The sequence below is a fragment of the Talpa europaea genome (genome assembly GCF_964194135.1).
Source record: "Talpa europaea genome assembly, chromosome: 12".
In the NCBI taxonomy this organism is placed as follows: Eukaryota; Metazoa; Chordata; class Mammalia; order Eulipotyphla; family Talpidae; genus Talpa; species Talpa europaea.
In genome coordinates, this window is record NC_140079.1 from 49,824,709 (window position 1) to 50,032,908 (window position 208,200).

Sequence of the window (208,200 nt, forward strand, 5' to 3'; positions counted from 1 at the left end):
GCTGGGTAAGGAGTCACAGGGAATGAGAGAAAGTCTAGACCTTAGTAAACAGGGTTGGGTTTTCTGGGCTGCCTGGTCCAGAGTTAAAATTGGCTGGAATTAAAGGTACAGTTTCAGTTAGTTTACCTTTTTTATAGTTTCATGCTTATTAACATAAATTTACATTTTATTTTGAACATCTTTTGGTGTCACAAGTTAAAAATAACTGTCATAACAAGAAGTCTAAATTTTAAGCTGTAAACAGTAGCTTTTCTAGTTTGGGAATGTGGAACAAAGAAAGTCAAAGTATATGGCACATTTCTGGGCTCTTAGGTTGCGAGAGGGCACACTTCAAAGGTGTTACGGAAGTGGAAAATTATTTGGTCTACTAAGTTTTCTTTTCTCTCTTTTCAGTAGACTTTCTTCCTTCTTCCTATCCTCCCTCCCTCCCTTTCTTCCTTCTTTCTTTCCTTCCTCTTGTTATTGAGGAGGTCATGCTCTCTGACATGACAAAGTCATATCCTAGATTAGATGGAAGGAACATGAACTGAGAGGACATGAGCAAACTGGTTGACTTCTGCTCCAATCTTGATGGTGAATGGTTGAGCCAGAATGAAACCAAAACTGAAAGCCTGGCTGCTTACCAAGACACACCTGTGATTCCCAATCCAACCTGCAACCTTTCCTAGTACAGGCAATATTACAGGTTGTCTGGAGCTAAGCATGTGGTTTGAGTTAGAATTGAACCAGGCCCCAGAAGTTGGATGCAACCCAGAGCTGACCAGAAGGCCCTTGAGTAGCCCTTAGATCGATCTTGATCTTTTATTGTTCTTTGGGTTGCCTTCCCAAGATTACTCTTGTCCAAAGTTAGGTATTGATTTGTCCCTTTGAGAAGACTCATTTGTGTCTTGGGCCTGAATCAAATTTAAACAGCCTGCTAAAGATTTTGAAGGACTCTTAAAGCAACAGGTAGGATAGTATGGTCTCTTCCCTTAGTATTTTCTAACTTCTCATTTCTTTGCAACCCCATTTCTGATTTTAAGAATGGCTTCTGCACTGTTCTTTTGGCCAGGAAACAGCTCTGAGTGTGAGACCATCAGGAAAAATTTTATATCTCTTGGGAAGGAAGAGGTTAACTTTCTTTTCCAGAGCACTGGCTGCATGAATTCTTGGATGCAGCAGTCCCCAGGAGAGTGTGGCGTGCTTAGCTGTGGCCAGTGCACATAGTTCCACATGGGCAGGACTAGGCTGTACAGCGCTGACTATTTACAACAGCTTCCTGAGTCTGTAACACCAGATTGAGTGAATAAAAGATGAGTTTGAACTTCTTGACTCACATTCTTTACAGGAAACATTGGTAACCACTATTTCATTCAATCTTCCCTTCAGGTTATTCTGGATTTTAAATCTCCAGCTGTGGGATAACATCAGCTGAAATTCTTGACATTTGCCAATCCTAGCCACAACCGTGCTTAAGATCGTGTCAAGATAAAGTATTTGCCTTTTGACCGGCCTGAAAATCTATTTTAGTTCATTGCTGGTAATAGATTTCTTGGAGTTGAATCTTTGGCTGTAGGATTTGTGATTTGAGTTCATCATCTGATTTATATATCCTGTGGTCATATCATAACTCAACTTTGCAAAACTGGGCACACTTGAGGGACTGAGGGGACTATTGTGTCTGACTTAACTGCATGTTTAAATATAAAGCTAGAGCAAAAGCTAAAAAAGCAGATGGACTTGGAAGAGGTGATTGTCCTGTTTTTGAGGTCGTGTGTAACAGCCAAGAAGTTGCTCTGATTGGGATTTCAGGAAAATAGGCGTGTAATATTTCCACTTCTCTCAGCTTGCAGTCTGGCTGAAAATGCAGTAAAATCAGCCTTTTTCCAAAGGTCTTGGTATTTCTGCAGCTGTTTTCAGAAAGCACAGGAGTCCACAGAATCTCAAGTATCCATGCCCAAATCACCAGTGCTTTTGGATGATCTAAGTGGGAAAGAGTTGAAGCCACGTACGTGAAGGTGTGTGTGATATAGAGCATGTGGGGAGCTGCTCTTTCAGATATGACTTCATGCTGATGGCCCCTGAAAGCTACAGGCGGGCCAAGCACACCAGAAAGTCCTTTCTAGGGGCAATGCACATTCTATTTCTACTTTTCAGTATTTCAGATCCTTTTTGTTCCATTTACTTAAGTCAGCCAGGCCATAGGCTTCGGTCAGTAAACAGCTGAAACTTCTCAGTTGATTGAGTTAGTCCGGTGTTGACACATCACTTACTATCTCTACTGAGAAGCTGTATTTGCACCTACATTTAAAGCATTTTAAACCAAATCCTTCCAGTCTTATCATTCTTGGTCTATAGAAAAAGAAACAAGAGTTCAGAAAATTTATGTGACTTGCACAAATCATATAAACAGACCAATGAATCTTAAGAATTATAGAACTACAGTGTCAGCTACCAACTTTCAAGTGGCTAAAGTCCTCCTTATATGTAATGTGTATTAGGAAATTTAAAACAAGAAAAACCACTGGATTGTGCTGGTGATTTTTAAATATTTTTGGCAAAAGAAACGTACCTGAGGGCCCAATATGTTAAGCTGTAAGTTCTATTTTATCAGCATGACTTTATTTTACAAATTCAACTTTATAATTATCTATTTTCACATTGAGTACTGACCCTAACTAGCTGTTTCTTTTTTTTAAAAAAAGATTTATTTATTTATGCATACCAGAACTGGAGCGTAAGCCAGAGGCGAGGGAGGTGAGAGGATTCACCAGAGACAGAGTGCGGAGCAGAACAGGTGGATCTATTGAAATACACTGCTGAGGGGAGCAGCGGGTGAGATAGGAGAGGTCTACTGCACCATGTGGGTTGTTTCCTGGCCAGGGATCTAACTTGTGCTGCAGTGGCTGGCGATAGCTTGATCGCTTGATAGGGCTGTCTTTAACCTCTGTGCCACCAGGGAGGCCCCTAACTAGCTATTTCTGATGAACAAGAATATTTGAAATCTGGATCTGTGGCTGTCATTTGGAACCTTAGTAGCCAATGTGTTTCTTTTTTTTTTTTTTTTTTAAGATTTATTTATTTTTTATACAAGAACCTGGGTATAGGCCAGATGCGTGAGAGGGTGAGAGGATTCACCAGAGACAGAGTGGGGAACAGAACAGGCAGACTGATGAAATACACTGCTGAGGGGAGCAGCGGGCGAGACAGGAGAGATCTGCTCACCATGTGGGCTGCTCCGAGGCCGGCGGGGATCGAATCGGCACTGCAGAGGCTGCGGACAGCTTCAAAGCGCTGTGCTCAACTGCCTGCGCCACCAGGGAGACCCAACCAATATATTTCTGTTTTGCTTGATTGTCCAACACTGAAAATGTCAGGCAACACTTCAATTAACATATAAATTTCTGCAAATGGGTATACTTTTTATTTTTTGACACTAATCCTACCCAGAAAGATTAGTGTTAGCCCAGGAGCTTGAAAACTGATTGATAGAACTTTTTTTATTAATTTGAATCACCGTATAACTCTAAGAAAGGTTCACTCTATTCTCTCTGAAATCCACTTTAGTCACCATCTACTGCAAATGCACTTGTCAAAGTCCCTAGACCTTCTTGTAGCTGAATCTGTTTATTAGTACTCAGCACTCACCTTGGAGAAACATTAATTTCATTTGATACCTTGATCACTCTCCTTCCCTTACTTTCTACATTCTATTCTCTCCCAGACTTCTTCCCACCTCCCAGCTTCCTTTCTGCTCCCTCCTCCTTGTCCTGACTACCCCAGAGTCCCCTCATCAGCTTTTCACAACCATGCTTTCTCATCTGAACCCGGAACACAAAGCATAATTTAAAGGAGTATTTTCTCAGTGTTGCCAATGGAAATAACAGGCACTTTTCTACATGCATATGGAGGAAAGTTCATTCCTTATATACAATGGGTGCCTTTGGACATTGTCTTAGGACTTTCATAGTCCCTCATTTGAGAAAGGGTTTTAGGCTCATCCACAGGCATTAGGGAGCTGATCCCATTTCATGACCTTCAATTTCATCTTTATGTTCAAAACTCCCACATGTATATCTCCTCTGCAAGGTAGAGTGTTCTATCTAGTCTTTCTTCAACATCTTGTCTTATATATCTAACTGACCTCCCAAACTTAGCATGTTCAAAAGCAAAACCTGGTCTTTCCACCCAGTGCTGTTCCACCCAGAGTTATCATTTATCAGGCCTAAAGTATTAGTTGTGCCTGAATTTCTCTTTCTCTCATACCTTACATCCAGTCCCTCTGCAACATTATAGGTAGCTTCCCCCACTCTGACTTGTTCTTCCAACTTTTTCTTCTACTGCCCTGACCCAAGCCAAATCCTCAATTGAGCACTTGAAATACTTCAATAGCTCCTCAATTGGTCTCCTCTCTTACTGTTGTGCTGCTCTACTTATTCTAAATGCAGCAACTACAGAGATACTTGTGATGGCTGCCCTCAGCTCAGAACCTTTCAGTGCCTCCCCATTTCAGTCAGGTAAAAGCTAGAGATCTGACACTGGTGTACAAAATCTGCAGCTCTTCTTTCTCCCACGCTGCCCCATTCTGCTTGCTGTTCCTATAGTTAATGGACAACATGCACACAGAGGGCATCCCTCTTCCCCCTACACCATCCCCATGTCCTTACTCCCTTGTTTCTTTCAAGTCTTTGCTTAAAAAACACCTTCTCAGTGAGACCTTTCCTGACTCACCCCTCTTAGCGCTCTCAATCCTGATTCCATTGCTTTTCTTTATTGTTCTCATGACTTTCCAAACAGATACAGGTTTTGCTTGCTTATTTGTATTGTCCACCTCACCTACCAGTGTGCTGGATCCTTGAGGGCAGGAATTTTTTCTATTTTGTCCATAGTTGCCAACTGCTTGCACAGAGTAGGTGTTCAAGGAATGGCTGTTGAATGAATGAGTGATAACTGTGCAATGCAAAGATATGTGATTTAAAGGAATTTGGTAACTTTAAATTTTCCCTGTATTGCATTTAGTTAGCATTTTGTAACAGTATGAGATGTCCAACCGTGCCATTAGAAAAGTCTCAAATACCTTGATGCCCATCTGTTAAATATTTAGTCGGAGACTCAGAACTGTTACTGGTTTTGTTTGTTGAGGCCAAATTTGAACTTTTAATTTCATGCTGATACTTCATCTGCTGCTCTCAGCATCATGCATTTCAACCCTGTATTGCCTTGTTAATTAACTCAGTTGAGCATATTACAAATACAAGATTATACTATCTCAGATTTTTTTCCCCTTCCCTATTCCAATCTGTGAGGTCGGCAGCTCCTGTTGGGGCATCCTTCTGTCTGGGTTGGATGAATAGGAGACACTAGTAGCTGATAGGGAGAGCCAGAGAGAGAGAGAGAGAGAGAGTGCGTGAGAGAGAGAGAGAGAGAGAGAGAGAGAGAGAGAGAGCAGCCAGGGTACTTCCCCTCCATCTCTGTCCATGTCACCTGTGCTGCCAGCAGCCAGATCCTCTGCTACGACTACAGTTTCCATCAAGTGACTGCTGCCTCTCGTGCCAGAGCCACTTCACACCGTCTTGTGAAGGATAAATCTGTTCACTTTTCCAGCGCCATGTTTAGTGATATCATGTGGCTGGCTTAAAATAGGCCATGTGGGTGTACCTGCTCCTTGGGAATAGGCCCGAGACCACACATCAGGGCTTTCCTCATCAGAGAGCCATTGTTTAATACTTACTGGCACACGCCTAGGTGCCCGGCCTGGCATCCACCTCGGCCCCTCAACTCTCTCTCTTCTAGGAGTTCCAATAGCTTCCAGCTGTGGCTAATCTGCAGAGTGCACACTCCTGTGTGAGGAGCTGTTTTGTCAGCGATTCTCTGCATGAAATCCCTTCCCTTGTATAAACAGGAAGTGACTCTGTTCTCTTGCTCCTTGACTGGTACAATACATGAGCTAGAGCTGCCAGGCTATGTTTGACGGGATTCAGGGAGGGTCTTTTGCAGCAGCAAAACAAAAATTCAGTCTCATCTGAAATATATATATATATATTGCAATGTCCACTTGGGTTCTAGGAAGCTCAAACATCCCCATATTGAGAGTGTGGCTTGCTGCCCTCCCTCTGCGCCTTGACTCCAGTCAGCCTCTTCAGTTAGAGGCAGGCCCAGCCTCTGTTAGAGGCAGGCCACAGACATCCAGATCCTAGGGGACATCTATCAGTGTCTCCCATGTATTGTCTCTGGGTGAGATTCAGTAAACATTTTATCAGTGAAGTCTGCATTCACCCGGATACCCTAGGGAGCAATTTTCTGGGAGCCCTCCATCCCTCATTGTGCTTAGAGGGTGTGCAGGAGGTATAAAGAAGTGCCACAGACAGGAGTGAGCTATTGTGGCCCCTCTTTCTGGTTTCCTCTGGCTCTCTCTGATGGTTCCTTAGACTGAACGGTGAGAGTTTGGGGGTGCCTCAGGCTTCTTGGCAGGCCTTGGAAGGGACCCATGCACATCCTGTTGTGATTACCCTGGTGATCCTGCTCTACAGTCAGTAGAGCCTCTAGTGCTCAGGAGACAACAATCTTTTTGAGTTTTGCTCTGGGGTGCTATGTCAGGTACCTCCTTAAGTTTCTGTCAAGTTGTCACATTTTTCCAGAACTTTGGGAATAGAGGTGGGGTGTGCATGTGTGCAGGGAGGAAAAGCAGAGAAGCAGAAGTCATTCATAGCTGATAGCAAATAGATACTATTACAGGTCCATCATCCATCTACACAAGAGCTAAATGGTTAGCACAGATGCAGAATGTCGTGTGGTCTTTTGCTCTCCATTTTCCCACTATAAAACCAGAATAGCAGTGCAGATTTACTTGGCAGAGGTGTTGTGAGGATTAACGTACCCTAAAGCACGTAATTAAAATGATCTTAAAGTATTTTCCAAATTTGAAGAGATGTGGAAATGTGAAAAATATTTCACATGAGCCCCAATGCAGGGCTATGCTTGAGCTGTCAGCCATTCCTTGGGCGGCGGTAATTTCCTGGCAGGAACTGGCCTGGAAGGGGCTTTGACAGACATTGCACAGAGCTGGTTTAAGAAGGCCTGATTGACACATAGTTATTATTTTATCTCTGTAAAGCTGCATTGTGAGGGCCAGGACAGTGGGAGGAGGCCCTGAGGTATTCACTTGACAGGCTGCCATTGTCAACTCCAATGGGAGGGAGACGTCAGTGCCTAGAAGGAAAGCCTCAGCTTGTGAGTGCTTCATTTTTAGTTCAGCTGCAATAACTCCTGCTGGTGACTTAATGGTGTGATTTTGGAGCCCTCCATCATGCTTGAGTGAGCGAGCCAGTGTGTGTGTGCAAGCACATTCCTCTGGACTTTTCCTATTCACTTTGTGCTGATCAGCCAAGTGCATTCTCCATAGATTTCTGAGGCTTGTGTTAAGCAAGTTTTACCAGGATGATCTGGTCTTTTGGACACAGTAAGTCATGGAATAATTTAGTTTGCATCTTTATGTTGCAGGTGTTGACTGGGTGCGAGGGCCATAGGGGCTGGTGTTCTGATAGCAACTTTCATTCCGGTTCCTAAAGTAGAATGGAGTGGCGGAAGTCAGTTTTCTGGTGCAACAATAAAGAAATGTTTCGTGACATCCTTATAAAAGGAACAGATTGGGAAGTTCCCTGTGGAACCTTAATTTTGCCCCTGTAAATTATGAAAGGTCCCAGGTTCCAAGCCTGAGAGGTGTTCATCACAACTAAGCAGAACATCTATGAGAGGGTGATTCGTATCAGTTGGTATTAGACAGTCTGTGGAGTAGCCATGATCTTTCACCTTTAATGATTGGATGTCAGAGGAATGAATGGAGGTTTTTAAAGAATATAATGCCCTGCTTCTACATGACCCTTTTGACTGAAACCTTATCTTACAGATTCCAGGACAAGAGGTATATCAACACTAGAATGTCATTTCCAAGGATGCAGGGCATTGTATAGTTTCTTTCCCACTGTATCCCCAGGCTTAGATTTAAATCTGGTATATATGAGGTGCTCAGTAAATATTTGTTTAGCAAAGAAATCAATCCCCAAAAGGGATATGACTGACTGTTGGAAGAGTTCTTTGGGTCTTCATCAGTCCTTGCCCTTTGGGGTCCCCTGCCTAGGTGTCCTAAGTGCTAACATCACAAGTGCTAAGTGCTAACATCCTAAGTGCTAAGTCATAAGAAATACAGACTTAGTCTCCACCACAGTAGCTGGTCTGTGGAAAAACTATCCAAATTTTTCCCTACCCTTTTCTGTAAATATTTCTTGAATGAAGGCATATCATGGGTGGGGAGCTTTCCCTCTTTTTGGCCAAACACTCATTTATTTTCTTGCTTCATTTACTATTTCACACAGATGTCTCCTGTGATATTTGACTTAATGTAACTCTTGGCTTTGCCATTTTTTTTTTTTTTTTTTTTTTACATCTGAGTCACATTCAGTACTGTTCCAGAGAATAATACGATTCAACTTTGCTGACCACGTGCATTTTCTGAAAGGGGATCATCTTAATTTTTTTTTAATTGAGGACCATTTCAGTGTAAAGATCACACAGAAAACCTATTCTCCTACTTCTTCCTTGTCAGCACCCCCAGAAATACTCAGCGCCACACAATCACAGAAACAGAATTATACCCCAGAATTAAATGGAGGTGATGCTTTTGATGAGACGTCAATGAACAAATCAACATTTACAGTGAATAATAATCTTAGCCTCTTACGTAATTTAAACCCCTTGGTTTTACACCTGAGGAAGTCAAGGCCCTTATGGGTGTAAAGCAAAAAATTGCTGGGGCTGGGGTTAAGATATAAACCCCCTGACATGCAGTAATTTTCCCCCCATAATTCTGCTGCTTAAGCCATAAAGAGTCAGTGTCTTTATATTTTTTTTAAATAACTATCATTCTTTAAAGTTGGAAATAAAAGAACAGACAGATGTTAGAGATTTTTATATTCGTACTATACAGACCCCAGGATACCCAAAAGAGCTTCATGGTGAGCCCTGCAAATTATTTGAGTCAGTGCTAAAAGGCTTGGGGAGTGAGTTGAAAGCAGATGGTGCGCATGAAAAAATAGCAAACTGGGTGGTGAGGAAGCTTAGGTTCTGATTCTGATTTTATTGCCAGAAAGATACTAATATTAAATCAGCTGCATTTTATCTAGTTAATTCATCATTACAATCTCTGCTAGATGGGTAGGGTTATTTTTATCTTAAGAGTGAAGAAACAGATTTTGAAAGGTTAGTAAGTCAGAGAGCTAATAAGTGGCAGAGGTGCATTTGAACTCTGGACTGTATACTATTACCTAGAGATTACTGCTCAATTTCCCTCTGGGCCTCACTGTGAAAAGAAAGTATTTATTTGGACGATGTCTGCAATTCTTTTTAAGTCCCCAAGTCTGTAGATTCCATATTTTATGCTGTTCTTTTTACTGATGTTTAGCTTTGTGGATTTCATCTACCCCCTTGTTGCCTCCACTCCTGCCCTGGATTGTAACCAGTTTCCAGGATAGTGAGGTAAGCAGCCCCTGGAGACTGCAGAGTCTATTTGTTGTAAGCCTTGTTTCTCAGGGTACTAGGCTCTCATTAGCATCTTCAATAACTACGTGATGGGTGTTATTGACATTTTATTTCACATTATAACACTAAAGATCTAAGAATTGCTACCATTTTATCAATCAGTCCAAGGTTCAACCTTTAGCTCACAGACCAAAGTAGTATCTGCGTGTACTGGAACTACTGTCTTTGCACACTTCAAGAAGTGATTCAACAGACCAAAGGGTGGGTGGTGTGCTACATAAGCGTACATTAACTGTCAAGACAAATGAACTCCAAAACTGATGGCTCACACATAATAGAACTTTATTTCTTGTTCATAAGAAAGTACTGGGCAAGTTAGTAAGTCAGCAGGGATCCTGACTGGAAGAAGATCTTCCATCTTCAATATTTAGCTTCTGTGTTCTCAGCCAGTTGTAAGAGAAAAGAATGTGGAAAGTTCCACTTGGAAAGATTTTAGGAACCAACCTAGGAATGGCCTGTATTATTTCCATCAAATTCCTTTCACCTGTAACTCAGTCCTCTGACTACACTTGACTGCTAAGGGACTGGGAAATATAGTCTTTGGGCCACCCACTTCTAAAACTACCCAACACAATGGAAGGAGGCACACGCACGTTCAGAAGGATACCTCGCCCTCTGTCATACCCTGGACCAAGAATCAGAAGAACTGTATTCTGGCACTGGGCTTTCTTATTAAATGATTGGTGATCTTACCTATAAAATGAAAGTTAATTAATTGTTTTGCTTTAACATCTATGGCTTTATATTGTTTTTTAAAAAATACTTCCATGCAAAGGCAGCTAGTTATGTGGCCAGCTGCAAAGAAAGTCTTGTGTTAATACAGCAAGTGTACTCTAGAACTATACTTCACACTGACAAAGCTGGGATCCTTGCTCTTACCTGGATGCATTATTATTCATTGAGAACAATAGGCATGGAGTCCTAGGAGGCAAGTTGACTAGACTATAGCGGTGGTACGTGTGCCCCAGCAGACATGAAGATTTCCCAAGGGGTAAGGAGTTACAGAGCTTACAGGGGATCAGTTTCTTTAACTTTTATATCTACCCTTTCCTAAAATTGATCAAAGAACATCTATAGTTTCAGAAGTTTTGTCAATTCTTCCTTCTCCCTTTACAAAGAAAGTTCTACTTATTTATTCATTCCGTTTCTTAACATTGTTCATTATTTCAAGTAAAAACCTCTTGGGCACCAAACAAAGTGGATTTCTGAAATACTGACATCACTTATATTCCAGATACTAAGCATTCTTCCTCCATCGATCTCATTAAGAGATCCTTTTCCAATACAATAGTTACTTCTTGTGCTTAATAATTTAAATGTATATGTACTTATTTTGATCAAGTGTATGCTACTAATAATTAAAAATATAACAACTGATATTGCTTAATGTATAGCCTTATAGTCACAGACATTTAAAAATGATTTTTGATTATCTTACAAAATACTTTAAAGTTAAAAACTAATTTGTATTAAGATCAAACTCTATAGCCAGAGTGAAATTAAAAACCAATTTCAAGGAGCTTAAAGAAATGACCACAGTCCAGACAGGGCCAGTTGAGTTGCACTCTGCCCTAGACTCAAGGGGAAGACAGAATGCAAATGAGTGAGTGAGTGAATGCAAGACAATTTCAGGTCACGATAAATACTGTAAGGAAAGTGAGCGGGGTAGTTAAGGAAAACCCCTCAGAAGGAACTTGTGGTACAGGCACAGAAGAAGTGGTTTTCTTTCGAATAAATACTTCCTTAGCTGGGGGCAAGGAGAGGGTGGGAAGGAAACAGAGCTCATTTCTGTTAAAGATCTTGTTCATATATTTTTAAAATGAATGTTGATGGGGATCCGATTGTTGTGGTATTTGAATACCATTGGACACGATGGTGGAGGGCTATGGGTAGGATGTGGTAACATACATCTGAAAAGTCTGACTCTGTCCTTCTAAATCATATACAGTAAATCAGAGTTACCTCAAAAATTAAACTCCATAAGATGCATTTACAAGAGTGATATGTGTTTTATTTTAAAATATTCCAATTATTCCAATGATGATGATATGCCAGAAATCATGTCTTTTATAGCTATATAAAAGTGGATATTAGTTTTCTAAAATTCTTTGATGGATACATGTGCAAAGGACTTTTAAAATTTTATTTATGTATATTTTACATCATTCTTCATTTTTGTACAATGTATGCTTTCTCCTCTCAGGTGTAGTCCATGTAAAATTCCCCGTTGTGTAGTGGCTTAGAATGTGGGCTTTGGGTTTATGGAAATATGGGCTTTGGGTTTATGGAATATGAAATCTTGGATCAACTCTTACTGGTTGTATAATGAAGAGTCAGTTCTGTGTGCTACAGTCTCTGCAGCTCTAGGGCAGTACCTGACAGAGGAAAACTTGAAATTTAAATGAAACAATGCACGTAAAGGGAGGGTTTAGCTCAGAACAGAGACTCAAGGAATGTTATCTATTATCACTTCTATAGCTTTACTCTCAGCTATAGAGGGTCAACTCATTCTGTTGTCCCTCAGAAGGCTGCAGAGCAAGCTAAAAGGTCTCTTGTCAAATCCAATCCTTTGCTGAACCAGGAGTAGCACCTAGAGGCAAGCCACACTATTCATGGAATTCTTTCCTAATCGCTTCATGTGTCACAACAATCTGAGGGAAGTGATTATTCTCCCTGTCTTGCCTCTGATAATACGGAGCTTAATATTCAAATTATAACTTAGGTCTTTATCATTCTATAATCAGTCATTTTATACAATCACTGAGTAACATGTGTTTCTCTTTTCTGTCACAGATTCTGAAGTCAAGGGCCATATTGTATTTCCATTCTAAATTCCAGTGCCCCTGGGCCCAGGATAGTGCTCACTGGTTGATGTTCATGTAGAATGCATGTTGGGACGCTTGCTGAGGTCTTGTTCACATTACACCACCATCTTTCCTCCCTGCAGGTGAGAAGTCTTACTGAGGAAATTGGAGATTTTCTTTCCCTTCTCCCACACAGGTATCTCTTTGTAGAGTGCAGTGAGAGGCAATTTGAGGAGAGTGACCCCTTCCTGAGGATAAAATGAGGGCTTTGTCTCTTGATGCTCTGATGTTATCTTTTGCTTTTCTTTTAAGACCTTGGGGGGCTTCCTATGACAGACACCCTGGGGTTTACAGGGATGAAGTAACTGTGTGCAAAGGAGGGACAACAGAAGCAAGTTTACAGGGTCTGGCAGGGTGAAGAAAAATCGGATCAAGTTGGCAGTACAAGAAGAGAGGATTTAGAGTTACCTCAAGAAAGGCACAAGAAAAGAAACTGGACAATGGAAGTAAAATGTGGCAGAAAAATCCTTCAAAAAGTAAAGTCTGCTGAGAGCAAAAGGAAGGATTTACTAAGATACATAGCAGAAGGAAAAATGTGAAATGAAGTAAGGGAAAATACAGCTGATAAATCACCAGGGAGATAGAGCAAGAGCCTTAAAAATCATTAATGGCAAGTTTAATGCCAAAATCTTAGAGTAAGAAAATGTTTGGAAGTACAGAGCTTGCCTGTGTCTGAATCACTAAAAATACCATAGAAGAGCCAACCCATTTGCATCTGGCATCCACACAAGCATGTGTGCCCTGAAATGAAATCTTTCACACCACCCCTGTACTCCTACTCAAACACAAGCTTTGTTGTCATTCTTCTATTTCATCTCCACTGGCCCAAACCACACGTGTGCCTGTGAGAATCAAGTCGGAGCACAGCCAACGTGCCAGGAAGTGTATCCTTGGACTTCTCTCTCTGGCAAAGCATCAGTTTGCTTAAGTTGTCCACTTCCCTAGTCATACTGCTGAGTCTGTTAGTGCATGATGGAGGGGTGCACAGGGACCCCCCCAAACTTGCACGCTCTGAAGGGATCTGGCCATCGGTGCACACAAATCCAAAGGAGTCTCTTAGTGTGAAGGAACTTTAATAGGATTTGTACATAGAGAAAGAAGAAAGAATAATAGTTTCCCAATAAAACACCTAAAATTACATGTCCCCTCATGGGCAAATACCCAACCAAACAGGGTCAACCTGAAGCAGGGCTGCTGAGGCCTGAAATCTTGCCACAAATCTAAGGTGCCTTCTGACAGGGAACCATAGAAAGGGGCTCTGAAGCAGGTCCCAGAAAGCTGGGACAAAAGGAGATACCACATTGTGATAATAGATGCCATTGTTGGCCTTCCACGTGTCTCTCACCCATGTATCTTTTCCAGGTGTCTCTCCATGTCTCTCCTCCACATGTCTCCTTCCATGTCCCTTTCACAGCAGTGCCAGGCTACAAGTCAGGCCACAGGTGCAAGAGCCCTTCTTCCCCAGAGCCCAACTGCCTTCTGTGTTCTGTTGCTTCACCTGACTCAGCTGTAGCCCCGTTCTAGTACCTAGAGGGAGGCAGCTGCATGTAAGTGGAGGTGAGGAACACGGTTGTTAGGGGAGGTCCTAGCAGCTTATCTATGTTACAGGCGTTTAATTGAGCATCTCCTTTTGTTGGAAGACCCCTAGCGTCTGACTGTGGTGGTTTTGCTCATTGTCATAAATTTTGGTGTGTGTGTAGAATGGATTGCACAGGGAGCGAGCAGGGGTTTAAGTGGAGCTGCCAGGTTAGAGTTAAAGGTGAACATTAAAGGTGACTTGGTGTAAGGAGTTGGAAACTGTGGCAGAGGGGGGGTGTCAATCTCAGACTTTCAGGAGATACATTGTGCTGACAGGACTCAGTACTTAGGATTTGGGTATTGGGCGAGGGGGACGTGTCAAGGATGGTCAGGAAAGTGTGGTGTAACTGACCATAATAGATGATGCTGAGGGGAAGGAAATTAAGAAGGAGCTAGAAAGCCAGAGGTAGCCAGGTAGAGAGGTTTGGAGCTAGAGCGATGGAGCTCAGCCTGACATCTCCTCACCCCAGTTCTCTAGACCCATTCTCATTCCCTGAGAATAATCTTTTCCTGCTTCCTCTGTCTCTCTCTGACCTGAAGATCCAATCCACCCACAACATGTCAATCTCTTAGATTTGTACATTTCTTCACTTTAATCTCTTATTTCCATTTCCACTGCCACTGTTTTACAGATACTCATTTTACTCCTGATGATCTAAATAGCTTCAAACTTTCCTCTCTGATACTATTGTTCCTCAGATCCAAGTAAATTTCTTTATAGCCACCGAGTAAAATTTTTCAAAGGGTCCCCATTAATAATAAACATAAGTTTCAAACTCCAGGGTATGTCAGAAAATGCCCTTCCCCCCTGGACTCTGCATTATGGGGTCACAATGCTATCATATTTCCTTCACAACTCAGGGATCTAACCTCTGGATAATCTACCCCATTGTGCAATACTCTCTAACTTCTGCACTTATACACATTGTTCATCATATTTAGAATAAAACTTCTCAACTTCAGGCTACCTTTCATCTTATTTTCTCATCTTAGAATATGTCCCTCCCAACCCACTCTGGCTAACTTAATGTCACTTTCTCATAGAAACCTCTTCTGTGCCCAAGTTCAGCTTAGCTTCTTCACTTTCACTGTCAAACAGCCTTCTTCTTTCTTTCAAGGCATGTATCAAAATGGCGATGCTATTACATCATCATCCACTAGATTATAAGCCTTATGGGGGCAGCTCTGTGAACAGTTTGTTTACCAATGTGAATCTAGCATCTGTGATTGCAGATGAAGGAGTAGATAGAGAAGACATTATTAGAGGGAGAATTTAAAGTGAGAAAAGACACACCACAAGGGAACATCAATATGTAAGAGACTGGATATGAAAACAGATCCCATGAAGAAGTACGAGGCAGGTAAGAGTGAACCAGACAGAGCAATGTCATGGAAACCAGGGATGGAGAAAATTTCATGGAGGGAATGATCAGATAGGACCAGATGCTACAGAAATCTACAAAAATAAATATTCAAGGACATTCATTAGATTTGTCATCTAGAAAGCCATTGGAAATCATAATGGAAGTAATTTTGATGGAGTTTGGGTCGGAAGCCAGATTTCAGAGCACTGACTTAATGAGAGGTGAAAGGTAGAGGTAATGAATACATGTTATTGTTTTTAAAAGCTTATCTCTGAGTTGAAGGGAAAGATTAATGGAGGTAGAAGAGAATATAGAATTGAAAGGAGATTTTTGTAAACAGATAAAGTTTTACTTTTTTTTCACATTAAGCACTGTTTATCATAATCAGTTAACAGAAATTAGTGTAACATTAGTCAAGATGACATAGAATTAAGAATAAATGTTTGTTATGAGAAAAACTCATTTAAAGTGAACGGTATTAGACACTATGTTTTTTATAAGATACAAATTATATTGAAGAGAAAGCAAGTAATTCAGATCAAAGAGACATGCCAGGTTTTAATAATAAAGAAAAGTCTGGCTTTGTAATCAATACTTGACAAAGTCTAAGACAATTTAGTCAATAAGGTTAGATATGAAACTGGGCAAGTTCATAGGTCCAGAATTCAGGTTTTATTTACATTACTGGAGCTATGCGATTCTCACTCTCATCATTTGGTAAGTGAGCTGTTGAAAGGAGATTTTTTTTTAAAAGGAGGTTTATAAATTATAGGAAGGAGTAAGTAAAGATGGATGAGTTGAATATGTGAAGAAGAAGAGATAGGATAATTGATGGACCATGTCCCAGGGGTCATGGAGGATTTTTAGAGGAACATTATGTAAGTAAGCTTGGAGCAAGAGGTGGAAGACCTTTGCTTGTGAAGATGGGTTATGGAATAAGTGAACAAAGTTTTGAAAGATAAGAATAATATGCACGCAAATGTGTTTATAGCTTAGAAGCAGATAAGATGCCAAGGGAAATTCTGTTTCATAACTCCTGTCATTTTATGAAAGAGAAAGTAAGTTCAACCATTGTTCAATAGAAAGATGTTGATACTATGAGCCAAAAATGACCTTTGAGTTGCAAGGTTAATTTTATTTCTGGTTTACTCAGTTTCTCCTCCATTCTCTTAGACAGTATATAATTTCACTTGTAAGAATTGGGGATGTTGGAGAGTTGTACCTATGCAATGCCCAACTTGGATTTAGTAAACTAACTCTTTGATTAAGAATGCAATTTTGGCTGTCATATGAACCTCGATCTGAATGTTGTCTTTGCCACTACAACTTCTCGTGTGACGTTGGGTGCCTTACTTAACCTTTTGAAGCTTTACTTGCTTAATCTGAAAAATGGGAATACAGACAACTATCTTCAAGGATAACATGAAGTAAGGCAATCAAAAAGGAGATTTTTGAGTACAAACTTAACAGGAGTTCCTTCCCCTTTTTGATACCCAGTTACTCTGGCAGGGACTTTCTTTTAAGTTTCTGAGATTCTTAGGGCAAACAGATATTAAGGACCAGTGAGTCTGTAGCACTGGAAGAAATTCATTGAACACGGCAGGAATGTTAAGCAGAATCAATGGGAAGTTTAGCTTATGCTTTTGCCCTTTTAGCCAATGTATAGAACAATATCTTGAGATAACAATATCTTGAGGTTCACTTTCAATCCTACCCTTGGTTCCAAAGCCAGGACCATTCCAGTCTTTATGATTATGGGACAGCACCTCAGTATTTGTGGGAAACAGAGAGGACAGGTGAAATCCATAGTCATTAAGTTTGCTGAGGAGATGCTTAGCCACTTTTTCTCCATTATAAAGATTTCTCTCTGAGTTTCTCTGATCCTGCACAGACTCTGTAACATAAAACACAGCATCACATACAGTTCTAACATGGCTAAAAATGCATTTTAAGTTCTAAGCAACCAGTGTTTAAAAAGAGTCTGTAAATTAACCTACATGTAAGCTGTTTTAAGTTGCATGATAGTAATGGTGATGGTCTTATGGAAGAAGTGTGGGGCATAGAAGATTGGAGAGAAGAACCTTAATCTCCAATAAAAAGAAAGACATTGTATAATGTTTTTCTTGATTATTATGAATCTTGAAGTTTGGAGGAATCTTTATTTTCTATAGACATCTAATACTCTAGGAAATCTTCCATTTAGTGCTCTAATATGAAAACTATCTTTACATTTCAGAGACATGGATGGATACAACTAAGAGGCTAAAAGGTGGTTTGGCACAAGGAGGAGTGACCAGAAATAATAATGAAATATTAGGAAAATTCAGACCGATGGTCAGAAACATTTCCTGAGAGCAAAAAACATTGGGTAATTGAATACTATCAGAAGTAGTGCTGAAATAAGCTACCTACAGTTTCTTCAAATATTAGGTGATTTATATCATTCTTCATTTGATTTATAGCTTAACAATTGTATTTTTGGAACTCTTATGCTATATGAAGATATAAATATAATACACTCTTAAATCGTAAGTGGGCTTTTTTTCCCAAGCAAGAAAACAATAGGCTCCACTTCCAGCTTGGGGGAGAATAGTCTCCCCAATTAACCTGCCACCAAAAACAACCAAAAATTTGACAAAATATATGTTTTCAGATATGAAACAATAGACAGCATAAGACTGATTTCTGAGAAGGGAAACAAATGATATAACACCAGCGACTGTCCTGCCTTCTCCCTCCTGGCAATTTCTGGAAGTGGGAACTAAATAGAACCACACTTGCTGCATTGAGAGCCAGTCTTATTCAGGAAGATTGAACTGGCCTGAGTTTGAGGGGAAGGATAATGTGTGACCTGCCTGTAACTAACACCAAGGAGGCCAGGTGGCAGGTCTCATATGAGCAGCAGCTCTTTCTGATAACTACCGGGACCTATGGTTCCTAGAAGAGCCCCAGAGAAACATCCATGACTGGACTGGGTTGTGGTATTTGTCCAGTGTGGTAAATGAGCGCGCAGTGTCTGTTTTTTGTGGTTGTCTGGTGGGTATATGGAAGAGGGTCTTCTGGTCCTCCATTGACTTTTTGGGACTGGCCTGGCTTCTTCACTGATTAGCTATTTGTTTCATTTGATCTCATTAATGAAAGTAAAGCATGGAAGAAGAGCAGGTGGACCGGTGGGCTGATTGGAAACGTGCCCTTATCTCCATTACTTTCATGGGTTTTTACCAGTCCTGAGGTCCCTGACAGAATCTGTCAGCACCAACACCATTTGTGCCATCTCAGCTTTCATGCTATCAGGCCACTCTATCTTCTCCACTATGGTGATAATGCTGCCACTGTATCCAGCACACTGTCCTTGAATATGGCCGTCTTCTCTCTGTCTGCTTTCCCTTCTCTCTGTCTCAGCCCCTGTATGCTTTCATCATAATGATGGTTGCTACCCAGACTTTTGCCCTGTGGCCCATGGTACAGAAGAATGGAAGGCATATACTCCCTGCAGTTATGTCGGAGTCACACTGCTTTTTTGCACTTTCAGCTTTGGGACGCCTGCTATCCATGAGTGAGGTGGCTGTGGGAGCCCTACTTCATGTTCTTCCACTGGTTTCCATCTTGTGTCTCTGGCCTTTCTGTCTTTCGCCTTAAAGAAAACATTCACAGACCTTGAGATGAGGCTAAAGTCAATGACTTGCCTGGGTTTCTAAGCTATGTTAGGGACCTCTTTTCTGTTACTAAATCACGTAGATAGACTAGCTTCCCAAATAGACGTTTTGAAGGCAGAGTTTTTTTCTGAAAGTATTTGCTGATGTGGGTGGGAGAAAAGAAATTAGAAGAAAATGTTAACCAAAGGCTTCAATGGGAGGTGCTAATCTTTCTGTTATTTTTATGAATGAAACAGCTTTCTGTTTCTCTTCTGAATTACTGCCTCTCATTCACTATAACAAATGATGTAATGTGGTTTCTTCTTGTTACAAAAGATAACAAATCCATGAAAAAAATGTGGATCTACAGAAAGAAATGAAGCTCTGGAAATGGTAAATAGGTGGGTAAATATCAAGGACTTTATGTTTCAATTTTTTTCTTAAAAGACAATTGACTGCTTAAAGCCAAGTTATTGTGAGATTTATGACATAAAAAAGCAAACTATGACAACAATAGCACAAAGAACAGGAAATAGAAGTATGTTATGAATATTCCTACATTATGTGTGAGATCATATATTATTTCAAAATAACAGAAATAAGATGCATATTGTAAACCCCAGTTAATCACTTAAAAAAAAGAAATATAGCTAGTAAAACAATAGTGGTGGTTAAATGGAATTAAAAATTCTCAGCTAATCCATGGAAAGCAGTAAAATAGGAAAGAAAAACAACAAAGGAGACAAATAACAATAACAGGATGGTAGACTTAAGTTCAATTGGATAAATAAGTTTATGAATTGTACATGGTCTAAAGTCATGGATTGTTAGACTGAATTTAAAAAAAACCTCAATTCTATGTGACCTGCAAAGGGTTCAGTTTAAATCTTAAGACAGGGCCTCCCCTGGTGGCGCAGCGGTTGAGCGTTGGGTTGCAAGGCTGCCCGCAGCCTCTGCAGCACCAGTTTGATCCCTGGCCACCGGCGAGGGTCCCACAAAAAAAAAAATCTTAAGACACAAATTAATAGGGAACGGTTGGGAAAAATATATTTTAGCTATATTAGGAACAGAAAATAATAGACTTCAGAATAAGAAATTTTACCAGGGATAAATAGGAATATTTCATAATAATAAAAGGGTTAGTTTATCAAGAAGGCATAATAGTCTTAACTGTGGATCAATGGAAGCATTGACTTAAAACTATGTGAAGCACTTACCTGATATGAAAAGAGACAAGAATAAAATTGCAATTACAGTGGCAATTTCAACATTCTTTTCAATAATCCCTAGAAAAAATAGAAAATAAATAAAAATATGGGTGATTGAAACATTTCAACCAGTTTGGACTGACATTTATAGCACCCTTGCAGAACCCACATTTCTATCCCAGTGCTCATGGAGCATTTAGCAAGGTAGACCTTATGTTCAGTTATTAAGTAAGTCTCTAGAGATTTTAAATGATTGAAATTATATGTAATATGTTCTCTGATTATAAGAAATCAAATTAGAAATAAGTAATGGAGAGGTACCTGGAAAACCCCAAAATATATAGAAAGTAAGCAGCATTCTTCTAAATAATTCATGGTTCAAAGAAGAAATCACGGGGAAGTTAGAAAATATTTTAGGCTGATTGAAAACTCACAAATCAAAATTTATAAAAGTCAACTTAACAGGCAATTTGTAGACTTAAAAATTTATATTACAGAAGATAAAATTCTATAAGTAACGGTCTAAGCTTCCACTTTTAGTTAGAATTGTATGAGTAAATGATACCCCAAAATAGCAGGAAGCAGATAATTATGAGCAGAAATCAATGAAATAGGAAAAAATAAAGAACACCTATGTATCAGAAGATGATTCTTTGTAAGGTCCCATATATAATAGGTAAACTTTGTCTATGTGATAGATGAACAAAAGGGCTACAAATACTACCAGTATCCATAATGGGACAGGACACATCTTTAAGCTCCTACACATACTTGAAAGGGTACCTAAGGGAATGTTATAAACAACTTGAAGTCAATGAATTCAACAATGTGTATAAAATGAACAAATTTCTTGGAAGACATGATCAAAATGATTAAAAAAATAAGACTGTCTGAATGTCAATTAAAGACATAGATAATTAGAAACCTTCTCACAAAGAAATTTGTGGTTCTGATGATTTAACTAGCTAATTGTGTCAAATATTCAAGAGAGAAATTATGCCAATCCTACATAAATTCACTTTGAAAACCTAACAGGCTAACAGGAAAACACCCTTTTTTCATTTTATGAAACAATCATTATCTTGATATCAAAATATTACAAGAAAAGAAAAATATGGACCAATAGCTTTCAGGGACATGGATCAAAAATCTGTAGTAAAATATTAGCAAAACAGAAATGAAATCTGTAGAAAGCATACTACATCATGACCAAATGGTGTTTATTCCAGGAATACAGGTTGGTTAGCATTAAAGACTCAAATAAGGTAGTGCACTTATTATCACAATGAATGAGAAAAACTAGATGGCCATTTTAACTGATGCAAGAAAAACATTGAAAAAAAAATCAACATAATAATTTCCTGGTAAACTAAGAATAGGGAACCTCCTTAATTAATCAGAAGAGGCTGAAGTTTGCATACACCCATGAAAATACAAAAGCCACTGAATTGTGCACTTTAAATGGTTACATTTTGTTTCATGAATTATATTGCAATAAAACTTGAAAAAAAACTATTGTTAATATGTCAGTTACTGGTGAAATATGAATGCTTTGACTTAAGGACGAGGGAAAAGACAAGGATGGTCACTCTCTACACTTCTGTTCAGTATTCTACTGGGAATTTTTACCAGTGAAGAAGACAATTAAAGAAAATAAAAGGTCAACATATCAGAAAGCTACAAGTAAAACTATGGTCACAGATGCAGCAAAACCTCACAAATCTGTGAAACACTGCTAGAACTAGAAAGTAATTTTTGCAAGATTTCAGAATGCAAAGTCAACATGCAAAATCAATTCTATTTCTATATATTAGTAATAAACAAATAGAAAATGGAATAAAAAATAAGATACTATCATATGCAAGAGTGTCTCCCAAAACATGAAATACATGGGAACATACCCTGAACACTAGAACATTTATATGAGACGTTAAAGCAAACCATAATCCGTAGATTGATTAATCATGTTTATAATTTGGAAGACTCAACATTGTTATGATTTCAATTCTCTCTAAATTAATTTTTAGATTTGATGAAATACCAATAAAATCAACATTGTTACTGAGTCAGTATTAGTAAAATGTCTCTCTCCAAGTTGATCTATAGCATCAGTGAAATTGCAAGCAGTCTTTCTTGTAGAAAATTTAAAATTTCCAGCTGATTTTAAAATATATATGGAAATCTAATGCCTACAATAGCCAAAACAATTTTATAAAAGAACAAAGTTAGAAGGGGACTTCCAGCTACTAATTTTGACATAGTGAAGTACACCTTATTGGGAAAGTTTAGACACATAGAGCAATGAAACATAATAAAGTTCAGAAATATATACATATGTGCATACATATGTCCATATATATAATTAATTTTCAATCCAATGCATAGGTAATTCAATATGGAAAGTATTACCTTTTCAAAAACTTAGTATCTACATCCAAAAAAAATGAACCTTAGCTCTTACTTTATCACACACAAAAATTAGCTTGAAATGCAACATAATCCTAAATGTAAATGCTAAAACTATAAAACTCCCAGAAGTTTCTAAAAGAAATTTTGTAACTTTTGGGTAGGCAAAGCTTTCTTAGGACATAAAGCATAAGCATAAAAAGTTAATGAATTGTTATACATTAAAATTTAAAACTTCTCTTCCTTACAAGGTACCAGTAAGAAAATGAAAATAAAGGCCAAGCCTCAGATGTGGAGACAATATTATTCTCTCTCTCTCTTTCTCTCTGAATGTTTTATATGCAAAACATATTAAAAATATTCTTAGAACTATTAGAACCAATTAAAAGCTCCATAAAAATGGAAATTTTGAATAAATTCTTTACCAAAGATATATGCTGACAGCCAATATATCCATGATAAGATGCCCAATATCATTTATTATTAGGGAGATGAGAAAAAATCACAATGTGATATCTCTACATATCTGTCTGAATGTGAGTGCGAATAAAATAAAAGCAAGCAACAATACTGATAGGATAGGATGCAACTGGAACTCTCATCCACTGGCAATGGGAATATAAAATTTTGCTATCATTTTGGAAAATGGTTTTTGTAGTTTCCCATACATTTAAACATACATTTGTTATTTAATCTAGTGATTCTACTCCTAGGCATTTATCCAAGAGAAAAGAAAATCTGTTTCCATGCAAAGAGTTGTACAGTCTTCCTTTCACCTTTATTTACAGTAACCCAAACTAGAAACAACACAAATGTTCATCAACAGAATAATGTATAAGTAAAATTCAATAATTGAATACTACTCAGCAATAAAAACAAACTACTTAGATATGTAACAACAGAGATCATCTCAAAAACTAAGTATGCTAAACAAAAGGAGCTAACCCAAAAGGTATAGGTAATGTATACTAGTCAATGACATAAAACTCCAGTAAAGAAAAATTTAAATATGTTTAAATATTAAATCACATTTGTGGTTGCCCTGATAGAGTGATAGGGTGCAATCAACTGGGAGAACCCTAAGGAAATGCTCTTGAATGATAGAAATGAACTTTATCTTGATTTTAGCGTTGATATGACATGGGTGTATACATTGTCAAAATGTATACATAGACCATATCCTTAACACGAATGTGTACATTATGCCTCATTAAACTCATCCTTATGTGTAGTAAAGGCTCTGTTTCGAAGGGCATAGTCTTGGAGTTAGTGTAGGGGAACTTTATAAAGATGAAATGATAAATGATATTGAGTCTTCTTCTATATTGGGAGCTGTGTAAGCATTCTTGTGTCTTTTTTATTCATATTTGAGCTGTGATGGAACATAGTGTGTGGAAGGGAAAAATAAGTAATGTGGAGGGACAGCAGATTTGTGAGTTGATTCATTCAACAAATATTTATTGAGCTCCTTATGTATGCTAGTCTGTGCTAGGTAATCAACCTGTAAAGGTGAGTCAGTGCAGTCCTTGACCTCTGAGAGTCTGCTGGCATGCACACTAAGGCTCAGGATTGTCAAAGCTATGACAGAAGTATGAACAACTTACACAGGGAATGTTACTAATGCTCTTCGATGGGTTTAGGACTGGAAAAGTAACATTAACACTTGCTTTCAAAATTTAATACCCAGTAGCTAAATGCATATGCTTTGGAACTAGAACGGATACAGATTGGATCTATGCTCTGCAACATACACTCTGTGTCAAGTGAGGTTCAACATAGTGTCATGAGATCACACATCACGGTACTCAGCGAGTATGAGCACAAGTGGTTGTTGTTATCTTAGGAAGGGCAGAGCCTTCACTGCCATAGCAAAGAGAAGAGGCGGGGAGGAGAAGAAAAGTATTCTGGGTGGAAGTAACCACATGAATGAAGGCACCATTAGGAGATCAGTCATGTGAGACAACAGAGGAATAGCAACTGGGCAGAGGGGAGACATGACCTGAAGATCAGAATACAGCCTGATGGTAACTAACTGTAACAAGAACCTTGAACTCTGCCTGTGGTGATGCATTCCTGTCGTGGGTTCCTAAGCAAGGCAGTGTGGTTACAAAAGGTTTTTAGGAGTACTATGGAGGATGACTAGGAAGGATAGGGGGAGAAAGTCTAGAACCTTGGCTACTGCAATAATTCAACCAAGAGATAATGAAAGTTTATTTCAAGGTGGTGGCTGGAATACAGAGAAGGCTTTAATCTGAGGTGCCTTTCAAAGAAATCATCAATAGAACTTGTTGACCCCTTGGAGAAGGCGTTTAGTGACAGGAGGAAGTTGAAGATGTCCTCAAGAATGCCATCTTGAGTGTCTGGGTGCATGGTGATGCCATTAGTGAAGACCAGAAATACATGAGGAAGGAAGGTTTCCAGAGTGAGTTAAAGTTATGGTACATATTTGTGGAAGGAGGTAACTTTAAAGGTGTTTTGGTTAAATATTCTTCTAAGTCTTGGGTTGTTGGTTTTTTCTTTCAAATTATGGTTATTGAGGTCAAGTAGGTTTACATCTTTGAACCTGCTCAGGGAGTTATAGGTTCAGCTCCCTAAGAATGCATCAAATGTATCTTTTCACCCCATGCCCACCACCAGTGCCCCAACAATCCTCCACCATGTTCCATGGGGCCCTGCCCTTTTCCAGTCCCACCCAACCACCCTTTCTCCCTTTCCCTCTGGTTGCCTCAGTTTTATGGTCAGATACCGGAAAAGATAATGCTAAATGAAATAATTCAGAAGGAGAAAGACAAATACCGAATAGTCTCACTTGTATGTGGAATGTAAAGAAATATAACAAAGGGTCCATCAAAACCAAACCAATAATAAACTCTTAACATCAGCACAATTTTTTCACAACTCTCCGATATATATGTGTGTGTGTGTGTGTGTGTGTAAGTAGTTATACATTGTATACGTGCACTCATTTTTTTAAAGATTTATTTATGCATCCAAGAACTGGAGTACAGGCCACAGCTATGGGGGGTGAGAGGAGTCACCAGAGACAGAGTGGGGAACAGAACAGGCAGACTGGCTGAAATACACTGCTGAGGGGAGCAGTGGGCGAGGCAGGAGAGGTCTGATGCACCATGTGGGTCAGCTCCCTAGCCAGGGATCGAACTTGTGCTGCAGTGGCTGAGGATAGCTTCATGGGTCGCGTCTTAACCCCTTGTGCCACTAGGGAGGCCCTATCTGTGCACTCTTATTGTAACATTTAAATGAATTATAAAACATATACAAAATAGAAGACAGATGAAATGAGATAGGTAAATCAAAATTGTAATTTTCCCTGCACAGTAGTATATAGTCTCTGTAAGAAGTGGTGTGTGTGCAACACACCCTCTTTGGACTCACTCGGGCATGAGAGCAATTGTCAGGTCCCCTGCAGCTGTGGAGTAGAGACAGTGGGTCTACTTCATGTTGGAGAAATTGCACCAACCCTCCCTTTCTGCTTTCTTTCTTTTTTTCTGGATTTTTCCCCCCTAGAATAGGTACATAAGTCATTATTCACTGTGAGCAATATTTGTGGAACTTTCTTAACATCTGTGGTGCATTGCCCTAGAAGGTCATTATAATCAAATGAAGCAAGATTTAGCTATTTTGGTACAAACTTTGGCTGTGATATAAAGCAACTTCCCCCTTCAAAGTTGGCCAAGATCAAAGTTTGAGTTCTGTGCTAGAAGTCCCCAGCCAGCCCAAAGGACAGTGCCCACCTGTTCTGACCAAGCAGAGGGGATCACAAAAGAGAGGTGCTGGCTTCACTATTCTCCTCCCAAAGAGAACAGTCAGGAAAGGAGACCCACTACACTAGGTTGACCCACATGAAAGCATTGGTGGTTCCTACATTTAAAATTGATGTCAGGGCCTCGCTGGTGGTGCAAGAGGTTAAGAAGCAAACTATGAAGCTATCTGCAGCCTCTGCAGCATGAGTTCGATCCCTGGCCAGGGAGAACCCACATGGCGCAGCAGACCTCTCCTGACTCATCCGCTGCTCCCCTCAGCAGTGTATTTCAGTCATTCTGCCTGTTCTGTTTCTCACTGTCTCTGATGGATCCTCTCACCCCCACACCTTTGGCCTGTACCCCAGTTCTTGTATGCATAAATAAATAAATCTTTAAAAAAATAAAATTGATGTCACAGCTAATATGCTACCCAAGTTTATCCAAAGTCCCATCAATTTGAACTTCCTTTATGGTTATGGAGACCAACGATGACAGCCCCTTGTATGTGGAAGACTAGTGTTGCCAGATTTTAATTTGGAGAATAGACCTATTCTCCAGATAAGACTAATTGTTCCAGTAGGACCAATTACTAATTGTTCCAGTAGGACCTTGAGTAGAATAACAACTCTGGAGGTCTGTGGCCAGGCAATACTGAGAGAGATTTAATTCACCTCCACCAAGGCAAACTCTTTACATTTGGAGGCTAAATTAATCACTGCACTTATTCCTCAGGTAAGACATCAAAACTACTGGGACTTGATTTCACTATACTTTATCTCTTTCATAATGTTATACTTATAAAATAACTAGCCTTATGTTCATTTTTAAGGCACAAAAGAATTTGAAAAATAAATAAACCCCACATGTTCTTTGTGCCCAGACTGAAGTAGAGAAATGAACAGAATGTGGAGAAGTTGTGAGTCTAAGCCCACTTAAGCTTCACTAGTGTGTAAATAATTTTTCCATCCACAATGAAGCTAACAATTAAAATGTCTCTGGTATCCAGAATCAATATCAACCACAATCAAATTGTAGAAATGAACCCAAGAACTAAATTAACTTGAGCTGTAAATCATAAGCCCATCACCCTCCAGAGCAGAAGCCAAAATGAAGAAGCCAGTGAGTCCTGTAATAGGTTCCATATGTTGTTTTAAAGAAAGTCTTAAAAATAATTAGATTTACAGATCATCATATTTTGTAGCAAAAAATTTACATATGTGAATAAGAAGTGAAAGAACTGATAATGTCAAATTTGTGCTTCTGTTTTCTGCTACTTTTTAAAGATAGCAGAGTAATTGTTTATTTAATTCTGGAAGGGCAGGACAGGGCCAGTGAGATAGGCACCAGAGAATGTGAGGGAAATGATGAAGTGAAACATGAAGGGTGGGAGAAAGAAGCTGACTTAGCTTTGGTGGATAAGGAAGCACAGATAGAGAAGCACGCACTTCAGATAACCTTCTTGGTCTCTCTCCTACTACCTGAATGCAAAAAGTTTCTATTTCTCTTTAAATTCGAAAGTTACAAAATCAAAAATTAGCATGATCACAATTCTCTGAAAGCTCTGACCGGAAAGGGAAGTTTTCGTTTTGAGTCAGATCTGTTTTTAGATCTGCAGGATGCTGTATGCTGTGTGACTTCAGACAATGCTCTTAACTTCTCTGGGTTTCAGTGCGATCTGAACTTACTTTATTGAGTTCTCTGTGTAATGCACTTGTGAACTTAACTCCTAACACTTTTCCTGTCATTTTGAAATGAATTGTGATATGTATCCTGCCAGTTTGAAATGTATTTCTTTCTTTTTTTAAAAATGATTTATTTATTTATGCATACAAGAGCTGGGGTACAGGCCAGAGATGCAGGGTGACAGAGACAGAGTAGGGAGCAGAACAGGCAGAATGACTGAAACACACTGCTGAAGGGAGCAGCGGGCAAGGCAGGAGAGATCTGCCTTGCCATGTGGGTTGCCCCCTGGCCCGCTGGGGATAGAACTCATGCTGCCGGAGGCTGCGGATTGCTTCATAGAGCAGTGCTTAACCCCTTGCGCCACCAGGGAGGCCCAGTATTTCTTTCTCATATACAATGTCATCTTCCCAGTGATTTGGATTAAAAGGCCCCAGCATGTGGGTCAGTTATGGGAGGACCACTGTTATTTATCTTTGTGTCCGCCTGCCTTACATATGTAGGGACTAGGCTAGTGTAAGTGAAATGTTATTGGCTTCCACTTTCCCTTGGTGCACAGCATGGTCTTGGATGAGGCTGAAGCAACCTAATCGTCATGTCCCTAAAGTTTTACCATCTTGTTGCACTAAGTCAGATGGGCTCCTCAGCGAGGAGGTCAAGGATGCTCAATTACATGTTTGCACAATTGCTATTTTATAAAAAGATCTGAATCCAAGATACAATCTCTTTCAGTTTCCACTTTGGTTATTGGAAATAGCAGGTTCAAACTGTGGGCACTGAAAACAATAGAGAAAGTGGAAAGTACTTAAGGAGGGGATACTAAAAGGAAGAGAAAAGAAACTGCGACCCACTTGGAATAAAATGGTGACACAGAATGAAATAACCTCCCTCTGCTCAGGCAGCTGGTATGGATTCCACATAGACTGAAACCAGCTACACCTGAGCCCCCAAGCCACACATTCCACCCAACCCTCAATGAGGTATCGAAATGGAAACATTTTACCAATTTGGCCCTCCAATACCATATGTGTGTGGAAAGGAGGCAGATAAAACGGGCCAATTACACCACGGCCACATCTGTCAAAACCCTAACCCCTAACCCTAGTGAAAACATAATACAGGATCAAACACAGATACCCTGCAGATGGACTCAAGCTGCGTGCTGCAGCTTCGAGAGGGCTGTGACAGATGACTGGCATTTTTCTGAGGTCCTGATGAGAAAGCCAGGCTCGGCTCTGCTAGAAATATTTGCAATTTAAAAAAAAAAATAGCTTCAAATATTTCAGTCACCCTTTAATATAGCCAGCTGGGTCTTCTCCACCTCTGATACTGTTGCTGTGCAAAGCCGTCTTCAGATACATTTTTGAAACCTGTAGGAGCTTTGAGAAAAGGATTTGGGTTTCAATGGCCTCATCTAGGCTTAAGATGTTTTAGTTCACTTTAAAATAATGCGAATGCTCAATCTTTCCTGGACTACAGAGGGTAGAGTTAATAGCTGTCTCTTGTCCTACTTATACTTGAAAATGGGACCTATAGGCTATGGTACACCCCTACAGAGCTTGGCATGGGAGGAAAAAAATCCCAAGGAATTTATAAAAAGAAGTTGGGGTGTCCTTATGGGGTTCACCAAAAGACAAATTGAAAATATTAAAAATCATTGAAAAGCACGATTACATCTTCACCAGGATGCATGTGACCTGACCAACACCACCCGTATTTCCTGATGAAAATGTCCTTGTGCAATGGCAACTTCGAGTCATTGAACGAGACTTCCTTAAGATGCGGCTTTGACTTCTGTTGGGTGGACTCTGGGCAACACAGTTCACCAGGGAATAAGCCCGCAAGATCTGTGCAAGAGTGGGACTGGGGAGCGGCATCTCCAGTGCTTTTCCCCTTTGCCCCCAATGCCCCTTAGGGCTCCTGTGTTCATAGGGCTACTGAATTTTTTTTTTAAAGATTTATTTATTTATTTATTTGTTTATTTATACATACAAGTGCTGGGTACAGTCAGAAGCGCAGGAGAGTGAGAGAATTCACCAGAGCCAGAGCGGGGAGCAGAGCAGGCAGACTGACGAAATACACTGCTGAAGGGAGCAGCGGGTGAGACAGGAGAGGTCTGCTCACCATGTGGGACCCTTGCTGGTGGCTGGGGTTTGAACCGGCACTGCAGAGACTGTGGGCAGCTTCGCAGCCCAGCGCTCAACTGCTGCGCCACCAGGGGAGGCCCAGGGCTACTGAATTTTTGATACCAATTGGTTGCCATGTTATATCATAGGCACAGATCAAAAAAACTGAGAAGAAAGTGAAATATGTGAACAAGTGGTGGAACTCACCCTTACCCTAGCACACAGATGCTCCCTTCCCCAAGCCAAACTAATATTGGACCCATTCCTCTGACCTGAGCCCCCTTAAGGGCATTTAGTCCTCCTTCAGAGATCAAGATTAAGTAAGTAACAACATAATAGCAAATGAAGGTGCTCCCTTGAATATAAAGCTTCGTGCATCTAATTAGATAGCAAATTGGTGGCTGGGTATTTAGCAACACCAACTAGATGTAATCATCACTGCCTGAAACTAATCAGCACCCCCCTTGTGGGACAAGCCAATGAAATGGGAATAATTTACAATATATAATATATGTGCTAATCACGGTGTCCTTATGGATTAGCGATTGAGAAAGGATAAGGATCGGCCCCAAGGCAGCTTACTCTACATGTCTCTCCCAGAAGAGTTTTCTTGAAAGAGATTTTCTCCATTGGGAACTGCCATTAGCTTATGACTGTAATTAAATAGATTAGCCTTCTGTCAAAGATGGAGAATAGACTGCTCTCTGATGTGAGATGTGGAAGGGCTGATCTATTTGGAAGTTTAGTTATTATGATTTTGTTGCATTAACTGATAAACTCAACAGATTCCCTTTCTTGAACTGAACACTGAACACTGTCAGATGTTTGCTCTGCTCCCATGAGAAGCCCACCCCGGAATCCTTTCAAGAATTATGTTCCTGGGAATTCAGTTTTCCATATTTACGTGATGCGATTTTGTAAGTGGAACATGGACTATTAAAGCAGAGCATTTGCAGACTCTTAAAGGGTCATGGTGGGGGCACAGCTCTGAGGTCAGGACAGCCTGAGAGAATTTCTAGGGCTCATTCTTTCATCTTCTTTGAGCTGAGCTTCTCCTGAGGCTGTTCTAAGGATGAACTGATGCTTCTGAAGTGCAAGTCAGTGCCTACCTGGCCCGGTGAATGCTGAATGCACCGAGGTGGTGGGGCAGGTTGTCTCTGTTACTTTTGTCATTGTTGGGTGGCTCCGACTTGAATCAGCTGCCTTCAATGGGAAGATAAAAATTAGCCTGTGACTGTTGAACTGGATGATGCCCCCCAAAGTTTTTTGCATTTTGCCCTCATCCAAGCAGTGAAGGGTGAAGTCCACAGGATTGTGAACATTGGAGTCTGAGACAGTCATGTGATTTGCAGTTTATCTCACCTTCAGCTTTCAAGCAGCAACTTAATCGCTAAACATTTTATCGTAAAAAAAAACACAGGCCATAAAAACCCAGTCCCTTAGATTTCTCTCCCTCTTGGATCGCTGAGGAAGTCTCTGTGATCTTGGCCTCTGTTCTGCTCAGGCCGCCTCTCCCTCCCCCACACCCATCTTTCCCCAGTTGTTTCCTGGCTGCTCCAAGTGAGGGGGGATCAGGGAGGAGCCGGCTGTTCTCCTGATGTGGGCCGCCATGCTGAGCGGGAATTGCTGAGCCAAGAGCACTGTGTCTCAGGGGAGGGTCGCGGGGGTGGTACAAACTTAGTGTGGGATTTTCTTTTTTTAAAAAAAAATTATTATTTAAAATTTCTGCCAGTGTTCCTCCTCAGACAAATAACATACAAAGTCTGAAGGGCAGTTGGATCAGTCTTTAAAAAAGGTTAACTTGAATGAAACAGGAATGCCTTACACTTCTTTAATTTTCTACAGTTAACAGGAGACAGTTGCTTTCAGAGAAAGTCACGTCTGACTCCCAGACTGTATTGTGCAACCTTGCTCAGCATTCATCAAGACAGTACATAATTAAAATTCCTTTGAAAATGGTTGCCCAATGATTGACGTTTGTTCCAAAATACGTAAGAATGGCAAATGCTTAATCTCTTATTCCAGTGAAGTTTCTTTTTTTTTTTTAAATGGAAAGAGCATAAAATGGAGATATTTTAAAAAGATGATTGAGCTTTTTTTTAAAAAGATTGAATCAATGTAATAAATTTCTGTTCAGTCTTGCTCTCAAGAGCTGGCACTCTTGCCGGGGACACCAGAGTTAGTTGAAGAAAGCAATACACAAAATCTAAGTGAGTTGCCTTATATGGACTAGAATGCTGCTGAGATTCCAAAGAGGAAGAGATAATGAGGATATGTTTACCTACCAGTACATTGATATGTTCTGTCACTTCAAACACAAACAACTTCAGTATTGCTATGAAACAAACTTTTATGGAACAAATGCTGCCCATCACTGGGAATTTCTCTCTGAACTCTGTTTGCAGAGGATCTAGATTGATGAGACTACTACAGTGCACCCTCGCAGTTAGGAATACTGTATCTTAAGACCTTGTGGGGTCCCCCAATGTGTAAATGCCATAACAGCAATCACTGTTCAAGAAGTCTGTCACCTAACCAGGATTTGGATGCTAAGGATTGACGAGCACACCCAAACCTCAGTTTTACAAGCCACAGCCAACATACAATTGACTATATGTCCAAGAGTTAGGGTTGTTTCTGAACAGTGAAAACTCCAATGTTATATCCATGAATGCCAATGCACTATTATAACATCATGCTGTTGGTTGGGCTTCTGTATGGTGGATGCAAACACAATATGGGAATGTGTTACAATGCGTGATTGACCCACAGGAGTCACAGCTTGCACTGTCTAATTTAATAGTGTGAATCCCACAGTTTTAATGGAAAAATATTTCAATGCACATTAGTTTTGCTTTCTTCATGGTATGCTTTATTTTATAACTAAGGGGTCTCAACAGTTTTGTTGCTTATCTATTCATATAAAAGATGAGGCAACTGAGGTTGAGAAAAATGAATTGATTTGCCCAAGGGCTGCAGAGAGAATTGACTGTAGCCTCACAATTTAATCCCAGAATTTGTGAGTGGAATTTCAGGACCCTTTGTACTATTCTGAATCTTTGAGAAAAACTATGGGCTTTTTTTTTTTTTTTCAGTTTTTGTGTTTTTACAAAGAGTGTTCTGGAGAGCTAGACTTCTGGGTGGAAGAGTTGAAGACAGTAGGAGATAAAGGTAAACAAATCTGTTTTATCTGGACAGGGCTTCAGCTCATTAGGAAGAATAATGAGGATGAGAGAAGGTAGGAACAAAGAAGTGGCAGAAAGACTAGTAATCCTGGGAAGAGATTGGACCAGGGCAAATGCTGGACATTTTTAAGATTAAAAGAAATCAGATTTTAGTTTAAAAAAATCAATGGATTTCTTCAGGTAGAAGCAGGCATTTATGTGCACAAAGGTAACAAAGCAGAAATACAATATTATTAATACACATAATAGAATCTGCAGAAGAAAAGCCTGACCCTAATAGACAAGAGAAATTCCAATCAGTATCAGGAAAGTGCTGAACTATAAACATTTTTTTCTTCCAAAAATATGTAATGAGGAGAAAAAAGGTACTGATTTAGAGAGATGTCAATTTACTATGATAAGAAGGAAACTCAAATTCAATGAAGTACAGATTGATCTATCAAACAAACTCCAGCAGGGAATTGCTGTAATAAGTACAGATTTCGTTGAAATTGTGCCTTCGCACTTATTCTTTTTTTTTCTTCTTCTGGATTTTATTTTTATGTATTTATTTATTTTTTATATATATTTTTTATTTTTTACATCATTTTTCATTTTTAAACAATATTTGCTTCCCCCACCCCCTCAGGTGTAGTCCCCATAGAGTTTCCTTCACCGATGCACCTGTGCACCATCACCTCAGTCCCCTGTGCTCCTCCCTCTCTCCCTCCCTCTGATCCCTCTCCCTCCTCCTCCCCTGCAGGATGTCTCTGATTTGTAATTGTCCATTTTTGCTTTGTTGTGTTTTGTACTGTTACTATTTTTTTTTTACACTGATGTCTAATTTGGTTCCCCTATATTCCTGCTATGAGAGAAACCATCCAATATATATATATTTTCCTTCTGGCTAATTTCACTGAACATAATTCCTTCTAGTTCCATCCATGTTGCTGTGAATGGCATGAGTTTATCTTTTTTGATTGCTGAATGATATTCCATGGTGTATATATTGCATATTTTCTTGATCCACTCATCTATTTTTGGCCATTTGGGTTATTTCCAGGTTTTCCCTATTGTAAATAGTACTGCAATAAACATAGGTGTACAGGTGTTCTTTTGAATCAAGGTTTTTGTGTCCTTTGGGTAGATCCCTAGGAGTGGAATTGCTGGGTCATATGGTAGCTCCATTTTTAGTAGACTGAGGAATCTCCAGACAGCTTTCCATAGTGGTGGACCAGTTTGCACTCCCACCAGCAATGTAGGAGAGTTCCTTTTTCACCACATCCTCACCAACATTTGTTGTTGCTTTTTGATATGTGCCATTCTTACTGGTGTAAGGTGCTTATCTCAATGTGATTTTAATTTGCATTTCCCTGATTATAAGGGATGTTGAACATTTTTTCGTATCCCTGCTGGCCATTTGCATTTCCTCTTTGGAGAAATGTCTTTTAAGTTCTTCTGCCCATTTCTTGACTGGATTATTTATTTTGTTTTTGTTGAGTCATTGAGTTCTTTGTGTATCTTTGTGAGCAGTCCCTTATCAGTTGACTGGAGTGCAGATTTTTTCCCAATCAGGGAGGTGTCTCTCTGTTTTGGTTAATGTCTCTTTTGCTGTGCAGAAGCTTTTCAGTTTGATGCAATCCCAGGTGTTTATCTTTGCCTTCACTACCACTGCTTTGGGTGATGAATCTTTAAAGATGTTTCTGAGATGTATGTCTTGTAGTGTTTTACTTATATTTTCTTCTATATATTTTATGGTTTCAGGTCTTATGTCTAGTTCTTTTATCCATTTTGAGTTGATTTTTGTGCATGGTGAAAGGTAGTGGTCTAGTTTCATTTTTTTGCATTTGGTGGTCCGGTTTTCCCAGCACCATTTATTGACCAAACTGTCCATGTTCCATTGCATATTCTTTGCTCCTTTGTCAAAGATCAGTTGTCCATATAAGTGTGGTTTTATTTCTGGGCTCTATATTCAGTTCCATTGGTCTTTGTGTCTGTTTTTGGTCCAATACCAAACTGTTTTAATTATTATGACTTTGTAGTATAGCTTGAAGTTTGGAAGTGTGATACCTCCTTTCTCCTTTGTTTTCATCAGTATTCGTGGATATTCATGTTTTTTTTTTTGTGGTTCCATATGAATTTCATCAGTATTTGTTCTATTTCTTTGAAGAATGTTATTGAGATTTTTATTGGAATAGCATTGAATCTATATATGGCTTTTGGTAGGATGGCAATTTTAATAATGTTAATTCTTCCAATCCGTGAGCAGGGGATATCTTTCCATTTCTTTGTGTCTTCTTCTATTTATTTTAACAGTGTTTTATAATTTTCTTTGTATAGGTCTTTCACCTCTTTTGTTAGGTTTATTCCCAAGTATTTGATTTTTTTTTGTTTCAGTTATAAAAGGGATGGTTTTCTTTATTTCTTCTTCTTCCAACTGATTGTTTGTGTATAGGAAGGCTACTGATTGTGTGTTGATTTTGTATCCTGCTACTTTATTGAATTGGTTGATTATTTTGAGTAGTTTTTCTGTGGAGCTTTTAGGGCTCTCACACTTATTCTTAAAGCCACGTTTCAAAAAGCTTATTCATGGGTGGTGTGGGTCATTCTTATCAAATTGCAGGAACAGACACTGGTAATAGCACATTTCTGTGTTCTTTGGTTGTCACATAACACATTTTTAAGATCAGCCCCAAGGAAAGGCTCATTTCCTTTTGTACTTAATGATCTTTTAGGATATGCAACCATCACCTCGTCCTTGTTTTGCCCGTAGAAAGCATATGTCTTCCAGTCTGATTGGTTTTGAAAGAATGAGAAAATAAGTTGTGTATATTTTAAATATATATCATAAGCATGGAATATATATGGTGTTTTCAAGAACAAATGTTTTCAAGAACAAATGAAGATTTTAAAACATATTTTAAGGAAATAAATGAAAGGAACTAGATACTTTTCCATTAGGACTAATCATAATTATTTAAATTATTTATATAATAATCACAAATTATTACATCTTCATCAATTTTTAAGTGCTCCCAAATTCTTCTAAGACAACTAGAATTTATATAGATTTACTAGAACAGTCTTTGGATCTGACCTAATTAAAAAAGAATCTCAGTGAAAAAGTTTTCAGCTTTGGTGGAAATGTTAGGACTGTAGGATTTGAAGACCAAGTAACCTCAAAAACCCTTACATGGTATTTCTCATCTATAAGTTCCTTACTGTCAGATGAAAGCATTTCCCATTCTATCAGACTTGTTTTTCCTGTTTGCTTACCTTCTCTGCTCATGATAGAGTCGTATATGGTCATCACCTTTTAATAAATAGAAAAAAAAAACAGTTCTTAAACAATTGTCTTTTACTTTGAGTAAAATTTTGCTTTCATGTTTTGTGATCAGGTATTTGCATTTAAATATAGTTTACTTTCTCAGCCACACTTGCCAATTATGATGGGGTTTTATCTATCTATCTGTCTATCTATCTATCTATCTATCTATCTATCTATCTATCTATCTATCTATCTATCAGTCTATCTATCTATCTTTGCTGTGGGTAATCAGGGGTTGTGGGATGACGGTTGTTCAAAACTGATCTCCATAAATGTGTGCTATTTCAGACTAATACATGACCAAGTTAAATTGAAAGTTCTTCCTTTTTGGTCAACAGTGATTGCATCTCATGTGGAATGGTCTCAAGTTAATGCCATTTGCATGGAAGTTAACTTATAAGACTTGTGGAACATAGAGAAACAAAACAAAGAGTCAGACAAAGACAAACTTTAAAACCAACCCTTGGAAGCTGACCAGAGATCTGAGGCATCCAGCAGGGAAGTGAAGGCAGGGGAGGGAGAAAGAGGTGTGAGAAAGCTTGTGAGAGCACAGTGAACTATGGTGGGGGACTCCGGGTGCTTTGCTGGTGAGAGAGTCATGGTGACCACACCTGAGAGGAGAAATCCTATACTTTCAAAATATTAATAAGGATACAAAACAATAGTGCTTTATTAAAATAAAAAAATCAGCAGTACAAAAAAAAAGGAGAGAAGGCAGTAGTTCAACTTAAAAACTCAGCATATCAGAGGTAGAAGGTCTACAGTTACTCCCACATTAATTTTAACAAAATGTAACTCCACTATATAGGCATCAAGTCTTTTTTTGGGGAAATGGATAGGAAATCTATAATACATGAACCAATTAAAGAGGTGTGGAGTGGAACGTTAGAGAATGCAGAACGTCCCACTCTTCTTGTGGACTCCTCAGACATGACGTCTCTCCAGGAGCACTGTTAAGCCAGTTAGCTAAGATACGACACCTTAGCTTTAGTCCGTGGAGGGTGGGGCAGGCCAGCAGAGGGAAGTTGTGTTCCAGAAGCGATGGTAGTGGTGGGGGTTGAAGGTCTTCTGAACTGACCTAGCAGAGAAGGCATGGACCTGGGAACTCTGCTTCTCTCTAGCAGTGTAATAAAGTTACTCAACCTCATGCATCTGATTTTTCATTGCTGTTAAATGGCATTATCTACTGATTAGGTTACCATGTGATGAAAGATAATGTGGAAAATAGTTCACAGAGGGTGTGGTGTGCAGCAGGAACGCAACATGCATTGGTTATATCGTTGTTTTTGTGAGTGAAGAAGAGGGGCTGAGGATAGTAGAAAGGCATCAAGTCTAGGAGAGGGTGGATCCCACCCCAACATCCTTGAAGAGCCCCGTGGGATCTGGCTGCCTCTCTGGAGCCAGCCTCGTCCCCAAGGGCTTTGGAATGGTTTACAACTTGGAACTGCAGCTTCTCCCCAAACAGGGTAAGGAATGATCTGTGAGAAGTCAGTGCACAGTAGAGTTCAGTCTCTAACACTGAAAATTTGCCAACTTTCACCCACACTGCAGAGATGAGAAAGCAGCTGTGGGCAGACAGTAGAGTAAGAGCCAGGGGGTCACTCAGCTACATTACGCTACAGATGTTCCATTGTTCGCCCTGGGATTTTGTCATTTGGTTTATCCAGTTGTATTTCCAGGATGTAGAGAGATACAACCATACGGTTTTGTGTAGTTTTTCCACTTTGTTTTGATTTATTATTTGTTGTTTACAGTCTTATCTCCAGTAACAACAATGGAACTTACTTCCCTACCAATTTGGCATGTGTCCATTTTGCCTGTTTAATTTCCTCTTCTTAGACTGAAACCTTCAGGGGACTCTGCTTTGTTTATTTCCTTGCATGGATGTGTCAGTGTCATTTATTAACATGTCCGCTCAGGAGAAGAACTTTGTTCATTAGTCATAAAGGTTCTGTCTCCTGGTTCCCAGCAGGAGTGTATTTGTCCAGGTACCCTCCATGCTTTTGGTTAGCAGCTTCCTCGTCATCACTGAGAGCAGATGGCTTGCTCTCCACGGCTTACACATGGAGCACATGAGGCCGAGCAGTAACTCTATTACAGAAGACAGTTTTCACAGATTCTCTGACTTGTCACCCATGGCAGGCTTATCCATGCTGATTTCCATCTGAGCAGTGGGTTATGTGAGCCTAATACCTGCTTTTTTCCAGACACGCTCAATCCATGAAGAAATTTCCATGAATACTAGTCTGTAGTTAACTAATGAGCAAATCACATTTTGCAGTATCAGCTGCTTGGGGTGTATGATGAATATTAAATTTGGCTCCTTTTTAAAATTAATTTTTTAATTTTTAATTTTCTCACATTGATGTTCATTTTTATACAATATTTTATTTTTCCCCTCAGGTGTAGTCACCATAATTTTCATACCACCACAGCACCTGGGAACCATCAACAAAGTCCCTTGTGCTCTTTCCCCCCTGTTTTGACAATTCTCCCTCCCCCTCCCTTGCTCTATGCCTCAGATCTATGGTCTAGCTGCAAGTTTTGTCTTTCTCCTGACCCTTTGTTCAGTTTTTTTATATTCCACATGTAAGTGAAACCATCTGATATTTTTCTTTTTCCTTCTGACTTATTTGACAAAGCATGATCCCTTAGCATGATCCCTTCCAGCTCCATCCCTGTTGCTGATGACATGAGTTTATCTTTTTTGGTTGCTGAGTAGTGTTCCATTGTGTATATATAATCACATTTTTTTGATTCATTCATCTGTTTTGGGGCATTTAGATTGCTTCCATGTCTTAGCTATTATAAATAGTGCTTCAATAAAAACAGGAATACAGGTTTCCTTTTGAATTAGTGCTTTTTTGCCCTTTGGGTAGATTCCTAGGAGTGGAATTGCTGGGTCACATTGTAGATCCATTTTTAGTATTTTGAGGCTCTTACACACAGCTTTCTATAATGGCTGGATAAGCATGGCTTTCTTATGAAGAAAACCCACTCCACTGATAGAAAAGTTAAAGGGAAGAGGTAACTTGACTCTTACATCTTCTATTTGAGTATATAATGTATTTGAATATATCTAATATATTGACTATATCAGATCTGATGCTTCATTTGCTCTGGAGTGTCATAGTTTATTGAATGACTGAATTAATTAATCCATAAGGCATGTCTATAGTACTTAACTCTGTACAGGACGTCATCTCTAGTCTCAGGATACTTTTGAGACCAGAAGGCAGAAATAAAGTTGAAAGCAAGTGTAAAGTACTATGAGTGACATGACAGATATATCTACTATGTGCACAATCTGTCATGCATCAACTATAAGAATATATACAGTAACAAAGGAGAAGGGGGTCTTTCTTTTCTTGGAGTGAGGATTGGGGTAGAAGCATCGCAAAGTTCAAAGGAACTTGGGTATGTTTGGGATCTATTAGGAATTTCAAATGACTGAAACAGACAGGCTGAGGAGACAGCAAGGCATGGAGCGAGAAGAGAGTTGAAGCAAGCCAGGCATAAAGGACTTTGGATTTTATTCTCCAGAACAGTTTTTTTTTAAACTTTTTTTTTTTTTAAAAGATTTATTTATTTATTTATACAAGAACTGGGGTACAGGCCAGATGCGCAGGAGGGTGAGAGAATTCACCAGATTCAGAGCAGGGAACAGAACAGGCAGACTGATGAAATACACTGCTTAGGGGAGCAGCGGGCACAACAGGAGAGGTCTGCACGCCATGTGGAACCCTGGCCGACTAGCCAGGATCGAACCAGCACTGTAGAGACTGCAGACAGCTTCACAGTGTGGCGCTCAACTGCCTGCGCCACCAGAGGAGACCCTCCAGAACAGTTTTAAGTAGTTGGGCCATCATTATCAGATTTGAATTTTAGAAAAATTTCCCTGGGAAGGGTAGATATAAGGGGACTTGAGTGGAGGAAGGGAGATTTCTTAGGGCAGGAGGGGGTGAGCTGGCAAGATAAGATGTGATTCTGAACAAAGCAGTGATAGATGGAAAGTTTTGTTCAAGGTGCAAGATCAGGGGAGAGTAGTGCATATGACTGAAGAGAGTAGACGTCAGAGAATTGCTATCAAATTTTAAATACTGTCTTTGTAGCAACAGGTATTGAAACTGAGGAAACCAGGAAAGTAACACAGTTGATAAAAATATCCAAGAGAATTTTCCTCACTACTTCCATTGCAGGTTGGATGCACAAGCAGTGTGGCATTTTGCATGCTCTGCTGTAGTAAATGATATTGTCATTGCTTGTCTAAAACACTTGTTGCCCCGAGATACTAAACTTCCTAAAGTGAAGAACCAAACTACGAAATCATCGGCTTATATGGAATCCCATATAAGCAAGTGTTCAATAATTGCTTAAAGAGTCAAACTCCTAATGCCATAGCCAGTTCCTCTTCCACAAGCTTCACATGACATGAAAATAGGATAACATCACACATTTCCATCTTTCCTCCTGATGGGGCCAGAGCAACTGACTTAACAGGCAGATAATGGTAGATAACTTTGCTTGAAAATTTCTGTAACTTTTGCTATCATTAAAAGAAGCCCAAGTTAAGGTGGGTGGGAATTGTATGGGGACTATAACCAAGATGAAAATGCATACATTGTGCAAAAATGAAAAATGATGTAAAAAGGTATAAAATAAAACACAAATAAGTAAATATACTAATAGTAAATACTTAAAATATAAAATACTTCATAAAAGTTGATGACGATTGTGATGTTGTCTTCAGTGGTTTTGTTATCCACAAATCAGGCATGGTAATTTGCTTTCACATCTCTTCTGATGCTACTTAATATTTTAAGCTGACCATAATGTTTTCTTCCACACAGATCCGTAATGCCTCCTGTCTGGCTCTTTCAAGATGGAGGAGAAACCTGCTGGAGAGCCTGCACAAGGGGTGTCTAAATTCAAACTTTCCACCAAGGTAGAAAGCACAGGACACTGGCTGGTGGAAGATCATGCTCGAATATGGGAAGTTTTAAAGACAGAAGAGGTAAGATAATTATGAATGACACAGTTGATACAATGATAGACCTGAAACTTATTCCAGACCAACTTGGAAATCTTTATTCAGAGGTCATAGGCACAACCATCACCAGAGGACAGTAAGCCAGGGGTTTATCCCTTGGGTATTGATAACCCACAGTGATTCAGCCAGAAGAAGTAGCACTGACAACTGGCTTAAATGTACAAGTAGATATTCTTGTAGAATCCTGCCAAAGTTAAGTGGAAGATCAAATCATGGTGACAAAGTTGTTTCTTTTTTTTTTTAAGATTTATTTATTTATTTATTTATTTATTTATTTATTTATTTATTTATTTATACAAGCACTGGGTACAGTCAGAAGCGCGTGGGGAGGGTGAGAGAAATCACCAGAGCCAGAGCGGGGAGCAGAGCAGGCAGAAGGACCGAAGTACACTGCTGAGGGGAGCAGCGGGCGGCAGGAGAGGTCTGCGCGCCATGTGGGACCCTCCTCCGGTGGCCGGGGAGCAGCCGGGGATCGAACCGGCGCTGCAGAGGCTGCAGACAGCTTCACAACCCAGCGCTCAACCGCTGCGCCACCAGGGAGGCCCCGACAAAGTTGTTTCTTAAGGATCAATTGTAACTGGTAGAATTATATAAATTCATTGATTGACAGCATCAGAATGAGTGCATCAGTTAATGCTCTTTGGTTGCAAGCAACCGAAAATCGACTAATGGAACTTATTGGAGGATATTGGGTAATTCACAGAATTGAGAAGTTTGGAAAACTAGAGTTGGAAATAGGACAGAAATTAAGTCCATAGAAACTGTTCTGGCATAAATGCCAAATTGGTTCCCCAATCCTTATTCTCAGATTTCTCTGCTTAAGATTGTAAAACCACGAGAGACAGAAAGAGAGCAACTCACTGCCAAGCTTAGTAACTCTACTTTCTTTCGGTTATTCTGTAAAAAGATCAAGAATCTTCTATGAGAAATAATTATGCCAAGTCCTCACTGAATTTGTGTGTGGAGTCCAACTTTCTCACATCCACACATTATATCAATTCCAGCTCAAGAAAATTACATGCCTACTGTAGTCTTAAACATGTGAAGTCTAGCCGAAGCAGAAATAAACCCACTCTATAGGGACATTTACAGCGTCACTTTTTAAAAAGGGATAAAACTTCACAGAGCAGTTGAAGTCTGTGTATCCCACCTTACAGAGCCAGGACCAGGGTCAGATAAGAGAGGCACTGAGAGCATTTACTCTTAGGTTTACTCTTAGGTTTGTGTTCCGCGCTTGCGCAAACTTACTGAATATACCCTCGGTGCCTTGCTTGCCTGACCCTGGCCTGCCACTCTGCCACCCAATTCTGTGTCCCTCCCTTCTTCCCCAAAGGTCCTCACTATCCTGAATTTGATGTTGATTATTCTTTTATGTGTATTTCAATGCATGCAGTATGTAAGTGTATTTCAACATACTCAATATATAGCATTGATTTACATCTTTTAAATTTTGCATAAGCCTTATACTATATATTTACTTCTGCAATTCTCTTTATTTTTTTAAATTGAATTTGCTTACATCATTGTTTGTGAGCTTCCTTTTGCTTAACATTTTAATTGCATTATATCTGTTTTCTATGTTGATACAGCTCTGGTTTATTCATTTCACCTGCATTCTTTATTTTGTTGCTTAATAGAGTCCAATTTATTTATCCATTCTCTTGTTGATTCACATTTAGTAGTTTTTCAACACAAGACAGTGAAATAATTTTTTCTTGCATAGACACCCATTGGACTGTAAAGTGTGAAATCTTTCAGTTTTACTGGCTATTACCAGATTGCACTCCAAGATGAGGACCTGAATTTATGTCTTCACTAGCAGTATCAGGTCTCCCTGCCCTGTATCCTCAAATGTTATTGATAGTGGTAGACCTTCAGATGTGGGTGAATCTGTCTGGAAATGGGGCCTTGGCGTTTTAATGTGATGTTTCCAGGTGGGTAATCAATGATGCCAGGGCCATTTTTGAAGGACTGTCATTTCTCCTTTAGTTTGTAGTGCTACCTCTCCTGTATCATGTTTTTAGACATTTTTATATAGAGAGAATTTCATTTTTTCTCTGCTGACATGATACTCATGCAATAATTTTAGCTTTAAAGGAAAACTAGGTATCTCATAGGACACACTGAGCTACAGATTTTTAAAATTATCTGTTTTTGGAATGTGTATATTCCATATGAATCAAGGGTGAGTGGGTAAGTTCTACAAATATGAAGAAACCGAATAGGATATTGGAATTTGATTAAAATGATAAGTTTGCTGATTGCTGTAGGGAGTATCATATCTTTATGATACGTAGTAGATATTAGTCTTATTCTTGATTTGAAAGGGTATACTTCAGTATTTCACCCTTAATATCTCACCAGTAGTTTATCCTATAACACTTTGATTAAAGATTTTCATAACTGAGGTTAAGAAAGTTCCTTCAAAATCAACAGGCAACAATAGAACGGAGACATTCTGTAAGGAAAGAGGGAGAGGGATTAGGACAGGGGTGGGAAGAGCACAAGGGACTATGGTGATGGTGCACAGGTGAATTGGTGGAGGGAATTTCACAGGAAATTATACATTGTACAAAAATGAAGGATGATGTAATAAATAAATATATGTATATAATAAAGGCTGTGAGAAATTAAAAAGAAGAAAGTTCCTTTTATTCATTTTATTTTTCTTAAATGTCAATTTCTTTAGATTATAATACTTGATACCTACAAAATAGATGTAAATTATAGAATATAGCATGAAAATGAACACCTGTGGAACTTAAGAACTAGAACTCTTACAATTGGCCCAAGACATATGTAGACTTTTCACAACCTATCCAACTTGATCCTTTTCCTCCTGAAAAGTAACTTTTCTTGAAATCTGTGTTTAATCATTCTTTGGATTTTAAAAAGTTTTCACTGCATATATATATGTATCCTCAATACTGTCATATATTTTTATTTGGGGTTATATTTTGTTGAGGATATACACACACACACTCACAACCATATATATGTATATATGTGTACACAGGTGTATACATACATATGTGCTTGTGTATGCACATATATATATATATATATATATACAAAACATTGTTGTTTGGGGCTATATATTCTTATATATGATGTCATATATATATAGAGAGAGGGACTCACCTCTTTTACTCAACATGTGTCTAAGATTTTGTAACATTCGACCACGTATATATTTATAATTAATTAATTTTCATTGTTGAATAATGTTATGATGTTATTTTATCAGATTTAATCAGAGTTATATTGATGGACATTTCAGTTATTAAGATTTTTTCTATTACAAACATACTTGTATATGTCTTATGCTCCTGTATAAGAATGCCCTGGGTGTAAGAGTTTTCCTAGATTAATACCTATTAGGTGATTTTTTTTGAGTTGTGCATATGCAATCTGTAAGCAGTACATACAAGTTTCTCCAATTTCACATCCTTGCCATCTTTTGGAATTTCCAGATTTCTTATTTTATCCAATATAGTTGACATAAAATAGATTTGCATTCTTGGTATATGAATATTTTTGCATCTCAATTCCTTCTTATGTCATTTTCTTTTCCCTTTAGAATCTGAAGATCTAAAAACAGTAAAAATCTATCTTTCCTTTCCCTTTTTTTTTTTTTTTTTGGTCTGAAGATGCCTTTATTTTTGAGTCCATATTTAGAATGATAGTTTAGATGCTTTTAAAATTCTGGGCTACTTTCTCTAAGTACATTGAAAATATTCCATTGTCTCCTGCCTTCCATTGTTTCTATCTTTATTCTTTCTTCCACTGGGACTTAGCTGAAAGTTTATTTTTTTCCTTTGAGTATGATGTATTTTCTCTCCAGCTACTTAGGTCTCTGCATTTTGTTGTTTTGCAGTTTCACTCTTCTGTATTTAGGTGTGGGCTTTATTTATTTATTTTTTTAATTTAGCCTCTTGCAATACATGGGGCTTCCCAAGTATTCAGATTGGTGTCTTTCATTAGCCTGGAAACATCTACAAAATTTTCCTTCTTTAATATTGCTTTTGCTTCATTATCCATCTGTAATTCCAATAAGATTTGCTCATGTCCCTTAATATCTCTCTGAGAGTTTCTGTCTTTTTATCCTCTCTGTATTCTGTGCTGTATTCTGATAATTTTAGATCTGTCTTCTTATTCATGAATTCTCTTTTCAGTTGCAGCTAATTTACTCTTTAACTCAACTATTGAGTTTTAAATTTCAAGTATTCTGTTTTTTACTGCTGAAAATTCTGTTTGCTCCTTTAAAGCCTTTAATCATTTTGTTAATCACTTGTTTCTTACTCCTATTTTTATCTTTAAAGACATATATGTTAAGAACTATAAAGGGTATGAGATTTTAGCACTACTTGCAAATTAGCTTGCCACAGTTGTGGAAATGCTGAATGAATACATGAGACTTTTGTCTTGGAAACAAAAATCTTTATTACTTCCAGAAAAAGCAGTAACCTGAATGTAAGCATATTGGCTTTGATTCCCTACAACCAACTCCTGTGGAGCCTAGATAGCTGTTAACACAGGAAGGGCACACTAACTTTGGGAAATGTGCCAGTTCAGAGTAGAGAGTAAGCAAGCCTGCACTTTGTCCTAGTGTAAGACATTATCTTATCCCTTAAGGTTACTTGCTGCAAACACCAGTCTGAAAAATGGTCTGGTAAAAATTAGCCAGGTGCTTGATTTTTTGGCATATGCAGCAAGACGTGCAGGAATAAAAGTAACTTGTGGAGAACTACTTCCCAACAATATTAAATATAATGGTTCTTATTCTGAATTGGTTATTCCAATGCTATGGGTTTTATTTATATATATATTATTTCTGTTGACTCTTGCACATGACATTTTACCTTTTTGTGAGTTTTATTATTTTTGACAGTGGGTTCACTTTTCTTGGAATGAGGAGAGTTTTCTCCAGAGAAAATTTGCATTTACTTTTGGGAGTACTATCTACTGGGAGTCACTTACGGTAAATGCTTACCTTGACGTTTTTCACAACACCTCGTGTGACTATAGACTGGAAACCTATGGGCGGGCTTACCTATGGTGTTTCATTCTAAGGGGAAATGCCTCTCTCTTTCAGACCCTATTCAGCACCATATTTCAAGATAAACACATTTCCTTATGGAGGGCATTTCATTACTAGCTCACAGTAATCCTGAAAGAAAAACATTTTGAAGTTGCAGATTTATGGAGTGGGGATTTCTTGTAGATTTTCTTCTTGAGCCAATCCTGGGCTCTGTCTATTGTTTCCTGTGTCCTGTAAATTAATACAATCTATATTAGTCAGAGTAACATGAATGCTGTTACAAACACAGCCTAAAATTTAAGTGACTTAATACAATAAAGGTTCCTCTTCAGTCACATAATAGTCTGATACAGGTGCTTCTGACAGGCGAGCAGCTTTTTTCTTAAAATAGATTTGTTTATTTATGCATACAAGAGCTGAGGTACAGGCCAGAGGCGTGTATGGGGGGCAGTGAGAGGATTCACCAGAGACAGAGTGGGGAACAGAACAGGCAGACTGACTGAAACACACTGCTGAGGGGAGCAGCGGGCTAGTCAGGAGAGGTCTGTTGCACCATGTGGGTTGCTCCCTGGCCGGGGCTTGAACTCGTGCTGTAGTGGCTGTGGATAGCTTCATAAGTTGTGTCTTAACCCCTTGTGCCATCAGGGAGGCCCCAGGAGAGCAGCTTTTTTCACTTAGTGATAGAAGAATTCAGATGACCTCATTTGTGTAATCCCCCCAGCTTCTGGAACCTGGAACTTTTCTGTACTCAGTTAGCAGTTAGCCAAAAAAAAAAAAAAAAAAGAGATTGGAGATGACACACCCTGTTCTTAACCTTCCTGGACCAGAAGTGGTGTGCATGATATCATGCACCTATCACCGAGAATGAAATTGCCTCTCAGGAATATGAGGAAATAGAGGTGGGGAAATGTAATCTCTGGGCAGACACTTACCAGTGATGACTCAATGCTATGGAAGGGGAGGCACAAAGGGAATTTTGGTGGGCGGTTAGATAAGTGTCACAAAAAGCAAAGCTATGTTTAGCTGGTTTGCCCTGTGCCCCTAAACATAAGCCACCACCACACTCATCTCTGTGAGTTCTGCTTTTATTTAGGTTTTGGCTTTTAAGAGTTCTTAATGTCTTGCCGGCTTATAAATATATTGGAAAATATTTTTAGTTTTATTTTATTAAGCAGAATTAATTAGGGCAGTCCATCCTAATGAGAGTCTTATACCCTTCAATGAGTTATTTTAATAAAGTATAATCTTCACTTTTTAGATATATTATTAAAATTACTTAAAATATTATTTCACTTGATCAGAAAGTATCATTTAGATAATTCTGAATCTTTAATATTTTCAGCCACATTTAGTTAAGTACTCACTTACACATAAATATTCACAACTGAATTCTTAGAATCACTTACAAATAATGAGTAGGCGCAAATCAGCCTGTCAAAGATATTTGAAATTAAAATAGCATTTTGACATTGAATGTAGTAATTATTAACTATTCAATATATACCCTTCAAGTAGAAATATTTAACTTTTAAATTGTGAATAATACCCACACATAATAGAAAAATAATGAGATCTTTATAGAAGGGTCAAGTATGAAAAGTGAAAGTCTTGATAAAGTTTTGCATCTTTTATTTTTTTAAATGTATAAAGGAGTGGAGGGGATACTGGACATATTTTTGTGGTGAATAGTCTATTTTTTGATCATCATGGTGGTTATGTGAGTCAACATATTTGTAAAAACTCAGAATATAAAACTATTATATGTATGTGTATATATTATAAGATGTATATACACATATACATCACACACATTTTACTCTATGAAACTTATGTCACAATAAAGTTGATTTTAGAAAATGAGCAATGAGGTAGGGGAACAGAGTTTAATAAATCAATTAGTGTGTGAAGTGTGATGAGTGGTGTAATCCATATGTCCACAGGTATTTTGAGCACCCAGATCACGGATCTGCCATTGGCATGGGTATGAGTGTGCTTTGTAGGGGTGGGTGTCAAGAAAAGAAAGCTTCAACCTGGGTAACATGTGAGTTCATTCTTAAAGGAGAATGGGATTTTAGAAGGGAATCAGAGCAGGAATGGGAGAGGGGAAACTGTGCCAAGGGCAGTGTTATAATGTGCTGCAGTGAAGATCTGTGGCAGAAGAGGAATGGCTGAGAGGGACCAAATAATGAAAAGTCTTATGTGCCTTGCTTCGAAATTCAGAAATTATCCTGTGTGCCTTGGGGGCTCAATGAAGGGTTTTAGGCAGGGGTAGTATTTTTAGGCACATGAAGGATGGTCTAGAACACGTCGACACTGCTCCAACCCACACTGGTCTCTTTCTACTTTGTTTATGTTGTTCTACTGAGTGCTCTACAGGGGATCATTTGGGGCTGTTCACTTTTTCATGATGGAAAGTGTCTCCAGCTTGACTCTCTGAGCTTGACATCATCTCCATTAGTATTTTTTTTTTCCCCATTAGTTTTCATTTTGCTTCACTTCTGATTCCCAAAGCGCTGGTATGCGGCTGGAAGAGGTTGAAATAAATATCTGATGACTGGCTGATGAATCATTTTCATGATTTTCAGAGTAATGTGTCATTTCTTTAAATTGCAACATACACCAACATGCTGGCATCTCTGGGTAAAAAACAAAACAAAACAAACAATAAAAACTTCTGCTTTGCCATTGGATAGCATTAAGAGGTGGTGATTTCTTTCTTCCCTTTGGCACTGCTGATGAAATTTGCTTTGAGTCATCCACCATACTCTGGATTTATCTGTGCTCAGTGTTGTACATTTGTGAGAAGGTTGCCAAGATAAGCAATGTTCTCTGTGGCTATGAAACAGATGCTCTCTGTGTGAAAATAAACTCATGAATGACTGTATGGAGACTGGACATACGACCTCTTCCTCTCTCTCCAGCTACAGGAATGGGGCCCCACACTGTAACATCGCATTCTTGGAGGAAGAAATAGTAATGTGTTCATCATGCATGCCTTGGAGATTAAATCATACTCATCGAAGGGACAGGAAGAAAGAATTAAAAAATTGGATGACAATTTGAACAAGCAGTGGGAGTGCATTGTGCTAAACTTTGAAGAACCAACTCTTTGTGTAACTTCAAGGCTGTGGCTTAATGACAGAGCTATGGTTCTTTCTTTCTTTCTTTTTTTTTTTTTTAGATTTATTTATGCATACAAGAACTGGGGTTTAGGCCAGAGGTGCAGGGGGTGAGAGGAATTCACCAGAGACAGAGTGGGGAGCAGAACAGGCAGATCTACTGAAATACACTGCTGAGGGAAGCAATGGGGGAGACAGGAGAGGTCTGCTGTCCCCTGTGGGTAGCTCCCTGGTCAGGGATGGAACTCATGCTTCAGTGGTGATAGCGTTGAGACTTAACCCCTAAGTCACCAGGGAGGCCCTAGAGCTAGGGTTCTTTAGGGTTCTTTATGATTGTAAATGAATTATTTTTTCTCTCTGCTACCAATTTTACCCTGCCTAGGAAGTTATCAATATATAAAAATACTTTGAAGCACCAGTCCCTGAGATGAGTAAGGTAGACCTACTATCAATGGTGAGAAATAGAATATTGAGACTGAATACTACTCAGCTGGGGTCTGTAAGGGTGAGAAAATACCATTTACTGAGGACCTACTCTGTGTCAATAACTGTACTTGGCACTTTAGTATTTATCAATACACTCAATTCTTATACTCTTAGGTACATTTTATTTTGCTCATAACAATTTTGAAGATGAGAAGTTAAGGCACATGCCCAAAGATACAGAGCTGGGTATGGCAGAGTAAGCCTCAAACTCAAGTCATCTTTCTTTATTTTGTAAGCTGATCTCTTCAAGAAGCTATCTGTCGGGCCTCCCGGGTGGCGCAAGGGGTAAAGCACAGCACTATGAAGCAATCTGCAGCCTCTATAGCATGAGTTCTATCCCCGGCCAGGGAGCAACCCTCATGGTGCAGCAGACCTCTCTTGTCTTGCCAGCTGCTCCCCTCAGCAGTGTATTACAGTAGATCTTCCTGTTCTGCTCCCCACCCTCTCTGGTGAATCCTCTCATCTCCCCATACCTCTGGCCTGTACCCCAGCTCTTGTATGCATGAATAAATAAATCTTTAAAAAAAATAGAAGCTATCTGTCAAAATGGCTTAAATTAATCTGATTCTAGGCTTCCCTGCCCAGACTTCAACTAATCCTGGCCAGGAAATCATGCTCAGCTCAATATATATATATCAGTCTTGCTCTCCTGGAGCTGGCTCTGCAATGTCTAGGGGGAAACAGGGTGTGCCCTCTGGGGAGAGCATTTTCCCTCCTCAAAGTGTCATCCAGGTATGTATGAACTTAGCTTCCACAAAAGCATTTCTGTATCTCATAGCTCCCTGCTCTTTAAATGAAGCCCCAAATCTCTGCTAAACTCTTTTTTTTAACAACTTTTTAAAGACTTTATTTATTTATTTATGCAAGCACTGGGTACAGTCAGAAGCATGGGATGGTGAGAGACAGAGTGGGGAACAGAACAGGCAGACTGATGAAATACACTGCTGAGGGGAGCAGTGGGCTGCAGGAGAGGTCTGCTTACCATGTGGGACCCTCGCCGGCCGGGGAACGAACCAGCGCTGCAGAGGCTGCAGGCAGCTTCCGCAGCCCAGTGCTCAACTGCTTTGCCACCAGGGGAGGCCCTCCGCTAAACTCTTTATAGTTCTCTTTCCTGCAGAACTGAGTCTGCTCCACATACTCAAGCTATTATTGATGAGGGTCGAATGGTGAACAGCCTGTTTGGAATATGGATATTTTGACCCATTTCCTGAACTCCTATTGCTTCCTAGGACACTCAGGCCTGCCACAATCACATTAGAATTTTCCAAGACCCCAGAGACACTGCTCATCAAACAGCCTGCTATTACCAAGAGGTACACACCTGTTACCAGAGAAGCCACTAGTCCAGCCTCCATATTTGATGTCTTTTTATTTTTCTCCATTGGCTCTTGTTATTAGAGTCCTAAGTTGCCCAGTGGTTCAAACTATTTGAGTGTAGCATTATAATTTCAGTAAGTTTCATAGCCAAAATGAAAAGGAAATACACAGAATATCAAAAATTTTATAGTTAAATTTCATTGTTGGTGTTAGAAAGTACCTGAGTGTTACCTCTTCAAGGAAGACATTCTTGACCCCGCTGGTCCTGTGTGTCCTTAACACCTGTGTTTGTATATCTCATGAGACAGCATGTGAGTGGCACGTGTATGTTTATTCATTCATTACTGTTTCCTGAGCTAGACAGTAAGCGCCTCAAGGGCAGGGCCTGTTATACTCACCTGCATGTGAGTATTTACAGTGTCTGGAACAGACTAAGCACTTAATAAATACTGGCTGAAAAGAGAAAATATAAGAGAACTAAAAGTATGGACTCTGGAGACTGACTGGCTGCATGGCCTTGTCAAATTCCTTAATCTTTCGGCACTTCAGTTTCCTCACCTATAAAAAGGGTTTATAAATAGGATTGTTATGGGAGTTAGTTGAGTTATAATATGTAAAGTGCTTAGAACAATGTTTCCTACATAATACCCAATAGATGCAGACTTGTATTATTATTGAACGGATACATGAGGAGGAGGGAGAGGAAGGACAATGTGTCACACCACATTGGTCTACCAGTTGTACAACAGTTGCTTTTGGATTCAAGATTTGCTGAATTCAAGATTTTCTGCACAGTCTTCAGGACTCGCCCACTTCTGGTTCCTTCCTACAAGTTAAAATGCCTGAGAATTTGAACTGGCACACACAGCTGTCTGACACTGGTGAAGCTAAGAACCCTTAAAGAACCCCTCACTGAGTTTCCTACAGGGCGATCCTTCAGGGAGTAAGACTATCAGTCCCAACTAAAGAGTATGGTGTTGAGATATGTTAATCACTGGGGTGTGGGCACAAGCAGATATCTCAGAACCAATCAGCTCTGCTCCCCTCTCCCTTGTGTATGAGGTAGGTAATGGATAAGTGCTTATTTGATATTCTTCTCCAGTATAGTTTGAGCTCTTAAAATGAAGAATTGTGTTGCGATGTTTGTTGATGACTGAATGAATGAACAAAGGAATAGACAGATTAACAACTCTCCCGTATGTTGATGTTTTACCCTAAGAAGAACACCCAAGTGACCGAATTTCTGGGGGTAGTGGTCTTTTCTTTGACGTCATCAAAGGTCACATCCAAGCCTCAGAACCATATGTTTTAGTCTGTGACTTGCCAATAATAGGGCCAATTGTCGTTTTGCTAGATTTCTGAGAAATATGTAGCATATGCGTATATTAAAAATACAGTGTAAAAGTGAATAGCTTGATGAAAAGAGTCTTCAGTAAGCAAAATAACCTCTCCACCCACTCTTGTTTACACGTATGGTCAAACTATGCTTACAAACTAGCTCATTGTTGCCTCAAAACATTCACTTTGAATAGCATGGATGCAATGCAAGAACAAATCTGAATTGTTCCAAAGTCAAACTGTTGATCAAGAAAACTAAAAATGGCAAAAAGACTGGAAACATTTGTGATAGAAAAATCCTACTAGATCAAGGTGGAAGGAGAAGTTATTTTTAAGGAATAATCGAGGTTGGCAGATTTAGGAGAGCTAGAAGAGTCAGGTTTTCAAATGACAGCCAACAAATACTATAACTTACGAAGAGAAATCCAAATTGCTGACAATATTTCACAAAGAAAGTGAATGAGTCCCAAACCTTCAGGGCTTACTGGAAGAAATGTCAGAAGCACCTCAATAGAGAGTACACGTACAAGGATAGACAGTCCCCTTCAGGCAGGGAATGCATCCAGTCTGCAAGGAGGCTGAGGCAACCCGAAGGAAAGTACAGAGGTTTACCTACACCACACCTGAACCACAGAGCCAAGTAGGTGTGGACTGCTAAGCTGTCATAAGAATTTTAGATGTGAGGGCCTCCCTGGTGGCACAGTGGGTTGAGCGCAGCACTGTGAAGTTGTCCACAGTCTCTGCAGCACACGGGTTTGATCCCGGCCGGTGAGAATCCCACATGGCGCAGCAGATCTCTCCTGTCTCGCCCACTGCTCCCCTCAGCAGTGTATTTCATCAGTCTGCCTGTTCTGCTCCCTGCTCTGTCTCTAGTGAATCCTCTCACCCTCCCGTGCCTCTGCCCTATACCCAAGCTCTTGTATAAAAATAAATAAATCTTAAAAAAAAAAAAAGAATTTTAGATGTTAACTGAGAAGATATCTGGAGAAAAATGCCAAATTATTTCATCACTAGGTTTCTTTTATAATTGTGAAAATAAAAATATAGGACACTGTGGAAACCCTAAGTGATGACCAGTTTTCTTTTACTTTTTTTTAAAGATTTATTTATGCATACAAGAACTGGGATACAGGCCAGAGGTACAGGGGGTGAGAGGATTCACCAGAGACAGAGTGGGTAGAGTGGACAGAGTGGGGAACAGAACAGGCAGACTGACTGAAAACACTGCCGAGGGGAGCAGCAGGTGAGTCAGGAGAGGTCTGCTTTGCCATGTGGCTATCTCCCTGGCTGGCTGGGGATTGAACTCGTGCTGTAGAGACTGTGATAACTTCATAGTGTGGTGCTTAACCCCTTGTGCCACAAGGGAGGCCCTGATGGCCAATTTTTAAATACACCTCCAAAATAACTTGTTGCCTTGTAAAGTCTTTGACAGCCAGCCACTGTGTCAGTCTTGGCAGGAGCAGCAGAAGCTGTCAGGGCTGTCTAGTCTAGATGTAGCCTTGTCAGTTGTCATCCTGAGCCAGTGGGGGGCCACTCAGGCTTTTAGTGCTCTTTCCTCAAAGTCTTGATGGCTGCAAGTTTCTTTTGCAGTGGAGAGACTTTCATGGTGTTACACTACCACTTAATGTCTTATTCCTCATCTACATTAACCAGAGTGCTTGTGAGTGAAGTGCCCTCGTTAACTTAATTTCCTGAATATTTATAAGATAAAAGCACACGACCCATGGTAGACCCTTAATTGACTTAAAAAAAAATTAACGGATGAATAACATCTGTGAAAGCACATTCTCTGACTCAAATAGCGTAAGTTTCTTCCAGACATGGTTAGGATTTGAGGAGCCAGATAAGAAAGGGGAAAGTCCTGTGGAGTTGGGATTTACACAGAATTTGGTTTGAACAAATTTGGTTTGAACAGTGGTCATGACACTGGCAGCAGTGTCTTGGGCAGTAGTTAATCCTCCGTCTTGGTTTCTTCATTTATAAAGTGTGTCAGTAACAGTGCCCATTGGGGAAGGTCGAGTCTGAAGCCTCTAGAACAATGATTGGCACATAGCAGGGGCTTAATAATACTGCTTCCCTTTTTCTCTTTAGTCAGGATTAACCACAAAGCTATTAGAGTTTTGGCTCTTTGAAATTATCTTGCAAAGACTGGTTAACACTAGTCTCTCCTAGATGGTGGTACCATGAACCTAATTTTGCATATATATTTGTGTTTTCCTGTATCTTTATAATTCTGAAAATTAAACATATCAAAGCAAAAGGGTTAGATAAAATGAGAAACCATTAAATAAAGGAAACCTCTAAAATAACTGAATTGAATCATTTACTATTTGATTTAAAAAGTCATTTACTATTCAAAAATATTCAAATATTTGTTGAATTACTACTATGGACAGGACTGATATAATCCCTACCTGTGAACTTACAGCTCAGTGGAAAAGACTATTTTTTAGGCATCATACAGAGTAACTAAGGGGAGACACAAGGCTGTGAGGAAGCACATATGAGGCACATTTTACCTGAATTTGGGAGGTTGGGTAAACAACAGGTGATAAATGTGTAGCAGTAGTAAGTGGTTTATAAAAGGAGACATGAGGAAGAAATAGGGTGAACTAGACCAAGAATTGGGGGCAGGGAGGGAAGTCCTTTCCCAGACGGGAAGCATGTGAACTGCTTTGCATTGAGCTTGGAGGGCAAAGGGGATGAAGAGTAGTTCAGTGGGGATGGAAGAATGGGTTCAAGGTAGGAGGTGCGGGGGAGGGGAACTCCCCGGAAGGAGGGCAAGGGTCAGATCATGAAGGGCTAAGTAAGCATCTTTCCTGCAGTTAGTCATCAAGTCTGCATTGTTGGTGGGGCTCCCTTTTGTGCTCATGTTGGTGCTTATGAACTGGTAGTTAGGTCCTTTAAGTTGGATGACATGCTTTGTTTTTTGGGGAGCCTGAAATCATGTTACTGCTATTTTTACTGGACAAATGTTCACTGTAACTCCGTTAAGTAATAAAATGGGAATAGAAATATTCTGTCTCCTACACATTTTCAACCTAAAAACACTTATAGATGGGTTGAAGGCATTCTGAGTCAGAGCACGCCATTTCTGCCTCCAGCACCAGGAGTTACTAGCAGTGGCTTGTTTAATGTCCTGGACTTCCAGAGACACGGACTTGGAAATAACCTTTGGAAACCTGACTTGTAAGTAGATGAATTTAGTAATGAAAAGTTACCTCTGTCATATTTTTTTCAACTGCTGATATCATCTTGCATCAGATGGATCTTGTTTGTGTCCCTGATCTTGAGGTTAGCCAGAGGTTTTGAAACTAATAAATAATTTTATAATCCAGGAGATTTTTTTGTTAATAAAAGCCATAGCCTTTGTCCATTATCCTATGGAACTAGGATAAATGGAATATAGTTTGGAGAAACTGAAACATCGTCATACTGGGGCAGAGACGAAGAAGGATGACTCCACTCATCGACACTCATTCACAGTATCTGGCCATGTTGCACACAGGACCATTACATGTGGTTTCGTAATGGAAAATAAACAGGCCAGACAATTCCATATACACAAACCATCTGGTGACCTTGCCTGTGACTCCTCAGGGAGGGAGTTGATAGGAAAACGAATGATCCAGGATTGTGATTTGCTCAAAGTTTCAGGATAACATCATCCTTATACTCTTAATTCCCAACTGCTGCTCCACGTACTTGGTTTTTCACAGTTGTGCAAAGTTTTCAAAGGTTCTATGCTTTTTTCGTCACTTGAGTTCATCTTGATGACCATCTTCCCTTCTTCTACCCCCTGCCTTGACCTGCCTCTCTCCCCCCTCCTCCGTTAGCATTGAGAAAATTAACACTTGATTTGGAAGTGGGGTGTTTGCAATCGCTTGTTGCAATTGTCCAAGAAAATCTTGTAGCTCCAATTCTGAGTAGTATTTTTCTTTGCTGCAGTTGAATATATATTTTTTCCTTATTTAATGTTATCAGTAGTTCAAAGCAGCATCTACTTATTCTTGGCCCAGTTTTCATCCCACTGGTTCTGACTTTCAGATGAATATGTGGAATCTTGTTCTCAGAGGAAGATCTAAGGAGACCCTGTTATAAGTGTGGGTTAACCACCACACGGCACAGCTGGGGCTAATCAGCATGATGCAGCAACAGCTTAGGGTTATTGGCAGAGACTGTGTTTAGAATTATATAGTACAGAAAGAAAACGGGCTCTGTACCATAGGATGGAGAAAAGGAGAGTAAGCTAGAGAGGGCCGGGGATATCAAAATAAATAGGAGAGAGAAGACATTAAAACACTCAGGGTTTTCCTAGTGACCTCATAAACAAGTAATAAAGGGGAAAGCTATATACTATGCACAGTTTCATTAAGTAAAATGATGTGCATATCTCATCCTTGATGCTTTGGAGGGATTTGGGGCATCTTATATACCATGCCTCTGTCCTTTGTGCAGGTAAACAAAGGGAGTGTGGGGTAGATTGATAGCCCATGAAGAACTGGGAGAAGTTCTTGAAAGAAGGGGATCAGGAAAAAAGTTGGGGAGAATGGAAATTCCAGAATGGAAAACAATTTGGATTCCATATCCCTGATTCTCTGTCCTCAGCCTGATTGGATGTATGTCATCCATGGTTCAACCACCTGTTTCTGGGTTTGGATCAAGATATGCATGTTCAGCATAAGTCTCACTGAGTAGGGTAGCATACTTTCCTAGTTCATTATTAAAACAGGCTCAAACTCCAAAGAATTAACTGTCTTTCCTTGACACCTGGTTTCCAGGCTCCTTTGAAAGCAAATGATCATTGAGAGGTGGGACAGTTTCTGAAAGAGAAGGTCCTGACCTAGCCTCATACAACAGCATTCCTGATTCTTCTAGACTTGGGGGTCTCCCATAGGCTCTTCTTTGTCTTGCACTTGTAGGTGGCAGGAAGGAACAGAGAAGGTGAGACCCTCCTCCCCAGAAGACAGACTCATGTGTCAATAAGGGAGCAGTATAACTGCTCATTTCCTGGGGTCAGGGATTAAAAATGGTGACTTTTATTTGTAGTATTACAAAAATTTCTTTTATAAGATGACATCAGACAACTTACAGTGTAGATACACTCCAATTTCGAGATGGTACGAAAGCTAATTCTGGAACAAGGTGAAAGTGTGAGTCTCCTAGAGGTCAATTTTAGGTCTTTATAGGGCTTGCTTTAGATATTGGTACATGTGGCATTTCAGATCTTGATTATGTTTATGGATTGTGTTGGAAACTTGAAAAACAAGGAAAGAGGTAGAAGTGTGAGGAAAGACAACTTTCTTCAGTGTGCAAATTTGCTTCTTTTTATGAATAGCATCCGTGTTGGCTTCTGTAACCTAATTGGAAAAAGAGAAAAAAATTTCATGTATAGTGGGAGGGTGGAGAACATATTTGTGAGGGAAAAAATGGGGCAATTGGAAGAACTATCAATTTATAAAAGAGAAAATTGGTGTCTGGTTGGCATGGGAAAAATGCTCTGCTCAAATAGTGACTAAAATGCTGATTCAGTTTAGTTTTTATATAAAATACTTAATGAGAGAAATAGGACATAGATTTCATAGACCTCATCTTGATACCAGTTTCCTCCTGGGGGAGGCATATCTGTAAACAAGTAAAATATTCTTTGTGTGCTAAATGAAATGATTTTCTTTAAAGAATTATTTGACTAGAAAAAATGAGTTCCTGGCTAGAATGACAGCCCTAATGGGTTCACTCTGAACTTATAGCAATTTTCTGTCTCATGAGGGGTCTAGCACTGTTGCAGCAGTTTGAGATCTTCTTGGTGTTATTATTTCTCATCTCTTTGGAACAAAACCAGGTGATGTAATTTTAATGTTGTTAATATGCTTTGTGTCATTTTTCCAACATCATGATAAATGTAAACTAAAACATCTATTTCATTTTGGCTCTCTTCCCCTTGTCATGAAGGGCATCCATTTTGGTTTTTATTTTTATTATTTTTTAAAGATTCATTTATTTATACACACAAGAGCTGGGTACAGGCCAGAGGTGTAGGGGGTGAGAGGATTCACCAGAGACAGAGCGGGGAACAGAACAGGCAGATGGACTGAAATACACTGCTGAGGGGAGCAGCGGGCGAGACCAGAGAGGTCTGCTGCGCCATGTGGGTTAGCTCCCTGGCTGGTGATCGAACTCGTGCTGCAGAGGCCTCGGATTGCCCCATAGTGCATTGCTTAACCCCTTGCACCACGAGGGAGGCCCTGGGGCATCCATTTTTGAAGTAGTCATTTGAGTGGAAGGGTACAGGAGGTGGTGAGGAAAGAGATGAAAGCAAATTGGCCTTCAGAGTCCATAAGTTCCTGACCTTGACCTCATTTGCCCTGTGCGGTGACTGGCTGATGTCACCTGTCTTGGGGAAAGGTCCACTTCCTTTGAGGAAGCTCCAGCATTTAGAAACCATCCATCAAGGTTTATGATTTTGCTGACCTCTTCTGCCCCGGTGCTAAAGGACTGGATGTTGAGTGAGTGGAGGGGAAGATTCCGTGCTTGCTCTGGGGTTGGGAATTGCCCTGACATCACTGTCAGGTCTCAGGGAATAAGGTTAAAGTCGTGCTTATTTCATACAATTTGTATCCAGGCCCATGGTGGCGGATATATTATTACTCAGGTGAACATCGACAAACTTGCTCAGTAATGGAAGCCATGGAGGTAGGTTTTTGCAGCTATAAAGTGTCTGAGCATGTCACCCACAAAAACTGTGTGGCAGGTGAGACTTTGTGTGCAGGGGACTCTTCTGAGTGTCCGTCTTGCCTCATCTCTTACACTGTCTGGACAAACAGTTGCATATGCCACACCAACGCTGCCATGGAATGGATTGCAGTGCAGGAATCATGCAAAAGTGAAAAAGGTTTTTTTTTTTTTTTTTTTTTTCCCTTCCGGGGCCCAATAAAACAAAGGAGTCATGTTGTTCAGTAGAAAAGAGGCCACCAGCAGCTCTTAAAGGCCTGTTCTCTGCTGCTGGTTTATATTCCTCACACTCAAGATCTGTTGCTAAGTAGATTTTGTCAACATTCCCTGGAGCCCCTCTTTCTGAAGGCATCCGATTGGCCAGCAGGGTGGGGAAAATAAAAGCGTTTTCTGACTCAGGATAGCTGGGAGCCACATTTTGGTCCCTTATATTCTCAGGCAAAGGCAAGTTTGTCTTATCCAAGTTCCTTTACCAAAGTAAAATAAGTAGGGAAAAATTCAATTAAAAACCCAGATGAGGCAATTATTACTCTTCTCTCAGCTTCCCCCTCCACCCTAAACACACAGCACATATTTTTTGCAGAGGCCAACTTCTTCCTCCATGGGGACTGGAAAACTTCCTCTTTACTTTGCTGGCTGAGGGTATTAGCGATTTCTCTGCCAGGAATCTTTTTTCTTCCCTCTTTGGCCATTACATTCCAGTTGCTGTTGAACACACTAACTTAGAGACCCTTAGAATCATTGTAGGTTATTTATTAGTATCTTTAACACTGGGGAGTACAAATAAGAAATCTAAACTGGGGGCCTCCCTGGTGGCTCAAGGGGTTAAGTCTTAGTACAATGAAGCAATCCACAACTACTGCAGTACAAGTTTGATCCCTGGCCAGGGAGCAACCCACATGGCACAGCAGACCTCTCCTATCTCACCCGCTGGTCCCCTCAGCAGTGTATTTCAGTCAATCTGCCTGTTCTGCTCCCCACTCTGTCTCTGGTAAATCCTCTTACCCCCGCCCCCCACACCTCTGGCCTGTACCCCAGCTCTTGTGTGCATAAATAAATAAAACAAATCTTTAAAAAAAGAAAAAAAGAAATCTAAACTGGTCCCCAATCTCTCTCTCAAATTTAATTATTGATCACCATTTTTAAGTATCTTTCCTGCACCAGTCTGAATGTAGCTATATGCCCAGCTCCACATATATGTGTGTATTTTAACACATAAAGCATCAAGGTAAATACACTTTCCTGCACCTGGATTACCCTCTTAATGTTGTATGTCTTAGAAATCTTCCTGTCTTGGCACATACAGATCCATCTCAATCTTTTAATCAATCCATAGTCATCATCTGTCACATGGCCATTCCATTCTTATCAACCAGTCTCTTAATTAATGGACATTTGGTGTATTTTTAACATGCTTTAGTAACCACTATTGAAATGTTCCACATATATTCACAGGGTATATTCCTGTCAACATTACTTGTTCAAAGAGACATTGATGGATCTTGCCATCTGTGCTCTGAAGAGGCCATACCCATTAACATCTCAAGAGCATAAAACAAATCTATTATAAATAAAAAGAAATGAATGTTTTCATTGGTTTGTTTTCCATTTTTGTTGTGGTACCATTGGTGGCTCATATACATGACGTCCAGGTATACTGTATATAATTCAACATCTATATACACTAAATCATAAGCATCACCAATAAGACTCATTTTGTTCTTGAAGTGTGCCCTATGTTTTAGCTTCTGACATCTGATACAGAAATAATCAAAATGCCCATGTCACTTTCTTCCTCCTGCCTTCCAGCTCTGAAGCCAATCAGTAGAGTAGTTATTGTCCTACACCTTAAAAGTTAATTTAAGCTTGTTCTGGTTAAGGGTTCCCATTACAAGGATTGTGCGTTGATGGCATTCTGTCCCCAGGCACCAGCCATAAGGGCACCGGGGCTCCCATTCAAGAAAAAGCATCTAGAAGACAGGTCTTGAGCATATCATCTCAATACAGAGATTACCACCAACTCTGTTGCCTTTACATAGCCCCTCAGTGACTGATGGGCAAAAGTGACTCTGCTTTGATGCTCCTAAAGAAGCGCTGTGCCTATAGCCTCAGAAGGGGAAACAGGGAGGAGTGACTAACCACTTGAAAGCACTTTGAAGCATGTTTAGTCATAGCTAAACCCTTCATAAAGCCTGAGTTTTGATATCTGTCTAGCATCACAGGACGCCCCTCCACTGGGTCTTCAGACCTCAGGGCCTGTGATTGATACTACATATTTTTACAGTTGAGAGGACTTGTAGACCTATATGCCACCCAGATGTCTAACAGTACAGAATAATGTAGATAGGACAGATGTTAGGGTGGGTGGATTATAAATATTTTATTTTTGTTAGTATTGTTCTCCAGCCACTGCATAAGGATTTAGTGAAGCTGGTTTGCTAAAGTATCTGGAACACATACGAGAAAAGCTGGAAAATGAGTGCAAAATAAGGATGCACAATCTGCTTAACTCTCTGCCATCACACTGTGGTGTAGCTGTTGGCAAAAAGAAGAGGTCAGCAGGGTGTCTATGTCTAGATATACAGCTGTAGAGGGATCGAGAGGCTGCATATTATGCTGGATGCGCGAATCAGTTTTGCCCACCTCAGTCATAAACAGAAGCACTTCTCAGTCTGATTTGCCTACTTGTACTTTTCCCATTGCCACTGAGTTTCCGAAAGAGAGCCAAGAGATGGCACAGCTGAAGTCCCCAGGGTCTTTGAGTTTCTGTTTGTCTGTGCAGAGGCTGCTGTGCCTGTTTCCAGAGCTTAAGACACAGTAGGTGCAGAAAGGAAGATGAAAAGGATCTGAACTGGGTGACTGATTTATCCTGGTTCTCATTTTTGGAACCATCAAATTTTGGGGTGGAACTTGGGGGTTTCCAGATAGATCCAGGGTGGGGGAGGGGTGGAAGGGGGAGGAGATGTAAAAAGACAACTCCAACTGGAGAGGCAAAAGGAAGAACATAGGGAACATATATAGAACAATATTATTGAAGGGATTCTGAGCACACTTCCTGAAGTCCGCAGGGACGGCCTTCTTACCCCCACGCTTTAGGGATGATTTGATGAGGGATGCTGAGCAGACACTTGACAGTGGGAGCTTGTCCACTTATAATCCTCGATGGACTATTACTCATTTTGCAAAACTGAGCCAAATCTCTCTGTCCCTCTATCCTTCTCCCAGCTATTTTGCTTTGCTAAGTAATCAGATGTGGATCTTATTCCCAGGATGTTTATTTATATTCTTAGTGAGATAGGGCATTTAAAATAAGGGAAAGTGCAATCAAATCCATAATGGAAATCCAGATAATGAGCCACAGAGGTCCAGAGGAGGGAGATGAAATTTCCAGTCAGGGTGGAGAAGGCATTTTGGATTGTCATATTTTTTGGCTTAATATTTATTAAACATGCCTCAGTAAGTGGGGGTAGAGTGGGAGCAAGCCGTTTCCAGGCTGAGTGGTTGACAGGAGTAAATCAGGGAGGTCTGTATGTGGGGCACAAATAGCAGGGACGTGTCTATTTTGGTAGAGTGGAGGGTACCCAGGGAAATGAGAAGTTTCACTGGTAGGCAGGGTTCTGATCTGCAGGACTGGTGTGCCGATCATCACAGTTGAAGATATTGTGAGAAATGGCCTGGTTCACTGCACAAGGCAGGGAGAGGCTAGATGCGCACATGGGGAGGACGCAGGAGCTGTGGGGTGTCTGAGGGGCCCAGGAGGCAGCAGAAGGGCTGTGTAGAGGAACAGGGCCACAGAGGCAGGCAGCCACCCAGGTGAGTGGAGCTGGTATTGGGCGGTGGGTGACAGCTTTCCAGTAGGCAGGTGCTGTTCTAGGAAACCTAGGAACAGGTGGCACTTAGAAATATCACCAAGGACAGGGAACAAGAAAGTCTATCAACAGCGAGTGGGCTCTGGCTTTAAGTTCAGCTTTATGGGCAGGTTTCCAAGCTCTGGAAGGAGGAAAAAGTGGAATGGAAAGCAAGAAGCAGGGTCCCCACCCCAAAGGGACCAGGCGGATTTCCAAGCCAGGAGTCAGAGCTGGAGCACAGGGCCTGGCCAGCTGCAGGAGTGGTTGCGGTTCCACTGCACAGTGCCGAGCAGAGAGCTTTCCATTCCTTCTGCATCAGATCACAACAGGTGGAGAATGATGGGGCTACAGGTGGAAGCAGAGGGGCCAGTTGTGTGGCGGGGAAGCTGCAGGGCTGGAAAACAGGCAGGGGCCCCGCTGGCTAGAAGGTTTGGGCTGCTTTAGTTGGCAAAGGGCAGGGGGCAATGGAAACATTAAAACAAGGGAATGTTTTAATTACAGCTGTATTTAGGGAAGATTAGTTGATCCTAGTGCATAAAATAAACTGAGATTCTAAGTTTTCACTCGTAACTAGTTCCTGCAGTTCCCCTTCATGAATCTGCCTCTAAGATGCTCACTTCTCTCCACGTCTTTCTAAAACTGAGGGTTACAGGAACTATGTGATTAAAATTAGCTGGTTCATAAAATCTTAATTTCACTTATTTCATTCTTCTGCAATGTGACTACTGGGAAAGTGAAAATCACGCATGTGGCTCATGTTTTATTTCTTTGGGGGCAATGTTGCCCTAGTCCTTGCTCCAGTCACTGCGTCAAGTCTTTTGAAGATACAAGACTTCCCATGCAACGACCGTGTGCAGGCCTTCTATGGCCTCATGGCCCCAGGATAACGCCCAGCCTCCTTAACTTGGCTCCCATGCTCTTTGTGACCTGACCCCCATCCCTTCTCTCGACATCCCCTTCCCACAGCCCTCAGTTTTCAGACCTAACAATATTCAGTCTATCTGGCTTTGTTCTATTCGGCATCTGTGCCTTGGCTCTGCCACCCCTTCTACTGACAGAGCCCTCCTCCCTCTTTTCATCTGAGACGGCTGCCTCCCCTGAGGTCTCAGCTCCAGGCATCCTGATGCCTTGACCGTTTTCTCTGCAAAGCCCTCCTTGAATCCCACAGGCTCACCTGTTTTCTCCTGTAGCAACCTGTTCCGCACTTCTCCTGCTATAATGTTTCTCCTGCTCCGTTAGCACAATGAGGCTGGTACCACAGCTACCTTGTCACTAGCTTTTCCACAGTGCCCAACAAAGCACCTGATATAGTGTGGATGCTCAGTAAATATTCACTGCATGCAGGAGTTAATGAGTAGGCAAAGAGATCTCTTTCAGAGCCTGGTACCATTTCCGAATCTGAGTTCTGGAATGTTATGATCTAGGCTTTCATTACATGACTCTTTTATGTCTACTGAGTTCTGTTCTATTTAACAGGCATACCAATTGGGTTATAAGGATGGCTGCTGTAATAGAGTCAAGTTTACGACAACGTCACATGAAGGAATAGTCCAGAGATAGGGAGTCTAGTGGAGGTCTGGCCGATGTGCTCTATGAGATCATGGCCAGGGCCAGGCCTTTTCTACCTCGCTCCTCCAACATCCTAAGGTGATGTCTTTGACCCCATCATGAGAAAATTCTAGAAGGTCCAGTTATGTTCTGGGATCCTTGGAACCTACACTCAAAGTGAATTAATTTCCTGTAGGTACATGGAACTGCTTCTTGGATCTTCTGGACTCACTTAGGGCAGCTTGAGTGTGGTGTGAATTTATAGACCTAATTAAATTGAAGGCTTTCTCACTGCTTGCCCAATCCCCATTTCAGGTGGGAAAGATGAAACATGTAGCCTGAGTTGGCACATGGGCCAAGAATGCCAACTGGTCCTTGTGCCAAGATCACACAGCCTTCGGCCAGGGCCACGCGGCTTCCCGAGGCAGGGCACGCTTCACAGAAAGGCATCCTGACAAGTCATAGGAGAGAGATTCCTTTGAAGTGTGTTAGACATATTACCTATTTAGCTCCAAGAAGCACATTATTTATTTGACTCCAAGTGGCCACACACCATTTGTTTTTGAAATGCCTTTCTGTTAAATGAATGTGAATGTTATTTGGAGAGAAATTATTAGATTTTATGACTATGGTTCAAGATGAAGCCCAACTTACTCTATTCCTGAAACAGACACACACACACACACAACACAATTGAAGACAGGAGAGAGGAAAAGGGAGGAGGGTGGATCACAGTAGGAATGAGAGCTGTATCAGCTTTCTAGAATAGCAGCAATCCACCTATTAAAAAAAAAAAAGGCTGCATAAACCAAGGTAATGACTCCTCCCCTGCATCTTACCCCAAACTAAACACATTTTCATTTTTTAGACCTCACTTCACATCTTAGACAAAACAGGATAAGTGTGGGTTAGTATGAGTTGATTCTGCCAATTTAACAGGAAAATAACAAGAACCAAAGATCTGTCTAAATTTGTCACTGGCAAAGGCAATACGTGAAATATTTTCTGATTTTTAAAAAGACATTATCTAATTGATATGCTCTCCACAATCGGCTTTCTAAAGTGACAGAATTCACTTTTTCTTAAGTTTTTATGTGTCTCTGTGTGAGTAGTTAACCAGAGTTGAAGTGTGTTAGTTAATTGTGGTTAAAGTTATATTTCCACTGTATATGTTTTTCTTTTCTTTTCACCTTCTCAAAAGTTCTCCTTTAAGCAGAAACTTTCCATTCTCGGTTTCATCCAAAAGACAAATATTTCTGGGAAAACACTGTTTAAACTATTCAGCAATTCTGGTGTTATGTAACTAAGACTTTCAATTAACTTCGGTTACATTTTATTGAAGAGTGTCATAGAACAGAATAACTGATGATAATTTTTCAAAACTTCTGTATGTTTTTAAATAAGGAATATCTTCTGAAACTATGTGGGACATCTTGTAAGACTGTAGAAAGCAAATCTCTGGTTATCTGAAGTCTTCTAAAGTCCTTTGATGGTTTTCTAAGACTGCTTTCAGTGTGTTTGAAAATTTTTCATCACAAATGAACTTCCCTTTCAGCACGAGTTTCTGTAACACAAGTGCTCCTTGCTCTTCTTCCCTTTTGCTTTTCTCTCTGGTTATTTCTGTTTCATCCTCTTCATCTGGGGGTGCATCTTGAGGCTCCTGAGTCTTGACTTCTCTTCCACTGAGGAGGATTCATGTGAATTCATGGTTTTAGACACTTTCTGGATACATGCTCACTTGCAACTCACTTTATTCATTTCTACTCTTTAGCTCTCTTCCTAGCACTCTTTAATGTCTCTCTTTTCTCCTTCTGTAGGGTAAGTAAAGAATCAGGCTTTTCCTCCCTCCTGTCATTAGATTAAATGCATGCCTGATGGCGAACACCTGGAGTAGGGTGTGGGCCTATATAGGTGGGATACACCTGGGCTAAGACTGGGCTTATATTCCTGAAATAAGTGAAACCATCCAGTATTTTTCTTTTTCCTTCTGGCTTATTTCACTGAACATAATTCCTTCCAGCTCCATCCATGTTGCTGTGAATGGCATGAATTTAGCTTTTTTGATTGCTGAATAATATTCCATTGTGTATATATATCACATCTTCTTGACCCTTCACTTATAGCAGGAATATAGGGGAACCCAATAAGACATCAGTGTAAAAAAATAACAACAGTACAAAACACAGTAAAGCAAAAACAGACAATTGTAAATCAGAGACATACTGCAGGGGAGGAGGAGGGAGAGGGGTCGGAGGGAGGAAGGGAGGAGCACAGGGGGCTGTGGTGATGGAGCACGGGTGCATTGGTGAAGGAAACTCTGTGGGGACTACACCTGAGAGGGTGGGGGTAAGCAAATATTGTTTAAAAGTGAACAATGATGTAAAAAATTTTAAAAATTAAAAAAGAAGGGCCTCCCCGGTGGCGCAGCGGTAGAGCGCTGGGTTGACGAAGCTGCCCGCAGCCTCTGCGGCGCCGGTTCGATCCCCGGCTGCTCCCAGGCCACCGGAGGAGGGTCCCACATGGCGCGCAGACCTCTCCTGCCGCCCGCTGCTCCCCTCAGCAGTGTCCTTCGGTCCTTCTGCCTGCTCTGCTCCCCGCTCTGGCTCTGGTGAATTCGCTCACCCTCCCGCGCCTCTGACTGTACCCAGTGCTTGTATAAACAAAACAAAAAAAAACAAACAAGCAAACAAATAAAGAAAAACATGCCTCTATTAAAAAAAAAAAAAAAAAAAAAAAAAAATTAAAAAAGAAAAGACTGGGCTTATCAGGGCGGCATCATGGGGACGCCAGCAGAGCAAAAGAGAGACCAGAGGAGAACAAGCCGGAGAGCAGCACCAGCAGAGAAGCAGAGGTGGAGAGAACATCAGAGAGCCCAGAAAGAGTGAGGATTCGCCAGCAACTGGAAGGCCTACCAGACTCCCTGCCCCCCGGAACCCCTGCCTGCTGTGTACCTGGTAAACTGAATAAAAGCCTGAAAAAGCCTCTGAGGGCTCCGGGACTCTCCTTTACCCCATGTGCTAGGGTCATAGAGATCACGCCTTGTGCTTTTCCTGGCACTACACCCTCCCTCTCCCAACTCAATTGGTACAGATTTTCCATCACAAAGTCCTCCACATTTTCTCTTTATTATCACAATCCCACCACCATCCTAGGGCTCCAGTCTTCAAATCTTGCAGATTTAAAAAACGAAACAAAACGCAGAAACAAAACTAAATCTTGCAGACTTCTCTCTTTCCCTTTTCATTGACTCACAACTTGCTTACCATCAAGTTGCAACACTTATTTCCCCCAATTATTCCTCAGATTCATTTATTGCAAAACCTTGATCTTGTCTCAGCCCAGGTGTTCATTATTTGGCGTGTGGATTACTGTCACAGCCTCCAGTCTGGCGGCTCTGCCTCTGTTCTTTCCCCTCTAAGTTAACCTGCGGACAAGAATTAGGATCATCTTCACGCTCTGCCTTATCGTTTCGGTACCTCTTAAGAAAAGTTAAACACTCTCCATCAACCAGCAACCTCATTTGCGTGGACTTCACCCAAAAGTCATCCTTTGAAACTACCATCCTCTCTACTACCTCTCCATGTCCCCCCACCTTTTCTTCCCAGCCTCTTTATTTTTTCCCTTCAAAGGTAGCGTTTAACACAGTCTTAATACAAACTGTAATTACCTGCAGATCCTTTAGGAGAGAGTGCAGAGACCGATTTTCTCAACCTTCTCAGTGATATTGCTCAATCTTCCCTGTTCTTATCTTGTTCTTGCTGATCTGTGACTTTGTAAAATCATGTTTTGTTTATTTCCTTTAGGTCCCGTTTCTCCTTTTAGAGTACAGGACAACTTTAAATTAGACACAATAAGTTTTTTTTTTTTAAATATCTTTTAACAACAATTAGAAAACACTCACTGAACTTACAGCTAGACCTTTATGTATCTAGAGGTCAAATCAGTTTTTTTTATTGAGCAGCTACTATGTGCTAGGCCCAGTAGAAGCTGTTAGAACACAATCATGAGGAAGAACTGATATTACCTCTGCTTTCATAATGTTTGTGGAAAACAGACATCAAATAATCACACAATTAAATGCACAATTTCAACTGCTTTATAGATGGAGATGTAAGTAGAGGAACATGGCACCAAGAGAGCATGTAAAAGGGAATTATAACCAAGGTGGGAAAGGAGGAGAGGGAGGAACGGCCACCGAAGGGAGAAGCACAGGTCCAAAAGCTCTATGATGGGACAGAGGCTGAAAATTTCAAAACACTAAAAGAAGATGGGTGGGTGGAGCTGAAAGAGCATAAATGAATTGGAGAGGATGGAGGTTGGAGAAGAAGCCAGGGGCCAATTCGGACAAAGCCATTTCGGAGACGCAAAGGCTTTATGTTTTTATCTTCAGCAGTGAGAGTTGCTGGAGGGATGTGAGAACAGGAGGGGGTGGTATGGTGGTGCTAAAGGATTGTGCAGGTGACTGAGTGGAGATGGATCCAACGGGCAAAAATACCAGCCCAGCATTGTTCTGTGCCTGGTATCAGCTCAGTAGATCTTAATTGACCCAACAGTTTGTGGAGCTTATGGTTATTTCTGGGTTCTGTATATCAGAAAGATTTGGCTCCTAGCTGCAAAAATCTTGATGCAATCCATATGTGGGTCTGGTTTTTAATATAGTCAGTCTCCTGTAGCTTTTGTAAATTCCTTAACTTGACTTCTGCTACTACTGATGATCATGATTATGATAGGTATGCAGGTAGGTAGATAGATATAGACAGATAGAATTACTTATTAACCATGGTGTTGGATATTATGCTAAAGACTTGATATGGATAATCCATTTTTATCAGTTTTTTTTAATATTTATTTATTTTTATACAAGAACCGGGGTATAGGCCAGATGTGCGGGAGGGTGAGAGGATTCACCAGAGACAGAGTGGGGAACAGAACAGGCAGACTGACGAAATACACTGCTGAGGGGAGCAGCGGGCAAGGCAGGAGAGGTCTGCTGCACCATGTGGGATTCTCGCTGGCCAACCGGGATAGAACCCGGACTGCAGAGACTGCAGACAGCTTCACAGCATGGCATTCAACCACCTGTGCCACCAGGGAGGCCCCATTTTTATCAGTTTACAGATGTTTCAGACTTTGCCTCAGAGAGAAATGATGCATCTTGGACAGAAATCTAGCTGGCTCTGACAAAGGAGCCACCGCTCTTAGCCACCATGTTTAGTAAATATAGTTTATTTTGGTTTTCATACCATTTCAGTGTCATTATTATGGGAAAAGGATGTTCCTTTAGCCCTGAAACAAGATATTATTTGGCTACTTGCCCAGTCCCTCTTTCCAGAATCTTGGTCAAAGTCCTTCATGGCGTCAGGTTGCCCAGCTCCCTCTTTGCAGACTGTTTCTTTATAGATCACATAGATCCTGCATTATGCAGAGTTGATTGCTATATGTTTTGATCTTTTCAATCCTGTGAACAAATTTCTGGCTGGCTGGCCTTGTTGCTTTTACAGAAATCTGTAATTAGATGAGGTAATAATGCTTATTAGCTCAAGTTACAAACAGTATTCCCTAACCAACTTCCTCCTGAGGAGTGCATCATCAACAATTAAGAGTAACCACCAACAATTGGTAAATATTTGTTGACAAATGTTTGCCATCATGGTCAGAGGAGTCCTCTGCCTTTGGCCTGCTGTCTGTTGTGTGTTATTTATGTTTCTTCTGGCTCCATTTTCCTATCCCGTAGGGCAGTATCTCCTTTAGTTGTAGGCCCATCTAAAATTGGCTTGTAATTTGTTTGTCTAAATAGGAGACCCTAATAACAGCATCGGGGCATTTTAGCTTATACCTTTTAAGCTAAGGTACCTGTGATAATGAATAAAATGTGATGCTTATCTCTGTGATAATTAATAAAATGACTTTGTGTCCTCAGAAAATGGAAGACACTGTCTACTGCTTAAGGAGTATTTGGAGGACTGTTCATTTTTGACCACTCATGAGTGGTTATTTACCCTTTGCAAAGCACAGTTGAAAGTTCAAGCAAAGAGGAGGTGAATGGGGCAACCCTAGTTAGCATAGCTAGAAACAACCATAGCAAGATGCCCTGTTGATAGTGGGGAGCTGAACATGGAAAGTTAACAGGTGAGCAATACAACCTGCAGGCCTGAAGGGTGGGGGAACCATCTCATAGAGACATTGAAAAGATGAAGTAGTGACTACTTTGATAGTGTTGGTGGCAGACATCGAGGATTAACAGATTTATTTCATTATGTCCTCCACTAAAAGTGTTTAGGGAACTAAAGGAGATAGAACTATAAGGACCTATTGCAAATGGCTCTGATCAATTCTAGTCAAAAATGGGAAAGCTTTTCAGACTCTTCTTTCAGGTCAGGGATCCAGGCGATAGAGGCGATACATACCCAGCAGTCCTAGGGGTGGATGGAGAATACTCACCTCTTGCTCATGTGCTTTTCTTAACTGTTGTTGTTATCACTCTCTTAGGACACTAAGCTATTTTCCTCCAAACCTTTGATTGGGCACAGGGCGTGACAGTCCAGCATTGAGTTTGAGGACAAAACCCAGGATTTCCCATTTCTTACCATCTTATGCTGATATCACCATGTTCAAGACAAATTTTTAAGTATTTATAAATCTACGATGTCCATTGTACACTCGCACTACCCTTAGGTTTCTGTCATGCAGTACAATGTCTGAGCTAAGCAAACACGTAAAGAACATGCAGACTGGGAACCCAAGGCAGTAAATGAATATAAAATTACACTGAAGGGAATGCATGTGGGGGCAGGGAAGGAAGGAGATACATTTTTATCCAAGGCCTCCTATGTTCCAAGCACTCAATAGTGCTTTCTATGTACGGTTTATTTAACACTAATGATAAGCATGAGAGGAAACAGACTGGAACACTAAGGTTGTAACAAGTGAGGGTCAAACTCTTGGTTGGAAGTCATCCAGAGCTGGGATTCAAGCTCTGTCTCTCAGATGCCAAAATGTCCCATCGTTTTCCCTGGCACACAGGTACTAAGTTGTCCCTGTCACCCTACATTGGTAAGTACACTCTGTCATTATTTTTATATCTTTCACTTTTTCTTGCAGTCAGAGAGGTAGAGTAAAATCCAGGGCAGTGTGTTGACATCAAGGCCGATGAATAAATGAAAGCCTGTAGTATATAAACTATGTCTCTCCACTTTTAGATGGCTTCTCTTAAAGAATTTGCACAACAGCTGCTTATGTTGGCTCTTATCAGCTCTTTATTTACTGGCTCTGGTGAAATGGTAAAGCAAGAAATTTTTTTCCCCCTCCAGTTTGTGGCTCTTCAATATGTCTTTCCTGTCTCTGTTATACCTTAGGGTCCTTATATTGTTACTCATTGTCACCAAATATGGCAACATGAAACTAATCCTAGCAGCACTCTCATGCTTTAAGTAGAGATCATTACTGATCTCCCCTGGGCCCCCAACCTCACACAGGCATTTTTAAGCGAGTTGTACATTTAGCTAGTTTCAACATTATACAGTAGATTTCTAGAACTTTTCTATCCTGAAACTTTGTATACATTAAACAGCAACTCCTTACTTCCCCTCCCCCAGCCCTGGCAATCATCCTGCTTTCTTTTTTTTTTTTTTAAGATTTATTTATTTATGCATATAAGAACTGGAGTACAGGCCAGAGGTGTGGAGGGGTGAGAGAATTCACCAGAGACCAGAGACACAGTGGGGAACAGAACAGGCAGATTGACTGAAATACAATGCTGAGGGGAGCAGCGGATGAGCCAGGAGAAGTCTGCTGTGCTATGTGGGGAGCTCACAGGCTGGGGATCGAACTCGCGCTGCAGTGGCTATGGATAGCTTCATAGGTTGTGTCTTAACTCCTTGTGCCACCAGGGAGGCCCCTACTTTCTTTTTTTTTAAGATTTATTTTATTTATTTATGTATAGAAGAACTGGGTTGTAGGCCAGAGGTGTGGGGGTTGAGAGGATTCACCAGAGAAAGATTTGTGAGCAGAACAGGCAGATCTACTGAAATCACTGCTAAGGGGAGTAGTGGGCAAGACAGGAGAGGTCTGCTGCGCCATGTGGGTCAGCTCCCTGGCCAGGGATTGAACTCATACTGCCCTAGATGGTGATAGCTTGACAGCACTGAGACTTTAACCCCTGCACCAGGGAGGCCCCCATCCTACTTTCTGCTTCTATGAGTTTAGCTACTTTAGGTACCTCATATAAGAGGAATCATGCAGTTTGTGTCCTTCTGTGACTGGTTTATATCACTTGGCATAAAGTCCTTAAGATTCATCCATGTTGCCACATGTAACAAAATTTCCTTTTTTTTTTTTTCCCCTTGACCAAACCACTTTAATTTGCATCTTTAATGTACAATATGAAGTCCATATTTCTTCAGTTTCTCACCTGGCTCCCACTTGTAAAGAGCTGAATCGACACATTTAGTCTTCTTCATCAGGAAGGATACCTAATTCTTCATCTGTCCATTGAAAAGGATGTGGATACGCAAAATGACCCAGCACAGCATCTGAATCGTGCCAAAAGCGCCAGAGAATCCAGAACCACATGGTTGCACTGAAGAATTCGGCCTGGATCACCTGGAACCTGGTCAGCTGGGGAAACTGTACCTGGGCTCGATGTGTACACCGCCGACAGCATGACGAACTCCGCCGCCTCCAGCCTCTCGCGCGCGGCGGCCTCCAATGCGAACGAAGGGCGCGCACCATGTCAGAGCCGGCATGCCAGCGCTGGCCGCGACAGCCTCCCCCACAAAATTTCCTTCTTTTTAAAGGCTGAATAGTATTCCATTGTATGTGTGTATGTACACACACACACCACATTTTCTTATCTATCCATCCATTGATAACATTAAATTGTTTCCACATCTTGGCCAACATGAAAAGTGCTACAATGAACGTAGTGTGCAAATATCTCTTTGATTTGCATTTTTCTGATGATTAGTCCTGTCAATTAGCAGTTTCACCAGAGCCAATAAATCGAGAGCTGATGAGAGCCAACACAAGTAGCTGTGTGCAGATTCTTTAAGAGAATTTGATAAACCAATGAAGTTGGATATGTAAATATCTTCTTTGGAGAAGTGTTTAATCAAGTTCTATGCCAGTTTTTAATTGGGTTATTTATTATTATTTATTTTTGCATTTGAGTTGCAGGGTTCTTTATTCACCATCGACATAAACTCATCAGATATGTTGTTTGCATACATTTTTCCATTCTGTATGTTACCTTTCCACTCCATTGACTGTTTCCTTTATTGTCCAGAAGCTTTTAGTTTGATATAATTTTGCTTTCTATTTTTGCTTTTTGTTGCCTGTGCCTTTAGTGTTATTTCCATAAATTGCCAAGATCAACATCATGAAACATTCCCTTCTATATTCTAAGAGTTTCACAGTATCAGTTATTATAATCATAATTCTTTAGTCCATTTGATTTGATTTTTGTATATTGTGTAAGGTAAGTGTGCAATTTCATTCTTTTGCATGTGAATATCTAGTTTTCCCAAACCATTTGTTGAGGAGATTATCCTTTTCCCATAGTGTGTTCTTGGCACCCTTGTCAAAGATGAGTTAAACATAAAAGTGTGAGTTTATTTCTGGGGTCTCTATTAAATTTTGTCTATCTTTATGCCAATTCCACACTGTTTTGAAGTCTGTAGCTTTGTGATATATTCTGAAATCAGAAAGAGTAAGAGGCTCCGTTTTGTCCTCCCCCCCTTTTTTTTCTTACAAGATTGCTTTGGCTATAGAGTGTCCTCTGTGACTCCATATGAATTTTTGGGTTGTGTTTTCTATTTCTGTAAAAAATTATATGGAAGTTTGATAGGGGTTGCATTGAATCTGTTGGTTGTTTTGGGTGTTGGTGGCATATTAGCAATATTAAGTTTTCCAACCCGTGAACTTGGAATGTCTTTCCATTTATCTACACATGCACGCGCGCGCGCTCGCACACACACACACACACACACCCCCAAACCCAAAAACTGTTCGAACTAATAAATTAATTCAGGAAAGTTGCAGGACACAAGATCAATATATAAAAATCAAGTTGCATTTCTATAGATAAACAACAAACAATCCAAAAATAAAATTAAAACAATCCAACTTATAATAGCATCAAAAGAATAAAATACTCAGGAATAAACATAACCAAGGCAATGAGAGATTGAAAACTACAAAACATTGTTGATCTCCTTTTAATAAAAATTGACTTAGGATCATGCCAAGTCATGGCCAGGCAATCTGGTAAATAAATTCAAACTTAGTTATAAGTAGCTTACTGGTTTATCTGTCTTACGAATTGACTGGTTGCAGTTTATTCTAAAGGTATGTGTAATAAGATAATATTCATTGAGCTGCCTATAGGTGAATTATTTTTTAAAAAATACTTAAAAATTTCAATATTGTAATATGTGATTGTTCTATCTAGCATAAAACCAGCCACCCCCTCCCCCTTTTTTTGTGAATCCGCATTTGTACAAAATCACATACATTATCAGGTATGCATATAAATATTAATAATTATTCTTGGAATACCTCTCTGGTATTATAATGTAACTCAGTAAGAAGACATCATTTCAGATGTCCCCACACTGTATACTTACACAACTTTTCAGTGACTCTGGGAAAATACAGTTTGGGAGGAAGTGCAATAATAAGACAATGGAACTTTTTTGTTACCTTGTACTAGATGATTTGTATAAATATTTCATTTAATCCTTTTTCAAATTCTATAAGGTAGATCTTTGTCCCATTTGTACTACTAACCAAAATCCAGTTCTGTGTCTTAGGGTGGTGATTAATGAGAAACCTTTAAAAAAATATCTGAAGGTGATTAAACTTATTTGGAAGTGAATAGGCTAAAATACATAAACCCTAAACGTTTTTGTAATTGGCATGAAATTTTGGCATGTTCCAGAATCTGGTATCTCACTGTTGATTTAAAAAGGGATCAAAAAATAAATATCACAATCTTTTGCCCTGATAGTAGGTCTTTCCATAATGATAAAATCCCGCCCTCCCCCTCCCCACCCGCCTGCAGAGTCCTCATCAAGGCATTCCCTGCAGTTATCATGCCACTGGGTCTCTACAGTACAGACAACTCAACCTAGGTGTTGACTCACAAAGACTCAGAAGCTCCAGGACTGTCTGTCAGTCCCTGCAAATCCCGGTCTGCCTTGTACCCTCCCCACCCCCCCCCCCCCCCCGTGGTCAATTACTGTTGAGCCTAACCCTCATGGGTAGAAAGAGTCCCCTGTTGGTGGTGCCCTGACGCAGGGTTCAGCCCCTGGACATGGGTTCTGGACTATCCTGCGACCAGTGCTTTCTTGTCATGATGAAAAACTTCCCGGCCTCCAGTATCGCTCGCTGCTCGCACTGGGTCGCTGTGATTTCACATCCATTCAGTAGGTAACAGGAGATAACAGAACGTTTTCTGACCCTCTCCCATCCTATCTCCACTCTTCCTCCCTCTTTCTTTCTTCCAGCACAGGGAGGAGAAGCACGCTTCTGTCTCCCATAGGTGCGTTTGGACACCTAGCGAGCCACCCGGAGAGCTAACACATTTCAAAGGCTTGTTTGCCAGTCTTCAGAGATGGAGAAATGACTAATTCGTGTTAACTTATCCATGGGATTGAAGAAAGGGAGAGTGTGCTCGCGAGCACAAACAGGAAAGCCTGACATCACGGAGCGGCGGAGTGGCGTGGGAGGAGTCAGCGGCGCCCTCCCTCGCCTGCGCCCCGCGCTCCTTTGTGGCCCCAGTCGCGCGCGCGGGCGGCAGGCGCAGGGCAGGGGCCGCGCGCGCGGGTGCGGGAGCGCGGAGCCGCGGGGCAGCGCGCGTGTGGGTGCCGGGGGCGCGGGACCCGGGCTGCAGCGCCGCGGCTGAGCCCGGCGGAGACTCCGCTTGCCTGGGAGAGGGCGCATCATGCCGCGTCCACGTACCGAAGAGAAAACTGAGAATGAAATTGCTTTGGCAAGCTAAAATGGTAACGAGAACTCTGTCTTCTCCCCAAGCTTCTCTGGTGGGGACCTCCTCCCGCTTTCTCTGGGCGTGCTGTGCGCTCACACGGGGTGCACGGCGCCCTCCGAGGCCACACTTGGGAGCTAAAGCTTTCTCACTCTGCTTTGTACGCCTTGCTCTCTGCGCGTCTGCTCCCTTTAAACGAGCCCTACTTTCTCAGCAGTGGCCTTTGGTGTGTCCGGGACAGCTAGATGTCAGGACAGGAAAACTTTGAAGGAGAAAGAGTTGTGAGTGTGGGTGACCCGCGGAGCGCTGCTGCGTCCTCGGTTGCTCTTTAACACAAACTAAAAGTTTGACTGGGGACTCGGAAATCCAGGGGGTCGCTGCGCCCACTTTGCTTGAAACCACTTGATGGTGTGTTCCTTTTTTTTTTTTTTTTTTTTTGCACTTGCCAGATTATTTTACGGAAATAAAAAGCTTTCCAGCCCCGCTAACTTTTGGGATCCCAAAACAATAAAAGGAGAAAAGAAACAACATGAGAAGCTTTTCGCTTCCCAAGGAGTGAGGCGGACTGTGGGCATTTTAAACACTTGTTTGTGTGTCTGAGGTTAAAATGTAGTTTGCTCGAATAACTGAGACACTTCTGAAAGTACAAATGAATTATTTGTCCTTTCACTTAAGGAGGAAAAGTTAATCAGGACTAAACCACAGTCGCTTTAAGAAGGAACAAAAAGACTGAAAAGCCTAAGATATGTGAGCAAGACCAGGAAAAAATAACTAAATGGAAAAGTCCAGGGATCCTGATACCTCAGGAAAGGGCTGGGGGCCAAGAAAATCTCAGCATTCCCGCTATCGCTGTGTCTTCTATTGCTTTGATTGTAATATTTATTTTGAACAGCCTTCTTGTGCCCGGAGTGCTGGTGTAAGCAGCAAAGCAGCTGGGATAGATTGTGGTTAGCAGAGAGGAAAAAAAAAAAAAAACTTTTTTGCTTTCTTTTTATCCCATCCCCTGGCAGAGCTCGATTCAGGACTGGGGTGAAGAGGTAGAGGAAGGAGCTGTTTACCATGTCACCCTCAAAAGAGTCCAGATTCAACAGGCTGCCAATAAAGGAGCAAGATGGCTAGGGGTGAGTAAAGCTGCAGAAACTGTGAACTTTGGAGTAGCAGTGTCTGTTGTTCTGTGAATATCATTATTATTTAGCAGAGGCAGGCTTTTTTCCTCTCCCCTCTCTTTTGGCCTTCTAAAGGAAACTGCCAATGATCAAGTGTTTGCACTAGCTGTACAGGTCTGTTTTTGTACTTAATGTTTTCTACAGCATCTTTCCTGAGTTTGTCAATAATTCAGAACCTCTTAGAAACATCTTGAGGTATTTGGCCAGTACGTAGGGATGGAGTGGCAGAAAGCAACACTGAACAACAGGACCAGAAGGCTGCGCAGTGTTTGACAAGAGTCATAAACAGTTCTGACACCTTTTTCCTCTCCCTGTCCTCCCCCATTTGTGCTGAAAACCCCTCCCCGACCCCTGTACTTTTTGGAAGTACCCAGAATACTCAGACGACCGGCCATCCAAATCTGCTTAATATGGGAGTGCAGATTTCCCGCTGTTTCCCCTTCCTGCATCCTCCAGGAGGGTCCTGACCCTGCCTCTGCGGATAGTGTGCTGGACCTTTGGAGACATGCTGCTTCCAAAGATGAGATTTTTCCATGGAGACTGTACAAAAATTAGGTGGACTCATGTGAGTTATTTGTTATCCTCTAATGGATTCTTCACCACATTCCAAATCAAAGGGATGTAAGAAATGGAAAGCTTGGTGGCAGCATCACTCCTTGGGCAAACAGCAACAAGTGGGAGCATGAAGGAATTCTGGATCTGGAGGCAGAAGTCATCCCCTGAGAAAGCAGGGAGTGGTGACACAGAGGCTTAGAGAAAGAAAGCAGTGGTCAATGAAGCAGTGGGGAGGGAGCGTGGTTCACCTGGCCTTAGTCTAGCTAGACAGAGCCTTTGCAGGCAATGGACTTGAGGGTGTGCAGGTTACACAAGGGCTTCCACTCTCAACTGGCTTTGGGCATCAGTAACTTTTCTTTCAGAAAATTCAGAATTTTGAGCAGCCTTCAAAGGTGGAGGTGTGAAGGAGGACAGAAAACAAAACTGCCCAGGACCTCATGTGAAGACTGGAGGCAACGTGTGGCTCCCAGAATATAAGGCGGGGTGGCCAGCAATAGGGACTTCCTCCCTCCCATTCTGCTAACATGGGCATTCATGGCTTTGGGCTCCTCAGGGGCTTCTGCTCCGGCCTCCTCTGCCCTGTCCTTGGGGCTCAGGTGTATTCCAATTAGTGGTGTCTGCAGTTGTGATCTGAAAGGTGGGACCTTTCCTTTGAAAGCCTGAGATCTCCAATTATGAAGCAGGTGCCTTACGCAGAATATGATTTTAAAATTAATTAGGCGCATCACCTGTAGACTTGATAGGGAACTGAACTAGTTATGACAAGTCATCACTTTGTTTTGGTGGTTGTGTGTATGTATTTTATTTTAATGTGGCATTGATGTGGTTTGGCCTCACTAGGTATTTCGAAAGGATCCACATGTTCTGAATCAGCCCTCTTCAAAAAGGTCATTTTGTGATGCTGGATTGTTCCTCTCTTTTCAATGACACTGATGTTGTTGGGCGACAGTTTTCTTTTTTTTTTTAAATTTTTTTAAGATTTATTTTTATTTATACAAGAGCTGGGGTATAGGCCAGAGTTGCGGGAGGGTGAGAGGATTCACCAGAGATAGAACAGGGAGCCAAACAGGCAGATGGACCAAAAGCACTGCTGAGGGGAGCAGCGGGCGAGGCAGGAGATGTCTGCTGGCCAGGAATCGAACCTGGCTGGCCAGGAATCGAACCTGCACTGCAGAGGCTGTGGACAGCTTCACAGTGCTACGCTCAACCCGCTGCGCCACCGGGGAGGCCCAGCAGTTTTCATTTTTAACCAAATACAACAGCAGTGAATGAGCAAGTCATGGGAAAGACTGTACCCCTCCAGCTCCCAAAAGATAGTTCACTTGGATGCTCAGTTATTTAGTAATCGCCACTGACCTGTTTGCTGCACCCCACTTCTCTTCTGCCCCCTACCAAGTGTTCTCAGATTTACACAGAATGTCAAGTTGGTTCACCCCAGAGCTAGAAATGGAGCTGATGTATCGAGGGGAAGGATGCTGTAAAAACATTTGGTTCTAGTTGGTGGTAGACTCTGTCCTTCCCCCATTCTCCCCGCCATTTCAGCAGAGTGTGGTTTGCAGCAACCGGCCCAGTCCTCCGGAGCAAATTGGAGGAATTCCCCAGCCCTGTCTTAGTGTCCTGTTGAGAAGCTCCATTTTTGTCCTTGGAAATTCCAGACTTAATTAAATGTGACTCAACCAATTGAGCCAAGGCAATTACGAGACCTTTTTCTTTAGGACGGAGTGGCCTCTCCATATTTGTTTTCTGAAATCCCAGTAACCCTTTCAGAATTCCTCAGGGTAACTAGTTTTATTGTTAATTAGAGACTGAGGTGAGGTGAGGTGAGGTGAGGTGAGGTGAGGGTGTCATTGAAATATGACAACAATCTTATGAGGAAGGCAGTGGTATGGGTAGCTCTTTGCTTCCTTGTGAGGAAACTAATGCCCAGAGAAGTTGAATTTGGTTGCCAGAATCACACAGGAAGGAAGTGGTTGCAGCTGAATTCGAACCCAGGTGATTAGTTCCGTCCTATCAGGAACTTCCTGGGACCTTAATGCTGTTTTCATCATAGTGGAAGAAAACGCTGGGCCACAAGACAACCATGGCCCAGAATACTTTCCCTGAAGATATTGCACCCAGTTCAGGACTTGAGTGATGTGGTTCTCTTCTCTTATTTATGTCTTGAATGTTGACGTGAGCTACACACTGAGATATTTGTTGCGCAGATAGGCAACATATGGCTGAGCTGTCCATTACTAATGTGTGAAGTGCAGTGTCCCAAAGAGATGTATGAAGTTACATAGCACAGGAGGGTGGGCCTAGCTCTCATTACATGTCTGTCATGCTTATTCAAAAAGCCTAAGAGCCTGAGTCAATTTTTGTATTTCCTAGTAGTCAGATCTGAAAACATTACTAAGATTCAATTTGGGAAGGAGAGCAAAATAATTATGCATCCTTAGATATTTAGTGTGATACCATTCAAGCATGTGGAACTTTCTTTTGTGTGTTGTTTGTTCAGTTTTGCCTTCAGTAGATCTTCTGAAGCAGAACTCTCTGTCTTTGGTTGTAAACTGGACGGCCGTTCACTTACACATGTAACTGCAACCTTGTCCTATCGACAGTCAATCTCTGCTGGAAAGCTTTGAAAAGCTAAATATTATTGAAGTGTTGGCTCAATCTTTCTTTCCAATAGCATCTTAAACAGATAATTTTACCTGGCAATCGCCCTCAAAGTAAAATGATTCCGCTTATGTCATAGAATGATACAAGCTCATGATTGGCAGAGATATTGAGAAGCAGTTGCACACAACCATTCAATCAACTTGTAGACTGTCCATTGAGTTTTGGAAGAACCAGTGGTCAAAACATTATTTTTCTTTGTTTCCACCATTATTATTGTGCCCTGACAGTGCGCTGAAGAAATGGTTTAAGCAGGGAGTGAAACCTTTCAGGGAGAATATTCATATGGAGGAAGGAAAAGGAGCCAACTGGTAGGGGTGTCAGGGGCCTGTTCTGCTGTCTTTAGAATATGACAGATGCAGGGTCCAGAAAAATGTATCAAGCCTGGGGTAAGTTCAAAGTGGGACTATATCTGTTCCACAACAGGGCTGGTAGTAGCACCCTGGTCACTCTGCAAGGTTTGTGGGCAGTGGAAAGGCCAGTGGAGAGTCACGTGGCTTTTCTCGGTTCTATGTGTCTGTGGTCATCAGGTCCTGTGGGGGAAGGCAGGCCGTGTTTCCCTTCCCTACATCCCTATTTATCACACTCACTCCCACATTGCTCCTTGTTGGGTTGAGTTGAAATACCTGACAGCTAGGAGACTAGTAAAGCTGGTGAAACAAGACAGGAGAAAGTAGAATATATTAAAAAATAAAAGGAACAGGAATCTATTATTAGTGAATAGGGTGAGTTGTGTGGCCAGTCCTTGGGTTGTGTGGGTGCAGTGGTACTTGTCACCACTGCAGGGTGACATATTTGCTTGTCACATCTGGATGGAGGAGTTGACTCCCACTTTCATCAACTCTACTTGTTATCTTTGTGGCCTTGCTTTCCTAGTGCCTTCAAATGGCACACAGTTCTAGGAATTTTCAGCCAACTTCATTTCTGGAAAGATTCTCTGGTCTCCCAAGGGTGGAGGAGATACCCTCGCTGAATGTTCTAGAAGCATTCTCTATCTCTCAGTCATGTAGTTACCTCACTCTGTTGTAACTCCCAGTTTGTATGCCCCACCCCATAGTAAGCTTGGTGAGGTGGGAATGATGGCTACCTACATGCCATAAACCCATAAATGTTTGTAGAATGAATGAATGCAGCTTCATCCCTCATTAGGAGGACTAAAACTGTTCAGGTAAATATGAATATATGGTTGCTCCTCATTTAAAATAAGCATGAAGAAGAGGATGGGAGTGTGGGAGCGAGAAAAATCAACTGAGTAGTGATAACTGACTTAATACCCTTTCTAGAACAAGGCAGGCTACAAAGGTAGTGCTTATTCTTTTAACAGAAAAATTCACAGCAGTGAATTAACTGGAGAAATCCCCCGTGTGTTTTAAAAGCAAGAGGTCCAAATATTCTTGTCCTTCTGCTGAAGGTGGAAGAAGGAGAGGCAAGGCATGAGTTAAACAGCACTGGCAAGCATTACAGCTATGTGTGGCCAGAGAGCCCAGGAGCAGGATTTTAGAAATGTAAGGAGATAAGCCCTAGTGGAGCCTGTAGTTTACAGTTGTTCATCCTTGTTTTCATCTAGGAAAACAGACCCTTGGGTTGCATTATTCTTGTCTATTGGAATGTTTAATTTAGGCTTTAGAAAGTAAATTTCAAAACCTATCCACCATCTCTAAATTAACCAACTGGTCTTTTTTTCCTTTGGCCTTGGGAACATGTTTCTAAAATAATTAATCCAAAAATACAGAAGCTTATACCAACAAAGAAAAAAAGAAACAATATATTTCAATTGCCTGAGCTACGGTTATGTTGGGTCTTTTCACTGCTTTCAGAATCTGTTGGGATCTGTGTTAAGGAATATTTGTTATGCAATCAAGAATAAGCATTTTAGTCCATCAATTTAGGAGACACCCAATTGAGTTCAAAATACACACTTACCCCCAGCAAATGAAGAATGGAATAAACGTAAGAGTCACATAAACTCCTTACATGTAAAATGCATGTTCTTTTGAATCAATGTTATTAATATATCTCATTCCTTTGTGAAATTATAAAAGGAGAATTTCTTAGAGCTTTAAATTTAGAGAGAAAAGGAGAGCAATGAGGAAAATACCAAGCCTTTCCCCTTTGGCATTTCCCTGGGATCTGTCACTGCCCTTTCGTGTAGGTCTACACTTCCTTTGCCCGTGACAGACATATCCCGTTAGTTTCCACTCTCCTAAGTAAGCAGAGGCCCGTGGTGGCTGCCTTACGCGTTTTATGTTAAAATATGCCAAATAATCTAACATCTGTAAACATTTAAATTTCTACCATGATATACAGAAAAATCAAGATTTCTGTAAACAGAGCAAGGGAAGTATCCGTGAAGTGGAAGGAAGATATCAATAGGGCTTCATTCCATTAGAGAAGCTCAGCCAGCTCCAGGGCCAGGTTGAGGGGGGTGCGACTGTCTCCACAGAGTCGGTGTAGAGTCTGCATTTCGGGCAGTTTCTGGGCTGTTGGCTGGTAAGCGCCTCTGGTGTGCACCCCTGGCCACTGTTGTGCATCTCTGTGTGGTTCTCTCATCTGTATTTGCGTCTGCTAAGCAACCCTCCTATTGCATTCATTTGTATTCATGAAAAGCCTCCTTGATGCCAGACACCATGTTAAATCTTGAGAATACAAATTATAACAAGTATAGCTTGTTCTTGAACTTAAGAGTGGTCGGAGAGGGGCAGAAACTTGCAGTAAGTACAATAGATTATGGTAAAGTGTGGTCAGTTCTGGTAGAGTTCAGTGTTTTAGGGGAGCTGGGGAGCTGGCCTGTAAATCAGATGGGGCAGGAGAGAGACACCTTCAGGAAGGCCACACAGAAAGGAGGAGCTTTGAGTGGAGAGTTGACAGTGAGTAGAAGTTGAGTGAAGATGTGGGGGGCACTAGAGACAGACTTCACAGTTGGAGAGCCCAGCATGAGGGGAAGCTCAGAAGCAGAGAGGGGAGCACTGTGCAGGCCTCAGCAAGAGACCTAGAGAAGGGGACTGGTGATGACGTGACAGCCAAGGTAGCTGGAGAAAAAGGCGCCGCCATATTTCCGAGCACCTGGTATATGCTAAGGGGTGGTATTTGCTTGGTCCTGAATGCTGGGGTCTCATCAAGGAATTTTAGCAGAGTGGTCAGATTAGCATTTTAGAAAGATGATTGATGGCTGCGAGTGATGCATTGGAAAGGTGCCAGATGGAGAGGGAGAGAAGAGCAACGTGCTAATCAAAGGCAGTAAGTGGTTAGGACCTGAGTGGAAATGGTGGCAGCAGAAGAAAGAGGGCAGATGGTGGAGGGGAGTGAGTGGATGACGAGAAAAGGACATTGTCAGAAGCAGAGTTCTTAGGCCCCAGCACTGGTTTCAAAGAACTAGTCAAAAGCCTTCTGGCTGTCTGGGGTCCATGTCATCTTCTCCTCATTTGATGAATGTACTAGGAACTTCAAGTCAACCTTTTCCCCTGTATCCACTGGCAAATGCCTTCTCTCCTGCCAGAGGGTCCCACAGGATAGCCAAGCCCAGGCATGCCTGGGATGTCACATCTAGGGACAGAATCTCAGCCCAGACTCACTGGGAACAAGGCAGAGATTCCAGAAAGTTGGACAGAACTGGTAGTTTCCTTTTTATTTAAAAGAAAAGGTCTTCTGTTTCCCTACAAACTAAACAAATCGAGTCTGTAGGCCACAGAGAGAGAATAAAAATGGAACCCACAGGACTATGATTAGAGAGTTGTATTTTAGACAACAGCAGTTAAACTTCTAATTGTGTTGTTAAAGACACAAGGAATTTTATGGTTAGTGGCCTGTTCTTTTTCCCTCTTCTACTCCATGTCTTAAGCCCTGTCTGACACTGTTTACCCTGACTGCTGGCATTACAGCTTTTGGGGCTCTGACTGCTCGCTTAACTCATCATATAAAATAAAAAAAAATGGTAAAATCTAAGGATTCCCTAGTTTTCTACTACCATAATCTTCATCTTTTTCTCTTTTACACACACACACACACACACACACACACACCCTAAATTAAATTCTCTTTTCACATTCCGTTTTTCAGGAACTGGGTGATCTCTGTAATGTCGCTCCATGGCCTCTTCGGTTTAATTGATCAAAGACTGCCTTTTTCTCACTTTGCTTTGCTTCCCTTAATTGTGTCAGCATTGTGTTTCTCTGATTAACTTGTCTGTTTAGAAACTGTTTTCAGTTTTAAAAAGATGAAAATAGAGGAAGGAAGGAAGAAATAAAGGTGGGACAATTTTCCAAAGTTGGGTATAAGACACGCTCTGGGTCTTGGGGGAAGCGCGGTCAGTCTGGTGCAGAGAGAGCCTGTCCTTTACTGCTGATCCTCTTGGCTTAACATGTAGAAACGCTTCTGTCCTTTCATGAGTGTAGCTGTGGATTGTGTTCATTGGTGTGGTCTCTGCTCGACCTGCTTGCACCTCAAAGCTCTCTTCTCCTTTACGCTATGCAGGGTGTCACTTCAAAGGGAGTAATGGTGGTGGCTGGGGTGCGCTGCTGGGTGGGTGGTGGGTGCATATTTTTTTCACCCTCATGCACTCATTACCTTCCGTTTTCTAGCATTGAATTACTTGTGCCATCTGTGGTCCATTCATTTGAATTCATTTCCACAGTTAATCTTACCCCATGTAAACTCCTCCAGACATTTGTTTGTTTGCTCTTTTCTATAAAGAAGTGAGCAATTCAAGTGCTTTTCTTTATTTTTCTTTCCTGCTGATTTGAGTACCCATTTTCAACTTTAATAAAAGTGGAGCCAAGACTAAGACCTTCCAGTTTAATAATTCTAAAGATAATTTGAGGCCCCAAACAAATCATTTCTACTAAAAATAGGCTGTCTTTGGGCAGTCATATCAACTGAGGTTCTTTAAAACCTTCACAATCCAACCTCTGCCACCCATGGGGATGGAGCTGGAAGTTGTGGGCAGTTTTCATTCTGCGAAAGAATATTAATGGATATAGTAAAAATAGATGAAACTGAATTAGACATGGGCTAAAAGCAAACTACTTTATAGTTGTGATTTTTCCAATTAAAATTGTAACATTTGAAATTGTCTGTGAAGATAACTTATACTTCCAAATAAAAAAATTCAGGAAATCTGAAGCATTTGGTTGGTTTGTGAAGCATGGGGAGAGGATTTGCTATTTCCTTTCTAAATGTAGATGACTCCTGATGAGGCTATCAAATGACTATATGTTCGAGGTGAGTGTGTTAGAAATAGCTTAACCACTTATTAATGAACCTGGGTCATCACAACTGACTGGGGAATCAGCTCTTAGTTCTTTGTCCTCAGTTTTGCCCTTCGCAGGTGCTGGCACCTTCTGTTTTTATTATGGGTATTTCCAGCAGGATCCCGGGGTGAGGGTTACCCACCTGGTGTTCTGGTCATGAACTTGTGCTGTGGAGCCCCCAGCTCTACATTCAGAACCCACCTCTGCCAAGTGGACTTGAGCTTTGAAGCTACTGGCACTCTGCAGGCCTAAGTCCCTCCCTGCAGAAGTGGATAGTGGCTGTGCCTTCCCACAGAAGTCCTGTGAGGACTGATGTGTTCTGTGTGGAAGGTGCTTGCTCAGTGTTAGAATGGTGAGTTTGCTCTCCCAGTGAAGGGCTCTCCTCAGGAGCCCATTGTCAGCATCTCTTTTGAACCTAGCCGTGGAAGCTTCTAGAGGAGTGGGTGCCTTTCTTACATATACCCCTGAAGCTTTGGGTGGCATGTAAATCAGATTGCTTGGGTAAGGAACGGTGTGAGCAAGGCTTTAAGGCATGCTCCTGATGTCACTCTCCTCTTGCCCATGTGGGAGGAGGACAGGCTGTGGCAGGGTTTAGGAGGCCTGGTGATCAGAAATAATGTCTTTTGTTGTGTTTGCTCTGACTGCCTGTGCACTAAGACTGAATTGTTGCGCTGGTCCCGATATTCCCTATTTCAAATTCCTTCCCTTTCCCATTATAGTTGATTAGTAGGTATTTCTATTTTTATGCTTTAAAAAAATATTTTACTTCTTGACAATGGGCTATAGTCTGTCTTCTCCATTTGCTATTTCTGACTGAAAAATGGAAAGGAAGGGTAGGAAACCATTTTTCTGAAAGTTGCTTGGTAAACATTATACGAATCCTTCTTAATTGGGCATCATTTAGGATGTTAGCAACTTGTGCTGACACCATAAACTCGTCTTGGATTAAACTATGTAAGTTATAAATAAAAATAAATCTCACGATGCCACATGTTGATAAGCTAATGTAGACCATGAGTCCCCAACTAGGAATGGGCACTGTGGTTCCTGAGGTTTAAGCTTTCAGAATACCCCATTACTTTTTAATTCCTGTTTCATTATCTGTAAATGGGGTTAGAACCTATTTTCCCTCTGCCTGTGGGTTTCATGTGTGTGTGCGTGTGCGTGTGTGTTTGTGTATTAGTGGGAGCATTATACTTTTTGATATGTAAATAATTATGCAAATAGCAGGATGTGCTTGTGATGATATTTAACCTAAAGGCCTTCCTTTCTTCCCGGCCACACACTCCTCCATGGTCATATGGCTCATTGACTTGTCCTTTCTCCCCTCATCTCAGAGGGAAACTTGTCAACCCATTTTCCATCCTGCTTGCTGACGACCTAATATCTTCCTGTTCAGCAAGGATCACTGTTGCCTCTGCCACCATCTTGGTTATTATTGGTAACAATGGCGAGGGAAGGCTGACAAGACTTCTCTCTGAAGACTGCATCTGAGCAAAATACCCCATCCACACAGGAGTCTAAAGACAAAGGCCTCGAATACCTTGCATGTGAAAACTTTCTCTTTTTCTCTTTCCTTCTTCTCTTCAGTACAATTTTTTTTTTAATCTTTTGATTTTGAGAGAATGGCTGTTAGTGGATTCTCTTTGCGGTTCCCTTTCTTCCTAAGTCCTTTTAGTTGGTTGCAGAGAAGGGCAGCGAAGGCAAGGCACGAAGGAAGGGAAAGCACTCCCAGCCTTGCCGAGCTGCTGGAAAATCAGGGCTGCTGTTTGAGGCCAAACCCTGATGTGGGACTTGAACTCGTGACCTAATGCCAGAGGCAAGAATGTTACCACTGACCTGCACTGACCCTCTCAAGATGGAGGCATTTAAAGCACTTCCTCTGAGTGCTCCTATTGTTGCTTTCTGTGTTTTCTTCTCTCTTTCAGCCTTTTCCTGCTGTGTTCCTGACTTCCCTGTTAGAAACACAATTTTTACTTTTAAGATCTATTTTTTCTCACTGTCTTGCCATTGGCTTATTACAGTTGCTTCCTTTTTGCTTTTCATTTCTTCAATGTGAGTTCCTTTTCTTTGTTCCTGTTCCTTCCTGTCCTCCTTCTGGAATAAAAATAGTGTCCAGGGTCTCTGGCTGCTTGCCCACCAGTTTGACCTTCCTTCTATTCACATAGGTGCCCCCCGAGTGTGGTAAGATCCTTTCCTGCTCTGTCAAGGTCTTTCTGCCCCGGCATCTATTGCCTGACATGTTGGCCTGTTGTCAGCTGGCTGAAGGGCTCAGACTCAATCCTAGGGAGAAAGGTGCTTGCCTGGTGACTTGCCCTCCTTAGGCATTCCTGCCAAGCCCCATATTCCCCCTGCATCTGCCGAGTCTGTGTGGCGCTAAGGGAGAAGGTCTCCCTTAATCTCTGTGTAAAGCAGTGACCCCACTAAGCTCCAGAAACCCACTTTCATCCCACATGCTGCTGTGGGATCAAGGAAGCAAGGACCTGTTGCTCTTTGCTCCCACAGTAGTGTTTCTCAGGGAGCTCAACTTGATTTAAGGGTTTCTTCACACACATTCTTTGGTTAAGTTTGGAAGATTATGATATTCTTTACAGAAATGACTTTTTATCCAGGGTTGACCTTGGCTATCCACATGCGTATCTGCTCAAGGGATAAAGGCTTGTCAAACTTTAGATGACTGCCCCCCCAGTGCCTAGTGCGGCTCTGATGTCGGCTCCAGCCCCAACCTGAGCCCCCATCTTGCTCAGTTACAGCAGTGAGGGGCTCACCCGTACTCTTCTCCCCAGCAGAGAAAGGTTTGCAGGATTTCCCTCCACCTGCTTCCCGTGCTTATGTCTCCATGAGAAGAAGCAGCCTTACTGAGAGTCGAGAATCCGAGTTGCAGATTTCATTATCCACAGTGAAGGCCAGGCTAATATGTGTCCATCTGCGGCCCTGAGGCTGCTCACGCCCGCGTCTCAACCGGCAGTGCTTTGCTCTTCACCGACTGGCTCATGAACTCCTACCTACCTTCAAATCCTAGATCAAATGTCATCTTTACTCTTCTACTCTCCCCCATCCCTTTTGGGAATAACTACCCATTTATCTGGCTCTCCTGAGCAATGTACCAAAAGCTCTATTACAGTGTACCAAAAGCTCTATTTTTTTTAAAAAAGATTTATTTATACAAGCACTGGGTACAGTCAGAAGCGCGGGAGGGTGAGAGAATTCACCAGAGCCAGAGCGGGGAGCAGAACAGGCAGGCTGACGAAGAAATACACTGCTGAGGGGAGCAGCGGGCGCGGCAGGAGAGGTCTGTCACACTATGTGGGACCCTCACCAGTGGCAGGGGATCGAACTGGCGCTGCAGCAGGCAGCTTCGCAGCCCAGCGCTCAACCACTGCGCCACCAGGGGAGGCCCACCAAAAGCTCTATTACAGTACTTATCACACTAGAACCAATTTTTCAGTGTTTTTCTTTGCCTTGGTCATCTGAGTGCTTCAAGGGTAGATTAAATCTGTATTTAATCAGATTTCATATTCCCATCATCGGACTGTGTTTGAGACACATCTGGTGTGGGTAAGCATCATACACAGCATCATACACGTTATCTATTATAAAACATATGTCTCTATGACATGTTATTTTGCCATTTGGTGATGTTGTAAATCCCATTTTTGAAACAAAAGTTAGAATCAGCAAGTTAGATTTAATTCCTATTTTGCATTTCAATTAAGGACACAATTAAAAAAAAAGAAAATGCTACTTTTGCCATATCTTTGTCATCATTACTTGACATATCTCCCAGTCTAACGAAAAGTAACATAACTGTGATGGTGGCCTCTAGAGATTGGACTGCTTGGCATTTATTGTTAGTCCATGATCTTTTTTGTGACTTACAGGTTTGAGTGATGGGTCTAGGACCCCTAATTTCTGCTATGAATTTTGAAGTTATTTTACGTAGAGTATTCACATGTCCTGCATCTTATATCCATCTTATATCCTGCATCTTTAATCTGGCATGAATCCAGTATCAAGCCTGTCTGCTGGCTTTGCTTCATGCAACATCATTTTGCCCTGGGATCTGACACTCTCCATGCCCATGACCACTAGGACATCAGATTAATGATGAAGCTGCTTCTCTGAGACTTTTTTTAATCAGTCTTGTTGTGTAACACACTTTGTGGGGTGCATTCCTCTTTCCAGGATTCCTGGAAAAATGAAACTTTAAAATAAATGATATAAATGAGGGAAGATTATATGAATATGTTGCAGTTTGCACTAGTCAGCCTCAACTCCCTTTTCTCTCTTAGCCTCACTAACTTTCTTCAATTCTGTGATGTCACATTCTTAACCCTGAAATTTCTCTTTCAGGCCAAATGTAAAGCCTAGGCTGGCAGCTCAGACTTCCAGCTGTTGTTGGTTTTTCCTTTACACTGTCCCAATGTAAAGGACTCTATTAAAATCAAGCAGTTTGTTGGTGGGAATGTAGATTAGTCCAGCCCCTACGCAAGGCCATGTGGAGGTTTTATAAATGACTAAACATGGATCTGCTATAAGACTCAGCAATTCCATTCCAAGGTATCTACCCAAAGAACACAAAAACATGAATCCAAAAGCAGACCTTTTATTGCAGCACCGTTTGCAATAGCCATGCTATGGGAACAACCAAAACAGATGAATGACCCAAACAGATGAATGGATTAGGAAGATGTGGTGTGTGGGTTCCGATGAGCTGGCTCCTAGCTGATCACTCATGGGCAGCTGTCACCTATTTGCTGTCAGCAAATCACAGCAGAGCATTCCTTGACTACCTACGGAGTATAGCCCGTATCACCAGGCAGGCCCGGGGACGCCTAGGCCGCTATTGACGTGATTACATGACTGCTACCATGGTGGTCTCAGGATAATGCTGCTACTGTGATAACATCAAATACTTGCTGACGCAAATGTCTCTTGACGTTTGGTCGTGATGTCCCCCTCCCTGCCCCTCGTAAAACTCTGTCCCTCATTCCTATCCCACCCTCCAGACTTGATTCCTCATACCATTGTCTCATGATCAGCTTTTAACTAACCTGTACGATTTCAGCAAGTGGCAGAAGAACTTCTGTCCAAGTAGTAGAGTCTTGCCTTGCAAACCTGCTCCATGACTTCTGTGTCTGTCACCGTCACCGCATTCCTACCGCAAAGCGGCAACAAAGTGCTTGTTGCAACAGTGGTGTATATACGCAATGGAGTAATACTCAGCACTCAAAAAAGACAAACTCCTGTCATTTGTAGCAACATGGCTGGAGCTAGAAGGGATGATGCTAAACTAAATAAGCCAGAAGGAGAAAGATAAATACTGGATGGTGTCACTTATATGTGAAATATAGAGAAGCCAAACAAAGTCAAACTTTAATACCAACCCTTGCAAGTTGACCATAGATCTGAGACATCAAGGGGGGCGGGGGGGAGAATAAGGGGGAACAATGGGCTGTGGTGGAGGACTAGCAGTGCTTTGGTGATGGGAGAGCTATGTTGACTACAACTGAGGGGGCAAATCTTATACTGTCAAAAAAACAAAAACCAAGCAGTTTTCTGACTGCTTGTGATCCTTCTCGCCCTTTCGTCAGCTGCTTCCCTTGCTACTATCTTAGAATAGGGATTCAATAGCTTATATGTTTGCTTTGGAGAAAGAGCGAAGAACCTTTTTAAAGCAACGCTGTTTTTTAAGAGTGATGCAAAAGCAAGCACATATGTTTTTTAAAAGAAGAGGCAAAAATCACCCATGAACCTACTGCCGTTACCCAGTTCTTTTAACCTTTTGCTTTTTATCTTCCAATCTTGGTTCACAGGCATGCATTTTAACATAGTTGCAATCATGATATTTTCTCCGTTTGGTAATCAGAAAGATATGTTTTTCAGGACAAATTCTCTAAAAGTTACTTTTCAGTTTGAATGTTTTGTGACTTTTGTTATATTTCTAATGCCCCAGACAAAAGAATGCATTTGGACTTTGTGTTTGAGGAGTTTCAAGGTGATAATACTTATTATCAGTTAACAAGCCTCGTTTCTGTTCCTTTTCCTCTTGAAATCTCCTATCCTTGATCAGGGTGGTGGAACTTTCACAAGAAGCCTGATCATACAGTGGGAGATGAAGGCCTGAGGGTGAATGATGGCAAGAGTGGGCTGGATAGTACTCCTTCCTCCTGCTTTTACACACTGCATGGGGCCGGAGATCTCCCAGGCCTCACCCTTGGGTCCAGCAGCTGTAAGCCAGCCCTTGAAATATGACTAGTCCAAACTGAAATCTCTTGTGCCTAAAAAATCCATACCAGATTTCAAAAACTCAGTAGGAAGAAAATAATGTAGCTTTCTATAGTGATCATTGATAACATTTTGATCTAATAGGTTAAATAAAATGTAGTGTTAAAATTAATTTCGCCTGTTTCTTTTTACTTTTTTAAAAAATGTGGCCACTAGCAAATTTGAGGTACATATTGTTACTGGCATTCTACTCCTATTAGACAACCTTGCTCAAGGGCCTCTCATTTCCAAATGCAGGGTGTACTTTATTAGTGGGTTCTGAAATCAATTTAGTGGGTCAAATATATCCTTATTTTAAAATTGGAGCAGCATGAAATAGAAAATAACAGAGTAACGTTGTTGTGGAAATTTTCTGTACTGAATCCCATGTAAAAAGTGTCTTTTTATTTTGAATCATGGTTGAAAAGTTGGAAAATCTCTGCTTCCAATGAATCTAAGGTATCCCCAGGAGGCCTCGTCTGGGCTATATGAGGACAGGTTGGTAGCAGGCATGCCAGGTGGGTTTTGGACCTGGTGGGAGGAAGCTTTTCTGGAACTCTTTAGCTCAGCCAGACCCTGCAGGAAAGTAAATATGAACAATCAAGCTCCTCCTAAAAGCAGCAGCCACCGAAGACTCCCAGAGTGAAGGGTGGCGATGGGCGACTACAGTTCTGTGACTAAAGTCTTGCATCTGTGTGTGCTTGTCACACAACGGTCCCTCCAGGCCAAGAGTGATTTTCTTCCCCTCCCTCCCCCTTCTCTCCCCTTCTCCTCCTCTTTCTTCTCCTCTTCCTCCTTCTTCTTTTGCATTTTAAAAGGACAGGTTTATTAGGAAAAGGGGAAGGGAAAAAAGAAGCCCCTGCTAAGACACAGATGGGCAGGGAGTTGGAGGGGCAGCTGCATTTGAAAGGTTTGTTAAGAGTAGCCTGCATAGACACAGACAGGCAATCTTGGGACAAGAACTGCTCTGATTAGTTGCTTCTTGAAGACTTCTGCAAGATGGCCTCATGGGTGGTGCCCCTTTCTAAGAAGTAGGGTGGTTTCTTAATGAGCATGGAACAAAGCGTGTTGGACAGGGTTCCCTGTGACCCCTGGATCTTCCACCCTCATGTTCTGTGAAATCAGGAGAGCCTGGACCCTCATCCAGGATCCCATCTGCCCTTCTCCCTCCTGACAACACATAAGGTGTAGGGACAGTTACTGGAACTGTGCCTTGGGCTGGGTTCTCTCTAAAGGACACTTCAAACCCCAGAGAGAAGGGGGAAAGGCTCCAGAAATGCAGTTTATGGGGTTGCATATATTCTTGACAGTTGTAAAAATTCTTTTGGGCTGACCCATTTTCCTTTCTTAATTAAAAAAAAAACCTGGCAGGCAAGAGTAAGAAATGTAAAACATGTGACTAATGCTTGAGTTTTTTCTCTTGGAGTCAGATTCTTTAAAATTATACCTTAGACATGCTTGATGTTTTAGAAAACAATTGCCCACAAAAGCCACCAAACATTTGTTTCTGAAACTTATAGACTTCGATGGCATCCATTTTCAGGAAAGAGTCCAAAAGCACGATATTTCAGAGTTATTGAACTGAGATTGTCTTTGGAGAGTTGGCCCTGGTGAATTAGATTACCCTCAGAACTTGGCAGAGGGCCAGGCAGCCTCTCACCTCTATTTTGTTTGAGTATTTCCAGTCCTGTTGGTAGTCACCCAGAATTTTTTATGGAGTTAGACTAAATGATCATCAAGCTCTCTGGAGATGAAATGCAATACCAATATCAGAATGAGTTGGCCACCGGGAGCTGTGTTTATGTCGATCTCTTGTTCTGTACTTATCATAAATACGTCACTAATTCATTCACTGTTCATTCACATTTGAGCCTCTCTCATCACCAGATATTGTTCTTGGCCTCTGTAGAAGATGATAGCATTTTAGCACACTCATCACAGTGGATTTTAGAGCTTTGACGACTAGTTCCAGTCTCCTTCTCTGGTATGATTTCCTGTGTCTCACCTTTACAGTCTTCACACTTTAACATAAGCTGCTTTTCCATCCTATGGTCTCTTTTCCCACTATTACTTCTTGAGGAAATATGTTTAAATCTCACTTTTTTTTAAAAAAAAGATTTATTTATTTTTATAAAAGAACCGGGATACAGGCCAGATGCACGGGAGGGGGAGAGGATTCACCAGAGACAGAACAGGGAACAGAACAGGTAGACTGAAGAAATACACTGCTGAGGGGAGCAGCGGGTGAGACAGGAGAGGTCTGCTTCGCCAAGTGGGATTCTCACTGACCAGACGGGATTGAACCCACGCTGCAGAGGCTGCAGACAGCTTCACAGAGTGGCATTCAACAGCCTGTGCCACCAGGGAGGCCCTAAATCTCACTTGTCACTCAAATTCCAGTGACTGGCATGTGTCACTCAGATGCCACTTCTATGAATTCTTTCTAATTGCCCTTTGCTGAACTCCAGAGTTCTTTGCACTTGTCTGTAACATCACACACAGTCTTCTAGTAAGTTGTTCTGTCTGGACCCATCATTTTTGTAAGTTAAAAATGGTTGAGGATTGGCAGTTCTATATGGTTCTTTTTAGTATTCAAAAGTTCATGTATGAAACTTCAGGTAGGTCTCTTTGTAAGTGTTTGATATTCCTGACTTATGTTTAATTAGGATTCTTTGGCCATTTTTGTTTTTGTAATATTAATTATTATTAAGCTAAGTCTAATTAACTTATGGTAGAATTGATTTAAACAGTCTAAATGCAGAAAAAAGTCTTAGCTATTTTTTTCCAGGTTTTTTCCCCCCAGAGTTTTCTAAATTCTGATTCAGCAAGCCATTGTTTTCTTTTTCTTTTTTTAATAATTTTTTTAAAGATTTATTTATTTATTTATACAAGCACTGGGTACAGTCAGAAGCACGGGAGGGTGAGAGAATTCACCAGAGCCAGAGGAGAGGGCAGAGCAGGCACATTGATGAAGTACGCTGCTGAGGGCAGCAGGAGAGGTCTGTGCGCCATGTGGGACCCTCACCCGGTGGCCGGGGATCGAACCAGCGCTGCAGAGGCTGCAGGCAGCTTCGCAACCCAGCGCTCAACCGCTGCACCACTGGGGAGGCCCAAGCCATTGTTTTTGATATCACTTTCAATTCAGTTTAATCTATATAATCATTCACTTCTTTTATTGAAATGATTTAAGCAACATAGCCAAGGACAAAACTCTGTGTTGGACGCTAGACATTCCCACTCTCAGCAGTACTCAGCAGTTAACATTGCCACACCATTCAACATTCCTTACCATTTGATTTGGATATGGTTATAACCAGCTCTCCAACTATTCAGCTCATAATAGTCTGTCATATCTACAAGATCTAAGGAGAGGGGAAATGGAACTTTTTTTTAAATATCCATGTGCATTATGTCTGCAGCATTCCTTGGTATGTGCCTAGGGTCTGGATGGGATGGAAAGTTAATTTGATATGATTTTGTCTCTCTCAGCAATGTTAGCTTCCACTGATCTTGCCTGAAGACCATCTGGGATACTGGCAACAGATTGGCAGGCCAACCAGTTCATTGCTTCCGCTCTACCTTAATTCTGCTTAATATTGGTACCTTTTCTTGTGGCCAACCTTTAAACATTTCTGTGATTCTGTGCTGCTGTGAAGAGTCCATTCATCGATGGTTTGAATATATCTTCTGGTTCTTTCAGAGCTCTTTTCTGGGCATTTCTCTAGTCTTGGGGACAAGATTCCACTTAAAGGGCTAAGTGCTTTCTTATTATCACCTCCTCTAGCTTGGGCTCTAGTTTGCTCTTCACATTGGTCCTACCCTTTCCAATTTGAAGATCATTTTCCTGATAGTGAGGATAAAACAGAAGAGGAGTGAAGTAGTTCTCTTTTCTCTCTGTTAACAGCTAACATTGCCTCACCTATCAGCAACCGCTATTCCCTTCCTTATTCCTACTCTCAGTATGGCTGAAGAAAGCTCTTTTACTTGACCTTAACATTTCACAAGACCCACTTCATTATGACAAATCACTTTCACAGTGCCATTCTTTTAGTATACCACTTTAGGAAGCCACTTCAATGAGAGGGTTGTCTTTCTATCACTAATAGTTTGGAAAACCTGTACAGTAGCCTTGATTTCTTTAGCTATGTCCTTTCCTTTATTTCATATTAAAGGAAAGCACTTGCCCTACATTTCTTCTTTCTCATTAGAGAATGATTATACTAACTTTTAAAAACATTGCTTTTTTTTGTGTGTGTGTGTGCTTCTATTCCTTACCTTGTTTTATTCTTCCTATTCAGCCCTCTGTTGGTTTTAGCTCTAGGGTTTCTTGTAATATTTTTGGAGTGGAAGTTTAGTAGTAATGAATTTCTGGAGATTTTGTTTGTCTAAGAAGGTTTTTATTTTTCCATCATGTATGAAATTATACATATAATATATATAATATAATAATATATAATATTTATATATTATATACATACACACACACTTTGCTTTCTTAATATTTGGGATACATGTCTTTGATGCTTCTAATAGAAAATAATTACTTTCTCCCAAGGTTTCTATAAATCGTGGGGCAGTCACTTTTTATTAGCAATCCCAATTATGTCTGGAGTAGTAGTTGTTTTTATTTTGTCCTGTCAGCTACTCTGATAGATTGATGGACTCTCTCAAGCATTAGAATGTAAGTTCCATGAGGATGTGGGTTTTAGTCATTTCCCCCTTGCTATATTCCCAGAATCTATATCAACAACTAGCAGAGAGAAGACACAGTGAATAAGTGTGAATAAATGAATGTAAGAAAGTGATGATGATTAAATACCAGCCTTATGAACAGGGAAGGTGTAGTTGTGTGGGGTCGTTTCATTTCAGAATAAGCATTGCTCTCTGTCATTGTCTTTGGGACAGACACTTTACATAGCCCTTTGCAGTATTGGTGGCCTACCGGACTATGAATGGAAGGTGACATCGTTCTTAGGATAGTTTACTTCCGAAGGCTGAAAAATAACACAATCCTGAAACTTTTATAATGTTGATATTTACATGGAGCCTCATGGGGACAATAACTCTTCCCGTGTTGAACACTCACTTTCCCCATGAAGGATCACTGGTATGTGATTTCCATAAAACAGTTTCTTAAAATTTGATTTTTTCCTTGACCTCATTCACACCCTGAACAACTTCCCTCCAGACCTTCTGCAAGGAAATGTGAAAGGTACTGCCGCCTTCCTTCCCTTTCAAAGACCTTTGATGAGCAGGTGTGGAATTAGGTGTTGGGGCTACAGTGGAAACATGGAGGCTGAATTTACAAGTGACAAGATTAGACATTCTCACTGATTCTGGTGCCAGTGATGGCTGCTTCACTGTGGGACATCAGTGGCCCCTTTGTGCCACTTTTTTTCCTGCAAGCTGAGTCCATATGTACTTCTAAATCTCTCCTTAGTACTCATCAAATCACATAAATACTTTTGAAAATCAACATTTTCTCCCCAATTAAGTATAGACCTTCAGTTTAGCTCTAGCCTGGTCATGTTCTGAATATTCTACCCTCTTCCATCGTTGCCTTCTAGTCCTTAAGACATTCTTTTCCTCATTCCCTTCTTTCATTATTTACTTTCCCCAGGTTTGATTTCCTTGGCTGCATACAATTTAAGTTTTTTAACCTTATAAGCTATGGCAGTGACCAAGGAGAGCTTTTTAATGGGAAGGGAAGGCCCCCAACTTTAATTAGACGACAAGGCAGCATGGAGTTATGTAAGAGGTATTCATGCCTCTCCACTCGTTACATAATGTCATGGTCACTCACAACCAGACCCTTAAATCCATCTCACACTCACGACCATTGTGTCCACTTCTGGAGACAGTGCTTGCTTTGTTTGCCCCAAATAAGCAGCTAGTGATTATTAGCTTAGCTATTAAGTTAAATCACATTCCTGGAAAGGGAAATGTTGCAGTTTTTTTTTTTTTAAATGGCAGAGGAGAATGCATATTTGAAAATCCAAAACCAACTGACAATGTCACCATTACACCTTTTTGACAAGAGTTTATATTTTGTTTGATTAAGACAGTTATCACTTCCCATAGTTCTGTGACCTCTTATCCTATTAATATGAAATCTAAATATTTGCCTTAAGTTGATTTTGGTGACATGCAACAACTATGTCTTAATTTGCCTACAATGGTGTCTTTTCTCTTCCAATGCTAAATAATAAAAAACTATAAAAGTCTTAAATAATTCATGATATAGGCAAGTCACCACATAATAGGTCTTTTGACAAAGTCTTACAAAATAAGTAAAAAAAAAAAAATTCAGAAAATTCAACAGCATGAGATAAAGCAAATATGCAAAAACTTTCAACCATGATGAAATGATTAGGTTTACATTAAAATAATTAAATTTATATAATACAGTTAATTATAGTAAAAACATAATGCAGTTTTGTGGCTGTTTTAAAGAACAGCTTAAGTTTTAAATTACAGCACTTGAAGTTTAAAAAAAACTACTACAAAGTGAATTCTATGTTTTTGAAAAATTGCTCTAAAATAACACCACCAAATTTTCAAAGTGGTTCAATTAGTGACTAAACAATCCCCCCAAAAATGAATATTTTTACTACTGTTTTATTAAAAAGAGGAAAAAAGGTTAAAAAATCAAAATGACAAAAAAGGACCTCCCCGGTGGCGCAGCGGGTTGAGCACTGTGCTGTGAAGCTGTCTGCAGCCTCTGCAGCACGGGTTTGATTCTGGGCCAGCTGGGGAGATGCCCAGACATTGCACGGCAGACCTCTCCTGTCGTGCCCGCTGCTCCCCTCAGCAGTGTCTTCTGCCTGTTCTGCTCCCCACTCTGTCTCTGGTGAATTCTCTCACCCTCGCGTACCTCTGGCTTGTACCCCAGTTGTTGTATAAATAAATAAATCTTTTTTTAAATCTTGTATGCATTATTCATACAAGAGCTGGGGTATGGGCCAGAGATGCAGGGGGTGAGAGGACTCACCAGAGACAGAATGGGGAACAGAACAGGCAGACTGACTGAAATATACTGCTGAGGGGAGCAGCGGGCGAGGCAGGAGAGGTCTGCCTTGCCAAGTGGGTTTCTCCCTGGCCAGCCAGGGATCAAACTCCTGCTGTAGAGGCTGTGGATTGCTTCATAGTGTGGTGCTTAACCCCTTGCGCCACCAGGGAGGCCCAAAAAATAAATCTTTTTTTTTTTAAAAAAAGAAAAAACAAAAATGACCAAAAAAATTTCATTGAAAGTCTATTTCCCAACATTTTCAGGACAGAGTTATGTCACATCAGGTACGCTGCTTAAATATTCTTGAACACTGTATGCTGGTTTCTCTGGTGGGTTATGGGCTCTGAGGGTGTGTGACTGTTCACAACTCTGATATGGGCTAGCCTCTCCCTATTTGCCTCGTGTGGAATGAGGGGTAGAGGGTGGTACACGTAGCACCTGGGTGAGCAGATGGCGGTCCCATCCACAGGAGACTGCTGGCACAGCTTCCTCAGTGTGGCTTTGGAGTCTAAAGTTGTGGTCTTGACTCTGAACGGCCAGTAGTGTGACCTGGGGAATTGCTCCACCCCTTTGGGCAGGCAGCATCTTCATCTGTAAATTGGGATTATTGTGAGGATCACATGAGAGTGCGTGTGTCAGAGAGCTCTGGATGTTATAAAGAGCTGAGCACACAAAAGATGGCATTAGTCCTGATCTCATTGTTGACTGACACCACTGAACTTGATGTTTTCATTCCTCTGGTTTGCTCTAGTGAGGAAGAGTCAAAGTAAGTGTATGCTTCTACTCTGAATAAGAATAATATTGATCAGCGAGTACAAAGATAGAATAAAAAGTAGACTGTTGCTACCATAAGAAAGGAGGTTGGAAAGGAGAGTTGTAACACCAGAACTTTAGAAGGAGGAACCCAGGCCCAAATAAAAGCAGATTATTTTATTTTTGTCATGATTTATTTTATTTAAACATCACTGGAATTCCTCCAGGATTGTTACTGTGGTTCTTAATCATAAGTGTTTATTATCACTTTATAACCTGGGACTAAATCAGATGCTGCTATCATAGGGATTTGGATTTAGTAGGTTGGAGGTGGGTCCATGAATCTGCTTTTAATAAGTACCCCAAGTGATTCTGATGGCTCTTGGTTGAGATTTTAAGAAATTCATGCCTTCAGTAGCAGTTCCCTGATGGAATCCTCCCTTACTTTCCTCCAGTTCATTCTTCACGTAGACACATGATATTTGATCATGGTCTACTAACTTGCACAACACCTTTTAATTCCCATTGATAGTAGGTCAAAGATCAACATTCTCCTGGGTAGGCTTGGCTCCTGCTACTCCATCTGGCTCATTCTCCTTTGGCTACACCAGCATCTCTCTTCCTTCCAGGAGCCAAGTTTCTTCCCACTTCGGGGCATTTGTACCTGCTATTACCTCATCTGAGGTAGTCTCTGCCTCTGCCTTGGCCTGGTGAATACCTATTCATTATGAGCTCTGTTTCCTCAGTGAAACTTCCTCTGATCACCAAGAGAAACTCTGATCCCCTATGTTCTTTCAGCACCTTTTATGGGGTACAATTATCTCTGGTGTCAATAGGCAGTTAACTGTTATCTGTTTAATATTTGTCTTCTCTGCTTGAATCTTGGCTTTATGAGGATAAGGTCCAGGACTGTGTTCACTTCTGTATATATAGTGTCTTATAAGAATAAATGAACAGGGCCTCCCTGGTGGTGCAGCGGTTGAGCGCTGGGTTGCGAAGCTGCCTGCGGCCTCTGCGGCGCCAGTTCAATCCCAGGCTGCTCCCCGACCACCGGAGGAGGGTCCCACATGGCACGCAGACCTCTCCTGCCGCCCGCTGCTCCCCTCAGCAGTGTACTTCGGTCCTTCTGCCTGTTCTGCTACCTGCTCTGGCTCTGGTGAATTCTCTCACCCTCCCGCACTTCGAACTGTACCCAGTGCTTGTATAAATAAATAAAATAAAACAAATAAATCAAAAAACAAAAAACAAAAAAAAAAGAATAAATGAACAAATAAAAGTGGGATTTCCAATTAAGAGGGTTTAATATCTGAGGCAAGTTGGTCTTGTTAATGAGGAAACCATCTGAGTTAGCATTTGGGAATGAGACATTGGAACACTTACTTATTTCATTTTTTAAAAAGATTTATTTATTTAATTATATAAGCATTGGGTACAGTCAGAAGCATGGGAGAGTGAGAGAATTCTCCAGAGCCAGAGCGGGGAGCAAAACAGGCAGGCTGATGAAGATACTGCTGAGGGGAGCAGCGGGTGCACAGGAGAGTTCTGCGTGCCATGTGGGACCCTCGCTGGTGGCCGGGGATTGAACTGGCCCTGCAGAAGCTGCGGGCAGCTTTGCACCCCAGCGCTCAACCGCTGCGCCACCAGGGAGGCCCCCACTTACTTATTTCAATAAAAACTTACTCAATATTCAGAGACATCAGTCTTCTTTCTGTCCCATACTTAGAACCTGGCGTGGGAGAAAGGGGATGTAAAAAATCTTCAAGTGAAATCCCTACTTACTTTATACGATGTCTTTCATGCTGAAAGTGTTGGGAGTCTCTTGGAATGCCAGCACCTCACGAGGAAACTTCTCGCAGTGTATTTACACTTATATCATGTAGCTGGCTGATTAACTGGTGCATTCATTTCCTCTGATACTCCCACTTGGAGTTGTAAGAAGTCAAAACAAGTGCATATTCCCATTCTCTGTTTTCAAAGCAAGCAGTTGGTTCAGTGGCATTTACATCTGATAGAACAATGAGAGCAATGTCAGTCCAGAGAATGAGAGATTGCTGGTATGTGTGGTCCGATCCAGCATATCAATCTTGATGGGAAAGGAATTCTGGAGTGAAAAAAAACCCATGACTTCAGGAATTTTTAAAATCTTGATAACCAACTATAGAATTAATTGAGATTTAAAAAATCCTCCGAGGAGTCATTTTGATAAGCTCACTTCAGTTCCCAACTTCTCTGAAGAGATGGAATCAGCTAAGTATGTTTACCTAAGATTTTTAGTTCAGAGGAGAGAATTTTATATTTTCCAGTAGATAGATGGACTTTAGTAAGCCTTTAAAATCATTTGCAGTTTAATTCCAGCATTACTTTGCTTTTGCTCATTATCACACATGTTTATTGAGCCCCCATTGTGTAGATATGGGTCTATACCCCAGTGATACAGCAGTGAATGAGACAGAGAAGACTTCTGTGTTGTGGAAATTACAGATGACAAAGAAGTCAACAAGTTAGGGCTATAAGGAAGTTAACCTGAATGATTTGATCTGGACTAGTGGGGGGATTGGGGCTGTGACACCAGAGGGGTGGTCCAGGGGGCTCATCTACTGCCCGGCAAGGAAGTGGATGAGGGAAAGACCCACGTGATGAGATGGAACTGAGCAATGTTTCAGGCAGAAAGAAAAAATACAAAGATCATAGATGTGATGATCTATGTTTTAAGAACTAAAAAAAAAGAAGACCAGTGTGGCTGGAGCTCAGAGAGGGAAGGGGATTTTTTTGTCCTTGGTGGTGAGGTCAAGGAGATAGCAGGAGGGGCCTTGTCGACCCTGATACAAGTATAAGTATTATTCCAAGTGTCAGGAGAAGTCAGGGGGAGGCTCTAAGTAAGGGAGTGACACAAACTATTTTTGTTTTTAAAAGATCACAATGGATGCCATAAGAACAATTTAGAAGGGTGTATTAATTTGCACTAGCTGTCCAGCTAAGAGGTAATGATCAAACATTGCATACTTTTATTTCTGGAGGTACAAACTTGTGTATATGTACAGGTATTTTTATTTGACTGAATTTGGAAGAATCAAGTAGAGGTTATTTAGGGAACATAATATCATTAGTTTCATTACATTAAAAAACTCATTTTTATGAGTATAATTACAAACTTATATTTATATTAATTTTATTAATATTCATGGAGCATTTACTGATGTGGCTATGGACTCATTTCTGTAGATATAAATACATGATCAGTCTTTGACTTTATAGATTTCAGTCTGGTGGACGATCCCTGTAGTAAACAGATTCTTACAACCATATTATGGGAAATATGTGCTATTTTGAAAAAAACCACTACAGATGTTTCTGTTTGTGTCTTTGGTGGACATATACACTTATTTCTTCTGAGAATATATCTAGGAATGGAATTGCTACCTGATTGGAAAGGCATGTTTACCTTCAGTAGATACATTCGGGCTTTATTCTAAAAGTAAGATTTGTGCTTTGGGAAAACTAGAGGCAAGTGGAACTAGTTAGGTGCTTATTATACATACACCTTTAAGAAATGAGATCTACAATAAGTCAAGACTGTGAGGGTAGGGAAGAATAGGAATAAGAGATGTTTAGGGAACATGGAAGCTTGGATTTGGAGGTGAGGGGGAGAGAAGTTGGGAATAAGGATGATTTGCAGGTTTATGACTTGGACCATTAAGTCAGAGGCTAGAGAGGCAGTAAGTTTTGGAGGAATAAAATTAGTTTCTTTTTGTACATGGTGAATCAGAGTTCCTTATGGGTGTGTGGTCATTGTCTAGCACTGAGGAAAAAAAAAGAACTGGAGATAGATATTTGGGAATTAATATGATATTCATGTTAGGTGAAACCATCAGTATACTTGTATGGATGGCCAGAAAGAGATTATTGAAGAAAAGAGATTTGAGGTTAGAAATATGTCCATATGGATGGTAAACGAAGGATGAAGACCCAGTGATGAACCTGTAGCATCACAGGAGAGCCTTGAGGCTGAGAACAGAGTTCTGTGAATATTGAATCCAGACTGCTTGGACTGGAATCCTGATTTTGGTCCCCTTTTAACTGTGTGACTTGAGACAAGCCATTTAGCCTCTCTGGGCCTCAGTTTACCATAAAATATGTGAAATGGGGATAATAAGTTTATCTTCTTTATAAGGTTATTATGGGGTACATAAAAATTACTGAGGCTTACTTTTATTCTTTAGAGAGTGATGTTCATCAGTGAAATTGGTAGAGAGTTCCAGGAGGGAAGTGATGGTGCTGATTCTATAGCAATGCCACAGGGATTGAGTGCTGAAGGGGTTGACAATGAGGTAGTGAGTGATGAGGGCAGAAGTAAATGCCATAGAGTCTTGATACTTCCCTTCTTGTACAGACTCATTGGCTTCCATAGTCTAAACACAGAAGAAAGATCACATACTTTGCTGGAAAGTATCCCTGGTCACTGACCTGAGTGTTAATAATACCTTAGTTTATTATACAGTTCTTTTATCTCAAGCAGTTCAAAGCCTAGCCCACATATTTTTATATCATCCTCACAACTTCCAGGTGACTTAGGGAAGGTAAAGGTAATATTATTCCCAGTTTACTGGTGTGTAAGCTAAGAGTAAGGGAGTCACGTGGCTTTGTCTAAGCTTTTATTGGTTAATCAACTTCTCCTTTATCCCATCAATAAACATCACTCAGCTTTGTTTTCACTTTGTCAAACACTCTATTTCTCAAAGGCTAACTAGTGGGTCTTCTGCATTGAGAATCCTGGGATGCCAGTAAAAATGCAGATCCCCAGCCTTTCTTCTAGATGCACTGATCAACATCTCTGGAATATGGGCTGAGGAATTGGTGAATTTTCCTAGCACCCCTGATGATTCTCTTGAATCTATTAGTATGTTCAAGGAAACAGACAAATAAGTCCCCAAACACACATTGCATTTAGTGACATTTTTCACATGAAACAATCTGAAAATATTTTATATTCAGAAACTCATGCTACTATAACTAATGCTTAAGAACCTTTCCTGAAATTATTCTCAGATTTGTGATTGGAATAGTGCCTTTGGTTAAAATAAGACTGATTTGACCTGTACATGAGTGGTACAATCCATTGATCTTGTACCAGAGCACGGCTGGCGGGGTCACAGAACAGTCATGGCTGAGGATTTATATCGGTTTGATCAGTGGTCCCACTGTAATTACTATTTATGGTTAGACATCATTAATAGAAAGAGTTGTCCTCTCTGTATTCATGGCTTCTATATATTTACGTGCCATGATGAAATCGGCTGTATCTGTCTCTGGTATTTCTAGCACAGCAGTGTAGTGCTGTCTGGATCAGGTAACTTGAAGACCCTTAACTAGAGACTAGGTCCCACAAGAGCAGCCTACGTCCAGTCAGTGATGCTTCTGGGTCTGCTCTCTCCTCATTTAGTTGAGTTGACTATCAGGTTATTTTTTAAAAAGATTTATTTATTTTTATACAAGAACTGGGGTATAGGCCAGATGTGCAGGAGGGTGAGAGGATTCACTAGAGACAGAGCGGGGAACAGAACGGGCAGACTGACGAAATACACTGCTGAGGGGAGCAGTGGGCGTGACAGGAGAGGTCTGCTGCACCATGTGGGACCCTTCTGGCCGGCCGGCCGGGATCAAACCAGCGCTGCAGAGGCTGCAGACAGCTTCACAGTGCTGTGCTCAACCACCTGCGTCACCAGGGGAGGCCCTATCAGGTTATTTTAGTTGCCTCTGGTTCCCAGCTGCCACATAGTAGGTGCTCAACAAATATTTGTTGAATGACTGAATCCACTCAAGTGAATTTGGGAACTAATCAAAAGGAACCAAATTAAAAAGTTATTCTATCCACTTCTGAGACACATAGAAGACACTGAGTATTTGGCGATGGATTAAATTGGAACTAGAAACAGAATCCCGTTCCCTACTGTTTTTTCCCCCTGCCTTTCCACCTACCTTATGATAGAATCTCAGGGTTGGACGAAGTCTTTATCCCCATCTGTTCTGCAATTCCCCCTGTGAAGTTCCTATTTATTTACCTGATATTTATTTAATTTGTTAAGTATACACTCATATTGGGCCATATATATAATTTAAAAAAATTAAATTAAATTAAAAAAAATAAAACTGAACTAATCCTATGGGAAAGTGGGAAGGATAAGAGATTTTTTAAATGTCGTATGCAGAGTAAGAATCAAGCTAATTAAGTTTGGAAACATCAGGCAGTTGCCACCCCCTGCATCTCCGCCCGGGGTTGGTGAAGGAACTCTTTAAGTCTCACAAGGAGATAAAGCGCAAGGACCTGTCTGTGGGATTTATGGTGGATTGGGAAAGCTGCCGGCCTGGAGGGAAGGCTTTTCATTCACAGAAGGCTTCATTCACAGAGACTATTAGATTGTACAGGACCCACCCCTCCTGGACATTTTCAGACAGAGGTTGGCTGGGCTACTCAAAAAAATGAATTCCAGAAAGCTAGGGCACCTGTTGATTTGTGACCTCAGGATATGATGTCTTCAGACAGCCGAGGCTCTCCACTAGAGCCAAAAGAGAGCTGTGAAGCATGCAAGTTCACTGTGGGTACTAAACTGTATGTGACGATTTGTGATGTGTTTTGGCAAAGGCAGCAGTGACTATTTCATGTCAAGCCTCCCTCCCACTATGCAACTAGAAATCATTAAAATTCTCAGAATAACATGTGTTTTCTTCATTTTATAAAGTAGGTGACCAAAACCTTGTAATTGTAAGTTATTGTCCTAGATTCTGTGGTGAAGTGGCCTCAGACATGGAAATGGAGCTCAGGTTAATTCATAACAGCTTGATCTTCAGCATTTTGAGTTTCAATTAGAAACATAGCATATACAAATGAAATAATTATATTTGAAAAATATAGTCAACAAACATTCTGAAAATGCTTAATTATTGAATCTGCCTCCTGAAAGACTTGGGAATTTTTAAAGGTGGACCAGCAGGTCAGAAATAAGGATTTGTGACTGAGATCAAGTCTGGTGTGGATTAACTTTGGGCTAAGCAGATTCACAGCCAGGAGTATTTTTTAGGAGATGGAAAACACAACTTCCTGTTTTCCATAGGAGACTTCCTGGACCTAGGAAACCCTGCTGAGACAGGATGGTGGAGGCGGCTGGGTTTTCTGTGTGATAAAACACTGGCTGTTGTTTATTATTACAACTCCCTTCACATTTTCCTGAGGATTAAGGATACTCATCAGAGAAACCTGACTACAATCTAGCATGTGCCTTCAAGCAGAGTCAACTCTTGGGGAATCTTGTCATTCTTTAGAGTATATTCCTCATGCACATCCTCCTTCTCATGCACATTCTTGCACTTATCTACTTTTTTCCCTAGTTCTGAGGCATAATTTTTATCTTCTGTGAGGTCAAAGATCATAGTGATAACTCAAATGTCTTAACCAGAGTAGACCCAGAGAGAAAAATGTTCAACCAGTAGGAAGCTCTGTCTTGAGTTTACCATTGACATAAACTGAGAACTCCTAGTCCAGTGACAAATCATTCTTCAGAATAAAAATCTTGATTAGTAGCCAATTTATGTGTTGCAAATATTCCCATTATGGCTGAAATCATAATACCAATATTGATGTCACTGAAAACAGAAGTGAGAAGGAGTGTGTATGATTGTTCTTGCCACTAGTGTAAGCTGATTCCAGTACCACAACTAACCCTTGGCCATTTGCATGATTTTATGTAAGAATCTGGAAGTAAAGATTTCTTCTGAGTTCTCTGCCCAGAAATGCCACCACAGATCCAGTGATGTATAAATTTGTTACATTTGCAAGTGCTTCCTCCAGCATTTGATGTCTTTACTCGTGAATCTTAATTTTGGTATTCTTCCAGATGTCATTCTCTGACCTCTCCTCTTCCTGTCCATGCTCTCTTCCTGGAAGAGTGAAGCCATTTTTGACTGATGCCATGTTCACATATTTTCATCTTAGACCCCTCTCCCCAACTTTTGCAGAGTACTTCTGGAAAGTCCAAAAGTTACTGCAAGTTCCGCCTTTCTAAAGTGGAATTCAGTATCTCTGCACCACACAAATCTGACTCCCCCCTCAATTTTTTTTTTTCAAAATGGGTGTCACCACTGTCTATCCAGTCATCTACATTAGACTGAGGGTAACAATGTTTGATTCATTATTTTCCTTTATCTTCAGCCTCTGCATCTAATTACTCACTAAACCATGACAGTCCCTTTCTGCTCCCTACAGGTGTTCTCCCAAGTAGCCCCCTCTCTGTCCCTATCACCACCACACTGGGGTAGTTCCAGTTGCTCATCTCAACAACTTTCCTACTGATTTTCTCAACCCTAAAGCCCCCATCAAATCTATCTTCCACACTCTGATTTCTCTGACCATCCTTAACCCCATGGGAAATGGAGAGAGTCTCAGCTCCTTAGAGGTCAACCCAGGTCCTGCACAACCAGGTATGCCCGCTCCTCTCTAGCCAAGTCCTCAGTCTTTTTATACTATTGCTCCTGCCACCATGCCTTTCCCTCCTTGCCCCCCACTTCTTTTTTTCTTGTGCCTTGGTATTGGCCTCTCTGTCTTCTGTGTTAACACTCAGAATTTATTTTATTTTTTAAAGATTTATTTATTTATGCATACAAGAAATGGGGTGAAGGCCAGAGATGCGGGGGGTGAGAGGATTCACCAGAGACAGAGTGGGGAACAGAACAGGCAGACTGACTGAAATACACTGCTGAGGGGAGCAGCAGGCACAACAGGAGAGGTCTGCAGTACCATGTGGGTATCTACCTGGCTGGGAATTGAACTCATGCTGCAGAGGCTGCAGATTGCTTCATAGTGCTGTGCTCAACCTCTTGTGCCACCAGGGAGGGCCCAACACTCAGAACTTAAAACCCAGTCCATGCATCACCTACACAGGAAGACTTTTTTTGCAGCTGCCTATGTACTGGGCCCACTCAGTGGGAGGAACCTTCTATCTGCCTGTCTCTCCCCATTTCACTTATACTGCATCATATTGGTTTCTTTGTTTCTGTTTGCTCCATCATTCAGAGCAGTTTGGGTGTCAGAACTGCTAGCTCTACTTTTATATCTGGGCAACCTTGCACTGTGGTATGTGTCCTACTGTTTAATTCATATGTGGCTGAATCAGTAGATGAATAAGTGAAAGAGGGATCTGTGCACTTTTATAAGCTTGCCAGGCTTAAAAAGACAGTGTGCCACATTAAATTTGAAATTCAGATAAATAACAGATCATTTTTAGCATTGACCCTTTGTTTGGTTGCTCTATATTTCTCCTGTGAGTGAAACCATCCAATATATTTCCTTTTCCTTCTTCTTATTTTGCTGAGCATAATCCCTTCCAACTCCATCCAGGTTGCCACAAATGGCATGAGTTTATCTTTTTCAGTTGCTGAATAGTATTCCATTGTGTATATATATCATGTCTTCTTGATTCAGTCATCTGTTTTGGGGCATTTAGTTTTGTTTCCAAATCTTAGCTATTGTAAATAGTGCTATAGTAAGCATAGGTGTATAGGTTTCCTTTTGAATTAATGTGTTTGTGTCCTTTGGGAAGATTCCTAGGAGTGGAATTTCTGGGTTATGTTGTAGCTACATTTTTAGCAATTTGAGGAATCTCCACACAGCTTTCCATAGTGGTTGGACCAGTTTGCATTCCCAGAAACAGTGTAAGAGGTTTTCTTTTTCTCCACATCCTCACCAGCATTTGCTGTTGTATTTTTTAAAATATCGTCCTAATATTTTTGTATAGACTTTGCCTTACCCTTCTGAATGGCCCATGTGTAAATAGCTCACTCTACACAGATGCCCTAGCCTTTCCATCTTGGTCTGCCTCATGCCATTCCAAACATGTTTTTTCTGGACAGGTGACCAGAACTTATTTGTGATTATCTCATGGCATTTCCTATGCTATGGTGGTTTCTTGTGGCTGCTGACTTATAGGGCATTTGAAAGGGGAATATAAAATTTATCCTGGGTGGCACAAGGGGTTAAGATGCAATCTATGAAGCTTGCTGTAGCCACTGCAACATGAGTTCGATCCCTGGCCAGGGAGCTACCCACATGGAGCAGCAGACCTCTCCTGACTCGCTCGCTGCTTCCCTCATCAGTGTATTTCAGTTATTCCTCCTATTCTGTTCCCCGCTCTGTCTCTGGTGAATCCTCTCACCCTCGCCCTACAACTCTGGCCTGTACCCCAGTTCTTGTATGTACAAATCTTAAAAAAAATTATCCTGGATATTTTGGGATCAATGTAGGAATAGCAACTCACATTCTCAAAGTCCATAAAACCTTGGGTATGGGTGTCAGATTTTCTTATGGAATCAGAGCTGCAAGAGTATTCAGGATTTGCTTTCCTGCTCTGGCCAGGATGTCTGAGAACTGCTGTGCTAGAGACTGAGGGTGCCTTGGAGAAGGACTTTGTACTGTCCCAGTCTAATGATGCTCTTTATTTAGCACATTCCCTGTTCAAAGTATCAGATGACTGAAGTATTATTTTGATTGAAGATTTTTTTTTTTTAAATTAGAAACACCCAAGTTGTTAAGTGTATGCTTTAGAAGGTGGACGAAATATGGCACATTTTATCTCTCACATTCTCTTTCTCCTGCCCCCCTCTCCCCATGCCAAAACTGATAATTATGGAAATTCCAAGGCTGGGACACTTGGGCAGAGTTTAGATATTTACCGCATAGGAGTCAGACATGTTCTTTTAGAGAAAGCTGAGTTCTAATGGCAGAAATATTGGCCAAAAAACAATCATGAAACATTTTTGTGGCCTCGGTATCATGATCTTGTCAGTAAAGCGATGGTCTCTGATTAAATCCAGATTGAGCTGTTTCCTGTTAGCGTGCTAACCCAGAGGGCAGGCCCAGACCTCATGTCTTGCTCTGAGTCTGGGTTATTAAACACGTGTCTGCCCAGGCTCCCCGCCCCCAATCTATTATTTTTCTTCTAAATTAGAATTTAAAGTTAGAGAGATATTACAAACAAAAACATACCCTGCAGTCTCTTACAAGGGTTATGTAGCTGTTGAATCTTTTACTGCAAAAATGAAACTGGAATTTTAGATGCTCTGATATGACCAGGAGACATGCTATCTTGTGTGTGTGTGTTTCGCTTTTGTATAACTTTTTTTTTTTCAGAATAACTATAGTCACTAAGCAGATATTTTTAAAGAATGTTTGCTTCATCAAAATGTACTCTATTTGAATGGTGGTGAATTAGAACTCATCTGCAGAAGCCTGGTCTCTCTTCTATGGCAAGTAGATATTAGGGAGCTTGGCAAAGGTGCAGAAAATGACCATAAAGCAAAGTGCTGGGTACCCTAACATGCACAGCCAATGTATGGAAATGATTTTAGTCACTAGGGCAGCCCCTGTCCTTCCCTTTATGATATTGTCAGCATTGCTCATTCACTGTACTTAGAGAATGATTTTGAAATCCAACTATTTGAAGTATTTTATTACCCCTCTGTTAGCTCAAATAAGGTTCTTCCTAATGTGCAGATGCAAATACTGAAGAACAAAAACTGTCAAAGAGGCTTAAAAGGATCAGGCATGCAAATTGAGATTTTCTGTTTCCAACTAAGAGGAAGACTGACAGGAAGCGACTGGGTTAATGAGCAGCACTATTCCATTCCCAAGGGAGAGCCTTGATTTCCTGCCAACTCTGCCTGCTGGCAGGAAAAGGGACCCACTTTATCAGGGCCTGTGACAAGCATTTTCTCTGGGTTTGAATTTGTGGCCACATCAATGCTCAGGGAAAAATTAGTTCTTTTAAGTAGTTATGACTTTCTGTAAGAAAAGATTTAGTCTTAAAGTGGAATTTGCTTTGTGAGTAAAATAAGAATCATCAAATTACAGAGTTGGTAAGGAAACCCTGCTACTGTCAGAGGTGAGAAAGCTTGATTTAGAATTAGAGTCTGAGTAGTCATAGAGGCTGAGAAGCCAACCCTTTTGAAATTGATGGATATGATGTATACGATGTATATTGATGAAATTGATGTACTACTTTTTAATATTATCAGACTGATAATTATTTTGACCAAGTCATTTGAAATGACACCTTAAAACACACAAAATATCCCTAAATTTATCAGGGCCTGTGACAAGTGTTTTCTCTGAAAGAGATCAAATGAATGTCAATATTTGGAGCTAAAACTCATCATATTTTATCATACTTTGAATTTCTTTTTTTTTTGAAGTGAAAGTGATAAATGTGAATTAAGTTTTCAATGTGTCATAGTGACTTATTAAGCTAACATTTTCCAAAAGAGTTCATTCTAATGTTCTGCAAGATGCTCTCAGGATAAGGGAAAATCCATTTGGAAATGTCATATACCATATCCTTCTCTTGGAGTTTCTTAACATATGTTAGAATATTAAAGACTAAGACATTCGCAGGAAAGAAATGTGTTTGATTTTGTTTAACTCTGTAGTTCCCAAAATTGACCGCAGGAACTAGTGGTTTGTATGGCATACACTCAAAAACACTGGACCAGGTAATTAAAAAAGTAATTAGATTTTGGACCCATGGGTCTTTTTCATTTGTGGTTTCTGGTCGAAGTTAATCAAAGCTCCTGAGATGGATGGGTACTCTTTGGCCTGTTCTAAACTATGTATAGAGTGATAAAGAACAATTATTAGACCACAGTTTGAGTCAGTGGGCCTAAAGAAGCTTTTGGCATTTTTCCTGAAATAGATCCCTCTCCTCAGGCAACCCAAAGTATCTTTTGAAAATTAAAAGAAATGAAGTCACCTACCACGTAAGCTGTAGTCTTAACATTAATTCCAATTAGCAGTTAGACATGGTGACATTAAGCCATTTCAGCCCCCTCTAAAGCAGCTGTTGCCACTGTGGTCTCACTGACAGCAGTCTCTGTTAACTTCCTTCCAGTGGTTGAGCTTCTGACAGGCCAGGTGAATAAAAGTAAATATGCCACCCAGTAAACACAATCTTCTCATTTCGAGATTCAATTCTGTCTTCTTTATTTCTCCTTTCATTTTCACATGTCTGATCATTTCAATTTAGAAAAATCTATAGGAAACAATTCAAACTTATAATTGAGAGAAACTGACAAGTGATCGTCACATCACATGCAATGATTTTTTGCTGTAGAAAAAGATCCTTTTGTTAGATCATTTTCTCTGGTACCTTTGTATAGGACAAGCTAAATTTTGAAACTTGTATCTGTGTGTAATTTGTTAGGCACAGATCATTTTGAATGGTGTAAAACACACCCATATTTTTCTTTAATTTTTGTCCCTCATACTCGGTTTTTTTTTAAATAATAAATTTTATTTTTATATTCCCCCCTACAACTGCACATTTCAGTTTTTAAGCTTACAGATTTTATCACTAATCACCAATTAGGTATTATGGTTTATGTCTCCCACGATGCAATAATTCCTACCAATGTTATCCACATGTTGCTCTCATGTGCTAGCTATTTCTCACAAGCAATGTCTACATTGCATGTCTCTACTAGGCAGGGACCATGTGTTTACCCCAGCCCTTCCTTTGCATGACTCCCCAGAGATTAGTCCAGTACTGCAGGTACAGCCACTTTTCAGTCACCTCTGCTGACTGCCAATGCTACAGAATCAGAGAGTGTGTTGCCTTCTGTGGACTAAAGGACATCAGGTTTTGGTCAGAGCTGCACAGATTTCCATGGAGGACATACTCCTCACATGCTGATTATTTTAGTTATCAACTTGATGTCAGTTGGCTCACACAAATCCTAAGGATGAATTATCAACTCTCCATAGCCAGCATTAGCCGGCTCCAGGGCACCACTGCAGGCGCTGTCTTTTAAGGATGAGTTTGGAAACTTACCAAGGAATAACATAACACAAAAGGAATGATTGATAACATTTGCTAAACTCAATCTTGGGGTCATTGGAAACAGTCTTGATAAAAGATGTCAGCAACTTAGTTCTTGATTGGAGTAAGTAGAAGAAAATGCCACTATTATGAAGTACCGTTTCTACTAGAGGGAAACACACACACACACACACACACACACACAGCTTTTCTATACTTACAAATGAGAGGATTGCCTATGTGCCATTGGGACGTAAGTAAGAGCAAGGGAAGCAGGGCCAGCTGCACTCAACTATTTTACTATTTTCGGTTCTTTCTTTCCTCCTGATCACGATCATGACTTTCTTGTACAGGTTGAAGGGGACCAGCTGCCTCCAGGACACACAGTCAGTCAATATGAGACCTGTAAGATCAGGACCATAAAAGCTGGCACCTTGGAGAAGCTCGTGGAGAACCTGCTGACAGCTTTTGGGGACAATGATTTTACCTATATCAGCATCTTCCTGTCAACCTACAGAGGCTTTGCCTCCACTAAAGAAGTGCTGGAGCTGCTGCTGGACAGGTAGGAAGGGGAAGGAGGTAATCAAAAGGTGATCAAAATGCCTGCAGGGTGCAGGTATGCGGCCTGAATCATCTGCACTTGGTGGGCTCAGAGAGATGGATGAGGAAAGATGAACTGAATGAATGATCTTTGGAACAAATGCCATAACTATTGTTTCAGAGACACTTTATGGGCTATTTATGGTAAAAATATCTCATAAAAAACATATAAGAGTCAAGAGTACATACCAGATGACAAGGCTCAATTGTAAATAGATTTCAGTGCCTATCTGCCACCCTAAGATTTTCTCTGTATTTTTCCATGTTTATATAATTCCAATAAATAATCCAGTTAGCAAGGAATCATGTTGTGAGAATTAAATGTAATCATATGTGTGAAGTGGGGGCACAGTGAGACTATAAGAAGCAGCTGATGGGTGGCGGCTCCAACAGTGATGGTGATGATGATGGTGGTGATGATGATGGTATTGTTTGTTACTTTCATCACCCATTGGCTACTTCAGGGATCCTTACCCCTAAGCCTTGACCTATGTTGTTAAGTCACATGTTCACATAGAGTTCAAGCAGTGTACATTATCATTCACACATTGATAATAATATTCTTTCCCACCTTATTTTTATTTATAGTTAAATAAATTTATAGTTAAATAGTTAGTTTTTTAAAAATATTAAACTGATTTGATAATGGGAAGAAGGAAACTCTCAACCAAACCATTGTTTTAGAAACGTGAGGCTTCTCATCTGAACCCTTACATTCTGGGGTTTCTTGCATAAGGTAAGAAATGAGATAGGGTTTATTTGTTACAGTTATTGAAAATTGACTTTGAACTAGATTTTAAAATGTTGAACATAATATATGCACATGTTAAAAATCCTTATACCATAGCAAAGTGTTAAAAGAAACAGTGTTTCCTCGTAGTGCTACTCTTCCCCCAAGTAACACCTATTAGGTTAAAAAAATACATAGAAACAGAAAATTAAACAGACTATTATCTAGTTAGGCAGATACATGTCTTAATATTTCAAAAATAGAATTAATCCATGTATAAAATGAGAAGTTCAAACAGTTCAGAAAATTATAAATAATAAGTCAAAATTTCCTTTTACTCACTATGTAAAGGGCTTAGAATATTTGCTGGCATATTGAAAGCTCAAGAAATATAACTTCTTATTATTTCAACATCAGGAAAAATAGAGATTTACCCTATTCTGTTTAGTGGGGTTAACAGCATTTATTGACTGGATTTTTCTATGGATAGACAATTAAGTTCTCATGAGGTTTTTTATTATATTTTATTTTAGATTTTTTGAAAAAAATAATGTCACAAAGAATGTCTTGGAATAGATATCTTTTGAATACTTGTTTGAGGGTTCTAAAGGATCATTTCAGAGAATAATTGGTGGATCAAATTATATAAGTAGTTTTTTTAAATTTTTTTTTTTTAATAGAGGCATGCTTTATTTATTTATTTATTTGTTTGTTTGTTTGGTTGGTTGGTTATACATGCAGTGGGTACAGTCAGAAGTGCGGGAGGGTGAGAGAATTCACTAGAGCCAGAGCGGGAAGCAGAGCAGGCAGAAGGACCGAAGTACACTGCTGAGGGGAGCAGCGGGCGGCAGGAGAGGTCTGTGCGCCATGTGGGACCCTCCTCCGGTGGCCGGGGAGCTGCTGGGGATCGAACCAGAGATGCAGAGGCCGCGGGCAGCTTCGCAACCCAGCGCTCAACCGCTGCACCACCGGGGAGGCCCTATATAAGTAGTTTAAACTGAAAGGTGTTGCTAGATTGCTCCTCAGAAGTCCCACCAACCACTTTCATGTTCTTTTCCCTCACACACCCTCATCAGCACCCCACACCCTCATCAGCTCTGGGTATTTCATCTGTACTATTAAAACTCTCTGCCATGATCCATCCATTGAAAAATAGCTTATTGTTTTTAAATATTATATTTCTTACATTGAGGTCTAGCATTTCAAAAAATACGCATTGGGTATTTTTTTATGTATTCTGTGAACTGTCTTTTCATATCTTTAGTTTTATTTTATTTTGGACTGTTGTCATCGAGTTATTGATCATCCTATTACAACTTTGCATATGAACAAACTTAGGTTTTGATGGGGTTTGTTTTTTATTTACTGTGTGTTGGAATTTTTTTTCCTAATTTCTCCCTTGGTTTTAAGAGTTATTTGTTAATATTTCTTATGAAAACATTTAAAAATGTTTATGCAGTCTATCAGTCTTAAGAAAGACATTTAGTAATCAATAACCAATGTTATAAGGTTATCAATAACATTGCCTTTTTTCTTAAGGTATTTGCCTCAGGGATTCATATAGATTGAAATCATTTGGATCAATGGTGGTTTATATGTTTTATATCCAGGAAATTCACACAATGCCTATCCTTTATAATACATAGACCTGGTTATATAATTGGACTTCATTCAACATAGATAGGAAGTCCTGTCATTTTTTTTTTTTGCATAACAGCACTTAAAATATTAAGCATCTAAACCTGTGGGATTAGTGAGTCATTTCTCCCATAGTTTGTTTGCTTACATAACATCTCATACCTATAAATAGAACCTGAAGAATTGTATGAATTTTCTTTTTGCTATTTCATATTTATAAAAAAGATACTGTGTGATGTTGGCAGACTGTAAGAGGAACTAGAGCAACAGATCAAAACCCCTCCAAGTTTTCTTTGGAATTGGTAACCTCTTCTACTTATGGGTTACATCATTGATAATAGGCCACAGATGTCTACACACACCAAGTAAAGGAGTGCATGTGAGCCCCAGCTGTTCATCATAAATAGTGGACACACACAGGAACTAGAGTGTTTAGTCTGTGGCGAGTGTACATCCAGCCTTCAATTGATCATTGTCTTTTAACCTTCACCTTGTTCTCCTAGTCTACTGCACAGACATTTTTAGATGTTAAAATATAATTGGCTGACAATCATTAAATAACAGAATCAGCATGAATTCAAATTACATTTAATCCAAACTATCATTTATGATATAACTGGATGAAGATTTAATATTTAAATTGAATCATTTGGATGGGCCTTGAATTTCATCTCATAGTGTCCTCTGCTGCTTCTGAAAGGTGTGGAGAATCAGCATGTGCTCAGTGGCCATGTTGTACTCTACAAAATACCATATGGATGAAACCAACTTGTAAGATTAGGTTGGTTCTCACCTGTGTGGTGAATTTACTGTGAAGTTACTGGTATTTAACCTTCCACATCATGTATTTTCATAATTTTATATTATTTTCCCTAGAGGTGACTCCTCACATTATATATGGTAACCCTGAAAAAATATTTGTATCTATCCCTAAGAACTTAATGTTTTACTGCAAAAGGCTTACATCAATAAAAGAAACAGACCACTTAAAAGCATAGAAATGATTTGTTTTATTTTACTCTTTTTTCCTTCATTTTATTTTTATATCTTACATCTTTGATAGAAGTTCAGAGAAATTAATTCCATTTATATTGCCACTGCAGAAACTTCCATTTGTCCATCTGTGTACAGACATCAGCATAAATACTCCTCCCTTACATGTAGATCTTGTGATCAGATGTTAATCCTTGTTTTATTTTAACTAAAATGCATATTTTATGAAATATTGGGTTCTTAAATTGGTGGTTGGGAGTTTTATAGTGTATGATTGGGAGGTAAATAGTGAAGTTGCACCTATTTACCTTATCTGAAGAGAAACTTGTTATACTGTTTTCTTAGTTAATTGTGATAGGCTTGTTTGTGGGTCTCTGATGGATTTTTTTCCATGATTTCTCTGTTTCTTAATACTAGATTGCTTATCTTTTGTGACACTAATACTGAGAAGTTATTAGAGGATGAGCTAATCCCAAGCAGTCAAGAATGGATTGAAGGCAGATGCTGAAGTGTTTGTTTCCTGCTAGGGAAAAGTTTATTTGAAGTCAAGCTTTGATTTTCCTTAAGACTGCCAATCATGTGGCTTTTCTCATATGGAATGGTTTGGGGTTTGTGTGTATGTGTGTGTGTTTTTAAAAATCTTTAAAAAAATATTTATTTATTTATGCATACAAGAGCTGGGGTACAGGCCAGAGGTGTGGGGGGCAAGAGGATTCACCAGAGACAGAGCAGGGAACAGAACAAGCAGATCAACCGAAGTACACTGCTAAGGGGAGCAACGGGTGAGTCAGGAGAGGTCTGCTGTGTCATGTGGGTAGCTCTCTGGCCTGGGATCCAACTCATGCTGCAATGGCTGCAGACAGCTTCATAGTTTGCGTCTTAACCCCTTGGCCACCAGGGAGGCCCTGTTTTTAAAAATCTTTTCAGATTTTTCATTCTGCTGATAATCAGCCTTCATGATTGACCCATAGACAGTGGTTTACAGCCTTCTGGCTAATTTGAAGTGTCTGCTTTTTGGGGTGAACAACAACTCACAAGGAATCCCTTGCCTCTCATCTTGGCTTAGATTTAATTTGAAGGTTCATTGGCTGCCTTTTAACTTAGGACAGTGCTCTGAATTGTGACTTAGCTATTAGTGTTAGGGCTTTGAGATTTTATCCTTTCTAACTTCAAAAATACGTTCCTTTTAAAAATACTTTCTTCTCACCAAATTGATAAAGTAAGGTGTAGTTAGATATTGTTGAAAATACCCAACCTCAAATATAGGGAGAAATGTGGCTTAGTGAGTGGCCCTCTCTGAGAACCATGAAATGTCTATGCAGATATCTAATTTTTTTTGTAATTTTTATTTACTTATTTACACAAGAGCCGGGGTACAGGCCAGATTCGTGGGAGGGTGAGAGGATTCACCAGAGACAGAGCAGGGAACAGAACAGGTAGACTGATGAAATACACTGCTGAGGGGAGCAGTGGGCGAGACAGCAGAGGTCTGCCGCGCAATGTGGGATTCTCGCCCGCCTGCTGGGATAGAACCAGTGCTGCAGAGGCTGTGGACTGCTTCACATCGCTGTGCTCAACCACCTGCACCACCAGGGGAGGCCCATATGCAGATATCTAGATATCTCTTCAGATAGCTGTCACTTTAGCTATTTGAGGACCATTTGTTGACCATTCTGTCTTTCTCTCATCTGTGTCTTTGAATTAAGCAGAATACCCACGGACACAGAATTGGTCGGAATTAGGTGTCCAAAAGCATTTGCTAAGCCACTGATGATATTCAGTCACAGTTTGAAAAAAGCTGAGTAGTACTCAGAATTACCCCTTTATTTCAAGTGAACTCTCCCAATGGAGAACTTGTGGGGAGGATTTTGGTTGAAGCCTTCTGTAAACAGTGCTTTAAGACCAGTCTGACTTGAATTTGCTTGTTTATGTCCCAGAGAGAGGCTAGGTCGGTGGGTCTTTGAACTTGCTTCCTTTTCCCATGATGCCTGCCTTCCATTTTCATAAACTATCTCATTCGGTTACCTTATCATTACCCATGTTTACAGATGAGAACATGGAGGCTCAGAAAAATTCAATCATACATGGTAGAGCTAGGATAAAGACTTACCTCTTTCAGACTTGGAAGCTCTTTCTCAGTAAACCAGGTTGCCTCCCATGATTTGTTAATTTTTTTTTTAAAGGAAGGGGTGATTTGAGAATCCCCTTCAGCTGTCTTTTTCTCTGTGCCTCAGTTGATTTTCCTTGGAAACTGTTTTTCCTGAGTGATGCTCTCTTTATGCTGCTGTGAGCAATTCACTTGAACGTCAGTGCTCCTAATCCATCCTTCTAGTCAAATGATGTTCACCAGGTGCTGAGTATGTGCCACCTGCTGTCCAAAGTGCTGTATACATAATGGTGGACACACCCATCATGACACCTGTCCTCTTTGTGCTTAATGGCTAGTGGGGACACTAACATTAAATCAGCATACAAATAAATACATATAATTAAACTTATCGTATGATTTATATAATTAATTAATATTATAAAATTAATAATATAAATACAATTTATATCATTAATTAATAAAAAATAATCTTTAGGAAATAAGAAGTAGGCACCATGGCAGAGGCAATGATAGAGGGTCTCAAGGGAGGATATTACCCAAATAAAACTGAATATTGGCTAGTGATCAAGGTGGTTGGAAAGGTCGTGACCCCTCAAGGTCACTGTCATATTTGTGTGTCTGGAGAGTTTTTGTTTGTTTAACATCCTCCGGCTAAATCCTCTGGGCCTAATCTGCTACTTTCTAAAGACAACTCGTCTTGGACAGTCAGGGTATAGTAAATGAGAGGGCTTGGGAGAAGTTATGCAAATCTGTTACCAGATTACTTTATGACACTTGGAGAAATAATAGCTTTGTATGTAAAAATGATACACCAATAACCAGCAAAAATGGAGCTCACCTGCCCTCAATAATGAAGCCAAGAGTAGATCAAATGAAAAGCTTGAAAACATTTTATTTCCAAAGAATTTGTCATAAGCAAATATGCTTCCTTTCCCTTGCATACTTTCAGAATACCTTATAGGAAAATCAGTTTTCCTTCTAATCCTGAGATTCATGCATGAGGCACAGAGTTTTAGTGGTTAAGGGCATGGAGTTAGGAGTTAGAAATTTTGAATTTGATCCCAGTCTTACATCCCTTACTTGCTTTGCAATGTCTGACAAGTTACTTTATTTTACTAGCTTTAGTTTCATTATCTGTGAAAGGAGAATGAAAAATAACCCTAGACAAGTCTAGACAAATCTCTAGACTTGTACAATTATTTTCAAGGCAGTGAGGACACAGGGTCCATTTTTTTTCGATAGACTGTTTTTTAGAGAAACCTCAAGTTCATAGTAAAATTGAGTGGAAAAGAGTCCTCAGAACCCTCCTGCCCCCAAAACAGCTTCTTCCACTATCAACATTCCCTACCAGAGCTGTACATCTGCTGCAACCATTGACACATCATTATCGCCCAGGGTCTGTAGTTTATCTTAGGGTTCACTCTTGGTGTTGTATATTCTGTGGGTTTAGATACATGTAAAATGATGTTTCCATTATTATAGTGTCATACAGTGTAAATTTACTGCCCTGAAAATATTCTGTACTCTGCTTATTTATCTCTTCCTCCCCCGACCCCAATCCCTGGCAATCCCTTAACTTTTTATTGTCTTCAGAGTTTGACTTTTTCCAGACCATCATATGGTAGGAATCACATAATATGTGGCCTTTTCAGATTGGCTTCTTTCACTTTGTAATGTGGAGTAAGCTTTCTACATGTCTTTTTATGGCTTTATAGTTCATTTCTTTTTAACACTGAAAAATATTCCATTGTTTGACTGGACCATAGTTTATCCATTAACCTATTAGACACATCTTGGTTGCTTCTAAGTTTTGGTAATTATAAATAAAGCTGCCAGTAAACATCCATGTACAGATTTTTGTGTAGACATAAATTTCACTTCCTTCTTGTAAGTGAAATTTCTTATCTTCCTCAAGATACCAGGGAGCAAAAATTCTGGATCCTATGGGAAGAGTATATTTAATTTTATCAGAAACTGGTAAACTGCCTGTTCATTAGACATTCGCACTAGCAGTGAACAAAAGTTCTTTTGCTTCACACCCTTGTCAGCACTTGGTATTATCTATGTTTTGGATTTTGGCCATTCTAATACGTGTGTAATGGTATCTCATTGTATTTTTGATTGCAGTTCTCTAATAGCATTTTTAATGACCATCTTTTCATGTATTTATATATCATCTATGTATCTTCTTTTGGTGAGGTCTGTATTTAGGTCCCTTGCCCAGTTTTTAATTGTGCTGTTTATTTTCTTATTGTTGAACTTTAAGAGGTTTTTTTTTTTTTTTCTTTTTTCTTTTTTTTTTTGCCCATTTTGGATAACTGTCCTTGATCAGGTGTGTCTTTCACAGACATTTTCTTCAAGTTTGGGACTTGTCTTCTCATTCTCTTGATGTTACCTTTCACAGAGCAGAAGTTTTTAATTTTAATGAAATTTAATTTTTTCTTTCATGCCTCCTGCCTTTGGTGTTATATCTAAAGATCATTGTCATATTAAAGATCTTCCAATTTTTCTCCTATTTATATTCTAGAAATTTCATAGTTTTATGTTTTACTTTTAAGTTTATAATCCATTTTGAGTTAATTTTTGTGAATGATATGTAAAATTTGTGTCTAGATTGTTATTATTATTTTGCACATGAACGTCTAGTTTTCCTATTACCTATAACTTTAGAAAAGACTATCTCTGCTCCATGGTATTGCCTTAGCTCCTTAGTCAAAGATTTGACAGTATTCATGTGGGTCTGTTTCTGAACTCTTTATTCTATTCCACTTATCAATATACCTATATTTTCACCTATACCACACTATTCTGATTACTGTAGCTTTAGAGTAACTCTTGAAGTCAGCTAGCATTAGTCTCTGACTTTGTTCTCTTTCAAAGCTGAGTTGGCTGTCTGAATCTTCTGCAACTTCATATAAATATTAGAAACAATTTGTCAATACTCACAAAATAAATTGCTGGGAAATTTCATTGGGATTGCTTTATTTTTGGAGTGGGGAGGGGAGGATGCTAGAGGGAAGTTTTGTGGTTTCATGAACACAATACCTGTGCACAGGGAGGGAAGAGCCCAAGGGACTATGGTGATAGATCATGGGTACTATGGTAATGGAGAACTACAGGGACTACACCTGAGGGGAAAAATCAAATACTGCACAAAAATGAAAAGTTATGTAAGAAAGTCAATAAATAACGCAGTCCATGTGCACATGAGCTGGCTATTCATTCTCTTCACTGCGTAGCCTGGTATGGGGATTGGTGATTAAATGGCCAACTGCACGGCTCTTTCCATGACTTTGCAGTTCTAGGAGGAGAGGATGTGAGCCATCTCAGCGCTGTAGGGTTTGTGGCACATCAGCAACACTTGCAGCATCTTGGCCTTGAGCATGAGGAACTTGCGGAAGCCACTGGGAAGCCTGTGCTTTCTTTTCTTGATCCTCCCATAACCAGTGCTGGATATCAATATCTGGCCCTGGAACCTTCTGTGCACCTGTTATGGACACTTCTGGGTTCCTGCCAGTTATGCTTAATTTTAACATATCAGTTTGATTTATGGCTGATGAACTTCTTGGTTCTCCTTTTGATGATCTCGGGCTTCTTGAGGGTTCTGAGGGCAGCCACAATGCTGAATGGAAGACAGCTGCCACCTCCATAGGCAGCACCAAGGGAGAGAGCTGGGATGGCTCTGACTCAAGCTGGGAAACACTGACATCTTGACAATATTGAGTCATCACACCCATGAACATGAATATTTTTCACTTATTTAATTTGTCCGTGATACCTCTCATCAAAGAGTTGTAGTTTCCTCCTATAGCTCTTGTATGTGATTTTTAGATTTATATCCAAGTATTTCATTTTGAGGGGATACTGATGTAAAGGCTAATGGTATTTTTCATATCACACTCCATTTGCTTATTGCTGGTATGTAAGAAAGTGTTTGGCTTTTGTGTATTAACCTTGCATTCTACAATCTTCCATCTCTTGTTCGTTCCAAAAATTTTTAGTCAATTCATATTTTCTACATAGGCAGTCATGTTATCTGTGAACAAAAGCAGTTTATTTTTTCCTTCCCTTCTTCTCTATATATCTATCTACTATTTATGTACCTGTCTATCTATGGATATATCAGTCTGTCTATTTATCTTTGCATTAGCTAGCATTTCCAGTGCATTGTTTAAAAGCAGTGGTGAGAGGCTATCCTTGTTTAGATCCTCATCTTAGAGTGAAAGTTTTGAGTTTCTCATTGTTAAATATGATGCCGTAGATTTTTGTAGGTGTTATTTATGGGTGGATGTTGGATTTTTGCCTCATGCCTTTTCTGCACTTATTTATATGCACTTATTTTTTTCTTCTTTAACCTAATGATGTGATGAATTACATAAGTTGATTTTCAAATGTTGAAACCAACTTTGCATACTTAAATCTAACTTGATCATGGTGTGTAATCCTTATAAATAAATCTAACTTGATCATGGAGTGTAATTCTAGACATCTAACTTGATCATGGTGTGTAATTCTTTTCATATATTTTTGTATTGAATTTGCTATTTTGGGGGATTTTTAATATATATTTATGAACTGTATTAATCTGTACTTGTCTTGTGTTTGTCTGGTTTTGGAATTAGGATGGTGCTAGCCTCATTGAGTGAGTTAGGAAGTAGTACCTCTGATCCTGGTACAATTTCTTATTCAAATGTTGGTAGTGGTGACCAGTAAACTCATCTGGGACTGGTGATTTTTTGCTTTGCAGAGTTATTGATTATTGATTCAATTTCTTTCATGCATATGGGCCTATTCAGATTGTCTAGTTCTTCTTGTGTGACTTTTATGTAGATATGAGTTTCTGATCTAGTTCATTTTCTCTTTACCTTAAGATTTTTTAAAAACATTTTTGAAGTGTGGGTTTACTGGCAAAAAATTACTTCAATTTTTGCTTGCCTATGAAAGCCTTTATTTCTGAAGGATGCTTTTGCCAGGAAGAGTTTTTTTTCGCTTCTCAACACTTTAAATATTTTACTTCACTCTTCTTTCTTGCTTATTTTTAGAGAAGTTGGATATTATTCTTTGGTAGGTAAGGTGTTTTTTGACTCAGGCTTCTTCCAAAATTTTTTCTTTTTATTTGATTTTCTCAAGTTTGAATATTACTTGCCTAGGTGTATTGTTTTTGGCATTTATCCTGCTTAGTGTTCTCTGGGTTTCCTGGATTTGTGGTTTTGTGTCTGCCATTAATTTGGGGGAAAATTCCCAGTAACTGGTTCTTCAGCTATTGCTTCTGTTCCTTTCTTTCTTCTTCTGTTATTCCCATTATATATATGTTATATCTTTTTCATTTCATTTCATTATATCTGGTTCATTTGCTATTCTGTTCAGTTTTATTGGTTTTCTGGGTTTTTGTTGTTGTTGTTGTTTGTTGATCAGTTTTTGAAGTATCTGTTTTCATATTCTCAAGCACAGATGCATGCATCTAAAAATTTTTACTGAATTAAAAGTTCTTCAGTTTTAAGATTTTTTTATATTTTTTTTACAATTATTTATCAGATGTCTTTTAGAAATATTTTCTCCCTGTCTGTGACTTACTTTCTAGTTTTCTTGACTGAATAAACTCTCTCTACCTCGCCCTTCATCCCCATCCTGCTCCCACCACAGCTGTGAGGTGGTTATAGTAAGTTTCTTTTCAAAAAGCTCACAACACAAATCCATTCAGTTTTCATTTGCTTTCTTAGCATGAGAAGCTGGATATGCATTTTTGAGATGCATACAATATGTTTCAAATTACTTTTTTTGATTAAACCTTACTTAAAAATAGTTGTTTTGTAATTTATGCTAGCATTAGACTAGGCACATGCCAAATATTCCTAGATTCATGCTGTCATGCAGTTCTCCAGAAATCCCTTTCTTTCTTCCTTCTTCTTTCAGTAGGCTTCCCATATCATGCCTCTGCTCTTCTACATCCAAGGAGAGGGATTATGAGCAGGGAGTACTCTGGAACCTGAATACACTTAGATGCCACAAGGCAGCTTACACAGGTCACCTCTCGGCTCTCCCTCTTACAGCAATAACCTTATATTAAATATTATTATTAAACTCATAATTAAAATTTCCCCACCCTTCTCATTCTTCCAAGTGTTATTTGTTTATATCTAACTTGTATCCCCAACTCCCCATAAAATCAAGTAAAACCAAATATAGTGGTTTGCCCATTGAGTCTTTAGTCCCACTGTGTATGAAAAAGTTGGGATTTATTGATTAGTTGGCTCCAGAATGCTTGTCTTAATGAAATAGTGGGTAAGTTTTCAGGAAATCCTAACATTGCTTTGTTTCTTTTCTAGCTTAAAACACAAACCTACTGGATATCGTGACTAGGGTCAAAGATTCTTAGAAAATGAAGGTCATTTCTTAAGATTTTAGTGATAGCAGAGGAGTTTAAATAGTTTTTTTTCTAGGTTTGAGTGTTGATGGCTCCATAGGCAAGACAGACATCAGATGGTATATATGTTGTGGGTTAAACAAAACAGATGACTCAAAGATAAATTTAACTCAGACATTATTTCTTGACTATTAAGAAGATGAAAATATTTAGTGATGAAAGAGAAAAGAGGATTATAACAAGAGCCCTGAGAAGCTTCGGGCATTGAAATTCTTCTGACATTGAAAACTTTTGTAGAGCACATCCTTTATGAAAGGGCCTATGTTCATCTGGCTTATATTTTATTAAGTGGGGAAAACAGTTTAGTTCTTAAAACTATAGATGATGCAACATTTATATAATTTTCATATTCATCTGTGGTAGGCAGAATAATGGCCTCCCAAAGATGTCTGCTCTTAATCCCTGGAACATATGAATATGTAAGGTTCCATGGCAATGCCAAATTAAGTTGCAGAAGGAATTATGGTAGCTAATCAGCTCCTTGAAAATAATGTCATATTGGGTTATCTGGGTAATCCAGTGTAATCACAAGGTTTCTTGAAAGTGAAAAGTGGAGGGCCTCCCTGGTGGTGCAAGGGGTTAAGACAAAACCTATGAAGCTATCCACAGCCACTGCAGCATGAGTTCTATCCCTGGCCAGGGAGCTACCTACATGGTGTAGCAGACCTCTCCTGAATCTCCCGCTGCTCCCCTCAGCAGTGTATTTCAATCAATCTGCCTGTTCTGTTTCCCATTCTATTTCTGGTGAATCCTCTCACCTCCCACACCTCTGGCCTATACCCCAGTTCTTGTCTGCCTAAATAAATAAATATTTTTTTAAGATTTATTTTATTTTTATGCATACAAGAGCTGGGGTACAGGTCAAAGGTGGGGGTGGGGAGCGGTGAGAGGATTCACCAGAGACAGAGTGGGGAACACAACAAGCAGATTGACTGAAATACACTGCTGGGGGGAGCAGCAGGCGAGTCAGGAGAGGTCTGCTGTGCCATGTGTGTTGCTCCCTGGCTGGGGATCGAATTTGTGCTGCAGTGGCTGTGGTTAGTTCATAGGTTGCGTCTTAACCCCTTGCACAACCGGGGAAGCCCTAAATAAATAAATCTTTAAAAAAAGTGAAAAGTGGAGGCAAAAGTGAGGAGAGCGAGAGAAAAAGTGAGGATGGAATCAAGTTAGAGAGATGCTACATTGCTGACTTTGAAGATGGAGGAAGGGGGCCGTGAACCAAAGCATGCACACAACCTCTAAAAGCTGAGAAAGTTGATTATTCTAGTATTATCTAAAGGTATTATTCTAGTATTATCTTCTAGGAATAATTCTCTATGAGGGAACAGATCTGCTGACTCCATTTGAGCTCAACCTATGAACTAATGTGAGCCTGGTGTTAGACTTTGGACCAAACACAACTTCAGAAAAATCAATTTGTGTTATGAAGTCACTGAAATTTTAGTAATTTGTTGAGGCAGCAATAGATGTGAATTCAACGTCAATAGAATTTTTGATCTATTAGAGAAGTTGTTCACAATTTTTAAAAAATTATTTTATTTTCTTATATCATTGTTCAATTGTTCATTTTTGTGCAGTAATTAGTTTCTTTCCTTTGGTATAGTCCCCATGTTCTTCCCACCACCATATCTCCCGTGAACCATCATCATAGTCCCTCGTGTTCATCCCTCCCATTTTTGCCCCCTTCAGTGGTTCACAATTTGATAAAAAAGTTCAACAAGGAATTTTTGTCAGAAACACTGACTCGAAAATTCTCAAAATGGGTTTGAGGAAGCTGGAAGGTTGGGTGTTGTTCGACTGCCACCTTTGCTCTCTCTGTCGGAACACCGTGCCCTGTTCAGCCACAAGTGAAACAAGGACACTACTTAGCCTCAATGTGACAAGCACTGTTACTCTTTTCTCCCTGAACAGTTTCCTTAGGTGCTATTTTAGAATCATGTCCAACCATAAATCACATGAAGGAAGGTGGAAATGTGTTCTCTTCCCTACTGGGTTAGTTGTCTTTAGTCAATCTTTATTTATTTTTGCCAAATGGGCCCAACAGCAACCTGGGAACCCTCTGTGGGAGTGTCTGGTGATGTAGCTCCCTGGCTTTACGGGATGGTGGTGAAAGGTCCATGATAGAGGACACTCAGGGATGCTGTCAAGGACACTGCCTCAGATCCTAACCAGGCTAGCTTTCTTTGCTTCGAATAAGATAAAAATGTTACTGTGAAATAGCTCTTTTTTTAATTTCACTTGGCAAAGAGAGGCAGGATATGCAGTTATCCATCGTTTGGGGGAAAGAATACCAGATTGCCCAGCAGGTTTTTGAAAAATGCGCTTTTGTTTGGAACCACAAAACAAAACTGACAAAAAAACTGAAAAGCAAGGTACATATATTCTGAACGCTAACTGGGCAGTTTTAAACTTAGCCTTGACAACCTGAAACAGGGCTTCTGACCATCTCCAGCAGTTGGTAGGAACAGTTGATCACAAAATCCTTTAAGAATCTGCTGAAAACTGCAGACCCTCTATAGGAAAGAAAGTACATCACAAAAATTGAATACTTTTTAGGGTTTCTCAGACTTCCATCAATTTATCCAGGGACCCTGGGTTATACCCCACCCCAGGCAAAGGTGCCCTAACATGGGTGATATGGGGACAGGTTAGTGGCTCTTTTGAGTCAGAGGAGGCAACTGCTTCTAACAACTATAATGATGAGGCAAATATCTTAAGTATTGTCTGAAAAATAAATTTCTTGATTTTATTAAAGCAAGTCTGATAGTTTCAGCAAAGTTAATTTAATGGTTTTTAAAAACATGTAGCTATGCATCTTAAAAAGTAAAAGGAACTGGCTATTTTTGAGTTAATTTTGTATTTTCCTTACCACTTTTTTCTTTTTGAACATTTCGTGGGGGTGTGTGTGTGTGTGTGGTGAACTTAGCTCTTGAGAATGACATCAGGTTCCTAGTCCTGGGAAACAAAATTCTTTTGCATCTGGTCTCTACTCAAGTTGCCAGTAAACACCAATTTAGATAAATTGATGTTATATTGAGTATTATGAGCATGGGGGTTGGGGACCAATTCTAAAAATGAGATTCCATGATCGTAACCTCATAGTCATTGTAGGTGGTTTACTTGAATCAAGAGCTCTCCAAAAATAATTTTCCTTTGTGGTTGGGAAAAATGGAGCCCCATGCTTAGACTGATTTGTAAAGACTGTATTAATTCATCTTGAACCTGAGAACAAGCTCAGCTGGTTAGCAGAATGTCTGGTTGTCAGAGCACTGCCTGCTCCCTACCCTTGTCCTAGTCCTCAGACTCCTTCTTCTGTTGCCCATCCTGTCCCACTGTTCTTGTAGCTTGCCAACAGAACTGTCCTGACTAGAATGGAAGGAGGAGATATTGATGAGCCAGCAAACTGTGGGGGCTGAAGACAGGCTGGAGAAGAGAAAAGAAGACAAGGACTTGCAGTGGAAATAGAAGCCCTCGGGCAAGGGTGCGAACTGCAACATAAGAAATAACTTAAGATTTGAATGAGAAACAAGTTATGGCAAGAGATACCTTTTTGTTTTCAGGTCTCTGGATGTGTAGGGATTGTAAAATCTTTGTCCTTTTCTTGGTCTCCTCATTAGACAGTTGTGAGTTGAGGTTGTGGGGGAAGATAGAATTCTCAAGGAAAATTTTATATCTTTTGTAGCTGTTCAGTGGAGCAAACATACTCATTATTGTTCGCTGTTGGTGTTGCCCTAACGCTCAAGGACGGCTGTAGAGTTAACATGCCTCTCAAATGGCAAGGAGGATGGAGACCCTTCACAGCAAAGGCCTGAAGGGAGGATGGCAGCTCTTTCTGGTCTTCTAGTTTCTGATCACGAGAAAGCCCGGCCTGGAGAGCCAGGCCTTAGGAGCATGAGCACCATATTCGGTTCTCTGTTCAGCTTCGCCGGCCCCCTTCATTTTTGCAAGAGAACAAGTTGTTTTTGCTTTGTTGTTTTTGACCTTTGTCTTCTCATTAAATAGCCAGCTTCATGGTGGTAAGCAAGACCTTTCCAAGGTAGGCTTGGTGGTCATGACCCAGTTCGAGGGTCAGAGCTGGGTGGAGAGCTTTGGGCCACAAGATTATTATTCAGAGCGATTAGAAACAACCCTTCCACTGACCTGTGGGATACAGTCAAGGCTTCACCCGGTGTTCTAGACATCTGCAGCCATATCACCCATGCCATCCCCTGAGTCAAGGTCAGCTTCTGAACATTTTTCTCATACCTGACCTGTATTCTTGTGGGTCAGTTCAAGAAAAATGCCTCAGATGTTCGCAGACTGGGGTGGGTTTGAAAATCAGACTCCCAGAGGTCCTTGAGTCAGCGGCTTCCTGTGAGGTCGCTCTTCCCTTGACTTCCTCTACTCTGTTCTTTCATCCTCCCCAGTAAGTAGCTTCTTCCCTTTCTAGCCTTTCTTTCTTGCCTGGTAGGAAAGGGAATTAATCAATTCATTTAGTAAATGCTTACTGAGTGTCTCCTAAGAGCAGGCTCTATTCCAGGCTTAAGAGATATATCAGTGAACAAGAGAGAAAAAGTAAAACCAAAATCCTTACCATGGCCAGCTGGTCCCTTGCTCTCTGCCCCTGTCACCTCCACACCTCATCTCCTTCTGTCCCTTCACTTTGCTTTGCTCCTTCCTTGCTGACCTTCTCGACATTTCTCAAGCTCCCCTTCCTGCCACTGCTCCAAGGCCTTTTTGTACTGGCTCTCCCTCTGCTTGGAAGACTGGAGATCTGCATAGCCCACCCCCTCCCCTTTTGGAGGATTTTGCTTAATTGTCACATTCACATTTGACCTTTCCAGAATACCCATTGTGAAACAGCCACCCCTAGCCCTCCCATCATGTCTATTCACTCCAACCTGATTTATTTCCCCCGGTTGTACGTGTTACTAGCTGACGTAGTGTACATTAACTAATTACTAGCTTATTGCCTTCATGAAAACAGCTTTGGTTTGTCCACTGCTATATTCCCAGTGCTTTTAGAAAGTACCTGAATATTAGGCTTGGGAATAAATATTCATTGAATGAGGACTTAAGCAGTGAGCAAATGACTGAGTAATTGAAAACTCAAGATTCTTAAAGAATGTATCGTCTGGCGGAAGGAAAAAGATAAATAAATAGAGTAGCTATAGTTTGTATGTTCAGGTAAGGATTCAGAAGCTGGGCTCTAGGGTCTGACTGTCAAGATTTGTATTGCTGCCCCCTGCCCCACTCATCAGCTATGTCTTCTAGGGAAAGATTACTGACGCTCTCTGGATCTCATTTTCTTATCTGTTCAATAGGGATAATACTACTACCACCATATAGGATTTTTTGTGAGAATTAAATGAAACAATCCATAGAAAGTGCTTAACACAGTGCTTGGCAATAAATATTAACTGTTGTTATTGGATCATTTGCTGTGATCAAGTGTAACTTGAAAGATTCTTCCAAGTCACCATTTTGGTCTGGTGACTTGGAGACTTTTCTATTGGAGACCAGAAAGACTGTCCCCGGACACAGTTTTATCTTATGGTTTCTTTGACCCACAGATACCTGGTGGCCCTTTGAAGTACATATTAAACATCTTATCTGCCTCAATAGGCTCCAAGTAATACATTCATCCTCTCTGGAATGTGACTGTGTTTTTAAACATCAGCAACCAGTTAAACATTGTATCAGTTTTTTTTTTTTTTTCCTTTTTCTAGCAATTTTTAGGCTGCGGTAAATAGTTGATTAAAGCTGTACCTTAGGACACATTTGTAAGTATTTTTTGCTTTGCGATATAGAGAAAACCATGTCAAAAGTCACTCTGACAGTTTATATTTTAATTTCAGTTTTGTGAGTTACCTTTTAAAGAAGGGCAGTTGCTCCTGGGTAAGTCTTCTTACGAGGTTGGAGCTTTGATTTTAAATCCTTTGCAGAGATTGGAGGTGACACTGTTGACAGGTTTGCCTGTAGCTGTTCTACCACCATTAATTAAACACAAACGCATACACACCCTGTATCTACTCCTCTGGAGTAAATGAGTTGGACTTGACTTTGGTGTTTGATGGGAAGCTATGAGAAGATTCAGGAAACCTCAAAGAAGCACTCTTGATCTTATAAAACTGGCTCTCAAATAACCCAGCTTGAACATTAAAGTGTTGTTGATTCAATGCTCATCTAGTATATTTTTCTATGAAACATTAATTCTCCTTAATGATAAGAAAAGTACAGGGGCAAACAACTATGCCTTCCTCATCCAGTAAGTTCCAGAGGTTACAGGCTTTTTGCTTTTATCTCATTTCCATCAGTCACCTTTGTAAAATTGTATATACATTTTTTAATTTTTTTAAATTAAATTAAATTTAATATATTTTTTACATCATTTTTCATTTTTGCACAATGTATCCATTTTTTATTTGCACTTTCATCCTGCTTATGATTTCAAAATCTCAGTTTTAAGATGGTAAAACTTTATTTCTTTTGCATTTTAGTTTTAGATTTTTGGAATGATCACAGCTATCCTAAAGCTTTCTTCTACTCCGAGGGCTTTAGAAATGAAGCCACAAGCAAGTCGAGATACTTGCATAAGCAAGAGGCCCCATGGTGCCTCTGAAGGGACAGAGCTGAACTTCATATTTGCGAAGTCTGCTTCATGTCTGCTGAGGGAAGCCCAGTACACATTTATTCCCAACAAAGAGCCATCATCATGTTTGTTGGGTGCAGGTCTAAATACTGAGCAAAAGGGACTAAAAGCCTGTTCTTGTGGAGTTAATGTTTTAATGGGCAACAGCAAAATCAATTACACGGTGATTAAACTCTTGGAAAGAAAATAAAGCTGTGGCATTAGAATTGGTTTGTGTGTTAAGTCAGCGGTCAAGGAAGGCCTCACTGATGAGATGCCATTTGATCCGAAGTCACTGAGGGAGTGGGTCATCGGCTGAGGCATGAGAGGAGGGAGCAGGAGGAAACCTGCTTGGCCTGTGAGTGGAGCAGCACAGAGCCAGGGAGTGAGTGGAGGTGGGAGTCTGGGTCAGGATCAGAGCGGTCAGGGGCCAGGTCACCCAGGGCCTGTGACACAGGTAAGACTTTGGCCTTTTCCCAGAGCAGTGACGGGATCCAATTCCCATGGAACAGGATGCTGGGCAAAGCCAGGAGGCTAGTCAGACAGGTGTTGCATCCACCTAGGCCAGAGACATTGCTAGTCTGGGCCAGGGTGGAAGTGATGAGGCAAGTTTGGATTTACTTATGTTACAAAGGCTGAGCCCAAAGGTGTTCCTGGTGAGTTGGATGGAGCAGAGTTTGGTCTGACCACAAGCTTGTGAGAGCCGAGACACATGCTCAGTCACACTGGCCTTATTTTGTTTATTTATTTATTTATTCATTTGGTATGTATTTATTACATCATTCTTAAACTTTGTACAATGTATGATTTTATCATGAAATTCCCACTACCATTTCACCCATGCAATATCACCATAGTCCCTTGTGCTCTTCCCACCCCCTCCTAATCCTTGTCCCTCTTCCTGTCCTACGCAATGTCTCTGATCTGTAGTTGCCTGTTGATTTCGATTTTTACTTTATTATAGTTACTTTTTTCCTGATCCCTTATTTGGTTCCTCTATATTCCTCCTATAAGTGAAATCATCTGATATTTTTCTTTTTCTTTCTGGCTTAATTCACTGAGCATGATCCCTTCCAGCTCCATCCATGTTGCTGCGAATGGCATGGGTTTCTCCTTTTTTGATTGCTGAGTAATATTCCATTGTGTATATGTACCACATCTTCTTGATCTAGTCATCTTTTTTTGGCCATTTGGGTTGTTTCCAAGTCTTACCATTTGTAAATAGTGCTGCAATAAACATAGGGGTGTAGGTCCTTTTGAATTAATGTTTTTGTGTCCTTTGGGTAGATACTTAGGAGTGGAATTTTTGAATCATATGGAAGCTCCATTTTTAGTAGTTTGAGGAACCTCCACACAGATTTCCATACACTGGCCTTATTTTTGATGGTTCTCACCCATTGTTCTCAGTCCCTATGGTCCTGACGGTGAGCCTGTAAACTCACCAGAAGCCGGGCGACATATCTCTGTGGGCTTCATGGCTCACATTCTGAGCAGTTGGCACTAGGTTAGTTAAGGAGAGAGAACTTTCTCACCAAGGTGAATCACCTGTCCCTAGACACATCCCCTGACGTCTCCTGATGTGTCCCATTTCAGGGAGGAGCCGTAGTGGGTGTTGGTGCAATCCCAGCAGAGCTCAGCAAAGAGTCTGAAAAAGGGCCTCCCAGGTGGCACAGTGGTTGAGCACTGGGCTGCGAAGCTGCCCGCAGCCTCTGCAGCGCTGGTTCAATCCCCAGCTGCTCCCCGGCCACCGGCGGAGGGTCCCTCATGGCGCGCAGACCTCTCCTGCCGCCCGCTGCTCCCCTCAGCAGTGTACTTCGTCAGTCTGCCTGCTCTGCTCCCCGCTCTGGCTCTGGTGAATTCTCTCACCCTCCTGCGCTTCTGACTGTACCCAGTGCTTGTATAAATAAATAAATAAATCTTTTTTTTTTAAAAAAAAGAGTCTGAAGAAATGTAGAGGACGAGCAGGAGGACCAAGAAGCTGGAGCAAGGAGGGGAGCAGGGAATAGGAGGATCAGGAAACTTTTGGCATGGATTTCTCTGAAGAGAGAAACATCTAAAGCAGTAAATTGTATATCTTTCCTGGGTGAGGGTCTTTCCTTTTTGATTCTTTCTCTCATTGCTTCCAGTTGGTAAAAGATGCAGTCTTTCCAGAATCACCAAAGAGACAATTATGAACTAACCACAATGGGACAAAAACAAAGAAGAAGTCATTGAGCACTGAGTGGGAGTGTTTCTGGAGCACTTGGGCCAGATGAGTGAAGATCCAGTGGTTGTCTGAGAGCCCCCGCTTCCCTGCATCCACCCTCAAATTTCCTACTGAAATAACCCACAGAGCCTGCTCTGAGAGAAATGAGGGCATGGTTCATTCACTACGATGGTGGCCAGGGAGAGAGCCAAGAAATCCCACTCTGTTTATTTACTGGGAGTCTCATTTCCTATGCCTGCCTTGCTCACGTGGGACTGAGTAAAGCTTAATCTAACAATTCTTATCTGAGGGAAAGCAAAGGGTAGCCCTGGAAGTCCTCTAAATAGCAGGTGCGGAACAGAATGAGGAGGAACAGGGAGGGCAGAGGTCAGTGGAAAATAACTTTTGGGAGGCTAGAAGCCCATAAGGCTGATGAGCTAGAGATAGGGGCAGGTGAAGGGCCTGGGGGTTGATGCCTAAGGGTGCAAACTGGAACCTGCCAGGATAGGGTGACACGGAGCCCAGATGGACTGGCACTGGGTCAGGTCAGATGGGGTTTTATTTTTAAAAGGATCTGTAAGTCCTGGGAAAAGGGACCATAAGGGTACTGGGGCCTTTAATCCCATTAGCAGAAAATAAAAGTGTGCTCTGGTTCTTTATTGATAGAAGAGAAACTGCAGGAACCATCTAGGCCTTATAAGTCGATATAAAGAAACCTCAAGAATCTAAAGTGATTTTACTAAATGTACAATCTGAACTGAAGGAAACATGCTAACTTTGCACAAAACAGGCTTGCTTTCATGGGGAAGGAAAGTGTACAGTGTGATTAGGGACTGATCACCTGCTTAGTAAATTTTGAGTTTGTAAGAAGACAGAATGAAAGTACCCATTGTTTTCCCAAAAAACTGCACCTCTTCCCCAGTCACTTTGTATAGATCAGCCTGGGCTCAGGGTACCCATAACCGCCTTCCTGGTGGCCAACGCATAGGAATTCCATTCTGCGGTGCTTGGCTCATCTCAGCCATTATTTGAAGGTCCAGAATTATTTCCATAATCCTTCTCCAATAGGACGTACTGCAAGGAGACCAGACTCCCGCATGCAGCACGGTGCGGTCCTTGTGTACTGGTGGCAGAATGGGGCTGTGTAGCTTGTGAGAAACCAGGAATAGCTAATTCTCCTGCTAAGGGGAGATCTCATTTCATTTCAAAAACCTGAAAAAAATGTTAACTATTGGGCCTCCCCTGGTGGTGCAGTGGTTGAGCGCTGGGCTGCGAAACTGCCCGCAGTTTCTGTAGCGCCAGTTCGATCCTTGGCCAAAGGCGACGGTCCCATATCGCGCGCAGACCTCTCCTGCCACCCACTGCTCCCCTCTGCTCCCCACTCTGGCTCTGGTGAGTCCTCTCACCCTCCCGCACTTCTGACTGTACCCAGTGCTTGTATAAATAAATAAATATATCTTTAAAAAAATGTTAACTATGAAAGAGAAATCTTAAAATTGTGTGATCCACTTTTCAATCATTTTGCTTTAGAAATACAGATATACCCATTGAATAAATATCAATAATATGGCCTCATTTTTTGATTTTTTGATGCTCTTTCATAAACATTTCTTTCCTGAATTACTCCTAAAAAGCTTGACTGTTATTTGGGGGTTGATAGTGAGTGGAGTAGCTTTCCACCACCACTGACTGCTTTTGTCTGTTTGTTTTTAATCTGTACAGGTATGGAAACCTGACAAGCCCAAACTGTGAAGAGGATGGAAGCCAGAGTTCTTCAGAGTCCAAGACAGTGATCAGAAAGTAAGTGGCTTTTCTCCATCCCAGCTCTCAGCCAAGACTTGGAGTTTGAAAAAACCCCAGCTCACTAGTTACGTGATTCCTGTGGGTGTTGCCATAGTTTTTTTTTTTTTTTTCCACCAAGTATAACTAGAATTACCTTTTGATTATCTAACAATATTCATTCATCCATCCAGTAACAATGTACCAAGCACCTGATTGTTGTTCAGGGATAGGATCATGAACCCAAAAAACAAGCCCCAGTTCTTTCGATGTTGATTCTTTAGCAGAGTGAGAGGCAGAATCCACACAGAAAAAAGACGACTAAGGAGGAGCGGGGGCTGGATCCTGAGGAGATTCAGTCTGAGGAGATCCTCATGAGAGTCTGATTTACCCAGGCACTAGGAGTGGCGACCCTGGGGCAGAGACCTGGCTGTGGGACCAGCCAGGCCCTGAGCATCCAGGCACAGAGTGTGGAAGAGGCTCTGTTCTTCTGTGCCCGAGGAGCAGTTGGGAGGCCAATGAGGCTGAGCAGGAGTGAGGTGGCAAGCGCCAGAGGACGAGAGCTGTTACTGGGTGTAGCCTGGGTCTCACAGGCACATGAAGGCCTTGGAAAGAACATTGGATTTTATTCTGAGGGAAAAAGGAAATGTTTAGGAAATTTTGAAGAGAACAATGTTTCTGCCTGATTTATATTTCAAAATGCTTGCTCTGGTTCTATGCAGCAAACAGACCATGGCAGTGGGGATAGGGTAAGGGTGGCAGTAAGGAGCCTGGTCAGGACCCCGGCAAGGATCCAGGCAAGGGGTGATGGTAATGTGGACCTGAACTCCAACAGTGGGGACTGTTGAGGGACCCAGCTTCCCCAGAGGTCTGACAGGACATGGAGGAGAAAGAAGAGGCTGGGGTGCCCCCTGAGGGTTATGGTTTGAGCAACTGATAGGAAGGACCTCGGCTTTATGAAACAAGAAATAGTGGTGAGGAAGAGCAGGTTTGTACGAGGAGCTTTGTCTATAACTTACCATTAGGCATGTTAACATTGAGGTCATGGATGAGTCTAGATTCCAAGGACATAGACATTTAGGCATCCTTGGTTTATAACTTGATACTTAAAGCTGTGGGACTTATGTGACCTCCTGAGGAGGAAGGGCATTTAGAGAGGAGACAGGTCCAGAGACTGAGCCTTGGCTTCCTTCAGTGTTTAGTATCCAGTAGTGGAGATGAGAACAGAACAGGGAGAGGGGAGGGAGAAGGAAGTTGTTGAGCTCCAGAAGACAGTAGAAGAAAGGGTTTCAGGGGCCAGTGACCAGCTCTATTGGATGCCACCGTATATGAAATAAGAGGAGTCTGAGAGTAGCACCTCAGTCTGTGGAAACTTTGAGAGGCACCATCTTGGTGGATGGAGGTGTGGGTTAGGAGAGGAAGTGGGGACCAGCTCTTCAGAGGAGTTTTGTTATAAGGACCAATAGAGAAATAGGAAGAACGATGATCTGAAGGTCAGTGGAGGGTGTTTCATTTTTCATGTCCCAAACCAAGCCTCATGGCTTAGAATCTGCATTTTAACAAGATTCTCAAGTAATGTTTTTTTTTTTTTTTTTTTTTAAATGGGAGGCAGTGTATGCTGATGAGAGTCAGCTAGGAGACGATGAAGAAAAACCACAATGCAGCCATAAGGGCCTCTAGGGGAGGTATCCCTGAGTATATGGGAGAGATGCCACGGTATCTGAAACCACCCAAAAATAAATACTCATCTGGGGGCCAAAAGTCTGGGGGAAGGGTAGCCCTAAGTTATTAGAAAACTGAGCATGTTTTTTAAGAGTTCAGGTAGTTTTGGAATAATTTTACTGGATGGGCCATAACTTTCCAGAAAATAAAACACACCAGCATAGATATTTGAATGCCAAGTGCAAGTGTGGTGAGTGAACAAATACTTTATTCTTTTTTTTTTTTTAAAGATTTGTTTTTATTTTTATTTATTTATACAAGCACTGGGTACAGTCAGAAGCGTGGGAGGGTAAGAGAATTCACCAGAGCCAGAGCGGGGAGCAGAGCAGGCAGAAGGACCGAAGTACACTGCTGAGGGGAGCAGCGGGCGGCAGGAGAGGTCTGCGCGCCATGTGGGACCCTCCTCTGGTGGCCGGGGAGCAGCCGGGGATCGAACTGGCACTGCAGAGGCTACAGGCAGCTTCGCAACCCAGCGCTCAACCACTGCGCCACTGGGGAGGCCCACAAATACTTTATTCTTAGAGGACTTGGTGAAGGCTTTGTAGAGAAGGTGACATTTGAGGTAGATGTTGAAGGAGGGCAAAGATTTTGGCAATAGAGCCACCCAGGCAGAGGGAGCAGTGAGACCAAATCAGGGAAATGCAATGTATGTGGCATTTTGAGGAACAGCACAGAACCGAGCACTGCCTCAGTGTCCATGTTGGGGAGGGGAGTTTACAGAGCTGAAGCTGGATCATGGCTGTCAAGAGAATTTAGAATTTCCCTGGTAAGCAGTGGGTGTCAACCCCAAAATCTTTTACTGGAGCAAAACAATATAGTGAGGTAGGTGGTTTGGGGGATGGATTAGACTTAGAACCTTCCTATTCAAAGTGAGGTCCCGGGACCAGCATCACCTGGGAGCTTGTTAGAAATATGGAATATCAAGCCCCAACTTAGATGTCCTGGGTTGGAATCTGCATTTTCAGAAGATTCTCTCAGTAATTCCTATGCACTTTGCAACTGAAAATCATAGAAATAGAAGGTTTTACATTTAATTTTTTAACCATGGCTACTTAAATGCATTTTCAAAAAGAACCTTTTAATGTCGAACGTTTTAAAGCATATGAAAAGCAACAGTGCTGTAGTAATGGAGTGACTGTCTTGTCAAATGTAATCTACATCTGTGATCACATGCAGAAATGAGTGTGTTGTTATCCACATATTTTGGAGCTGAGTCAGATATACAGCTGGAGGAGTGTAGTGGTGAAAAATACCCAGTGCTCTCTCTTTCTCAGGGGGTGTTTTGTGATTAAGTAGGTTTTTGGGAAGTAGCAGTTAAAGAAAATGGATGTGTACACAAGATGCCCATTATTTTAAAGGCCCCTTCAAAACTTCATTCAGATTCATTGTCCACCAGGAACAGTAATGTGGGTAAGACTCCAGGATAAGCTGTTTCAAAAGGCTTTCCAGTTTTAAGCATATGAGACCTTCACAAAGAACTTCACATAGAACTCCCCTGAGGGGTCCATCGTTAGGGACAATCGTCCTTTCCCAAAGCCTCACAATGAATTGGTAGAAAGTTCTTGACCCTTTTCCTCAGACTGAGTTGCCTTTTAAAAAAATTATGCTTGATGAAAATATGCCACTTTATCTTATAATGGGTCGCTCTGTCCTACAAATCCTGGAATGTTAAAATCCTTTCTTTCTGCTGACCTTTCTTCCTTCCATTTCCCTTTTTTTTCTGTCTTTTCTGTTTTTTCCCCCACTTTTATTAGTTTTCATCTCACTTCACCATTATTTTCTGTTCTTTTTCTAATTAGCCTTGGCCTGATCATTTCTGGACTAGACAGGGTCACTGCTGTGACTTTCTGAGAGGAAATTCATAAAGCACCTTCTCCCAGCTGCATGTAACATGTTGAAAGCTAGAGATCATCCCTGACCTCCGGCTTCTGGCTTGGATCAGGATAGAAGGCTTCCTGAGGCTGACAGTTTATGGAGGAGAGAGGAGTGTGTGCCAGTTGATGCTTTATGGGGAGCTTTTTGCCCCCCAGAGGACATTTGGCAATATCTGGAGACATTTCGTTGTGTCACTTGGTGGGGGTTGATGCTACGTGGCCAGGATGGCTGTCAAGCTTTCTACAGTGCAAGGGGCAGTCCCCCGTCTCCTACCCCAGGGCAGTCTGACCCTCAGTGTCAGCAGTGGGGAGGTGGGAAACTCTACTGTATGGTAATGAGGCTGCAATCTTCAAGTAAAAACTATCTTCATTTATGACTATTTAAATCAGATATGAAAATACAAGCCTGCTTATTTGGAAGTTGATTTATTCACATCCCTTCTTATAATGAGGAGGTCCAGGAGCCATGAAAGATGAAGAATCCTGGGTGAGGAGCTGGGAGAACTCAACCTGGTTTCTCTTGATCCTTCTGTCACTTACCAACACATGGCCTAGTCACTAGACCTCACTCAGTTTCTGAGCCCCTTTCAAGTTAGTTTAATGATGTCTGCGATACAGTTCATTTAGTTTTCACTTCATCTTTTTAACAATGACAATGAAAAATGAATGGAAAATAAATAAATAGATGACAATGAGTGTCAGAAACAGAGACATGGTCCAAATACTACCTTATATTTTTGAGAGGAACCTTTGCCCTTATTTCTCTGTTTGGAGAGATTCTGGAACCAGTTCTGATAAAATAAGAATGAAAAATCCACAGTTTCTGTGATTTGTTATTAACTGTGACATCACACCTGCCCCCTGGTCATTCGAGCCGAGCTACAGCAGTGTCTGGGGGGTGGTGAGGAACAGCCAGATGCCGGTTGTTTTCCTTTGCTGTGAGTCGGCTTTCTTGTGATTTCAGGTGGGAAACAGCAGGAATTCGATGACATTCTAGGAAGTAAACATCCTGTTTAGGGAGGATGCCTTGGGTTTTGCAGTCTGGGATGGGGGCGGATGGGGAAGCAAATGGGTTTAACTGTGAAGTGAAAGATGCTCAACTGTTTGGTTTTCCAGTTTTTGCTTGTGCAGCACAGGCCTATGCTTACATGTTATTCAGGCTCCCAAGTCCAAGTTCACCAGCTTTCCTGTATATCTAAATATGATCTAATCAATCTTTCAGAAGATAAAAGAACATAAAGAAAGAAAACATGGACATACAGATGGAACATTGAACATAAAAGACTGCCTGGTGGGGTTTGGGGCCTCAGCTGGTTCATATTTTCATGCTTTATAAAAAGTGTCAGATTATGCAGTGAGGCCACTTGTAATTCCAATCCCAAGAGTGCCTACTTTAGGCTTTGTGCAATATTTGGAAGCTTTAAAGTTATCTTGCTGAAACCAGCGTTCCTTCAGTTGCAAGGAATTTAGCTTCCAAGGCTTCTAGATGTCAGTGGTCATTTGCCACACAGTGGTTTCTAATGCTAGTGCTAGACTGAAGTGTATAACGAGGTACAACATGTTTATTTCTCCAATCTCTAAACTGGATAGCCACTATTTGGAAATCTGGAAACTCGCTTCCTATGTCAAAAGAAAACATGCTTGCCCGTGCTCATTCTACGTATGCCCCTTTCTTCCTTCCTGCTGACATTTTTATATAATAAAGTGCTGTCTTTTTAGCATAATAAAATCTGAACCAGATGGAAAAAGAAACCCCCCGATGCAGATTTATTACAGTCATTGAATTTGGAAGGGAAGAGAGTATAATGAAGGCATGTTCACCACACAGAGCCTGGACACCACGGATCTGAAATGGGGCTGAGATTAGAACAGCTATAGGTATAATATTATTTAAAGAGGTTTAAAACTCTGAAATGGACCTCTTTTTATTATTTTCCCTCAATGGCTATTTTTAGTTGAACTTGCTTCTGTTTCTTTTTGGTTAATTGAATCTTATCGCTTCCCTCCCGGAATGTCATGTCCTGCTCTCTCAAACTCCTTGCCATAGCAGCCCTTCAAATTGTTGAAATCATTCTCCTTTCATTTTTAAACGTTCAGATGATACAAATGTCATTCTTGTAATCTTTTCCCAGAAGTCGTAAATAATGACACCAGATTTCCATCACTTGTTTAGAAAGGATCTTGTAAATAGTAGTAATCCAAGGTCTTGGAAGTACTTTAAAGAAAAGTGAGAGAAGTTCAAACAAGTTGGCTGTGATTCTTTAATGTCGAAGCTTTGTAAAAGAGAGGAATTAAAAATTTTCCCAGTGACTTGGCAGTCCATATTCACCTCAGAAAACTGAGATACCCTAAGAAGGCAATTGACATTACTCTGAGTGATTGTAACGAAATGAGAAAAGAAGGAGGAATGGGATGAAGAAAAGAGCAAAAATTAGATTTTAAAACTCCACATTTAGAAGAAGTAATGAGTCTAAATGTGAAAGGAACATTTTCTCTTTATAAGTAAAAGTGAAGCAGAAGAATTATGGAGAATTGATAACACCACTGAAAAAAGCCTGGTATTGTCTTTAAAACATCCAGACTGGGGCCTCCCCAGTGGCGCAACAGGTTGAGTGCCGGGCTGTGAAGCTGTCCGCGGCCTCTGTAGCGTGGGTTCAATTCTCGGATGGCCAGGGAGCTACCCACATGGCACAGCAGACCTCTCCTGTCTCACCCGCTGCTCCCCTCTGCAGTGTTTTAGGTCCATCTGTTCTGTTCCCCGCTCTGTCTCTGGTGAATTCTTTCACCCTCCCGTGCCTCTGGCCTGTACCCCAGTTCTTGTATAAATAAATAAATCTTAAAAAAAAAAATCCAGACTGGACACAGAAAAATAGGAACTGTAGTTGTACAAGTCATTGACATCTTGAATCAAAATTTAATGGAAGAGTGTGGAAAGCAACCAAGCAGAAATTTTCTAATAATTAAGGAGGGGTGAAGCAATATCAATAGTCAGTGGTTTGGAAAGAAGACAAATTGTTCACCTAAGTATCGCATCGGTTTTCTACATGTCAGAGAACAGCAAACAGATTTCCCAACCCTACTCTCCAACCAGACTCTCATACTCCATTTACCTGGCAGCCTCGTCCAGGATGAAAATGAGGACCCCGCCTGCAGCACCAACCAAGCGCTGCGTCTGTGGTGTGAAGTATGCTTACCTGTGCCAAGCATTCTGCGGCACCTCTGTGTCTTTTTCTATCACAGATATATTGTGAGACAGTGTCCTCATTTTATAGGTGTGGCAACCAATGCTTCAGAGAAGTTACACACATAGACTAAAACCAAGCAGCGGTTTGAGGAAGGCCTGGTAGTTAACTCAGATCTCACAGACTCCAATGGCCTTGGGCTCCTCTCCATTGTGCTCTTGGGCCTGCCATTTTGGGGTCTCAGGTGCTGTGAGTGCCCCCACATTTGGAGTGTGTGAAGATCTAGGTGATGGTATCACCATTGTGACTGATCTTTTCCCTTCACTTGCTAGCATTCTAAAATCTTACAGTTGGGGTTATTTCTTTGAATCTATGTTGTTATATTTAGCTGTATAGCTTTATCATGGAGTAGACACCCTGAGCAATGTCCCCAAACAGCTGCTAGAAATGTGGAAGTTAGACTTGTTTCCTGGGGAAGGGGAGAGGTTGAAGGGTGTAAGGAAGAAGAAGGAAGTCTGTCCATCAGTCCGAGCGCCTGCTTCCTGTTCCTGGTGGCTTGTGGCATCTGTCATTACCAGGGGAACATTATCATCATGATAAAAGCCCTTAAAGACCTCAGCAAATTTTTCATTAGAGACCTATTTATAACATGAAAACTCCCTTCTCAGGTTGGGAAGGACTGGAGAGTAATGAGTTGAGGTCCCTGAAAAATAATTCTGGTGAGTGGCAATGGCCTTGTGTCATAATAATCATTAGAATTCGCTGACTGCTTTGTAGGAGTAGACCCTGTATTAAGGACTGTATATCCTTTTGTAATAACTCCATGTATTATGACTCCAATTTTACAGATGAGGAATCTGGGACAGAGAGAGGTTAAAGAACAAGTCCACAATCATACAGGGAATAAATAAAAGAGCTGGGATTGACCCAGACCTTAACCTCTACACTGGCTTCTACTTCTTTCCCTGTGAAAGTGAAAATATTCCCCTTAAGTACTTATGCATTTTTTATTAAGATTTTATTTTTTATGATAGTTTAGATTTATATAAAATTCAGCAAATAGCACAAAGTGTCCCCTGTCTCTTCCTCACATGGCTCCCTGTTGCTAATATCTCATAGAACATTCATTAAAATTAGTGAACCACTATTGGTACATTATTAACTCAAGTCCACAGTTGATTCTCATTTCCTTAATGTCCATTTTCTCTTCCATAATGTCCAGTCTTCCTGGGCTCCTCTTGGCCACAATAGTCTGTTGGATTTACCTTGTGACCTTCACAGCTTTGGGGACATATACTGACCAGGATGCCCCTTTAGTGGAAATTTTTCATAATTTGGCTGATGTTTTTCTCACAGTTCAACTGAAGTTTATGAGGTTTTAGAGGAATATCACAGAGATAAGATGCTGTTCTCATCACTTGATGTTAAGAATACGTATAATCGATGTGATATATGACTGGATGAAACAGTATTTTTTTTTTATATTTCTTTATGGAAAATATCTGTTTCCCTTTTCTCTACCATAGTGCATGTTTGGAAGGAATTTACTGTGTCCAGCCCACACTTCCCTCATTTACAGTGAAGTATCTACCTACTGTATTTGGAAAGCTTCTACGTGAGAGATTTGTCTCCCCATGTATTAACATAGTCATTTATTTATATCAGTGTGGATGTATGAATATTTATGTTATACTTTGGGTTTTAATACAGTGCTACTTCATTTCCTTAGCTGCTCAGCATTAGTCATCAGGAATTCTTTTAGTTGACTTCTGAATCTCTATGTTATAACAATATTATTAGGGGCTTGTTTGCTTGCTTGTTTGAACCCTTCTTCATTTTGTGGTGCTCCTATTTTCCCCTACCCTTGAATCAGCCATTTATTCAAAAATATCTGGTTCTTGTATTGGAGACGTGTATTAGAAACCGATCTCTGGAGCTCTGTGTGCTCATTTCTACTGGGGGGGGGGTCATTTCCATTAGGTCCTCTCAGCTGACAGGACTAGAAAATGCATGTGTATACTAATCTGCGAATATACACATATCTGTAAATATTTCCCGGTCTAACCACATGCATCTATTGTGTCAGACATGAGTTCTTACTGATGCCTCCAACTCAAATCCTTCTCACCTTCCCCACTTGCTTATTTGTAAATTCCCTCCCCAACAGTGAGGAAACTGGCTCCTACCACCTGCCATCCACTTTCTTGTTCAATGTCAGTTACATGTATAGCAACATCCAAATCCCTAACTCGTATGCCTTGTGGGAAACAACTTTACCAAGTGGAGTGCAGTGCTTATGTGTATACATTTCCTTGGTCTTTAGTCTTCAGTCTTATAGACTTCAGTTCTTCTTTTTAAAATGATAAAAATGGCAAGTACTTTTTGAGTACTCCCTTTGTCCTAGGGACAAAATATTTACTTGTATTATCTCTTTTAGACCTCACAACACCCATAAAAGGGCTCTATTGTTATACAATTCACAGATTAGGAAGTCGAAGCATGAAGAACTTAAGTGACAGCAAATAAACCACAAAACTGGACTTGGTCTAAGTCTAGAGACCACATTTAGCCACATCAGCTATGCTACACGTAAAAAGCAGACATCTGGGAGACCTCTTATGTTTTTCCTCATGGGGAGCAGTTGCTGGCGCCCTGAGTCAGGTTTGGTGATAGGGGTTAAGTGTGTGTACAGTAATCCCCTGCAACTTCTGCAAATTTGCCTTCAGATGCCAGGGCCTGTGCATGTATTTTAGGGAGGAAGGACAGGTGTGCCAACACCCTTGACTTTGGGGTAGCTAGTTTGAGGCTCATCACCTTTTCTTGGCCTTTCCCCACACATATTTACTTGATACTTCTCTGTGGCCTTCCTGTCACAACTTTTTCTTCCTTCTCCGTGCTTTGGAGCTTCTCTTCTCTAATGACCTCATGGTCCCGCACTTGACTTCCCTGCATCTACCTACCTGTGCTTATTTGGAACTCTGACTTTATTTCCCTGAGCCTCTTTTAATTCCTCTTTCTTTCACTTTCCCTTCCCGCCTTCCAATCCCCGCTCACGACTAGTACTAAAAAATGCAATGGAAAGTACAAGAAAGCATGGCAAGATGACCTTGACAAGTCCAGATAATTGTTTCCATCCATTTCAGGAAAAAAAAGTGTGTGGGGGGGGAGGGTCTCTGGTCCTTCCTTTGTTCACGTTCACTAGGAAAATCACCTAGCCGGAGGTCTCAGAGGCTGTTGCTGTCTGGCAAACCTCACACAGAAGAACTCGCCTGTGACTAGGAGAACAAGGTGTGGAAGGTCTGACTTGAGGCCAGTGTCAAGGGTGACTTTGTGTTTTTTACCCGAAGGTCAGCATGCTCTGGCTCCTGTCCTCAGGCTTGGCAACCCCTACACTGATTTTCTTACCTTTTCTCATGTGCATTAGGCAGAGAGCCTGTTCTTGGAGACTATCCCAAAAAATTCTGCTGCTTTTTGAAAATTTTGAAAATGTCTTATCTTCTGCAGATGATTAAGTAACAATGCGTTATTATCTCAAATCGATTTCTGGGGAGAGGAAAGTGTTTTAAATGGACAGAGTTATTCTTTTTGCCATGGTAATCCTGTTTCTTGGAGGTTTCATAATGTGGAAGAGATGACTTCATGCCTAGAATATTTTTTATTAAACACTTTACCAATTCTGGAGTATTTTACTGCCTATGGGATTTTAATAAGATTTAATGCATTTACCTACAATCTCTGGATGCATTAAAAATCTGTGGTTTGTGCCTAACAGCAGCTAAATGCTCTCCTCAGCCCCCTTGCTCTGCATTGCATGCCTGAAGCTCTGTGAAATGTCTAGAAGTTTTGTCCTGTCTCCTTGTACCTCTCAAGTGAGGAAGGCATCTGTCTTATATCTTCTACCAGGTGCTGTTGAGTATAACTGCTCCTTGCCTAAAAAATCTCACCAGTTTCCATTCTTCCCCTCCTTTCCTTCTTTGTGTCCCTTAAAAGTGTTTTGTTCTCTCACCTCAGGACCTTTGCTTATGCTCTTACCCCAGAGTCTTCACCCTGCTAACCCCTTCTTACCCTTTTGATCTCAGCTTTCACATTTTATTTCCTCAGGGAGGCTCACCTTGAAGCTGCATTAGCTCTCTGAAGGTGAGCCCCTAGGGGTCCCTAGATGCCCGGCTTATAACATCCTTCACATAAGCAATTAGCTTTTGTGAAAATGGAAAATGAAGGGCACTCAATAAATGCTAGTTCCATTTGTGAATTAATTCTGCCCACATGGGTGTGTTTTCTTTGAAGGAAAAGTCTGAGGATCTACATTAGTCATTTCTACACACTGGTGCCTAAGCACGCCTTCCCTCCCCCCATAGGCCATTGCCGTGGTTTAGAAAAGGCTCACTGGCAGCAAGGTTGTGCACAGGCCAGGAGGGCTTGCAGTAGGAAAAGCAATTCTGGTTGTCCCTTCTGCCCTCAGGTTTGGGTCCTGCACCTGGCCACCCACCCAGTATGCTCTCTCAGATAGGCACCTCCCCTGGCACTGAGTAATGTTCTGTAACCCACCCAAGATTACTTGGGGTCTGAGTCATGTGCTGACTTTTCTCTGTACTGAGTTTAGATTATGTCCAAGTCTTAGTCTTTCCATTTGGAAATTACTTCTTCAGTCTTCACGAGTCATTCAAGAGGCATGACTTTCAGTTTGTATTATAATCCTATGTCCTTGAATTGAACTGATCCGTCCTAAGGGTGATGCCTAGGGAGTGGGTGTGTGTGCTGCTGCATGTGCATGCATGTGTGCATATGTGCATGCAAGCATGTGTGTGTGTGAGTGTGCAGGTGTGTGAGTGTGCACATGTGGTAACTGTCCACAGTGACTGTCTTCCTTCCGCAGACGTGGGTCCCCAGGTGCTGCAGCTACGTTTCTATTCTGTGTCATTCTCTCTAGGACAGGTGGCAGATTCTTTGATTTGATTTCCTTGCATGCTGATTGATTTTCACTGAACCTTCTTACCCTTTTTCGAGCCCTTCCTTTTGTGACTTAAGGCAAGCAGTTTCAAGACTGCTAACAGTTATGTCTTTTTGCAAATGTTTTGCCAAATTCTTATGAACTTTGTGCCCCATGAAATCACAGCCAATTGCTGTCAGGTCGAGGAAAGCAGGTATTCTTATATCTCTTGTCTAGATAGGGGTCAGTGGAATGAAGTGACCCACTCAGCTCCCTTAGTTGACAGGTTGCAGAGTGGATGGGGAAGCAGGATTTTCTTCTCCAGCCTCCTAGTCTGTGTTCTGTGTGCAGAGCAAAGTACCTTCTCCAGTTTAACAGTCACACCTCTCCTGTAAATCTGTGACTTTAAACCAGATTTCCCCTCAGTATGCAAGTTCTTCATATCCTCCCCGGCTCTGGCTAGTATGTGAGTTAGATCTTAGAAGAGGCCAGGAAGGCTAGAGTGGAAAAGTCATGAACCAGGAACCCTTTTGTCTCCATCATGATTTTGTGATACCGCTTTCCTTTTGGAAATCTTCAAAATTTCACATTTGATCTGCTTCATTAGTCTATCAAGAATGCCACGTTTCTTCCTAGGACCAGCAGACATAGGCTGTGGTGAGCAATGTCTATGTTCCAGGTCTTTCCAGAAAGCTGCCCACCCTGGCAGGCCAAGCACTCTGCTGACAGGAGGGCAGTGGTCAGCCTGGTGTTTTATTGTACTGTTGGTGTATTTCTTTCCCTTCTTCTCTTTCTTCCTCCACCTCCCACTTCATTCCTCTTTTGTGTGAAAATGCTTTTTGTAGCTAATTCAGGCCCTGGGTTTGCAGTGAACTCTCAAAGCTTCTTAGGCTAATCTGCAGGAAGGGCACTGTCAACAAGGGCAAAATGAGTGGATCTCCAGAGCCAGTTAAAAACCACAAATGGGGGCTCCTCTGGTGGCACAGGCGGTTGAGCACAGCACTGTGAAGCTGTCCGCAGCCTCTGTAGCGTGGGTTCGATCCCGGCTGGCTGCAAGAATCCCACATGGCGCAGCAGACCTCTCCTGTCTCTCCCGCTGCTCCCCTCAGCAGTGTGTTTTGGTCAGTCTGCCTGTTCTGTTCCCCGCTCTGTCTCTGGTGAATCCTCTCACCCCCCTGCGCATCTGGCCTGTACTCTGGTTCTTGTATGCATGAATAAATAAATCTTAAAAGCAAAACCACAAATGTGCATTTGAAGATAAGTCCAATCTGGACTAAGGTCCCTCTACAGAACCTTCCAATAGATCTTCTGAGGCTGCCTTTTTGCATGGAAGGGAGTTATGTGAGTTCTCTGGAAATACACAAACACACAGATAGAACAAGGAGGTATATTTTGCAATTGTCTGTAATCATGAGAATCTGAAAATAATTTACATACCTGCTTCATAATATAAGAATGTCTGTATTAATTATGGCAGGTTCAAGCAATGGGACAGTCAGTAACCCTGAGAAATAGTAAGGATTATCTAGAAGTGGTGAGTGGAGAGTTGTCTATAACATACTCTCAGAGGGGAAAGGTTCGTGTGGATTTATATGCTGTTTCAATATGCGTACATATCTAGAGAAAAGTATGGAAGGATATACCCCGAATTATTACTAGAAGGTCATGGGAATGAAATTAGAATGAGCTTTCCTGCCCACCTGTGAATACGAAGGTGCCTCTCTTTTTCTCCCTCCTTTTCCTAATAAACCTGTCCTTCAAAATTTAAAAAAAATTTTTTTAAATAGAATGAAGGGGGAACAGATAATGTGTTGTGTCCATTTATAAACATATGTAATTTTTTTGCAATAATCAGTTTTAGAATTTTAAAATGAACAATTATGAGGGTTAAAGCATTAAATGATATATTAGTGTCTTTTAGCATCTGTCTTTTACCTGCCATTTGGATTGCCACCGGGGTTTTGCAGTCATGAAACCCTGAGGAGACTTTAGGGTCTCTAGGTTGTTGGTGGCCTGAGGCCACCAATTTTTAAATATTTTTATTGTTTAATCGAATTACCCATCCCTCCATATCTGTTTTTCCATCAGTGTCACTGGCAGAGTTTTCTCTTGCTGAAATAGTAAGCGAGTCCTAGTGCTGATTAAATTAACTCACCCTTCTTTTGAGAGCATGAAACCCTTCACCCTGGTGTGTGAGATCGCCAGCTCCTCCTGTGCCAGCTCTCTCCCGCTGGGATGCCTGCCATACTGCTCCACATGCTGGTCAGGAGAGAAGGGAAATTGGTCATAGAAAAAGTCCTATTCCTGATTAGAACTAAATATTAGAATGCCAGGTCATCATTTTCTTCTTCAATGCATGGCATTTGGCTTTGGTGAAGAAAGGAGAAATAATGAATGCTGTGAAGGGCCTCAAAAAATAGAAGTTCATTGATTTTGGGGAGTTTGGGTTTCAACATTTGAGTCTTGGGGGGACATAAACACTCATGCATATCAGATGAGGTGACAAGTGAACTGAATATTGAGGGTTCACTGACATAAGCCCATTAATTTCATTTTACTCATGTTTTCAACCAATCCTAGAGTTCAGATGAATTTCCTCTACTTTCCTGGAAGGGAAGGAACCTTTTGTTTATTTTTTAATTTCACCTGCACTAATGACTTAGAGGAGTGTAATGATTCTGATGGTTTTAAATTTCAAGTTTTATTTGATGGTTTTATGTCCTCTTCCCCAGTGTAGACATGTCAGCATTACATCTCCATGTGCGTTCATGTCCACATCAATGAAACAGTGACATCCACAGCAGTGAAAACAGCTGACAAAATTAATTTTCCCTCTGCTTGTACTTTGATTCCAAAAGTTAAGTGTTAAGTTGGCATTTGCTGTACTTATACCTTGATCTCAGTCCAGCTTCCTGTTATAAAATCAGAACCTGTGAAATGTAGACACACCTGTGAGAGTCCAGCCTGCAGTTTCATATGTATGGATAATGATAGCTTTTAGTCTCTTTACAGCTAACTAAATAAATACTTCAAAGTATGACTAGATAATCTTTAAATTTGTGAAAAAAAATTTTTCAGCTGAAAAATGTTCATCAGCTAGGTCTTTAGTGAAAATGAGATATCATGTCTCTGTCAATAGAACCTGCATTGGTTCATCATAGGCCTTATCACCTTCGCCAGCCATTATTAACGAATACACTGAGGCTATGGGTGCAGCTGGTCTCTATGGGCACAGACCAGCGTTTGCCTGACTCAAGGGTGTCTATAGAGTCTTTGGGTATGAAGCGCAGGTTATTAGCACTTAATATTTCTATCCTTATTTTCAGTCAGCAGGTTGTTTCTGTGACAGCCTCTTTCTACCGAGAGGCAGCCATGCTCTTGTCGCTAATCATGTCTGGAGGGAGCTGCACACACAGTCCCCTTTCTCTCACTCAGCTCGCACTGCTGGGCCCCTCAGAGCAGTCAGAGGACTTTGTCTTCACGATGGCTTTGCTTCCCAAGTTTTTCTCCTTTACCTTTCAAAGTCCTACTCACACTATTTCTCCCACTTAAAGTATACCCTCTCTTGTATTTTGAGAAGCAAAAGGATAATTTAGTGAGGACATTTTTGGTGCTTATGCTGAAACCCTGATGATCTTTGTAAAATTAAACTTACACATTTGTCTTTCCCAAACCTACAGACCTAGATGCTTCTATTCACCACATGGATTTCTGGCCTCATTGTCACTCAGTGATTTCCTAAAATGTCAATGCCATAGGTTTTGTGGTCTCTGATTTGAGTGAATCCAGAATTGGAAATTCATCATCTTGCTGTGCACAGATAGCGTTGAAGATGCCTTCTTCTGCAAGTCTTTTTCTCCTTGCACAGGCTTTTCAAATGTTTGTGATCCTTTCTTTTTTTTTAGACTTATCAGTCTTTTCCCTGTTCCCCAATAGTCAGTTGGTTTTCAAACTGTTTAACTCATGAACATTTCCAGAAACATGTATATGAATTATCTGTTGACCAGCTGCTCAAGTTTGGGGGGCTTGCCGGGGATGGCCTATGCCCAGGGCTCAGTTTCGTGGCCCCAGGGAGTGGATACAGTGACTTTCCATTTCTCTCCCCAGTGCGATCGCCTCCATCCTGAGGGCCTGGCTTGACCAGTGCGCCGAGGACTTCCGGGAGCCCCCGAATTTCCCCTGCTTACAGAAACTGCTGGATTATCTCAAACGGACAATGCCAGGCTCTGACCCGGAAAGAAGAGCACACAATCTTCTTGAGCAGTTTCACAAACAAGAAGTGGACACCGACAGTGAGTACTCACTCAATGCCAGGCCGAAGGCTTGATTCTGCTTCTGTGGGCTCCATATTGAAGAAACGGTCACCCTGTGCTCTGGCGATGAGTTAGGAGGTTTCTGTTTTCCTCAGAAGGGAAGCTGCTGAGGAGTTGATGGTAGTCGTAAAATTCTCAAGGCTAGGGAAGTGCTAATCAGAGTTTTAGAACAAAGAATGGGATTTTCAAGACCACCCTCATTTTATATGTGAGGAAACTGTGGCTCAGAGAAGTGATTTCCTAGGGCTTCTGCTAACACCCTGAAGACGGTGATGTCCTTGGTGACCTCTTACTTGCCCTTGTTGGCATGTACCCTGCTGAACCTGAGCTTGCTCCTTATCACCTAACTGATGGCTCCTGTCACATGGAAACCCATTGCACACAGCCGCCCGCCTCTAGCAGGCAAAGAATTTAATCCAGTTCTGCCCCTGCCCTTGCAAAAGCTGGGGAGAGGTATTTTTCCTTCAGCATAGAAAACCTTGCCTTCATTTGTCCCCTGCCAGGGCAGAGATCCACCATTTAGGGGCCCTATTGGGTCTCATCAAGGGAGGTTTCTGTGGATGTTTTTTCCTATTTGAGGAATCAACTACCTCTTTTCAAGGACAAAGGAAGGGCCGCCCCAGCAGGTCGTGGGCTGCTTGGAACTCTCAGTCAGAAAGAGGTTAGGACAGGCTGATGTCCTTTCCCCTCATGGCTGCTGCGCTGCTGGTGGTTGCCATGGCGGCTGACCCACTTGGAGCTCCTGACAGGCATTTCCCTGAAGTGATGCCTGGCTTCCTCAGTGAGGGAAAGGAAATGGTTCCTCAACACCGGTAAGGACAGCCAAATCAGCACCAAAGAAAATAACCTTAAATTCCAAACAGTACCTGTGGAGGTTTTTGTGCATGGGGGGCCAGCAAGGGGAAAATGCATTTGCATCACTGGAAGCTGCCTGCCAAGTACTCTGTATCTTAGATGACTTCATCTGCCGGGAATGTTTGAATACCAGGGGCACTCCTCCAGCTGCCGGACCTCAGCTCCCTTCAGGGCCTCCCCGCCAGCCTTTGTGCAGGAGTGGAAAATGCTGCGTTGGAGCCTAGCTTTCCCCACCGGGGCTGCCCCTGGCTCCAGGCCTAATTGGGGAACCGGTGGGACCAGTCAGTCATTGTTTCCAGCCCAGGACTGGAAGGCAGAGAGCATTTGGCAGGCAGAGGCAGAGGAGACAGAATGCCTGACTTTGGAAAGGATTTTAGGCCATACCCACGAAGGGAATTTTTCTAAGTTTGAAAATTTTTAATCAACAACACGCTAAACTATTAAGTACCGGAATCATTAATGAAAAAGATTTTTTAGGAGTTTGGTTCCTTGGGCTTATTTTGCACAATTTCCTGCTAGTAAAAGCAACAAGCTCTCCTACCTGTTTTATGAAAGTAAAAGTTGGCTTCAAGTTTTCACTTGCTTACCTGTGAAAGAGAGTCAGAAGCAGAATCTGCAAAGAGATGGACTAGCCCCAGAGAGAAAGGACCATGCAGTGTCCACTGTTAATGTTGAATAAATGAGAAGACTGAACCCCTTACCCCAGGTGCTCCTTGACTGAGGTGGGTCAGCCCCTCACTGAAGAACATTTGGGGTAGATTTACAGAGTAGCTAGCACAATGGGTCAGAGCCTACAGGTCATGCTGATCCCTTTTTTTTTTTTTAAAGATTTATTTATTTATTTATTTATACAAGCACTGGATACAGTCAGAAGCGAGGGAGGGTGAGAGAATTCACCAGAGCCAGAGCGGGGAGCAGAGCAGACAGATTGACAAAATACACTGCTGAGGGGAGCAGTGGGCATGGCAGGAGAGGTCTGCGCGCCATGTGGGACCCTCGCCAGCGGATGGGTATAGAACCGGCACTGCAGAGGCTGTGGGCAACTTTGCAGCCCAGCGCTCAACCGCTGCACCACCAGGGGAGGCCCTGATCCTTTTTTTTTTTTTTAAAGATTTTAATTTTGAGGCCTTCCCGGTGGCGCAGCAGTTGAGCGCTGGGTTGCGAGACTGCCCATAGCCTCTGCAGCGTGGGTTCGATCCCCCGGCTGCTGGGCGAGGGTCCCACATGGCGCGCAGACCTCTCCTGCCACGCCCACTGCTCCCCTCAGCAGTGTATTTCGTTGGTCTGCTTGCTCTGCTCTCCCCTCTGGCTCTGGTGGGTTCTCTCACCCTCCTGCACTTCTCACTGTGCCACAGTGCTTGTATGGATAGATAGATAAATCTTTAAAAATAAATAAATAAATGAATAAAGATTAAAAAAAGATTTTAATTTTTATTTATTTATGCATACAAGAACTGGGGTGTAGGCCAGAGGTGCGGGGGAAACGATTCACCAGAGACAGATTGAGGAGCACAACAGGCAGATCTACTGAAAAACACTGCTGGGGGGAGCAGCAAGAGAGATAGGAGAGGTCTGCTGCGCCATGTGGGTAGCTCCCTTGCCAGGGATCGAAGTCGTGCTGCAGTGGCTGGTGATAGATTGATAGTGTTGAGACTTAACCCCTTGCACCACCAGGGAAGCTCCAGGCTGAACCTTTCTTTGGGATTTCAAAATCACATCCCTCCACTGAATGAGAGCAGCAGTGTTGAGTGGAAGGAAAGTATGGGGTTTTAGCTTCCTAGAGCACCTGCCTGTTTGTGCCCCAGACTCTACGTGCAAGCAGTGCCTCCTACTTTCCCCAGTTATAACTCGACCCCAGTTCCCTTCAGCTCTGGGTTGAGGGAGGCAGCCTTTAACCACATACCTATCACCAGAGTTGATGAGCACCCATGTGGTTCCTGATAGCAGAAGTGATGCCGGGGTCCACTCTTAGTAGTCCCTTTCCCCTAGAAAACTAAGAAACAGTCACCCCAACCTGATCCAAGATGACTAAAATTATTTTCATTCTACAAAGAAAGAAAGAAAAGACTTCCAATGTAAACATTTTGGGGAAAGAGTAGCCCATCGATTTGAATTTCTGCTAAGATATAACCCATAATGCAACTAGATTCCCTTCTTGACAGCAGTTTTGACAGGCAAGAGGGAAGGAGCTTGGAAACCAATCTAGAAATTGGGGGCAGGTGCCAGAGATGGGAGGCTGGAGATTCAAGTTTCACTTCAACCAGTTCCAGTCTTCTAGAATGAAGACTCATCCATGTGCTGAGCTTTTCAGCTTTGGATTTGAGGCCGTAGTGGTTGTACTGATTCTGTTCTTACTTCTGCAGTCTACGCCCTATGTCATTTGCTGCATGATGATTTTTACTTTGATTAGCTCAAGTGAATTTAGCTCAAGGCTTTTCTACTGCTTCAATGCACTTAACTTTAGGTGGAAGCTACAATAAAAGCTGCTCCAATATTTTGAGAATTCCAAGGACTTTTTTTTAAGATTTATTTTTATTTATACAAGAGCCGGGGTACAGTCCAGATGCATGGAAGGGTGAGAGGATCCACCAGAGACAGAGCGGGGAACAGAACAGGCAGACTGACGAAATACACTGCAGAGGGGAGTAGCGGGCGAGACAGGAGAGGTCTGCTCGCCATGTGGGTTGCTCTGAGGCCGGCGGGGATCAAACTGGTACTGCAGAGGCTGCGGACAGCCTCACAACTCTGTGCTCAACCGCCTGTGCTACCAGGGAGTCGCCCTGAAGACTTTTTGAAAATTTTACAATTTTGATATACTCCTCAAATGTTGATGTACTCCCCAAAGCCAGGCCTTCACCCCCAGTCCTTCAAGAGTTCTGGTTATAAATGGGCCAGTGATTAAGAATTGCATAGATAGGGCCTCCCTGGTGGCACAGGGTTAAAGACAGCACTATCAAGCTATCACCAGCCACTGCAGCATGAGTTCTATCCCCAGCCAGGAAGCAACCCACATGGCAACAGCAGACCTCTCCTGCCTCGCCTGCTGTTACCCTCAGCAGTGTATTTCAGTGGATCTGCCTGTTATGCTCTCCATTCTCTCTGGTGAATCCTTTTACCCCCACCCCCACACACCTATGGCTTATGCCCCAGTTCTTGTATGCATAAATAAATAAATCTTTAAAAATAAAAAGAATTGCATAGATAGGGTTAAGGAGCTAGGTGGACTAGTCCTTGAGCTGATGGATGTTTTGGGGAGCTCAATATAAAGGTAACCCTCTGAATGGAAGGCCACATTTGCCTCTCTGAAGTTTGCCTAAATGGCTCTGTCCTTGGCCTAGGAACCAGGGGTTTGTCAGTGACAACATGAGCTGTGGAACTTAATAAAGAATCTAAGAACGAGCAGAGACTGGGCAGACCTGCACTTCACTCAGATTGGTTGTGCTGTTTTATTTGTATTGCTCTTTTCTTCTTCTGGATTTTCTGAAGGATTAGCTTCTTTCTTCCTAAACAAAACTCTGCAAACAAAGTCATCTACAGTGGCACTAAATTACTCATTTTTTTTTTCTATCTGTGAACAGATGGGCTTCCCAACACCCTATCCTTCAGCCTGGAAGAGGAAGAGGAACTGGAGGGTGGAGGGGCTGCAGAATTCACGTGCTTTGCCGAAGACCTCGTGGCAGAACAGCTGACCTACATGGACGCGGTAGGGTTTGGCTTTGTGCCTTGGCTGCTCCCACTTAAATGTGGGGAGCAACAGTGCTGGTGGTGGGGAGGGCAGCCAGGGCAATGTGACTCGACTCTTCCTGAGCCTTGAGAAAGGCTGTGCTATAGGGTGAAGATGAGACTTGGATCAATCTTCTGAATAATTTAGGCCTAAGCTCTTCCTGCAATTCTGGGTGAAGGTGCTTTTCACTTGGCACTCAATATACAGAGTGAAATAAGTATTCTAATCCCAGTGAAACAAAATCTACCCTGTTCCATGAGTATTTTTCTCCCTCTAGACTCATAAATATTTCAAGATCTGAACTGTTTATTTGGAGGACTGTAAAGGGGTCAAAGTATAAGTTAGGAGAAAATAAATTCACTGAGCCCACTTGTGACTAGATCTGGGAGCCCATTTCTGTGTGCGTTTCCTGTACTTTTGAAGTTTGAATATTTTTGTTGGCTATACATACTTGATTACGTCAGTCACATTTCAGAGCTCAGTGTTAGCTGGGAGATAGCAGTTGAGTAAAGGCCTGTTTATTTAACTATTGTGAATGACCACTGTCTCTGCTTCCCACTTTGGAGAAAATTTCGATCGAAGGAACATGCAATGGACTATCAGAAGTAAATCAGAGTCCATTATAAAGTCAACCCTGGTGTTCTCTCTTTTATAAAAATCCTTCCACAGCTTGCATTGCACTGCTGTGCAAATGAGCTTCTGATTTGTGCAACAAATTCATGGCGGCTCTTCCACAACTGTGAGCATAAGAGAAAGATGGAAAACTTCATCAGTTATGACTTAAACAATGACCTGGAAGCCAGGCTTTATGTCATGTCCCTTTTCCTTCCTGTTACTGGGTGCTACTGAAAAGCTTTTCCTTTTATATGCTTCTTGTTTTCTTCATCTTAAATAATGTGAACTATTGATGTTGATAAATGTTGCATGACATCACAGAGATAGTTATCTCTGTGAATCACTTTTCAGGGGTCACTGAGTACCCAAGCACATTATAGGATAATTCACTAGCCAGAGACCCAGAACGTGCCTTGGTTAACAAGTCAAGGTCAAAATAATCTTTTTTGATTAATAGTGTAGATTTTTTTCCCTAACTTTCTTTGTAAGGCAGGAAGTCAAAATGTTTTTTGGTGATTTCAGTTTTGGTCGTTGTGTTCCATTTGTCCAACTGAGCAGACTTAGAACAACTGGGGGGGGGGTGTTTCTGATCCGTAAATATATTGATTGTGCTGTCTATCAACACAGGCACTTGGGGGCCAATCAAGTAGAAAGGGGTTGTCTGTCCTATTGGTATTTCTGAAAATACTAATTTTCAGAAGATCCAAGAACTGCTTTGCCTTAGGAAATGTCTGTGCTGTCCTCAGAGTCAATTCCTCTTTTCTTCTAGCAACTATTCAAGAAAGTCGTGCCTCACCACTGCCTGGGCTGCATTTGGTCCCGGAGGGATAAGAAGGAAAACAAACACTTGGCCCCCACTATCCGAGCCACCATCTCTCAGTTTAATGCTCTCACCAAATGTGTGGTCAGCACCATCCTGGGGGGCAAGGAGCTCAAGACTCAGCAGAGAGCCAGAATCATTGAGAAGTGGATTAACATTGCTCACGTAATTGTCTTTTTAAAATATTCTTTGTGCGTCCTCTATCTTGGAGACTGCTCCATCACTGTCTTTAAATGACTTATACGGCAGCTAAAAGACCATCAATGAGTGCCCATAGAGTTTTTGTTGTTGTTCTTCCAAGGTAAGGGGAACATTTGTCTTTCTTAACTTGGGAACTTGTTTCTTTTTCCTCTGTAAAAAGAAAATTGGTACCTTGCTCACTTCTTTCAGTTCCATGGGCCCTGCTGCTGCATCTCAAAGGGATGCATTGTATCCACTTTTGCCTTTGTCCACAGGCTGGGTAAGGTTCTCTGTTTGTCCAGTGAAGACAAACTGACAGAGTGTCAGATTTCTCTACAACCCAGAGTGATCCGGTGCTCCCACGTCCAGCTCCTGGAGGCCCTGTGTCCTCCACAGATACGAAGAGCTAGTGCTTCCTCAGAATCCTGACTCTTTTCTACAGGACCAAGATACCCAGATTTTGCATGAATCTGGGGCTTTTTTGGAGACTTTATATCCAAAGTCAGAGGGGAGGAGTTTATTAAGACCCAAGTGGCATTTTTGAGTGTCACTTACTACTCTCTCAGGCCACCTACTAACAAGCCTGTGGCCCTCACTTACCAGCATAACCCTCACTTCTGATTGAAAAAGGTGAAAAGGATTTAGTCACTGGTCTTCAAACATTGTAAGCGCCTAAAAGCCTTAAGCTACACTGTTACACTTTGGGAGGTAGGATGGACACAATTGATTTGGTCCTACAAAAAGCCTCTCATTTGAAGCTAAGGTATATTGGGGTCATCTTAGTGTAAGAGAAGTAGAGCCTCGTGTAGATAAATGCTGCAAAGGTGGAGGCAAGAGAGATCCCTTCTGACTGGGGAGATCAAGGAAGGCTTCATGGAAGGGGTGGCATTTGAAGTTTGATTACTAGGAATTTTTGGTATTTGAAGATTGGGGAAGATTTTGTTTTCTAGGCAGAAAAATTACATCAGCAAAACTGTGTAACTATAATTAACAATTTTAAAATCATTAGGTAAATACCTTATTAGTTTCTGTTCTGGGCCAACCCTTGGATATACACATTTTGCTTTCTGTCACATTAGACATTATTTTCACTAAGCTCAAATTTATAGGGCACAATGCCCAAACTTTTGTAATCTCTTATTTTCCTTTGCTTTTTCTTTTGTTGTCTTTGATTAAAAAACAGGGTATTTTTGAGTTTTTAGGTGGTCTATTATTCCAGACATTTTATATATGAAAAAAAGTTTTTGCAACTTAACATTTCTCCTATTCTGAATTGAGCTTATTTCTCAGCAAGTAAGAGCTACAAACGGAGTTCTGATAAAGTGTGACAGAGCATGGAATTCTCTGTCTTAGAATGATAAGGAAAAAGGGTTTTTTTTCCCCCCATAAATACCATAGCATTTACAATTCTCAACATGTCTCGAAAGAAAAATGACCTATTTACCCTTAGCCCATTCAACTACTTAGAAAAATCTATAACAAGAATATAGCATCTGGTATGATAGTGTGGCTCAAACAATGACTGGTCCAAATTAAAGATAGATTGTGCATTTATGTGATAATAAGAAATACAAGTTGAATAATTTAAAAGTACATTCCAAGCCCCATAGTACGTGCTTGTAAGCCAAAGGCTCTTACTCTTAGTGATGTAGTTTCCTAATATTGAGCATATTGTTTCCCTTGAAATTGTGTAGGGTAACTTAATAAAATAATGAAATTCACAAGTGGTTTCCTGCCAAGATTTATTTTTCTTTTCCTGCATTAATCACAGTCAGTTTCTACTGAGAGGATGTTTGAAAAATGATAATAACTTTACATGCAGAAAATATTTCTGACCTAATATGACTATATTTATTTGGACTGGCCTCACTGATACTTTTTAATTTGTGCATTGCTTCTTCTAAAAGATTCTTCCTTTTCTAGAAATGGGGCCAGATGCGTTTTGTACTCCTTGAAACCCTTAGCTTAAGCCTCATTCTGAATAATGTGTTCCATATGTTTATTACAATTTGCATGAAATATCTGTGCCTAAGGTCCTTTATTTATTGCAAGTTTCCTGATTTTTAGAACATAACGTTGGGATTCTGAACCTTTGTTGAACCATACTCTCATGGCTTTGATTTCCAGACTATAATTCAGAGCTCCCTCTCTCTGTTTTTCTCTTTTTTCTTTATAAATAAAGGGAGGGCATTGCAATGTGTACGAGTAAGCATGACTTTTATGAAGTCCTTTTTAAGCTTTTACTCTCAAGACCATGTTTGGGGGTTGGTTGGAGGAACCAGATTTTGGCATGCTGAGTTCGAGAAGCTATTTTTCCTTCGAATTCAGGAGAATCATTGCTTCCTGCAGTGATCATTTAAGCAGTGTGCATTTATGCCCAACCACTGCAAGCCCTCTTGCCCCAGATGTTCTTTCTGCTCTAAGCCAGACCTACGCACACATGGTGTTGTCAGTCGTGAGCAGTGAATGTTCGACACTCTCACATGCCTGCACATGAAGCAGCCCTTTGATATGAGTCCCTTTCCCCCTGTTGCCACCTTCCCCTTCAGCCAGAAACAGGACCCTCTCGCAGTGCTGGTGCCATAGGATGCTCCATGGCAGCTTATGTGTGGCGATCAGGGAGCCTGTCTCCTTACCCAGAAAATCCCAGAATGTTTCCTGTCCTCTTTCTATTTTGTTTTAAAATGCTGCCAAAATGAGTCTGATTTTAAAAGCCCAAGTTATTTTGGAAACACTGAAGCGCCTAGGTGTTTCTGAATATTTATAATTGTGGCACAAGCCAATCTGAAACCGAATGAATGTGCATAAAAATATTCCCTCTTGGCTAAGAGCATAAAAGGCAGAGTTCAACTCGTGGTGAATTTTTATTGCCAAGTTACATACACCTCACTGGACCAGAGCTGGTCATGGGATGTTGGATACCATCTGACCCCACAGTGACTGCTACCCAGTTCACTCTGTGGGTCTAAAGGATACAGGGATCTTTGACGTGTATTTTTAGGGTATTTGTGTGCTTTTAGCAGAAGAAAGTTTGCTTTCTCTAACATAGTTCTACAGACTCACCTTCATGCATGTTTTTACTAGGAAAGCTGGAAACTATAAAACTGTAACAACGACGCAAAAAATATATTAAAGGGAGAAAAACAAGCACACGGTGCCAAAATCTATAAAGCGTTTCGGTGACTGGGGTGGGAGTGAGGAGCCACTTTTTGATGTTCAGTATTTATACAGCTGCCTATTTAGTGGTAAGAATTCATAGCAGCTGTGATACCTCTAAAACAGGAAACCACCAACTCACTGTATTATTGATATTTAAATGCCTTTTATGTTTTAATCACTCCCCATACAGGAATGTAGAATCCTGAAGAACTTTTCCTCCTTGAGGGCCATCGTTTCGGCGCTGCAGTCCAATTCCATCTATCGCTTAAAAAAGACTTGGGCTGCTGTCCCAAAGTAAGTTCCCAAGTGTCTACTCACCTCTCTTTGGCTGGGTGATTAGTTGCCGCATAAATAGTTTCGGTCCTCACCTTCAAAGCTCGTGTTATATAACTGAAGAAACAGCTCTGAAGCCTCTGTGTGTTGCAGGCAGGTACAGGGTGCATCTCACACATCATCATGAATGAATTTCGAGGTTAGTTGCTGCTGTAGAAATCAGGCTCATTCTCTGGGGCTGATTGGAAGGATGTGCTGAGCTCTGGGTTTTGAGGGATAAGGTTGTGAAGCGATGAACTTACAACCATTTATCATTACTTCTGGTTATTTTTCAGCCATGTTCCAAAGCCCTAAGTCTTCAATATGTGAGGGATAATGTATGGAGATAGGACATTAGTTCTTGCTGTTCAAGGAATCCATATTAGTTTATTCCTACTTCAGCATGTGGAAATCTATCTTAGTGATATTAAAAAACTCTGATTGTTCCTTCCTTGGTCCCACTGAAAATTATTAACTAGCCACAACCTATATTATTTTCCTGGGTGTAACCTTTGGAACAATGAACAATTTAATGTCCTTCTTATTTCACTGATGGCCTCTCCCCAGTACCAGAACTTCACTTACAGACCAGAGAACTTTTTGCAAAAGAAGCAGAAGGTGGTGAGGGGAAGTTCTGGTCTCACATCAGTGTAGATTTAAAGGCTGGGGAATGGGTCATGGCTTCCAAGGCCAGCTACTTTAAAAAAATCCATCTAAGCGTTGACTAAATCAAGAAGCGAGTCTGTATCAGGAAGAAGTGTAAACTATTTACAATCTACCGTATGTGTTAGAATCAGATAGCCCCTTTTCATCAGGAGAGACCCAGCTGGCTCCCTGAGCAGACCCATCCTTGTGAAATGGGTGAGTCCGTCCTTAGAGTAGAAGGTCTAGCCCTCAGTTTCGTTAGTTCACTCACCATAATTATGCCCAAAGGGACTCACACTATTCAACTTACATGGGACCTAGGTTGGTGAACCAGTTTTTTTTGTAAACTTATGCTGCAAAATGAATGCCACTGTACTCGAGCTTACTGATGAGCTCAGATTCTCAAGAAGAGGAAAGTCTTCTTGGGGAAGTCAAATTATTTCTTACTTAATTCCTTGATAGATAAAGAGAAAATGTCTAAGCAGATGCTTTTTGTAGCTGATGTTAAAGAGCTATAGAAGAAGCCACAGCCACATGGACTCCAAAGCTCATGCTCTCTTTACAATACACTTATCCATTGGCAGATAGGCTTTTCCAAGTTCAGTGTCACTTTCTTGATTGCCATTCTTTTTTAAGGATCCTTTCTCCTGATCCTCATTTGTTTGAATCATCAAGGTGACTCTGTGCTATGAAAGAGGGATGAGTTGATTGATTTTCCTCTCATATACATCTTATGGCAGTTACGTCACATGAAATCATTAGCTGAGAGACCCTGGTAAAATGCAATGGGAACATCATCCTCCACACCCCAGCCCCTTCTTCCCCTTATCACTACTCCCCAATTGTGCTGTCAACAGCACAAGGGATAGTCAGCAAAGGGATAGTCTGGTGGCAAAAGGCAGCCATGTGGGATGGCAGGTGTCTCTGATTGCAGTGAAAGGGAATCCTGTTTCTCTTAATGGGTGATAAATAGAACACAACACCAGGTCACTTAGCCAGCCAAAGATTTCTTCCCCAGCAATTTTGAGGGTAAAACACAAGTGAAAAAAATCAGTGGGCTTGTGTTTTCATCTCCTTGGTTACTGGATGAGAAGGCCCATTCTTCCAGCTGGCTGCTTTAATGATTAAAAAAATAGCAAAACCGTAAAACAGACCTGTAAGCTACATTCTGTACAACGTGGGTCTCTGCTTTATTTCCTAGTTGGCTGGTTTGTGTCTTAGCAGGGACACCCTGGAAGTGTCACAGTTCCTTAAGAGGGGATGCTTCCATATCAGCTTTATGTATTTTCCCTTGTATCGAGGGACGGGGTTACAATATCTTACTTGGTTATCAGTGTCCATACAGCCCTTCAAGTTAATAACTTTCAGTGGCCAGAGAAGACAGCTATTTATTTCTTTTCACTTAGGCCTACATGTAATTAGGTTCTTAGTTATTTTTTTCCAAAATATAAATAGCTTGAATGGTTCTCTTTATTGTAAGAGTAATATGGCACTCATTATAAAACACGTCAGTGCTTAATAATGGCTTTCTTGTGAAAATAGAAGTGTTGCGGATATAATGCTGTTGACCTGCTTACTTCTTTGCCTTCAGAATTGTTTGCCCAGCCACCAGGGAGGGGTATGTGGAGAAAAGTACACGGCCCATGGAGACTAATAGAATTGTGAGGGTGTGGGCCAACAGTAGGTGCTTTCACATTACGTGGTCCTACCAAGGTTCACAGCAGTCCTTCTGGGGGGCTGTTAGTATTTCATTGTACAGATAAGGAAATTGAAGCTCACTGAACCAGTACCCCTTCTGCTTCCCTTCCCCATCTCCTCCTCCCTCCTCTCTGTTCCCTCTGGTCACCGCTAAATCCTTTCACGTAGCTCAAGATTTATTCCTACTGTATTTTGCCTGTGTATTATTTTTTGGTCACGTGCACATGGAGAAGTGTAAAAAATGGAACCCCAAAATAAAAATTTAAAAATTAAAAAGGGGCCTCCTTGGTGGCCCAGGGGTTAAGGCTCAGCACTACCATCACAAAGCCCTCTGCGCCTGCCTGAGTTCGATTCCTGGCCAGGGAGCTAACCCACATGGCGCAGCAGACCTCTCCTGTCTCGCCCGCTGATCCCCTCAGCAGTGTATTTCACCCCTGCACCTCTGACCTACATCCCAGTTCTTCTATGCTAAATAAATGAAATAAAAATCTTACAATAAAGGAATAATTCTTTTAAAAATAAAATTAAAAAAAATCTATCTTCAAGAAGGGCAGAGGGAGATATTTGAAGATCAGGAAAGTCAAACAGGTTGTCCCACATCACACGGGGAGTGGGAGGCCAAGTTGGGATTTGAGCCCACTCCTTCTCACCCCAGAAACCACGCTCGTTCCATTTCCATGCCAACTCCAAAAGTAAGAACCCTGGCCTGGGAGCCAGGAAATGTGGGTTCTGTAATTTCAGCTATCCGTAATTCTTAGCAGAAGTGTGGGCAATCCCTGACCTGCCAGCCTCATCTCTAAGCTGGGGGACTGGCCAGATGACCTTGTGGGGGCTGTGGACTGTGTGCGTGTCACTAAGATAAATTCTTTTTCTTTTTTAACTTGCTAACGTGGGCATGTCCCAATGGAATGACTTAATGCCCCAATCTGACAATCCTTTTCCACAATTATAAAGTGCATGGTTGGAAAATACTCCTCATTTCACACAGGTGACCATGTGCACCTTGATTAAAAAAAAGCCACCTATAAGAAAGTGAAAATCAAAATCAACAAAAAACTATGAAACAGAGACATTTTTTGGGGGGTGGGGGATGGGAAGGGAGGGATTGGGGTCAGAATGGGGGGCTGCAATTGTATGGGGAATATAAAAATAAAATTTATTATTTAAAAAAAAATAAAATAAAATAATGAGAACCAAAAAAAAAAAAAAGCCACCTATGTAAAAATCTGTCCTTGGCTTCCTCTGTGCGTGTCGCCCACCAGCCCGAGAGCAGCTCTGTCCCTCTGTGGCTTAATAAAGGCCATGGGTACCAAGCACAGCTGGGTCAAAGTTGTGGGGCTTTTACTAACTCTGCCCTGGTGAATATTTCCTCAATTCTTCTTACAGGGACCGAATGCTGATGTTTGAAGAACTTTCTGATATCTTCTCAGACCACAATAACCATTTGACCAGTCGGGAACTACTGATGAAGGTGAGGCTTTGGGGTCACTGGTGAAGGTTTGGGTGGCACTCCGGGAAGCTCTGGAGTCCTTAAGTTCCTTCAGTCCCATGAGAAAGCCTAAAGTAAGGGGGAGGCAAATTTGTACATTTCTTTTGCTTTAATCTTAGAAGTTTGGGATTGAGAAAATTTGAAGTCCAGCTCCTTAATTTCACTGTTATATAACCGGATTGTGAAACTACCATTCGTGTGTGTACCTCTTTAACAAACTGCTCTGCAAATACCAAGTGCTGGCAGTCAGGTGGGTGAGAGGGCCTGGAATATTCCTTCTCAGCAAAACATCTTCTAGAGCCACAGAGTCCAAGCCTGCAATCCCACATCCTTTATTTGGACATAGTTGCACAATCTGTCAGTCAGCAGTGTTTATTGGCTATCAACTGAGCTCTGACTTCCGACTACCAGACCAGGTAAAGGCACTTCTGGGTCCTTTGACTCCTCCAGACTTGTGCTGAAGGCCTAACATTTGTAAAGCATGGACCTACTTCTGAGAATATGAAGATGTCTAACGTGGAGATGGTTTTCAAGTGCTCCCTTTCTAGTTGGTGGATGGAGACACAAAACAAAAAGGCAGTCAAATAGAGAGACCAACATCAGGCCATGAAGGATCATAGGCGCAGAACTAACATAGGCCAGCTACTATCCTCACAACCAGTCTATGAAGTCCATGTTATCAGCCTCATCTTGTTGACAGCCATATCTTAGAGTGATAAGTAACACAGTCTGACTCATATACCTTGGAGGTGGTCTTAATTATAATTAAGAGTAATAAATAATTATAATTAAGAGTTTTTATCACTTAGGCATAAAACTATTTCTTCTGACCATTTGGGAGAGAGAGCAGGGTATAGATAAGGTAGAATTTTATTGAGAAGGTAAATCAATAATTTTACAAATGTTGATTGAGAATTCACAGTGTGTCAGGTGCTAGAGGTAATAGCCATGTTGATGGCTGTCTCTGACCTTAAGGAGATTTCAGTCTCATGGGGAAGTAGAGAGAAAATTATAAAACCAACATGTCCCCTGAACTGGACAATTGGAAGATCAGATCCTTGCCTTTATTTTCCTTCTTGAAATTGGAGGCAATAATATTTAGTCAGCTGACTACATAGAGTTATTTTGAGCCTTAACCGAGCTAAAATAATTGAAAGTATGATGCAACTATAAGTTATTTTTAGTATTGGGTGATCTACATATGTATTAAACCAATGTATATATAACCAGTCAAAGTGAATGAAGTATAAGCTACATATATGAGCTCTGGCGGACACTTGGAACAGGAATGAAAGTCACCTGGAGGTGGGTTTACTAAGGAAAGGCTTCCAGTTGATAACTGTTAAGCTAGTTGTTCCTGTAAGGGCATCTATCATGGTCTTTCTGACTGTTCTCCTAAGCCCTACCCTTTCTTCCTGTTTCAGTGTGGACTCTCCTTCTGGAGCCTTGATACTCCCAGACCAGATTAGGTACCTTCCCACATGCTCCAGGGGAAGCCCAACATTTCTCCGTGTAGTATTTATGCAGGGCTTGTTGGAATTGCTGTATACTTAACCTGAGTCCCTGTAAGCCTTTTGCAGGCAGGCACAGGGGCCAGCTTTTGCATGGTTCTCTCCCTATTGCCTAACATATTAGGGACCTGTGCTTGTCTAGCAAGTGTTCAGAAACGATCAGGTGCCTGCATGCATTAATGGGCCTTATCATTCACATGACTTCCACAACTCTTCACCCTTCTTAGAGTAACGGATGTGAGTAGGGCAGTTCATGCTGATGTCTGCCTTTGGGTAAGGCCTACCTGATCAACCACACACTGAAAAATGCTGCTGAGATTGTGTTAACTTCCTGCTTCCCATCCCCCTGGATTTGCAGACTTTTAAATGGAAGCTCATCTGGCTGGAAGGAGTTGGCTTAGTGGTCTCCCTGTCAGTTATGAGAAGCTAGACTATCTGGAGCCACACATTCAAATCCCCATAGCTCTGAGTCATCCTTCCAAAGCAGATAAATTGAATCCCATGCAGCTCATCGCCTGGTGGCTGTCTTCTGGCTGAAATCTTAGAAGCAAAGCTATAGCTAGACATTAAAAGCCCCATAAACCTTTCTTAAATGTAGACATCTATCCCAGTGTTCTAAGTGAAATTTCTCATGTATAGTTCAGATCCCCAAGAAATGAAAAACTTGGCTATGTGTTCAAGTAGTCTGTGTATTATCATTAATGATAGTGGAATGCTGGGGCAGCCCGAATGTATACGGAGGTCCCTTTCAAGTTAGCTTTGTTGATCATTCTTCACATATGAAGGATGTAATTCTGGATGTTAGTTCCCAGCACAGTTATAAAAACTGAAATCAACGTACTTAGCGTCTCCTAAGAAACACTGAGAAAAGCTGCCGACTGCTGTTTCTAACATGCCCCTCCTGAGCATATGCTGATTTCTGGTTGGGTTATCCTGCTCTTAAATACCTGTCTTGTCTACATCTGGCTAAATGTCATGTCCCACCTCTGTAATATGATGGCTGAGGCAACATCAAAATTATCCTTTGAATAGGCTAAGTCAAATTTATATAAATAAATACATAAAATTTTCCTTTTAATTGTTGGAAAAAATGATTTTATCTTTGTTAAAGATTATCTTAAACCTGAAACTTGGATAATCCTATGCAGGTGAATGATAGAGTCCACACATTTCAGAACAGCAGGAAAGCAGAATATGTCCAAATCTTCTTGGTTCTTGGGGCTCTTGGTGAGAATTTTCCCTGGTTGACTTGACATAAACTGCTGCTTAAAAACCCCAGGAACTGGCTCTGGAGATACTATTTGGTGATGCTCTTGATGCACTAACAAAACTCAGAGTGGCGAACAGGGGATTGTTAGGACTGAGAAGATCATTTTGAATCATTACTATTGACTTCTGGGTTGTAATTAACCAATATTGATCAAGACAGAGTCAGTGCCCAGGTAGCACCGCAGTAGAAGCAGCCCCTCTGAGGCCTGAGAGCAGGGTGGAGGAAGAAGGCTGAACTCCACTGAAGTTGGAATTAGAGAGAAAGTGAGAGATTTGCACCAGAGAGAAAGAGAGAGAAGGATCAGGGGTGGGGGAGGGAGGAGATAAGAGGAGAATGAGAAGTCAGTGAAGAGAGGAGAGGTTTGGAATTCATCTAAACATAGGTGCTGATGAAGGTTATGGGATTGGATAGGATTTCCCAGCAAAAAGCAAGGTGACTTTGGCAGGAAGAAGAGCCACTTAGAGAATATGAACTTGAGCAACGGAGAAGGCAGGAGGATAGACCCAGAGGGATGCAGTTACCAAACCTGGGAGAAGTTTCTAGAAGTTCCCAGGGATTGGTATTATGAGACCTTGCAGGGCAAAAACTCAGGGCTGGCAAAGGAAACAACAGATACTGTCTGATGTGGCAACTAGAGGATTTTTCAGTTGACACCTCTTTTGGAAGGTGAGCTCTAGTCAGTTTTCTGAGTTATCCAGCCAGGGATGATAGAATCTCAATCTTGTGAATCACTAAATCCTTCCAGCTCCTTGACACAGGACTTTGCTCTTCTGCCAGTGAGGAGGTTGCTCTTTGAAGTTGGCTCCCATCTCTGTCACTCTGCGATTCCCCAGGAGCCTTTTAACTTTTCTGAAATAATTAGTAAGAATCTTAGATATAGCAATAATTTCCACACATTATATCTCTGCTGGTGAATAAGAAGCTGGAAGAGAACCCAGAGGATATATACCCTGGAAAGTGGCAGACATTCACATTCAGGTGGGATGGACTTAATTTCTTACTCCCTGCAAATCCTCAAGAATTTGGGAAGACTCCCCCATCCAGCACAGGAACTAGCACCTGTTAAGTTTCTTCTTTCATTCGTCCTTAGGAAATACCCCTAAGATCAAAGGCTACATCTTATTATCATTTGTAATGGGGAGAAAATAGATAATGGGTCACCCTAGGTTCTGTCCCTGTGGGGTGCTTGGATCTGGGTAACTGGTGACCAGCAGAAGATATGATGAAGCCCACCCCCCCAACATCTGAAAAGCCTGGACACTGAAAAAGAGCCTCTTGAAGCTGCACGGTAGTGACAGGATGATATAATAATAATTCTGGGGGAAACTGACTAAGAGGAAACTAATAGAGATGGGGTTATACACGACTGAATTGTGAAATTTGCCTCCCATTCATACAGTTCCTGGAAAATGAGAACTTAACAAGCCCCTGAAACCACAAAACTGAAAACACTGTGTTCAGTCAGCAAACCTCGAGATTAGTCATTTTGTTGAAGAGTTTGTTGTTACAACAGCAGGGAGGAGAGATGGGGGGTCGCCATCTGTCCTCTGGCGCCAGGAGGAAGGGCTGCTTTGCCAGAGTTCCCAATCGGAGGGGCTATCTGGGAGGATTGGTTTAGGGGGTAAGAAGTGTCGAAAGGTCGTGCTGTACTGCCACTCCAGACTTCCTCAGAAAACTTCCAGTAGAAAAGTTTCATTTAGCTAAGAAACACCACGGAAATAGTCCCTTTTCTTTCACAGAATGCTGGCACATGCATTTTAGGCCAACATCAAGAAATAACAAAATGCGCAGAGGAAGAAATCTTCATTTCCAGGGCATGTGATTCCTTTGAGTAAAATTTGAGGTGTGGTAAAATTGTCTCCAGTTCTGGAAATTGCCTACCTTGTGTGGATGAATGACTTTGTATCAAATAGGGGCTCTTCTTACCAAGTAGGGGGAAGCAGGCTACTCTGAGGTCAGTAGGCCTTATTTCACACAGACACCCCATGCAACAAGTCAGACATAGTGTGTGCCTGCTGCAAATACGGTCCAGGGCCTGGGGGACTGTGCCTGAAATGAGCTGTCCCTTCACTTCACTTCTTCCTGGAGTTACCCTCCATCCCTCATCTCTGTGTATGCTGCTCTCCCTTAGGAAGGAACCTCCAAATTTGCAAACCTGGACAGTAGTGTGAAAGAAAACCAGAAGCGGACTCAGAGGCGGCTTCAGCTCCAGAAGGACATGGTATGTGGGCCCCCTGCATCCCTGAGCCCACAGAGGGCGGGCCCCACGCAAGTAACTGGGCGCCTGGTGGCTGCACCCCCTTCACACTGCAGGGCATCTGTGTTTTCAAACATTGTTCTCCAGACCTTTATGTTCTCAGCCACCCTCAGAGATTGGTAAGAAAGTTATTAGCACACCCATTTGACACAGTAGGAAATACACAGTAATGGCTGCAAATCTTGTTTTTTAGACCAGATTATTTTTCTGGAGGTAAGGGAACTTATGTTGGAATAAACTTTCATCCCTCTGGTTTGGTTTCTCCATCTGCTCCTACACTTAGAGCCTACCCCTTGGCCTTGCGGCCTCACGGGCTTTGGCGTCTCTGTGGGAATGCCTGTGTGGTCAGCTCTGGACACACATTGGCTGGGGACACAGTGTCTACTCCCAGGAGGACTTGGTCTGTGAACTTGGAGATCTTTTCATTTGTTTCAAACCTTTTAGATCTGTTTCCAGCTCTCCTTACTAAACCCAAGGACTAGCCATATCTCTCCAGTATTTGAACCCTCAAAGGACTAGCCTGACTTGCTCCTTAAAACCAATAGGTATTATCATCTTTACCTTTCTTTATAAAGCTCTCCTAACTTTTACCAGTGAGGGGAGGAAACCAAAGAGATTAGAGACTGGCAAACTAGAAGCCTTGTCTTCCGTGATTGGCTCCAACTTTGGAAATCTCCACGTCAATCAGAAACATTGTTATTGAATGCGAGGGCTCTTCTGTAACATAAAGCCTATAAAACATTCACTGCATTTTTTGGTTGCTCAAAGACAAGTTAAAAATAGATGTTAAAGAGGTTATTTTGGTTCAGGATAAGACCTTGTACACACATAGAGAGGAAGGACAGACCACAGCTGCCAGGAGCTCCTGAAGGACAAACCCTCCTGGTGTGGACCTCACCAAGCCTAGCTGGCCGAGGGAAGGCGGCCTCCCTTCACCAGGCCCGGCCTTGCCCCAGTGAGACCCTATGTTCTTGCCAGAACTTCCGAAAGTGCCTTGGTGGAGCTTCGGATCGGGTGTCTTTCTGTTTTCTCTTTGGAATGGTTAATGCCTTGATGCCTGATGAAGAATAGAGATGACGTCAAAGAAATTTGGTGAAATTTGTTTTGTATATACCTGCAGTGAAGTACTGCTCCTTTCCTCTCCAAGGGACATCATTTTTAAATGAACTTTTCATTATAAAATTTGCAGAAAAGGTGCAGGCGGCCCCTAGCACGTCTGTGAAGCCAATTTCCCTCATCGTTAACATCCTCCATAACCAAGCACACTTGTCCCTACTCAGATGCCCACCCTGGCGTGTTATAGTTCACTGAAACCCAGGCTTAATTTGGACTTTGCTAGATTTCCATCCTGTCCTCTCTCCAATCCAGGGTCCAGTTCAGTGACCACGTGACATTTCCTCGCCACATCTCTGTGACTGTTTCTGGGCCTTTCCCTATTTTTCACGACCTTGACACTAAGGGATGCTCCCAGTGTCTTGTCGAACGTCCCAACTTGTCTGTTGCCTTTCTGGTGATTAGTCTGAGTTTGTGGGGGTTGGGGACGAATAGCACAGAGTGACGTGCCCTTCTCAGCACATCACTCCAGGGAGTCCGCGCTCGCAGCGTGACATCTGGTGTCACTGCAATGTTGGCCGTCCTCACTTGGTTAATGTGGAGTTTGCCAGGTTTTCCACTTTCCCCCTTTTTCCTTTGGAAGCTAGTCACGAAGTCTAGTCCAAGGGGCCATTTGAACAGCGATGCCCCAGCCTCCCCTGACCACACTTTCCCCAGTGGGTAGCGGCCCTTTCGTTTACCAGCAGCAAAACCACCCTCGGTGGGGCCACCCCAACTGGCGGGAGTGTCTGAGTCTAAGGGGAAGATAAATTTTCTGTGGACACACTTGAACGTGCTTGTATGATCTCCTGGCCGTTGAGGCTTGTTTGCCACCCCCTGTCCTATGTGTGCAGGAATTTAAAACATTTCATTTAGGCCTTGAATGATCCTTAAATATCCTCCAGACACCATCAAGGCTTACCTGGCTTCAGGGTTGCTGTTTCCAGCTACAAATGGGCGAGTTGTTCAGTGGCACCACTTCAGTGGTCCACTTGCTCCATCGGGGAACAAATAAAACCCTAAACTTTTCAATAGCATCAGAGACATTTTCCTGTGTTTGCTTTCCAGGGGGTGATGCAGGGAACTGTGCCCTACCTGGGCACCTTTCTAACCGACCTGACCATGCTAGACACTGCTCTTCAGGACCATATTGAGGTGAGTTCTGTGCCAGTGCTGAAATGCGAACTGCACCTGCTCTCTGCCCCCTGAGAGAGAAATTCTCTTGCATTGGCATTGGTGAGAAGCCGTCATATACGTGACATTGTGCTAGATGTGATGAGGGACACAAGGACTCACCAGGTGTCCACTTTCCAGTGTAAGGTGGATACCCACGGTGACAGAAGTTGGTAGAAATAGTAAGAACACAAACAGAAATGCAATGAGAGAGAAGAGGAGGCCACAGTCAGTTCCACAAGAGGAAACATGTGGCCAGGTCTGGGGAAGGGGTGGGTTTGAGCAAGACCTGCTGTTGAGTAGGACTTTGGCAGGTGGAGTCAAGGGCATAGTGTGGACTAGCCCATGTTGCGCTAGGAGGGCAGTCAAGTTGGTGAATTTTCAGGTGTTCCTTTTTCTTTTTCTCCTCCACCCCCGTTCCTTTTTCTTTTTTATAGCAGTACCTATTTTAAGGCACCCCAGGGCTCCTTCTTTCTTTCCTCCTTCCCACCTCTCCCATCTTCTCCCTTCCCCCTTCCTCTCCAATGTGAAACCAAGTCACAGAATACCCAGCTACTTGCAGTAATAAAGCATTAAGTAGAGAAGAAATCTGGTCTTTGGAGTGAGATTACAGAATTGCTTGTATATTACAGTCTCTCGCTGTCTGGGTATCACATGTGATCAGCGTTGACTTCACCACTGCTAGGAGTAATCATTTCGCTTAGATTGTCTTTGTCATGAGCATTCCCTCTGGCATGCTGTTCACTGTGCATTTCCTGAGTTGGGTGTCTCTGTACATCCTCTACCTCAGCTTATCTCAGGAAACACTCATTGGTGTTAGGGAATTTGGGGGCAGTGACCAATGACTTAAAGGTTCAATCAGCTTATGGAGAAGAGGAGCTGGGGTGGGGGATGAAGAATTGAAACTTCACTTTTCATGATGCTGTGTAGAAGTGACTTCCCTTCTGATAAACCATTGACAGCCCGGTTTCCAGTGTGAGTCAGGGCCCATCTGTTTCTGTTGCTTTCGGTCAAGGAAAAAGTATAATGGAACATTTACTCAAGCTTTTGCCTTTGCTGGCTCTGCAGATGTATTTAGATTCTGATTTGTCACTCCTTTATCATGACTGTTTTAGTTGGTTTCAGACACTTGAAGAGAGGGCTGGCTGCCTCTCCCGTTATATTATAATTAAAAGGAGGATATTCTGGAAGCCAATGATGCATCTCCTCCTCCATAGTATCCCTAATTGGAGTATCATTAATCATTGTGACTGTATCACCACACTTGATCTATTTTCATAACACCTAGAACAACATAGACTTGTGTTGCAAAGTGATTTGATTTTGTCTTTTTTTTTTTTTTTTAATTTCTTTTAGGGTGGGCTGATCAACTTTGAAAAAAGGAGAAGGGTAAGAGATCTTGTTTTTTTCCATTTTATTTCTTCTGGGTACAATGAAATGAAAGCAGTAAGGGCTTAAGTTTATTTGTGGAGGCAGATAAAAAGGGAAATAGCATGTGTTGAACATTTATCATATACCACTGTGTTTGGCACCTTCCTATGTATCATCCCCCAAAAGCTCCATGAGGGGCCTTTGTCATCCTCACTTTAAAGGCAAAGAAACCAGGGGTAAGAAAGACAACATGACTTGATCAGGGTCTCTCAGTAGCAAAGCCAGGCCTCAAATCCTGTGCTGCCCTCATTTCTTTCCTTAGCCCTCTTGTTTCCATCTTTACAAGAAGCATCAGCAGTAACAGGTTCACACTATTAGGGAGAAGGGATTGCATGAGGATAAGTGACACAGAAGAGTTAATAAAGATGGCCAACTCCTGTGGGTCTGTTTACGAAAGGAAAAGAAAGGGTCTTTTTGTTCCATGAGGATAACTATTCTTTCCCTTTCCTGTCAGCATAGGACGGAGTGTGCAACATCAATTTGAATTTTTCTGTGGCTAGTAGAGTGGGGTGGTATACACTCAAAAAGATCCAATGGAGTTTTGAAAATTTGTTACAGGTTTAGTGTTAAAATGATGTATTTAAATAGACATTTAAAAGGCCTCAGGGAATATGAGTGAGCAAAATAGTAACTTCCCCCCATAGTACTGTCACTGTTCTTTAGTCATTCATTCACACTTTCATTCCACAAACACTGACTGCAGACCAGCCAGGGTCAGGCCCTGTGGTAGGTTTGGGGACTGCAGCAGGGGGAACCCAGAGCTGCCTGCCCTCAGAGAGCTCACATTCTAAGAGGAAGGTGGACAGACAGACAGACAGGCAATTATAATACAGTCTAATTAGGGCTGGTGGGCAGAAGTTGTAGGTCTTTTAGGAACACATAGTAGGGGGGCATTTACCCCCAACTTGGAGGGGGCTGTCAGAAATTTCCAGAAAAAAATGACATTGAAGTTGAAACCCAAGCTTCAGGAGCTAGCTAGGCTGAGCTCTTTAGTAACAATACACCAACCAAAAAATATATGTAAGTCCTCTGTTTCTGATGGAGTGTATTTCTTCTTTAGCATGTTGATAAGTGTTCCTTCAGGAGTCAGAGAACAAGGCTGGGTTCATAGGGTGGGAAGTTGGCACACAGGGAATCTGCCCATTGTTGAGTCACCTCTGTTATGTCCTGTTATGAAGTTCAGCTGTTGCCCCCACAGTTCCCCATCTTTGTCCTTTAACGTTAGAATAACCCTGGATAGTGATTCTCTTTTCTTTTAAGACTATATGTTAAATTTTTAAAAAGTTTGAGTATAAGACCTAAAGCTAAAGTTGATACCCATTTCTGATTTAAAAATATATATATATAAGAATCTAAAGAAGTATAAATAATTGTGGACATAATTGTATACTTGCTTCTCTTGTGAGCTTTAAAAGACTGAGTTAAATGATTTACGGGAGTAATAAAAACCCAAGGATTTGGGAAATCTAAACATTCAAGTTTATGAGGCCCTGGACTGTTTAGATATTCAACCTTCCCAAACTTATTTATTGAGGGGTAAGAGTTGAAGAAAAATGGAGGTGGAGAACTTGGAAGCTTCCTGACAAAGTATTTTTTTCTTTCTCTTGTAAGAAATGGAAATAAAAAATTTTAATATATTTGAAAATATATTGAACATGGCTTTTCTCTCCCTAGAAAGAAAATGGGAAAGGGAAAGCAAAGCCACTATGACCTTAGGTAGTGACTAGTTGGGTTGCTTTGGGATCTTGTTTTATTCATATCAATTATTTTTCAAGAAGAAAGCAAGGTAGACAAACCATACACAGACTTCAGAGATTCAGAGTTAGAATGTTTAAGTTCTACAGTTGTTTTATTTCTAAGGGAGGTAGCACTTTAAAGTCCTCCTAGATGGTTTTCTCCATCATTTATCCTAATGTGACATTTTTCACATTGAAAAGATGTATATTTAGTTGACTCTTGTTCCTTATTTCTTTCTGGTAATCTATCTGCTTTAGGAATTTGAAGTGATTGCCCAAATAAAGCTCTTACAGTCTGCCTGCAACAGCTATTGTATGACCCCAGACCCGAAGTTCATCCAGTGGTTCCAGAGACAGCAGCTCCTGACAGAGGAGGAGAGGTAGGCTGATCTGTTGTCCTGCAGGGTGGAGCCGCAGGGCTGCCCTGGGGAATTCTCCATTCACTTGCTCACTTGGCCCTGGATGCAACAGGTCTTTAGTGAGCAACTACTAGGTTGGAGCATGGCATTGCAGGAAAAGCTGAATTGATGACATCAGAAGATGTGCTTTCAGATTCTTACTTAAGAGGATTAACTGAGATCACCTCTGGAAAAGCATTGATAAGAGCTTAGCATTGTCACCACCACCATCTCTGTCACTGTTTTTAACTGCTACTGGTTTTTAAAAAACGTTCCTTTGGGGAGGAGAGACAGACTTATGAAGAATTGAAGCATGATGGGTAACCAAAGTGTTGTAGAATCTATGGGCAGGAACAAGTGATTTGGCTAAGGATGGGGGTAAATGGGGAAAAAATCATCAAGGTGTTCACGTTGGGCCTGGCTACGAAAGAAAGAAAAGATTTCAAGAGGAGAACTAGCAAAGCACATCCCCGGAGCAAGGCCTGGGGCCTGACACTCTGGGCATTTGGAGAAGCTGTGAGAGTTCTGGCATAACTGGAACAAAAAGGACAGGTCTGCAAATCATGATTGACAAGCATGGAAAGGTATATAGTACTGACCCAGCATGGGGTAGGGGGTGTTCATCCTGTAAGTCAACCCCATATCAGCCCCACCACCTGTTTTTACCTTTTTAAATGTTGAAAAAATAAAGAATATTGTGATATGGGACCGTTGTTTGAAGTCAAATTTTAGCATCCATTGAGAAAGTTTGATTGGAATGCAGGCCATTCATTTATATCTTTTTTATGGTTGTTTTCATGCTTTAAAGGCAGAATTGGCTGAATATGAAAAGCCCACATGGTCTGCAAAGCCTAACATACTTACTCTCTGTCCTTTATAGGAAAAGTTTGCTGATCTTGCCTGTAAACAGGGAATTTTCTTGAAAGTTTGTCATCAAGGACAGTGAAGTTGATAGCAAAATAAGTATTTGCCAATGGAGGAAATTGAGGTTTAAAGAAAAACTAACTAGTTGGTGATAGAGTTTGAGCGTGTCTTATTCTACCACCTAAGCCCTGAAGATAGTCGGATAATGTTGGGCAGATCATGTAACCACTATAAACCTCACTTTCCTCATTTGCCAGACAGGTGATTTTTGACTTACATTTTCTTAATCCTGGAGTAGATTTGTCCTGGTCCTTTAAAACTAAATCTTTCATCATTGATTTGTAGTTGCCTGCTGATTTTTTTTAAAAAAATTATTTATTTATTTATGCAAGAACCATGTACAGGCCAAATGCACAGGAGGGTGAGAGGATTCACCCAGAGGCAGAGAGGGGAACAGAACAGGCAGACTGATAAAATACACTGCTGAGGGGAGCAGTGGGCGCGACAGGAGAGGTCTGCCGCAACACGTGGGACCCTCGCCTGCCGGCCAGGATCAAACCAGCACTGCAGAGACTGTGGACAGCTTCACAGCGCTATGCTCAACTGCCTGTGCCACTAGGGGAGGCCCACCTGCCGATTTTTTTTATAATTATTGTTATTATTTTTTTCGTAATCCCTTATTTGATTCCCCTATAGTCCCCCTATAGGAGAAACCATCCTATATTTTTCTTTTTCCTTCTGCCTTATTTCACTGAGCATAACCCCTTCTAGCTCCATTCATGTTGCTGTGAATGGCATGAGTTTATGTTTTTTGATTGCTGAATAGTATTCCATTGTGTATCTATATCACATCTTCTTGATCCAGTCATCTATTTTTGGACGTTTGGATTGTTTCCATGCCTTACCTGTTATAAATAGTTCTGCAATAAACATAAAGGTGCAGGTATCTTTTTGAATTAATGTTTTTGTGTCCTTTGGGTAGATTCCTAGGAGTGGAAATTAACAGGCAACTATAAATCAGAGAACTTCTGCAGGGGAGGGGGAGGCAGAGGGATCAAAACAGGGGAGGGAATAGCACAAGGGACTATGGTGATGGTTCACAGGTGAATTGGTGGTGGGAATTTTACAGGGACTACAACTGAGAGGAGCAAGTATATATTGTACAAAAATGAACAATGATGTAAATATATATATATATATATATTTTAAAAAGGCAAAAAAACCCCTAAATCTTTGATCACAGCACTCATCAGTTGGCAAGGTTTATTCCTTGCCATGCAGAAAACAGTCATTGCCTCGCTTTACATTTTCTGTCTAATGCTAATTCGTGAGCTAATTTTCTCTCACGGATGCATCCTTCTGACATATGAGACACACAGACCAGGGCAGGTGGTTTGCATCATGAGAAAGCCCAGGCTCAAAATATCAGCTATGTCATTGACTTTTTAGTGATTATAGGGATAATATTTAACATAATCCATTTTCTTGCTATTTATAAAAATTCCTGCAGCTTCTGTTAATATATGAATAATGTCTATATCAATATTCCATTTAAGTAAATATCTGGAGACACCTGCAGGTCTTAAAAGAAGGGGGGCACATAATTAACGTAGCAAGCTAATAGTCCCCAAACTTACAATTCCCCACCTACCCAGGTTAAATATATCTACTAGCTAGAGCTAGAGCTTTGATAAAATCTCTTTCAAATCAGATATAAATTCCTCTTGTGCTTCTGGAAGTTTTATCTGCCTGACCTTAGGTATCTGATTCTGGAGCATTTTTAATGTTGGATGCTTTGCTATTGAAAAAAACATACTGATAGACCTTACTAATAATATAGTTGCATTGAAGGTAGTTTACAAAAATCTCTTCTTCCATTTCCCTTAGATAAAAGGGAAGCTGCGCAAGGGCACGTATGCAGAGTACCAGGAGGGAGGCAATGGAAAGAAATGGCTCTTCCACTAGCCATTGTGGTGGGATGAGAATGATGAGGAAACAGAATGGTATTGGTCTTTGATTCTGCCAAAGGACACAGCCCATGTTTTTGAGGCATGCAGAACTGACTCCTTCAATCACGTGCCAGTGTGGGGAGGAGGGGAGGAAGCACTTGCAGAAATATGTAAACTCTGGCCATGAAGTCAGGCTGGCCTTTATGGTGGAACAACCCAATATGTATCAACTTTGATAATCAGATCCTTCCTCTATAACAAGACAAGCATATCTGGTGAATTTATGTCTGTCTTCGCTTCTCAAGCCCTGAGCTCATGAGCTTCTTCTCTCCCCAGCTATGCCCTCTCCTGTGAGATTGAAGCTGCTGCAGATGCCAGCGCCACCTCACCCAAGCCTCGGAAGAGCATGGTGAAGAGGCTTAGCCTGTGAGTGTCATCCTAGGGCCCCCAGAGGGTCTCATCAGAGGGGCAGAGAGGAAGTGTATTCAGCGGGGTCTCCCTGAGCCACAAGCAAAGCGAAGAACAGTGGGCTGATTTGCTAAATAGCTTACCTTTCTGTCATGAACTCAACATATTTCCAGATCCACTCATTCTTCTGCATGGTTCTCTCTGGTTCATCTCCACTTTGGACCACTGCAGCAACATCCTTACTGATTTCTGGCCACATCCTGACCCAGCCATCCCCACACCACCAAGTGGCCTGGTAGTCTTTTCAAGTGTACACCAGAGGGTGCCACTTCCTTGTTTACAAACCTCCAGTGGTTTTATTTGAAGTAGCATGCACACACCTTATCTCTAGGCCCTGCCTGATCTTCCCCCAGTCTTCATGATCGCCTTCCTCTGTCCAGCATCCCCCACTTGTCCACCTAGATCCAGCCACACTGGTCATCTACCCATCCTTTAATGACCCGCACCAGACTTGTTCTAACTGTGGGGCCTTTGCACTGATGTTCTTTTTCCTGGCATGCTCTTCTCCATGGCTGACACCTGCCAGTGTTGGCAGAAAGGTCACCTCCTGTGGGAGCATCCTCTCCACTGTGCTGTCTACCCTGATCACTCTCGGCCATACTGGCTGTTTCCTCCAGGGGCACATGAGTCACCTGACAGTAGGACCCTTGTCCCTCATACTCATGACTGTGCTTCAGCAAACGACACCACCTATAGCTAACTCCATAATCTCTTCTCTTGGAGTCCAATCCAAATCCTTACCGTGGCCCTCAAGGCTCTTTGGGATGAGCAGCAGCATCTCACCTCATCTGCCATCCACACCTGTCTGTCCTCACCTTTCCTCACTCTGTAGTCTTTACACTTCAACCACCCACCCTCCCCGGGACATGCTGCAAATTCTCCATTTCTCACTCCCTCACTTCCTTCAGAGCTTTGCTGAAAGTTTCCCCTCCCAGTGAGCCTTCCCTGACCTCCTTATTTAACACAACTACTTGCCTCACCTGCCCTTGGGCAGCCTCTCTCAGCCTTGCCTACTTTAATTTTCTCCATTGAATTTCACTTCCATCTGTCACACTGCATTTTATGTCACTGTCTAGCACCTACTATGCAAACTCTGTGAGGACAGGTGCATGTATGTCTGTGTATTTGCCCACTCACGTAGACCCCGATCCTTGGATGAGGCCTGCTCGTAGTAGATGATTAATAAGCATCCAGTGAATGAATATTTGAGCATGTGCCCACAATATATATGTTTCTCATCCTGTCCACAAAGCAAGCTCACCCGTAGACCCTACTATTATACCCTCTTTCTAAACCAGGAAAGTGAGGCACAGGCAGGGTAAACGGTATGTTATCATCAGAGGATCTGGATTTAAACCCAAGATTTGACTATAGCACCAAGTTGATAAACTTTTACCATATTGACTCTTAGAAAAATAATTTCTGAAAGAAGAGAGGAAGGAATGATGAAATGGGAGGTGGGAGAAAAGAAAAGAAGGAAGGCGAGAGCATGAGGAGGTGGGAAGAAAGTCAGAGGGACAGTTCGTTGGACCCTGTGCTTTGATTGTGGTGTTTTTTTTTTTTTTTTATTGATGAGCCTTAAGATGATCTAGTGTCTGTCATTGGTCTCTGAAAGACATTAATTAAGCTAATGAATCTAATGAAGCCTAAAGAGGTTACTTCAAGGACACAAGGATAGAACAATTTGATGAGTCAATTAGCCCTTTTCTTCTGAAGACATCCATCTGTGTCTGATCTTTTGGGTGACACAATCGTCTCTGGCCACAGACCAGCAGGAATAGTGACAGGGCCTCTGTGGCCTCTTCAGGGCACAGTGGGCTGGAGAAGCCAGGCTGGCCTAGGAGATCCCAGCTGTGCCGATTGTTTGTGGTGTGAACTTCTGTTTTGTGATTCATGAGGGGAGACTAAATTGTCAGGACCATGGACATAACACTCCTTAGCGGTACCCAGCTGTCACTGGTGCCTGCAAAACTACCATTATTTGTTACAAAACAACTTTCTGTTGCTATCGCTTTCACTCTTATGTTTGAGGGGTGGGAGTGGGGGTGGGCTTGGAATTTTGACTGTTTCTATGGGTTTTCACACTTCCCAGCACCAAACTTCATCACCCTCTGAGTCACACTGAGACCTGGAGCACGTTGGCACGTGGCCTTGGATCTGGCCATGTTCATGAGGCCTGTACAGACCCTTACTGGGTGTGGATGGTGTGGTCTGCTTTCAGTGGCAGCTCAGACTTCTACTTCATGTCAGGTGATCGGAGGCATTTGAGGATTAGGTTGGAACATGTGATTTTGTAGGCAGCCTTGTGAAGGTAGTTCTGACGTCTTGCCAAACCTCTCTTTGTTCAGATGCCTGCTCTGGCTCTCCTGTACACTAGATTTATGAGCTTCTAGAGTCATTTCTATGGAATGTTCCACAGTCATGCTGTCTTTTTTCACTGCTGCAAATATGGGGAAGAACGAGCTCTCTTGATCTCACCCAAGTGTCCCAGCCAAGCCTTGTCAGCTGGTGAGGTCCACACGCACACACAGGGAGGCAGATTCAGACAGGTGCATCCGGAAATGTGGGTATCTGATTGGTTCTCCTGCATCAGAAAGAAATGGAAATTTCCAGACTTTGTATGGCAGTTAGATGTTTTAAGGAATAAGTATCTCCGCACAATTGGTCTAATCCTAAGTACTATTGCTTTTGCTCCCTAGCTCTTCGTCCTTGTCCTCAGGTAGTGGCTACCTCACACTCATTGTTCTATAACAGCTTCTCTTCTGCAACCCAAATATCCATATTTATTATGCTGGGTGTTTGGTTGTCCCTGGGTCCTCTCTCTGCACCAAGTCTGGGACAGAAGTGCATGGTTTCTGTGAGGACACTCGTGTGAAGTCCTGGAGAGGCAGGATTTGGGAATACAGGACCATCCACAAAGTGAGATGGGTGGATACTCAGACCATCTTAGAAGTAAAGTTTTGCCAAGATGCTCACTTTAACCCTTGGTGTCTGCAATTGAGTTTGAACATTTATTATGAAAACAAGTCACATGTCCCCTGTCTTATTTCTTGCTCATACAAAATGCGTGTTATTCATTTCCAAAAGATATTATTTTTACTAATCTGGAAAATGTAGTTTTGCTCTCCCCACTATTAAGGACTCATCATCCAAAGAGGCTGGAGAGGATTTCAGAACCTTAGGAGGTGTGTGGGGGGATGAAGGTCAGAGATACTACTGTGGTGCCAGAATCTTCACAGAGCAGGGAGACCTCATTGAATTGTAGAACCTTTGGTCTTTGAACAATTTTGTTGTAAACCAGAGACTCAGATAATGGGGTGAGGATCACTAGTTCACGACTCTCAAAGGTTCTGCGTTGTAACTCATGGAGCAATCTTCTGACTTTGGTGTTTGCTTTAGAGAAGTCTGACATCTGTTTCATTACTGTTCTTTGGTAGTGTGCCCCTACTCCTGTTGCTTTTAAGAACTTCCCTGATATGCCCTTATGCAGTTTAAGTGGGGTGTCTGTATTATTTACTAGATAATAATGCAATTTATTATTTATTAGTCTTTTCAAGATGTCATTCCTGGATCTGAGGATTCATGTGATTCTTTATTTCTGGAATCTTCTTAGTCACCATTTTTCAGATATGGTCCCTTTTCTTTCCTCTCAGATGTCTCCTTCTGGACTCTTTTTACACAAATGCAGGCATTTATTACTCTACTCTCTGTATCTTTTAACCTGTCTTATTTTTTTATGTCTTTTTATTGTTGATGTTGGTTTTGGAGATTTTCTTCAACTCTATCATCATTTATTTGTTTGTTTATTTATTTATTTATTATTTATTGCATATAAGAACTGGGGTGTAGGCCAGAGGTGAGGGGGCTGAGAGGATTCACTAGAGACAGACTGGGGAGCAGAACACGTGCTAAGGGGAACAGTAGGTGAGACAGGAGAGATCTGTTGCGCAATATGTAGGTTAGCTCCCTGGCCGGGATTGAAGTCAGGCCATAGTAGTGATAACACTGAGGCTTAATTAACCCTTAGGCCACTAGGGAGACCCAGATCTATCATCTTTTAAACAATTGTTCTCTTCAAAAGTTATTTGTGATTTAATCCTGCCACTGAGTTTTTAATTTAATCATATTTTTCACTCTAGTAGTGATTTTTTTTCAAATTATCTCCCTGTTCTTCTGCTATCGAGTATCTTGTTCTAAACTCCTATTTTCAGTTTCTCCTCTTAAGTTTATAATATTTTTAAAACATACTTATTTTATAGCTTGGCTCATGGTAGGCACTCAAATGTTTGTCAAATGAACGAATGAACGAATTTGTTTCTTTCTGGCAGTTCTTGTATCTGAGGTTCTGAGAGATATAAGCCTGTTATTTGTTTACATTGACTATCTTTTCAGGAGGAAAATTTCTTTGTGTGCATTTTCTAATTTTACATTATCAGTTCATCTTTACCAGGAAATTCTCTGTAGCTTGGGCTGAAGGCATATTCTTCCAGAAAGATTTCTTTTGAGAATTTTAGTTCCTCTGGGAATCTCACTGACCTGAGGGTGCCTAATTCCTGGACCACTTGGGTAGCAAATCCAAGTGGAATGCTAGTCAAGACCACATATGATTTCAGGGAAAAATTTTCTTCCAGCCAAACTCAGGCCAAAGCTTCCCAGTTTGGTTTCATGGGCCAGTAGGAAGATACTTTCTAGCCTGGCCTTTTACTGAGGATACAGCCTTGTATACAAGGCTTTTTACTGAGGATACAGCCTTGAGAGTCATCATTCTGTCTAAGGGTTTTCAATTCCAACTCCTCCACCCCATACAAACAGAAACCCCCATCTTTAGACCTCTGTCTGTGCCAAAACCTATGTCCCTAGTTTGCCAAGACTGATGCCTCCCACTCTCCACCCAGAGCAGCTGCAGAATTAACTCACATGCTTCTGGCTTTCACTTCCCTTTTGTTTCCTGTCTATCGGGATTTTCCTTACTATTTAGCAAATTCAACTTTAGAAAGACTATTTAATGTTTCTTATCTGGTTGTTTGTAGTGAAGAGAGTTAGTTATTATAGTTCACCAGACTTTGGGAAACAAAAGTATTCCTTGTTGGTTTCTTTCTTTTTTTAAAGATTTATTTATTTATACAAGCACTGGGTATAGTCAGAAGCACGGGAGGGTGAGAGAATTCACCAGAGCCAGAGCGGGGAGCAGAGCAGGCAGAAGGACCGAAGTACACTGCTGAGGGGAGCAGCGGGTGGCAGGAGAGGTCTGTGCACCATGTGGGACCCTCGGTGGTGGCCGGGGATCGAACCAGAGCTGCAGAGGCTGCGGGCAGCTTCGCAGCCCAGCACTCAACCACTGTGCCACCAGAGGAGGCCCTCCTCATTGGTTTCTTAGCCAAAAGAGTGGCAGTCTTCTTCAGCCTCTTGAAGTTCATTTTATGGTGAGAAATGATAAAGTTTTAGTGGTGGGATTTTGATCCTGCCAAATGGCTTTAGGCTGTGAAACAAATGGAGACATTGACCTAGAAAGACCCCAGATTAATATGGTGTCTCATCCTGCTAAGCAATCTGTTTGTTCTTTGAGGTCGAAAATAACCTATTGGGACAAGATGTGAACTAGGATCTGTTCAAACCTTTATAGCAAATGTTTTCTAAAATAATAACAAGAGGGCGTGCAAGAATGAGAAAACATGAAGGACTTAATTAACACAAATGCTTAATCAAGGATTCCAGATTCATAAGAACTTTATGAATGGCTTTATGTTCTGTGCAGGCTATTTCTGGGCTCGGACATTATCACCAGTAGCACTCCCACCAAAGAGCAGCCCAAGTCCGCAGCCAGTGGGAGCTCTGGAGAAAGCATGGACTCGGTCAGCGTGTCCTCCTGTGAGTCCAACCACTCCGAGGCTGAGGAGGGCTCCATCACTCCCATGGACACACCCGATGATCCTCAAAAAAAGGTATAGACCTAATCCTTTTCCATAATTCCCAATAAAGGCACAAGTGTTTGCCACATGAGGAATGTGTTTTCAAGTGTATTTATGTGTCCATGACAGGTACAAATGGGGAATCCCATGTGTTCCTCAGAGAAACAGGTCTAAGAGCAGTGAACATGGCGGTTTCTTCACCTAGCCTTGGACGTACAGTTCTATACCCACATCCAAAGGCAACTGAAGACTTGGGACTCTTCATTGGGTTATACTTTATTTAGAAGTTGTAGGATGCTCTTAGAAGAAGCAAAACAGTCAGGTGGTGGAGCTGTGCCAGCTTCTTGGTGTCATACCTGTTGCAGCCAGGCCTTGACCACTGTCACACAGCAAACCACTCTGAAACACAAAACTTTAAACACATGTGTTCTCTCATGAATCAGCAGCTTGGGTGGTTTGGGCTTGGCTTGGCCCTAGGCCATGGGTTTGGCCCAGGTCTGCTCAACCTGCCTCTTCCTCTTTTTGAAATAGTAGACATACTTTTAGCTTGCTAAGGCAGATGGACGAGAGAGTGAACAATCCCTGCAAGGAGATGGCAGTTTCTCACATGGGTCACATCTGCCAACATTTTGGAGGCCATAGCAAATCGTGTGGCCAAGTCCCAGATAAATAAAGGATGCCAGGAACTACACTGCCTTCCTGTGGGAGGAACTACAGAGTCACTTGGCAAAGGCCGTGGATGCAGGGGAGGGTGAGGACTTGGTAACAACATACAGTCTACTCTGTGCCCCCAAATGGAAAGTGATGAAAGGTAGTACATTCCCACAGAGACTTGCCATTTTCCATGGCTGTATATATAAAGAAAAAAAACCCCAAAATATTCATCTTAATCTTCTCCACACCTCTGCTTCAAGGAGCTTAGGTCTGAGACATCTGCTTTGACAGGACTAGACTCTGCTGTTCTGGGAAGGTTTGACCAGACTTGCTGTGTAAGCATCTTCTTAGATGGCCCCTTAGATGGTTCTTAGGCTGGGCAGGTCGACTCTTGGTAGCATCCCTGTTGACTTGTGTCTCCCATTCTGTAAGGGACCCACATAGCAACAACTGTGAGGGAGCCCTCCAGTGACCTTCCACTCTAGGAAGGACTCTTCAGACTCAGCTGACTCAGGTGACTCACCTGCTGGACTTGTCACCTTTCTGCCTGGATTCCAGGGCACGCCCTCCCAAGCTCGAGGGAAGAGCTGTGCAGACGCCCAGGGCTGCCAGTGCTCACAGGCCTGCTTCCCAAGCCAGGGGTGTGGTCATTCTCCCTGATGATGCAGAAATGAATGTATCAAAATCAGTAGTGGGGGAACCACCTTCACCTTTAGCTGGTTCTGATACTTGGAGGCCGGTGTGGATGGCAGACAGTGTGTGAAAGTGACAGCTGAGGTAGTGCTGCATGCTTGCTGGGTTTTCCCCTCCCCAGCAGTGTGTAGAGGAGACCTAGGTCCAGACCAGCCCTTTGACAACTCTGCAGACACCCCTGTGGTGTGTGATTCTGGTCTCCTCCCTTATCACACCGACTCTTTTATTCCTTACGCAAGTCATGAATTTTTATCCCTTGGATGGACCTTTCTCCGAGTGGTGAATTTCTCTAGCTTAAAAATGAGTGGTTGACTCAGTTACTGGGCTGCATAATCCCTGTGTGTTAACAGGAAAGGTGTGGGTCCTCGGAGCAGGTCTAGACCGCATGATCTCCACGGCCCCTTCCCCTCTGACCTGCATGCTCCCACCCCCACCTCAAAGTCTCTTCTAGTGAAGGATCAGGTACCTCTTTTTTCTTCATTCCCCTGATCATGATTTCTAAACGTTGATTTTCATAGTGTTCCTCATTACTTAGATTTTCAGTATGAATTGGGGGCTGTTCTGTTTAGAACTGCCACAGCCCAGGCTGCCCCCAAGACTTTATCTTAATTATTTGTCATTAAAGTCATGGAAAATCTAAGCAAGGAAAAAGAGTTTACGTAGAGGGAAAAGGAAGAGGAAAAAATTGTATCCATAGTCACCCTCTTGGTGACTATACGATACCGACAAAGCAAAGTTATGCTGTTAAAAAGAACCACATCAGCCCTCAGATTGAGCCACTAAGGCTATTCCCTGGGGAATATAAGACAAATGTACCCAAACTACAGCACGTTGGAGCCACAGCTAGACTCCCCGATATTAGAGTTGTCACATGAGCCTGCTGATTCCAATTAAACTAATCATCATTCAGTAGAATTTAATGCTGTAGGGAGAAGTCCGTAGGAAAGAGGAGATTCCATTTTACTTGGAAGCCAGATAATCAGAAAGCTAATTTCTGGACTGTTTATACGTTGATTTCTATCAAAGAGATTAATATGTCACTTATTTTTTAAATGGCTTCTAGATATTTTATAGGTAATGTGGTATAATTTAGCTGAGCTCATTTTTAGAAATTTTTTGTACCTTTCTACAACAAGAATTCATGTTTAAAATGAGTCCATTTAATGATTATGGGAACGCGTTCTAGAGCATTTGGGGCATGCTCGTTCTCTTGTTTATATTTGCACATATGACAACCATGTCATCAATGAGGAAAGCTTGTGGACTATAGCAGCTCATTCCTTAATTACCCTTGATAAGCAACATGGAAATGCGTGCAGTGGATTCTAACAGCAAATGTGGAAGGTGATGGAGCTTCCTAAGGCTGCCTCTGTAGAAACAGGGCCTCTACAAATGGCTCTGTATCTCTTATTTCCCTAATCTTTAGATTGCTGGACACTTTGTTCAGACAGTTATGAGATTAGAATGAGGTAAGCTATAGGAAAATTTGTCTTAAAAATTAGTGCTCTGCATCATTGGGGAAGTATCATCCTCAGTCCATTCACTGTCAGGGTCAGCCACAGGGGCCTTCCTGCTGCTTGCTCTGTGAGCCTGGTGTTGGTCAGGGAACTCGAAAGTGTCCTGGTGGAGAGGTGACAGTTTCCCTGTGGCTCCAGACTCCTCAGCAGGAGAAAGGGAATGGGACCAGGGGACTCCAGGAGCCTTCCCAAAACTGTTCTACCCGCAGAGCTGCTTAATCTGTGGTCCTTAATTTTGAAAGTTCCAAAGAGTATTGGCTGCTGCTACAGAATCTGATTGGGAAGTAGAATCATGATAGAAATGGTCTCTGGTTTGTCAGTTATCATCCCTGCTCGAAGCAGCAGGACTCAATAAACTTGATAGGCCTTTTTTTCAGCCCACTCCTTCCCAAGACTGTGTTCCCTCTAGTTTCTGGTGTCTACTGCCACCTGGTGGCCATCTTCTTTAAGAGCAGTTAGAAACTAGGGAAATAAAAGACCCACCTAGCCTGGTCACACAAGGATTCACCCAGAGGCGTCTGCTCTGGGGTGCTCATACCAGAGTCCAGACACACATGTGCTGTGGACTGTGGTTATGAGCCTCTGCATCTGCCACTGCTTTGAACATCGCCAGCACACAGTGGCCACGGTTCTAATAGTTTGGTTTTCTTCTGGCGCATGTCCACTTTCCAGCTCTCCGAGTCGTCCTCATCCTGTTCTTCTATCCATTCCATGGACACGGCCTCCTCAGGGATGTCATCCTTAATCAACCCCCTGTCTTCCCCTCCATCCTGCAACTCCAATCCCAAGATCCACAAGCGCTCTGTCTCCGTGACATCCATTACCTCGGCCATGCTGCCTCCCGCTTACAACCAACAGAATGAAGACACCTGCATCATCCGCATCAGTATCGAGGACAACAATGGCAACATGTACAAGAGCATCATGGTAAGATGCCTGTCCCCACCAGGAGGGCTTGAACCAGTGAGTCACTGGGATCATCCATCTGCAGGTCTCAGCCGCTCTCACTGACACCCCTGATCAGGTGCACAGTTAGCGGATGTATAAGCGGCTTCCATTCACACAAAATGAGCATGTGTAAGTGCCCCCATCTCCTGGGGTGCGGAGCAATGATGCATTGATATAAAAATCTGCATACTAGCAGTGCATATAGTGGCATGTACTTTTTACATCTTAAAAAGTTTTATTATCCAGGTCAGTCTCACCCTTGTCAAAAATAGCCAGTTAGATGGCAATAAAGGGGAAGATGCCACCATACATACCTTCTCAGAACTGAACCACTGTGCATTCTCAGCAGTGTCCTGTGTGGTGGCAAATTCTTCTCCTTTGGTCATTTGGAATCGAACTTAGTTATCAGTGTTCATCATCAAACTGGAAATCCGTTTTGAGTCTCTGAGAAACTTTCCTAATAAAATTAATGAGGGCCTCCCCTGGTGGCACAGCAGTTGAGCGCTGGGCTGCACAGCTGCCTGCAGCCTCTGCAGCACTGGTTCTATCCCGGCTGCCAGTGAGGGTCCTACATGGCGCAACAGACCTCTCCTGCCATGCCCGCTGCTCCCCTCAGCAGTGTATTTCGTCAGTCTGCCTGCTCTGCTCTGCTCTCTGCTCTGCCTCTGGTGAATTCTCTTACCCTCCCACACTTCTGACTGTACCCAGTGCTTATATAAATAAATAAATAAATCTTTAAAAAAATAAAATTAATGAGCTGAACCTTTTTTCAGTTTCTTTTTAAAAGTGTGTATCTGAGCACGGCTCCCAAAATATCAGTCTTCTTGGAATTTCTGTGGAGCCTCCTGGGGATGTAAGGTCTGGTGTGTTTATTACGAGAGTGTGTTCCTTAATCTGCAGACATACTGTATATTGAAAGCAGATCCTCTTGCGATATACAATTGCACAGCTAACTAACCCTAAGTCTTGCCTTGCCTTCCTCACTCACCTTCTGGACTAATGTCTTGGAAAGTAGGGGTTAAAGAAAATCTGATTAAAATTCATTTCACTTACAAATTTTTAACGTGACTTCTAGGTATTTAAAATCATGTGTCAGTTTCCCAGCATGTGTCTGCTGGACAGTGCTGGTTCAGAATGTCAGCCCCAGGACACTAATCACCATCATTAGTTCCCTTCTATAGTATTTTTGGTACAAAGTAACACACATCCTGCCCTTGTTTGGATACACCAGGGGAAGTTTAAGGTAAAAAAAAAAATAAGGGTATCCTGAGCTTTCTCCTTAAATAAGTTTGAAATTGACAACTCCACCTGACATTAACCAGCTTAAATGGCCACCTCTCAAATGGTGCCCTTTCTCCTTAAACTTCATGCTGCTCACCCATTGTGGCCTAATTATAGGAACCCCATTACTTTAAACCCCAAAACAGAGGCTCCTCCTTTAGGATTCTCTGTGCACCCATTTCTCCCTTACAAATGGATATGCCAGATGTTTTGGTAATAGCCAAATGAGCAAGCTCTCTGTGGCCGACAAGGACTCCATTGTAATGGCAAATGCCAGCCGCTGCCCAGACCAGAGGGAGGCGTGCAGGATCTACCATTCTCAGGCTCACAGTGGCTTTCTTGGAGGAAGCTAAACTTCTATTTTTAAGTGGTTGTCTCTCCTTTGGCCTCCTGGTGAGAACAGCTTTTATTTTAAAAATCAGAATAATCTTTTCATTTGCTTTCTTTAAAATTTGAAGAAATCACCCAAGCATTGATCCAGAATGAACCCTCCTTTCCTGCTGTCTGGGTGTCCTGCAGAGAGTTAGCTGATGGGCAGAGATTAAAGGGAGAAAGTTCAAACTGGGGGTGAAGAGAATATTTACTTGTGCTTTGATTTTTCAAAATGGTATATTTATTATTTTCCAACACTTAGAAGTTGATTTTCATTGACACATAGTTTATGTATAATTATACAGGTCGTAAGTATCCATTATCTGGATTCTAATAACTATATAAATCTGTGTAACCACCACCCCAAGTTTCTAAGGAACATTTTTCATCACTGCCGTCTCCTGGTGCCCCTGCCAGTCAACTCCCCCTTAAACCTGATCATTTTCTAATGCCATAGGTTAGTTTGGCCTGATTTTGAAAAAACAGACTTCTGTAGTATCTAGCTTTTATATCTGGTTTCTTTTGCTCACATGTTTTTGAGATTTGTCCACACTGCTGCATAGATCAGTTCTTAGTTCCCTGGAGCTGCTGAGTAGTGTGGTAATGTGTATGTGCTACAATTTTTTTATCTATTCTCCTGTCCACCTATTGATGGGGATTCACGTTGATGCTAGTTTAGGATCATTATAAATAAATCTGCTGTGAGCATAAGCCTTACTGTTCCCATGCCTCTCGGTAAATGCCTACCAGTGGGGTTCCTGGGTCATAGAATCACTCATGTTTATTGAAAAGGTTCATGTGCAGACCCATGGCCATATCCAACCTGTGGGTTGTAACTACTGCCATAGCAGCATCTTGGCAGGTAAGGATGATTTTTGTCCAGACACCAGGTTACCAGCATTTGTATCTGGTCCAGGTAAAGATACTGCTGTCCATTTTCCACAAGGCCCTCAGATATATTCTTTTACTGGCACCTCACCCAGTGTGCGGGAAACAGCCATGCAGCTGTCCCCATGTTCACAGGGAACATGCTGGGGCTGTGAGGGTGGGTGACTTGCCCATCACCTTGTGGCTGCTCAGGGTGGAGGCAGATCTAGAACCCAGGAGGAGTTCCAGCTCTGGGTCCTGTTTTCATTCCTGGGCTGTTTCCCCTGGAAAGGCTCTCACAACACCAACAGCAAGAACAGGAGAGTTGAGAAAACACTTTCAGGACACATGAAGCTAATATTTTCCCACCCACTCGTTGTCATTCCAGTTGACGAGCCAGGATAAAACTCCTGCTGTGATCCAGAGAGCCATGCTGAAGCACAACCTGGACTCCGACCCAGCTGAGGAGTATGAGCTGGTGCAGGTCATCTCAGAGGACAAAGGTGCGTGCTCCTCCTTGTGACCAGAAATTAGGTGTATGGTCATTTTTTAAAAAAATGAAATCAAGCAGGGCCTCCCTGGTGGTTGAGCGCCGCACTGTGAAGCTGTCCGCAGCCTCTGCAGTGCGGGTTCAATCCTGGCCGGCTGGCGAGAATCCCACATGGCAGATCTCGCCTGCCTCGCCAGCTGCTCCCCTCAGCAGTGTATTTTGTCAGTCTGCCTGTTCTGTTCCCCGCTCTGTCTCTGGTGAATCCTCTCACCCTCACATGCATCTGCCTGTGCCCCGGTTCTTGTATAAATAAATAAGTCTTTTTAAAAAAAAAATGAAACCAAGTGGGGGTTTTAACTGTGCAAGCATGCAGCTACATGGAGAACCATCATCTCACCTACAGCACCTCACCTGTACAATTCAGTGTCTTAAGCCGCTCCTTCCCTAAGAACCTTTGTTTTTCTTCCAGTCTTGCTAAGATTCCTCCTGCCTATTCTTTGTGAGCTTCTCATCAAGCATTCTTCTAGGAAGAGGTCTCTCCCTCTGTCAGGAGGCAGGGTAGATAGGGGTTCTGCAGGCCACACACCTCCTTTGCCTAACGTGTTTCTAAGTTGTGTGTGAATCTGAAATGTAGCAGTTCCTGCCATAAACTATGGTATGATACATTGATCTCTGTTCACAATCCCTCTTCAAGTAGCTAATGTTTCTAACAACAGTTTGAAGGTTCTTCACTTCACACTGAGGCAGAGAACTGGTGTTTCATGAAAAGTTTCACTATGCCCGGGCACTCATAATTTAAAGAAATCTCATTTATGAAAACCCTGGGAAAATGCACCACCAATGTATCTTATTTCCTAATTTCAATTGGGGCTGTGTCTGTTGAGAGAAGAGACTGCTGGTGGGAAGCTCCTCTCTACCATGTCACCTCACAGAAAGTGCCTCTGTCAACATTAATTTTCTGGGGTCTCCCTGGTGGTGCAGGAGTTAAAGACAGTACTGTCAAGCTGTCGCCAGCCACTGCAGCATGAGTTCAATCCCCTGTGGCCTGCCAGGGAGCAACCCACATGGCACAGCAGACCTCTCTTGTCTTGCCTACTGTTCCCCTAAGCAGTGTATTTCAGTAGATCTGCCTGTTCTGCTCCTCACTCTCTCTAGTGAATCCTTTCACCACCCCCTGCACCCTGGCCTCTGGCCTACACCCCAGCATAAATAAATAAATCTTACCAAAAAAAAAATAAGTTTCTGCTGACAGACTAACACTGAGCCAGTGAGCAGCCCCGCCCCCACCTCAAGAAAATTGAAAAGCAGTTGGGAAAGAACTTGACCAGCATGGTTTGCTTGTGACCAGCAAATCACCCAGGGCTATATCTTGGGCCCACAGGAGAGTGCCTGAATGTGGAGTAGTATCTTTTCTGAGAGATGAAAAATGCTAGTCTCTGAGAAAGTTCTTTTCCAACTACCTCTGGGAACTTTTCTCATTCACTCCTCTGAGTCCTAGGTTGTGGGGCAAGCCTTTCACAGTCATATCTTTTCATGTATTTACTGTTACAATTTTAAGCCTAAAATTCAGGCTCTTGAATTTTACCACATTGCTCACAAAACAATGCTAAGGTGAGGCAGGTGGGTCTGAAGATCTCTTTCAGCCCCGGCCCAGCTTTGTTCACGGCTGAGGGAGGCAGAGGGGCTCCTCAGGCCTCAGTGGCCCTTCATTAGTTAAACAGAAACCACACCCCACTGGTGCCTCAAACGTCACTGGGGTGATTGTGAACATCACAGGATATATGTACCTGAAAGTGCTTTGGGGATAGGCTTCGTGAGCTACAGCTGTGAGGTGAATTATTACTCACCAGGAATATGTGGTCAGGAAACAGGGGACACTTTAAGGGAGTTACTGTATATCAAACCTTTGTACAAGCAATGAGATAGAATCACTCAGAACTGATCTCACTGGGGATGGCTGTAGAAACTCAGCATTTGAAGTTAATTTCAGGTTCACATAATCGAGTTTTGCAGTCAGATGCCTCTGTTCACTGCCACCAGGCTAGACTTGCTCTTTCTATCTTTTTTTAAATCTCCTGTTTGTCTTTTTAGAGACCCACTACCTTTGAGTGCTAGATAACATGTACTGTCTTAACAATAAAAATAAATGAAAATTACTTTGCTCGCTAACTTCATATTATACCTAGCATCATCCGCTTTCAGAAGTTGCGTATAAAGGTTAACAGATATACACAATCTTAATGTGGATGCCCTTTCATATAACTTGGAAGCTCTTGACAAAGCAAGGCCACAAATGAATACAACACTCGATTGATTTGGGATTATTTTGAAAAAATGTAGCACCATTCCAAGTAGAGAGTTCTGGAAAATGATGTGGGTTTTCTACTTTTCCCCATGTCATTGGATTTTCTTCATCTCTGAGAAAAGCTGCATCCTGGAGTGGAGCACTGGCTCCAGCCTCAGCCCTGGGTGTCCCAGCTGTCACTTGGGAAATGCCATTTCTCTTCCTACTGTGCTTCCTCCAGCTAAAACAGTCTACATTTGAACATTTAGTTCAAGGGTTAAATTTCTAAGCTGCTCTTGACACTTTCTTGGGCTTAAGACATTGTTGGGACCAATTTTCAGGGCATCCACATTAAGACTATGTATATCTGGGGCCTCCCCGGTGGCGCAGCGGTTGAGCGCTGGGTTGCGAAGCTGCCCGCAGCCTCTGCAGCTCTGGTTCGATCCCCGGCTGCTCCCCGGCCACCGGAGGAGGGTCCCACATGGCGCGCAGACCTCTCCTGCCACCTGCTGCTCCCCTCAGCAGTGTGCTTCGGTCCTTCTGCCTGCTCTGCTCCCCGCTCTGGCTCTGGTGAATTCTCTCACCCTCCAGCGCTTCGACTGTACCCAGTGCTTGTATAAACAAACAAACAAATAAATAAATAAATCTTTAAAAAAAAAAAAAGACTATGTATATCTGTTAACCTTTACATGCAACTTCTGAAGGCGGATTATTCTAGGTATAATATGAAATTAGCGAACAAAGTAATTTTCATTTATTTCTATTGTTAAGACAGTATATCTTATCTAGCACTCAAAGGGTTATATTATCTAGCACTTCACGAGGGTTAAATTTCTAAGCTGCTCTGGACACTTTTTTGGGCTTAAGACATTGTTGGGACCAATTTTCAGGGTCGGGGTGGGGGGAGAGCGATGTGTAATTGTCTGGTTGAGTTCCCACTCCAGGGACAAAGGGCCACAGTCCCAGCTTTCTGTCTGGGCAGGATTCCTGCCTGCCTTTGTCAGCACCGAGCCAGCTACACAAGCACAACTGACTGCCTTCTCTTTCCTTATCTTGTTTAGAACTTGTGATCCCAGATTCAGCAAATGTCTTTTATGCCATGAACAGCCAAGTGAACTTTGACTTCATTTTACGCAAAAAGAACTCCATGGAAGAGCAAGTGAAACTGCGTAGCCGGACCAGTTTGACATTGCCCAGGACAGCTAAGCGGGGCTGCTGGAGCAACAGACACAGTAAAATCACCCTCTGAAGGGAAGGACCACAGCCCCTTGCTCGCCAGAGGCCGAGAGAGCCTGAGAATAGGCCGTGTGATTGCAACTGCCATCCAGTGTTAGACATCTTTGTGAGGTCAACCAGTGTTTATTGAGTACCTCCAGTGTGCAAGGCACGTGAAAGGGAATCAGAGGTGAATTTAACATGAAAAGGATGGACAATTCACTGATTCTCTTTGACCTACTCGAGACTGAAATGCAAAATTATACACACTTATAAATATATATATATATATGTACACGTATTTGGTATGTACGTGTAAATATATAAATATGTGAGGGACTTATGGGATATTCTGGACTATGGAAAAACAAATTTGCACAATGGCCTGGGAAGTTGAGGTCACTTTTTACAGGGAAATAGAAGGAACTGTGAACCTAGTCCCATACTTTCCCAGTAAATGGAATCAACCCTAGGAATACAGAGTGTCCTTTGGGCCAGTATTACAAGAAGTCCAAACTATTTTTATAAAAGGAGATTATTTTCTCAATCAAGTGCCACCAGAGGAAACAGCTGCAGAGGCTGGAACTGCCCGGGCTGCATGAAAAGCCGCTTTGGAAAGGGTTTGGATGAGCCCGTGGCCTTAGGCCTCTGCTGTATCCACAGCTCTCTGCTCCCCCTGGGAGGACAAGGAGGAACTTTGGGGGCCTTCCGACCCACTGGGCCAGCTGTCCTAACACTTTTGGAGGGATCCTAAGCCCATCTCAGTTTCCCGCAAACAGCATTGTGTCTCTGTCCCTCCCCGACCCCTGCCCCACCACACCCCCGAAAGCATATCAAGGTCATTATTGCACAAATAGCCATGGTCTTTGGTAACTTATCAGCCAGAAGAGTAGGCACAAAAGAATGGTGACTCATTTGGACTCTTACCTGTCTCAGATGCCACGACTTCATTGCCTTTGCCAATTGCCTTTTGCATGTAAAACTCTATGTCTGGAGTCTTTTGCCCATCTGGACGGTAATACCTCTATATTATGTGCAATTTGTTCCTCAGGTGTCGAAATTTTTACTTTGATGGACTGTCTGTGATCATTTGAGCCTGTGAAAGATTTCTGAACAGTGATTAATCTGTTATTAACCCCTGGGAAGATACTATCTGCTGATAGCAGCGTCCTGTGTTCCTTACTAACTTTTACTTATTAACTGTGCCTAGCCGTGGGGAGAAATGGGCCTTTGTTACCTAAATCACTTTTAAAGAGGTACATTTCTCCAGATGGAATCAATACCTTTTTTTCCCCAGGACCCACCCTTGCTGTCAAGGTGTCACTGCCAAGTGACATTTTTGTCTCAGTAACACCATCACCCTCTCCCTTCCAAATCTGAGCTGTGCTGGGGTTTGAACTAAAAAGCCATATGTGGGATGTTGACATGTATAAAAAGCACTTTCAGAATGTTGTCCTTTTTAAGAAAAACTTATCAAAATACCAGTTTTTATTCCCAAAAATAAAGAGAATGAACTCAGAATATGAAGTGCAGATTGTAACCTGGAGGTCTCCCCTCCGCACCCCCACAATCCTTGAAGACAACTCAAAGGTTGTATGAGATTTATGTTTTGTGCCTAAACAGCCATATGAAATTTGCAAGAAACACCAGGGAACATTTCGAGACGTGTGGCAGTAAACCAAAGAATGAGCCAGGAAAGCCTCCAGTTTCCTTTTGTTCTTTCTAGGAGAGGGAACCGTGCTTTGTAAATCCTGGGTTTCCACTGGTCCGAGGACTAGAACTTTCTTTTCTCTGCGAGGCTCGTCTGATTTTGGCTTTCTGTGCTTGGAAGAGAGATGCCGGGGTGGTAGACATCTTGCAGATTGAAGTCAGTGTAGCCTCAGGCTGAGGTTCTTGGTTGGAAGATCAAAAAGAACACAGGACTGTTGGCCTGGTTAGGGTGTGATTACCAAACGTGTTGTGCCCTGTGCTCTCCCTGTGTATTTATACTGTATATGTAGAGTCTAGATTTATATACTGCAATGTAAAATATATATATATTTTCATTTTTTAAAGACAATGGAAATTCCAAGTAGATACAACATAGCCTCACTTATTTAATGCCACTTAAAATGTCTTAAATTTGTTTCCTGATAGAGAGCTGGGTAAAGCTCTTAGCTGCTCGCATGCTTGTCTTTCTGCATTTCCATCATCTGTTTACCTTTTGGTTAAACTAATAAACTGGTTTGGGACTCGGTTGGCATATGCTGCTGCCAGACCCAAAGGACATGTGTCTGGAGTGTTCATCAGCTGGATTCTGGGTTCCAGATGTGTCAGTAAGCTTTTTGGAAGCTCAGGCTGGCTCTGTCAAAGGGAGCAGTGGGGGAGCCAGCTGCAGGTAGGTGGGGGCACCTCTCACAGGAAGTGTAATGTGGATTTGGGGGATAAGGAGGACACCCTCCAGGAACTGAGGGGGGGCCCTGCCAGGTGGTTGGTATTAGGAGTCAGGCAGTCTGAATTTTAAAAACATGAACTCAGAGTTAGGATCCAAGTCTCTTTGCCTTCTCTTTGCAGCCTTCCCCCAGCCTGCACCTGCTACTGCCTGCAGGATTTCTGAAGCCATCTACAGTGTCCTGAGAGCCCCAGGGCCTCTTTGGAGGAAATTCTCCCCAAAGAGATTCACACTGAGGCCAGCTCCATTCAATGGCAGCACATCATTATCTCTTCACCAGATTGTGTCCCAATGGCCCCCACGATTACTTTCCAGGAGCTTGCTAATGGACCCAAACCAGCAAATATTCTGGGTCCTTGTAGAATTTTTCAGAGAGCTGAATAGACATTGGAATAATTGATAATATGGGGGCCTCCCCCGTGGCGCAGCGGTTGAGCGCTGGGTTGCGAAGCTGCCCGTAGCCTCTGCGGCGCCGGTTCGATCCCCGGCTGCTCCCCGACCACCGGAGGAGGGTCCCACATGGCACGCAGACCTCTCCTGCTGCCCGCTGCTCCCCTCAGCAGTGTACTTCGGTCCTTCTGCCTGCTCTGCTCCCTGCTCTGGCTCTGGTGAATTCTCTCACCCTCCCGCACTTCTCTGACTGTACCCAGTGCATGTATAAACAAAATAAACAAACAAATAAATAAATAAATAAACATGCCTCTATAAAAAAAAATAATTGATAATATGGGGTGGGACAGGGAACAAAGGCATTTCTCTGGCATTGGGTTCCACTTTTTTGAAGATAATTCTAGAAAACTGGTTCCTTTGTTTCTCCATCCATCTAGAATCTGGACTGGTTGATGTTTTGCCTGAAAGAATAATGTCAAACTTCCTTGTGCGGGCATTTTCAAGTTCACATGCAGCACAGGACCATCCAGATCATACAGGATTGCTCCATGCTCTGATTGTGCTTTCCGGAGGTTTCCTGACTCCACACTTGTTTGCTACAGATGCTGTAATGATACTGGCTACACCCTAGACCCATGATTCCACTATGAGAGGTTATTTTCATTGTATTTTTGAATGACCCTTTCCCCTAAAGCTTTCCTAAAGTGAAACACTTCAAAGGGATATGTTAGGTAAGGTTAGACCAGGATCATATCATAAAATCTCAGTTACTTAGGACAGAGAATTACTGTTCACTCATGTCATGGGTAATGCTAGGCTCCTGGTGCCTTTTCTGAATGGTAGTTCAAGGACCCAATGCTTCCATCTCGAGGCTCTCTTCCTATGAGAGTACACAGGTTTATTCTTCTTCCCTCAGCCATCAGAAAGTTTGTACAAGGAGGGCTTGTGGTGTGAGGATGGGATAGGTCTGTGCAGAGCAAAGGGAGGGTTGGGGAATGAGAGGTACTCAGAGGAAGAGGAAATACTAGAAAGAAGACTTCTTAGTCTAGAATTAATAACATAGAAGTTATTTGTAATTTCTAGCATGCAATTACCACCAATTTGCATGCTTCTACCATAGTCTCTACAATGACTAAACTAGAAGTGACTTCACAGATGTAGCTTTAGGTCAGGTTAAAAGCAATCTAGAAGATTCCAAGAGCTTACATATTAACCACCAAATCCAAGAGAAGCAGGCAAGCTTAATTATCTTAGACTCAGAATTTGGAAGCCAATATTGGGTGAGGGTTCTCAATATCTCTACCCAGAAAACTGTGTGAAAGCAATTCACTTACTAGCTTGAGGAGTCCAAAGTATTGAACATTTTCTTAAAAGTTGCAAAGCAAAAAAAAAAAAAAAAAATTGCAAGGCATCTTGCAGATCACATAACCAACCCCTCAAATTACAGACATGGGGGCTGAAGCCCCCAGCAGGTAAGTAGCTGCCCAGGGTTAGGGGCAGGGCTCTGAACTGTGTGCCATACTAGGTGGGTTCTGAACCTGGGGGGCTTCACTGACAGATTGTCCTCTGTAGGCTGTGGAGCTGGGGAGAAGCCTGGCCTGTGGGTTCTATCCCACCCTCCCATCACATGAGTTCTCCTGAGTTCTCTTGGTTAAAGGGCATATGATTGGTTCTTTACAATCTCCTGGGAATGTTCTTCTGCTGGTCTTGGAGCCCTGAGGGCCACCTGCTGTCCTGAGCATTCGTCCACCTCACAGATGTGGAAACAGGTCCAGCAGGAGTGAGCTTATCCTGTGAGTTAGCCCCCAGCTAGGACTTAACTCCATTTCTAATTCATGGACACAACTGTCTGGTGGGATGAAGTGGTTTCAGGGGGAGCCTCTGTGAGAAGTACCAAGTAAGTGAATAAGAAATTAGTGGAGGAGCAACGGATATGACTGGACTTGGGTGCCGTCTGAACGTGAGGACCCCCAACTCAGCTTTTGTAAGCCGGTTACCAGTATCCATGTTACCCCAGGCTTCTCAAAAAAAAAAAAAAAAAAAACCATTGTTATTTCACCATTATTTCACCCCAAAGCAATGTCTTGTGCTACAGTCCAAATGTCTTACATAGGAATGCCAGTAAATCAAGTTTAAAAAAAAAAAGAAAGAAAAAAATCAATGCAACAGCTTTGAAATGCATTCTAGATGAGACTTTTAGCCTGCCCCAGACATTTATTTCGACACCTTGTTTATACATTATGTGATTTCCAAGCCTTGGGCAAAACCTGAGAAATGTCGTTCTGATCAGCCAAGTAACCACTGTAAGACAGTTCATAGACAGGAACTCAGGAGGGTTTGGAGCTGCAACCTCCTTTATATCAGGTTCCATGTGTGTGGAGGGGATGGGGGACAGAAATACCCGGTGTTAGAAAATGAGACATGAGGCAGACTGTCGATCAGAGGCTGTGCCCTGCTGCAGCTGGGATCAGGTGGGATCTGCCTGCCTAGGTCTGCCTGCCTCCTCTGACTGCCCCGGGAAAGTCCCTTAACTCAGCTGCTGCCTCATCCACGAAGCAAGAACTGGACTGTGATGGAAGACCTTGGGCACCTTCGTGGTGGGGGTGGAGCGGTGACGTGCATGCAAGGAGACGTGAAACTATACCTCTCCATCACACACCGTGTTGTAAACCAATGTTACCTCAATAAAAAAATTTATATAAAATAAATAACATTAGAGCTCTCATTCATCCCACACACATAAGTAGGGTTCGAAGCTTCTGTATTAAGTTGCACAGTAAGCATAGGAAAGTGCTCATGGTACATGCTGGAAGCCCAGTGGGCTGCTGTTACTCCTGGGGAGAGTCTCCCCTGTGGAGAGCTGAGTCCTCATAGAAACCCTCGGGGCTCCTTCCCGGCTGAGCAGCACCCAGGTTTCACCTCTGGTGAAACACCCAGAGAAACTCCTCCAGCCCCAGGACTGCTCAGCTGTGTGAACAACACCCTGCAAAAGTCTAGCCTGCTGTGCTGTGGGGAAAGACTGACTCATGGATTTGGGGGGCAGCCAGAGCTCCTGCAGCTTGCTCCACAGTCACAGGCCAAAGAAGTGGGCCCGGCACAGCCCAGACCACAGCCCTCCTGTCCCGGCTTCAGACTGCGCAGTGTGGACCCCGGAGGCAATCCTGAGTAGAAGTGCACCAGCCCAGATGGGCCAGAGCTGCATCACCCCACACAGCCAGCAGGGGCCCCACCTTTATGGATTCCCCTCTGGGGTCAGAATGGGCCATTCATTCTCTCACCCACGTCCCTCCTCTTCTTCCCCTGGACTGGTATCTTCCTGGAGGAAAGGGGCTCTCCGCTCCCTCTCCCTTTCCATCCAGGAGTGACTCGGCCCAGGCCTGTGAATGCCTACTGTTCTACAGGTCGGGGGGGGGGGGGCACTGCGTGTCCTACCTGTTCCTTTGCAAGCTGTTCAGCTCAGTCATCCCCACTATTACAGGTTTGCAAGGATAAAATCATCATTTTTAAGGACCAAATGATGCCAGTCCTGTATCCAGTGCCCTCTTACAGTTTCTTCCCTTCTTTCCAGCCACGCACTGGACTCATTGCTAATGGGCCTGAATATCCCCTTCAGGTGCATCTTGTTCTTGCGCTTCTCCCTTAGACTCTGGGTGCTGTGCCCTGAGAGCCTCTTTCCACTCCCCTCAAATCCCCGAACACCTGCACCATCATCATCCTCTGGCACCCAGCTCTGAGCTTCTTCCGCTGGGCCTGCCTGAACAATAAGATGCCTCAGGTCTTAATAGTCCCTGCTGGGCATTTTAAAAATCAGTTAAAACCCTTCAGACCATAACACTTAGACATCTCAATTCCTGTCTGTGGGTCTTCGCCACATATCCAGTTCCCTCTCAGGAGAGTTCCCTTTGGTCCCTGATTGTTCTTCTTCTTCTTTTTTTTTTAAAGATTTATCTATTTATGCATATATGAGCTGGGGTACAGGCCAGAGGTGTGGGGGGTGAGAGGATTCACCAGAGACAGAGTGGGGAACAGAACAGGCAGACTGACTGAAATACACTGCTGAGGAACAGCGGGCAAGACAGGGGAGGTCTGCTGCGCCATGTGGGTTGCTCCCTGGCTGGCCGGGGAATCGAACAAGTGCTACAGAGGCTGCAGACAGCTCCACAGTGCAGCATTCAACCCACTGCGCCACCAGGGAGGCCCTGATTTTATTTTTTAAAGATTTATTTATGCATACAAGAACTGGGGTGCAGGCCAGAGATGTGAGGGGTGAGAGGATTCACCAGAGAAAGAGCAGGGAACAGAATAGGCAGATCAACTGAAGTACACTGCTGAGGGGAGCAGCAGGCGAGACAGGAGAGGTCTGCTGCGCCATGTGGGTTGCTCCCTGGCTGGCCGGAGATCTAACTCATGCTGCAGAGGCTGCAGACAGCTTCACAGGCTGCTTCTTAACCCCTTGCACCACCAGGGAGGCCTCCCTGATTGTTCTTGAGGCTTCTCTGACGTGTGGAGCTAGGGGGCTGCCTGCCACACTCTGAGAGTCACTTCCCACGAAAATGGAGCCCAGCCTTCCTCAGGACAGAAACACCCAGAGGCACACCTCCAACCCCACGACTGCTCAGACGTGCAGATTTTATTAAAATGCCCAGTGCAGAGGAGGTCAAGCTGAAGAAACTGTAGGGAGGGGCACCCAAATAAACTCAGTAAATTAAAAATAAAGGAAACCAACACTCAGACGCCATTCTTCATTCTTTCCACCCTTTTGAGGACAGATGGGAGGATGGCTTGGGGCTGGAAGTAGCCCCACTAATGTCTCAGGATGGACTCAAACAAGGATCCTCTTAAGTATTAATATATTTACTGGTGGAAGCACAGAAATGGGTCATTTTAGGTAAATTCACTGAATAGAAAGCAAGCCACTCTCCTACCCAACAACAAATTCTAAGGAGTCATTCTACCATCTGGTTTGGAATCCTATCCAGCATCTAAAGATTCTGTCAATGAATTCTGGATTTCACCTAAACTCATTCCAGTGCAATTAGAGCCATTTCCTCTTATTCTGTGCTTGTGATAAGAACACCATTTTCTGTGCAATCTGTTGCAACACAAGGTAATACCATTATTTCTCTTCTCTAAGAAGCCGTATAACTGTTGTCTTAACTACCAAGGGCCAGACCCCCTCTCTGCCTGCCAGAGGGTCTCACAGGAGACCCTCACAGCTATTCCTCTCTCTTCCTGGTCCTCCCTCTTCCACCACATTTAACAAGAATGTCTCTGGGGGAGGCAGAAATAATCTCTTTGAAATAATCAACATCACCACAAAACATCAAATATGGGCCCAGTGATGATTTTTCCAAGGTCTCCTGCCCTTCATTTTCTGAATTTGTCTCCCACAACTTGCTATTTTCTTATCAAATGGCCTCATTTTAATTCTCTTTTTGACATCAGTTAATCCTCAGTGAATTAATTTCTTGTCAGTCATAGGGATCACTCTCTTGGATCATTCTCTTCCCCTTCTGCTTACTGGGAGAGATGGTCTCAACTCATGTTAGAAAGCTGCCTCTTGATTTCAGTCACTCATTAGAGGGATTAGTATCAAGCCTGTAGTTCAACAGGAACTTTTCTTATTTTAGATGCCAATGTTTTAATGGGAATCTCTGCACAATGTCTCAGGAGAAGAACTGAATTCAGAAACCTCCAGAAACAATGGCCTCTGCCATTAGGACAAGAGAATCCCTCCCCTTGCCACCTTTCCTGATGGTGTTTCCTGTCTGCAGTCCCAACACACAGTTGACTCTTCAGTCCTACTGGGTTCTCATCACCCCAACAGGCCCTCTCACAGCCCCACACCTCAGAGAAAGTGTTCCCACCCCTGGCTGAATCCTCGTCCCTCCTGGGAGTTCCCTCCCACCCAGGCTCCGAAAACCAACATGTCACCTTCCCAGGAAGCCGGCCCAACAGTCCGCCTGAGCAGACCCAGGTCCTCTGTGGGCCTGCTGCCTACTTCATCCATCTCTGAGGTATGTCTTGCCACACCCACAGCAGCAGGACTTTTTCATCCTTGAAGCCCCCAGTACCTCCAACAGGGCAGAGCTGACAGCGTGGCTTTTGAGATTTGGGAGAAACTTGAGCTGAAATTCAAAGGGTCAATGGGACCAGTGGAGTCTCTCTCTCTCCCACCACCCCAGGCATCTCAGTATCTTCCACTGAATGGATAGACTGACACACACTATATATATGCAAGCTGGACCCTTCCTCACCTCCTCCCACTGGGGACTTCTATATTTCTGTAGCTTAGAGTCCTCTTCAGCTCCCCCACCTCCACCCTATAGTCTAAAGTAACCAGGATCCTAAGCAGCTGTGGTGATCTCTGGTCACTGATACCCTTGTCCAGTATGTACCTGGAAACCTCAGCAGTGTTGAAAGAAAGAGTGAACAACCACAGAGTTGAGCTTCTTCATCTTCTTTTTTTTTAATTTTCACACAAAGCTGTAGAAGGCAAGTAAGTAGTTTACCACTTCCCCACCCTGAAGGACATAGCATGACAGAGGCAGTAGGGTGATGGGATGCCGGCACTTTCTAGTCTTCTGACTTCCTGCAGCGGGTCCCGGAGGACCCAAATAGAGTCCTGTGCAGTGTGTCCTCTGCAAAGCGTAGGTGCTGCATCCCTACTTAGAACCAGCACTGCCAAAGTTGGCGTCATCTGTCCAGAGATCCCACCTGGGACCTCAAGATCCATATAGGACCCAGATGGGGAATCCTGATGGGGTTCAACTTCCAGAGGCAGAGAGCATGGCTGGAGGCAAAGTCTCTGATACTGCGCAGGTCAAATGTCTTAAGACTAGACAGAAGGCAGGAAGAATAATGAGGTCAAGGACCCCCAGGATTGCTGAAAGGTGGCTTTTAAGGAAAGGCAGGCCTGCAATTCACAAAGTTCACAACCCAAGAGCATTGTGTGGCGTTCCAGACCAGCAGGGAGAAGCCAAGGCTGGGCTGACATAGCCAGAACTTTATTCACAGTAGAACAGTCCTCATCGAAAATTCTAGAATCTAAGACCAACATCTTTTAAGAATGAGACTTCATAAACCCATCAGACCAGCTGACAGGGGAAAAGGAAAAAAATGTTCTCTACTAAACAAACCCACACAGAAATCAACTCAGTCTTCCTCCACCCCAGTACCCCCACCACCTCCCACCCCTGAAAAATATCATGAAAGCCACACACACTTGCACACACTCAAATATGCAAACAAAATACAAGTTCCCAAGGAAACCTTAGGAATCACTGAAGGGTTTTTTTTACTAGCTCCTCATGCAGATGTTAATTCGTTTTTTCTAGAAAGAGTCAAACTCTGACAGCTATGTCTATGCAATAAAAATCAGAGCAGGCCAAGATCCCTTTTCTCAGGCTCCTGGCTTGTCAGTCGATGGGGAAGAACATCAATGCTAAGACAAGGAATGGGGAGGCTGAGGTACAGTGGAGACCAAGTGCCTCCTCTTGCAGCCAGGCCCACAATTTGCTATTTTCTTATCAAATGACCAGCCTCATTTTAATTCTCCCTTTGACATCAGTTAACTCCTCAGTGAATTAATTTCTTGTCAGTCATAGGGATCACCCTCTTGGATCATTCTCTTCCCCTTCTGCTTATTGAGGGAGCACTCAGTTAGGTGCCCACAGCCACCTGCCCCTGGGTCCAGCTCCAAAGCCTGATCAGGTTGTTGTTGGGCCTGTGGAGCCGACACCAAGGACACAGAG

General features: G+C 41.8%; 1 protein-coding gene across 6 annotated transcripts; it reads left to right on the plus strand.

The window, feature by feature from the left end:
* Positions 1-41,467: 41,467 nt before the first annotated feature.
* RGL1 (ral guanine nucleotide dissociation stimulator like 1) lies at positions 41,468-197,659 on the plus strand (the record flags this gene model as incomplete). 6 transcript variants are annotated; one of them, XM_084249330.1, is made up of 18 exons in its annotated part: positions 41,468-41,701; positions 78,160-78,270; positions 115,013-115,221; positions 137,672-137,749; positions 153,544-153,728; positions 158,183-158,307; positions 159,713-159,928; positions 163,293-163,396; positions 167,144-167,228; positions 172,159-172,248; positions 174,445-174,531; positions 175,906-175,938; positions 177,975-178,096; positions 181,264-181,353; positions 187,151-187,337; positions 190,841-191,095; positions 194,025-194,139; positions 197,472-197,659. In XM_084249330.1, the coding sequence occupies 18 exons, from the start codon at positions 41,570-41,572 to the stop codon at positions 197,657-197,659; spliced, it is 2,412 nt and encodes an 803-aa protein (XP_084105456.1). The 6 variants fall into 6 exon arrangements, with proteins under 6 accessions (XP_084105456.1, XP_084105458.1, XP_084105460.1 ...); XM_084249331.1 differs by lacking the exon at positions 41,468-41,701 and adding an exon at positions 77,142-77,168; XM_084249332.1 differs by lacking the exon at positions 78,160-78,270.
* Between the last annotated feature and the right edge of the window lie 10,541 nt (positions 197,660-208,200).